This window comes from Schistocerca serialis, unplaced genomic scaffold, assembly GCF_023864345.2.
Source record: "Schistocerca serialis cubense isolate TAMUIC-IGC-003099 unplaced genomic scaffold, iqSchSeri2.2 HiC_scaffold_1261, whole genome shotgun sequence".
Lineage (NCBI taxonomy): Eukaryota > Metazoa > Arthropoda > Insecta > Orthoptera > Acrididae > Schistocerca > Schistocerca serialis.
The window spans coordinates 6548434-6836791 of NW_026047471.1; the positions used below are offsets into that span (position 1 = coordinate 6548434).

A 288358-nucleotide genomic window follows, 5' to 3' on the forward strand; every position below is an offset into this window, starting at 1 on the left:
CCTTCAGCTACGTCATTTGCTACGACCTAGCAAGGCGCCATTACCAGTTTATATTGAGATTATAAAACATGTATAAACAAGAGCGATGTACACCAATTATGGATTAAAGTTAAGTATTACATCAACTACGTACCTTATTTGCTACTATTAATTCCCTTAACTGTTCCAGACCTCACTCCAGTTTGCGTGAGCTTAAACGCGTGCCTTTCGGCTACCCGTCACTGTGGATTGGCTGTCTTGCCAGTCCACAACAAAATTAGTTTCAATTAGACTGTTACGTCTCAGTCAAGTGAACGACAGCAGCACTCCTAGCTCATAAAGCCAAAGCTATAGTTCCCGTGACATTACTGTTTATGGGATAACGTACCGAAATATATGGTATATTTTACCCGACACGCCACACCAACAAATTATGTCTCAAAACTCGTGTTTCTCAGAGTACATTCATTTTCTGTTCACGCGTCCGATTATGTTCACTCTTATTTACGTGTCGTGAAAATCGTTTCTTTACTTACGAAATTTTACAGTCTTAAAACCTTCCGTTGCTAAATTCTGTAAGGCCGTTAGGAAAGAAACTGTTGTGTTGGCAGAAGAGCCAACACCGTGTTACTAGTGGAGGCCGAAATGCACACGTTTTAGCTCACGCAGGCTGGCGTGAGGAGGGAAGTACTATACTGACGTGAGATCTGGAACATGACAAGGAATGAGAATTCAGAAAGCGGACCTAATTGTTTGATACTTAACTTTAATCCATTAATGATGAACATCGCTCTTGACGGTACATGATTCACAATGTTGTCTGTTCAGATTGTAGTAACTGAATATGGCGCCTTGCTAGGTCGTAGCAAATGACGTAGCTGAAGGCTAAGCCAAACTGTCGTCTCGGCTAATGAGAACGGATGTAGACTGTGAACCATCGCCAGCATAGTCGGCTGTACAGCTGGGGCGAGTGCTAGGGAGTCTCTCTAGACTAGACCTGTCGTGTGGCGGCGCTCGGTCTGCAATCACTGATAGCGGCGACACGCGGGTCCGACGTATACTAGCGGACCGCGGCCGATTTAAAGGCTACCACCGAGCAAGTGTGGTGTCTGGCGGTGACACCACAGAAACAACGTTCACGACGCATAAATAAACTTAAACATCGAAAGACGGGATACCAAGCGTTTTGAAATGCCGTCATGGGAGAATAAGCGTCTATAAAAGCAACTGGTTGCAACTAATTCGTTACATATTACCTTCAGTTTCAACAGTTGAAGTGTTCTGATACGTCCACAGTGGTTACGAATTATTTACTATTGTTACTAAGAGAAATTATACAGAAACAAAATACGGCAATGAGATAGACAATCCCGGTCGGGAAAGCAGTTAGGAGTAACTACGCGATTTTTGGCCACAGGCAGGTCATTAGAGTGTTTGAAATTTCGTGTGTTAATAGACACGGAGACTATTAGCAAACACATTTTTCACATATTTGTCCAAAAATACTTTTGGTGACTGATCTCGTAGGCCTGGTATGTTTTTTTAACACCAAATCAATTGAACCATGATTTCTTTGTTAATTTTTAAAAATTTGTGAGTCTAAATCGATTGAACTTAACGTATATGGATTGTATTATACAGAAGGCAATTGGAAAAATGCGGACAACAGAATGCTGAAGATCCGAAAATGCGTCATGGGCGGAGTGTAGCACCAGCGCCTCGTTCTCTCCCTCCCACGAATTTCTATCGCGAGCCGGACTGAAACCAATCGCGGGACAGAACCTGGTCGCGGACCGCCAGTTGGCCAACCGTGCTTCAGTTCAAGACATTTTGCGAAAAACAGCTTAAAGAACAATGGACGACAGAAACACTAGCGGACCACGTGGTAGACAAATTCTTATGGAGCGTACGAATATGTAGTTTCTTTACTCACCAGATAGAATTTGAAGAGGAAATATGCAATCATTGCTGTGGTGTCACCGTCAGACACCACACTTGCTAGGTGGTAGCCTTTAAATCGGCCGCGGTCCGTTAGTATACGTCGGACCCGCGTGTCGCCACTGTCAGTGATTGCAGACCGAGCGCCGCCACACGGCAGGTCTAGAGAGACTTCCTAGCACTCGCCCCAGTTGTACAGCCGACTTTGCTAGCGATGCTACTCTGACAAATACGCTCTCATTTGCCGAGACGATAGTTAGCATAGCCTTCAGCTACGTCATTTGCTACGACCTAGCAAGGCGCCATTAACAGTTTATATTAATATGGAAATGATGTACAGTCCAGAGAGATGTTCACCAATTGTGGATTAAAGTTAAGTATTCCAAGAACTACGTTCTTTTCTTTATAGGATAATTACTTTACCTTCTTCCAGACCTCACGCCAATCTGCGTGAGCTTAACGCTTGCCTTTCGGCTACCTCCGAGTGGCTTGGCTGTCTTGCCACGCCACTACAGTAGCGTTATAACATTTGGAGCTGGCATGACTGCCACGCAAGGGCAGCTGTCACCTAGCCGGTACACAATCGTATCTACTTTTTTCTTTTTGTCAACATATTAGCCCACAAGATATTAATTGTGCTGCAAGATCTGTAACATTATCTGTCTTGTACAATGCTGAATTGTCGAATTCGAGGCACCAACTTTAAACTCTTTCTTCATTGCAACAGACAGCTTTTCATCCCTGGAGTAACAGTCAACCACGGAACGTAAATTAATGCTCAGTCTTACGAAACTCGTGTAGTCAGCGAACGGGGAAGAACTGCCGCTCGTAAAAGGAGGCGACCATGATTCTGCCACAATTGACTCTGTCCTCAACCACAAATTGGTTCGCTGAAAAATGAATTACGCTTTTCTCTTGACTACCGGCAATGGAATAGTGGGAGACTTGAGAAACGACGTCTTCCTTTGTATCCAATTTTCGCCAAGAGTGAACCGGAAAACGTTGACAGTCACTATTAAATGGAAAAAGTCTTCGCCTTTGGAAGTTATATCTCAGTGTAGTATCCGTTTGGTTCAGAAGAGCTTCTCGTAAATTTCTGTAAGTTATCTAAGTAAAATAAGTTATCTAAGTTTTTCAAAAAAATACCATTTGTCGAGCTCAGCAAAATAGTTGTTTGTTGGGCATTCGTTAACGCTTAGTGAATTTTTGACCACGACAACAATCAGCCCAATGTAATAATTTATTATTTCATAGACTGAGTTTTATTTTGTCATTACATGGCATGTGTACAAGTCGCAGTGATCTCTTATAACACAGGAATGCAGAACTCTGGTCTCTGGGTACAGAACTGCAGTGCGCCGGCAGATTCGTGTCCTCTGCATAGAACGTCATATCGAAGTGACACAAAACATTTTGAACTTTTACAACATAATTATCGCTTTTTTTGCACTAGCCTTGAAGCAATTTATATTGTTCTTATCCACAAATCTCGAATATACGACGTAATAGCCTTCCGTGGCAGCAGAAACGGAAATCATTTTCATTTGCTTTCTAATAGTAGTACTTTGCTGCCCTCTTGTAGTTGGCCAGCTAGACAGAATTCGACATCCAGTTTAGATACTGATGACTGAAAGTCATCATGATACTATTTTTGGACGTTGTGCCTCCGCCATCTAGCGACAATGCGTTCCTTGTGCCAGTTTGCACTCTGTCTCCATACAGCTCACTCGGTCTCAATACAGCTCACGTATTCAGGAATTATCATCAGTTGCCTATGTATAGTTGATATACTTTATGCGATTGTTACGTTACATGAATTTTAATTCTGACGTAAGCCTTGTTAACAGGAACGAGGAAATATATGTATCATCGTATGGCTTTGTCTACATCGTAATTAAATTAACATATCGATAGGGAAAACGAAAGTAGTTTAAAAATCTACTGGCGGTCTGTTAAAACTGACCGCAAACTAAGCAGCTGTCATGCTTATGCAGCGTGAACCCGAATACAACCGACAAGTTATTGGAGTTGTTCAGACGTACCGGGTGGTTATAATTACAGCTGTGAAAATTGGTACATGTCAGAACGCGGAAGCGATTTACGCTGGAAACAAAATTGGTTCCAATTTTGCGTACCAGATGTGGATCTGGCGTTGTGAATGCACGAAAGACGTATAGAACTGTTTTCATATGTGATGAATTGGGAACGGGGTCTGGGCAGACAAGATCAATCAAGTGGGAAAGGCATAATGTTGATTTTTATTACTAACCGCCACTTACACAACTTGTTAAATACAAGCACCCGAGACGTCGACGAGATGTTGTTAAGCGCCACACATTTGTACCTGTCGGCCGAAATTTGAACTAATTTTTTTTTTCCAGCGTAAATCGGTTCTGCATTAACTCACTAGCTTATCTATCGATCTTGACTGCCATACAAGAATTACAGACCACAGTCTACCTCCGTGGGTAGCTGCACTTTAATCATAGCCACCCAGTATTTTCTGAGTACTTTGGTACACAGTACTTGAGGTTTCAGTTTACTTGTTACAGAGCGATTGCATTTCGTTTGATTTCCTACCCAATTATCTTAGTTTCTCTGCTTTGGAAATATCTGCACAACAGTGCAAATATGGACAGTATGCGCTGTTTATCTTGTTTGGAAAGAAAATTATTCGTTTGCTCACGGTATTTGGTGGTGGTAATAATTATGCCCACTTTACTCTCCGCCCTCGAGTTTGCATTCAGTACTGACCGGTTCTCTCTCGCGTTTGGTTTTACTACAGTGTTAATTGCATCTACACAGTGATATACAGCAGTACTATGGATAGGTCTATTGACGAAGAGTTAGCCTGTATGCACCATGTGTATCGGTGCACTGAATGCGATGGAAGAGCGGCAAAATCATAAACGATGCTACGCTGAGCTGTTCCCACAACGATGGCAACCACGTCACAGTACTTTCACAACTGTAGATGTTAGTCGACCACAATATTATTGTACCTCAGAGTGAAGGCGCTTCGGTCGGCTTACCGTGAATTTTTATCGTGATATTTCGCGAGAACACATTGAACCGCTTTATAGTATATGCACAACTGTCTTAAAATCATTCACAGTGCGATGTGCTTTCCTTAGTTACCACTGCGGTTGTTTACCATGACTTGACGGCATATTTCCGATATCGGCTACGAGAAGACAAATGCAGTAATATTGTGGTCGAGTAGTAGGCGGCTGCGAGAAACCAGAACATGGTGGTCGACATTTTTAACACTTGTTACGCACTGTACTGCCCGATGACAAAGCAGACTGAACACACAGTGATAAAAGTGTATTTGTTCCGTCTGAGGATTGTTTCATTACTCTGTGTTTTATGTTTTGTATTTTGATAATTGCGTATTACTCGCTTTTCCACTCTTGTGGAGGTAGTCCCGCAGAAACAAAGGAAATAATGGTAAACAAACCGAACAAATAGTTATTATACACCGTGGTGCCAAAAGTCATGGGATAGCGATATTCACTTTTACAGATGACGGTTGTATCACGTACAGGTGGTATGACAGGGCAGTGCATTGGCGAAGCTGTCATTTGTACTCAGGTGATTCTTGAGAAAGGTTCACAACGTGATTACTGTAGCACGACGGGGATTAAAGACTTTGAACGCGGAATAGTAGTTGGAGCTAGACATGGGGCATGCCATTTCGAAACTCCTTAGGGAATTCAATATTCCGAGCTACACAGTGTCAAGAGTAAGGCAAGAATACCATATTTCAGGCATTACGTCTCACCACGGACAACACAGAGGCCGACATCCTTCACTTGACGACCGACAGCAGTGGCTTTTGGGCAGAGTTGTCATCACGGACAAGGAACACTGTGACCACACGAATAAATATGGAACGAATGTATCCCTTAGGACAGTGCAGCGAAATTTGGAGTTATGTCAGGAGACGACCGACGCGAGTGCCTTTGCTAACAGCACGACACCGCCTGAAACACTTCGTGACGATATCGGTTGGGCCATACCAAACTGGAAGACCTTCATCTGATGAGATGAGTCTCGATTTCAGTTGAGAAGAACTGATGATAGGGTTCGAATGTTGCTTAGACCACAACACGACATGGACACAGATCATCGGCAAGACAAAAAATGGTTCAAATGGCTCTAAGCACTATGGGACTTAACATCTGAGGTCATCAATCCTCTAGGCTTAGGACTACTTAAAACTAACTAACATAAGGACATCACACACACCCATGCCCGAGGCAAGATTCGAACCTGCGACCGTAGCAGCAGCGCGGTTCCGGACTGAAGCGCCTAGAATCGCTCGGCCACAGCGGCCGGCTCAGCAAGACACTGCGCATGCTGGTAGTGGCTTCAAAATGGTGTGGTTCGTGTTTGCATGGGATGGACTGGGTCGTCTGGTCCAACTGAACTGATTATTAACTGGAAATAGTTATGTTTGGCTGCTTGGAGACTATTTGCAGGTATTCATGAACTTCATTTTTAAGGATGACAGCGTGCAATGTTACCGAGCCACAATTGTCCCTGACTGGTTTGAATAACATTGTGGACAATTCTAGCGAATGATTTGGCCATCCAGATCGTCCGACATGAATCAAATCACATATTTATGGAACATAACCGAGAGCTCAGTAAGTGTACAAAATCCTGCACCGGCAACACTTTCGCGATTATGGACGGCTGCAGGGACAACATGGCTCAGTATTTATCCAGGGAACCTTCGACTTGTTGAGTCAATGCCACATCGATGTGCTGCACCACGTCGGACAAAAGGAAGTTCGACCTGCTGTTATGACTTATCCCATGACTTTTCTCCCTCACAATCAGTGTATTATTACTCTGTAACGACCCACTGGAGACCACGGGTACGGTAAACCAAAACAATCAGAATATCGCAGATATCTTCGAACTGTTACACTGTAGTGCATCTAATGTTTAACTACATAAAAAAAACAATAATTTATTTGAGGGGGGGGGGGGGGGGGGAGGGGGAGAGGGGCGAAAATCAACCAACACCTGCAAATTCCTGCACAGTACTGATTAAATGAAAAGTATCCTGTTGTATATGATTGTTAAGCACGAGGATATTACCTCATTATTCTAATTGGTATATCGCGTGCATCGGAAGACTTGCCTATATTATGTGATTTAAGTTGCTTCAATACACCGAGGATATCTACTTACAGGCTACTCATTGATACCTTACAACTAGGGTTGGGATAGCTTTAAGAAAAACACATGGAAGGTGGACTCACATATTTCGTCATTTGTTGTGTCATGGAATACACTTTGTTGCTTAACAACAATATGACGAGTACAGCTTAAAAAACCTTACTAAATGAATCACAACACTCACAATCTTTAAAAAAACTTGGTCAATTCATTAAAAACAAATTTTAACACTTTATACCGTTAAGAGCAGGTCTTGAAACAGAGAGTATACAGTTCCCAAAAACAAGAAAGGAGTCACTCCAAATAGGCGTGACAGGAAGCAAGTTCACCAAACAATTTTATCAGTATGAATTACAATGACAGCCACTAAATTTACTAACAATTTCCAAGATTGGGTAGCCGTTTCATAAGCGGATAACACCCATCCAAAATACAGAAACGATAAAAAATTACGCCACTGATGGCGACTGTTGGAAAGCCCTTAACAATGTACACTGAAGCGCCAAAGAAATTGGTATAGGCCTGCGTATTCAAATACAGAGACCTGAAACAGGTAGAATACGGCACTGCGGTCGGCAACGCCTATATAAGACAAGTGTCTGACCCTGTTGTTAGATCGGTTGCTGCTGCTACAATGGCAGGTCAACAAGATTTAAATGAGTTTGAACGTGTTGTTATAATCGATGCAGTAGCGATGGGACACAGCATCTCCGAGGTAGTGATGAAGTGGGGATTTTTCCGTACGACCATTTCACGAGTGTACTGTGAATATCAGGAATTCGGTAAAACATCAAATCTCCGTCATCTCTGCTGCCGGAAAAAGATCCTGCAAGAACGGAAGCAACGACGACTGAAGAGAATCGTTCAGCGTGACAGAAGTGCAACCCTCCCGCAAACTGCTGCAGATTTCAATGCTCGGCTGTCAACGAGTGTCAGCGCGCGAACCATTCGACGAAACATCATCGACATGGGTTTTCGGAGCCTTGATGACTGCACGACACAAAGCTTTACGCCTCGCCTGGGCCCGTCAACACCGACACTGGGCTATTGATGACTGGAAACTTGTTCCCTGGTCGGACGAGCCTAGTTTCAAATTGTATCCAGCGGATGGACGTGTACGGATATAGAGACAAACTAATGAATACCGGGACCCTGCATATAAGCAGGGGACTTTTCAAGCTGGTGGAGGCTCCGAAATGGTGTGGAGCTGTGCAGTTGGGGCGATATGGGACCCCTGATACGTGTAGATACGACTCTGACAGGTGACTCGAACGTAAGCATCCTGTCTGATCACCTGCATCCATTCATTCCCATTGTGCATTCCGATGGACTTGGGTAATTCCAGCAGGAGAACGCGACACCTCACACGTCCAGAAGTGGATCCAGAAACTCTCTTGTGAGTTTAAACACCTTCGCTAGCTGCCAAACTCCCCCAACGTGAACATTATTGAGCATATCTGGGATGCCTCCTAACGTGTTGCTCAGAAGATATCTCCCACCCTCTCGTACTCCTACGGATTTATGGACAGCCTTGCAGGTTTCATGGTATCAGTTCTCTCCAGCACTACTTCATACATTAGTGGAGTGCATGCCCCGTCTTTTTGCGACACTTCTGCATGCTCGCTGGGGCCCTGCACGATATTAGACAGGTGTACCACTTTCTTTGGATCTTCAGTGTGTAAGGCTTAATAAAAATCCCTCAAACAATAAAATACACAATCTCCCAATGATAATGACCCTTCTTTAAATAAATATGCAATCGCCCAATACATAAGATAAGCTAGGAGGACATGCAATTTCAATGTAACCCCCAACTGGTTCACACAAGCAGAAACGTTGAGAATGACCATTAATAACAAATACAATTGCCCAAAATTCAACGTAAGCTGAGAACTACATCAGACGTCTGTCACAGCCAAAAAGGAATAAGCAGGCAAGTTTCACAATGAGTGGAGTTTGCTTTAGACTGTGGAGCAACGGAAAGGCTCAACATTTTACATTGATAAGTTCTTGTTGTTGTGATCTTCAGTCCTGAGACTGGTTTGATGGAGCTCTCCATGCTACTCTATCCTGTGCAAGCTGCTTCATCTCCCAGTAACAACTGCAACCTAAATCCTTCTGAATCTGCTTAGTGTATTCATCTCTTGGTCTCCCTCTACGATTTTTACCCTCCACGCTGCCCTCCAATACTAAATTGGTGATCCCTTGATGCCTCAGAACATGTCCTACCAACCGATCCCTTCTACTAGTCAAGTTGTGCCACAAATTTCTCTTCTCCTCATTAGTTATGTGATCTACCCATCTAATCTTCAGCATTCTTCTGTAGCACCACATTTCAAAAGCTTCTATACTCTTCTTGTCCAAACTATTTTTCGTCCATGTTTCACTTCCATACATGGCTACACTCCATACAAATACTTTCAGAAACGACTTCCTGACATTTAAATCTACACTCGATGTTAACAAATTTCTCTTCTTCAGAAACGCTTTCCTTGCCATTGCCAGTCTACATTTTATATCCTCTCTGCTTCGACCATCATCAGTTTTTTTGCTCCCCAAATAGCAAAACTACTTTACTACTTTAAGTGTCTCATTTCCTAATCTAATTCCCTCAGCATCACCCGACTTAATTCGACTACATTCCATTATCCTCGTTTTACTTTTGTTGATGTTCATCTTATATCCTCCTTTCAAGACACTATCCATTCCGTCCAAGTCCTTTGCTGTCTCTGACAGAATTACAATGTCATCGGCAAACCTCAAAGTTTTTGTTTGTTCTTCATGGATTTTAATACCATGATACCGCTGATACCGCTGATAAGTAACCGCCCTTACATGCAACTCGCTCAGATGTAGTAATAAGGGTGCAAGGTTTAAATGAATAGTTAAAGAGCAGGTATACTGAGCAGGAGCTTCGGGCTTGCAAAACACGGTTTAAACCTAATGAGCTTACTAAATACACTAAATAGGACAGAATACCGGCTCCTGACTAATAGGAGACACTCCGCCGCGGCACACATCAAACGATCAACTTAACTTTAGCCACCACGACGCAGCTGGTAGAGGCACCAGAGTGCCGGCCATCCCAGGCGTCGTGCGACGACGCCCAAGGAACAAGAAAGCTTCGTCCGCTGCCAAAGCTACTCTGACAACACACATCGAAAGATAACACTAATCTGCGCAAATAAAACTACAGACGAGGATGCCTGAGATGTACGAGGGTTCCCGAGAAAGTAATGAACCGCGCTTTTTTTTTTTTTTCGCTCAGCCGAAAACAAAGCCATGAATGTGAAACGCTATGTTATTATTATTTGAAGCATCCTGAGTGAGAACACCAAGTTTCCTTTTCTTCCGACAGATAGCGTAGCTGCAGGGCGATTGCAGGTGATGTACCTTACAAGCACGTGCCGTCATTGAATTTCCTACAGTAGAGAGAGAAACAGTGGGTTCAAATGGTTCACATGGCTCTGAGCACTATGGGACTTAACATCTGAGGTCATCAGTCCCCTAGAACTTAGAACTACTTAAACCTAACTAACCTAAGGACATCACACACATCCATGCCCGAGGCAGGATTCGAACCTGCGACCGTAGCGGTCGCGCGGTTCCAGACTGAAGCGCCTAGAACCGCTCGGCCACACCGGTCGGCGAAACTGTGGGGAATATTCACAAACGCTTGTGCAAAGTCTGTGGAGCATTTGCTGTCTGCACAAGTGCGGTTCAGATAGTTGCTGGGCACGAAGGATGAGATCATCAGAAGACGGTACGGCGGAGCTCCTCGATTTGCAGCGGTCGGGCAGACCATCCACGGCTGTCACACCTGACATGTTGCAGCGAGCTGGGTTATTATTCGCCAGAACAGACGCACTGCGACTCGGCAGTTGGCGCGGCATCTGTCAATCAGCAAAGGAAGTGTGGATGCAGTGATCCACACTCTTGGACAAGGTTGGTACCGTCAGGGCACACACGCCCTCGTTTCGCGCTGGAGGAAGGCCATAGAACGGGATGGAGATTACATTGAGATAAAACATCATTCTTTCGTGTGTGAAATTCTCATTGTGTTCAGTAAAGAATTGTTGAAGGAAAATAAAAATCGGTGCATTACTTTCTGGGCAACCCTCGTAGAAAATCTCAAGTAATAGTGCAAGCCACTACACATAGAAGTTACAAGCTTAACACTCCTTAAAATTACTTGCTATTTACAAGTGCAAATATCAGCGCCTGATGATGCCATGATTCAGGCATGCTCACCTACAAAGGGTGCTTTGACTCCGACACAGATTATGTTACAAATTTAATTCCGTCCGTTGAATTTATAGCAGAGAATACTCGTACCCTTCCACAGAATATGGCCTGGAACACAAATTGCGTTCAGTTACGCTGACCAATGATCACACACACAATCACTCGTAGGCACGTTAATATAACAGCTTCAAGTATACATAACACAGACGGGGGCTTGCAATATCAGGTACCCATAAAATTAGAAAACAACACTTAACTCCACTCAGATGTGAAGGAACCGTGACTTCCAGGATTCCAAGCCGGAATGTTATTGCCTCCAAACCGTACAGGCGGTATTCGAGTTGACGTAAAATTTAAGCTTACCGAGTAGGCCGGGAACTTACCGACCAAGTTGCACGCGGCGTCCGCTGCTCTTCCCGCAACTCGCCGCTAACAACCCTTGGAGTGAGACGGCAAGGCTTACCTCCGACTGGTTTAACCATTCTCGACTCCTCGAGGCCCGTACTGGACAGCCCGGAGTCCTCCAGATGCAACCACTTGCCAGCCACGTACCCTCTAGCCAGCTGACTCTCCCAAGCCCCGCCAAACCAACCACACGCCTCGACCGAAGATCCTAGCTGGCGACATACGATCAGATTGATATCGGCAACGCAGTCGGAGTGCCATGCGGCCAAGATTAAAGCCGCAACGGCTCGCTCGTTTGGCGGCAGTTCTTTATTTCAGTTCTGGAATATGCTCTTCGTCTTCTTTGGTGAAGAAAATTCGGAATGCGTATTGAGTAATTCCGCTTTAGTGGTACTGTTATCGGTAACATTACCATTGCCATCGTGCATTGAAGGCATTGGCATGTGTCCTGCCGCTGATGTATTTTACATACGACCAAAATCTCTTTGGATTTTACGCCAAGTTTCGAAATAGAGTTTCCTTGTGGAAACTATTAAAAGAATCTTGCAAGAAAACAACCCAAATGACTATCGAGAATATATAAATACGACTACCAACATGGGAAAGGAGACCAAATCACCCAGGTTACTAAGCCTCATATCAAAAGAGAAAAACAGAATCAACAGATACCGAACTAAAAGGACCACATTTCACTGTCAATGATAATGATTATATCAACTGGAAGCCTATCAGTAGCAGTTGGCGACATTTATTTTCTCTACAAAAAGAATCCCGCCGGTCAGTTTACAGGAACCAAATCGAAATTTTCTACTAAAGTACAGTGAAAAAACGAAGAAAAAAGGAAATACAAAACAAAAACTCATAAAGAAAACGGGTATTAAATACTCGGCGGGGGGATGAGTAAATTGAGACGACGAGATTCGGTGCCCAACCTTCATAAAACATGCACATGTCTTGACGTACGACACGCACCTGTTACCGCACGTAGCAGCTTTGCTGACGGCTGTCTAATGGGAGCAAACAAAAATGTAACGCTGCACTGCGATCTTCAGCCGCAGCTTGAGTGGCAGCACTCTACAGCGTCGACTGCAGCTCGCCTCCGCCAACCTGAACACGTGGGCCCTCAAGTGGTGCCATAAATTCAATATTACCAGCACGAATCTTGGTAGTTTCTCGCTGTATCATTACTGCGTCGCTGCCACCTATCAGGATCGCAGGTAGCTCGGTTCCAAGGAGTGATAAGGTGCGGTATCTTGGTGTCACGCTGGATCGACGTGTAACGTGGTGCCAGTACAGCCGAAACACATGACAGGTGCTATAACGTATGCTGAACCGCTCACTGTGATTGGCTCTGCACTTAGCAATGACCTTTCCGACAGCTCAGCCGCAATGACTCTGCTTCCACGTCTGAGGGACAGTTTTTGGACAGGTGCTCGCACATCGCACAGGACCAGATATGGCTCAAATTCAAAGACACAGTATCGACAGCAATAGATAGATTCATACCGCATAAGTTAATAAGAAACGGGACTGATCCACCATGGTACACAAAAGACGTCAGAACACTGTCGCAGCAGTAACGAAAAAAGAATGCTAAATTCAGAAGAACGCAAAATCCCCAAGACTGGCTAAGTTTCACGGAAGCTCGAAATTTAGTGCGGACGTCAATTCGAGATGCTTTTAGTAATTTCCACAACGAAACATTGGCTCAAAATATGGTAGAAAACCCAAAGAGATTCTTGTCGTATGTGAAGTACACCAGTGGCAGAAAACAGTCAATACCGCCACTTCGCGATAGCGATGGAAATGTTATCGATGATGGTGCCACTAAAGCGGAGTGACTAAATACAGTTTTCCGTAATTCCTTCAAGAAAGAAGATGAAGTAAATATTCCAGAATTCAAAACCTGAACAGCTGTTAGCATGAGTGACATAAAAGTAGATATCTTAGGTGTTGCGAAACAACTCAAATCACTTAAGAAAGGAAAGTCTTCCGGTCCAGATGGTATACCAATCAGGTTCCTTTCAGAGTATGTAGACACAATAGCGCCTTTCTTAGCAATCGTATTCAACCGCTCGCTTGACGGAAGGTCTGTTCCTAAAGACTGGACAGTAGCACAAATGGCTCAAATGGCTCTGAGCACTATGGGACACAACTTCTGAGGTCATCAGTCACCTAGAACTCCGAACTACTTAAACCTAATTAAACTAAGGAAATCACACACATCCATGACCGAGGCAGGATTCGAACCTGCGACCGTAGCGGTCGCGCGGTTCCAGACTGTAGCGCCTAGAACCGCTCGGCCACCGCGGCCGACAGCAGTAACTTAGATCCGACATAATGTACTCAGAACTACATAGAACACACTGTTCTGACCACGAACTGACACTTGGAACGTTGGTTGGATGGTTGATTTGGGGGAGGGGACCAAACAGCGAGGTCATAGGTCCCATCGGATGGGGGAAGGATGGGGAAGGAAATCGGCCGTGTTCTTTGAATGGAACCATCCCAGTATTTGCCTGAAGCGATTTAGGGAAATCACAGCAAACCTAAATCAGAATGACCTGACGCGGGTTTGAACCGTCGTCCTCCCAAATGCGAAAGTAGCACAGGTCACACCAGTATTCAAGAAGAGAAATAGGAGTAACCCATTGAATTACAGAGCCATATCACTGACCTCAATTTGCAGCAGGATTTTGGAGCATATACTGCACTCGAACTTTATGAATCACCTTGAAGAAAATGACTTATTGATACGTAACCAACACGGATTCAGAAAATATCGTTCTTGTGCAACACAGCTAGCTCTTTATTCTCATGAAGTGCTGTCGACAAGGGATCTTAGATCGATTTCATATTTCTGGATTTCCAGAAGGGTTTCGATACCGTTCCTCGCAAGCAACTACACTCCTGGAAATGGAAAAAAGAACACATTGACACCGGTGTGTCAGACCCACCATACTTGCTCCGGACACTGCGAGAGGGCTGTACAAGCAATGATCACACGCACGGCACAGCGAACACACCAGGAACCGCGGTGTTGGCCGTCGAATGGCGCTAGCTGCGCAGCATTTGTGCACCGCCGCCGTCAGTGTCAGCCAGTTTGCCGTGGCATACGGAGCTCCATCGCAGTCTTTAACACTGGTAGCATGCCGCGACAGCGTGGACGTGAACCGTATGTGCAGTTGACGGACTTTGAGCGAGGGCGTATAGTGGGCATGCGGGAGGCCGGGTGGACGTACCGCCGAATTGCTCAACACGTGGGGCGTGAGGTCTCCACAGTACATCGATGTTGTCGCCAGTGGTCGGCGGAAGGTGCACGTGCCCGTCGACCTGGGACCGGACGGCAGCGACGCACGGATGCACGCCAAGACCGTAGGATCCTACGCAGTGCCGTAGGGGACCGCACCGCCACTTCCCAGCAAATTAGGGACACTGTTGCTCCTGGGGTATCGGCGAGGACCATTCGCAACCGTCTCCATGAAGCTGGGCTACGGTCCCGCACACCGTTAGGCCGTCTTCCGCTCACGCCGCAACATCGTGCAGCCCACCTCCAGTGGTGTCGCGACAGGCGCGAATGGAGGGACAAATGGAGACATGTCGTCTTCAGCGATGAGAGTCGCTTCTGCCTTGGTGCCAATGATGGTCGTATGCGTGTTTGGCGCCGTGCAGGTGAGCGCCACAATCAGGACTGCATACGACCGAGGCACACAGGGCCAACACCCGGCATCATGGTGTGGGGAGCGATCTCCTACACTGGCCGTACACCACTGGTGATCGTCGAGGGGACACTGAATAGTGCACGGTACATCCAAACCGTCATCGAACCCATCGTTCTACCATTCCTAGAGCGGCAAGGGAACTTGCTGTTCCAACAGGACAATGCACGTCCGCATGTATCCCGTGTCACCCAACGTGCTCTAGAAGATGTAATTCAACTACCCTGGCCAGCAAGATCTCCGGATCTGTGCCCCACTGAGCATGTTTGGGACTGGATGAAGGGTCGTCTCACGCGGTCTGCACGTCCAGCACGAACGCTGGTCCAACTGAGGCGCTAGGTGGAAATGGCATGGCAAGCCGTTCCACAGGACTACATCCAGCATCTCTACGATCGTCTCCATGGGAGAATAGCAGCCTGCATTGCTGCGAAAGGTGGATATACACTGTACTAGTGCCGACATTGTGCATGCTCTGTTTCCTGTGTCTATGTGCCTGTGGTTCTGTCAGAGTGATCATGTGATGTATCTGACCCCAGGAATGTGTCAATAAAGTTTCCGCTTCCTGGGACAATGAATTCACGGTGTTCTTATTTCAATTTCCAGGAGTGTATTAATCAAATTGCGTGCATATGGACTATCGTCTCAGTTGTGTGACTGGATTCGTGATTTCATCTCAGAAAGGTCACAGTTCGTAGTGATAGACGGTAAATCATCGAGTAGAACAGAAGTGATACCTGGCGTTCCGCAAGGTTGTGCCATAGGCCCTCTGCTGTTCCTGATTTACATAAATGATCTAGGTGATAATCTGAGCACCCCCCTTACATTGTCTGCAGATGATGCTGTAATTTACCGTCTAGTAAAATCATCAGACGATCAATTCCAATTACAAAATGATCTGGAGAGAATTTCTGTATGGTGCGAAAAGTGGCAACTGGCACTAAACAAAGAAAAGTGCGAGGTCATCCACATGGGTACTAAAAGAAATTCGATAAATTCTGGGTATACGATAAATGGCACAAATATAAGGGCTGACAATTCGACTAAATATCTAGGAATTACAATTACTAGCAGCTTAAATTGGAAAGACCGCATAGATAATATTGTGGGTAAGGCAAAACAAAGACTGCGGTTTTGTTGGCAGAACACTTAGAAGATGCGACAAACCCACTAAAGAGACAGCCTACATTACACTTATCCGTCCTCTGCTGGAATATTGCTGCGCGGTGTGGGATCCTTACCAGGTAGGATTGAGGAGGACATGAAAAGGGTGCATAGAAGGGCACCCCGTTTCGTGTTATCGTGCAATAGTGGTGAGAGTGTCACTGATATGATACACGAGTTGGGGTGGCAGGCACTGAAACAAAGGCGGTTTTCTTTGCGGCGAGATCTATTTACGAAATTTCAATTACGAACATTCTCTTCCGAATGCGAAAATATTTTGTTGGCGCCCACCTGCGTAGGGAGAAATGATCATCATAATAAAAGACGAGAAATCAGAGCTGGAACGGAAAGATTTAGGTTTTCCTTTTTCCCACGCGCCGTTCTAGAGTGGAATGGCAGGGAAGTAGTATGAAAATGGTTCGATGATCCCTCTGCCAGGTATTTAAATGTGAATTGCAGAATAACCGTGAAGATACACATGTATATAGATGTAGGACGCTGCGGCCGCACAACTCGAAAATCCAGGGGACAGGCCGGAAATCTCAGCGTAGCATCCACACAATATGGCGACGAGAGCTAGCTGCATAAACAATTGCTACTCAGTACAAATTCTATAGACGGCAATAGACAAAAAGTCAATAAAGAATAGCACAAAAAAATTACATACGTCGCGAACTCTAGAAAGAGCTGGAGCATTATGCACAACTTTGTGAAGATCCGCCGCACTGCATCTTGAGGAAGCATTCTCGCGATGATATGGATCGTAAAGGGGGAAATCCGCTGACATAACCGTCTTTGACAAATGACAGATTGTTATGACCCGATGCCTGGGAACGAGCACCTCGGAAAGGCAAAGTTGATCGGCTCTTCGCATGCTATTGTCGTGACCACCTATGTAGAGTGGTTGAAGGGTAGTAAAAACACGAGTAGGCAATAAGGTGTCGGAAATCCATGTATTCGTGTATCATACAGGCTGGTCGTTAGAGGCTTGCCCGCTTACAAAGTAGGATAGGCGGTGATCCGTAGCAGTCCTGACGACAAAATACAGGGCAGATGTAGACACAAAGCTGGCCGGAGTGGCCGTGCGGTTCTAGGCGCTACAGTCTTGGACCGCGCAAGCGCTACGGTCGCAAGTTCGAATCCTGCCTCGGGCATGGACGTGTGTGATGTGCTTAGGTTAGTTAGGTTTAATTAGTTCTATGTTCTAGGGGACTGATGACCTCAGAAGTAGCATTCGGGAGGACGACGGTTCAATCCCGTCTCCGGCCATCCTGATTTTTCCGTGATTTCCCTAAATCGCTTCAGGCAAATGCCAGGATGGTTCCTTTGAAAGGGCACGGCCGATTTCCTTCCCCATCCTTCCCTCACCCGAGCTTGCGCTCCGTCTCTAATGACCTCGTTGTCGACGGGACGTTAAACACTAATCTCCTCCTCCTCCACCTCAGAAGTTAAGTCCCACAGTGCTCAGAGCCATTTTACAGGAACGGTCAGTGCTGGTTGTGGATGACGCAGGAGTGATGACTGGTACCAAGGCTGAACCATGTTTCATCAGAACACACAACAGGCCTCCACTCCAATGGGATCCCGCTTGACACCACTGAGGTCGCAAATGGTGGTGCTTTAGGGACAGTGGAATGCACGCTACATGGCGTCTGGCTCAGAGCTGTCCCTGAAGCAACCGATTTCTAGCAGTTTGTTGCCACTTTGGTGCCAACTGCTGTTCAAATTGCTGCTGCAGATGCAGTACAATGCGCCAGAGCCATACGCCGAATACAAAGGTCTTCCGTCTCGGTAGCACCACGTGTCCGCCAGGAACCAGGTCTTCCCGCGATCATATATTCTCGTCACCGCCGCTGCCAGCAATCATGTACAGTGGCTACATTCGTGCCAAGTCTTTGGCAATATCGCAGAAGGTACATCCAACTTGCCCTATCCCTATTACACGACCCCGTTCAAACTCCGTCAGATGGTGATAATGGCGTCTTTGTTGCCTTAAAGACATTGTTGACTAAAACCAACTCACCACTTCCAATTTCAAAGATAACTAACGCTCACGACGGTAACGATGTGTATTTAAAGTAAACCTGGTTTGCATCCTCTTGGTGGCGCTACTAGCGTTACTCTTATGATACTGGTGCGAACGTTGAACAGACATCGTTTTCCAGAAATAGAAACACGCCTACCAACTTTCGTTTATGTTGCACAACTCCTTCTTGGTACTGGGATTTCTTTTCCGTCAGTGTAGAAGAAATCAATTGCTCGACAAATGAAGGAAATAAAAAAATCTGGAAGGTAGTGGTACACAGTAACATAATTCACTTAGAAATGAAATCAGTATGAAGTACAGGGAAGGTAAAGCGAAGTGATTCCAGGAAAAATTCCAAAGGTCGATATGCTGTAGGATTTTGGAATAAACACTGCGTTCGAACAATATACATTACCTGCAGAAAAACTATCTATTGACACACGGTCAGCACAGATCAATAAATATCGCTCCTGTGGAACGAAATTAACTCTTTATTCTCATGAATTAATAAAAGCTATTTACAGGACACCTCAAATTGATTTCATACTTTTAGATTTTCGAAAGGCTATTGACACAGTTCTGAGAATCGGCTTCTATTCACATTGCGTGCCTATGGAGTATCGCCTCAGTTGTGCAACTAGACTCACAATTCCCTGTCAGAAACCTCACAGTTCATGACAACTGACGGAAGGTCATTGAATAAAACGGAAGTGATATCTGGCGTACCCCAAGAACGTGTTAAACGGCCTCTGCTGTTTTTAATCTATGCAATGACTTAGAAGACAACTAGAGCAACCGTGTTAATTGTTTGCAGATGATGCTGTAATTTACCACCTAAATCATCAAAACATCAAAACCAATTGTAAAATGATTTAGACGGGATATATATGTGGTGCGGGAGATGGCAGTTGATATTAAACACGGAGTGTGAAGTACTGAAAGAAATCTTTTAAATTTCGGTTACACGATAAACCACACAAATCTAAAGACTGTCATTTCAAATAAGTATCTAGGGACTACAGTCATAAATAAGTTTAATTGAAAAGATCACATAGATGATGTTGCAGGGAAGAAAGACAACTATTGCGTTTTATTGGCAGAAGACTAGAACATGTACCAGATCTACTAAAGAATCCGCCTACACTAGGCTTTCGCGTCGTCATATGGAGTATTGCTGCGCGGCGTGGAATCTTTTATCGGACAGGATTGGCGGACGCTATAGGAAAAGTTCAGAGAAGGGCAGCTCGTTTTGTATTTTTCGAAATAGGGCAGAGACTGTTAAGCACGTGATACGTGAGCTAGGGTGGCAATCATTTTTAAAAGAAAGCGTTTTTCGTTGCGGCGAGATTTTTTCACGAAATTTTCAGTCCCAAACTCCCTCCTCCAAATGCGTCTGCAAGACTCAGCGGAGCAGCAATGCCTTTGAATGTGTCCAGCGCAGTTCCCACAAACACGGCACAAAATTTACGATCTGATGTTTTCTACACAATCGTAACTGCGCCAATAAGTGAACTATGTCAGTAGAGACTGCCCGCTTTGCATTCATGCGTCCATAATGAAGCACCTGACCTGCTGCCCAGGGAACAATGAGAATTAGTGCTTTGTTCTAACCACATTTGCTTACCAACCTACTCCTGATAGCCATAATTATTAATCTAAATACAACGTAAATACTGATATAATGCTTTTCAGTTACCTTCCTGAGTGACCAATAAAAATATCTGCACTTATGCCATTTCCGCCTTGTATTAGGAAAGTCGAACTACAGTGAAGTGAAAAGTCACAGATACATAACACATTACAACATACATTTTAAGTAATTTATTATAATAAATAATATAGATACCGCTGGTGATAGGCAACGCATGAAAACTAGTCCACAGAAATAAAATACTACCACGAAGCAGCTTCTGTAGAACAATTCTGTAATTAATAAGATGACATAGTTCCAGTTTCAGTGTTGTTTCCATTGCTGTTTTCTTCTGAATCGTGCTCGTCGTCCTTTTGTATTTCCAGCTATTATCGCTGCTGGTGCATGTTCATGAGTTGGTCTGGTTGGAGCTGAATATTCTTCGTCTACAACTCGACTGGTGGTTCCGGTACTCACCGAGCCTTCATTACAGCTCCTGTAATTAAATGACAGCGCTACGGTGACATTCCACCCTCATATACTCAGCTAAGTTACACGACGCAGAAGTTCGTGAGGGGCTAGTGCACATCAAGGTTCATGTAGGTGGGAATACGGCCACGAATTTGTATTTTGACGATCCTGACAATCAGTTTTTCTATTTGTATCGATAGTCTGCTTTCTATTTATCATTCGAGATATCAATGAAATGTCTAAATGGTTTCAATGATAATTCCTCGACTCACTGTACAGCGTGTAATAGGTATGTTTCTCCCAATGGGAATTAAGAATTAATGGCTTGCTATTGCCACATGTATTTGAACATACTAACCAACCCAAAAATATAATTCTCCTAATAGCTATAATTATTAGTCCGCAAATTACGTAAATACTGATGTAATGTTGTTCACTACAACGTCGTCAGTGACCAAGAGAAATATCTGTACTTGTACCCATCACACCCCGTACATTTCAAAAGCTGTGTCCAAAGCCCTGACCTACAGTTGTCGTCGTTACATCGGTGATACTCCCGTTCTTGAACAGTCATGAACTTAACTAATTTTCTGTCATTTTATTACAATGTTCTTGTAAGAAATAAGAAGGAAGGGAGTTTTGGGTTTAAAGTCCGATCGAGATCGAGGTCATTAGAGGTGGAGCACAAACTCGGATTGTGTCCAGAATACGGAAGGAAATCGGCCGTGCTCTTTCAAACGAACCATCCCGACTTTAATCTGGAGCGATTAAGGGAAATCACGGAAGACCTAAATCTGGATGGCCGTCGTCCTCCCTATTGCTGGTCCCATTGTTCTTGGTTATACATCTTATCAAATACGAAGTTCTAAAGTGAGACATACCGAATTCGTAAACTTTCGTCTACTCGTCACTGGACTCTTGTAGGTGTTTTTCACTGAGCGCCATGTCTTTCTAGTTTGAACGGTACCTTTCATTTTGACTGTCTCAGTCAGCCATTCATGAACTGCTGTTCTGTTGTATCAGACAGGACGTAATTGCCTTCTATTTACTAATACTTCATCACAGAAACAAAACACAGTTATGAGCACTTAAAAAAGGTCCATCGAAGACGAATATGGCTGTTCTGCCCCTCCTAATTGAGCTAGTGGACGCTGCAGCAATATTCGCACCATTGATTATTTTACTTTTTAGGGCACAATACTCTCCAGTCGCGGTGGACGATGCTACAAAGTTACAGCGCCACACAGCACGCCCTCTAAATGTATCTTCCGATGAATGCGAATTCTATTTGCAGAAACGTTATGAGGTACCTTGCTCCAGCCATAGAACACTTAGAGGACAGTATTCTCGTAATATGTCAATCATTACTATTTTCTCTTCAGATCTACTGAAACACTAATACGTTGAGTTTCATTTGTGTCGTGCTGTATAGCATTTTAACTCCAGCCCTAAGTGATATGGACATACACCTATCTGGTATCTATTCTTTCTGGCATGTCCGAAAGTACATACATCACACACACACTGAAGCGCCAAAGAAACTGAAATAGGCATGCGTATTCAGATACAGAGATATGTAAACAGGCAGAATACAGCATTGTCTTTATAAGACAACATATTTCTGGCGCAGTTGTTAGATCGGTTACTGCAGGTACAATGGTAGAAGATTTAAGTCAGCCTGAACGTGGTGATATAGTCAGCGCACAAGCGATGGGACACAGCATCTCCGAGGTAGCGATGAAGTGAGGATTTTCCCGTACGACCATTTCACGAGTGTACCGTGAGTATCACATCTTCGACATCGCTGCGTCGGAAAAAGATCCTACAAGAACGGGACCAACGACGGCCGAAAAGACTAGTTCAACGTGACGGAAGTGCAACCTTTCAGCAAATTCTGCGGATTTAAATGCTGGGCCATCAACAAGTGTCAGCGTGTGAACCATTCAACGAAACATCATCGATATGGGCTTTCGGAGCCGAAGGCCCACTCGTGTACCCTTGATGGTTGCGCGACACAAAGCTTCAAGCCTCGCCTGGACACATAAACAGCGACACTGGACTGTTGATGACTCGAAATATAGTGCCTGGTCGGATGAGCCTCATTTCAAATTGTATCGAGCGTAAGGATTTGTACGAATATGGAGACAACCTCAAGAATCCATGGACCCTGAATGTCAAGTTGGTGGAGGCTCTGTAATGATGTGGGGCATGTGTAGCTGGAGTGATATGGGACCCCTGATACATATAGATACGACTCTGACAGGTGACACGTACGTGAGCGTCCTGTCTGATCATCTGCATCCATTCACGTCCATTGTGCATTACGACGGACTTGGGCAATTTCGCCAGGACGATGTCCAGAATTGCTACAGAGTGACTCCAGGAACACTCTTCTGAGTTTAAACACTTTCTCTGGCCACCAGACTCCCCAGACATGAACATTATTGATTATATTAGGGATGTCCTGCAACGTGCTATTCAGGAGAGTTCCCGTCCCCTCCCCTTTTTTGGACAGCCCTGCAGGATTCATGGTGTCAGCTCCCTCCAGCACTACTTCAGACTTTAGTCGAGTCCATGCCACGTCGTGTTGCGGTACTTCTGCGTGCTCGCTGGGGCCCTATACCATATTAGGCAGGTGTACGAGTTTCTTTGACTTTTTAGTATATATACAGGGTGTTACAAAGATGGTACGGGGAAACTTTCAGGAAACAAATAAAGAAAGTATGTTATGTGGGCATGTGTCCGGAAACGCATAATTTGCATGTTAGAGCTCATTTTAGTTTCGACGGTATGTACTGTGCTTCCTCGATTCACCACCAGTTGGCCCAATTGAAGGAAGGTGATGTTGACTTCGGTGCTTGTGTTGACATGCGACTCATTGCTCTACAGTACTAGCATCAAGCACATCAGTACGTAGCATCAACAGGTTAGTGTTCATCACGAACGTGGTTCTGCAGACAGTGCAATGTTTACAAATGCAGAGTTGGCAGATGCCCGTTTGATGTATGTATTAGCACGGGGCAATAGCCGTGGCGCTGTACGTTTGTATCGAGACACATTTCCAGAACGAAGGTGTCCCGACATAAAGACGTTCGAAGCAATTGATCGGCGTCTTATCGGCGTCTTAGGGAGCACGGAACATTCCAGCCTATGATTCGCGACTGGGGAAGACCTAGAACGACGAAGACACCTGCAATGGACGAGGCAATTCTTCGTGCAGTTGACTATAACCCTGATGTCAGCGTCAGAGAAGTTTCTGCTGTACAAGGTAACGTTGACGTCACTGTATGGAGAGTGCTACGGGAGAACCAGTTGTTTCCGTACGACACAACATGTGGTTCATGCACGATGGAGCTCCTGCACATTTCAGTCGAAGTGTTCGTACGCTTCTCAACAACAGATTCGGTGACCGATGGATTGGTAGAGGCGGACCAATTCCATGGCCTCCACGCTCTCCTGACCTCAACCCTCTTGACTTTCATTTATGGGGGCATTTGAAAGCTCTTGTCTACGCAACCCCGGTACCAAATGTAGAGACTCTTCGCGCTCGAATTGTGGACGGCTGTGATACAATACGCCATTCTCCAGGGCTGCATCAGCGCATCAGAGATTCCATGCGACGGAGGGTGGATGCATGTATCCTCGCTAACGGAGGACATTTTGAACATTTCCTGTAACCAAGTGCTTGAAGTCACGCTGGTACGTTCTGTTGCTGTGTGTTTCCATTCCATGATTAATGTGATTTGAAGAGAAGTAATAAAATGAGCTCTAACATGTAAAGTAAGCGTTTCCGGACACATGTCCACATAACATATTTTCTTTCTTTGTGTGTGAGTAATGTTTCCTGAAAGTTTTTGAAACACCCTGTATATACTGTAGAGCCATGATGACCAAAAATCCAATTTCAGTGCGGGAATAGAAATCGAAATGGTGAGTAAGGGGTCATTGTAGGAGACGGTAAGCTAATATTGTGTGTCTGTGCCGGATGGGAGGTGTCTCGAATGTCCGAGGCAGTCCGAGCTTTAGATATGGTCCAAACGGTCACCTTCATTAAAACCCATACGGCGTCCTGGATACCCCATTTTGCTCAGTCCCTAACAATATCTCCAGTGATGCCGCAGCGGATCCAGGCGGCCTTTGATTATTTCGATAGTAATGGACTTCTTTTCAGAGTACGACACCATGCCATCAGCTTCCGCCCTCGTAGCGGAGCCCTTTTACATCAGCGCCATGATGAAGATGTGAACTCATCGTCGCGACAGTTTCAACGATCTCTTCATCATTGCACTGGTGTCTCCATCCTGTATGCTCTCTACTGCACTCGCTTAAATCGCGTATCCGCTCTCCCACATCAAAACATTCTTCCCCGATGATAGCTTTGTGCACACACCTCTCCCCTGTGCCAGGGCACCCACGGCGCATGATGTGTATTGCCTGCTTACGACGAACTACCCTCGATGTGAATGCAGTGTCGTGCAATAGACACGGATGAACATCGTCTGGACTATGGACTTTCCGTGTATGTGTGGCTTCAGAAGATGTTTATCTTCTGTCTCCGAGCGTCGCCCTATAAGATCGAGCCCGGAATGATCCTCCGTCCAGTTAACATCTACTTTCCCCAATCTAAGACACGTACGACGAATAGGATCACAGGAATTTCTGTGTACTGCCTTTTCGGGACGGTCTCAAAAATGTGCTTGACTTATGGACTTTCTTACAGGAACGAAACTGTCAATTGCAGCGCTATGCCAGATATCGTCAGACATTTGAAAATTACTTAAATTGTGTACTCAGAGATTCCTCCGCACCTCGGGAGTATCAGGTATGAGTAGTTGATTCTCGTGGGCACCGATCTGAATCTCGAAATGGACCACTGAACCAGACTGTATTCCGAGAACACATTCCCAGGCCCCATTTGTGGAGAATTAGGACCGGCCAGTGTTCATTTTCCGATGTGTTAGAGTGGTCGTCGTTCTTATGTTGTACAACCGGAAGGGTCTCCTCACTTTGGTTGTATTCTTCTTTATGTTATTTACTAACAGAATACAACACTGACACGCCGGTTTCAAAAAATGAGGCATTAAGACGACCGCGTGAAATCCGGATTCGAATCCGAAAAAAAATGGTTCAAATGGATCTGAGCACTATGGGACTTAACTTCTGAGGTCATCAGTCCCCTAGAACTTAGAACTACTTAAACCTAACTAACCTAAGGACATCACACACATCCATGCCCTAGGCAGGATTCGAACCTGCGACCGTAGCGGTCGCGCGGTTCCAGACTGTAGCGTCTAGAACCGCTCGGCCACCAAGGCCGGCTTCGAGTCAGAGTCCAGTAGAAATTGTCACCTGTTATCATTGATTTATTTTGACGCACAAATGTGGATAATGCCAAAATTTAATCCGGCCATAATTTTCGTCGGCTTATGTTATGGTCAAATGTAGACGCATGTTTTACAGAAATCATCAGGAAAAACTTAATTCAGAGTAGGCAGTTTAGCGTTTGAAACCTGCTACTCACGAATCCAAGTGCAATATCTTAACTGTTCCTATTCGAGGGAATTCCGTATGATCATCTATTCAAGACAGTCGACGCGAACGAAGTTACTGATTTGTTCTTGTAAGTCCGGAATTGTGAGCACATCACAGCAGATGAACTATACATAATTTCTTGTAACAGGCATTGAGAGCATTTTCTAAGAGTTTAAAAAGAAGTGTGTGTCAGAATATTAACCAAGGACGGTAATTAACTTCATGGACGTAATTTATGATTTTAATAATTTTTATTCGCTCAGAATAAAATGTTGTTATCGTTTATTTATATCGTTGCAAGAGGGACAATAGCGAAGAAGTCGCCACAATTTTGCGCCATTTCCTTTAAATCCTTTTCTGCATTTCTAAGTGTAACCACACTGCGCTCGAAGAAGTTACCTAGTGGTCACTGTGTCTTGCTAAAGTATCATGACTAACACTATTGCTCTGGCACACCACGATGGGAATGGGGTAGGGCGTGAGGCTTTTATTCAGCGCCAACAATAACTACTTTAGAGGAGGCACAACCGGGGAAACGTCAAAGCTGGCTAAGAATTGAACATGGCTGTTACCGACGGATTCGCTGTAGGGATAGTCTTGATCTTTTACGCACTAATGTCGTAAGTTGCGCTAGCGCTGTACATGTGCTTACTGTAGCTCAGTTCTTAAGCTTTGCTTGAAAGCTTTGGCCTTATAGACACAGGAACAATAGAAGCGGGCTCCACCAACTGTAAGCATCTTCCCCATTTTGGAGTAGGATCGTTAACGATTTTTAGTTATAAATATGTCCTTAGTTACTAGACAGATGGAACTAGTAATAAACTAAATATGTAAGAAAGAACTTTCACTTGTGTTCGAGTCATAATTAACAAGAAATGGAAATGCTTAGAAGTGTAGCTATGCAGTTACTATCCAGACAGCTCCATATTTAATGCTATTTCTAGAGGAGATAGTGTAATATATTTTTCGCTTCTGTTTACAATCGCAGTAACTTGACAACTTCACAATGTACGAGGGTCACTCCAAAAGGAATGCACACTATTTTTCTAAAAATCCATGTTTTATCCCACATGTGTGAAAGTTTTACAGTGTGTAGATGTATCCTTTAGGAACAATATTTTCATTTCTCCACATAATTTCCATCCCTCCTAACTGCCTTCCGCCACCTTGGAACCAGCGGCTGCATACTAGCACGATAAAATTCTGGACCAACCTGTTGAAGCCACTGTTTGGCAGCGTGCACAAGGGAGTCATCATCTACAAACCTTGTTCCACGAAGAGAGTCTTTCAGTTTCCCAAAGAGATGATAGTCACATGGAGCCAGGTCAGGACTGTAAGGCGGGTGTTTCAGTGTTGACCATTCGAGTTTTGTGATCGCTTCCATGATTTTTTGACTCACATGTGGCCGTGCATTGTCGTGCAACAGCAAAACATCCTGCTTTTGCCGATGTGGTCGAACACGACTCAGTCGAGCTTGACGTTTCTTCATTGTCGTCACATATGCATCAGAATTTATGATGGTTCCACTTGGCATGATGTCCACAAGCTAGAGTCCTTCTGAATCGAAAATCACTATAGCCATAACTTTTCCAGGAGAAGGTGTGGTTTTGAATTTTTTTCTTGGTTGAATTTGCATGTTGCCACTCCATTGATTGCCTCTTCGTCTCTGGTGAAAAATGATGGAGCCATGTTTCATCACCTGTCACAATTCTTCCAAGAAATTCATCTCCACCATTCTCGTACTGTTCCAAAAGTTCGCTGCATACCGTTTTTCTTGTTTCTTTGTGAGATACTGTCAACATCCTGGGAACCCACCTGGCACAAACCTTTTTAGCGCCAACACTTTCAGTATTCTGCAAACACTTCTTTCCCCGATCCCAATGTAGCGTGACAGTTCGTTCACTGTGATTTCGTCTGTCAGCAGTCACTAGTTCGTTAACTCTCTGCACATTGTTGGAGTGTGTGCAGTACGAGGCCTGCCACTGTGAGGACAATCCTCAATATTGCCGTGCCCGCTTTCATCACGTAATCTGCTTGCCTACCGACTAACTGTACTGCGATCGATAGCAGCATCTCCATAGATCTTTTTCAACCTCTTGTAAATGTTTCCCACTGTCTCGTTTTCACAGCACAGGAATTCTGTGACAGCACGTTGTTTCCGACGAACGTCAAGCGTAGCAGCCATCTTGAAGACGTGCTGTGACGGTGCCACTCACTGTAACAGGTTGAACTAAGTTTGAAAACAAGCGGGAAGGATGTATCTGCACACTGTAAAACTTTCACACATGCAGAACGAAAACTTTATTTTACAAAAACAGTGACCCTCGTATGAAGATCGTCGGTTCAGATATGGAAAGTATGTCAACAACATTTTCTTCCAGTTCTATATTTCAGTTTCGTGAGGAACGAATCGCATTTTCTTTTTTTTTTTTTTCTGAATTCATGTGAGAAAGTACAGTGCTATGTCAAATACATTTTCAGAAGGAACCAAATATTTACTATTACAATACTTTCTGCTATTTCAATGGTAATTTTGATTGTCTTGTCTATACCTAACACACACTAAAGACAAGCCGAATATTTAGTATACAGTACTTTCTTCTATTTCAGTGAAAATTATTATTGTCATGTCATGCAGTGCTGCTGATCAACAGCTTTTAATGCATTGCGCAGTCGTCAGTTAAACACCGGCTACAGAATGCCAACGAAGATATACCACGTGGTGAAAAACACCCACTCATGCGGTTGGGAGAAGACTGAGGTATGCATGAAGGGTCTTCAGAAACAAAGTTTGCAACGGTGATGGAGGGTAGGTTGTACTGAGAAATAACTGTTAACAAAAAAATTCAACACGTTGCGCCCTATCCGAGTTAATTAACATTGGAACTAGCCAGTCAGCCCGCTGCACGTGAAATCCCAAGAGGCCCGCCAGATACGATTAGTGTCAGCAGTTCTCGTAGCGTAGATGATAGGTCACGAGACAGCTCAGCCTTTGGTCGCGTTCGATCCTCACTGCCATCCCATGCCCATTTAGTGAATCGCTCTCTTTTTCGGTTTGAGGAAGAAAAATGAAGAACACGTTTAGCGCTCGTAGCGTAGATGATATTGCACGAGACTGCTCGGCCTGAATAATTTACTTCAATGCTAATTAACTCGGAAATTGTGCAACGTATCGAATTTTTATCTTAACAATTATGTCGCAGCAGAACCTATCCTGCAACACGCTTAAAAGCCTATCAGAATGTTTCTGACCGACCTGTATAAAAATCTTCGGCTCTTGGCCTACAAAACTATGACTCGACAGTTATCAGGTTTCGCTTGGGGATGCAATGTACTAAAAAAAAAAAAAAAAAAAAATACTGGTTTGTCGAATGTGAATGACGGTCACTGACTTGATTTCTCGTTGACGGGGATGAAATTATTTGTAAAAAGTTTTAAATCTATGGACATTCTGAATCGGGTGTAAGACATAAGAACGCAGTGGTGTGGACTGACGGACAGCTGTACAAACGTGGGCTATGAGAAAACCGTGACCAGGTCCGGTTTACGGTACAAGATGAGAGGGGCGGCTAAATGTGACATTCGTATACAGTGCGCATCACAAGCATTGGCGAAAACCGACACTACGGAAAGTGTACGAGGGAAAAATGGCGAGTTGGGGGGGGGGGGGGGGAGGGGGCAAAACTGATAAAAAGCTTGTGTCGGGAAATGTTCTCGAACGGGTCCTGGGAATGACAGTCGTAGCGTTCTGAAGTAAGATCTTCTTGAGTGTTAGAATGAATACTTTTGAAATATTTTCACTTAGCAATGGGTCGAACAGTTTTAAGGATACAGGATACTTTTCCGGCTTGATATTATGTAAAGATGAACACCTGTTTCTTTAAGGAACTGTTTATAATTTATATGTTTTACAGATTTTTTGTTGATATCAGGTAATGTTGCACACTTTCTACACAAATTAGAATGTTTTGAATGTTTTTGAACGTGCTTAGAGTTATTAAAAATATTACGAAGAAATTGATGCAATTTTTTTTCCAAAATGCTTCCTCAAATTGAGGTACCATTTAATCAAATGTCATACATTTGAAGGAAACCAAATTTTTACCAGATATACATGACATGATGGTTGAGGTACTAGACCTATATAAGTCCACACATTATGTACATTACAAGGATATCACATCGTACATTTTAATTTTTATGCGAACCAACAAAGAATTTCTAGTCTTTCCTACAATATTAGAGTACTCAATGGATTGTGTTACTTGAGTCTTTATTTCTCAATCCTTTGCGTTCTAGGTGCATATGGTGGTGGTGGGTCTATCAGGACAGGTAAGAATTACAGCAGATTACTTACTTTTACGTTACGTTATCCCTAAATATTGATATGTACTTCAAATTGTTATCATTATTTTTAGGAGGCGGTGATTTACAGCTTCTAGAAATGTTTGGAAAAATGGTTTTGCACATTATTAAACAACCACTTTCCGTCGGAAACGAACCTTCCTCAGGTATAATGTGGCATTTGATTAATGACGTGTCATTATACTTGAGGATGGCCCGTTTCTGACAGAAACTAGTTGTTTAATAAAGTGACATTCTTCAATCAGCAAAACTAAATTACATGAACTTAATATTAGGCTGCAAGAGTCTTTAGCGAAGGGAAGTGCAAGCCAGTGACGAATGTGAAAGCAGCGAGGAAATGTCGTAGGACAATGTTTTCTGCCAGACCCCAAAATGTGGTTTAGGAGATTAGTTGGAAGAAAGATCTGCTTCACATACATCACCGTCAGTTCTTGTCTATGTGTGAGCGTTATATTTCACGAATCTGTCTAGTGCAGAGGAGTGTAATGTTGACATGTAGAGTGTAGTGAGAACTTTCTGTTTTTTGACGACAAAAGAAGAGGTGACAGCAATTATCAGTTCTAATTTGTTGCTTTCCAGTACCGAAACGGGAGAGCGGCAAACATAACTTCACCATCCGACGAACGAATCACTATTGTTGCTGTTGTATCCTGTGGGTCCATAAGTCTCTGTATTGAGATTGTGGACTACAGCCGTGACACATACAGGGTGGTCCATTGATAGCGACCGGGCCAAATATCTCACGAAATAAGCAACAAACGAAAAAACTACATAGAACGAAACTCGTCTAGCTTGAAGGGGGAAACAAGATGGCACTATGGATGGCCCACTAGATGGCGCTGACATAGGTCAAATGCATATCAACTGCGTTTTTTAAAAATAGGAACCCCCATTTTTATTACATATTCGTGTAGTACGCAAGGAAATCGGAAAGTTTTAGTTAGACCAAATTTTTCGCTTAGTAATAGATGGCGCTGTAATAGTCACAAACGTATAAGTACGTGGTATCGCGTAACATTCCACCAGTGTGGACGGTATTAGCTTAGTGATACATTAAGAGAAATTACGGGACGATGACAGATTTTTTGCACGCTTTCTATTTAGCGACGAAGCGTCATTCACCAACAGCGGTAACGTAAACCGGCTTAATAAGCACTGTTGCGCAAAGGAAAATCCACGATGGCTGCGACAAGTGGAACATCAGTGGCCTTGGCGGGTTAATGTGCGGCATTATGGGAGGAAGGATAATTGGACCCCATTTTATCGGTGCGGTGCCAATCTAAATGGTGCAACGTATGCCGATTTCCTACGTAATGTTCTACCGATGTTACTAGAAGATGTTTCACTGCATGACAGAATGGCGATGTACTTCCAACGTGATGGATGTCCGGCACATAGCTCGCGTGCGGTTGAAGCGGTAATGAATAGCATATTTCATGACAGGGGGATTGGTTGTCGAAGCACCATACCATGGCCCGCACGTTCACTGGATCTGACATCCTCGGATTTCTTTCTGTGAGGAAAGTTGAAGGATATTTGCTATTGTGATCCTCTGACAACGCCTGACAACATGCGTCAGCGCATTGTCAATGCATGTGCGAACATTACGGAAGACAAACTACTCGCTGTTGAGAGGAATGTCGTTACACGTATTGCCAAACGCGTTGAGGCTGACGGAGATCTTTTTGAGTATTTATTGGATTAATGTGATATTTACAGGTAATCACGCTGTAACAGCATGCGTTCTCAGAAATGATGAGTTGTCAAAGGTACGTGTGTCACACTGGAACAACTGAAATAAAATGTGCAAACGTACCTACGTTCTGTATTTTAATTTAAAAAACCTACCTGTTACCAACTGCTCGTCTAAAATTGTGAGCCATGTGCTTGTGACTATTACAGCGCCATCTATCACAAAGCGAAAAAAGTGGTCCAACTAAAACATTCATATTTCTTTACGTACTACACGAATATGTAATTAAAAAATGGGGACTCCTATTTAAATAAACGCAGCTGATATCCGTTTGACCCATGACAGCGCCATCTAGCAGGCTAACGATAGCGCCATCTGGTTTCCCTCTTCAAGCTAGCCAAGTTTCGTCTTTGTAGTTTTTTCGTCTGACCGTTATTTCGTGAGATATTTGGTATGGTCACGATTAAAGAGTTTCTTCCACCGTCCTTACGTCTCGGTCCCGTTGCTCTCCCATTCGTGGAGACAACAAAATTTTTAGGTCTTACATTTGATAAGAAACTTAGCTGATCTCCACATGTGTCATATTTGGCTGCCCGTTGTACCCGTTATCTAAATGTCCTCCGTGTTCTAAGCAGTACGTCGTGGGGAGCGGATCGAACCGTGCTACTTCGTCCATATCGGTCGATCGTCCGCTCTAAACTGGGTTATGGGAGCTTTGTATTCTCCTCTGCACGACCGTCCATCTTACGCCGCCTCAACCTTATACAACATCTGGGTTACGTCTTGCGATCGGAGCATTCTATACTAGTCCCGTCGAGTGTCTTCATGCTGAAGCCGGTGAATTGCCACTAACCTACCGGCGCGATATACTGCTTTGTCGGTATGTCTGTCGGCTATTATCAATGCTCGACCGCTCCTTTTTTGACGACTGTCTCGACCGTCAATACGGGTTGTACGTATCTGCACTGCTACCCGCTGGAGTTTGCTTTCGTCGCCTCCTTCAGCACCTTGATTTTTCACTCCCTGCAACCTTTCGAGTGGGCGAGAGCCAAACGCCACCTTGGCTCCAGGATTAGGTTCGAGTTCACCTTGACCTCAGTTCGCTCCCGAAGGAGGTTACCCCAGCTTCGGTATACCGCTCCCGGTTTGTCGAACTTCGTTCGAAGTTCATTAATACGATCTTCATTTATACAGATGGCTCTAAGACCAATGACGGGTGTTCTTTTATTGTCGGGGCACACAGTTTCAAATACCGGCCCCATGGCCATTGTTCGGTCTTCACAGCTGAGCTATTTGCCCTCTACCAGGCTGTTCTTTACATCCGCCGCCACCGAATTTCTGCTTATGACATCTGCTCTGATTCTCTGAGCGCCATCCAGAGCCTCAGTGATCCGTATCCGGTTCACCCTTTCGTGCACCGGATCCAACGCTCTCTTCAGCAGCTGGCGGACGACGGTTCTCCGGTTACTTTTATGTGGATTCCTTTATGTCGGTATCCCTGGGAACGAAACTGCAGATGCCGGAGCCAAGGCTGCGGTCCTCCAACCTCGGACAGCTTCTTGTTGTGTGCCTTCATCTGATTTTAGCAGGGTCATTTGTCAGCGCATTTTATCGCTATTGCATGCCGATTGGGCTACACTTACTGACAAGAAGCTTCGAGCCTTGAAACCTCTTCCCACGACTTGGTCGACCTCTTTACGCCCTTCTCGGCGGGAGGAGGTCGTTTTGGCCCGGTTACGAATTGGACACTGCCGGTTCAGCCATCGCCATCTGCTGACGGCTGCGCCGGCGCCGTTCTACCCATGTGGGCAATTGCTGTCGGCATGCCACATTTTAACGTCCTGTCCGAATTTTAATACACTGCGCATTGATCTTGGCCTGCCATGTACTCTGGATGCCACTTTAGCGGATGACCCAGGAGCAGCTGCTCGCGTTCTTCGTTTTATCCACTTGACAAACCTGTCTAAGGACATTTGATCATGCTGTTTTCTTTTAATCCCTTGCCTGTTAATGTGTGTTTTATAGTGTTGTCCTTTTTAGTTGCTGTTTTATACATGTGCCTCGCAGTGCGTTCATAACTTAGTCTGGGCGCTAATGACCACTGTAGTTGTGCGCCCTAAAACCACAAAAAAACCCATAGCGCCATCTGGTTTCCCTCTTAAGCTAGACAAGTTACGTTCTTTGTAGTATTTCGTTTGACGCTTATTTCGTGAGATATTTGGCCCAGTCAGGATCAATGGACCACCCTGTAGTCTCGTATCAATGCAGTGTGCAGTATCACATTGTATCACCAGGATTCGAACCGAATACCTGCAGGCTTTTGGTAGCACCTGTTGTGGAAACTGGTTCCAAAAGCTGACCCAAATGTTCTGGATCTTCCTGTATGTAGTGATAATGGTTATCTGCGGCAATAATTACTAAATTATCAACCTTGTTTCGTTATTGTGTATGGCGCAGTTTCCTGAGATTTACAGGTAACTTTTATCATGAAATTTTATTGGTGTTAATAGACTGGTGAGTGAGAACGAGCTGTGGAGATCGGCTCCTGTGGCCCTGCCTGCCAACCACTGCTGGTTCGTGTGTCAGTGTGACTCTGAACTTCCCGCGATGTTCTAAAGAAAACCACGTTCGTCGGAAAGATATTGTGATATTAAAGAGAAAAGTACTGTGATGTTCAACAGAAAGATACTGTGATGTTTATCAGAAAATAAAAAATGGCTCTGAGCACTATGGGACTCAACTGCTGAGGTCATTAGTCCCCTAGAACTTAGAACTAGTTAAACCTAACTAACCTAAGGACATCACAAACATCCATGCCCGAGGCAGGATTCGAACCTGCGACCGTAGCGGTCTTGCGGTTCCAGACTGCAGCGCCTTTAACCGCACGTTATCAGAAAGATTATATGATGTTTAAAAGAGAGATACTTTGATCTTCTACAGAAAGGTACTGCTCTTTTCAAAAAGGTACTGTGATGTGTTACAGAAAGGTACTGTTACGTCCAAAAACAAGGTATTGCGACCTTCAGCAGAAAACGTACTGCGCTGTTCAACAGAAAGTACTTTGATGTTGAACGGAAAGGTACTGTTATGTTCAAAAGAAAGGTATTGTGACGTTCAGCAGAAGGGTACTGTGATGCTGAACAAAGAGGCACTATGATGAAATTTCCTGGCAGATTAAAACTGCGTGGCGTATCGAGACTCGAAGTCTGGAACTTTGCCTTTCGCGGTCAAGTATTCTACCGACTGAGCTACCCAACCACGACTCACGACCCGTCCCCAGAGCTTTAATTTCGCCAGTACCTGGTATTCTACCTTCCAAACTTCACAGAAGTTCTCCCGCGAAACTTGAAGAACTAGCACTCCTGGAAGAGAAGATTTTGCTGAGATATGGCTCTGTCACAGCCTGGGGGTTGTTTCCAGAATGAGATTTTCACTCTGCAGCCGATTGCGCGCTGTTTCGATACCTCCTGGCAGATTAAAATTGTGTGCCGGACCGAGACTCGTAGTAGGGATCTTTGCTTCTCTCCGGCATGTTTTCTACCGACAGAGCTACCCACGCACGACTCACGACCAGTGAAAGGGAAAATTCCCGATTTCGAGTCTCTGACCGGAATACAGTTTTAATCTGCCAGGAAGTTTCATAAGAGCGCACACTCCGCTGCAGAGTGAATATTTTGTTCTAGGTACTATGACGCTCGACAGAAAGGTACTGTTATGTCAAAAAAGAAAGCTTTACGATGTTCAGAAGAAATGTACTGTGATATTCTATAATAACGCACTGTGGTGTTCAGCAGAAAGGTACTGAGATGTTCATTAGAAAACTGTGGTGATGTTAAACGAAAACGTAATGTGACGCTCAACTGAAAATTGCTGAGATGTTCATCTATAAAGGACACAGCTCAAGGACTCGAGGAGATTGGCTGTGGAGAGATCCGGGACGTGGACATCTCGGTGCTTTGCGTCGAAACCTTCCACAAAGTTTTGGTATTTTTCCACTTCGTGCCTCTCTGGTGGAATCACTGATTCTGTAGTGTCTCCTTGCCGGACAGGCTTGTGGTGCGAATGTGGTCCGCTAGGCGGCGTTTGACAGGCAGCGCGGGTGTCTGTGAGTTGGCAGCGGCACGAGGAAGTTGGCGAGCGGGGCCCTGTGCTGGGAGCGGTCCGTGTATGTGCCGGAAAACGACTTGGCCGTACCTGGGGTGGTAGCGAGGCCCGGTTGTCGTTGAGAACCGTTTTTTTTCTTTATTGATTTTCAATTCCCCCCGAAGGAGGCGGACTGGCAGCAGCTTAGTACTCTGCTCTACAGCCTACAGACTTTTTTTTAAAAAAACGGAAGAAGAAAAGAAACAAGAAAAACAGGCGATAAAACGGTGACATAAAGTGTAAAATGGCAAAAGGGGTTGGCAATGTTAATAAAAGACACAGGAATCAGACAAGTAACATAGTACACACACAACTAAAAAACATGGCGACAGTCTGGTTTCTGTTCGCAAGAGATAAAAAGCACACCCAGCGATAGTATGATGGCCGTTCGCAACTCTTCGCAAAAAACACTCACTGTAAAACACTCACTGTAAAACACTGCACGAAAATGGCGGCACAAAGATGACACTCCCGAGCCAAAGGCAGATTGGGGGGGGGGGGGGGGACCTGGCGGAGGGGGAAGAATAAGGGGGGAGGAATTAAGAAACGAAAAGGGGGGGTGGGAACCAAGGAGGGAGAGGGCTCATAAAGGGGGAGAGGGGCAGGGCAGACACGAGAGGGAATTAGAAGAGGCAGAGGAGGGAAATGCAAAAGGACTCAGGGGAGAGAAGGGGTCAGAGAGAGGGGAGGTGGGGAAAAAAGAGGATGGAAGGGGGGGGGGGAGAGGGAGCCCAGGAAAAGGACAGAGGAAACCAGGGGGAGTGAGGATCAGAGTTGATAGGAGGGATAACTGGAGGGAGAGAGGGCATCATCCGGGAGGGGGAGTTGATGGAAGCCACCTTGGGAAAGGAGATGAAGGGTGTAGAGATGGAGGGTAGGGGGGACACAACAGTGAAGATGGTCAAGGGGCAGGGAGGGGAAAGGAGAGCAGCAACCAGGGGGTGAGGGGGATCAAGGCGGCGGGAGGTGTAGAGGATGCGGATATGTTCGAGGAATAGGAGCAGATGGGGGAAAGGAATGAGATCATAGAGGATCCGCATGGGGGATGGGAGGCGTATACGTAAGGCAAGGCGGAGTGCATGACGCTCGAGGATCTGGCGGGACTTATAGAATTTTTGGGGGGGGGGCAGATATCCAGGAAGGACTGGCATAACAGAGGATGGGACGGATTAAGGATTTGTAGGTGTGGATGATGGTAGAGGGCTGCAACCCCCATGTCCGGCCAGAGAGGAGTTTGAGGAGTCAGAGGCGGTTGTGGGCTTTGGATTGGATGGAGCGGAGGTGAGGGATCCAGGTGAGGTGACGGTCAATGGTGAGGCCAAGGTAGGTGAGGGTGGGGCTGGGGCAGACAGGACGGGCACAGAGAACCGTTGTTCGGCAATCTGTAATTTGGAAACGAGCTCCCCTTTCACATGCAAGAGCACCTCGGTTGCACAGTAATGGTGTTGCCCGAAGTACAGGGTGATATAATCAAAGTTAAACTTTGAAAACGCGCTAGAAATAACGCCATTGGTCGGAATGACGTCAAGCTGCAACTGAATATTATCAGAGAAGGGGGAAAACGTATGGCAGAAGGAAAAAAATGTATGAAAATTGATCAACATATGACGCTGCATGTTTCAGAATACGTAAATGAAAACACCTGGCCGGCTGCGGAGGCCGAGCCGTTCTAGGCGCTTCAGTTCGGAAGCACGCGACTGCTACTGTCGCAGGTTCGAATCCTCGGCATGGATGTGTGTGATGTCCGTAGGTTAGTTAGGTTTGAGTAGTTGTAAGTTTATGGGACTGGTGACCTCAGGTGTTAAGTCCCATAATGCTTAGAGCCATGTTTGAAAACACCTGTCATGTGCACGACACATTGAAGTTGGTATAAACACGCCGGGTACACGGCTTTTCCTCCTTTCGCGTCTGCGACGTTCGCCATGAGTGTTTCAATGCAGGATCGCGCTCTGCTTGTAAAGCTGTATTACAAGAATGATGACTGTGCACGCGTCGCTCTGCATTAGTTCCGGACATTCAAGGGTTTGAAAGAAGGCTTTGGTGAATGCTGTGGGTCTGGAGAAAATGATTCGGTAATTCGAAAAGACGGGTTCTTTTGGTGTGCAACCTGGTAGAGAGAGAAAACGAATTGATTCGACGTCAGTGAAAGCAGTGGCCACAGCAATGCAGGAGGAGACGAGTGGTGGTGGGCAAACGTGTGGTGCACGGACAGTTGCCCGAACATTGGACATACCCGTGAGCACAGTGTGTAAAATCCTACGAAACATCCTTCTTTGCTAACCATTCAAAATTACTCATGAGCACGAGTTGCTTCCTGTTGACCTGCCAGCAAGAGAGACCTTTGCTTTAGAATTTCTTGCTCGCATGGAAGTGGACAATGACTGGCCGTGGAAGATTTTGTGGGCAGACGAAGCCCACTTCCATCTGACAGAATACGTCAATACACAGAATTGTCGAATATAGGCAACGGAAAATCGACACGCAAATCAACCAGCACCACTTCACCCTGAAAAGGTTACTGTGTGGTGCGGCTTAACGGCATCATTTGTCATAGGGCCATATTTCTTCGAAGAGACAGGTGCTTCCGGTCCTGTTACCTGCACCGTCACTGGTCAATACTATGAGTGTCTTTTGCACAACCACGTCATTCCAGCTCGTCAACAGCGTGGATTTATGCAAGATGGCGAACCTCCATTGCAAATCCAGTTAAGCAGCTGCTGAAGCGCCATTTCGGAAACGCTAGAATTACCAGCCGCTATTTCCCTACAGGGCAACGACATTGCCGCAGTGGATACACCGGTTCCCGTCACATCACCGAAGTTAAGCGCTGTCGGGCGTGGCCGGTACTTGGATGGGTGCCCATCCGTGCCGTCGTGTGCTGTTGCCATTTTTCGGTGTGCACTCAGCCCCGTGATGCCAATCGAGGAGCTACTCGACCGATTAGTAGCGGCTCCGGTCAAAGAAAACCATCATAACCACCGGGAGAGCGGTGTGCTGACCACACGCCCCTCCTATCCGCATCCTCAACTGAGGATGACACGGCGGTCGGATGGTCCCGATGGGCCACTAGTGGCCTGAAGACGGAGTTCATCTCCCTACAGCCTGGCCGTCCCGATCACCTTATCTTAAACCGTGTGACTTCTGGCTGTGGGCTATCAAAAAGATGTTGTGTTGAGTGTTCTGATTGCAAACTTAGCTGCATCGAAAGCACGCATTGTGCAACACATTCTGAACGTGACCCCGGAAACACTTCGATCAGTTGTTTTTAATTGTCCTGAGGCCAAAAACTGCATAAAAAGCATGAATCAAAATCAAATCGGATTATTAATTTCCGTGTGACTGGCGCAAAACATGTTCAATATGCTATCCTCCGTTTCCCGCAACAATTCTAATTCCTTATAGTATCGAAAACAGTATTACACGAAGCATCTCGTCTTTGCAGCAAGTCCGAGGAGAAGATAACGAAGAACGAAGATTGGTCAGAAGCACCAGCAGCAGAACCACCAGCAGCAGAACCAGGAGCATCAGAAGCGGGTTCGACAGACAGCGCAGGCCTGATATCTGGTAAGTACCGAAGCTTTTTGTGTGCACTCTGGAGGGCGCTGGTACTTCCTGAACACATGTTCCCGTACGCTAGACTGTGGGATAACGTTCACGTCAGACGAAGACTGAATGTATTGCTTGAACTCAGAACCAAGCATTCGCCTTTGCTTCATCAAGCAGGTCGTTACTAGGGAACGAAAAATCTGGAGGTAGTCCGACCTGAGCAGGGCCTAATTCTGCAGCCACTATTCATTCCGAAAGTTCCATTCTGCAGCCTACGTGATACGTGCATCATCGGCCATACATTCCCGGAGTCTCATTGCCCCTAGGAATCAATGCGGTTTCATGAAATTCCACTGAAACGCAAAACATCTCATTTCAACCAAATCCACAACTCTATTTTGAATAACACATTTTTTGACTCTGTCAGCTATTTGAAGAAATTTCTTTGTCGACTCTTCCGTGATTGTGGAACTATTTGTTAAGTGTTGAAGTAATGGTACTGAGCCGTGTGCGGTTCGCGTTGATGCCGTTGATAGCTTGGCATCTTGTAAAAGCGACAGGGGCGCCCCGTTTTCTCAGTGTGTTCACTGGCACCACTATGTTTGCTCGCCTTGACTGTCCGTGAGTGGTAGAAGTAGCGTTTATCGATAGAGTATATTGTGCTTCTAACTTTGGAGCGGCCTCTAGTATTTCCGGGTCGTCGTGTGTCGAGCTATTTGAGTTGGGACGGGGCAGCAGTGAGGCCCGGACAGCCAAAAATCGCCCGACCGCTGGCGACACATATGCACTGTTCGACGTGTGGTCGCGAGAGTGCACGTCCACGTCAAGGACTGGATTCAGCGAGTTTTAGTTGAATGGACCGTGATATTCCAGTAGTGCAACTATCACCTTTGTGTGTGTGTCCGCCCGTCGAAGTGACCTCATGGCAATAAGTTGTCAGATGACGATTTATACTGGGATCTTTCCCGTGCCTGACCTGAGTGGGGACGACCGTTGGTTGGTCGTTCGGTCGGTCGTCGCGGCGGACGACGTGCATTTGGTCTTCCGACCGCTTCTGACTTCTCTGTGTCTGTGTCGACTTATAATTCGTCAGTGTTGTTTCTGTTGTGTTGGCAGAAGAGCCAACACCGTGTTACTCGAGGAGGCCGAAATACACGCGTTTTAGCTAACGCAGGCTGGCGTGAGGAGGGAAGGACTATACTGACGTGAGGTCTGGAACATGACAAGGAATTAGAATTCAGAAAGCGGACGTACCTAGTTGGATACTTAACTTTAATCCATTAATGATGAACGTCGCTCTTGACGGTACATGAGTCACAATATTATCGGTTCACAAGACAGTAATTGGATATAGAGCCTTGCTAGGTCGTAGCAAATGACGTAGCTGAAGACTATGCTAAACTGTCGTCTCTGCCAGTGAGAGAGGATGTAGTTATTGAACCATCGCTAGCAAAGTCGGCTGTACAACTGGGGCGAGTGCTAGTGAGTCTCTCTACACCTGCCGTGTGGCGGCGCTGAGTCTGCAATCACTGATAGTGGCGACACGCGGGTCCGACGTATACTAACGGACCGCGGCCGATTTAAAGGCTACCACCTAGCAAGTGTGGTGTCTGGCGGTGACACCACAGTTTCACAGTGTCTGGTTTTAGTATTGTGAGTTGCTGGTGGAATTGTTTTCCCGGATCCGTGTGTATCTTGTGGTTTTGGATGAGCAGTTATTTTAATGCTGTCTGCGTACTGGATTTGGTGAGGAGAGTGGCGAACGGACATCAGTTCGATTGGGACGCAGCAGCGAGCAGGTCCGTACAGCTCGAGGGCAAGCCACTGCCGGATCGAGGAGGGGTAGCTGCGAGAGCGACGATTTAGTTGCACACCGAACCCTGGGCGTTTAAGCTGAGTGAAGAGTTAACTGCTAACGCAACCTCGACTATCCTGAGATCTCGCCTTTAGTCGGCGGGTTGTTGCTCCCAAGGCCGCTGAGCCTGGCGGCAACGAGTGAAGTTTTTCGCGGCAATGAAATATTGCAGCTGCCTTTCTCTATTTGTTATTCATCACTGAATTTAGTATTATTCTATTAGTGAAGTGCAACCAGCGGTATTTTCTGCCTTGTGGCCGCTAAACCCCCAGTTACCTGCCCTGGAGGTTAGCGAACTTTCCCAGCAGTGCACCTTTCCTCGTCGTGTTGATGCTGTCCGACACGGCGTGTAGTTCGACAGCCTCTTCTATTGTAAAAATGGCTCATAGTACTATGCGACGTAACTTCTGAGGTCATCAGTCACCTAGAACTTAGAACTAATTAAACCTAACTAACCTAAGGACATCACACACATCCATGCCCGACGTAGGATTCGAACCTGCGACCGTAGCGGTCGCTCGGTTCCAGACTGTAGCGCCTAGAACCGCATGGCAACTCCGGCCGGATCTTGTATTGTACTTTGAATATTTTTTTGGGAGGTCTACGTTGGTTCTAGTGTTTCCTTCGGCCTTGGGTGCTTTTTGAAGTCGTAGTACTGTCTGTCTCTTCTCTCTTGCCTAAAAATATTCCATCGTTGTACCGGTGATCGGACGTTAGGCGGATTGGTTAGTCGGCTGCCCCTAGTTGATTTGCCATCCTGTTACGTGAATACAACTCTTGTATGTCTCACCTTACATTATTTTTGAGTTACCTTCCCAGGCCGACCCGAGGAACACTTTGCTGAGAACCGCTTGGCCTGATTCCTTAGATTGTGATGTTGTTTTAAGGGTATTTGTAATTTTCTAATTATTGCTGGCGTGGCCTTCAGCCGAGCAATAATTTCACTTCTTACGTGATAAGGCCTTCAGCCGTGTTACAGAAACTTTTTTCAAGCAAACTTGTTTTAAAAGCAAGGTATGTGTTGAGATGTGTACTATTTGGAATGGCTTTCCTGACTTCTAATCCAGGCCTTCAGCCGTTTGTTATTTGAAATTGTTTGTGGCCTTCAGCCGAGTAATAATTTCAATTCTTTTATAATAAGGCCTTCAGCCGTGTTACAGTTTGTTTTAAAACGAAGTATTTATCTTAATATGTGCCGTATGGAATTGTTCTTCTGACTTCTAATTCAGACCTTCAGCCGTTTGTTGTTTGAGGTTATTGTTGGTGGCCTTCGGCCCCAAAATTGCGGAATTTTTTTCCTATGATAAGGCCTTCAGACGTCATAGAGTCAATTGTGTTTTTTTAAAGAGATTGTTTTAAAATTTTAATTTCTTTAAATAAAATTTACGTATTTGTTGTGCAACCGAGAGTAACTGATTACGGCCCCGTCCACAATCGTAACCTTATCCTGCCCCATCCTGAGAAACCAGCACTCAGGTACGTCTTCATTGAACTTCATTTTTGAGGCACGTGCACGACGAGTTAAATCAGAAAGACATTTCTTGCATCAGGACAGTGTATCAGCCCATACAACGGTTAATGGAATGGAAACACATAAGTGCATTGAAATACGCTTTTAGATTGATTCTATCTAACTTGTCCATCTTTTTCCTTCTTCCAAGAAATTTCAAAATACAGTCGCCATCAGTGCATCCATCAGGAAAACGAATTCAATTTTGTTTCGATTGGTTTAGGCTGTTTTGTGATACTTTCAGTTCTTCAGAGAAGAATAATGATGAACTTCCCTCTCGTGCGCAGTCACCCGACTGGCACGGTCCTTTGCACTGTGTTTAAACTTACGAGGTGTCGGGGCTAGTAGTGTATTTAACACTAAATTCTTCTACAATGTTCATATGGAAATGGTGCTCTAAGCGACCCCCCCCCCCCCCCCCCTTTTCTAACTCCGACTTTTGCTGTTGCATATCGATTAAGAAGAAACGCGAACTGACTGTAATCGACCCTGCAAGTGGAGCAGGAAAGAGTTTGGCACCTGCAATAATTTAATTTAATAGGAATTAATTTGATAAAGGAAAGTTTCATTAACGTAGTGAGAAATGAAACGGTTGCTCTAGCGATCTACAGAATGAAAGTTCTGTCCAAAATAACAATTTGATTTTTTATGACTAAACTAAAAATAATAACCAAAACACATGAAACATTTACAATACGTCAAATTGGATACGCAAATAAATTCTGTGAAGGTGAAGTTGTCCATAAACTATCTTGTGGCATTTATGACCAAGTAGTGTGTGGAGCTAATTCCTTGCAACTCAAATCTTAAGAGAAACAGCCAGCGAACCCAACATTAATTGCTGCTATAGTAGTGAGAATTCAGACAATGAACACCCAAGACAGAACCACGTTAGAAAAGACGAGAGCAGGCGCGCTCTTCTGAGCTCTGATTATCACGTAGCAAGATTGCCTAATCTGCCGGTGCTGCGGACATACATTGCGAAACTGTCTTCTTAACTGCAAGGACACGATCTGGCGTACTGGAGACGATGGCTGGTTGCTTCGACGTCCCGTCGTGGTGATGATAGTCACGAGTATAGCGGTTCAGTGATTGATTTAAACAAATGAAGTCACACAGTAACTCCGATACAGTCAACTTTAGCCAAAACTGCTCAAGACGGACCACATAGGCCGCTTGTACGCAGAATGCTCAATTGACAACTGTACTCGGAAAGTTACGTTAAAGTTGCAACTTCAGCAATTTCGTCAAACAATGAAATGAAAGTGTATTAGACAGCCAACGGAATGCAGGTTTTCCAGAGCAGCGAGAGCTCAGTCTTGTAACCTACTCCGACCAAAAGGCGAGAGCCAACTCTCTCAAGAGCACCCGTACAAGCCGAACACAGAACATTACCGCCCCCATCACAGTGGCTGTGGTTAAACGTGCCAATCAGCAACTCTAAAACCGGTGGAAAATTCCACTTTATGCCGAAACATTACTACTCCACCAATGGAGATACTTGGCGCCAATTTCGGCGCCGATTTTGCTACATCACCAAGCTATCCCCTGATCAAGCCAATCACAGTTATGGTTTTACAGAAAACGCGGGAATTTGCCCGCCAACACTGCCTGGGAATACAAGTCATTTCCACGCCTCGCTCGTAGCCCGTCAGAAAGCGTTTTCACTAAGTTTCTGTGAAGTTACAGAATCTCTAACCCCAGTCGAACCTTCAGGCCCCTGTGGGCGTCTCACCCCCGCTCTTATGACAATGTTGGCGTCTGGACAGCATCCATTTGGTTCCCTCACACCCGTTGGCATAACCCTTTCAACATCAGCAGAACCCGCCTGTAACCGGACCACCCGGATGACGAGAGACGCTGTGTGGGAAGTCCGCGTGTGAAGGAATAGCAACTTTTCACCGCATGCAATTAGAGAGGAAAATATACATATCTTCTGAATTCTCAATACTAGCCTTGTAATGAGCATACTCGGCTATACTTCCCCAAATCGAATTACTCAGAGTAAGATATAAATATGAGAGGGGACAAGTCACTGTGTGCATCGTAAAGGCGTCCCACCTCTCAAATTTACAAGCATTTAGGTACGCGATCCTGAAATTCCCTCCTAGAATGCTTTTGTTCTGCAGACAACAAACACAACGTCCATCACAAACTCCGCTTCTTCAGATGCGGAAGTTGATTTACATGAGATGCCTACTATTCCAGTAAACTAATGAATCTTAATGCGACCATCATCTGTCGCAATTCCGTGCACCCTATCGACCACTAACTCGTTACGTGTCCTCTGTACAACTTGAAAAACAAATACACTGTCCATCCAGTCACATTAACGCGACCCCTGACAAAATTCTGAACAACCGCCTTTTGCAGCGCAGATCACTGCGCGACATACAGGAAGAGGCTCAGTGCGGTTCTGGAAGATTCCACTTCCAGTACTGTGGCCAGCTCGGTTAGATTCCTTGGCTGAGGAGTGACTAGCAGAATCGAGTTGGATGCACAGATTCTCGACTGGGTTTTAATCCGGGAAGTTTGACAGCCTGTAGAGGACGGTAAACTCAGATTGGGGCTCTTCGAATTATGCACGTACATTGTGAGCTGTGTGACACGTTACATTATCCTACTGGTAGGATAATGCAACGTGTCGAGGAGAAAACTGCATGTAGGAGTGGACATGGTCCCCAAGGACAGATGCACATTTATGTTGATTCATTGTGCCATCCTGAATGACAGATCACCCAGGGAATGCCACAAAAACATTACCCATGCCATAATGCTCCCTCCTCTTGCCTGGATCTTTCCGAACACTGTTACAGGCTGTTTGTTTTCAAACGTTTCACGCCGCTGGAGCACAAATCGTGGTTCATCTGAAAAAGCCATCTGTCGCAACTCAGTGGACGTCCAGTTATGATAACGACGCAAAATCCAGCCTTGGTCGCCGATGAACTGTAGTCAACATGGGTGTACTCGTATTAACGAGGCTCCTGTTGCGTGCCCCATATGCAACCACGTTCGCTTAACGGTCGTTGAGGAGACACTGTTGGTAGTCCATTGGTTCACTTGGGCGGCCAGTTGCTCAATAACTGCACGTCTATTCGCGTGTACACATCTCTGCAGTCGTCGTTCACCTCTGTCATCTATGGCCCGTTGTGTACCACAGTTGCTCAAAGGAGAGATCCTTTAAAGAGCATGACCAACTGTTCGTATTCTGCATCCGATCAAAAGCACCAGAAACCTCATGAATTCTTACTTAGTGACCGATCACATTCGACACTGCATTCTTTAAGCTAGTTTTGTTGTTGTTGGTTATACAGATGCGTTAACAGAAATAGAACTGGACAATAGTACCGATTTTCCTTCATATTATGTAAAATTTTTGATTATAGGTGGAAAACAGTAGAAAGAATAATAAATCTTTTGTATCAGATAACTCTACGTAAATCAACAGATGGTGGTAGCAAAGCTAACAAATCTGAAACAGGAACTCGCTTTGTAAATTTGTAAATTTAAATGTCTTTTTTTCTTTTCGTAATATAATGCTTAATTTTCATACTGAAACAACAAAAAAGTCTGAGTCTATGAAACAGGAATTTATATAGTTGCTGCGAAAAATGGTCTCATCAACAAATTTCTTACTAATACGTATTCCTCTTTCAATTGTTTCGTCTTTCAACTTTCTCGTCAACTACCCTGTTGCAAGTTAATCGACAGTACCTATGGTCTGTATCTTTCGAATTACAATATTTTTGAGACGGCTATCTCTGAACTGATCGGGGAGTTGGAAGTAAGAATTTTCAAAGAAAATATTACTGCGTTCCTTCACCAGCCGTTCCACTAGTCACTCAGGATGCGACTGCTGTATTTTAGCAACTGTGGATTTGGTCTGCAGCTGATCTCAGACATCCACTAAAGTCAACACATCTTATAAGGACAAGGCAGTCACGTAAAATTTCACTGTCTCTGGACAGTCTCAAGGATGAAATAATTGTTTGCATTATAATGGGTATACGACACAGAAACTTGTGTTAAAGCATTCGAGAAATGGCTCTGAGCACTATGCGACTTAACTTCCGAGGTCATCAGTCGCCTAGAACTTAGAACTAATTAAACCTAACTAACCTAAGGACATTACACACATCCATGCCCGAGGCAGGATTCGAACCTGCGATCATAGCGGTCACGCGGTTTCAGACTGAAGCGCCTTTAACCGCACGGCCGGCCGAAGTGGCCGTGCGATTAAAGGTCCACTGACTGTATTTAAGTATTCTTCTCATCCTGAATTACTAATATTGACCATTCTCATAACACTGAGTGTTCAAAATCGAGAGTGTGACAAACAAACCACATTTAAGTTGAACCAGCGACGTGGGATGTGTACCATCCACGCTGTCGCTGCTTTAAACTTTCACGTGTGGCTCTACCCTCCAGCTAAATTAATCAGAAGGCATTGCTTAGCGGCAATTTGTAAGAGAAGTGGTTTAAAATTCACGACCACTCGTCGGCCATTGTCAGGTGGTGACTGCCTCGTGATTGCTGCTGTCAGCCTCATTTACAGCCACGCTGCTTTTGTTACTTCGCTGATGCTCACTCCAGCCCCATAACACATGGTAATTTTTTTCTGTAAATTGAAGGAGGAGGGGGGGGGGTGAAACGAAAGAAGAGGAACTATTGATATCAGCAGCGTCAGGACTTTGTGCGGCATCAGCAGCAACGAGTGAAAATGTATGCCAGACCCGGATTCGAACTGGGACCTCCTGCTTAACCACTGCCCAACCCAGAGACAGTGTTTATCGCACCTGAGCGGATTAATTCCGCACGCCTCCTCCCGGCCGACCCACATTACCACTTAGCGCCACCTGTCCGCAGTTCTTGTCGATATCCTCCATGGTCGCAACTTTGAGATTCCCGCAGTACAGACACCACGCAGTCATACAACTGATTTTTGGAACATGGCTGAAAGAACAGACACCAGGCATTCATATAGTTGATTCACCTAGATGGGCAATAAGTCCACTACATTCAGCGCAGATGTCCGACTTCCTGTGGGAATCTCAAAGTAGCGAGCATGGACACATGGTCGAGGACTGCGGATAGATGGCTCTGGGTGGGAATATGGGTCGACCGAGGGGCGTGCTGAAATAGTACTCGCAGTTGCCGTTACACTGTGTCTGGGTGGTGCATGGTAAACGCAACTGCCTAGGAAGCAGGAGATCCTTAGCCACACAACTGCGATTATAGTGTTTCTGGGTGATGCAATGGTGCAACTGTCTCGAAAGCAATAGATCCCGGGTTCGAATCTCGGTCCGGCTTACATTTCCACTCGTCGCCGCTGATGCTGCACAAGCTCCAGATGCAGCTGATATCAATACTGCCTTACCTTTCCTCCTTTTCTCCCCCCTTTTCTTTCAATTTACTTAATATGTATCACAGTTGCGGTTCTGCGCGGTGTCTTTTCTTCTGAACATGTGCAAAGGAACAAACACCACGCATTTATACACTGAAGAGCTAAAGAAACAGGTACACCTACCTAATATTGTATAGGGCCCCAGCGAGCACGCAGAAGTGCCGCTACGCAACGTGGCATGGACTCGACTAATGTCTGAAGTAGTGCTGGAGGGAACTGACACCATGACTTCCGCAGGGCTGTCCATAAATCCGTAAGAGTACGAGGGGTTGGAGGTCTGTTCTGAACAGCACGTCGAAAGGCATCCCAAATATGCTCAATAATGTTCATGTCTTGTGAGTTTGCTGGCCAGCGGAAGCATTTAAACTCGGATCAGTGTTCCTGGAGCCACTCTGTAGCGGATGTGGACATCTGGAGAGTCGTATAGTCCTGCTGGAATTACCCAAGTCCAGCGGAATATACAACGGACATGAATGGATGCAGGTGATCCGACAGGATCACCTGTCAGAGCCGTATCTAGACGTATCAGGGGGCCCAACTGCACACGCCCCAGACCATTACAGAGCTTCCACCAGCTTGAACAGTGACTTGCTGACAAGTAGGGTCCATGGATTAATTAGGTTGTCTCCACACCTGTACACGTCCATCCGCTCGGTACAATTTGAAACGAGACTTGTCCAACGAGGCAATATGTTTCGAGCCATCAACAGTCCAATGTCGGTGTTGATGGGCCAGGCGAGGCGTAAAGCTTTGTGTCGTGCATTCATCAAGGGTACACGAGTGGGCCTTCGGCTGCGAAAACCCTTGCCGGTGATGTTTCGTTGAATGGTTCGCACGCTGACACTTGTTGATGGCCCAGCATTGAAATGTGCACCAATTTTCGGAAGGGTTGCATTTCTGTCACGTTGAATGATTCTCTTGAGTCATCGCTGGTCCCGATTTTGCATTATCTCTTTCCGTCCACAGCGATGTCGGAGATTTAATGTTTTACGGGATTCCTGATATTCACAGTACACTCGTGAAATGGTGGTGTGGGAAAAATCCCCGCTTCATCGCTACCTCGGAGATGCTGCGTCCCATCGCTCGTGCGCCGACTATAACACCACGTTCAGACTCGCTTAAACCTTGATAACCTGCATGAGTAACCTGCTAACAACTGCGCCAGACACTTGTTGTCTTATATAGGCATTGACTACCGCAGGAGGACATAAGATGAACATCAACAAATCAAAACAAGGGTAATGGAATGTAGTCGAATTAAATCGGGTGATGGTGCGAGAATTAGATTAGAAAAAAATGGTTCAAATGGCTCTGAGCACTATGGGACTTAACATCTATGGTCATCAGTCCCCTAGAACTTAGAACTACTTAAACCTATCTAACCTAAGGACATCACACAACACCCAGTCATCACGAGGCAGAGAAAATCCCTGACCCCGCCGGGAATCGAACCCGGGAATAGATTAGAAAATGAGACGCTTAAAGTAGTAAATGAGTTTTGCTATTTGGGGAGCAAAATAACTGATAATGGTCGAAATAGAGAGGATATAAAATGTAGACTGGCAATGGCAAGGAAAGCGTTTCTGAAGAAGAGATATTTGTTAACATCGAGTATAGATTTAAGTGTCAGGGAGTCATTTCTGAAAGTATTTTTATTGAGTGTATCCATGTATGGAAGTGAAACGTGGGCGATATACAGTTTGGACAAGAATAGAATAGAAGCTTTCGAAATGTGGTGCTACAGACGAATGCTGAAGATTAGATTGGTAGATCACATAACTAATGAGGAGGTATTGAACAGAATTGGAGAGAAGAGAAATTTATGGGACAACTTGACTAGAAGCAGGTATCGGTTGGTAGGGCATATTCTGAGGCATCAAGGGATAACCAATTTAGTATTGGAGGGCAGCTTGGAGGGTAAAAATCGTAGAGGAAGACCAAGAGATGAATACACTAAACAGATTCAGAAGGATGTAGGTTGCAGTAGGTACTGGGAGATGAAGAAGCTTGCACAGGATAGATTAGCATGGAAAGCTACATCAAACCAGTCTCTGGGCTGAAGACCACAACAACAACAACAACATATCTCTGTATTTTAATATGGATGCTTGATCCGGTTTCTTTGGCCTTCAGTGTATAATCGATAATGTTTTCGTTGCACATCCGAGAGCCCGCTTAAGTCTTCCAATTATCGGGTTCCAGGCTGTGCTTAGTTGCAGGACACCTTCTTTATTGAGCATTTTGTCATAAATTTTTATTTCGATTGCTTCTTGTGTGATGCTATCCCAGAAACCAATGCTCCGTTTAGTAACACATATATCATTGAATGAAATTGGGTATCCGCTTACCAGAACATGTTCAGCTACCACTGATTTCTAAGTATGTCGTAGACGGTAATATTTCTCACGTTCTATACCGCATTGTACACTAGTGTCCACGCCGACAAATTACTTTTACATCTCGTCTTTCACAGGTCTGATGAGTTGTCGTATTTCTGATGAAGGCCTTAAGACCAAATCGATTTTATCCCTCCCGAAGAACAGGCTAAACATCCCTTTTACTGAGCAAGGCCATAACGCAAGCTTCTTTATGTCTTACTTGGAGGCCCTCTGATTGCGTGTCTCCGCAGAGTTGGTTTGCAAAGTCTGTCGGCTGTTCAAGCCGTTTTTCTTGAATAATTTCCGTTAGTTGCTTTGTCCTCAGACATGTTTTCTGCGCCTGAAGCGGCTTCCGCTTTGTACACCAAGAGCCTCAGAAGACACGTTTCTGCAGTGGGTGGTTGTAGCTGGTAACTTACAGATACTGCACAGTATGCGTGGGTTTCCATATGCGTGGCCGATTGCTTTTCGGCGGACTAGGACTTCAGGGAACGGCAAGGCACCATCCGTCTCTATCTCCATCGTAGCCGTGATGTCATCATGGATGTTGATGGTGTGATCCAAGAATTCTTCCAGAATTTCACTTCGAGGGGCCAGACAACGAATTTATCGTCAACATAACGATAAAAACGACTGAGTTTGCAGGAGTTCTGTCCAGGGCGTTATTCTCATAGAACTCCATAAGCAGGATGGCTATAACTCGAGATAATGGACTTCCCATCATGACGCCGTTCGTCTGGTCAAATATTCTCTACCATTAAAAACATACAATGACCTCAGAGTGTGGTTAAATAAATCCACGCCAGTTTCTTCAAATAACAGAGCACAGGTATATACAGGGTGTTTATAAATGAATATCGGGGTTTTAACGCTTTATAATATTTATTATATTAAACTTACAGTTCATAAGTCAAATGAAAGAGCAACTCAGTTTTACCAAGAACCTTATAAATGTTCAAAAATGGTTGAAATGGCTCAAAGCACTATGGGACTTAACATCTGAGGTCATCAGTCCCCTAGACTTAGAAATAAGTAAACTTAACTAACCTAAGTTCGTCACAGACATCCATGCCCAAGGCAGGATTCGAACCTGTCACCGTAGCAGCCGCGTGGTTCCGAACTGAAGCGCCCAGAACTGCTCGTCCACAGCAGCCGGCTATAAATGTTCAATGTGAGCACCATTTATCACACGTCACACATGAAATCTATAGCCGAGCTTTTCCCAAACGTTGATAAGTGTGTCTTCAGTTATTGTAGCAACAGCTGCTTCAATCCAGTTTCTTAATTCAGAGATGTCTGCTGATAGCGTTGGCACGTACTCACGATTCTTGATGAAGCTCCAAAGGAAAAAATCGCATGGCGTTAGGTCGGGTGAACGTGAAGGCCATGCAAAGCAAGCCCTGTCACTGTGCCCCTTGCGGCCTATCCAGCGCTTGAGTACAGTGAAGTTCAACCAATCGCGTACTTCGCTATGCCACTGAGGTGACGCACCATCTAGCTGGAAAATGTAGTTCTCTGGCTCATCTTCTTCCAACTGAGGGAAGAGCCATTGCTCTAGCGTATCAAGGTAAGAAGTGCCAGTTACAGTAGGGTCACCAAAAAAGCCGACTGCGGCGGAAACATTGCGCGCTGCGCATACGCACTGGTGCCAAACAAAACTGTTTGAGTTGCTCTTTCATTTGACATATCATTTATAACTGTAAGTTTTATGTAATAAATATGATAAAGGGTTAAAACCCTGCATAGTCTTTGATGAGAACAAATAATAAGACCACATCGAAGGTGACAAGACGCAGGCATTTAATTCTGCTGATGACGTCAGTCGTATTCTTGACGAACGTACGGTGCAAGATGGCTGGTCTGTAAGTCAGCGATGCAGTGGTGCTCACAATGGGCTGTAGAGGTGCGTTATCCTTGTGAACTTTTGGAAGGTAATAAATATGTAGCATTATTTTAGGACCCGGACACTGGAAGGCAGAAGCAAGCGCGGCGGGGGATTAACGGAAACAATACCATACAAGGCGTTCGAGTGAGCACCATTGACGTCACAGAAGATTGCAGCAATCACACAGCAGTCATCACTTGACAATGGATGAGAAGCACTTTGCTGACAGCTCGTCAGTTTCAAACGACTTGAAATGGCTCGATTATTTAACGGTAAGACAGAGATTAAAAACCATATATTGTAAATTTAAAAAAGTTTCCAAAAAAATGGTTCAAATGGCTCTGAGCACTATGGGACTTTACATCTGAGGTCATCAGTCCCCTATAACTTGGAACTACTTAAACCTAACTAACCTAAGGACATCACACACATCCATGCCCGAGGCAGGATTCGAACCTGCGAGTAGCGGTCGCGCGGTTCCAGACTGTAGCGCCTAGAACCGCTCGGTCAGAGGGGCCGGCAAAGTTTCCAGATAAAATCTGAAGAAATTGTGGAACGGTAGGAAATAAGGAGACAGAACCTGCGTAAATTAAAAGAATCGTTGGTTGTTGAGAGTTTCATAGGAAGCATTAGAAAACGATGGTGTAAAAACGCGAAACGAATGCAACACAAGAGGAATGGGTAGCTTTGAGAGATGACGGACGAGATGTGAATTTAATTGACGAAAACAGAGAATATAAAGATGCAGCAGCGAATCAGTGAAATGGAAATACAGACTTCTAAAAAATGAGAATGACAACAAGTGAAAAATGGATAAATAGCAATGTCTAGAGGAGAAATAGAGAGCTGTAGAAGCATACATGACTACGAGGAAGAGTGATGTCGCCTACAGGAAAATTAGTGAAACTTTTGAAGAAAAGAGAAGCGCCTGCATGGATACTGAGAGCTCAGATAGGAAGTCCATACGAAGCAAAGAAGAAAAACTGAATGGTGGAACCAATATAAAGGAAGTCTGTAGAAGGGAAACAAACTTGAAGACAATATTATAGAAAAGGAAAAGGTAGCAGATAAAGATGAGATTGGAGATAAGATACTGCGAGAACAATTTGAAAGAGCATTGGGACGCTAACTCTAAACAATGACCCTGGAGTAGATTACATTCTATCCGCTTAGCCGAAGTACTGAGATCTGTAGTGTCACAGGCTATTTTATAGCAAAGCATGTCACACTCAAGATTTAACTTAGCCGACGAAATATGTCCGAAGATTTCTTAATGTGTAAGTTAGGCAAAAAGACCGCACAGGCCATTACACTATATTGGAAACGTGTGAAATTCTGTGACGGAGTAATCCATGGAAGTCGTATGCCTGGGGAGCGGTACGGGTGTTAAACCATAGCGACCGCTTATTCCGTGCCGGTGCCGCGTCAGAGATGAACTCGGCCCTTGCAATAGCGCCGCGGGCGACAACGCGTGACCGGTTTCCTCTCTGTGCGGAAACGAAACGGGGTTCATTTGGACGTAGAGTGACGACACGTCACATAGGGAACACTGTAGAAGAATGGACGTCCGAGTATTTGATGATCTGGTGACGTTGATTGGAGACAGAGTTTCTTACAGTTCCTTGCATAAGTGTCAGGTGAAGAATAACGATTAGCACACCAGGCCGGGACCGAGTAACGGGTCCGGTGCACTGCTGCTAACAGCGGCCGATACTTGCACGTGCTTCACACGTAAGTATAAGTATCAATAAAACCACAGCTGATCCTTAGGAGAACTAACAGTGACAAAACTGTTTCGCCTGGTACGCAAGATCTGCAAGACGAAATAGCCCCAAACGTAAAGAAGAATGTAATGATTCCAATTCCGGAGACGGCATGTGTCGATAAGTATGAATAACACCAAACAGTCTGTTTCATTAAGTCATGTTATAAAATACTGATATGAATTATTTGCAGAAGAATGAAAAGGCTGGCAGATACTGACATCGAGAAAGATCAAATGGCTCTAAGCACTATGGGACTTAACATGTGAGGTCATCAGTCTCCTAGACTTAGAACTACTTAAACCTAACTAACCTAAGGACAGTACACACATCCATGCCCGAGGCAGGATTCGAACCTGCGACAGTGGCAACAGCGCGGTTCCGGACTGAAGCGCCTAGAACCACTCGGCCACAGAGGCCGGCGGGGGAGATCTATTTGGATTTCAGAGAAATGTAGTAACACACGAGACGACTTACCTTAGAAGATAAACGTAAGCAGAGCAAACTTACAACTGTAGGATTTGTAGATTTGGAGGAACCTTTTGACGATGTTGATGGGATTACACTCTTTGAAATTCTGAAGGTAACAGGGATACAGTACAGGGAGCAAAAGGATATTCGCAGTTTGTATAGAAACCGTATTGCATATATAAAAGTCGAATGACATGAAAAGGAAGCAGTAATTGAGAAGAGAGTGAGACAGAGGTGTAGCACATCTCTGATGTCATTCAGTCTGTATGTTGAGCAAGGGGTAAAGAAAACCAAGGAAAATTTCGGAAACAGAATTAAAGTTTAGGAGGAAGAAATAAGTAAAGAAATTTGTTGCTAGATTGTAATTGTGCCTGAGACGGCAAAAGTACTTGGACAGCCAGTTGAATGTTTCTTGAAAAATGTTGTAAGACGAACGTCGCCCTAAGGAAAACGAAAGGAATAATGTGTAGTGAAATTAAATCAGCTTATGATGAGGGAATTAGATTAGGAAATGAGACTCCACAAGTGATATATGAGATTTGTTCCTGGGGCTGCACAGTCAATGACGATGGCCGAAGCAGAGCGGATTTAAATTGCAGGCTGACAATAGAATGGAAATCACTTCTGACAAAGATAATTAATTAAAGAGTTAGGAAATCATTTCTAGAGTTGTCTTGAGTGTAGTCTTGCATATAAGTGACAAGGAGAAGTTCAGACAAAAAGAAAATGTAAGGTTTTGAAATGTGGAGCTAAGTACGAATTCTGAAGATTATATGGGTAGATCAAATACCTAATGATGAGGTATAGAATCGAATTGTGGACAAAAGAAACGTAAGACAGAATTTGATTAAAAGAAAGGATCGGTTAGTCAGACATAATCCCGGACATCAGTGAACCCAGTTAGGAAACAGAGGGAAGAGTGGGGAGTAAAAATTATAGAGTCAGGTCATGGACTGACAACAGTAAACCGATTGCAGCAGTTACGCAGAGATGAACAGATCTGCACAGGAAGTTGTAAGACGGAGAGCTGTATCAAATCAATCTTCGGACAGGGGCTCACAACAACAACATCAACAATATTCAAACAATAGTGACTATTGTGTATAATGCAAGATGGCTATATTATTATCAAATCAATGCCAAATTAAAAAAAAAAAAAAAGATTGACAGCATTGGAAAAAATGATTACAAGTTGAAAGTCAGAGCCCCTACACAGTAGTATGAAGTGAATTATGAATTGTATATCGTCCATCTACAAATTGGACATACATTATTTCTATTTATTTATCCGAGACCAATGCAAATGGAAATCCAATATAATAAGAACTACAAGCTAATATTAATAACAGGCAATTTCACACTTTATGAGTCCAATGTTGAGCAGCCATCAAAAAACTCTTCCACGTCACTGGCTTCGCTCAGGTTACTACAGACCAACAAGTGTCCAAGAGTCCAGCCTTGTCCACATTCACAACACCCATCATCACCGATATCTCATTCCCTCAAATTAGTCTTGCACCTTGTCACCCCTGTTCTCACCAAAGACACTACAGTATACACTTTAGAGGTTACGTGTACTTAAGTTTCCTGGTGATATGAAGGAAAGACGCAAGTTCTCACTTCGAAGTCAAAATTGTGTGCACCTATCATTTATTAAACCGAACCGCGTGGCCTCCATTATACGAGATTTGGAGCAAAAAAGCTCGTATACAAATATGAACCGAAATCCATGGTGTCAATAGTACAGGGCATTTATTAATTCATGCCACCTGTACGGCACAATAGAGGGTGGTCCATTGATAGTGACCGGGCCAAATATGTCACGAAATAAGCGTCATATGAAAAAACTACAAAGAACGAAACTTGTCTAGCTTGAAGGGGGAAGCCAGATGGCGCTATGGTTGACCCGATAGATGGCGCTGTCATAGGTCAAACGGATATCAACTGCGTTTTTTTAAATAGGAACCCCCATTTTTATTACATATCCGTGTAGTACGTAAATAAATATGAATGGTTTAGTTGGACCACTTTTTTCGCTTTGTGATAGATGTCGTTGTAATAGTCACAAACGTATAAGTACGTGGTATCATGTAACATTCCGCCAGTGCGGACGATATTTGCTTCGGGATACATTACCCGTGTTAAAATGGACCGTTTATCAATTGTGGAAAAGGTCGATATCGTGTTGATGTATGGCTATTGTGATCAAAATGCCCAACGGGCGTGTGCTATGTATGCTGCTCGGTATCCTGCACGACATCATCCAAGTGTCCGGACCGTTCGCGGGATAGTTACGTTGTTTAAGGAAACAGGAAGTCCTCAGCCATATGTGAAACGTCAACCACGACCTGCAAAAAATGATGATGTCCAAGTAGGTGTTTTAGCTGCTGTCGCGGCTAATCCGCGCATCAGTAGCAGACAAATCGCGCGAGAATCGGGAATCTCAAAAAAGTCGGTGTTGAGAATGCTACATCAACATCGATTGCACCCGTACCACATTTCCATGCACCAGGAATTACATAGCGACGACTTTGAACGTCGTGTGCAGTTCTGCCACTGGGCACAAGAAAAATTACGGGACGATGACAGATTTTTTGCGCGCGTTCTATTTAGCGACGAAGCGTCATTCACCAACAGCGGTAACGTAAACCGGCACAATATGCACTATTGGGCAACGGAAAATCCACGATGGCTGCGACAAGTGGAACATCAGCGACCTTGGCGGGTATATGTATGGTGCGGCATTATGGGGGGAAGGAAATTTGGCCCCCATTTTATCGATGGCAATCTAAATGGTGCGATGTATGCTGATTTCCTACGTAATGCTCTACCGATGGTACTACAACATGTTTCACTGCATGACAGAATCGTGATGTACTTCCAGCATGATGGATGTCCGGCACATAGATCGCGTGCGCTTGAAGCGGTATTGACTAGCATATTTCATAACAGGTGGATTGGTCGTCGAAGCACCATACCATGTCCCGCACGTTCACCGGATCTGACGTCCCCGGATTTCTTTCTGTGGGGAAAGTTGAAGGATATTTGTTATCGTGATCCATCGACAACGCCTGACAACATGCGTCAGCGCATTGTCAATCCATGTGCGAACATTACGGAAGGCGAACTAGTCGCTGTTGAGAGGAATGTCGTTACACGTATTGCCAAATGCATTGAGCTTGACGGACAGCATGCGTTCTCAGAAATGATAAGTTCACAAATGTACATGTATCACATTGGAACAACTGAAATAAAATGTTCAAACGTACCTACGTTCTGTATTTTAATTTAAAAAACCTACGTGTTACCAACTGTTCGTGTAAAATTATGAGCCATATGTTTGTGACCATTACAGCGCCATCTATCACAAAGCGAAGAAAGTGTTCGGACTAAAACATTCATATTTCTTTACGTACTACACGAATATGTAATAAAAAACGCAGTTGGTATCCGTTTGACCTATGGCAACGCCATCTAGCGAGTCAACCGTAGCGCCATCTGGTTTCCCCCTTCAAGCTAGACAAGTTTCGTTCTTTGTAGTTCTTTCGTTTGACGCTTATTTCGTGAGATATTTGGCCCGGTCTCGATCGATGGACCACCCTGTATAGTGCATGACGAGCTGTGATGAGACCATCGTTAGACGAGGTGCTTGAAGTGGTCCCCACAGGCCTGTATATATTCGCGAACGCTACGCAACAGTGGCGTTCAAATGTGTCATCCTGCAACCGACAGTGTCACAGACAGCATGAACGAGTTATTCCAATTCCTACACGTCTGGAATGGGCTCCACATACATGACTTCTTCAGGCACCGCCACAGGTAGATACCTGGTTTGGGGTCGGCCGACTGGGCGCGCCAATCCACTGGACCACCTTATCCAAACCATCAGCTGGGGGTAGATGTTGCCGAGAAGCCTCCTCATAGAAACACGGAAGTGAACTGTAATATCATCATGTAATAGCCACATGACCCGTCCTACCAGCAGAGGCTCCTCTTCCATCAGGATGTGGATATATGCCTCGCTTATGATGGATTGTTCAGATGGTTCAAATGGCTCTAAGCACTATGGGACTCAACATCTAACGTCGTCAGTTAGAACTACTTAGACCTAACTAGTCTAAGGACATCACACACATCCATGCCCATGGCAGGATTCGACCGTAGCAGCAGCGCAGTTCCGGACTGAATGATGGGTTGTGATAGTGTGAACGGTCTCATGGGGCAGTCGCCCATAGTCTCACCCACAGACTGAAGCTCAAATAGCGTTTATGGTTCGCCGACACAATACCATGGAAAAATTCTGTCTTAAAGGTACCGCTCCTTCATCCGTATATCGTAGAGATGACAAAAATACGAGTACTGTGGTGATCTGTGTGACGAACCAGCGACAAGACTATCACTGAGGAGGCAAGTCATTAGCAACAAGTCGTGCACATACTTTAAGTGATTCCTGTTCCTCCAGTGCCTGTGTACGTACCGGGCGCACCCGCCTTTCATGGTTAACCATTCCCTGTATACGATCCTGTCTCACACAAACGACGAAACACTGTTGTAAACTATTTATGGTGCCGTTGCTGTGGGCGGGGATACTTTTCCCTTTACAGTCCCATCACCTACCACTCAATGCCCATTGACTGTCCAGATGTATAGACTATTTTGACCTACTCCTGGTTGGCATACCCGACCATCCTCTCTCTGCGACGCACCATACGACACAGGTCCACATTGCAGTGAGTCTTTAACAGCAGTGAAGCGGCTGCCCCCTAGTACCGAGTTGTGAATGCGTTGCTGAATTAGACAACATCCCGCTTACCTCAGTGTGGGCGGACGCACATGTTACCAAGGTTGTTTCGAGTACGTTACAGAGGTTTCGCTGGGAAGCCCTCACACATCCTCCCTTCAGTACCTATCACTCGCAGTCCGATTTACGTATTTCTGGAGCCCAGAAAGAAAGTTTTCGCGGGAGTCGATTTGCTTCGAACGAAGAGATGCACGCCTAAGAACAGTCATGGTTCTGTAAGCTAGCGCAAGGCATTGACCTCATTGTCTCACACTGGGATAAATGTGCTCTTATGGCAATTACTTTTGAAATAATAAATAGTTTACATATTTTTTTCTATGTATCTTGTTTTCATTAAACTGTCTCTTACATTATCTCCTCATTAGCTCAACTAAACAACTCTCATTTAGGTCTCACTAAACACTACTACTTGACAAACATGTGGCTTGCCTTGCAACAAGTGAAATTGCAATACTGGCCGTATAAATTTGAAACCATTGGTTACTATTTCATATCTATTTGAATCACAGAGTGATCGATCACCTTCAGTGCAAGACAAAGTCCAGTGGACTCACATAATCAGGCAAAAAATATAACTTTAAACATCGGTATTCTTAGTGAAGAACGTACCAACTATCAGGCAATGCATCTTACCTGGGAGTTGACATGTTCTTCGCTGTGAACACCAATGTTTGAAGTTATATTTCGTGCCTGATTATGTGAGTCCGCTGGACTTTGTCTTTCACTGAAAATGATCACTCTGTGATTGAAATCGATAAGCAATTATTAAAAACGGTTTCAAATTTATACCACTAATGCTGGAGTTTCTCTTGTTTGCAATATTTGTTGTGTGGTTGTGGTGCAAAAATTTCCTAATGGAATCCAGTCCAAAAATAAGATAATATAGCAATTCAGTTACTGAATATTACAATTTTTTTTAATTTTTTATATTCATATTATTTATTACCGTTCCTCTTATTGCAGCTTTGAAACTAGGATTTTATAATTCTTCCAATAATTTTTTAAGTAGATATTTTTATCTTTTCTGACAAAATGGTAACATATGACCACCCAATTAACGAATTTTCCAGTGTAAAAAACATAGTTCGAGATAATAATTATGCAAAGTTCCTTAATACGACACATAAAAAGATTCTTAATATGGCGGACACAATGTACGACCATAAAAAGTAAAACTGTTTTCTTGTAAAAATCCCTAATTTATATATCTACTACTGACGACTGAGCTGTGACAGAACTGAACTATTCCTACAAGGACATGAAATAAGTGACATACAGTATGTAATAGCTCGTGTCTTCACTCCTGTGTAAAAAGTTACAGGAATTTTTTTTCACGTTTTCCAACAAACCAATTCACAAGACTGATACAAATGCAGAAAAAAATTGGTTTCTGTTGATTCATTAAAGTATAAGTGAAAGTCCACGAATGTGGATCTCCAGCCTCACTTATAGCGGAAACGTACTAACCTTTGCTTTGTACTCTCTCTTCCTGTCACTGTAAAATATTTATTTTATTTGAAACAGTTAACTGGATATGCTAATGTAAACAGAAAATATGTTTATTAACATTAGCATTTTCCAAATACATGATTTCCAAGACATGTTTTTGTTGATGCTCTGAAATAGGTTCGTAAATGCAAGAAAATAAGAATTATATAATAATTTTTGGGAAGTAATAATATGCTACTGCCAGTAAAAAATGTTAACTTTTTAGTTTAAGCTCAAAAAGAATTATTTCCATAACACATAAACAAATTTCGCATTTGATGCACATGACTCTTGTCTTGTAATTGCAGCTATGTTTCCTACATTTTGAAAGAACCTTTGCGTCAAGACCTAACTTCTGCTGTTGGTTGCAAAAGAGCTCTTCATGGCTATTTATTGACATTTCGTACGATACCTACATCTTCACTGTAAGAGAATTCACTTAGAAGAATGTCCTGTTCTCCTAGCATCTACCGTGACATATTTGCAATTAATTATAACTTCGGCAAAACGTAGTTTGTAGCCAATCACTGACAGTATTTTTTCTTTAGGTCTTTGCTTGGTTGAACACCACCTATTGTATGTCACCCAACAACTGGCAAACAAGTAGTGTATAAAATGATTAAAAATCAATACCGTCCATTGTCCTGTGCAAATGTAACATCTCTAATATGAGAAAAATTTGTCACAAAGATCAACGTCTCCCATGTTTTCATCACAGAGTTTCACTGTGACTGGTCGTGGAACATTTAACTTCTTTTTATCTGATCTGATTTATGACCTGGAATCCACGTACTGGAAGCTCAGAAAGTGTGTTATTTCATAGTTATGAGCAAAATTTTTGCAAATTTGAATTATCACCGTCTACAATAGGTAGAGAGCTTTAGATAAAAAGTACAAATTTTCAGTCTAATATTTAGGCATAATAATTACTTATAAATCTTTCTAGTTTGTAGAAGCAGACATTTTCGGCATATGACAAACTCTAAACTATCCACGAATCGTTCTTTGCCAGGCATTGCATTCTGGTGGTAAAGCTAAGAACTGAAAGGTCCACATTTGCGGAGCATCGTTCTATAAATGGAATAATCAGCGTATTTGGGGAAAAAAACCTTATGAACGAAGGTCCACTTTTGTGGACAGAGAGAACGAAGAGGTTAATGAAGTGTTAAACATCATTGATTTAATTACTCTACATAATTATTAGACTCGTATTATGTTTACATTCTCTGCATTGATCACAATGGACACCACTTGACGAAGCTCAATCCCTTTGTTCACAGTCTTGCCAAGTAGGCCCAACTCGGCAGAGGTGCTTGCCGCTCCGATGGAGGAAGCATTCTGCTCCATCGACCATACCTTCCCCGAGCAGACACTGATCTCTTCGTTAGAGAGTGTGGCCTACAGATGGGAAGACGACCATTGAACGGTGAGTGTTCGGTCCTCTGAACTGTTAGTTGCTTCACTCTCCTGCTACGATGCAACCCACTTCATTGACCAGCAAACATCTAAGGTGCAAATTTTCCCCAACTATTAGCTTCATTTTAATCTCTTTCGAAACAGGTACGTTATCGATAAGCGAGTCTATTTGGTGCAGTAAGCCTGCCTTTTCCTACTTTCATACAATGTTCATAGCTGAAAGTAGCAATAAAAAGCAAAATACAGATCGTCCCGTTTTATGTACAGATGAAAAAATGTGTGTTGTCCTTAGCGTAAGTTAGTTAGATTAAGTAGTGTGTAAGCTTAGGGACCGATGACCTCAGCAGTTTGGTCCCATAAGAGCTTACCACAAATCTCCAATTTTTTTCCATTATTGCTTCCATGATCCTATATTCGTCCAGAAATCAAACTGATCTTTCCCAATGCTGTGTATCGGCTACTCGCCTATCAGTCAGCTACAAAACTCAGACCCACATCTACTGAGTGGCTGTGCTTCAGGCGTTGACCGCCGCAACCAGCACTCGCGCCTGCGAGCCGAGCACTAACCCGCGCTCGCCTCGCATGTTGCTAAACTTTCTGGACAACGATCACACAGGCTGACTTCTTGTCCGCAGGATCCACGGCAGCCGCCACGAGATGTGCCTGGCTCGCAAGCAGATCGCGCATTCATAACTGCGGCGCTGCAATCACGGGCTCTATCTTACCACCGCCATCTCACGTTCCTGTAAGCCGGTCGCGCTGTATCTGTCCTCCGTGACAGTATTTATTCCGGCGCACAACTACGGAACTGCAGTTCACATCGGGAGTGCACTCTGTACACACCAGTGGCTCCTCAATGAGAGTCGCTCCGTGAAGTATCCATCCGCCTGCAGTTCCAACACCGGCTTTGGACCTAGTTGTAGGCGGCATGGCAACGATCCAGAATTATTGTTTGGCCACTAGACTGCTAATGAATACATATGTAACCTTATGACAAAATATATGGTTCTAATACAAACGTACTTAACCTCTCACTGTCTGTTTCTGCATTTTCTAATTCTCAGGAGCTTTTTTTATTACGAGGGTCGTCCAGAAAATAAGTTCCGGTCGGTTGCGAAATGGACACCACACTGAAAACCCGATGAAGCTTCGCACAGATGTGTTGGATAGTGTCTCTAATATGACCGCCGATAGCATCAAGATGCTCTCTTCAGTTGCGAGCGCACTGTGGGCGAGTAAAGGTACCTAGAACAACAATGTCTCCCGCCAAGTAGGAGGGTCCGCTGAGGTGCTTCGCCTTAATGAATGCAGCCCACCTAACACAACTGCCACGCACTTCCTTCTTCATGGCAAATCTCAGCCGCACTCCGCAGGGGCAGTGAAGACGCTCCTGCAGCCTTTTCGATGGGAAGTGTTCGATAACCCAAACACAGCCCTAATTGGCTCGTCCTGAGTACCATCTCTGTTCACATGAAACTCTGGATACGAAGACAAGACTTGGGCGCAGGCTACGCACTATAGACCAGCGTAGAGAATTATCTGAAAGCACAGGCGGCTTCCTTCTATGACGATGGTGTTGGACATTTGGTGTAACGCTCGACAAATGTCCAAGTCGGAGCGGCGACTATATAGGGAAGTATCAGGAAAGTGTAGCTAACTCTTGCAAATAAAATGTTTCTGATTTTCACTGTTGTTTCTATTGAGCGACCGATCGGAAATTACTTTCTGGAGAAACCTATGTGTCAGTTTGCAACATAATTACACGGTGTTTGACGAATACTTAGCTAGATGATTAAGACCACTGTTTCAGTTAAACGCAGATACATTCACTGAATCACTAATTTCCACAGGAACTCAGCCGCAGAGATCGCTTAGTTGGTGTATTCCACTGATAATGATCACTGTTACGGATGACTTTTATGCTCGATTCCAGATGTGTACGAAATTTAATGATAAAAGCTATATATTCCCTCTGAGGATATTGTTTTGATGTAAACCAAACACGGTAATTGAGAACGCATGCTTTCAGCACAATACGACTGAATAAATTCCTCTCCAGCTTCCAGCTGCCAGCGGCGGTTACAGATCGAAGAGCTTTCACTTGAATGTTCTCCGGTCATTGTTAAGTGCTAACGGACCACCGTCGAGCCTCGACCTTACTGTCGATCTTCGGTGGAGGCCCTCAGGCTTTTTTTTCCTTCAGACGTCTGTACGGCCGTTACTCGTTTCTTGTCGTCTTGGCTTTCCTTTCCGGTACAGGTCTGAAACACAAAAAAACAAAATTACATTTCTATGTTAAAAGAACATACTATTCCGCCAAATGTCGCCAACTGATTCCCGGAGATTTGGTATTGCTGCTACTTGATGGAATTCCACTGTGCGAAGATCACGAGATAGCTCTATTTTGCAACGTCTGTATGCGATCGATATGGCAGCAATCGCTTTTCCCCTGACTACAGATGCGTTCTCCTAAACTGCGCCCAGTCGCGACTTGCACAGACCGACAGCAGCATTCTGGGAGAGTGTTGACGTCTAGTAGAGCAGCGGGTGAAGATGGCGCAGCGCTTTTACGCCTTTTAACCCTAGTTCTTCAACCTGTTGGAACTGTTAGATACCTCTCGAGAATGACATGTAGATGCTCTCTGGCTGCACAGACCCAATACGCCTGACTCAAGTCTGTTAGAACTGGGTGTCTCGCTGCGACGAGGTCTTGGCTATTCACCAAGTTGCATAACTCATCCATTTTGCAGTTCTTGACTACACATCGTCACAGTCTGTCTGCATACCCTGGCCGCTCATGCTACGCGTAAATAAGACCGTGCTTTCGGCGTACAGAGCGATCTGTACAAGTGAACGTGTTGGCAAGTCCACTGTGTGCAGCGTGTGCAACAGGGGATCGAACACACCGAACTTTTGCGGCACTCTTTCTAGTATCCAACGGTTCTAGGACTGCCATCCTATGTCCTGAAATGGAATGTTCTGTTTTCTAGCCATGGGCCGTAGTATGGTATCTAGTCTCGCCCTTGTAGAGCTCTGATTGTAACGTCATTGGTCCTCAGTGCATCCCCATATAAGGCAGAGTTTTCGACCCGCGCCTGCCGCGCCAACTTTAATTTTGCGGAGGCCTAGTTCCATTCGCCAGTGAGCTGCAAGCCGTCATCTTTATGGAGAGTAAAGGACGAATGAAGTTTTGCATTCCATCAACGTCATTAGCGACGAAGCACAAGCTCGGGTTGAGTAAGCTTCGGGAAGGAAACAGGCGTTGCCCTTTCGAAGGAAACTCTCGGCGTTCGCCTTAAGCGATTTAGGGAAATCATGCAACATCTAACTCTGGATGGCCGAGCGGACATTTGTATCGCTTTCCTCCCGAATATGGATCCAGTGCCTTACAAATGCGCAGTGTTGGCAGTTGTGACGGTAGAGTTGTCGTCGTAAGCAATTTTACGTACATTTTTCATTGCATGTTCAGTTACCGCCGATACGCCGATCTATTTGGGTCTCAACCACCTCGCATGTTCAGTCCGGCGTTGTCTTGTTATGCACACGGTCTGTCCAACGTAACAGTGTCCGCAGTCACATGCAGTTTATCAAACGTCTTTTACAGGCTTCATCAGTTGTATTTTAGCTGGAGGCCTGAAGACTGACGTGATATTATGTCTCTTTACGTACCGGTTAATCTTCACTTCCAGTCAAGCACAGAAAGTAAAAAAAAAAAAAAAAACGCAAGCTTTTTTGCTCTTCTCTTCGGCTATGCTCTGCTCACAGAGACCTTCTGAAATTTCTTGCGACATTTTTCGCTTATTTTAACCATTATCCTAGTAAAATTCTCGTATGTGTCTCAGTTGTTCTGACAAGTCTGGAATCCTATTGGTGAATTGTCCTTAGAACATTACTCTTTCAGCCGGGTGGTGAGGCCTCAAGGGTTTTAGATACCGTACCGTGTGACTGCATATCCGGTGTACGCTGTATCTGACACACTCATTGGGTTTTAGACTGACGAGAACGCAAAGGAAGAGCGTGACACCGTCCTTTTGATTTCCATCGTGAACTTGGTGTGATCATAGAAAATAATGAGGTTTTGCACGAAATCTTAGATCTTCACGTCCACATGGACAGACGACAAGCCTGTAAGAACAAATCACCTTTGCAGGAACATTTTCGTGGCTATATCCGCAAAGTAATATCGATCTCGTAGACTGAGTACCAATGTCACACCACGGCTTTGTAAGGAGGAGAACACCAAAAACGTGAAAGTCAGTTACCATTTGACAACAGCCGAGGAACACTTATCAGTCCTCCTCTAAAGTAACACATTTGTAATTCTGTACTTTGCGCCAATTAATTTTCGTCCTATACCCTCCACAGACTTACAACACATCGTTTTGTTAAAGGCCATCTGATCCCAACAGTAGATAATTTCACCTTGTCAGCGCTCTTTACTGCTGAAAGATAATGTACTCATCTTCCCTACTAATAGATCTGCTAGCCTTACACTGTTCCATGCTGCAGTAAGAGGAACGCGTCGAAGAGTATGAAGCGACCGCAGCGCCGCAGTTCTCGGACTCCTCATACTCATGAACTACAGCAGAACTGAAAAGTCTGTTAGCAATGATGTTAACAGTGGCGTCTTGACTTGTGAAGTATGCAGTCCGAAACGTTAGACTCTACTCGCTGCGTTTCTGATCTCTACTGAGCAACAGCTGGTGGCTGTCCACACCGGGAAAGCTACGTCAGACACAGGAAGACTTGGCCAGCCTGTGTTGCGCTGGTTCGCGGAAAGAATATGCTTGGTGTGCTTGCTATGTGGCTGTTATTAGTGCTGTGTGCTCTGTGCACAAGATCGCCCAAGGAAGCTTTCAAGCATTGTAATATGGGATTTACATACTTCGACACTTGTGGATTTTGTAGTTTATCATGGCGACTTGTTTAGTTGTGTGCGTGCTGTTTCTTCAAACTGTGCAGCTGATTGCTCGCTATCTACTACAGACGATTGCAGATCAATATCATTAGCATGGTAATCTAATGTATCTTTTTCAGTCGCATTGTAACTGTTGAAGGAAGCCCTTAAGGCAGATTCGCTTTTGTACTGATAAAATATTGTTCTTAAATCCTCAGATTTTGAGTTTGGCATCTGCTACGACGTTACACGTGCTCCACAAGCAAGACAAATCTCATAGGTATACTCAAAACAAGAACCACTTTATTTTAACAAAAATAAGAGTATTGATTCACATTAAACGCACCGTAGCAGTTAATTGTCTGCTAATTGAACAATAAGATCTTTTTGATCCATCCTGAATACTGAATAATTGCCTCTTGACTTTATGACAAAAGTCAAGTGTGGAAGTTATATGTCGAGTGCAGTCCATAATCACTGATAAGCATAAATAGAACCAGTCTAAGTCCAGATGGACCACAAGATTGTGGCTGTCCGTAGTCACAGTGACACAAAGTCCTGGTCCCAGAGTCCACAGAGGCATATATCTTTGAGGCTGAAGATCGTTGCTGATAGCTAGCTCCCTGTTGTGGCTGTGAAGGTGTAATTCCAGGTCGAGGCGGCGGCTCAGACTGGCTTTCCGAGGCCGTGCGGCTAACTAAATACTGCTCAAGTGGACGTATATCGCTAAACCTATTTGCTGGCACGTGAGGCAGTTCAAGCAAATGGTGCCGTATTCGCCATACCTCCTAGCGGCGATATGGTGCCGACTATAGGCAATTTGAGTACTGCTTGTCATGGTGGTGGCTTCCAGAGTTATTCATGGAAACAACCTGCTGCTGCTGTTGTCATCTGGGAAAGTTTGTGTGTGGATCCCCAAGACGTGCCGCCTGCAGACTGGCGCACCTGCAACCCGCTGGACTTGCGTGCTATGTTGGTGGACTGTGTCCAGACACAGCATTTTCATGATATCTTTCAGAATAGAGGCTTAGCGATGTGAAGTGTTTATACTCTTACGACATGATGTCATTCATATTACCATATAGCATGTGTGTATTCACGTAAGGTTTCCAATTTCTATAAAATTTTGGCTCAGTCAAACTTTACTGTGTCCCTGGTTGATTATGTTGTATTTAATCTGTGTAATTCAAGTCTTAATTGTAATATTATTTTACGTCTCTTAGATTAGTGTTTTCTGTTACCTTTTTGATTATTCTCTGATGGACAGTTTCGAGTGTTAGTGAATCGGAATTCCTAACGAATTATGAATCCTGTAATATACATACAGAGTGACTTATTTCCACTTTTAGTAAATTATTTGTAATGCTATTTCTCTCACTGAACATTTTTGTAATATTCTTTCGGGAGTTATTGTTATTCATTTTGAAACAGTAAGATTTTGCTCATATTTTCGTATCTGTGCTAGGAGAATTTTTGTTTAAAATTTAGTGATTGTGTTAAAAACTAGTTTTGATAATAAATGCTGTGATAACTGAATTATCTCTGCACATTCACAAACCCCAGTCATCTGCACGACGCAGCCTAATTTGTGTTTCATTTCATTCAAAAGAACCATCGTAAAGCAATTAGAATGAGACTGTACATTCCTCTGCGAGAAAACGCACTATTTTGAGGAAAATTCATTACTTACTTTCTCCTTTTGGATATGAACTGACTGAAGATCCTTCACAATATGCACAATTAATAAAGAAGATTTTTCTACTAACCCGACAGCTCACAGTACGGTAGATCTAAAGCTCCTGGAATAGGTCTTCTCTCTCCCACCGATCATCAGACAAATGGCAGTTGCTTCCATACACAGTTGACATCACATTCCCTGACCAACTGCACCAACAAAACAAGGCAATGCATACATAGCCTGTGTTACGTATGTGAATCACTAAGCACTATGTTCTGAGGAGCCAAATGTTATATCCCTGCTGCAAATGATAAATGGATGGAAAGTGGCCAAAGGATCTGTCGCCATAGGAAATGGACAGGCAAGCAAACGATTAGCTGACACGAGGGCACTTTAAACAAATATAGTTTACTCAACTTGTGCGAAATAAATGCTACTCTATTGACAACTTGTGGGAGCCGTGGCTAGCTATAGGCCGAGGCCCGTCATGGGTGTGTTTCTTTATGTACCCAACGTTTGCCAGTAGAAATAATTGTCAACAATTCGGCGCAATGTTTGACACCAGCTAGCAACTATGAGTTCAAAAATGTACAAATGTGTGTGAAATCTTATGGGACTTAACTGCTACGGTCATCAGTCCCTAAGCTTACACACTACTTAACCTAAATTATCCTAAGGACAAACACACACACCCATGCCCCAGGGAGGACTCGCACCTCCGCCGGGACCAGCCGCACACTGCATGACTGCAGCGCCTTAGACCGCTCGGCTCAACTAGGAGTAATACAGAATTATAAAACTGGTGCCTCTGTGTCCGCCATATATAACACCATTCTGACGGTCTTCATTGGTCGGCGGCCTGGAGGTTTTTCATTGGTGGCGATGTTCAAAGTGCCGCTGATGACGCCCGCAGGATTCTTTGGAGCAATGGCTCTGGCTCTATCGATGAGCTACGCTACTATAGCCAGGGACCAAGGACTTCCCTGCTTCAAGTTTTTGTATGTCTGTCCTTCTGACTGAAGGTTTGGGGGACTGTTCACTTATGTAATAAAATGTAACTCCTTGAGAGAGGACAAGTTACTCTCTCACTTATTTTTCTTATACAGAAAATTATTAAAGATTTTGTTACAACCTTCTGCACTTTCAGCAAGACTCTAGAAAGTTAACAACCTTAGCAGAAGTTGATGGAGCCTGGTAGCATGAGGTAGTTTTATGGTTCTTAGCTTGCAGAAACAGCGTGTTGGAAGTTGAAAGCAATTGGCGGTGAGCCCATCCCTCAGGCAGGCCCACAGCTGTACACAGCAGACAGAGCATCCCCTAGTCGAGAGCGGTCTCTAGCAGAACAATGCCAAGCTACCTGCCGCAGTGCCAGCAGATATGGCTGGGCTGGCGGTGGTGTACTGAAGGGACGTGTCAACACGGTGGAGTCATAACCTGGGCATTGTGTGGAGCCACACATACTAAAAATTCACAAGTTTTCGTGTTCGCTGATACTGCAAATAGGCCTGTGACCCACTTCCATCGACTGCCTCGGTTGTATAAGAAACTCCAGCACCTGAGAAACGTTTAGAGATAGAATCTTTATTACACCTCATAGCTAGGAGTAACGTACTCCAAGGCACACGTGATTTAGATGAAGATCTTTAAAATTGTATCTGTTCACTTGTTGCTGTGGGAAGCGACCCGACTTCAGAGAAAAACATCTTCCACCTCTGTGAAAACTTAAAAAAGCCAGTAATTGGCGGTTTCTTTTCTTTCCACAGACGAAGGTTTCTTAACTCTTGCCCTGGTTCGATAGGAGTTTGTGCTGTCATGTTTGAGGGGAAATTTAGCGCCTCTAAAGCCCTGTGAGAGGCTCAAGACAGCGTGAAGGCGGTGTCGTTTGTACACTTTGCAGGAAAACGGAATTTTTTTTATCTGGAGAGGTGCGAAGCACTCAGGTTCTGGACTTTAGTCTGGAAGCATCTTCTGGTCGAAGCTCTGGCATGTGTGGTTGGTACTTGCGACCTGTCCTAAGACTGAATTCGCTTGTGAGTAGTTAGACCGGCGAGCCTGTGGTGACGTTCTTACTGTACAATCAGTGTGACTTCAAACGTCCTGGACTACTCATTTGCCGAGGGCAAACTTATTCGTTTTTGGTCTACCGGTCTTGACGTTTGGTATTCTTGTGCATTCTGTCATATAAGTGAGTCAAATTGGTCCTTGGTACGACCAGCAAACGGGCGTGTCACACACTGAAATCTACCATGATTTCAGGGCTCTGGTAGAGAGTAAATTGCGATCCGTCTACCTGATAGCTAGACCGCGAGAGTTTTGAATTTCTTTCGTGGCCGCGGTCGATTCACAGGTGCCGCCTCCACGTCTCGCCACCACCGCGCACTTCCCGCTAGCTGCAATTTACATCGCCGCATGAAGCAAACAGGGTAACGTACTGCTGCTTCGGCCTTGTCAGAGTGTATAGATCTCAATCGCCACTTGCTCTCAGCTATAACTATATTGAGAAACTTCTGTAGATTATATATCAAACTCTGCTCAGCGTCAGATAAGTTCAGATTGCGTTATCTACACTACTGGCCATTAAAATTGCTACACCACGAAGATGAGGTGCTACAGGCGCGAAATTTAACCGACAGGAAGAAGACGCTGTAGTATTGAAAAGATCAGCTTTTCAGAGCATTCACACAAGGTTGACGCCGGTGGCGACACCTACAACGTGCTGACATGAGGTAAGTTTCCAACCGATTTCTCATACACAAACAGCAGTTGACCGGTGTTGCCTGGTGAGACTTTGTTGTGATGCCTCGTGTAAGGAGGAGAAATGCGTACCATCACGTTTCCGACTTTGATAAAGGTCTGATTGTAGCCTATCGCGATAGCGGTTTATCGTATCGCGACATTGCTGCTCGCGTTGGTCGAAATCCAATGATTGTTAGCAGAATATGGAATCGGTGGGTTCAGGATGGTAATACGGAACGCCGTGCTGGATCCCAACGGTCTCGTGTCACTAGCAGTTGAGATGACAGGCATCTTATCCGCATGGCTGTAACGGATCGTGCAGCCACGTCTCGATCCCTGAGTCAACAGATGGGGACGTTTGCAAGACAACAACCATCTGCACAAACAGTTCGACGACGTTTGCAGCAGCATGGACTATCAGCGCGTAGACCATGGCTTCGGTTACCCTTGACGCTGCATCTCAGACAGGAGCGTCTGCGATGGTGTACTCAACGACGAACCTGGGTGCACGAATGGCAAAACGTCAGTTTTTCGGATGAATCCAGGTTCTGTTTACAGCATCATAATGGTCGCATCCGCGTTTGGCGACATCGCGGTGAACGCACATTGGAATCGTGTATTCGTCATCGCCATTCTGGAGTATCACCCGGCGTGATGGTATGGGGTGCTATTGGTTACACGTCTCGGTCACCTCTTGTTCGCATTGACGGCACTTTGAACAATGGACGTTACATTTCAGATGTGTTACGACCCGTGGCTCTACCATTCATTCGATCCCTGCGAAACCCTACATTTCAGCAGGATAATGCATACTGCATGTTGCATGTCCTGTACAGGCCTTTCTGGATACAGAAAATGTTCGCCCGCTGCCCTGGCCAGCACATTCTCCAGATCTCTCACCAATTGAAAACGTCTGGCCAATGGTGGCCGAGCAACTGTCTCGTCACAATACGCCAGTCACTAGTCTTGATAACTGTGGTATCGTGCTGAAGCTGCATGGGCAGCTTTACCTGTACACGCCATCCAAGCTCTGTTTGACTCAATGCCCAGGCGTATCAAGGCCGTTATTACGGCCAGAGGTGGTTGTTCTGGGTACTGGTTTCTCAGGATCTATGCACCCAAATTGCGTGAAAATGTAATCAAATGTCAGTTCTAGTATATTTGTCCAATGAATACCCGTTTATCATCTGCATTTCTTCTTGCTGTAACAATTTTAATGGCCAGTAGTGTACTTTTTTAGGGGAGAGTACTTGACTCACTTCTGCCACCCAGGATACTTGTCCATTGTCCTCTTAACCCAACTGTTAGTTGTGTACAATATTCAGTCAATAATTATAATTTATTTCTGTTTTTCTTTTAAAAAATAAATGTTAGTAAATTTTACTACAGTCTCAATCATTTTATATAGTCAGCACCGTGGGTTAACTTTTATTGTGGCCTCCCATGCCAGGTTAACTTTCAACCTGCAGCAGTCATTTCGATGTTATTTGTTATGTAGCTACCAGTTTCGGTGACTCAGTACACCATATTCGCTCCTTAACTGACATTGAGGGGGTGAACTCCCATCGTATACACGATCCCATCAGTCGCCAACACCTATGAAATGGTATCTGTAGACTGCTGTAACAGCGATGTTGTGTCTGCAGTCAGGACGGGAGCAGGTGTTGCACTTTATTACATTTCCTGTTTGAGATGTATCGACAGTATGGTGATATCTGTATTAACAGACATCTTCGTCTACTGAACCAGTACGATGAGGGTGATGAAAGTTTTCTCATATATACAATCACCTTGCAACATGGGAGAAAATATCCATGTCACAGTACTTGGTGGAAAGTCGCGTTAATGTGCCAGTGAGTAGTATTCTAGATGGTATCCCAAATGTTATTAAGTTCATTGCATACTGCTTTATGGGGTCCACGTAAATCTGTCACCCTGTCCTCTCTTGGGAGGCCAAACTCTGCAGGTCAGAAACCCGCATGGAGAGCAAGTAGCGAGAAGTAACATCTCCTTGAAAGAAAAACAAATACAATGGACCAACAGGTTCTGCGTGTAGCACCTCGTAAAAGCCTCTTTCCAGAGTTGTAGGGGAAACTGGAACAATCTGTGAGGCGAAGAGGGCCAGGAGACCATCAATATGGTTTACTGAGTGGAAACTCAGCCCTTACTGTTCGAGTTGGTACACAGTGGAGCTTCGTCATGGAGGAAGTCAGCAGTTCTTCCAACAGTGACAGCGAATTAGAGGAGACTGGTTAACACACCATTCCTGGCCATGACCTTGGTCTCATTCTGTGTGGATGCTAGAGCCGGGCTTCGGTGTCTGGAAGAAGGCTGCCGCCTCCACACTGGAGAATCGGCATTTTCGGCTGACTGCTGAACGATTCTACTTCTATCAAAGTATACCTCCTGTAAGAACCGTGAAGACAAGGTATATATATATGTAGGCCTATCTGCATCTACACTCCGCAAACCACTTCACAGTGCATATTCCTCCCTCCGGTGTTGCTGTCGCAAATTGTCTGCGGAAAAAAATGATTGTTTGGAGGCCTCTGTGCGAGCTAGAATTTCTGAAACTGTACCTTCACGGACTTCTCGCGAGATGTGCGGCTGACTCGTATATGAGCGTACGCGTTCGGAATTTTAACAGAAGACCACGTCATGAAGCAGAATGCCACTCTTGTGGCGTCTGCCATTACAGTTGGTTGAGCGTCTCCTCTCTTTCGTGCTGACTAAATAGATCTGTAACGAACTGCTCTGCTCTGCTCTTCTTTTGATCTCCTCTGTTTCCTCTCTCTCAATCATACGTAGTCTGGGTCCCAAACTGACGAGCAATACTCAAGTACTGGTCGAACAAGATAGGAGATACGAGAAATCAGGTTTCGCATGGAAACATTTATATAATCGTTTTTCCCTCAGCCTGTTTTCAAGTGTGTCAGGAAAGACATTGGCTAGCTGTGCTTAAACGTACTCTCCGACACGACACGTGTAGGTGTAGATGTAGATTTAGATATATACTCGTATAATGGTTCGGGCTTTCTGTACGTCTTTAAGGAAGTGAGTTTTTCAGAGCCTGTCATGCTGGCTTTAGGGCGAGTGAGTTTCCGTCATGGCAAGTATTCCCAGCGCCTTTAAGATTTAAGGCAACGGCGGGTACTGTCAACCACTTAGGGAAAAATTGCTATAAAGCTTTCGCTGGTGTTTTTAAATGAGGTACAATTGCATAAAACCTTTACTTGAACATTTCTTTGGTGTAAATAGCGAAAAAAATAAGATTTATAACCAAAATGAAACGGATCAAGAAAAGATGTTCTGAGACTTGCAATTCGAGTTGTTAAGAAAAATACCACGTATCATGGGCTATGCAAAAAATGTAGGTTTTATGGTTCGCTTACAACAGTCAGTTACAACTTGTGGTCGACTGGAAATGACACACGACTTTAAACTAGTGGACAGAGGTTCTCTGAGAGTTATGAATGCTTCTTCATTAAGTTTTGACACAAATCTCTACTGTCAATTTCTTTCCTCTGTTCAGTCTTTCAGACAGTTTAAAATTTTCTGCCAAATCTTAAACCAACTTTTGAAACCCAGTCTTAGCCAGCGGCCTTAGCTTGGACTCTAAATTTCTCACGTATGCTGGTCATACGAAGAGAGGGCCTTATGTCCCAAATCTGGCCAGGCTAAATAAGCAATAAGTAAATAAACAAAAGCATTTATTCGCAATTTTCTTCTAATATTCGCTTGAGAATCTCCATTTGAAGTGTCACAGATTCCTTACAACTGATTCCAATCTCCTCGGATTTCAATCTTCTTTGTATGGTGTGTCAGTTAGGTTGGTCCATAAGTTCTTAAGGTTTTTTTCCATAAGTTTAATAAACACAACAGATACAGATAACAAAGTCTTTAGTCATCAATAACATGTTTTCTTTTACTGTTTCCTTCATCCAACAAACTTCGGGCCATCAAGGAGGCCACCGGTGCGTTGCGCTCCTCCTTGCTGGTCTCTCGCAAGGACTCAGCTGTCCTCTGCCGGCTGCGTATTGGCCACACCTCAATGACAACATCTTGTTGTACTGCCCGCTTTTAACTCCGCTCAGGCAGACGTTTGTACTGCCTGATACGCTTCATGCACTTTTATCAGATGACGTTGCGATGGCAGATTTAGTTTTGAGTTTTATTCGTGCAGGGGGTTTTTATCGCTTGATCTAAGTGTTTGTCCTTTTTTGTGTTGATTGTGTGTACGATTTTAGACTGGGGTTTTTAGTGAGTTTCTTGGTGGTTGGCTTTTCCTTTTTCGTTTCTGTGGTCGACCAACCACTGTCATACTCAGTGTGATTTTAATCCTTTTTTTCTGGTCTCTGTCTGTGTCTGTGTCTTTCTTGTCTTGTGTCGTCTCTTGTCATCTCCATTGTTTTTATTCCTTGTGGTTGTTTCAAGTTCGTGGAAAAAGGGACCGATGGCCCTAGTAGTCTGGTCCCTTCAATCCGACAAACATACCAACCAATCAACCCGGGGTAACTTTTAGATTCCCCGATTGTAGAAATCACGTGGTTTTGGGTCGAGCAACTCGTAGAGGCATGTTCGGAGCGTATTTTCATCCAGAAAGTAAGTTTGTTGAAGGCTTTTCGGTACAGAGCGGAAAAGGTGAAAATCTGATGGTGTAATATCTGGTGAATAAGGTGCGTGCGGAATGACTTCCCAACACGACTCCTGTGTAGTCCGTTTCTGTCAGTCTAGCAGAACGCGGGCTTGCGTTATCGAGGAGTAGCATCACTTCACGCATCCTTCCTGGTAATTGTTGCTGGATTGCGTTCAGTTGTTGACAATAAATGTTAGATGCGAAGTTACACGTCGGGGTAGCAATACGTGGTACACCTCAATGTTGCTGTTTCACCAGATGCGTAACATTATCTTTTGTGCACGCGCGCAGGTCTTCATGCGGGGAGTTGGTGCTTTGTTTCGGCTCAACGATTCCTTGCTCTTCCTTATGTTGGGACAAGTACACCATTTCTCGTCACCAGTAACGATACAGGACACGAATTCTCCTTGTTTACGATCCAACAGATGACGAGCAAGCAAAGATGCACAGATAAACACCTGCTGACTTTTGTGATTTTGGCTTAGAGCTTGCGGAACCCATACACCCGATTTTTGAACCTTCACTATTGCATGCAGATGTCGTACGATGGTGGAATTATGACAGTTCATCACATTTGCCAGTTCGGATATGTCCGAAAGAACAGACACCATATACATATTCAGATAATTAAGCCGAGACTGGCAATGATATCTCCAGTGCAGATGTACACCAGACTCGAACTCTTACAGTAATCGGCGAAATGCGGCAAGTAATGAGGATAATAGGCAGGTGCCCATAAGTATAGTCCGTGCAGTTGCAATGACCATTGTGTTAGGGTTGCTCAGCGATGACGGCTGCCTCTTACTGGCTGCCCGCTTCTTTACGGTGCTCCCAACGGGTAAGCTGCCCCTTTTTCGTTCACATTATCGTCATAATTTTTGGCGTATGGCTCCCATGTATTTGTTGATTATTATATAAAAAAAAGAAAAAAATGTGACTGTGTGGTAGGAGGAGAGAGACATCATGGCCATGCATCGGAATTCGATCTATGCCCGCCTTTCCTCCTCAGCATGCCGCTGACTGTGCTCATTAATTATGTAGAAAAAATTATATAAACAAATTAAACTTTGTAGAGGGCCCGGGTTCAATTCCCTGACGATGCATTTGTTTTTAATTTACTGTTCCGTTTCCGTATGCAGGAGATAAACAAATGCAGTGATATTTTTTGCCACCAAGTAAACAAACCGTTTTTTTCAAATCGCCAAATCATTTCTTTTGGGGAAATACGAAGGAAAAAATAGTTACTAAAAGCAAAAAATAAAAACATTACAGAAATTAAAAAACAAAGAAAAAGTTATCGGAGCATCTGCCTATTAAGAAGGAGACCTGTGTTCTAATCCCAGACCGTCACAAATTTTCAGCTTAGCCATTGCTTTCAGTATTATATGTACTGAACCATGCATCATTCCAACATTTTGTAAGGATCCATTGGCAGAAGGCAACTCACACTGGAAAGTTAGGTGAGGTCGGGGCTTACAAACACTGTACATGATGTGTCCCTCATATAATATCCACCAAACATTCTACCTGGAACCATTGGTTTCTTAACCTATGTCTGTCAGGAATATTTTCTTGTTTCATTGTTTACTCGAGTCTTCTTTTTGCACTTACAATAGACTCCCCGTATAGGGAAATACAGGAAGAGCTTCACCGGATCGTCGTTCTGTGCAGCGACTGCCAGTGTCTCCTCAGCATAAATAAATGTAACGTCTTGCGCGTAAGGAAGGAGCATCACTGGAAGCAGTCACGTCTATTCAATATATGGAGGCAGGCATACGGAGAGGTTTAAAGTGGAACGGTAGCAGTGGTAAACGCTAAACTGAGCCTCATCGGAAGAGTCCTCACGTTGTGTGTACATCCACGAAGGAGGTACCTTACAAGACCCTCTTTCGACCGACACTTGAATATTGCTCCCCACTTTGGAACACTTACCAGGTAAGATTAACAGGAGAGATGACGAAGAGCAGCTTGTTTCGTCACTGGTACTCTCAGTAAGCGTGAAAGTGTTACGGAGAAGCATGTCCAGCTCCAGACGCGGACGGTACAAGAGACGTGCTATGCATCACTTGTGGTTTACTGTTAAAATTACGAGTGTGAGTTCTTGTGGCAAGAGTAAATTGTAGGCCTGCTTGGAGGTTGTTTGGTGCATTCGGTGTGAAATACGCCGGTAAGTTGTTGAAGAGTTCATTTCATGAAACCAAATCACATAGCGAGCACGCCCCGCACCAACGAAAGTAACCATTTTCATTGCGCACTATGCTGGCGCTCCTGGTGGCGGAATGGCGTACTGATGCACTACGTGAATCAAGCTTGAGATTGTTTGCTACAAAGTGACACATCTACCAGCTCTGTTAAGTTATCTCAATGTTTCTATAACATTAAAAAGTTGTAAAGTCCATTTTGACTTGCCCTGTACAGTTGAAGATACAACATTGTCATGTACCTAGGAACAAATATTCTATTCAAATTCGGAAGAGTTGCAAGTGGGACAGTCATATTAGTAATGTATTTCATGGCCTGTGTGTTTCATTATTACTCTACAGCAGGCCCAGAATCAGTAAGTGAAATCAAGATGGAGTGTTGTCAAAAACAACTTAGACGTTAAAAACATTTTGAAATGGAAACTGTTCGCAAATAATACAAATTTCCATTTTTAAGACAGGAAAGCTGTTAAGACATTAAAGCAATTCAGTTCATTACCAAACATCACGTGTTCTGTGGTCAGACAAGTTCCATTCCAAGATACAAGATGGTTCATGAAGATGAAACATTCCTTAACCGACCACATGTTATATAACTTGTTTTAAATGTATAGAGAATATTACACACCATAAAACCCTGTAACTGAAAAATAAACAATATGTTCAAAATACCTTAAATATACAGTTTCGAGTTGTACTTTTAAAACTGAACATGGTGAGTTGATTTTAGTCAATAATGCCTTTAAGGCGACAAAGACGCCATTATCAACACCTCACTGAGTTCGAACGAGGTCGTGTAATAAGGATACGAAAAGAAAGTGAATGTTCCTTCTGTGAAATTGAAGAAAGACTTGCGAGGAATATAGCCACTGTACATGATAGCTGGCAGAAGTGGTCACGGGAAAGTAGAGTCCCAAGAATACCAGGCTCCATATGGCCACATAGCGCTTCCTGTCGGGAAGACTATTGTATTCAGCGCATGGCTCAGGCGCATCGTGCTGCAGCTGCAGCAGCAATTTGAGAAACAGTTGGCACCACAGTGATACAACGATCTGTTACAAATCGGTTACTTCAAGGATAGCTCCGAACAGGACGCCCTCTAGCGTGCATTCGAATGACCCCAAACCAGCGCCATTTGCGACTCGAGTAGTGTCAAGTAAGAGCTCATTCAAGGGCAGGGTAGAGGTCTCTTGTGTTCTCTGATGAAAGCTGTTTCGGTGCCTGTGATGGCTATGTGCTCGTTTGGAGGAAGTTAGCTGAGGGCCTGCTACCAACGTGTCTGCGTCCTAGACGCACTGTACCTACAACTGCAGTTATGGTCTGGGGTGCGATTTCGTATGACAGCAGAAGTACTCTCGTGATTATCCCAAACATCCCGATTGCAAATCTGTACGCCAGTCTGGTGGATCGATATGTTGTGCTGCCATTCAAGGACAGCATTCCTGGGGCTGATTTCCAACTGGATAATACTCGCCCACATAGCACTGCTGCAAACCCAACATGCTTTGCAGAGTGTCGACATGTGGCGCTGGATGCTCGCTCACCAGATTTGTCTCTAATTCAGCACGTATGGGGCATCACAGAACGACAACTGCAGCGTCATTCATAAACAATATTAACCGTCCCTGTGTTGACCGTCCAAGCGCAACAGGCATGGAACTCCATTCCACAGGCTACCACCTGTACAATACTACGTAAGCACGTTTGCATGCTTGCATTCAACAATCTTTACACCCGTTACTAAAGTACCAGCATCTTACAGTTTGAATGGCTCATCTCGTACTTATTGTAACCTGTTATTTTGCAATGTTAATCACTTACACTTGTTACCTCGACAAACGGTTTCCCGAAATTACATTTTTGTACGTTATTGTTTTTTGCGTTTCTGATTTTTTCCTTCACTGTATTTTATAGTACTTAAATATGCAAAACTCTTAGTAACTACAATCGCTGCACAAAACACAGCCTCATGTGTACAACAACAATAACAATAGACAATGCCGGCCGCGGTGGTCTAGCGGTTCTAGGCGCTCAGTCCGGAGCCGCGCGACTGCTACAGCCGCAGGTTCGAATCCTGCCTCGGGCATGGATGTGTGTGATGTCCTTAGGTTAGTCAGGTTTAAGTAGTTCTAAGTTCTAGGGGACTGATGACCATACATGTTAAGTCCCATAGTGCTCAGAGCCATTTGAACCAATAGAAAATGCCGGAAGCTGGTAACGGTGGTCTCTATTGCGAGTTCCTTCGTCTGATTAGGTCACTAGACAGAAACACCGACCAGGTACGCTATCCTCCAGGCACATCATTTACACCCGTTTTATTGCTCACGGAAACCGCACATTGTATGTTGCACCACCATACAGCGAGACCTTCAGAGGTGGTGGTCCAAATTGCTGTTCACACTGGTACCTCTAATACCCAGTAGCACGTCCTCTTGCATTGATGCATACCTGTGTTCGTCGTGGCATACTATCCACAAGTTCATCAAGGCACTATTGGTCCAGATTGTCCCACTCCTCAACGGCGACTCGGCGTAGATCCCTCAGAGTGGTTGGTGGGTCACGTCGTCCATAAAATGCCCTTTTCAATCTATCCCAGACATGTTCGATAGGGTTCATGTCTGGAGAACATGCTGGCCACTCTAGTCGAGCGGATGTCGTTATCCTGAAGAAAGTCATTCACAAGGTATGCACATTGAGACACGAATTGTCGTCCATGTAGACGAAGGCCTCGCCAATATGCCGCGATCTGGTTGAGCTATCGGTCGGAGGACGGCATTCATGTATCGTACAGCCATTTAGACGATTTCCGTACGTCGGCCCCACATAATGCCACCCCGAAACAGCAGGGAACCTCCACCTTCCCATACTCGCTGGAGAGTGTGTCTAAGGCAATCAGCTTGACCGGGTTGCCTCCAAACACTTCTCCGACGATTTTCTGGTTGAAGGCATATGTAAAACTCATAACTGAAGAGAACGTGATGCCAATCCTGAGCGGTCTATTCGGTATGTTGGGCCCATTTCTACCGTGCTGCATGGTATCGTGGTTGCAAAGGTGGACCTCGCCATGGACGTCGGGAGTGAAGTTGCGCATCATACAGTCTGTTGCGCACAGTTTGAGTCTTAACACGACGTCCTGTGGCTGCACGAAAGGCATTATTCAACATGGTGGCGTTGCTGTGAGGTTTCCTCCGAGCCATAATCCGTAGGTGGCGGTTATCCACTGCAGTAGTAGCCCTTGGGCGGCCTGAGCACGGCATGTCATCGACAGTTCCTGTCTCTCTGTATCTCCTCAATGTCCGAACAACATCGCTTTGGTTCACTCCGAGACGCCTGGGCACTTCCCTTGTTGAGAGCCCTTCCTGACACAAAGTAACAATGCGCACGCGATCGAACCGCGGTATTGACCGTCTAGGCATGGTTGAACTACAGACAACACGAGCCATGTACCCCCTTCCTGATGGAATGAATGGAATTCATCGGTTGTCGGACCCCCTCCGTCTAATAGGCGCTGCTCATGCATGGTCGTTTATATCTCTGGGCGTGTTTAATGACATCTGTGAGCAGTCAAAGGGCGTGTGTCTTTGATACAATATCCACAGTCAACGTCTATCTTCAGGAGTTCTGGGAACGGGGGTGATGCAAAACCTTTTTTGGTGTGCGTACGGAAGCAAGTAGAAGCTGGTGTAATTAATACGTGTCAGACATAGTGCCATCTGCAAAATGTGCTGTTTAACACTGGTGCTATGTTTCGGTGGTACCAAAAATCTGCTCAGGAAACGCTAGACTTGATAGTAAATATCCGGCCGTTGTGGCCGAGCGGTTCTAGGAGCTTCAGTGTGGAACTGCGAGACCGCTACGGTCGCAGGTTCGAATCCTGCCTCGGGCATAGATGTGTGTAATGTCCTTAGATTAGTTAGGTTTAAGTAGTTCTCAGTTCTAGGGGACTGATGACCTTAGATGTTAAGTCCCATACTGCCCAGAACAATTTTTGATAGTAAATAGTTACTTATTGCAGTGTTATCCCTGTTTCTCCGAATTGACACAATTTTTCAGTGAAACAGCGTTGTGAGCTACATCTAAACTTTAGACTGCAGATGCTAGACGGCACCGTAATAGTTGTATGTGCGAGTGCTTAGGAGATTTAAGCTAGCGAGGCGAATGGTAGGCAGCTATTTTGGCACTCAAGAATGGTTTCTATTTTCGTAGACACCAATAGAGCGCTTTGTTTCAACCGTTCTGGCTAGCGTCACAGAAGAAACGACGAAATTTGAGAGAGCAGAGAACGATAAACACAGCTTTCAGCAAAAGTATCTGCTAAACTGACGATCAGCTTCGAAGTCAGTCGGAAGTTACGTCATTTACTTGCGACATATTGTTCTCTTAAAACCATAAGGCGCTACCGGTACCACTGTTGTTGTGTGAATACCTTTTTTTTTATTTCGATGCTGTAACCACTTACAACCTGCATTACCTCGTCAGAATGATAATGCTATTCAACTAGTATATTTATGTGTTGGTACGACGGAACTCATTTCTAAGAGATAATTGTTTTTAGCAGCTCTCGCTGCCTAAAAACCTGGATTTGCGTATTGTGTATCGTACTAAGCTTCAGTATAATTGTATTCACAATGAACCCCTCCGATAGATAAGTATGTAGGATCAGCCGTATATAGATTGAAGTGTAGATATCGAGAAGAGCCATTTATAGGCCAGACTGACAGAAGGTTCAAGACCAGGTTCGGGGAGAACCTGTTAAATAAGAAAGGTCAGATAAACAAAATTCCGTATTAGCTGTGGATCTAAAGTCCAGTGGACACCTCTCCTCCACAGTAGAAAACCTGAGGATACTACACCTTGCTTAGAAGGGGAAGAAGTTGAGTCTACTAGAGGAGCTGGAAATTGTTACACATTTTACTGAACGATCAACTTGTTAGCAGTAATAAAATATATTATGATATAATGTTAACAGTGTTCCGAATTTTGCTGCAATATTATTTTATGTTGCCAGCACCACTTGTTTTTTTGTATGGGAAGTTGGGGGAATCATATTTTAAATAGGAATTTTTAATGACTTTTAGCCGTACATGGCTTTACGTCTTTAGATTTGATGAGTCTTGTTTCTTTATTCTAGTGATTAAGAATGTTTTTGTCTCTTGTTTGCGATGCTTAAGACTGCCCCGATCCTGGTATCTTGAAGTTTTATCGATTCAGAATGCATACGCTATGAATGTACTCCAAAATGTAGCTGTTTTACTCCCTGTGATGGTGTTTTAATGACATATTTTTTATATAATCACTTTATCTGTTCTTTATATGGGGGTAGTTGTATTTTTTGGGGTTTTATTTGTTTGATTTGGTTTAATTATATGCATTTTAATTACTATTTGTACGTACCGTTGGTTTTCGAAAATATGTCTTAAGCCGGTCATGCGCGCCGTCTGGGCAGTTCTTGTCGCACTATACGCGGCAGCTGTATATCAATTTGTCACAGTAATGTTTGAGGGCGCGCCAACACAGACAGTGTCGCATGTAAGCTGTGCCGTGGTTTTGTAAGCGTGGCCCTATCTTGTACTGCCACCGTGGAACCGGCTGGTGTGCTCAAGGTGACATACGATAACCGTGACAAATTTTTCCGCCACATGTTTTCACAGTGTTTGTTGTAACAGTCTGCCACGATGGAATGGAAAATTTTTCCTTACATTAAATGTTTGTACATGCAAACACCTGACTTAATACCCATTCAGAGCAGTGCCAAAAATGTGCTTCTGTAGGTGAAGTAGGTTACAATAAAGCAGTTTACAAAGTTTCGCGTTTAGCTTTTGAGATATACACTCATGCTCATAAAGTAAGGATAATGCTGATACGTGGTGAAACAATGCCTTGGTGCGCGGTTTGTGGGTTTATATCACCTCGGAGTATGACCATGCAGTGAATTTGACCTGTGGTCGTCGCACGGTGGCGTTGGTAGCAGTCCACATCCGCAGAGGTGTTTTGGTGCATGTCAGAGTACGGTGCAGCGAGTAAGCGCGCAGACGTTTTCAGACATGTTAATGGTGACTGTGTTTTGAAAATGGCTCAAATAACACATACTGATGACGTTATGAGGGGTAGAGTACTAGGGCCACTGGAGGCTGGTCAAACACAGCAGGTCGTAGCACGGGCCCTCCGTGTGCCACAAAGTGTGATCTCAAGATTATGCCAATGATTCCAGCAGACAGGAAACGTGTACAGGCGCTACAGTAAGGGGCGTCCTTAGTGTACAACACCACAAGAAGACCGATATCTCACCGTCAGTGCCCGCAGACGGCCACGGAGTACTGCAGATAGCCTTGCTCGGGACCTTACCGCAGCCACTGGAACAGTTATCTCCAGACACACAGTCTACAGATGACTGAACAGACATGGTTTATTCGCCCGGAGACCTGCAAGTTGTATTCGTATGACCCCTGGTCACAGGAGAGCTCGTAAAGCCAGATGCAAAGAACACAGTACATGGTCGTTGGAACAGTGGTCCCAGGATATGTTCACGGACGAGTTCAGTTATAGGCTGAACAGTGATTCTCGCCGGGTTTTCATCTGGTTTGAACCAGGAACCAGATACCAACCCCTTAATGTCCTTGAAAGGGACCTGTATGGAGGTCGTGGTTTGATGGTGTGGGGTGGGATTATGATTTGTGCACGTAAACCCCTGCATGTCTTTGACAGAGGAACTGTAACAGGTCAGGTTTATCGGGATTTCATTTTGCACCAGTATGTCCACCTTTTCAGGGGTGCAGTGGGTCCCACCTTCCTCCTGACGGATGATAACGCACGGCCCCACCGAGCTGCCATCGTGGAGGAGTACCTTGAAACCGAAGATATCAGGCGAATGGAGTGGCCTGCCAGTTCTCCAGACCGTGGTGTATGTGTTCCCTATCTGCCTATGCTATTATCGCCAGTTTTGTGTAGTGCAACGTTGTGCGGCACTACATTCTGCAATTATCCTTAATTCTTTTTTTATTTATTTATTGTTCCGTAGGACCAGATTAAGGAGAAGTCTCCATGGTCATGGAACGAGTCAATACATAGAATTATAACACGACAGTAGAAACAGATAAAATGAAACATAAAAAACATGTTCAGGTGATAAGTCTTAAGTTTAAATAAAGAAAATCAACAATGTAACACTGGAATTTGCTTAATTTTTAGCTCTTCCAGGTGCTCCTCGACAGAATAGAAGGAGTGAGCGATGATGAAACTCTTCAGTTTAGACTTAAAAGAGTTTGGGCTACTGCTAAGATTTTTGAGTTCTTGTGGTAGCTTATTGAAAAAGGATGCAGCTGAATACTGCACTCCTTTCTGCACAAGAGTCAAGGAAGTGCATTCCACATGCAGATTTGATTTCTGCCTAGTATTAACTGAGTGAAAGCTGCTAACTCTTGGGAATAGGTTAATATTGCTAACAGCAAACGACATAAAGAAAATATACACTGTGAGGGCAATGTCAGAATTCCCAGACTATTGAATAGGGATCGACAAGAGGTTCTCGAACTTACACCACATGTAGCTCGATCAGCCCGTTTTTGAGCCAAAAATACCCTTTTTGAATCAGAAGAATTACCCTAAAAAATAATACCATACGGCATAAGTGTATGAAAATATGCGAAGTAGACTACTTTTCGTGTTGAACTGTTACTTATTTCAGATACTGTTCTAATGATAAATAAAGCAGCATTTAGTTTCTGAACAAGATCCCGGACGTGGGCTTTCCACAACAGCTTACTATCTATCCTAACGCCTAGGAACTTGAACTGTTCCGTCTCGCTTATAATATGCCCATTCTGTTTGATCAAAATATCGGTTCTTGTTTAATTGTGAGTTAGAAACTGTAAAAACTGAGTCTTACTGTGATTTAGCATCAAATTATTTTCCACAAGCCACGAACTTATTTCACGAACTACATTATTTGATACTGTTTCAATATTACACAGAAGATCCTTCACTACCAAGGTGGTGTCATCAGCGAACAGAAATATTTTTGAAACACCTGTAATACTAGAAGGCATATCATTTATATAAATAAGAAACAGCAGTGCCCCCAGCACCGACCCTTGGTGAGTGTAGAAACATTGACTGTAAAAAATCATTTTGTGAAATTAGAGTTCGAAGCTGGAAATGATAAAAACTTCCTCATATTTTTAAACGAAGGCTCAGAAGCACCCTGCAGGTTCGTCAGGATCTTCTCCCTTGTCCCTCTTTCTCTGAAAGCATCTGTCTTCAGGAGGAATTCGCTTATTTGGTGTTGAACTCGGCTGCAGCTTGTGACTTGGCAAATTTTAATTCATCTCTAGCTTGCAGTCCCTTTAGAGTATGACAGCCAGAGCTGATGTAGAAATACAGTAGCATTCTTATTCTCCCCATGTTTTCATCATCAACTGATAACACAGCATTATTGACTGCCCATTTCTGAGATTTTATCACCTCTAACACTCCTATTCTTTGGTACTTGTGTCATTACTCATTGGGATTCTAAATGTGCACACGTAGACACTTTCGGAAGACGTCTGGCTGAGGCATATCACTATAAATTGGCTTGATCAATAATAGCTTCAGGAATGCAGTTCTTTCTTTTGAAATAGCTCCTGGTATTGGGCGTGTCTCTCTTGTTGGCTGGCGTTGCATTGTGATCATCTGCTTCTCAACGCTGATGGGTTCTTCGTTGTGAGTATCATATGATTTTGCCTTTCCAGAATGATGATTACTGCTGTACTTACGTTTCGTAAGGAGTGTGTCACTTATAGACGTGTTTATATTTTGTCAAACTGCACCAGAGAACACGATTCCACGAAAGTCACCTGTTTTATTATGAAGCCAAGCGGCAGACATAAACAGCGGGGTAGCCAACATTGAGCACTGCGTATCAAGTAGCGATAAGCAAAAACCACAGCTTTCTATGCCGAATAGTCTCACAGACATCCATATACAAAGAGATTCATGTCCAAAATTAGGTTGTTGTTGTTGTTGTTGTGGTCTTCAGTCCTGAGACTGGTTTGATGCAGCTCTCCATGCTACTCTATCCTGTCCAATCTTCTTCATCTCCCAGTACTTACTGCAACCTATATCCTTCTGAATCTGCTTAGTATATTCATCTCCGGTCTCGCTCTACGATTTTTAACCTCCACACTGCCCTCAAATGCCAAATTTGTAATCCCTTGATGCCTCAGAACATGCCCTACCAACCGGTCCCTTCTTCTTGTCAAGTTGTGCCACAAACTCCTCTTCTCCCCAATTCTATCCACCACCTCCTCATTATTTATGTGTTCTACCCATCCAATCTTCAGCATTCTTCTGTAGTACCGCATTTCGAAAGCTTCTATTCTCTTCTTGTCCAAACTATTTATCGTCCATGTTTCACTTCCATACAAATACTTTCAGAAACGACTTCCTGACACTTAAATCTATACTCGATGTAAACAAATTTCTCTTCTTCAGAAACGCTTTCCTTGCCATTGCCACTCTACATTTTATATCGTCTCTGCTTCGACCACCATCAGTTATTTTGCCCACAAATAGCAAAACTCATCTACTACTTTAAGCATCTCATTTCCTAATCTAATTCCCTCAGCATCACCCGATTTAATTCGACTACATTCCATTATCCTCGTTTCGTTTTTGTTGATGTTCATCCTATACTCTCCTTTCAAGACACTGTCCATTCCGTTCAACTGCTCTTCCAAGTCCTTTGCTGTCCCTGACAGAATTACAATGTCATCGGCGAACCTTAAAGTTTTTATTTTTTCTCCATGGATTTTAATACCTACTCCGAATTTTTCTTTTGTTTCCTTTACTGCTTGCTCAATATACAGATTGAATAATATCGGCGAGAGGCTGCAAACCTGTCTCACTCCCTTCCCAACCACTGCTTCCCTTTCATGACCCTCGACTCTTATAACTGCCATCTTTTTTCTGTACAAATTGCAAATAGCCTTTCGCTCCCTGTATTTTACCCCTGCCACCTTTAGAATTTGAAAACGAGTATTCCAGTTAACATTGTCAAAAGCTTTCTGTAAGTCTACAAATGCTAGAAACGTAGGTTTGCCTTTCCTTAATATTTCGTCTAAAATAAGTCGTAAGGTCAGTATTGCCTCACGTGTTCCAATATTTCTACGGAATCCAAACTGATGTTCCCCGAGGTCGGCTTCTACCAGTTCTTCGATTCATCTGTAAAGAATTCGCGTTAGTATTTTGCAGCTGTGACTTTTTAAACTGATAGTTCGGTAATTTTCACATCTGTCAACACCTGCTTTCTTTGGGATTGGAATTATTATATTCTTCTTGAAGTCTGAGGGAATTTCGCCTGTCTCGTACATCTTGCTCACCAAATGGTAGAGTTTTGTCAGTACTGGCTCTCCCAAGGCTGTCAGTAGTTCTAATGGAATGTTGTCTAATCCGGGGGCCTTGTTTCGACTCAGGTCTTTCAGTGCTTGTCAAACTCTTCACGCAGTATCATATCTCCCATTTCATCTCCATCTACATCCTCTTTCATTTCCATAATATTGTCGTCGAGTACATCGCCCTTGTATAGACCCTCTATATACTCCTTCCACCTTTCTGCTTTCCCTTCTTTGCTTAGAAATGGGTTTCCCTCTGAGCTCTTGATATTCGTACAAGTGGTTCTCTTTTCTCCGAAGGTCTCTTTAATTTTCCTGCAGGCATTATCCATCTTATCCCCAGTGAGATAAGCCTCTACATCCTTACATTTGTCCTGCCATCCCTGCTTAGCCATTTTGCACTTCCTGTCGATCTCATTTTTGAGACGTTTGTATTCCTTTTTGCTCGCTTCATTTACTGAATTTTTATGTTTTCTCCTTTTATCAATTTAATTCAATATTTCTTCTGTTACCCAAGGGTTTCTACTAGCCGTCGTCTTTTTACCTACTTGATCCTCTGCTGGCTTCAGTACTTCATCCCTAAGAGCTACCCATTCTTATTCTAATGTATTTCTTTCCCTCCTGTCCTGTCAATTGTTCCCTTATGCTCTCCCTGAAACTCTGTACAACCTCTGGTTTAGTCAGTTTATCCAGGTCTCATCTCCTTCAATTCCCACCTTTTTGCAGTTTCTTCTGTTTTAATCTACAGTTCATAACCAATAGATTGTGGTCAGAGGCCACATCTTGCCCTGGAAATGTCTTACAATTTAAAACATGGTTCCTAAATCTCTGTCTTACCATTATACATATAATCTATCTGATACCTTTTAGTATCTCTAGAATTCTTCCATGTATACAACCTTCAAAACCAAGTGTTAGCTATGATTAAGTTATGTTCTGTACAAAATTCTACCAGAGGGCTTCCTCTTTCATTTCTTACCCCCAATCCATATTCACCTACTATGTTTCCTTCTCTCCCTTTTCCTACTCTCGAATTCCAGTCACCAATGACTATTAAATTTTCGTCTCCCTTCACTACCTGAATAATTTCTTTTATATCATCATACATTTCATCAATTTCTTCATCATCTGCAGAGCTGGTTGGCATATAAATTTGTACTACTGTAGTAGGCATGGGCTTTGTGTCTATCTTGGCCACCATAATGCGTTCACTATGCTGTTTGTAGTAGCGTACCCGCATTCCTATTTTTTTATTCATTAGGTAGCTTCACAGATATGCTCGTCATGAAAAAAAAATGGAAAAAGAAACCAATTTAAAAAAATTCTACTGAGATTCATATAGGAACAAATTATATATCATTTTACTCAGGGAAAACGTAACAACATTGTATAACTAGTTTTTAATAGTACCATAAGTTTCCAATTTTGTGCTTGCAAGTTCCTCTTAATGTGACTAGATTCATCCTTTTACCTTATGCGCGTCTTTAGTCACGTGAGGACAGAGAAGTCAAGTCGCGCGTAGCTTTGGTGTGTCTGCAGTCGCACCAGTGGAAAGGCTTACATTTAATTACATTAACACATTGACAGTCGCATACGAAGTGATGAATGTTTCACCGCGAATCTAAGCCAGACTCACGGCATTAAAACCGATTCAGACGAGCGACTTTCTGGTCGAAATTGACTACTCGAAGTGGTCGTCTTGTGTGCCTGCGTGTAAATCAGCAAGCAACGATGCCGCGATTGTGTCGAGTGTGGAGATCTAAATTTCCGAGTATGCTGCACACTGAGCATGCGCAGAAATAGGGGACTGTGAGGGCGTCTGCTAATATGGGAAGTTAACCTACTCTGGCCGAGCTCACTCCTACTACAGGAATGGATGTTGTGTTTTCGGGTCTCATTACTCTTTGTTGTGTTTCTGCTCTGTTTTCATGACGGACTAAATATTATACAACGTTCTGGTATTTGTACCTGCTAGTGTTCTCTTACGAGAGAGACGAAATATCTGAAAACAAAATTGTATTTGCGTTTTTAGAAAGAGAAAAAGTTACACTATTCGTAAATAAGAATAGATAGACATGTTATAATGAAAATTATGTGAACAGCGAAGAGGTCAGAATTATTTTACGAGAAAAATAATTTTCGGTGCTATTTGGCGCTTAGGAAGGAAACAAGATGCAAAGATGGCTAAGCCATGTCTCCGCAATATCCTTTCTTTCAGGAGTGCTCGTTCTGCAAGGTTCGCAGGAGAGCTCCTGTAAAGTTTGGAAGGTAAGAGACGAGATACTGGCAGAAGTAAAGCTGTGAGGACCGGGCGTGAGTCGTGCTTCGGTAGCTCAAATGGTTTAGCCGGCACGGTAGCTCAGCGTGTTCGGTCAGAGGAATTGCTGCCCTCTGTAATAAAAAAACTGAGTTAATGGATCAACAACGAACTGAAACGGGTGTCTTTCGACGGCCGCCAAGAGCAGATACAACGAACGAAAACGAACAAAAATAAGTTTAAAAAAAGATGGTAGAGCATTTGCCCGCGAAAGGCGAAGTCCCGAGTTCGAGTCTCGGTCGGGCACACAGTTTTAATCTGCCAGGAAGTTTCAAGATGCAAAAGAATAGCAAAAAGACGCTATTTATTGCGTTCTAGATATTGTTTGCTGTGTTTGCAGATATGTATTTTCTCGAACAAATTAATGTTTACGTTCAGAAATTTTTGGGTGACAGTTTTCGTATTCTTTCAATTCCCAGGGGTGTACAGAATTTATCAGGTGACTTTTGACAAGACCCGCCACTATGAATTCTGTTTTGGTCACTAATAAACTCTATTATCATTGCTTGTTCCCACATTTTGTACATTATTCAGAACTTTTCGTAAAAGGGGTAGTCCCTCATAACCTCACTTTCACCTTTCGGATACCAAACTGCACAGAAAATTGCTCTCACAACACATAATTTTGCGCTGACGTGTAAACAAAAATGGCCGCTCGTAACAGACGAGGCTCAGTACAGAAATAAAACGCCATGGGCTCCACAGGAGACCCACTTGTTTCGAGCAGCCAGATGAGACAAAAAAGCCTGTGGTGTAAAGGGGGCTCTAGGCATGAGGCTCCGCCGTGGTCGCCGGCGGTCGCACGACAGTCAACCTCTTACAGGACAGGCGCACAGCACGGCATAGCCTCCACGTTGGAATCAAACCTTAAGGAAATTGCCCCAGCTCCGCGCACGATCACCCATGCGAACTTTTCCCACTTTTTTCAGACTACCAGAGCTATTTTGTTGGTCATGAGGATCTCGCAGCAACGACTTTATAAACTCGAATATCTTGAAACAATCCGTCTACCCCACAGGTTCCACGACTGTCTCTCTACAGCTTCGAGAGCTGCCGATCAACTGCTTGACTTAGCGAACTCCAAAACTGTCCCACGAAAGGATTTAAGTACACACATCAAAAAAATTTTTGCATCATTCCGGTTCCCAGAACTACTGAAGATAGACGTTGATTGTGGATATTGTATCACAGACACAGTCCCTTTGACTGTTCACAAATGTCACTAAACCCGCAACAAAGATGTAATCCATGCATGAGCACCACCTATTAGACAGAGGGGGTCCAACAGCCGAGCAGTTCCAGTGATTAGACCAGGAAGGAGGGACACGGCTCGTGTTGTCTGTAGTGCCTGCCTAGACGGTCAATACCACGGTTAGATCTCATCTGTACTGTTACTTTGTTCCAGGATGGTCTCTCAACAAGGGAAGTGTCCAGGCGTCTGACCAGATCAATGTTTGGACATGGAGGATATACAGAGAGACAGGAATTGTCGATGACATGCATCGCTCAGGCCGCCAAAAGGATACTACTGCAGTGGATGACCGCTACCTACGGATTATGGTTCGGAGGAACCCTAACAGAAACTACACCATGTTGAACAATTCTTTTCGTGCAGTCACAGGACGTCGTGTTACGACTCAAACTGTGGGCAATAGGCTGCATGATGCGCGACTTCACTCCCGTCGTCTATGGCGAGGTCCATCTTTGCAACCACGACACCATGCAGAGTGGTACAGATGGACCCAACAACATGCCAAATGGACCGCTCAGGATTGGGGGCATCACGTTCTCTTCACCGATGAGAGTCGTATATGCCTTCAACAAGACAATCGTCGGAGAATTGTTTGGAGGAAACCCAGTCAGGCTGAAAGCCTTAGACACACTGTCCAACGAGTGCAGCAAAGTGGAGGTTCCCTGCTATTTTGGGGTGGCATTATGTGGGGCCGACGCACGCCGGTGGTTGTCATGGAAGCTGCTGTAAGGGTTGTACGATACGTGAATGTCATCGTCCGACCAATAGTGCAACCATATCGATAGCATATTGGCGAGGCATTCGTCTTCATGGACGATAATTAGCGCCCCCATCGTGCACATCTTGTGAATCACTTCTTTCATTATAACGAGTCGCTCGACTAGAGTGGCCAGCCTGTTCTCCAGACATGAACCCTATCGAAAATGCCTGGGATAGATTGAAAAGGTCTGTTTATGGACGACGTGACCCACCAACCACTCTGAGGGATCTACGCCGAATAGCCATTGAGGAGTGGGAGAATCTGGACCAATAGTGCGTTGATGAACTTGTGGATAGTATACCACAACGAATACAGGCATGCATCAATGCAAGAGGACGTGCTACTGAGTATTAGAGGTACAATATGCAATGTTTGGTTTTCATGCGGAATAAGAGGGGCGGAATTGATGTTTATGTTGATCTCTATTCCAATTTTCTGTACAGGTTCCGGAACCCTCGGAACCCCCGGTAATGGAAAACTTTTTTGATGTGTGTAGAACTTTCAACCAGCCGGTCTCTAAAGCAGAATGTAGAAATTGTAACTGTTCAGTTCCTCCTCCCTGCAACAGAAACTTTGGTCCCTGCTCGAACTTTCCAATGTTTAGTTGGACGGCTGTCAGTATGGGTCAGTGGACAGTATGGGTCAAGGGACAGTATGGATCACTTGATGTTTCTCGAATTTGCCGCAAAACAACGGAAGTACTCAATGCTTGAAACAAAATGCAACATAAACTCGTCAGTTGCTACAGCTTAGGCTTTGCAGCTGTTGAGTTTCTTGTCACATTTAAGTTTCATTAGTTCTTGTATGTCGCAGTTGGTGATCGGTGTAATTTTCCGTATCGATTTATACTGGTTTAAATAACAAGTAATATCATTATATTAGCATTAATATTTAGATAACATAATGTAGATTTTGTCATGAAAATGTATTCCATTCATTCAAGCCAGTTTCGGTTTCCACCATCTTTTGATTTGCAAAGTCAGTTCAGTAGTATTGGCTGGACGAAAGTCGGGTGGTATGGGAAATATAAGAAATTTTGTTTTTGTTTTGGGGACTGGGCCGATACTGCAATGAACCAAGCGGTTTCAAGTGTTCTGGAATGCGAAACGACTAAAACAGCTGCTGCTGTTCGTATTAGATTAGTGCTTAAATTCGTAGCGTTTTTGTTTTGTGTATTGGTATTCCGATTGGTATGGGTTTATTTATCGATCGTCATTTTTATTTGCTGTTTGAGTTGACATATTACCATTGTGTTACTTGGAGATATTAATTGGAGCAATGGACGCTACGAAATGGAGTGCGAAGTGGAACACTTCCAATAAATTTCTCTTTTGAGTTCATTAGGTGGGTGACAGCAGCGATGGCAGCGAGAAACATTTGTGCCGTGTATGGGGATAATTCCACTGGTCACATAGAACACCGCAAGAAAATGGTTTTCTCGTTTTAAGAAGGGTTGTTTTGACATTAGTGAGTGTCTGCGTTCAGGATGACCTTCGGAGTTTGATGAAAATCGTTTAGACACATTAACACAAAACGATCCACATCAGTATACTCGAAAACTGATAGATGTGATGAACTCTAATCATTAAACCATCGTGCGTCATTTGTATTCAATGGGGAAAGTTAAAAAATCGGGTGTATTAGTACTCCAGGCTCTAAGGCAAAATCACATCTAGGCATCTCTGATTGCTCGTCATCAATTGGCTCGTAAACAACACGGAGAATTCCTATATTGTGTCATTACTGGTGACGAGAAATTGTCTCTTTATGCTAACAAGAGAAAATCAAAGGACTTGTTGAGCCGAAACAAAGCAGCAACGGTTCGTACAAAGGCGTTCGTGCATCGGCAAAAGATAATGTTATGCATCTGATGGAACAGCGACGGCGTGTTGTACTACGACTTTTTTCCCAGACGTATAACCATCACTGCTGAAATTTGTTGTCAACATCATAGACGTCTGTAAAACGCAGTCCAACAAAAACGACCAGGAAAACTGCGTGAGGTATTGCTTCTCCACGATAACCCCTCCTGATTGGCTGAACAAAAACACTGTACAGGAGATGGGTTGGGAAGTCGTTCCGCACCCATCTTTTTCTCCTGATCTTACACCCTCAGATTTTCACCTTTTCCGCTCTGTGTCGAACAACCTTTAAAAGACTTCCTTTCCAGATGAAAATGGCCATACGAGTAGTTTGCCTCGAAACCACGTGATTTCTACAGCCGCGGAATCGAAAAGTCACCCTAGAGTTGGGAGACTGTGTAAATAGTGAAGGATAATTTATCGGTGACAACTAAAGGCTCTGTTACGTGTATGTTATCGAATTTATGGAGAAACGCAACGAATTTATGCATCAACACAATACCTTCACAACATTAAAAATACCTGTAATACGCAATAAACAAAACGTACATCTCACAAGACAGAGTAATGCAATAATCCTCAGATGAAACACGAACACTTTTATTTCAGTGTTTTCAGTGTGTTCTGTGAATCTACAGTACAGCAAGTAACAAATGCATAACTGGTCCGTTAAAGGTATTCTTCAAAATTTCGATCACCATAATGAAGATAGAAAGTACAGCGACGCACCATCGGCTGCTTTACACGCTCAAGAATTCCAGGAGTTTGGCACGCTACCTTCGTGGTTGCGATTTTCCAAGCAAGTTCGTATGGTTATCAACCGGAGTCTCGTAAACTACGATCTCTACGTGCCCCCAAAGAAAAATGCATTGATTTCCGAGCTAGACATGGAATGGGACCAACGTATTGTTGTCCAAACGAAATGGAATTGCAATGTATAGAGCCAACGGAAGGTATCTGTGGACATCCTTTGAAAGTTTGTCGGTGGAGTTCTAGTTCACCCTTCATATTCTGAACTGTAATGATCCCATAACTCTCAATTGTGGTGCACCCGAAGCTCGTTTTACATCTGAAGATTTCTCCGTTAAGAACGACATTCTGTATTCTTCTTGCTAGGAACTTTCCCATTGAAGCACAGACCTGGTCTGCTATCGCATACGCTCGTATTTTGTTCATTTGGCGGAACTGTAACGAACGCCTTCTGAAATTCGGGTAACACAGCATCAGTCTGTATCCTGGTATCCACTAAAGTCTGTGTCTCGTCGACTAAGAGAGCGTGAGCCGGCCGGAGTGGCCGAGCGGTTCTAGGCGCTACAGTCCGGAACCGCGCGACCGCTACGGTCGCAGGTTCGAATCCTGCCTCGGGCATGGCTGTGTGTGCTGTCCTTAGGTTAGTTAGGTTTAAGTAGTTCTAAGTTCTAGGAGACTGATGACCTCAGAAGTTAAGTCCCATAGTGCTCAGAGCCATTTGAACCATTTGAACTAAGAGAACATGAGGCCCTTAGCGGCAAGGAATGTACAGCTGAAGAAAGTACAAATGGATGCAGGTTGCGGTAGTTATTCAGAGATGACGAGGTTTGCTCAGCTACAGCAGTGCAGAGGGCTGCAGCAAACCAGTCTTCGAACTGAAGACCAAAACAGCAACAATGTACATCGACCACAACGGTGACGGTAATCTTTCACTTTATATACGTGAGTAATATAATCTCTCCATAATGCGAACATTTTCCGCTCAAGGATTCTCTCTCCCTCTCTCTCTCTTTGTGTGTGTGTGTGTGTGTGTGTGTGTGTATAATGATTTTCACTAAGAGACGAAAACCTAAAATCTGAAAATTACTCCATTTCTTTAGAGTGTTCTTGAAGAGAAGACATAGTGCTAAATTGTTCTTCTGTGGTGCTGATATTCCTTATTGTCCACTGTTCCGTAAAAGGCTAAGAAATTAAAGGTGATTTCTGTGCATGTAGCAGTGCGTCTTGTGTCATTTATTTAAGATAATAATGAATGGAATTACATTATACAGGGTGGTCGGAAATTACCGTTACAGACTTCTAGGACTTGTAGAGGGGAGTGAGTACATCGTATTTTGAATAGGAACCCATGTCCGGAAACGTCATCCACGAGACTACAGAGCGTCAAAGTTATAGGCGCGGACGTCTGTAAGTGTACGTATACAAGGGGTGATTCCGTGATGATGTTGCAGACTTCCTAGGATGATGGAGAACGATAAATGTATTAATCTGAAGTAAGGATCCCTGTACCGGAAACGAACGAGTCGAAAGTCATAAATGACAGCCGTTCTGATACCTCTGACAGATGAATACATGTACCGGTTCTTGTGTTGCGAAGAGTGTCGGGCTGATAATTTTCAGCGGTGGTAGTATGTACAAAAACAAGAAAAAGTGTCCAATAAACGTGGGATCTAAAGTGCGTACCTTAATAGCCCGAACACTTGCTCAGTTGAGGATATGTGTTTCACATTAGCGAAGATGGACCAATGGTCATAGCTCACCAGGTATGCTGAGGAGCCAATGAAAAATGAAGAAAGGAAAAAGTTTATCGCTTATTACTTTTCCTCTTTTCCTGCAGTAAAATACCGCATGAGGCATTTTAGGTTATAATTTGTTATTTTTTTCTACTAACTATATTCGCGACATATTTTGCAGGCAGTATACACATACAGTACTGAATGTAGATGCAAATTATATCACTGTACGACACGTAGGTCAGGAAACATGAAGTCATAAACTGCCGCATCAAGCATGACGTTTAAATTTATTACTTCTTTACTACTAACTCTGTTCTCAATAAATTTCGTAGACATTATCCATATATGTCGCTGAATGTACCTACAATATTATATCATTGTGTGACAGATCGCTCAGGAGATGTGACGTCATAAACATGAAGCACGAGGACAGATGCTGCGAGGTATGAGCGAGGACGCACAGCTGCTGACAAATGCCGGGTTACTTGTGATATTCGAATTATTCATATTTTGCAAATTTATAATATTACTCGAAAATACAGCTCTTCGGTTGCACAGGTAAAAAATTTTCAACTTTACCTAGGTTTCAACTGCTCTAAGGCAGCCTTCATCAGAAGTAAAAAATTTTTGCATTACCTATAACAGAGTTTTGGAATAATATAAAAATTATTAAATTAAACATATGTAATAAAATTACATCATAGCTCACTGCTACGGTACAGTAGACAAAGAAAGCATACTTACATAGAGTAAATAGTTATATGAAATGGTTTAGAGCAACAGTGCTCACGTTAAAGATAAAAATATATTTGTACATTATAAAATTTTCCTAGGAATGCACAACTTGATTAAGACGCGCCGCTAAGGTTCGCGTGTGCGGCCGGCACTGTAAGCAACATCAGACTCAGAGGCGCGCGCGCCGTCGATGTTAGCAAGTCGCCACCCTGTGTCGCGCCATCTAGTATTGAATGTCTGTAATTTACAGTGACAACAGCTGTCAGAAGCATTGCAACAGGAGTGCACGTAATGTGCTGATTACATTATGTCAGATAGTATGTAACAGATCGAAAGTTCAACAAAATATTATACTGTAAAACAGGGAGAGAGAGAACAATATTTAAGGCTACAGTACGGGAAGCATAATAGCAATATTCCGCGTTAAGTGATTTTAAGCAAGGGCTTTACACCATCAAAGAAATTTTTATCACGTAATTGTAATTGCTCATTGAGGATTAAATGGTCGTTACGGGAAAAATGTTTGAAAATTTCCAACTGTTCAAGAACATCAAGACTGAAGCCTTTCTTTTCCGTATGTAAGATACTAATATCATGAACATCTTTACGTTTGTGTCCTGTGATAAGAAGGTGATCAGCGAATGACGAATTATGTATGTTCGTACCTTTTTTCCCTAATAGATGCTCTCTATATCTATATTTTTTTTTTTTTTACTTTATTGTTATTTTGACACCTGAACAATCAGGTAGGCTGGCAGCAGCACAATACGCCGCTCTTCAGCCGAAGAGTGTATAAGGAAATAAACAGAGAAGAGACATCACTTAGAAAAACGGCGGGAAAAAACAGTTTTGCAGAGTTTTTTTTTTTTCTTTATTGTATTTCAATTCCCCATCGGGGCGGGCTGGCAGCAGCATATGCGCTGCTCTTCAGCCGAAAGACATAGAACAAAACAATAGAAGACATTGAAAAACAGCAAAGGAGAGAAGAAGGCGAACATAGATATAAAAAAGGGAGAACATCATGGAAGGCAATATACAAAAAACGGGGTGACTGTAAAACGGAGATAAAAAACTGTTTAAAAGTAGCACACACAAAAAGCCACACACTGCGACGATTAAAAGAACACAAGGCACAGTATGACTGGAGCATAAAGGTGTTGACAGATGGCATAGCACACAACGTAACACTGACGGCGAACTTCAAGGCAGTACACAATTGAAATCACACCTCTTGACGCACACGAGAAACAGCACTAAACACAACACTGACGTGGCACACTGATGATGATCAAGACAGAGGATCTGCCAGGTTCAAGGAGATGAGGGAGACCTGAAGAAGGGAGGGAGGGGAAGAGATGGGGGAGGGGAATGGGGGGCGCGCGGAAGAGGGCCAGGTAGGGAGGGATGTGGGAAGGAGAGAGGCAAGTATGGGGTGCAGGGTCTCAGGGGAGGGGGGGATGGAGGAAAATCCGCTCTGGGAGAAGGAGGAAAGAGGAGAAGGGGGCCCTGGGGAGGGGGGGGGGAACAAGGCCGGGTTATAGTTGGAAGGAGGTTTTGCAGAGGCGACCGTCTTCGTTTTAAATTATGGATAAGATTATTTTTGAGAGAGTTGTTGGTAGAGAAAACTATGTTGCAGCCATATTTATTTTTAAGGAGACGTTGCAATCTGTAGGTTATTGGCCCTACATACGGTAAAGAGAAGTGCAGGGTGATTCAAAAAGAATACCACAACTTTAGGAATTTAAAACTCTGCAACGACAAAAGGCAGAGCTAAGCACTATCTGTCGGCGAATTAAGGGAGCTATAAAGTTTCATTTAGTTGTACATTTGTTCGCTTGAGGCGCTGTTGACTAGGCGTCAGCGTCAGTTGATGCTAAGATGGCGACCGCTCAACAGAAAGCTTTTTGTGTTATTCAGTACGGCAGAAGTGAATCGACGACAGTTGTTCAGCGTGGGGCACTGAGAATCCGCGGGAAACAACTCAGTATGAACGTGACTCGCCTAAGGTGAACGTTTTCTGTGCCATTTCAGCCAATAAAGTTTTTGGTCCCTTTTTCTTCGAAGGTGCTACTGTAACTGGACTACAGTATCTGGAGATGTTAGAGAATTGGCTGTTCCCTCAGTTCGAACAAGAAGCACAACAATTCATATTTCAGCAGGATGGAGCGCCACCACATTGGCACTTATCTGTCCGTAACTACCTGAACGTCAACTACCCGAGGCGATGGATCGGCCGTCAGGCAGCCCGTGACAGAGCACTTCATCACTGGCCTCCAAGAAGCCCTGATCTTACCCCATGCGATTTTTTCTTATGGGGGTATGTTAAGGATATGGTGTTTCGGCCACCTCTCCCAGCCACCATTGATGATTTGAAACGAGAAATAACAGCAGCTATCCAAACTGTTACGCCTGATATGCTATAGAGAGTGTGGAACGTGTTGGAGTATGGGATTGATATTGCTCGAGTGTCTGGAGGGGGCCATATTGAACATCTCTGAACTTGTTTTTGAGTGAAAAAAAACCTTTTTAAATACTCTTTGTAATGATGTATAACAGAAGGTTATATTATGTTTCTTTCATTAAATAGACATTTTTAAAGTTGTGGTATTCTTTTTGAATCACCCTGTATTTCTTCAAATCGCTAGGCTCGTCAATAGTGGTCCCAAGCGTGGTAATTCTGTTATTGGTTTTCTGTCTGAAGACATCATCTACTATATTTCGTTCGTAACCATTATTAACTGCAATGGTTTTAATTAGATTCAATTCGGTTTTTAGATTTTCAGAGGACAAAGGGGTAGAGATTGCTCTATGAAGAGCAGAGTGAAAAATGCTTTTTTGTGAGATCGTGGGTGTGTGGAATAGGCTGGCACAATTTGGTCAGAAAAAGAATCTTTACGAAAAATATTGAAAGAGAATTTGTCATTCACTATTTTCAAAGTTAAGTCTAAATAATTCAACTGACGGGAGCTGTTTTCAAGTTCACATGTCAAGGTGATTTTTTTCATGTAGTTTGTTAAAGATCTCGAACAGGTAGTTAATGCCATCGTTGGTTCCGTTATAGACGTACCTAGAATATGAAACAATTCCTAAGGTGGTAATGGAAAATTTTTTGAAAAACATCTCTTCTAGAGAGTTGATAAAAATGTCTGCTAGGATTACCCATAGCAAGACCATCAGGTTGTTGGTACAGCTGTCCATTGAATTCGAAATAATTGTACTGTGTTACGATCGTAAAAATTTCGTCTACGGTTGCTGCATTATCGACCATGTTCAAAATTGTAATATTTTGCAAAAGTATTTCATTAAATAGCGTCTACCATTGTGATTGTTATTTACTTTTATTAATCTATTTGGATTTCTTCTGTTTCATGAAAGTTGAACAGTGAGATAAAGTGTGGATATTGAAGACGGATGTCTGGAAAGAAGTTAATTCACTATAAGGAAAGAATTCCAGCGAAGGATGCGCGGAGAAAGCGCAACCACAACCGTCTCTTGGTGCACGGCAGTCTATATTTGCAATAAGCCTAGTTTCAATATTTTGCAACAAAACTGTGTGCTCGCACAGTTTTTTAATTTGAAAATTCAATGGTGAAAACGGAAACCCCGGCGTCAGACCCCGAAGACTGTGCGTTAGTCGACCGGTCACCCTGTCGTCCTCAGTCATTCATCATCGGATGCGGTATGGAGGGGTTTGACGTCAACACAACGAACTCCCGGCCGTTGTCACCGCTCCGACCTTGGAACCGCTACCTTTCAATCAGGCAGCTCCTCAGTTGGCATCACGTGGCTGAGTGCATGCCTGTCGAATCCTCCCGCCGAGGAAAAATCCCTGATAACACCGGGAATCGAACACGGGTCGAATCCTCTTTGACGATGACAGTTAAGTCACTGTTGATCCATTGTGGACATGCAATCAGGTCTTCGAAGGAAGTCGAAGGAAGCGCTTGGGATACGATTTAGAATTCACGATATCCAGGAACGTATGGTTCAGTGTGTCAGTTTGGTTTATTTTTGACAGATAAATGTGCAGCCTGAAGATGGTAAAATGGAATGCCGAAACTGCTAGTAAAAATAAAATAAAATAACATCACGAATGCACGCCTGTTGGCGAATTTCAATGCTAAATACAGTCAGTTAAAGTCTAATTGTGGCCTTGTAAGCTGAAAATCGATTAATGAAGTGAAATAATACTACAGAATACTCACATTTTTGCATCGTAGTTCGCCGCCAAGCATTTATAGTACACACCTCCCTATTACGACCAGTTCCAGTCTACAGATCATCGTCAGGTGTTACAAGATATTTAAAACAGCTAACATGGCATATTAAGCATGTGGTGTCAATAAACGTAAAACACATGAGTCATTGTTGTCAAGTAGTAAAATATAAAAATTAAATGTTATGAAATGTAACAAATAAACAAAATTATTATAAGCAGTGAAACAGTGAAGTATTTATTAATTGCTCTTAGCAGCGAACTATGATGTTTTTTAAATATTTCGAGCTGTTGCTCACGAAGTTAAAAACTGCTGTATATTATGTTCATTTATAGTTATCAAGTTAATAGTCAGCGAAATTTTTGCTGCGGTGTTCGCATTAGGGCATTGAAGTTAATGAATGATGCGAGTTGAAAGTCTGTACCAGACGGGGACTCAAACCCGGGTGCTCCACCTGTCTAGAACGTTGCCTTAACCGCCTTTGTCATATCAACACTGACTGAACTGTCAGTAGTCTACATGCCAGTTACCCGTTTTTCTTTTTTTTTGTTTTTTTTTTTCAAGGAGTTGCCAAAATATGGTCATTTTGCACTCCATGTTTTGTCATTGTTACATCTAGTTACGAATGTGTCTTCTATGAGAAATATGCCTTTTTAATCCAACAGTTGTTATAATTTTTCTTCCGGTTGATGATAGCTGATATAACCGTAAGGTATCAAGAATAAGTGTAAAATTAAATAATTTATGAAAATAAATGGCTTCTATAAAATTTGTCATAGTGGACGCAGACAGATGCGATACACAAATTCCGAACCAAGAGAGAAGGAGTGGCTACAGGAAGGGCATCCGGCCACCATCTATCACTGTCATTGCCGAATACAAAAAATAACATGCCCCGTGAAGGTACTGCCTTGTAGTTGTGGTTCAGTCCAGAAACTGGTTTGATGAAGCTCTCCATGCTACTCTATACTGTGCAAGCTTCTTCATCTCTGAATAACTACTGCAACCTACATCCTTCTGAATCTGTTTAGTGTATTCATGCTTTCATCTCCCTCTACGATTTTTACCCTCCGTGCTTTGCTCCAATGCTAAATTGATGATCCCTTGATGCCTAGGAACGTGTCCTACCAACCGATCCCTTCTTCTTGTCAGGTTGTGCCAAAAAATCCTCTTCTCCCCAATTCTATTCAGTACCTCCTCATTAGTTACGTGATATACTCATCTAATCTTCAGCATTCTTGTATAGCATTACATTGCGAAAGCTTCTATTCTCTTCTTGTCTAAACTATCTATCGTCTATGTTTCACTTCCATGCATGGCTACACTCCATACAAATACTTTCGGAAACGACTTCCTGACACTTAAATCTATACTCGATGTTAACAAATTTCTCTTCTTCAGAAACGCTTTCCTTGCCATTGCCAGTCTACATTTTATATACTCTCTACTTCGTCCATCATCAGTTATTTTGCTCCCCAAGTAGCAAAACTCATCTATTACTTTAAGTGTCTCGTATCCAAATCTAATTCCCTTGGCATCACCTGATTTAATTCGACTACATTTCATTATCCTATTTGTGCTTTTGTTGATGTTCATCTTATAGCCTCCTTTCAAGACACTGTCCCTTCCGTTCAACTGCTCTTCCAGGTCCTTGGTTGTCTGTGACAGAATTACAATGTCGTCGGCGAAACTCAAAGTTTTTATTTTTTCTCCCTGGATTTTAATTCCTACTCCAAATTTTTCTTTTGTATCCTTTACTGGTTACTCAACATACAGATTGAATAACATCGGAGGTAGGCAACAGGACTGTCTCACTCCGTTCCCAACCACTGCTTTCCCTTTCATGTCCCTCGCCTCTTGTAACTGCTATCTGGTTTCTGTACGAATTGTAAATAGCCTTTCGCTCCCTGTATTTTACCCGTGCCACCTTCAGAATTTGAAAAATATGGCTCTGAGCACTATAGGACTTAACATCTGAGGTCATGAGTCCTCTAGTCTTAGTACTATTTAAATCTAACAAACTTAAGAACATCACACACATCCATGCCTGAGGCAGGATTCGAACCTGCGACCGTAGCAGCAGCGCGATTCCGGATTGAAGCGCCTAGAACCGCACGGACACATCGTCCGGCTTAGAATTTGATTTGAAAGAGAGTATTCCAGTCAACATTGTAAAAAGCTTTCTCTAAGTCTACAAACGCTAGAAACGTAGGTTTGCCTTTCCTTAACTGTCTTGTAAGATAATTCGTAGATTCAGTATTGCCTCACGTGTTCCAACATTACTACTAAATTCGAACCGATCTTCCCAAGGTCGACTTCTACCACTTTTTCCATTCGTCTGTACTAGTTAAGGCTATAAAAAATGAAGACTGTGTGACGTAATTCGTACTTGACTGCGATCAGCTGATTTTAGCGATCCAATGAAATTGTTATATAAGACGTGCACAGAGTTTCTTGAGCGAAACTGTTCTACCGAGAAGCGACTGAAGATTCAGTTAAGATGGTTAAGCATTATCGCAGTTAAATGCAAAATGTTTTGATTCTTACAACCTTGGCTTGAAGTGAGTTATCATCCGAAGCCCCAATAAAAGAAGTAAATAAACAAAACAAGCGCCGTACTGTTTTGACGCTGTAGACGCCGCAGGCGCGCCGCTACCACCTTGACCGCGCGGCACCACAGTAGTCGCCGAAACTGAGCAGAGATGCCGCCGCCAGCCGGGATTTCCGCCAATGAGGGAGCCGGACGGGTCGGCGACCCAGCAGTAGCTGCTGCGGTGTAGAGGCGCCGGCAGCAGCAGTAGCAGCATCAGCGGCAGCAGCAGCAGCGGCCATGTCCTCCGTCCACGACTACAACAGGGCCGAGGTCCCCGGAAGATCGGTAAGTCCACTGTTCCAGCACACACGCCGATGGCTCCTGCTGTGAATCTCTTTACGATAGTTAACCGGCCTTTAATTTAAGTTGTAATGTCCAGTGTAGTGGTTCTCAATCTTTGTACGACCGTTACTCTTCAACGAAAGCAGATGACGGCTAATACCCCAAACAAAGTTCAGCACCTACCTAAACTTTAGATTAATAGCAACAAAAGTTGACACTCATTTTTGAAAATGACTAATGATGCACAATAACTACCGCGATAGGCAAAGGTCCCGAGTTCGTGTCTCGGGCCGACACACAGTTTTAATGTGCCAGGAAGTTTCGTATCAGCGCACACTCCGCTGCAGAGTGACAATCTCATTCTGAAAACTTCCCCCAGGCTGTGGCTCCGCAATATCCTTTCTTTCAGGAGTGCTAGCTCTGCAAGGTTCGCAGGAGAGCTTCTGTAAAGGTTGGAAGGTAGGAGACGAGGTACTGGCACGTAAAGCTTTGAGGACGACGTGTGAGTCGTCCTTGGGTATCTCTGATGGTTGAGCACTTGTCCACGAAAGGCAAAGGTCCAGAGTTCGAGTCTCGGTCCGGCACACGGTTTTAACCTGCCAGGAAGTTTCATATCAGCGCACACTCCGCTGCAGAGTGAAAATCTCATTCTGGAATGATGCATAATGTTTTGTTAATATTCGAGCAAATAAAACTACGATGTATTTATAGATTTTTTTATGGTAGCTGAAAATTAGAGAGTCAGGCAGTCAGTTCTGCTTACAGGGATTGGCTTTTAAGTTTTAATTACAGATCCATATCAGTGACGGCGATTTGCGGTAGGAATTTGGGACATTTATTGTGTCCGAAGATTTACTGCCAAGTGGTCAGTACGCATTGCGAAAATATCGATCTTATGAAACGCAACTGTCTCTTTATTCAAATGAAATAATGAGTTCTATCAACAGGCGATCTCAAGCAGACAATCTCAGATTTATTCCGTATTCCTAAATTTTTAGAAGGCTTTTGGCGCCATTCTTCACAAGCGAATTGTAATCAAATTGCGTGTCTATAGAGCATCGTCTCAGTTATGCAATTGGATTCATGGTTTCCTGTCACAAAGGTCACCATTCGTAGTAACTGACGGGAAGACATTGAGCTAAACGGAAGTGATATTTGGCGTCCTCCAAGCAAATGTTATAGGCCCTCTGCTGTTTCAAAATGAATATACGGGTTTTAAGGCTTTCAAGGACATATTGCATTCACCTTACAAATAATACACCAAATGAAAGAGGAACACAAACAGTTTTTCTTACAGTTCAAATGGCTCTGAGCACTATGCGACTTAACTTCTGAGGTCATCAGTCGCCTAGAACTTAGAACTAATTAAACCTAACTAACCTAAGGACATCACACACATCCATGCCCAAGGCAGGATTCGAACCTGCGACCGTAGCGGTCGCTCGGCTCCAGACTGTAGCGCCCAGAAACGCACGGCCACTCCGGCCGGCTTTCTTACAGTTATTGAGTGTGAACACCGATCACACATCGAGTCGATAGGCTAGCTGTTCCGAAACCTTAGTCAATGTGTCAGGAGTAACTGTTTCTTAAGTCGGATAGATCAGCTGGTATCGGAGGCACATACACATGATCGCGTCAGATCGTGTGTGAACGTCGAGGTCATGCATAAAATGCTGTGTCAACCGGTGCCTTGCGCCCAACTCACCTGTCGGATACAACATGGTTTGAACAGTCGCGTACTGAGTTATACCAGTGAGGTGGCCCACCATCTTACTCCCAAATAAAGATGTGTTGTTCAGCTTCTTCCCATTGAGGCACGGACCAGAGCTGTAGCACATCACGGTAAGAAAGTCAGTTACAGCCGATTCACCGAGAAAGAAAGGCCCATAAACTTTCCGCAGGAATATTTCTTGGGGCTAAGCGTGAAAGATTCGCACTCGTTCAACACGTTTTTCAGTCACTCTTTGTCATTCCATACTCTTCCCATTGCGCACAGTTATACAAACAAAACTGTTTGAGTTCATCTTTCATTTGGGGTATTATTTACAATTGTACGTTGAACGTAATAAATGTTCGTTTTGAAACACCCTGTATATAAACGATTTAGGACACAACCTGAGCATTCCTCTTAGATTGTTTGCGAATGATGCTGCCATTTGCTGTCAAGCAAAGTCATCAGAAGAAAACAACCAATTGCAAAATGATATAAACGGGATATTTGTATAGTGCCAAAAGGGAAATCTACTCTAAATAATGAGAAGTGTCAGGTCATCAACATGACTATTAAAAGGAAACAGTTAAATTTCGGTTACACGACGATTCGCACCAATCTAAAGGCTGTCAGTTCAACTAAATACCTAGGGAATACAGTTCGAGCAACTTAAGGTGGAACGACCACATAGATTGTGGGGAAAAAAACCGACAGCTGTGCTACGGTAGCGGGTCTAGTAAAGAGACAGCCTAGACTACACTTGTCACAATCGCTGCGCGGCATGCGATCCGTATCACATAGGACTGACGCAGGATATAGAAAAAGTTCAAAGGAGGACAGCTCGTTTCGTATCATAACTAATTAAGGGAAAGAGTGTCATGGATATCAAACGCAACTTGGGACGGTAATAATTAAAAGAAAGGCGTTTTCCGTAGTTGTGAGATCGTTTCAGGAAATTTCAATCTCCCACTTTTTCCTCCGAATGCTAAAATATTTTGTAGGCGCCCACCTACATAGGCAGAAATTATCATCGTCATAAAAGAAGACAAATCATAGCTCACATGGAAAAATTTAAGCATTAATTTTTCCGGCACGCTGTTCGAGAGTGGAACGGTAAACAAATAGCCTGATGGTTGTTCTATGGACAATCTGCCAAGCAAGTAATTGCATTGAAATATGACCATCATTTTAGAACTTGTCGTTTCTTATTCTTAAACGAACAGTAGCTCAGAAATTGGCATAGCAGCGTGTTTACAGCGAGCTTTTCAGAAATTCGTTGCATTATGGAGTGTTAGTTAATAGATGCAGTTGAAAATGGGTCGTCCGAAATTAACGTTGCCGAATCAAGCACCACATTTAAAATACAGCTCGATGGAATTATGTTTTTCCCCAAATTTATCGAGAGTGTAATGTCCACACAGAAGGAAATGGCCAAACGAAAATATAAAGAAACGGATGTGAAAAAATGGAAATTGCATGTGAAAATTTTTTACCATGGTCTTTTATGATTTTCGCAAATGCCTGATCAAAAACAATGGCCTAGAATCGTCTAATTCACCATTTGGCAACCGACCAGCTTTAGAAAAGCCAGTTTACAAATGGTGTTCAGAATTTCATTTTAGTCGAGCTTCCGTTATCGTCGAATTTCGTGAGTGTCGACCAAAATCGGTTGTTATTCCCGAAAGACACCATAGCTGTGCCCAACGTGATTCAACAGGTTTTGCATGTGACCTCCTGTGAGAAAGAGCTATCCTTAGCTATATTAGAGACTACAGTACATTCAATTTTGCATGTGCATGTAACTAAGAAAAGCTTCTGCTCGACAACAATTTCCTTGCAACGAGTCATCGATGAAATCACGGAAAACAACAAATGGTTCAAATGGCTCTGAGCACTGTGGGACTTAACATCTGAGGTCATCAGTCCCCTAGAACTCAGAACTACGTAAACCTAACTAACCTAAGGACATCACACACATCTATGCCCGAGGCAGGATTCGAACCTGCGACCGTAGCGGTTGCGCGGTTCCAGAATGAAGCACCTAGAACCGTTCGGCCTCACTTGCCGGCCCGAAAAACAACAGAAAACGTCGCATCACTTATTATCATAACAAGGCCAGCTGTCACACAGCAAGTCAAACGATGGGTTACTTCGCAGAGAAAAAGCAGCTGGTTAACGTCTTATTTCTACATTCCCCCGATTTGTCGACTAATGACATCTGTTTGCTCCCGTATATCAAACAAAATGCGCGTGGACAACAATTTTAATCACTTCATGAAGCTGTCGAATGTTTTTAAGGCCATGTTTTTGAGGTACCAGCATCAGAGTGGAAAAAAACCTGTTATGCGATGGTTGTCCAGAAAGTAATTTCCGATCGGGCGTGAAATGGAAACCACAGGGAAAATCCGGTAAAGCTTTGCACGGATGTGTTGGGCAGTGTCTCTAGTATGCCCGTCGATCGTGTCGCGTCGCTCTTTTCAGTTCTGAGTGAACAGTGAGCACGTAAAGATGAGTAGGGAATTGCGTCTCCCGCCAAGTATGAGGGCCTGGTTGGAGATTTCGCCTGTGTCACGCACAACTATCAAGCAGATCCTTCATTCCAATTCTCGGCCGGACACTGCAGTGGCAATGAAGACGCTCCTGCAGCGTTTCCGATGAGAAGTGTTTGATCACCCACAACACAGTCCGCAATTGGCTCCCCTTGAGTCTCATCTCCGCTCACAAGAACCGCTGGCTATGAAGACAAAATTTTTCCACAGACAACGAGCTGCAGACCAGTGCAGATAACTGGCCGAAAGCAAAGGCGGCTGCTTTCTATGACGAGGATATTGGAAAGTTGATACAACACTATCACAACACTCGATGTTGGAGCGGCGACTATGTAGAGAAATAGGTGGAAGGTGTGCCTAACTGTTGCAAATAAAAAGTTCCTGGTTTTCACTATGGTTTCCATTTCGCGACCAGTAGGAACTTACTTTCTGGCAACCCTCGTATATTACTAAACGGCCAACCCGGGGCTCTGTCCCAGTTGCAGAATGCCTATCTGACGGCTTCTTTGGGCAACGAAAATTTGATTTTCAGTAGGTCATACAGTTATTCTCCGGATTTTAAAAACTGAAAATGCTATCGTAACAGCTCACTGCGATCTCAGAGGCTTAACAATAAGTCAGGTATGGGTACTGCACTTACAGACAGTGTGTCTTGAGGCAGATTAACTCACAGCATGCAAATTACCCAGAGTACATCCAACCAATATTTGAGAATGAGAGATCCTAGCGACACCCAGCAAACTTTACTCAAAATTTAAAATTTTTAAGAAGCTTTTATGCTTGACACCACCCCACAAAATGATGACACCGAACATATTTATCTCTTAGGCACATTTTCGTTCTTCATGCAGTAAAAATGCAGCACTACGCAGGACGTTTCAATTTATAAATTTTTAGTGCTAACTCTATTCACAAAACATTTTGCAAACAGTATCCACATATGTACGACACATAGTTTTGGAGATATGACGTTTTATACAGGGGATTTTGAATCTATAAACAATCGGGGTGGGAGTTAACTGGTGTTTCCAGAATTTGTTTAAAACTATGTAAGACTGTGCAGTTTTTTAAAGGCAAACATTCTGAGAAATTATACAAGGGTTTGTTTCAGAAACATTTTTCTTTCATTGTTGTTGTAGAAAGTTAAGAAATGGTCCTGATATTTCTAGCGGTCTTCTATACAGAGTGTTTCAAAATCCTTTCATCAAACCTTTAGGGGTGCAGAACACGTCACAGGAGATAGCTTTTTTGGAGACAAAATGTTCGCTGGTACTTCCCGGCGACGCCAGGCATCCTTTGGGATTAGTTATGCCCCTGAGAGGCAGCAGGGTAGGCACTCTGCGGCGTATGCCTGCAGTGTGATTTGCCTATAATTTAGTAATTTTTTCACATGAAAGGCGGTAGGCCGAGCCAATTAAAGTTCTTGGTTCGCTTCTAAAATATCTTCCTAGTCTTTGAGGCATTCACTCTCAAGGTTTTCCTGTTGAAAATCACTGTCAGTTCTCAGGGATGGGAAGTATGGAGCACACCTAATTAGTAGACCCTGATAGTTCTGAAAAAGCTGCTCATCCCTTAACGGGCATATGATTAGTGAAACTGAACAGTTCAAATTTCTAGGTGTTCAGATAGATAGTAAGCTGTCGTGGAAAGCTCACGTTCAGGATCTTATTCAAAAACTTAATACTGCCATTTTTACTATTCGAACGGTATCAGAAGTGAGTGATTGTTCGACACGAAAATTAGTCTACTTTGCTTATTTTCATTCGCTTATGTCGTATGGTATTATATTTTGGGGTAACTCTTCCCATTCTAAAAGGACATTTTTGGCTCAGAAACGGGCGATTCGGGCAATAAGTGGTGTAAGATCACGTACCTCTTGTCGACCTCTGTTCACGAGTCTGCGTATTTTGACATTGGCCTCTCAATATATATATTCCTTATTGTCATTTCTTGTTACCAATATTAACTTATTCCCAAGAATAAGCAGCTTTCACTCAGTTAATATTCGGCACAAATCAAACTTGCATTTGGATCGGTCTTCCTTAACTCTTGTGTAAAACGGTGTTCAGAATACTGCTGCATCCATTTTCAATAAGCTACCACTAGAATTCAAAAATCTTAGCTGTAATCCACGCGTTTTCAAATCGAAACTGAAGAGTTTTCTTATGGGTTACTGCTTCTAGTCTGTCGAGGAGTTCCTTGAAAAATTAAGCTGATTCTTATTGTATTGTTGATTGCGTTTACTTAAACTTATGGACTGAATTTTTTCAGGTTCATGAACATTTATTTTTATCTGTTATTACTTTTATGTTGTAATTTCATGTTCTGACACGTTCCATGACCTTGGAGATCTGCTCCTCAATTTGGCCCTTCTGAACTTGACGTGTAAATAAAAATAAAATAATATAACAAATACGTGACGCCTAGTGTCCGTGGGAAGCGACTGTGAACATTTCGTCTCTAACATAAGCTGTTCCCCATGATGTGGTCTACCGCCACTAGACGTTAGACGCAAAGACTTTGAATCACTCTGTGTGTTCTGTTCGGTTTCAGCCTATGTACGTCATAGGCTTTGCTCCAGATTCAATCGCTTGTGGCATTTCTTTTCGTTGCTACCATAGCCAAATGTCCACTTAATCATCCGTAAGTTTTGACAGTATTCTTAAGGCTTTTTACAACAGCACTGTATAATATGTTCTGTTTCAGCAAAACATGTTTTCACTTTATTGTGATTTTGAAGTCCAAGAAATTTTTCTATGGCTGTCATTTTACTATGTGAAAATATTATTTTATTCAATGAAAATAGTCTTCTATCCAATCAGGAAAATTGTCGCTAATTAATGTATTTCTGGCGACGTCGTGACAAATTTTACACTCCTGGAAATTGAAATAAGAACACCGTGAATTCATTGTCCCAGGAAGGGGAAACTTTATTGACACATTCCTGGGGTCAGATACATCACATGATCACACTGACAGAACCACAGGCACATAGACACAGGCAACAGAGCATGCACAATGTCGGCACTAGTACAGTGTATATCCACCTTTCGCAGCAATGCAGGCTGCTATTCTCCCATGGAGACGATCGTAGAGATGCTGGATGTAGTCCTGTGGAACGGCTTGCCATGCCATTTCCACCTGGCGCCTCAGTTGGACCAGCGTTCGTGCTAGACGTGCAGACCGCGTGAGACGACGCTTCATCCAGTCCCAAACATGCTCCATGGGGGACAGATCCGGAGATCTTGCTGGCCAGGGTAGTTAACTTACACCTTCTAGAGCACGTTGGGTGGCACGGGATACATGCGGACGTGCATTGTCCTGTTGGAACAGCAAGTTCCCTTGCCGGTCTAGGAATGGTAGAACGATGGGTTCGATGACGGTTTGGATGTACCGTGCACTATTCAGTGTCCCCTCGACGATCACCAGTGGTGTACGGCCAGTGTAGGAGATCGCTCCCCACACCATGATGCCGGGTGTTGGCCCTGTGTGCCTCGGTCGTATGCAGTCCTGATTGTGGCGCTCACCTGCACGGCGCTAAATACGCATACGACCATCATTGGCACCAAGGCAGAAGCGACTCTCATCGCTGAAGACGACACGTCTCCATTCGTCCCTCCATTCACGCCTGTCGCGACACCACTGGAGGCGGGCTGCACGATGTTGAGGCGTGGGCGGAAGACGGCCTAACGGTGTGCGGGACCGTAGCCCAGCTTCATGGAGACGGTTGCGAATGGTCCTCACCGATACCCCAGGAGCAACAGTGTCCCTAATTTGCTGGTAAGTGGCGGTGCGGTTCCCTACGGCACTGTGTAGGATCCTACGGTCTTGGCGTGCATCCGTGCGTCGCTGCGGTCCGGTCCCAGGTCGACGGGCACGTGCACCTTCCGCCGACCACTGGCGACAACATCGATGTACTGTGGAGACCTCACGCCCCACGTGTTGAGCAATTCGGCGGTACGTCCACCCGGCCTCCCGCATGCCCACTATACGCCCTCGCTCAAAGTTCGTCAACTGCACATACGGTTCCCGTCCACGCTGTCGCGACATGCTACCAGTGTTAAAGACTGCGATGGAGCTCTTTATGCAACGGCAAACTGGCTGACACTGACGGCGGCGGTGCACAAATGCTGCGCAGCTAGCGCCATTCGACGGCCAACACCGCGGTTCCTGGTGTGTCCGCTGTGCCGTGCGTGTGATCATTGCTTGTACAGCCCTCTCGCAGTGTCCGGAGCAAGTATGGTGGGTCTGACACACCGGTGTCAATGTGTTCTTTTTTCCATTTCCAGGAGTGTATCTCTCAATGAACGTTTTCAGTTGCTTCCGTAGAACAAATTTTTCAGTTCTGGGAACAATGAAACAGCCTACACTTCAGCCCTGTGTTAGCAAAGCTCTAATTTGAGAAGAAGACTGCCAATCTTATTTTCCACCGTCATAATATTCATCCTGGTTCTTTAGACATCTGTTTGTTTCTCCGAATATCCACAAGGTATCTATTATTTTGGCTCTGTCAATAAGTGCACAACTGATTGCTGAAACAATGAGTGTCAGAGGCAGTATCTCGGTGAACTGCTGGACACGACTCAGTTGCGGTTGCGGTTATGTTCGGGTTGTGATAGTTTGTGATAACGCGCGAGTAGCAAATAACTTAGCCCATACAGTCGTTTCGTAAACTGTAGCTTCCGTTGCACTTTGCCATGTGGTAAAGCTCGTATCCGAAAATTTTTTCACTTAGTGACGTGGCCTTGGAACACCTGAGAGCTTGTACGATACAGTTTGACGACAGGTGCCGCATGGATAACAATGATAATTGAGAAAAATGCCTGAAGGCACTGCTAGTCAAAACTTTTACGTATACAAGTCTACAGGTCTATTACAATTAATTATTTCGATTGGGAAATATTCTTGCCTCTGCATATGTAGTTAATCGGCGACAATCCAGAAGACAGCCTGGAAAGAAAAAAAAAGTGCACCGAATTGCCAAAAATGTCAGTAATGCTAGACCCTTTTAAAACATGTGACACGACCCTTTCGAAATGTGAGTTTCCTTTTGCGTCGTTTCCTCCTTATTACACGAATTAATTTTTGGGGTTCTACCTCACTTCATCGATTTACTATTGTCGGACAATGACAGCGGCAGCCGAAAGACTGCATCTCCGTAACTTCAGATTAATGTTTCTTATCTGATAGGTTTTCGCCCACTACTGTTACCTATTAGTAGAGAATAACTTATAAATGCCGCTGTCAGCAAGCGTGGATGTGATCAGAATGACTCAGCGTGAAGGCAATGTCTGGAACGGACGCGCATCTTACTTTTTCTAACAGCAATTAAAAAGAAAAGGTACATTGAATTATGTGGTGAACGACAGGGCTGCATCTACATTGTCTGACACATTGAAATACGCGAAATTAATAACATATGGTGAAGATAAAGTACTAATGACTCACCAATTCATACATCGTAGACACATCACGCAGGCGTATTTATTGAGATGTTTACATACTTATGTGATCGTATCGTAAGCGGATACTTCATATACAACTAACGTCGTTTGTTTATTATCACAAACGACTAATATTGTAATGAACAAACAAGTTTCACTGACAATAAACATTAGATCACTTTTTCTTTGAAGTTATATCGATATTAGCATCAGTACGGTTCTACGAACACAAAATATACAAAGACCTATAACCCCTTCCTTCCGCCTCCCTCCCCAATGACTCTTTAAAGAAATGAATTCCCACGTATAAAACAGTTGCAGACGTCTTCTTACTTTATGAATGAGTTAGTATCATATGTTAATGTCAAATATATGACATAAAGCAAGTAATATCCTTATGGAGGAAGATATAAAACGCTAATGACATTGGTTTTATTATTCCTGGATTATTCACTCATAGACTAATGAAAAAGTCAAAACAAAAACCGGTAAACCAAAGAAGTCATAATCCCTTTATATGTTGGTTTTGTGACAGGTATCAGTGAAAAAATGTTTCGAAAATGGTTTGAAATTATGTGTAAATTTTGTTGGAAGTCGCTAAGCGATCCCATTCTAAAATACTGGATGAAACAGTGTGGGTAATTTGCACGCTGTAAATTACACTGCCTCAAGATCGATGCACAGTTTCTAGCTTTAATGATTGTTTTATTTTGGTAAACTTTTAACATAAGATTATACGTCTTAATCAGTAGATTGTGATAACGTTTCAAATATATCAATAATTGTAAAGCCGACCATTTTAGAGGTTTTGTAATGTAGATAAACAATCTCTCTCTCTCTCTCCCACTCTCTCTCTCTCTCCCTCTCTCTCTCTCTCTCTGTAACTGTATATACGTCTGTATATGTACAGATACTGGGTATAAAATATTAATACCGAAAACTGACATCATTGGAAGTATACAGTGATAGAAGAAAAAACACGTTCCAGTAAATTTGGATCCGCAAAAGAGTCGACTGCGAGATAATCGCGAATCTGTGATTATAAGCAGCCACTGACTTCAAGTATGAAATAACGTTCTAGTTAGTAAAACTTGGTTTAAAATACAGACTTTTAGATTAAGACCCTATCTAATTGGGCTCAAATTTCCCGCAAGCTCTTCCATAACGACATCTTACACACCAATACGTTTCGAGGAGAATAGGTCAAGGAAAGCCTGTAAATTGGTCTGCGAGAGCACCTGACTACCCTCGTCTGGACTTTTCTGTTCGGGGTACTTTCGGAAGTGAAGTGCACAGTACTCCCACTCACATGATTGAAGAACAGAAACAACAAATTGTATGGTCTTGCCAGACTTCACGAGTTGACCTGGCGGGAGGGTGTTTTTGAAAGAATTCGTATGGCACTGTAGAGACGAGCGTAGTATTGCATCCAAATCCAAACACGATACGCGGAACACCTACTTTAACTGAAAGGAGTGAAACGTAAATAACGTAAATTGTAACAGTTAATTTGCTAAAGTGGTTGCAATGGCTCAAATGGCTTTGAGCACTATGGGACTTAACATCGGAGGTCGTCAGTCCCCTAGAACTTAGAACTACTTAAACCTAACTAACCTAAGGACATCACACACATCCATGCCCGAGGCAGGATTCGAACCTGCGACCGTAGCGGTTGCGCGGTTCCAGACTGAAGCGCCTAGAACTTCTCGGCCACTTCGGCCGGCGCTAAAGTGGTGTTTCTTGTTATGGTAAGCTGTTGAAATTTGAACATTAGACTGGAACTTAATCTAAAAGCTTACGTTCAAAAGACATCTGTAATGACACTAGCAGGTCGAAACTACACATTCGCACTTATCCTACAAACGGCTCTATGAACACCCATGTTTGCTGCAACGTTTTAGCTTCTGTCGTCCTTTACTTTCATCCTTGTTTTTCGTTGTTGATTATGATACACCCTTCGATTCATCTTCTGGAACTGTGTGGTAAGCGTCGATGTCTGCCATGTGGAGGACCCTGGTTAGATTGCCGGTATTGCCCAGGAGTTTTGCTTGGTGGGAGGTCTAGTGCGGGATGCACTGAACCTCGTGATGCCATCTGAGGAGCTATTCGACCGTGTAGTGGCGGCTCCACGGTTGGGAAAGTCTGCAAAGCGATCGAGAGAGAGGTGTGCTGACAACATGCAACTCCATAACGCATCCGCATGGCACCGCAAGGCAGAGGATGACACGGCGGCCGGTAGACAGCCCTTAGGCCTGGCGAGGAGTTAGCTTTGGACACTCCAAAGTACACGGTGGCGGATACGTAATACCAATCTTACTAGGAGACCACGCAGCAATCGGATTTTTGTACTTATTTATAGTTATGAAACGTGAAATTCAGAACCCAGGTGTCAGTTACCAACGGTAGCTCAATGCAACTTCCAAAAATTCTCTAGAAAATCGACTTTGAAGTTTTCTGTTTTCTGAACGTTTTTACTACCTTACATCTACATCTACGTCATACTCCGCAAGCCACCTAATGGTGTGTGGCGGAGGGGACTTTCGGTACCACTATCTGATCGCTTCAACCCACTCGCGAATAGCGCGTGGGAAGAATTACTGTCGGTAAGCCTCTGTATTGCGTCTAATTTCTCGAATTTTCTCCTCGTGGTCAATACGCGAGATGTATGTGGGGGAACGTAATATATTGTCTGACTCCTCCTGAAAAGTGATGTCCCGAAATTTCTGTAGTAAATCTCTCCGTGATACACAATGTCTCTCTTGTAACGTCTGCCAGCGGAGTTTGTTTAAAATCTCCGTAACGCTCTCTCGCCAGCTAAAATATCCCGTGACGAAACGCGTCGCTCTTCGTTGGATCTTCTCTATCAGTCCTACCCGATAGGGATCCCATATTGATGAACAATACTCAAGAACTGGAGAAACAAGCGCCTTATAAGCCATTTCTTTCATGGATGAGTTACATTTCCTCAAGATTCTTCCGATGAATCTAAGTCTTGTGTCTGCTTTTCCCACTATCTGTTTTATATGGTCATTCCAGTTAAGGTCGCTCTGCATAACTCCACCTAGATATTTTACGGCAGACGCTGTCTCCAGATGTTTTTCATCAGTAGTGCAGCTGTACAGTAGTGGATTTCTTTCCTTATGTATGCTCAATATGCAACATTTATTTACGTTCAGGATCAACTGCCAGAGTCTGCACCATTCATCAATTCTCTGCAGGTCGTTCTGCAAAGCCTTACTATTTTCGGGCGTTGCTACTTTGGTATAAACTGCACCATCCACGCATAGCCTTAAAGGGCACCCGACGCCTTCTGCTAGATCATTTACATATATTGTGAACACCAACGGTCCTATCACACTTCCCTGTGGTACTCCGGATATTACCTTTACATCTGTCGCTTTAGTTCCGTTAAGAGCGACGTGCTGAGTTCTATCTGCAAGAAAGTCTTGAATCCAATCGCAGGTCTTCTCCGATACTCCGTAAGCTCGTATTTTTTTTTCATTAAACGGCAATGCAGGACGGTGTCAAATGCCTTACTGAAATCAAGGAACACGGCATCAGCCTGAGCGCCGTTGTCCACTGCGGAGTGGATCTCATGGAGGAGCAGAGCGAGCTGAGTTTCGCAGGGTCTCTGTTTGCGGAATCCATGTTGGTTTTTATAGAGGAGCTTTTCATTTTCCAAGAACGTCATAATTCTTGAGCATAAAACATGTTCCATAACTCTAAAACAGATGGACGTAAACAATATAGGTCTATAATTGTGTGGATCTGTCTTACGGTCTTTCTTAAAAACAGGAGTGACCTACGCTTTTCTCAAGTCGATAGGTACCTTCAGTTGCTCAAGCGAACTGCGATAAATTACTGCTAGATTGGAGCAAGTTCTTTCCATAATCTTTATAGACTCTTATAGGTATCTCATCTGGTCCTGAAGCCTTTCCACTACTAAGCGATTGTAACTGCTTTTCAGTTCTCTCAATATCTGCCATTTCGACGTTCGCACGACGATTGAAAGGAGGGACAGTGTTACGATCTTCCGTAATGAAACAACTTCGGCAGATCGAATTCAGTATTTGGGCCTTTTCTCTGTTATCTTCCGTTTCGGTGCCGGTGTGGTCGCTGAGAGAATGAATAGATGATTTTGACCCACTTACTGATTTTACATACGACCGAAATCTCTTAGGGTTTTTACTCAGGTCGGTTGAAAGCGTCTTACATTCGAATTCATTGAACGCTTCTCTCATTGCTCTCCTTAAGCTCATTCTTGCTTCGTTCAAAGTTTGTTTGTCAGCTAGGTTTTTAGTACTCTTGAATCGAGATGAAGTACTTTTTGTTACGTAGCTCTTTTCTAACACGGCTATTAAACTGTCCCTTAAATCCTTACTCGGAACATACTTGTCTAGGGCATATTGAACGATGCATTTGAATTTTTTTTCCATTTGTTCTCCACATCTTCGTCCTTATCACCGAATATTTGATGCTTACTGCTGAGATTTCTGAAATTTGTATCCCGTCACCCTTTCTGAGCAAATATATCTTCCAACTTTTCTTAACATTCCTTGTAGGACCCGTCGTCATAGATGCTGTCACAACCTTATGATTACTGTTACCTTCCTCTACGTTAATTGATTCGATAAGTTCAGGTCTGGTCTTTGCCAGGAGGTGTAAGATTTTACCCTCACGAGTTGGTTCTCTATCTGCTCAAGGTCATTTTCGGACAAGGCATCCAGAACATGCCACACTATCCCTGTCTCTGTTACCAGTTTCGATGGTCGATTTGTTTCGACAGGCAGCGCCCCTCTGTGGTGGAGTGCTAGTCCGCCATGCAGGCGTCTTAGCTTCGATCCCCAGTCGGTGCGAATTTTTAAACAAATATGCTTGTTCTACAAACATTACCGTGAAACGTAAAAATAGATAAGAACGAAAAGAGCTAATTTGTATTTTTTAATTTTAACAAATTTTATTGACAATCTTTTGTAAAAGACCACTAATTAAGAATTTTCAATTTCCATCGGTAATTGGGTTTTTGTGTTCAATATGTAATTAGAAATAAGAAGAGGTACATTTTCATAAAAATGCCAATTACATATGTGTTAACTTGATGAATTTCAGAGACGCCAGTATTCGAACTGAACAAGAAAAGGAAAAAATGATGATCACAACGGGACTCGAACCAGCGACTGAGCGATTAGCAGTCTGGAGCGCTACTGATCTTTTCCCGTCTTTATGGATTTTACACTTCACAGAAATGCTGGTAGAGCTTCCTACTTTCTTTAAAAATTTGCTCTGGCCAGGAATCGAGTCCAGAACTCAGGCGAGCATTCCATCACAGAGCCGCGCTGTTTGTCCAAAAAAAAAATTATCCTTACTTGAGGGACAGGCGAATACGCTCGAAGTGTAGTATCTGTTCTTATCAGCTTAATATCTGATACGTCTTGCATCTCAAGGGCAGAATACTAAACACATTTTTGGCTCATGACGGATTGCTAAGGACTTGCTCCATCTCTGTCGCGGGTTGGCCCTTCATTGGCGAGAATTTTTGAGAACTGAACCGAATGCTTTAATTTATTGTTATTTAAGTTCTGAACTTCACTTACAATAAATATAAAAAAAATACAAAAAATCAGATGGCCCTGTGGTCTGCTTGTTAGTCATGCTATCCTATTCCAATTCCTTACAGTGCGATGAGAAAATCTATATGCCTCGGAATGCAGCCGAATCCCTTTTATTATCAAGGTCCCTGTGTCAGGTAACTGAGGCAAAAGAATAGGTAACTCGATTTCCCCGAATACTAGTGTTATAAGTTCATAGAACATTGTTTGGTGTCCTTCCGACGGATGAGAACAGAGTAACACCTCTCCGTGATTCGTAAATGTTACAAAACACTAAGTTCGTAGAACAGTTCTGCTCGTAAACTTAATGAGCAGTGAACTAACCTGCAAGACAGGGACGTGAGCCAGATCCGAATCTGTCTAACGACCGTCGGCCAGTACAGCGGCTAGGATGAGTAATGTAGTTTGTAGGCGGTTTTTCACGCTCATTTACGCAAATGCTGGGCTGGTCCCCAACCTGAGCCTCAGAAAACAAGGTAACGTGCAAAACTAAGTTTACGAGATTCACAGACAGGAGGTTCAAACGACTTCTCTCCTTTGGTTGACTAATGACCGTGGCGACAGGAAGGGCGTACGGTCACGGAGCAAACAATAAAATAAATATACCAAATCACGAAGACAGTGGATCTTATATGACAGGATAAACACCAACAGACAGAGATAGAAAATGAATGTGCAGAAGTACGTCCCGGAGAACATTTTTGACTTAGCTACAATATTCAGTTGATCTTCAAACGTTGCGAGCATTACTAAACCATCTGCAACCAACCTCGGGTCATTTTAATTTCGTATTCTTTGTGCACATTATTGCTGCCTACAGGTGTTGGACAAAAATATGGAAACACTGCGAGAAATGCATACTTTAACATAAATACAGGTGCTAACCAAGCCGGAAAGTTGCGCTGTTGTATTTGACCTCGAATGACACCTGTACAACGTCCTAAACACATTGCTAATGTCCGTCGTGGTCAAAATATTGTTCTTTGTAGGTGTGAATGCGTTATGTCGGAGCTCTGTGCATTCGAATGTAGGCAAACGGCTGGTGCTTGTAAAATGGGTGCTCCCGTAACCAAGGTAGCTGATGCGGCATTCTGTTTACCCTCGGTACTTTGCAAGGTCGCATTACTGCCAAGTATTATGTCACCATTTTGGCTGATCAAGTCCACCTCACGGTACAATGCTTGTTCAGCGGTAGTGATGCTGCGTTCCAAGACGACAAGGACTGTTTTTGCGAGCACGACCATGAACTGACTCATCTCCCCTGGCCACGACAATCATCACATCTCAATATTATTCAGTCGTTGTGGTCTACTTTGGAGAGAAGGGTTCTCCATACTACCTACCTCCATCATTGTTACTTGAAATTACCACTATTCTCAGGAAGAGTGGTATAAGAGTGCCCTGGAAACCGTGCAGAGCCTGTTTTTATCCATTCTGATACGACTGTTTTGAATGACAACGGTTTTTCCCACGCCGTATTAGGCATGGTAATGTGTTGTGTTCTTGGTGTTTTCATGTTTTTCCCTACCCCCTGTAAAACATGTCTACAGTCTGCTCTACGTCAGAATATGCACTGGTGATAGTTGAAGAGGCAGTTATTATAGACACAAGCAGCACTATCTGAAATGAGCTCATGTGTCATTCGCTTGCCCGTTTTGTGGTCGCTCCCGTTCTTGCTGCTCTCAAGGGCAAGTGATGTTATTTTTGTATCATCTATAATTCGAAGAAAATGTACTGATGTGCTGTTCCACTGATGGAGTTTTTCCAACTATTTAGCTGGTCACTAGACTAGTCCACGTGTTGTAAGTTGCTCTCGAGAGGTAGTCTTTTGTGTCATCAGTCATCTGACCAGTTTTACAAGTCTCACTATGAATTCCTCTACTGCACCCAACGTGGTCAATTATTTGTTGTATGTATTCCAGTCTTCGTCTTCCTTTACAATTTTTACCATCTACGCCTCCCTCCAGAACCACTGAAGTTATTCCTTGATGTTTTAACACATGACCTACCACTCTGTCTTTTTTTATTGTCCATGTTTCCTCGCCGATTCTGCAGAGAACCTGTTCATTCATTATCTTATCAGTCCATCTAATTTTCAACATCCTTCTATAGCGCCACATTTCAAACGCTTCGATTCTTTTTTGTTCCGGATTTCCCACAGTCCATGTTTCACCACCAAACAATGCTGTGCTCCAAAGGTACATTTTCAGAAATGCCTTCATCGCGTTAATACTAATGTTTGGTACCAGTATATTCATCTTAGCATAAAATAATCTCTTTGGCTCTGCTAATCTTCAACCTCTGCTAATCTTCAATTTGGACTATACTGCAGTGTCTATGGCTTTTTACCGGTCGACAAAGTCTATGAATAAGTCTTGATTCGTCCTCCCTACGTGTGTCAAAACTTTACTTCCAAGGTAGCAGAATTCGTCTACTCCGTCGTCCCCAATTATGGTGTTACATTTATCGCTAGTCTCACTTCTGCTATTCCTCATTAAATTCAGGTTTCTTTGCTTTAATGTCAATCCATATTATGTTCTCATTAGACTATTCATTCAATTCAAAAGATCCTCTAATTCTTGCTCTCTTTCACTGAGGAATCTTATTACTGGGATCCTTTTAGCTGGAATTTCAACCTCAATCCTAATCTTTTCTATTATTTACGTCAGTTCTTCTTGAATGTACTGATTGAACAGGAGGGGCGAAAGACTACACCTGTTTAATACACTTCTTGGGCAGCCACTCTTATTTTTCCCTCTTGGCACTTCTGCAATGCTTTCTCTATAGTTTTCATCTACTTTTCTGAGAATATCGAACAATTTGGACTATACTGCAGTGTCTATGGCTTTTTACCGGTCGACAAAGTCTATGAATAAGTCTTGATTTTTGATACGTCTTGATTCCATCATTAATCGTAATGTCAGAAACGCCTCTCTGGTGCCATTAGCTTTCTCATAGTGAAATTAATATATCTTCAATTTTATTTTCATTATTCTGTGTATTAATACTGTCGGGAACTTGGGTGCATGACCCGTTGCGCTGATTGTGCGATAGATCTCGCAGTTATATGCCCTTCTTATCTTCAGGATTGTGTGGATGATATTCTTGCGAAAGTCCGGTGATACGTCTCTAGACTTATAGATTCTGCAGACGAATATGAATGCTTGTATGGTTACCACTTCGTCCCAAATGGTTTTAGAAATTCCGAAGAAATGCTATCTACGTCTCTAGACTTATGCATTGTGCAGACAAACTTGAATAGTCGTTTGATTGTCACTTCTAGCCAATGATTTTAGAATTTCCGAAGAAATGTTATCTGTGCCTTCTGCCATATTTGGTCGCAAGTTTTCCAAAGCTCTGTTAAACTCTGACTCTAATACTGGATCCTCTGTCTTCCACGTGGAGTCTGGTTTTTCTTCTGTCTATCTGACAGTTCTTCCGCGTTGTTGAGGCCTGCAGTGTGTTTTTTCCGCCTATCCGCTCTCTCCTTTGTGGTTAATAGTGGATTTTATCTTTCACTCTTAATGTTGATACAATTACTTTTAATTTTATGTAGGATTTTTCGTATATTCCATAGCCACGTATGAAACTTTTTGACATGAAATTACACTATCAGTCCAATAAACAAGTATTTGTGCGATTTTGCTCTATCAAGCAAAATTATACGCGTTGCATTGACCTCGAGGTCAGTAGGTCCAAAACGGACTACAGGACTGCTTTCAGTACACATGAAGATTGTACGTGTCTTAGTAGACGGATTCGAAGTGACTGTGCTTTCGATGAGTACAGCGTTTAAAAGATAAATTTCTCTTGTATCGCGTTTAACGTTTTCTACTTGCTTAAATGACTTTTCCTGTCACAGATTCTTATAGTCCAACAAAATCTCCTTATGTTTCTTAGCACGCCTGCTTGCATGCATTTGCGACGTTTAGTAAAGCATTCACTTTCCTTTCGTCGTATGTCTCGTAGTCCGTCTCCTTACATAGAATGAACCATAACTTCACCGACAAAATTTCAGACGTTGTATTATGGACCAAGTCACGACAAGAAAAAGAGGTCCAATAAACATGGCCTATAAAATGCTTACCTTAAGAGCTATGAGCTTATGTTCGTCTTCGATACTGTGTAACATCTTGAAAGTATCTTATGAAAATATTTAATGATGGGAAATTGCGGGAAGTATCAGCTAAAATGAAAATTATTTTATTTTGCAAGATGGAAGGGTAAGCTCTGCGCTACATGCTATCACTTATTTGTCATGAAAGACAACACCCTATCCATTCGATTCCATTCGATCTTTTTATTTGTTAACAATGCTCTTAGTACTCATTTCATTCAAAATGTGTTCAAATTGCATGTCATTTATGATAAGGGGGAGGATGACTAAATGAAAAGTAAAATGACATCCAAAGTTATTTAATTTTCTCAAAATTGCAGATATAACATTTAAACTCCTTTTAATGAAATTACTCATTCTTTTTAAGCCTATCACAGACATTAAGCATTAAAGAAGTATAAAACTACTATCACTTTCACTTTTAAATTATTAATCAAAATAGCCTTTAAACTAACAGAAGTGGATGCTAACATCTTGGACATAGGACTGATAAATCGTATCCTTTACGAAAAAATTGAAATCATTGAACAACGAAAATTAATAAACTACCATAATCGCTAAATGCAAGCAAAGCAATACGACAAATACCTTCTGAGTCATTTCTGCTTCAAAATTAAATTCCAAAATCCTTTTCTCCAATTATATTCAATTCTTAGCTATTCTCCATTTCCAGTTTCTCATCTTCAAAAGGGAGCCACTTGCTCTGATAAGGAACTCCTTAGTTAAGCCAACCAATCACCGTCACATCTCGCCCAAGACTCGACTATGACTGACTCTCCCCGCTACTGCTGTTCTGCCCACGGCGCACTACTTTACTCAACAATGCTTTTCCTAATGCTCAAGGACTATGTATCCTTCCATGTGTCCAAGCTTTACAAATGTATCTAAGGAAGTTAAAGTATCTGAAACTGATGTGTTGCGAAAACGATTAATAAACTCGTGCTATGGAAGATTATGTCTCAATAAATCGATACACTACAAATACAGTCGACAAACTATTTTTATAAATAAAAATTGTCATGATATAAGTGGCAGGCAAGGTATTCCTCTAAATTGTTCTATAATACAACTCAAATCGGGCTATAAAATGTTCCTAAATCATGCAAAGTATGTGGCTTTCTCCTTACACGAGCCTTTCAACGTCTCTCCTACTGAAGAAATGTTCATTTTAGATCCAGCGTTTACTGGATCTTTTTTCCTTCTTGTTTTGTTTCATACTATCTCCACCGCAAAGTAAGCCACACATTTTTCTAGTCAACCCTAAGCGACGCTTGATATGATGCGGGTAGCGACGCCACTAGACATAGGATGACTACAAACTAATGAGTTGGAGTTACGAGCCACGCTGTACCCTGTCGTAGCCCGGTGGAAGGGTTCGGATTTGGCGGGTACCTGGAGAAGATGACCTGTCATCATGCGTACTGTCAACAGTGAAGTGCGAAGGAGGTGGTATTACGGTATGGGGGTGTTGTTCGTCGTAGGAGTATGGTCCCCCTATTGCACTTAAGAAAACAGTAAATGCAGAAGGATATGAGCAATTTTACATACATTAGAGTAACAGTTCGGACATGATGATTGTATCATCATGACGCTGTAACCTGTCGTAAAGCAGCAATGAATTTCGAGAATAACATTCCTGAAATGAGTGGCCATGAATCCCTACCTGAAGCCAGTGGTTCATTTGTGGGATGAGTTAGACCGTCTACTGAGCTCGTTTCGTCTCTTAAGGAAGAATAGGTTGCCATTTCTCCACAGCCATGCAGACACCTCATTGAAGGTATCCCCCAACACAGTTCACCTTAAAGAAAGGAAAATACGAGGGTTGTCCAGAAAGTAAGTTCCGACCGGTCGCTAAATGGAAACCACAGTGAAAATCAGAAACATTTTATTTGCAAGAATTAGCTACACTTCAGATACTTTTCTACATAGCCGCCGCTCCGACATTTGTCGGAGCATTATACCAAATTTCCAACACCATCGTCGTAGAAGGAAGCCGCCTGTGCTTTCCGATAATTCTCTACGCTGGTCTACAGCCCGTAGCCTGCGTCCAAGTGTTGTCCTCGTAATCAGCTTTTCATGTGAACAGAGACGATACTCAGGACGAGCCAATTAGGGCTGTGTTCTGGGTGATCGAACATTTCCCATCGAAAAGGCTGCAGGAGCGTCTTCACTGCCCCTACAGAGTGCGGCTGAGAATTGTCATGAAGAAGGAAGAGCGTGGCAGGTGTGTTAGGTGGGCTGCATTCATTAAGGCGAAGCCTCTCAGCGGGCCCTCCTACTTGGCGGGAGACATCGTTGTTCTAGGTACCTTTACTAGCTCGCACTGCGCTCACAACTGAAATGAGCGTCTTTATACGATCGACGGTCATACTAGAGACACTACCCAATACATCTGTTAAAGTTTCATCGGGCTTTCACTCTTGTGTCCATTTCGCCACTGATCGGAACTTACTTTCTGGACAACCCTTGTACACCCCATACTAACATAAACTAACAATGTCTGTATACTTTCGAACAGATAGTGTATCTTTTCCTCGTTTTCCTGATCTGTTCGTGACTGGAGCGTGGCAGGAATGACTGTCGGCAAATAACTCCTAATTTCTCTAATTTTCTCGTCAATATCATTTCACGAGTCGCATATGGGGGGAAACTAATTTGCTACGTGACTCTTCTTGGAACGTGGTCTCTCGAGATTTATTCGGAACGTTTCCATGAAGACCGATATAAATATTTTTATGGTCCGTGGTGAAGATTGATTGATCGAAACTGATGAAGGCTTATTCCCTCATCAGTTCTTGGTGTTCCTGAAATATTCTTATAATCGTTACCAATACAAGATGTAACTTTTGCATCTACGTGCAACATGATGTTCCAACATATCTGACGACAGCAATTTCCGAAACGCGTAATACTGGAATAATATTGTCAGCTTGCACCGAGTCAGTGACTTTTTCCTTAGCGACCTATTCAGCATTTTGCAGACTGTAAATATGTTGTTTTTCTAATATTACATTCTCCTTAAGCCAAAATGTAAGAAGAAAAATAAAGAGTGGTAATAAAATACCTATTTAATCTTATAACTGGAACATGAAATACAATATAAAAGATGCTGCAAAGAAATTAAATGTAAGTACATCTGCAATTAAAATTTTATACAACGCGTAATACTGTTCTGTTATGAAATCTTCGGCTCATTGCACAGTTTCCCCTGTTGTAAAAGGGGAGTCCACAGTGAAGAGTAGATGACATTGTATTGCGAACCCGTTTTGATTTAGCGACAGCTCTTTTTTTTATGCGCTTGTCTATGGCAGTTATTAAGGGGATGAGAAAGGCTGCAGAGAGAGCAGATCGTCCTACCATTCAGCAATACTCTCTGCCCTACTGCTCTGAAAAGATAGGGATCGTTCCAAAGGATATCTTCATACCATGTTGGGAAGAGTGATGGCATAAGTGATGATAGACTATTAGAGCGATCCTTAAATTTTTTTAAGGAGAGCACTTAATGACTGTCAGATCATGAAGTTATGTCATAGTTGAATATCTACAATGATGTGCAAAACTTAAGGACGAAAGCAACTTTCGCGTGTTGTCACTGTAAAGTGACCTAGCTAGATGCAACTTGGGCCATATATAGTTGAAACTGCTGTATTATAGTACAGTACAGTACAATAAAGAAGATAACTGAAAGAAATACGCAATGAGATCAACAAAAACGAGACTTTTATTCACAGAAAATAATCACAGTCAAGTCTACGTGATTTATGACGGTACACTGGTATTACAGAAGGCGGAACGTGTTTCAGAATAGGGCGGGTGATCACCAAGGACAATGCCCGCTCTGCAACTTGTTCCCATGCTGGCTACACTTCGAGAGTGTGACGACTGAAATCTTCGTCCGACGATCCATACTTAGGAATTTCGCGATTTCCCTGAATGCCGCGATGATCTCTTTGAAAGGATAAAATCGATTCCTTCCCCATTAGTCTCCAATCCTAGCTTTTGCTCAGTCTCTAATGGCCTCATTTCAGACGGGCCGTTAAATCCTGATTTCCTTCCTTCCCCCCAATCCCCCTCCCCAGTTCCTCAGACCGGTTTCTTTACCGGATGGAATGCAGGAAGAAAAATACTGTCGTCACCCCTTTGTATAGCCTGATTGTATATGATTTTTCCACTGCTGTCACTATGCGAGATGGACCCTGACGGGAATGGAAAATTTTAAACCATGAACACCAAAAGCTGCCAAACTGTTGCTACAGTATTTCCATTTCAGTGGGATGCGGTTCTGAAACTCCACTCCTTTTCACATTCGTCAGACATCAGCAAAAACGCCCTGTGAGTGCGTTAGCGTCTACAGAATAAATGACTGGGCTTAGAAGTGGACCCTTATTCTATGACAGAGCACAACGGTATTTAGCTGTACACAATTTGTTTAATTTCAGAATTATTGTCAAAGAAGTACACCAATTTACATAGGTTGAGACCTGACACATACAGGACAGTTGTTAATATAACATATTACGTCGTGCTTAGTAGAAATAACCCTGAACACAACAATATCAAATTCAGACAGAAGGTTCTCTACGAAATTATTTTTACTACTACATCGTAAAGGTGGCCAATATTACGACAAATCATCCGATTCCGGTTCTAAGTTCGGTACGATTTAGGAGGACAATCAAGTTCTTGTGAGAAGATGAGCAAAAGATTACTGAAGGTTACTCAAGTTCACAGTGGACGCAAGCTGGTGAACCATCAAGTTTACGCCTCTGCCAGCGGCAATTACCTTTTAGTTGCGATGTGCTGTCGGCTGCATGGCTGCTCTCGCCCTCTGAAAATCCTATAAAAAAAAAATAATCAAAATCTTTACTGACTTTTTCAGTTGAAACTGTCCTATTTTTCTCGTTAGGCGAGAAAACATGCACTCATGCCTAATCTGAAAAATATGGCGATATACACGTGCATAGACGTTCTCTCAAGAACAGTTAACTCGTACATGGCTGTTTCGTTTCTCTGCTATCGGGGCTCAACGACTCTTCAGCTAATTTGTAGATGAATGTCAGCCCCACCTGTGTCCTTCCATGCATCACATCACAGCTTTTTCAGACCAACGGGAGCATTCCTTGCATATCGTGGAAACTACCTCTGCCAATCGCAAAGGGCCTACCTTTAAGCTGCATCGAAATATCGCACCTTTCTACTCCTGTTGAGTTTATTTCAGCCAGTCGGACAATTTGTACCCACTCCTGATGCACAAAGTTACACACATTCATCATGAGCATACCACGAGCATTTCACGTGATCAGCTGCATCGCTGGTCTGCTTGTATCCATCTGGAAATTCCCCAATGCAGTTTTCTAAAGAATTTCTCCATCGCAAGCAGCGCTGGCCTGCTACCTGCTTTCCTCGATGTTTCGCTCGGCATGTTCGTTGTCCCTCTTGCCGTGGGTAAACAACCCCTTTTTAGAAGCGTTTCGTTGTACTCTCGGGCTGTGACAGCACAACTCATGTCTGCCCCCAAACTAAAACGTTTCGTCCAGAAGCTTTTTTTTCCTTTGGCTCATTGAAATGCAGGATTTGTGTTCGGTGTGTTAATACCATCGAATTGAGTGTCATTCCTTTGTATTACATACTGTGCATTTTGACACACATATCCGCTCATTATCATCAAAGTATGTCAGGTGACATATTCATCTACTTGTTACGACTTATAAAATCTCTCATGTAAGGTGCGAAATTGATATTTATTCAAGCTGCCACCTTACATGGTTATCAAACTTTCATCCTCGCACGAACTTATCAACAGTATTTCCACTAAAGAGAATATCCATTACTACAAATTAAGAGTAGTTTGAGTGTGTGGACCTTCTCACATAAAAACAGCGGAACACAGCGTGGCCGGAGGATGTGCACGTGCATCTTACCGCTATCTTTGAGTCTCTGAGACAGATCGAATTATCGGCATGAATGGCATGGGAACATTATACTGACACATTGCGCAGACAGTTGGTAGTTGTGCAGTAACTGCTTAATGAGAGGTGACAAGATGGCCTCAAGACAACAGTGTGGTGAGAAGAAGATCCACTCCACAAGAAGACTGGAAGACTGTTCGACTGGCTGCGACGAGTAGAGGGATGACAACGGGAGGAATCTGGACAGAAGTTACAGGCAAGGGTGCCACCATGGACTGGCACGAACAGAGTACTGAAACTGGATTGAGATCTAGATTTTTTAGTGTCGTTTCCTGCAGGCACTATACTCAGACAGCAGAGACTTGCATGGTGGTGAACCAGATTCAACTGAGACACTGGGTCTCGTTTTGCTACTTCCATGCCCGAGCCTCGCTTCTGTTTGTGGTGGTCAGACTGAAGGCAATATGTTTCCTGAAGTCAACCCAGGTGAAGGGCCACTTCTATGCAGGGTTCGGTTGCGACATCGAGTCGTGAGGAAGATGAAGGCGGATGGAAGCTCAGATATATGACATCAAAAGTAAAATATTTCACTAGAAGTCATGCGATGTGGCATATGCCCCCTTTCAGTACATTATGAGTTCAGTGCGTAGTGTACTGCGATGGCTAGCTGATGGCCAGTAGGCCGTGATGTCTACACCCAGGCATCTCCCTGACGCCAAAGGTCCCCCCCCTGCCCGCACCTCAGTTACACACGACCAGCTGCGTGGAAGGCTGCCGGAATACTTTCAGGGGAAGACAGCGTCCTGTACTGGATCTCGCCCTGTGAGTAATGCCCAGAAAATAGTGGCATCAGCTCACTGCAGACGCCCTCATGAGATATAACGGTAAACAGCCATTGACAGTCATGCACCTTCAACACCTTCAGTTATGATGTGGGACCTATTGGATCTGCCAACAGGACTGATCTGCTGTATGCTCAACTGGGGCTGTAATCTCACCAGAATGTGACATACCTTCCATGGGAGAGGGGGGGGGGGGATACCAAGTGCTGTATTCCAGCAGGATAATGCAAGACTCTGCACTGCAATTCACACCAGTCCTTCTAAGTGGAATACTTCCTGTTTCTGTATTTTCGAAAATTAATATATCTCTTAGCTTGTATTGGAATGTGGCCTCCTGGAATTTTGCGAGGAAAACACTCCATTTTTGCACTACACCATTCTTTCAAAGGCTCCCACCGAAATTTATTGAACGTTCTCGTGATAACCAACGAACACGTGAGAAATTACGCAGTTTTTCTAATTATGTACACTTAATTCTGGTTCCAACTTCACTTTATTAAGAAATCTCATTAAGTGTCTCGATTTTGACAGCGTATTGCAAAGCAGACTGAGCTGAAGACTAACGATGATCGAACCAAACACTGACTACCGTATAAAATTGCTGCTGAAATACTGAGTCCTATGACGGACTCCACTGCCGGATTATGAGTAAGTTTTCAACAACAAATACCGGAAATACAATTGTTATAACATGTGTAAAATTAATTTACGATAAAAATTTTTTGCTTTTAGGTAGATCCATATAGAGGAATACGTTCTGCAAATGCTACACACTGAATCGTTGGTATATGCGGTTATTTAATATGAACTTCTGTCAGTGGTATGGGATTAACTATTAATGTCAGTGAACATTAGTTTGCTTTTTAATTAAGAAGTATCGTTCCTTACTAACATTTATTCTCAAACTTGGTTCACGAACCAAAATTAAACATTTGATGTTTTAGGAATAAACAGTTATGGAGTACGACTGCAGGAACTGATGCCAAAACGATTTTTTGAATTTTCCATAAAGCAGATTTACTTAAAGTAATTATAATTTGAAAATCAAAAACAAGAATACCTGAGCGTAAAGATAATAATAAACTTATATTCAAATGGAAACAGGAAAATTAGTATTGTCAGTCATATATACAATATGTATTCCACACGCAACACATGTATTGGAACGTGCGTCGTTCCCAGCATCGTTAGCTTCAGTATACTGGTTCCTGGTCTGCTACATTACAGATAATCTTGAGATTTTCCAAATGATTTGTCTGCTTCCTCCTTACCGCTGATATTATCGAAAGCAACGAATCAGAAGCACGACAGAAATGAAGAATGTATAGATGAGTCTTTAAACACAATATTGTTAATAAAGGTGTGTTAAAATAAACGAGGAAGAAATATTTAATTTATGTTATTCGAATCAGTGCTGTTACAGCTATGCACTTCTGTGACACCCTGAGACCTAGAACGGAGTTTCATCGAGTGACAAATGAGGTTCTATTTTGAGGCCGGGAAGGTGCCACGTGACAAATGCATCTCTATAAAAACCAAGTACTGATGTGCCAAGAATTTTTAATTTGGGCGGCAGTCGAGGTGAGCAGTTTCGGCAGTGGGCACTGGGTTTTATCCAAGTTGCATGTCTTTCTTGAGTTATGATTCTTTCGAGTTGTTTCCGCCTCCACCTAAGAATCGTCAATAATTTTGTAACTACTACAGCCTCCCTTTAGTGATCAATCCGAGAACTTGGCAGCAGTCACGTTGGCAAAACAAATGTCTAGTCCTCACGCTTTTGTACCTTCATCTGTATTCTTTTGTTGGTCCTACAGTCGATATTTTTTACTGTTTAAATTTTGTTCAATATCATCGAGCCACAAACCACAGTCTTAATAAACCGGACCGAGACCCTGATACTGTCGAACTTTGACAGGGCCTGGTACACTTTTCTCCTCCTTACACGGTCTTTCCACAACGAACATAATTATATACCCGCTGCATAACATCCCCCTACACACAGATTGTAGATGGCTTCACTCTTACCTACTATGTGCGGTTGCATTGAAATGCTATTCTTTTCTATATCTAAACATCTATTACACATCAGTCTGTTTTATGTACATTCTGAGACAAAAATAAGAAAAAAGCCACGCACCACGAAGAAATTTTCCGAATGGAATAGAAATCGCTAGATGTGATGTACATGTACAGACAAATAAATGAATAAAATAACTCGATTTATTCAAGAGAAAGAGCTTAATAAATTGAGCAAGTCAATAACGCGTTGGTCCATCTCTGGCCCTTATTCGATTTGGCATTGACTGATAGAGTTGTTGGAAGTCACCATGAGGGATATCGTGCCAAATTCAGTCCAATTGACAAGTTAGATCGTCAGAATCGCTACCAGTTGGAGGACCCTGCCCATAGTGCTCCAAACGTTCTCAAATGGCCACCTTGCTGGCTGAGGTAGGGTATAGCAAGCATGAAGACAACCAGTAGAAACTATCGCGTGTGCGGGCGGGCATTATCTTGCTGAAATGTAATCCCAGTATGGCGTGCTACGAAGGGAAACAAAAAGGGATGCAGGATATCATCGTCTTACCATCGTGGTGTAAGGGGACCCCTGTGCTGTAAGGTTGACGCTGGTGACAACCAAACTGTTCATACTACGAAGGCAAATAAAACCCCAGACCGTCACTCTTGGCTGTCGGGCCGTAAGGCGAGCGACAGTCAGTTTCGTTACCCATCGCTCTCTGGGACGTCTCCAGACATGTCTTCGTTGGTCATCAGGGTTGAGTTCGAAGCGGGTCCCGTCACCGAAACAATTCTACTCCAGTCAGTGAGATTCCAGGCCGCAGGTGTGTCTGGAGACCAGAGGCGGACCAGTGCGATATTCACTTGCTCGATTAGTGAAGCAGTGTCTCTTCAATAAATAATTTTCTGCTTTTTGTAATCATTTGTTTATCTGTACATGTCTCTACATTTACCGATTTTCAACCCATTCGGATAATTCATTCATCGTGCGTCGCTTTTTTTTTTCTTTTTTCAATTTCTTTCTATAGTGTGTGCTGCATGCCGTCTTTATGGTGATGTAATCTAAACAGCCGGCAGTGGATAAAGAGTTACTATGAACAGTTTCACAGCTTGGATACTACTGTAGATGTGTGCGAAACATCCGATTAGGATTATAGTCCCACATTTCAGATCTACCATCACGGAAATTATCTCACATTCTTACTCTTTATTCATTTTGCATACATTTCGAGCCCAATAACAGTTGCAGACGCTGAGCTCTTGGCTCACACATTTGCTAAGTCTCTGAATTGTCCGTTAATGGTAGACAATTCCCCATGCAAATGCTTTTGTCAATATTTTATTTTTTACCAGAGGTCGAAAATACCGCTACAGTTGTGAAGTTGTTTTATTTTCACACGACGGGTTTCGGGCTCTTATACACTCATCTTCAGGTGTCGTAACTTGGTGCTGTGACCCCCGAGCGTCACGGTGGACGTGTACGAGGCGCGGTGTGCTACCAACGACCGCAGAACGTGGAGTTTATAGGTCCTTCTGTCAACAGTTATTTTGCACTGGTGTGCAAGTTTGTGCGCCATGGAAGACACTGGAGTCAAATTCGATGGGATGCGTGTTCAAATTTCTACCCAATAATCCTGATCTTCACTCTTTGTCGCTTCCATTAAACGCTTAAGATGAATGGATGGACTGTCCTCACTTAGGTACTATCTGTCACTAGTCGGCGCAGCAGTGGTCGAAAAATCCAAGATGATAATGGTTAGAAATTTAAAAAATGCAAGATGGTATTGGTGGGATATTAAACAGAAACGAGATGGCGGTGGTGCAAAATTTAAAATGCAAGATGGCGGGACGAGCCCAGCTGTGTTTTGTACCTTCTCCGTCTCTTTCCTCCATGGCGATCCATTAAAAGCCTTTCGATGCGAAGAGCCACGAAAACTAAGGCCACTAATAACAGTAAATCATGTTCCTACATCACTAAATGATGAAGAATTTATTTGCGATCTTTATGAAATAAACCTCAGTGAGCATTTCACAAGAGCAGAATTTCAGGAAAAAGTCAAAACAAGATTCAAGACAGGATCTAGAGGCAAAATAACTGTCAACAATGTACTTGAGGTTACACCGAGTGTCAGATTTCTGCTTTCACAAGGCGATAGTGTACGTACAATATGAGTCGTTACGTGTCACACTGTTTGTGTCAGTCCAAAAATATTTTAAATGTTGGCGATTTGGTCACCCGACCAAATGTTGTGATGAAGACGCAGATGTGCTTTTTGTGGGCAGCATCTCTTGCAAAACCAAAAACGGTATTTGCGATAAGGCCGGGGTCCAGAGTGTCCGACCTATAAAGAACTGTATACTCATAAAATGCAGACAGAACGTACTGAATAAGACCTATCCATTAATGATTGCTTAGTAGTACATCAAAGATAGGCAACTACATTCATCGCCTACAAATACCAACAGTAACTATCTACAGTACAAATCGCAAATACAATTCTCCATCCACGCAAACAAGAGCCTGGTGGCGAAGAATGGCGTGGAGGAAACAGCTAGGGCTACTAGAAAATGACACGGAATCACCACATCTTCTTACGTGGGAATTTATTAAGAGTAAATATTTATCTATTGCTGATTTCATAGATGATGCATGAATGCTAGGTGTCATGGACTATATCATAACAAGATGCCTAGAATATGAAATTTTTCAATGACAGCGTTCCAAACAGCTGATTTTATGAGGTTAGAAGAAATAGAAGAGTAAGTAATCAGAAACGAGCAAGAAATAGAAAACACACAAAACACCACAGAGAAACCTGATCACAAACATAGTTATACAAGTATCAATAAATACACTATAAACGGTACAGTACTCAAAGAACTCAGAACAGCATAAACAAAATCGATCAATTGAAGATACGAAAGCCAATGGTGACGAAATAACGTCTACAACTAAACAAGAATGCAACACAACAAAACGTGAAAATTATATGAAACCGATACGCTTCACGTATGAAGGAAAAACACATAGCATTGTTGACAGAGAAATAAAACAAAAACGGCAGTGGAAGCTACGGACGTAAAAGACAACGAACATCTGAATGATCAAGAACAAGGGCTTGAAGACACAAATACTATCATACAAAACGAAAGAAGGACAATACAGGAGAAAATTCACAACACGTCTCATCAGAACAAATCACAATACAGAACAGGACACCACAAGACAAAAAACACACGGAACTGTAAGAACCGGACAAAAATGTAACGGACAACCCACAGGAACAGATTACAGTAAAATAGATAATAACATGCAACTAAGTAGACTAGAGCAGATATATATTCGAAGCAGCAATTAGACTAATAATAAGATTAAATCATGAAGATGGAGACAATACATGTTACCTGGCGACAGAGCAAACTGACCGAATGATCCTATGATCTGAAAATATACCGTCAGACAGTAAAGGACTCTTACAGGCATAGGGACCGGTATATGCTAGGAGGAAAGAAGCAATTAACTTCGACAAGGTATACAAAGATCTTGTAAGGGCACATGAACGAGTATACTTTGACCACACGCAGACCAGTCCTAGATGTTTTGTATTAACTAGACTGCCATAGTGGTTTTCTTGCAATTAAATTGTATGAGAAGTACCATTCTAGTTAAAGAGCTTCTGATGCTTGTGGAACAAATAAATGCTGATGTAGAGTGCCTTGAAGAGTCATACTTACGTAATGGCGGAATATCAGACCTTCCAAAAGACTGTATGATGATAAACGAAAGACCCGACGGGAAGGCAATAATCATAGTATATAAAATAAAAATCACAGCTACACTAATGACACAATTATGTTTGGAAGATATTGCAACAGCTAAGATAACACTAGCGAACTATAAATGGATTATCTCCTCAATACATGCACAATACTTATTTGACGTAGAGCCCTTCGCAGACGGAATAAGATATAGCACAATTTGCCACTGGAAAACGACTAATGATTCTAGCAGACATCAGTGCACGCTCAGGTCTTTGTCAAGCAGTTAGAACAGACGAAAAAGGACATATAATGGTGTACGTAATAAATGTCCTATTTGTTCTAAATAAACGTGATCAACCCCCGACCTACTACAATAACATGGTAAATACAAGTAACATAGACATCTCACTTGTAAATACAAGTCAATTGCACATATTACAGACTGGAAGGTTTTGGACAATGTAACACAAAGCGATCACAAATCAACACTAATGCACGCGGGAACTAGTAACACAAACATACACAACACACTACAGGAACGCCTAATCTTAAATAAAGCTGACTGGAATAAACTTAAAGAGATAACTGAGAACTCACCTCTACATATAATTCAAGGCAGTATCAATTACCGAGCAGAAAGTACAGTAAATATTCTAGCTCAAGCACAAAAGCAAGCAATTCTAACAACACAAACCACACAAAAACAAGTAGTGCCATGGTCGACTACATTAATGAGACTGAGAAAAGAAACGTGAGACAAACGACGCTACTACCATAAATCTTAGACCGCTTAGGAAAGAACCATTAGACTACAACATCATTTACATGCAAAAAAAAAAAAACGAAACAAAAAGGAACACCAAAAGATCAGACAAAAAAACTGGAACAAATTTGTAAAGACCAACACTCAAAACAACATCTGCGAGGGGGAGGGGCGGCATCTTTTAAGATACAAACAGAGCGTTTAAAGACCCCAACAGTTCTGTCAACACTTTGAAGACCGAATGGCATGTTCACGAAAGGTTGGAGATATTCTACTCAATACGCTTTGAGTAAAATCCTTTCTGATAACGACTATACACAAGACAACCGACGACATACAAACTTACGCAGACAACTAACTGAACGATATGCAAATAACGGAGTCAACACCCCTTTTCTACTTGAAGAGGTTGCGTTGTTACAGATGGCATTCACTCGGAAACGATCAGTAACGCTGCTCCACAAATTATACGTTACCTGACAGAGTTACTAAACGACGCATTACTAGAGGGAAGAATAACAACATTATGGAAATCTGCGAACGCAGTAATAATTAAAAAGTCAGGCGATCGAGACCCGACTGACCCAAAGACCTACAGACCCATATGCCTTATCAACAACCTAGTGAAAATACAGGGAAGACCACTATGTGACAGACTGCAATGGCACAGACAGCTAGTCGGACTAAATCCCCATCAGTACGGCTTCAGACAACACAGATCTCTAGACGACGCCATAAACAGAGTAATAAAAATAATACAGACAACTGACGACAAATATACAGAGGCTGTACTGATAGCTGGAGCTTTTGACAACCTCTGGTGGCCGGCTTTCTTCGGAAGACAAAGAGATGTAGGGACTCCATCGGCTTTGTATGATAGTCTGGTACATTACTGCAAGTACAGAGTAGTTGAATGGAAGTCTGCCCACCGGAAGGTAATCAAAAAGATTGCCATAGGAAGTCAATAAGGGGGTCAATTTGCCATCGAATCTCTATTGAATAAAATCTGTGAGGATAACGGAGCAAAAGGAATGGTGGATACGCTGACGATCTGCTGGTTGTAATGTCAGCAAATTCAAGAATAGAATTAGAAACAAAGGCCACACAACTCCTTGAAAGTATTAACAATTGATGTACAAATAATAACCTGTCTAGAGCAGCTAACAAAACAGTGTACCTGTTACCAAAGGGGACTTTTAAAAGGAAGCCTATAATAAAACTAACAATATCTCAATTGATAACAGGGAAGTAACTATATATCTTGCAATACATCTAGACAATAAATTAAATTTCTGTGAACACGCAAGACTCATTACTAAAAAAGCGATGACAGTAATGCATAAATTAGCTAGACTTCAGACGATCCAATTTAGACTTCCACTACATACTATGCGGATCTATCACATGGTACTCTTTGAGTCAACAGTGTGTTTTGCTGCGAGCACCTGGGCACACCCCCTCTGTCTGAACACATTTTAGAACATTGTAAGACCCGGACAAAGGAACGTGCTCATCATAATATCTACAACTTTTAGAACAACATCGATAGAGGCACTGTAAGTGGTCATGTGTGTGTGCCCCGTTGACATCACTATTCGTCATCGAGAAACAACGTACTAGTTAAAGAAAGGTGGGTCAGACAAAATACAAGACGTAACTGGAGACAACACAGTAGATCAAAGACAGCTTAACATATGGCGGACTGAGACATAGCAGGAGGAATGGGACCAGACAGACAAGGGACGACGTAATCATCTTGACGTTGAAGCTCTTTTGTCTGTGTTTGCTTTAACAATAACATATGTTTTTGAGTGGGGTCCACCTTTAGCAAAACACAATTGTGTTTTTTTTTTTTTTTTACCCAGACATGTTTCACTGCAGTTGCAGCATCATCAGTGGATAAGGGATGTTTATTATTATGGCTGTTAAACATAAGGAATGTTATTATTATGGCTGTTAAACACAAAGAATGTTTAACAGGCATAATTATAATAAACCCACTCATGATGCTGCAAATGCAGTGAAACATGATTGGGACAAAAAAAAATTCTGACTTGCTAAAGGCGGACCCCAGTTAAAAACATGTGTTAAGGGACGGCGTGTTTACTCTTTTTTCCCTAATGTACGAGAACGCATAACACTAAAATACATTGACCCCACAAGAGGAATGACCTATTTCCTGATGGAACCTGGCCCATATGGAGTCTATCTCCATGGTGTTGATTTAAAAGAAACTGAAACTTGTGATGTGTGAATATGGCACCGCTGAACATGTAGTTCTCCGCTGCAACACATTAACACACCTATCACCGAATGTAGAATCACAGTACCTTGTAAATACAACAAGAGATCAGAACAAATGGCACATCCTGAACAGACTAGCAGATGACGGATCTCAAATCCTTCACGAAGCTTACAGACACATTAGACCATACTTAAAAACATTATAAAACGCAACACAAGCACGACAACAAAACACGTGGCACGAAACAGACACTGGCACTGAATCGAATGAAACAACAGATATAGAAAGTGAACGTGCCATTCAAATATTAATGTAATTATCCATACAAGGTCGAAAGACTAATGTGATACCAACAAAACCTAACAATAGTACAAATAAAGTAGTACAAATGGTTCAAATGGCTCTGAGCACTATGGGACTTAACATCTAAGGTCATCAGTCCCCTAGAACTTAGAACTTCTTACACCTAATTAACCTAAGGACATCACACACATGCATGCCCGAGGCAGGATTCGAACCTGCGACTGTAGCAGTCGCGGGGTTCCGGACTGACGCGCCTAGAACCGCACGGTCACCGCGGCCGGCAAAGTAGTACAAAAACTGTAATTAACATTAGATTAATTCATAACACAATCAATGAAAACTATTATATAAAGCAAAGCATATCAGTTGCAAAACCAAATTCTTGTAAATCTGTGTCAGTAACGACAGGCTCGATGTTTTCCCGAACCCTCGCCACCGAAACAGCTACGTTTCCAGGGACAAAATTCCTCTTTCACTAACGTCCCTCACACCTTTCTTTACAATTTGTTTTCTCTTTAATGTTTATTTATTAACGCTTTCCAATCTTTGCATTTATTTTAAAACCTGCGTTTGTATTAGGAAAGAACTAAAATGAAATTCCAGTTATTAATATTCTGTCACAATAGTAGTTTTATTAGTAGAATTGTGTTAGTAACAATACTGCTCACAAACTGTTATATAGATAGTGGGCTAACTGTAGGAAATAAATAAATATCCTCCTCCCCTCCCCTTCTTCAGACAATCTCAGTGCATTATTTCAGCGGGAATTAAAGTGAGGTTCCCAGTCACAATGCATCTGTCATATTAAGTGAGTTTCATTTAAATTCCATAACGAGGACGCCAATTTCAAAGATATTTTTTATAAATTGTATAAAATGGCGACATTTTTAATATCTACATGTAGAGAAAAATATATAACCTTCACTTGAAATTATACTATGATCTACACATACACACACACACACACACACACACACACACAGAGAGAGAGAGAGAGAGAGAGAGAGAGAGAGTGTGATGCTTACTTGCAAGAAGCACAAGCAATATAATTTATTACAGAAGTAATGAGAAGGAAAAAAAAGTCGAAAGAAATGCTTTACAAATAAAATTTTCTATAAAACAGCTTACATCTTCAGCACAACTTTGATCCACACTTGGTTGATTTTGCATACTTACAGACACCATTCAGTGTGGCCTATTACGATGGGGAAATTTAGTGTTTTTTTCATTTTCCGCAGATACACCATCTGAGAAATTAATATGGGCACTTTTTGATCACAAATTGTATAATATAAATTTCTTATTTATCGAGAACTGTACATCGCACTTAAAATCAGATCAAGAACACATATTCCTTTCGATTGCTAGTTTAATTTAGTCTACCTCTAGAAGGGAATACTTTTGTACGAATCCGTGAATTCACATCATTTATAGACGTGGTAGTGATCCCAAGGTGCAATTACTGATACAATTTACAATCATTAATTTACATCTTGCACACAAAAATTTTATATGTTTTCATATATTTACTTTATTACATTTTCAGGTATTTGCGTAATTTACAGTAAAATCAATTATCAACATCATTTTTAGGTGATAGCGACCCGAAGCCAATGTATTTACCTTATTTAGAAGTATAAAACGTTTATCAGCCAGTATAGATAAACCTAGTTCGAGTTGTTTAACAGTAGAAACTATATAGTTGTTTGACCGAATTACATAGCGCACAGTTGTTTGAACTACAAAATCAAACACACATTGCCTGGAATCATCAATGGTTAACGTAATAACAGAAGACTCGTTTTTAGAATTTGTTCTGTACTTTATACTCTCAGTCTCAGCATCGAGTGCATAAATGTTTGCTCATAGCCCAAAAAATTTTGTAATAGGATCACCACACAACCATTCAATCTCTTTTCTGCTTACCATCAGAGTATTCTATCTGTTATATACAGGGAACAGTGAAACTTGAACTATCAAAAATGAGATTGGCCGAATGCGTGGTTCTGGGAGTGATAAATAACTGGACCCAGACTCAGCAGAAACATTTTTACAATTTTATTGTAGCACAAACAAATTTATATAAGGTACACATTGGTAACCAGAGAACATTTCATAAAGTCACGTAATTATTAAATTGTAAAGGTGCCAAAATAAAAACAGTTTAAAACTGGATATTTTTTAAAAAGCGTCACCAAGGTAAACTCATTGTTAAAGGATTACATAGTTTAAGGTAATAACAATCATCAACATTAAAAATTATTTACATTGCCAATAATATCATTAAAGACTTTTAATAATACTAAAGATCAGATTAAACAATCTAATAACAAAAATTTATTTTAAACGTTACGTAGGCTATGTATTATTTGAAATCTCATGAGTGAGCGCACCAAGTTTCCGTCGCTTCCGACAGATGGCGCAGCTGCAGGAGTTTCAAACTGGCGTCTGTAGGTGATGTACGTTACAAACGACGTGCCGTCATTGACTTTCTTACTGCAGAGAAAGAAACTGTGGGGAATATTCACAAACCCTTGTGCAAGGTCTGTGCAGCATCTGCTGTCGACAGTACAGTTAGCTGCTGAGCTCGGAGGGCGAGGTCATCAGAAGGCGGTTCAGCGGAGCTCCACGTTTTTCAGAGGTCGGGAAGACTATCCACGGCTGTAACACCTGATATGCTGCAGCAAGCTGATGTTGTCACTCACGAGGACAGAAGCATTCGTGGAAGACATTTTGAGGACGATGAGGAGGTGACTCACACAGTGAAGCACTGGATCCGCCACCAGGACAAGGATTAGCAGCAGCAGGGCATACTCACCCTTGTTTCACGCTGGAGGATGCCACAGAACGGGGTAGTGACTACGTGGAAAAATTGGATGTGCAGATAAAACATAATTGTTTCATGTGTGTGATTCTCATTATGTTCGATAAATAATTGTTGAAGAAAAAAATGCGGTGCATTACTTTCTGGGCAACCCTCATATATTCGAATTTAGCCTATGCTCAAGAATTCTGCAGTAATCCGGCGTTAAGGATATTGGTCTCTAATTTTCCGAGTCTGTTCTTATATACGTGGGTCACGTACTCTTTTTTTCCTGTCTTTTGAGACTTTTGGCTGGGCGAGAGATTCGCCACTGCCGAAGAGTACTCTATGTAAAACCGGATTGGCTTTCTATATGTACCTGGCGACTTGTTTGTTTTCAACTCTTTCAGCAGCTTCTCAATGCCATGAATGCCTGTTTCTGTATCCTCCATACGGGAATTTGCCCGTCGGACATTTTGTTTTTTAGTCCAGGGGTGTGGCACTACAAAAACAAATTAATTTCTCCGGAGTGTGGCTTCTCGTGAATGAGATAGTGGACAGTAGTCGATGTGTGACTTTCACAAGTCACAGAACGCCAGAATACACGCGGAAAAGCGCGTGAGTCCCGTTCAATCTGAACACAGCCGGTGGTTGCCAACGTCGCTGGCATCCCATTTAATTAATACCGGTTCGGCCCCCATCAGATCCCGGGAGTATCTTTGTCTCGCTGCCCGAAGCCGTGCGTCTGAAGGTGGCCAGAAGCGCCAACTTTATGGATCTGGCACGGTGCATCAGACGGCTGCCCTGACTTCGTTCGTAACTGAAATGTGTTCGCAACTTTACTGCTCAACACTAACTGCTCCAGCAACAGCACTTTTCTCTCGATATTTACGCGCTTTTGTCTTCCGTGAGGTATCACACCGCTACGAGCTGTCCTACGACAACCCGAATTCAGTGTTTACGGCTCCAGAACTGCACGTGAACGACAGTGACAACTGACTCCCTGTGGTAAATGAGTTGACGATGGGGAAAAGGGCTATGCTTTGCGCTGTTTATTTCTCACGTCGTAAACTAGCCGCAATGCACCAGTTTGCACAAGAGCTATGAAGTTACATTTCTGGCACGACAGAGACTAGCAGAATCCGCTTCCTACACACATACGCCCATAAACTTCATTTAGTAACGACTTTTCATCTACAAATTAAAATAATTTCACTAAAACGTTTCTTCCTAATTTAATCCTCCGCATTTCTCTTGCTTTACATGGTTCACAGAAAGGTTGAGGAGAGGCTGTATCATTCAGGATGTTCATTGTATGTCGTGCCCCGAAATTAAAACTCTATGTACAGTGCGTCTTAGAAGTCTTTCCCTGATTGCAAACATGCATCAGGCTGGAATCACATGTCTTGAAGTGCACCTAACATAAGTCTTTGCGTACACTCACGAAATTAATAAATTCTACGTGTGCTCCTTTCGTTGCCCGAAGGATACCCGGACGGCATTCCAGTTCCAACCATGTTCTGATCAACATTTCGTGAGGGATGGATCTCGTCAGCAATTCTGCGCCATAATGTTGCGATGTCGGTCTCTGATGTTTGGTAAACCTAGCCCTTAACATTATCCCAAAGGAATAAATCCAATTATATTACTTCCGGTGACGACTGAGGCGAGTTGATGGGATCACCGCGCCCGATCCATCTGCCCGGAAATGTTGTATCCAAACACACACGAACATCTAACTCCCAATGCAGTGGCGCACCATCTTGTTGCAAAACTAAGTCCGCAATGTCCTGAATCTGTGGCACATCGAATGACTGGAACTTTCATTCAAGATAACAGGTCGTTTTATTGTGCATAAGACCGCAACACACGTTCAGCTTAGGGCAGCCTCTGACGGCCTCAAACACAGCGTGGGGATTCTCGGACCCCCAGATCCTGGCACTGTGTCGCCTGACAACACGGTTCAAATGAAATGTGGCCTCAGCTGAGAAAAGGACACGTTTCAGGCAGTCATTATCTTCCTCAGCCTCAACCAGCATGGCAACAGCAGTCATAACTAGCACTGTAACCCTTTAGTTGGAGAGACTGGACGATCTGAACTTTGTACGCACGAAAAAGAAGTTGTTTATGTAGGATGCGGTGCAGTGAAGTCGACGGAATCTGCCTCTGTGGATTGACTTCTTGACACTTCTCACGCAGGCGTCTCTTACTGGCTGAATTGTCTTCGCACTAGAGCCTGGCCTGCCTGTTCCAAGCGAAACACAAGCACTCCCTGTTTCCTTGAACGTTGCATAACACATCTTGATGCTTTCAACATCTGATGGTTGTCTATGGTATGCCGCCCTGCAGTAAACAAAGTAACAGTAAGTGCGCATGTAAACGTAAACTGGAATACATCACGTGCAATTCAAGATCAGAAGTATTTGCCTATGTGTCATATTTATGTGTTATGAATGTTTGTGTCACGGGAAGACACACTGCATTTTGTTTTGAATTTAATTTTGCAGGGTGAGCATAAAATCTTTCCTGATTAATAAAATAATATTCCTGAGAAACTATGATAGTTACACGGTTTTCTGAAAACGGTAGCTTAACTCATAAAGGTTTCTATGGATACACCTCAAACTACTAACGCGGTTTTTCATGGATATACATACGCATGTCATCCGACATCTGAGTTAGAGGAATTCGAAGCGTGGGTAGTATTTCAACAAGATGAGGTAATTCTCGCACTTGACGGCTCTTGCTGTCTGCGGAATTGTGTGGATAACGTTTTTTCGAAAGTCTGATGTATCGCCAGCCTAATACATTCTACATGCATATGTATTCAATGTACTCTTTCCACCTATCCGCCCTTCTCTCTGCATTTGTACTATTAATGTTACCGCCCTTGCTTTTAATTTCAACGAAAGTTGTTTTGAGTTTGCTCTATGCTGAATCAGTCTATCCGACAATCGTTTCTTTTTCGATTTTTTCATATTTTTCATGTAGCTATTTCGCCTTAGCTTCCCAACACTTCCTGTTTATTAAATCTCTAAGTGACTTGTATTTCTGTATTACTGAAGTCCCCTGAACATTTTTATACTTCCTTTTTACGTCGACCAGCTGAAGTATTTCTTCTGTTATCCATTGTTTCTACATAGTTACCCTTCTTCTACCTGTGCTTTTCTCTCCAACTTCTGTGATTGCCATTTTTAGAGTTGTCCTTTCCTCCTCAACTGAACTGCTACGGAGAAATTCACTATCGCACTTCAAGCATGTTTCTTCATTCCATATGTTCCGTAGCCCATTTCTTAGAGCATTGATTCCTCCCGACTAGTCTCTTAAACTTCAGCCTGCTTTTCATCATTATCAAATTGTGATCCGAGTCTGTATCTGCTCCTAGGTACGTCTTACAATCCAATACCTAATTTCGGAAGCTTTGACTGACCATACTGTAACCTATCTGGAATCTTCACATACCTTCCGGCACAGTTGTAGCATACCTCCTCGTCTTGTGAAAGTGTTCGCTATTACCGTCCGCAATTTATTGCAGAACCCAATTAGTATTTCTGCTCTCTCATTCCTACTATCAACCCCATATTCTTCCGCAACGTCTTCTACTCCTTCCCCTACAACCTCACTCCAATTTTCGAGGCTATTAGATTTTCATTTCTCATTATGTATTGAATTACCATTTTAATATCGTTATATACGTTTTCTATCTCCTCATCGTCTGCTTGCGACGTGGGTGTGTGTACATGAACTATTATTGTTGCTGTTGTTTTCCTGCCGACTCTGGTGAGAACAAATTTATCACTGAACTCTTCACAGTAGTTCACTCTCCGGCCTATCGTCACATTTGTAACGTTACTACTCCAGTTACACCATTTTCTCCCGATGTTGATGTTACCCTATACACGTCTGACCATAAATCCATGTCTCATTTCCATTTCACTTCAGTCAAGTCTTAGTATTTCCCTTTCCAGACTTTCTATCTTCCCTACCACGTTCAGAGTTCTAACATACTACACCCCGATTCGTAAAACTTTACCCTTTCGTTGGTTATTCACTCTCTTTCTTATGGTTACCATCCTTTACCAGACCTCTCCTGGAGATCCGAACAGGGGACTAGTCAGGTATCTTTTGCCAACGGGGAGATCATCATGCTACTGCTGATTCTTCCCCTCCTCACCGCAAGGGCAAGAGTATCCCCTGAAGCTCTGTCCACTCCTACGCCCTCTTTGAGAAAGTCTTAGGCATAATGAGGGTGAATTCTTATGCCGCAAGCCTTCGGCTGCTATTGATGAATTTTATTCAAAATTTAAGCCGTGGCGAGGTTCTAACCCGGGACACAGGACCTTTTAATTACTTGTCAAAGACCCTACCTCCCATACGCGTTCAGTTGGCGACAGAGCTGGTGATCTTGCTGGCCAGGAAATTGTTGTACGCCATAAAGGGCATGATGTGTTGGAGCAATCGTATGTGGAAGTGCAGTGTCCTTCTGAAAAAGTACACCACCGTCATGTCAAAGTAAAGGCAGGAGCACAGGAATAACAACCTGTGTGATGGTGCGGACACTGGTTACTTTACACTGCAAAAATTCCAAATGTGACCGAAAGTTGTAGCTGTTGTTCCCCCACACCATGACGCCTGAGTTGAGACTTGTGTCACTGGCGAATGCACTCCGGAATAGGCCGCTCCCCAGGTCTACACCATAGACGAGTACATCCATCACTCGCATACAGAGAAACCATACTCTCATCACTGAAGGCAACAGGGCGCTATTCTATTCTCCAGTCGACTCCTTCACGACAGCCGACAGGAGTGGCCGTGCGGTTCTAGGCGCTACAGTCGCAGGTTCGAATCCTGCCTCGGGCATGGATGTGTGTGATGTCCTTAGGTTAGTTAGGTTTAATTAGTTCTAAGTTCTAGGCGACTGATGACTTCAGAAGGTAAGTCGCATTGTGCTCAGAGCCATTTGAACCATTTTTGAACCTTCACGACATCATAGTAACCGTATTTGGCAGTGTCACTTTGTCAATGATACCCTCGCCGGAGACACAAGTGAAATTACTCATCCTCCAGAAAGTAGACAGTTCCAAATGGTCTTTGGTGAGAGGTCAGATGCAACATGTTCCCGCATTTCTTCCCTGGATGATGTCGGTTTGGCACCGGTGTTCACACGATGCATCGACGTTGACGTGCGTCTGTGTTATGTGTACATCCAGAAACTGGTCTACGGGTGTGAGAATGTTCCCCAGACCATTGCTGAAAGCAGAGATACACCATCAATACTTTGTACCCAACTGGTGAGGAAACCTGTCAATACGTCCATGCAGCTTCGCACAATGCGATACCCTTCAAATTACTGAAGCTGTTCAGCTGAAATATGTACTAGTCGGTGGGCAGTGATTGTACCCTAGAATGAATGTTGTTAAAACTGTTCACCTCTAAATTCAGCACAGTTGCTGCCTACAGAGCCAAAACAGAGGGGGTGCAGACAGACCTCCTGAGCGCCATTTGATCGCTGATGACCGCGACAAACGCCAACACTCAATGTGCACATATCACGCCCTGGTGCCATTGTACACAGTCCTTGACGGTGAGGTATTTTTTTTTTTGATACTGTGCAATGGTAGAAGCCGACCTTGGGGAAGATCAGTTTGGATTCCGTACAAATGTTGGAACACGTGAGGCAATACTGACCTATCGCCTTATCTTAGAACAAAGATTAAGGAAAGGCAAACCTACGTTTCTAGCATTTGTAGACTTACAGAAAGCTTTTGACAATGTTGACTGGAATACTCTCTTTCAAATTCTAAAGGTGGCAGGGATAAAATACAGGGAGCGAAAGGCTATTTACAATTTGTACAGAAACCAGATGGCAGTTATAAGAGTCGAGGGGAATGAAAGGCAAGCAGTGGTAGGGAAGGGATTGAGACAGGACTGTATCCTCTCCCCGATGTTATTCAATCTGTATATTGAGCAAGCAGTAAAGGAAACAAAAGAAAAATTCGGAGTAGGTGTTAAAATCCATGGACAAGAAATAATAACTTTGAGATTCGCCGATGACATTCTGATTCTGTCAGAGACAGCAAAGGACTTGGAAGAGCAGTTGGACGGAATGGGCCGTGTCTTGAAAGGAGGATATAAGATGAACATCAACAAAAGCAAAACGAAGATAATGGAATGTAGTCGAATTAAGTCAGGTGATTCTGAGGGAATTAGATTAGGAAATGAGACACTTAAAGTAATAAAGGAGTTTTGCTATTTGGGGAGCAAAATAACTGATGATGGTCGAAGTAGAGAGGATATAAAATGTAGACTGGCAATGGCAAGGAAAGCGTTTATGAAGAAGAGAAATTTGTTAACATCGAGTATAGATTTAAGTGTCAGGAAGTCGTTTCTGATAGTATTTGTATGGAGTGTAGCCACGTATGGAAGTGAAACGTGGACGATAAATAGTTTGGACAAGAAGAGAATAGAAGCTTTCGAAATGTGAAGCTACAGAAGAATGCTGAAGATGAGATGGGTAGATCACGTAACTAATGAGGAGGTATTGAATAGAATAGGGGAGAAGAGGAGTTTGTGGCACAACTTGACAAGAAGAAGGGACCGGTTGGTAGGGCATGTTCTGAGGCATCAAGGGATCATAAATTTAGCATTGGAGGGCAGCGTGGAGGATAAAAATCGTAGAGGGAGACCAAGAGATCAATACACTAAGCAGATTCAGAAGGATGTAGGTTGCAGTAGTTATTCGGAGATGAAGAAGCTTGCACAGGATAGAGTAGCATGGAGAGCTGCATCAAAATAGTCTCAGGACCGAAGACCACAACAACAACAACTGTGCAATGGTGGTCAGATGTCAGACAAAGAGTGATAAGGGTAAAGAAAATCGACGCAGATAATTCAGGTTCCATTCCAGCTGTTTCATTGCCTTCTTTCTTTGTACACCTCAGTACTAAGGATGCGGGGGGAACGGACGCTGCATTTCCTCTTCATAGTTTTATTTGGTAGCGTGCATTAACCCATCAGCCACAGCGGCTAAGGTTTGTGAATTTACTTGGCAAACTAATGATATTCAGAAACTAAGTAGCATTACCATTTTAAATATTTCTTCGACATATTACAGAAACAAATCAGGTGACCTAAATTCTTTCTATTACTAGAGACTGTTGGCTAGTTTTATCCTTAATCTTCAATGTAGATGTATCACGTCATTTTAGTCGTAACTAACAAGCCAGCAATGTTACTACATTGAAAGGCAACAATTATCCAATTCACTGCACTTATTAAAATAGTGCACTACGAATACTCATTTGACTTTACTTTACGAAAAATGTTTTTAGGCTAAATCCACCCCTTATTTTAGTAACGTTGTGCTACGCACTTCTTTTCTTCCCAATTAGATTCTGCGCCGGTACATTGCCTAGCCAATCTGCCATCCTAATTTTCAATATTATTCTGAAGTATTGCATTAGAAATGCATCTATCATCTGTCTGTCTGTACTGTTTGAGGGTTGTTTGGGGGAAGAGACCAGACAGCGAGGTCATCGGTCTCATCGGATTAGGGAAGGACGGGGAAGGAAGTCAGCCGTGCCCTTCCAAAAGAACCATTCCGGCATTTGCCTGGAGCAATTTAGGGAAACCACGAAAAACCAAAATCAGGATGGCCGGACGTGAGATTGAACCGTCGCCCTCCCGAATGCGAGTCCTGTGTGCTAGTCACTGCGCCACCTCGCTCGGTGTGTGTACTGTTTATCGTACACATTTTACACTCATTAAACCTACACTCCAGACAAATACTTCCATAAACAGCCTCCTATCACTTAAATTTGTATTCGATGTTACGATATTTCTTTTTTTCAGAAAAGGTTTTTCTTGCTGTTGCCAGTGTGCAATTTATATTATCCCCTACTGTGATGATCATCAGTTACACTGAAGACCCAAAGAAACTGGTACACCTGCCTAACATCGTGTAGGGCCCCCGTGAGCATGCAGAAGTGCCGCAGTACGACGTGGCATGGGATAGACTAATGTCTGAAGTAGTGCTGGAGGGAACTGACACCATGAATCCTGCGGGCTGTCCATAAATCCGTAAGAGTACTAGAGAGTGGAGATCTCTTCTGAACAGCACGTTGCAAGGCATCCCAGATATGCCTAATAATGTTCATTCTTGGGGAACCTGCTAGCCAATGGAAGTGTTTAAACTCAGACGAGTGCTCCTGGAGCCACTCTGTAGCAATTCTGGACATGTGGGGTGTCGCATTGTCCTGCTGAATTCCCCAAGTATGTCGGAATTCAGAATGAACATGAATGGATGCAGCTGATCAGACAGGATGTTTACATACGTGCCACCTGTCAGAGTCGTATCTAGATGTATCAGGGGTCCCATATCGCTCCAACACCATTACAGAGCCTCCACCAGCTTGAACAGTACCCTGTTGGTATTCATGGTCCACGGATTCGTGAGGTTGTCTCCATACCCATACACGTCCATTCGCTCGATACGTCCGACTAGGCAACATGTTTCCAGTCATAAACAGTCCAGTGTCGGTGTTGACGGGCCCAACTTTGTGCCGTGCACTCATCAAGGGTACAAGAGTGAGCCTTCGGCTCCAAAAGCCCATATCGATAATGTTTCGTTGAATGGTTCGCACGCTGACATTTGTTGGTGGCCCAGTATTGAAATCTGAAGCAATTGCGGACGGGTTACACTTCTGTCACACAGAACGATTTTCTTCACTCGTCGTTGGTCCCATTCTTGCAGGTTCTTTTTCCGGCCGCAGCGATGTCGGAGATTTTATATTTTACCGAATTTCTAATATTGACGGAACACTCGTGAAATGGTCGTACGGGAAAATCCCAACTTCATCGCTACCACGGAGATGCTGTGTTCCATCGCTCGTGCTCCGACGTTCAAACCCACTTAAATCTTAATAACCTGCCGTTTTTTTGCAAAAGTAACCGATCTAACAACTGCGCCAGACACTTGTTGTCTTATACAGGCGTTGCCGACCACAGGGTCGTAGACTGCCTGTTTACATATCTCTGTATTTGGATACGTATGCCTATACCAGTTTCTTTGGCGCTTCAGTGTATAATGCTGCTGAAATAGCAAAACTCGTCTCATTTCCTAATCTAATTATTTTACCGTCACCTTAATTCGACTACCCTTGGTTATACCTTGTTTTACTTTTGTTGATGTTCATCTTTCCAACTCACACATTCTGTTGATCAATCATCCATGAAAGCTGCAAATGTAACTCTGAGATAAATAGATTGGCACTGCAGAGAAATTCGTGACTGTCCACAGAGAACCAGTCAGAAGACTGATGTCCCATAAAAAAGAATAAAGATTCAGAAACACTTTATCGCTATGTTCTACAGAAGTCACTGATGCACACATGCAGCTCTGCAAAACGCACACTACCATGTTCGAAGGTTAGCAAGGGTACACTGACAAAATTGCTGTGACCAATGACGTTGATCATAGTTTACAAGGCTCATTTCAGATGTTTACAGATCTATCGTCAAGTGTATTTATACTATTTGGCATGGAACGGGCGTGATGTATGTGCGATTTTTGTGTAACTTATAGTATCATCTGGCAACAGAAGACAAATAACTATTTCAGTACAAGGCACAAAGTTTCGCAACCATTCCAATTATTGGTACTTCTCGATGCCAAGTGAAGTAGATGAGGCAGTTCACAAAGGGAGGAATTTACAAGTCTTTGGAAAGTTTCTGTTTGCCAGTGCTGTTGCTCGTAGCAGTACAGAAATAGCACGGTGGCAGGAACAGAGCTGTAAAAGACGAGAAATTATTGTCTAGCTGACATAAACGACTCGGAGGAGAGTCAGAGATAGTTGGCACTGCGAGTTTCTCTGATCTTTGCTGCATGTTAGTAGTCAGTCATGAAAATCAATTTTAATTGTTTAGACAAACCAGTTATATCACCTTACTCTAAAGACTTTTTCGTTACTTTTAGACATAATCACCTGCTCATTGCACAGGTTTTTCCTATTGTTCTGAAAGTCTTAAGATTCCCTTGTGGTGGAAGTCCGTTTCGGTTTCTCAATGACGTCCCACCGCTTCCTGAATGTCCACCAGCGTCTAGTAGCGTTGGCTCCACAGCTGATCTTTCACAGAGCAGGAAATACAGGTACAGCACTCAGAGGGAACCACGACGGGACTAGGAGGAGAGTGCAAACAGTGTCCAGTCGACTCTCCAGTTCCAGTAAAATGACCTAACAAATAACATCCACCATTCCCAGCAGAAAATACTGTTCTTGATGTCATTTTTGATGAAAATTCAAATTGTGTCGTACCACACACTAATGATGAAATCAGCTTTCACCGATCACAGTACTCATATAAAAAATTCAACTCCGCCATTTCGCTAACTCTGAAGAAGGCTTTGGGTGATGGCTTTTCTCTGAAAAGGTGGAACCCAAATGGCGCAAACTTTTCGATAGTAGACGCATTGAAAATTTTGCGTGCCTGTATATGCTATCGAAAGTGCAGTTGCCATTTCGTTCACAATGACATGTCTGTCAGCTCCAATGAACTCGTCAGCCATTTCTTTGTAACGTACATTGGATGCAGTTGGAGGACAACTATTCGAGGCTCACCTTGGATGTTTGTGTTCTCATCTTCGATGTGTTTCACACATCTCCCGGCCCACGGATGCATTTTTAAAAGCACGCCGAGATTTCAGAGGTGTTTCAGCATCAGAGGTTTCCTGTTGAACAAGGAGTTCAGTGACAACATATTGTCGAACATTTTGTACATAAAGTCTCTGTCACCTGATACAATTCAATGACGTCACAATACGTCAGCAGAACACGTGTGCTATGGCGCCTGTGGAAAACTGGAAACGTAGCGCTGCAAAATTCGGAAGCTGTGAACTTGGGTACTGGTATTGGCGTATATGATTGGCCTAAGTATAAAGGTACCTGTGAAAACAGTACAAATAAGCACTGAATAAGCAGTGAATTCGAAAGAAAAATTCTATCTACCGACTTGACAGAAAATCCTAGGAAGTTATGGTCTTACGTTAAATCAGTAAGTGGCTCGAAACAGCATATCCAGACACTCCGGGATGATGATGGCATTGGAACAGAGGATGGCACGCGTAAAGCTGAAATACTAAACACCTTTTTCCAAACCTGTTTCACAGAGGAAGACCGCACTGCAGTTCCTTCTCTAAATCGTCGCACAAACGAAAAAATTTCTGACATCGAAATAAGTGTCCAAGGAATAGAAAAGCAACTGGAATCACTCAATAGAGGAAAGTCCACTGGACCTGACGGGATACGAATTCGATTCTACACAGAGTACGCGAAAGAACTTGCCCCCCTTCTAACAGCCGTGTACCGCAAGTCTCTAGAGGAAGGGAGGGTTCCAAATGATTGGAAAAGAGCACAGGTAGTCCCAGTCTTCAAGAAGGGTCGTCGAGCAGATGCGCAAAACTATAGACCTATATCTCTGACGTCGATATGTTGTAGAATTTTAGAACATGTTTTTTGCTCGAGTATCATGTCGTTTTTGGAAACCCAGAATCTACTCTGTAGGAATCAACATGGATTCCGGAAACAGCGATCGTGTGAGACCCAACTCGCTTTATTTGTTCATGAGACCCAGAAAATATTAGATACAGGCTCAGAGGTAGATGCTATTTTCCTTGACTTCCGGAAGGCGTTCGATACAGTTCCGCACTGTCGCCTGATAAACAAAGTAAGAGCCTACGGGATATCAGACCAGCTGTGTGGCTGGATTGAAGAGTTTTTAGCAAACAGAACACAGCATGTTGTTATCAATGGAGAGACGTCTACAGACGTTAAAGTAACCTCTGGCGTGCCACAGGGGAGTGTTATGGGACCATTGCTTTTCACAATATATATAAATGACCTAGTAGATAGTGTCGGAAGTTCCATGCGGCTTTTCGCGGATGATGCTGTAGTATACAGAGAAGTTGCAGCATTAGAAAATTGTAGCGAAATGCAGGAAGATCTTCAGCGGATAGGCACTTGGTGCAGGGAGTGGCAACTGTCCCTTAACATAGACAAATGTAATGTATTGCGAATACATAGAAAGAAGGATCCTTTATTGTATGATTATATGGTAGCGGAACAAACACTGGTAGCAGTTACTTCGGTAAAATATCTGGGAGTATGCGTGCGGAACGATTTGAAGTGGAATGATCATATAAAATTAATTGTTGGTAAGGCGGGTACCAGGTTGAGATTCATTGGGAGAGTGCTTAGAAAATGTAGTCCATCAACAAAGGAGGTGGCTTACAAAACACTCGTTCGACGTATACTTGAGTATTGCTCATCAGTGTGGGATCCGTACCAGATCGGTTTGACGGAGGAGATAGAGAAGATCCAAAGAAGAGCGGCGCGTTTCGTCACAGGGTTATTTGGTAACCGTGATAGCGTTACGGAGATGTTTAATAAACTCAAGTGGCAGACTCTGCAAGAGAGGCGCTCTGCATCGCGGTGTAGATTGCTCGCCAGGTTTCAAGAGGGTGCGTTTCTGGATGAGGTATCGAACATATTGCTTCCCCCTACTTATACCTCCCGAGGAGGTCACGAATGTAAAATTAGAGAGATTAGAGCGCGCACGGAGGCTTTCAGACAGTCGTTCTTCCCGCGAACCATACGCGACTGGAACAGGAAAGTGAGGTAATGACAGTGGCACGTAAAGTGCCCTCCGCCACACACCGTTGGGTGGCTTGCGGAGTATAATGTAGATTTATATGTAGAAATACGGCAGGCAAAGATTTTTATAGACACACTTTCGCCATTTTTTAAACGTAGGCTCTGGTCACGTGATACCCTTGATTGCTTAACCTTTGCAAAATTTGCAATTGCAGTTGGTACGAATTCACGGTTCCAGCTGTCTGGTATTGTCAGTACAGGGTGTAAAACAAAACATTTTGTACTGAGTTTCTGTGTGACATACCACTGGAGTCTTATATTTGTAATCAACTAGTACATAAACAATAATTTATGACTTTCTTTGAAGAAAATCTAAAGTAGTAAAATTTACTACGGTTTAGTAATAATGCAATCCTTCCCCCTTTAGTGTTCTAGGGTTAATGACGTGACAATTCGTCACCACAACACTTTATCTGAACTCAAAATTAGTAAAAGGAGCGTAAAACGTGATCTCAAAAATAGCTCTAAGTGAGATAGATTATCTCTAACCTCAATACAAACAAATTTGGGAATAGTTTGTCTATTAAGATCAGCGGTCTACATCGTTTGGTGCGAGCTACCATCAGCAAACGCTTTTTGGATGAAATTTGCTAACAATATGAAACAAATAATCTCTGTCGGCAATATTATGGCGCAAGTTCACAATATAATGTAGACGACACTGGAGTAGAACATCTAAATAAAACTCTTGAACCAATTTGGAATATGTAAAATGTGATTTAATCTGTAGTCAATTATTGGCCGCAGATTACTGAACTCAAAAGATATTGTTCTCATTTGTATTGATTTTCTGACTGGTTTGATGCGGCCCGTCACGAATTTCTCTCCTGTGCCAACCTCTTCATTTTAAAGTAGCACTTGCAACCTACGTCTCCAATTATTTTCTGGATGTATTCCAGTCTCTGCCTTCCCCTACAGTTTCTATCCTCTACAGTTCTCTCTGGTACCATGTAGGTTAATCGCTGACGCCTTAACATATATCTCAACATCCTGCTAGTTCTTCTTGTTAGTATATTCCATATATTCCTTGGGGACTGATGACCACAGACGTTAAGTCCCATAGTGCTCAGAGCCATATGTTCCTTTCTTCGCTGATTCTGCGCAGAACCTCCTCCACAGACAAACTACACACAAAATTATCTGAGAACTTGGTGAAAAGTCTAAATTAACGAATCTGATTCGTGAAACAGAGAGAGACAGTTTCTAAAGTGAAATTTGTGAGAGAAATACTCAGCCCTTCGAAATAAAAATATATGAACAGCAAGGTGATGGCCTATCACCAATTCTTTTTAATTGTGTTCTAGAGAAAATGGCGAGAATTTTAATTGAAAAACCGGATTTGAAACGAAAAACTAAATGAAAATAAGATTTCATCAATAGTGTTGGGAAGAGGAAACAAAAAATACTGAAATAAATTGCCTCACATTTGCAGATGACTTTGCTCCACTTTCTGAAAATACGATATCTGCTCTAACAGAAATTATTTTTTTGTAAGAAATAGTCAGTTCGACCGCCTAAAGAATTTCTGCAGAGAAAACCAATTATTTTACGAATATTAAACAGCACCGAAATTTCGGAAAACTGATTTGGATCCAATTGAAAAGATTAAAATGTTTAAATATCATGTGGAGATAATCCAAGAATATGGTTTGGAAAAAGCTGCTATAGGGTCTAACAACCCTACCACAACAAAGGTCAGCATTTAATAACGATTGTGGTGTTGCTCATGCTGCTAAATACTGCATTTTCGGGCAACACCAGTCATATTATGTGGCAGGTGTCATTAGAGCACAGTTAATAGTCATTTCATGTAATAATGAAAAAACTAGGCACTCATCTTTTTGTGTTTCCCACACTGGTCTCGTCCTAAAATCATGGCTCAATCGTTGAAAATCTAGGTGGTTATGATTCCAAGCTCGGATGCAAAGAGGCCTAGGTTTTATTCTGCTATATTCAAAAGTTTTGTAGATGCGCTTCTCAAACCATTCTTGGAGATTACACTTTTGCAGGACAATGGTGATGTAAAAAAATAATCAGCACTCCGAAATTAAGCTACACTTCATTTTAATTGCTTTTATTGCAATATCACGTAACACGCAAAACATCACTTCACAATACAAAACATACTTGAAAACCTCTTCCTCACATTTTATAAGCCAACTACAATATGAATCTTTCCAACATGACGTCCAAGACTTGACTTTCTCAACGTCCGACTCTCTAACAAGTTAACAACTAACTAATAATCACTTACGCGCCCAAAAATCTGAGTTACAATTACGTCAAAGATCATAGTGACAAAAGAAAGAATACACATAAGAATAATATCATTGCAATATAAACATATCGATGTATCAAAAGTGAAATCAAATCTGAATGTTGTCTCAGAAATATGTTAAGTAGTTAACAGAAATACAGTAGAATATTACTGGTATCGAGAGGTTCAGGTGAGGTACCGTAATGGTTGCGTAACTCAAGTACCATTACAAGAGGAAAGGCTACAGAGAATGGAAAGGGCATGTACTGTAACCAAAGACTTTGACTACAAAAGACGTCTGTCTAAAAACGCAAAACTATTACCTTACAGTACAATAGAGAAGCCAGAATGTCTATGTGCAAGCGAATGTCTAATATTAAGCTATAACTTAGATAAACTGGAAATATTAGAAGGTCGAATAATGGTGAAAATATTAGATCCACCAAAAATTAAGGAAGGTAGATTAACCAAAAAGATTTTCAAATGTTTGTGGAATAGGAAGTCAACAACAGATTGACAGATTAGGTGATCTAATTCTTGCAGCATGGTCCCACAAATGTTAAAACGCACGTGTTTCTGGTGGGATGGTAAAAAAAATTTGGAAAAAAAAGTAATATGAAAGCTGAAAGAAACAACTGACAGAGAAGACAGAGAAGTATTTGGGAAACAGTATTTAACATGGAAGGATTCCAAGGTAGAGTGAAAAGAACTATTCTGAATGGTCAGAAGACAGGAAAAAAAACATAGTGGAGGAAAAGAAAAGGACAACGAATAGATAAGCAAAATTTGCAATGATTTTTAGTTGGCCCATCAGAGAATGGAAGAAAATGCACTACGACGACTGTATTCTCCAAACATTCCTAAATAAGAAGCTATGGTGTCAGTGAGCTATTATTCGCAGTGCCGCACCATCCAGCACACATTATCTTAGTGTTACTGCCAGAACGAAAGATGCTCCTGCCATAACACAAAAAAGGCGAATATGTTCTGCCCAGAGTTAGAGATGTAAAAGAATGCAACTTATCTTATCTGACAACTTGAAAGACATTTGAATCAAAATGTCTTATCATATTCGTGGTTTCAATCCACTAGAAATTTTATCGCCTCTAGAAAAAACTTTTTTAGCTGTTGCATGTATGCTCTTCAGTCCGGCCGAAGTGGCCGTGCGGTTAAAGGCGCTGCAGTCTGGAACCGCAAGACCGCTACGGTCGCAGGTTCGAATCCTGCCTCGGGCATGGATGTTTGTGATGTCCTTAGGTTAGTTAGGTTTAACTAGTTCTAAGTTCTAGAGGACTAATGACCTCAGCAGTTGAGTCCCATAGTGCTCAGAGCCATTTCTCTTCAGCCATATTATATTATATATGGCTGGCGAATCTTATGGATTTTGGGCCCAGGACCAGGGATTTTATGCCATAAATTGCAAATACAGGTGTGCTAACATCTTGCAGCTAAGAGAGCTCACTGCGCTGGGGAAGTAGAGTTAACTTGTAAAAAAAGCGCCATTATGTCAAGATGTTTTGCTTCACACGTCTTTGAAGCTGCCAGATAAGTTGAAAAGCTAGTTCCCTTCCTTTATTTCCTGGCTCTGCCCAGGACATATTCGCCTTTTCTGTGCTATTATTCGAGCAAGTTTAAAGTATAGAAGTGTCGCACTTCGAAAACCTTCCAGGAAAACGTGCTTCCATCGTATCTCGACAACGGATAAAGTTTAGTGTATGAAAAAAATCGTTTTGATTTGATCCATTTACCTACCTTCGTGCAAAGTTCTAACAGATTTGTACAAGTCTAAGGGATAGAAGTGGAGAGCTTCAAAAACCTCGCAGACAAACGTGATTTTTGCACGTAAATTTTAAAGGAAGAAAGATTTTTAACAATGGTTACAACATTTGTTAGACGAAGGTCCGATACACCAGTGGGCCAAATATGAACCATCAGTCTCGCTCCAGTCCGGACTTATTTAAGGGTGACTGTTTTTGCCCGTAAAATCCGAACAAAGGTGACTGTTTTTGCTTGTTAACTTCTAATGGCGTATATGCAAATGTTGTCATTTGCTGATCATTAAATTCAGCCCAATTAAAATATTTGCAAAAGAAATTAATTTCGCACAATTTGTCTCTAGTTCGTTGTCCAAACTTTGCTTAACATACTGTAATATGGCTAGAGTAAGACAGTTATTCGAATGTCGGTTGCCTGGAGCTAACCAAAATTTTCTCCCCTTGTTGCTAGCTCAAATAGGAACCCAGCATCAAGGATTCCCCCCCCCCCCACCCCCCCGCTCCCCTGAAACCGCGATTCTGTGTGCCGGCTTCCGTGCTGTAGCCATTTTCGATTCCAAGCTGACAACAGTTAATCCTCCTTCACAGAAGTTCACAGTCCGGCTCCGGGTCTCCTGGCAACGCGAGGTCCGTAGCATGTGCCACAAGGGATAAACCGCCCCTGGCCGGGATGACGCCTTGGCAGAATAACAAGAGGCGCCATAGAATGTCGTCTTCTGCAGCGTGAGCTGCGTGAACACAATGGGGCGCAGTCTTCCAGAATAGCCCCTCTGTCAGCTGGTCGTGAGGCTGCTTTTGCCCGTTTGGCGTCCCCGCAAGTAGGCGACAGTGCGGCGCAAGGCCGTGGCGCCGCAGCCGGGACCATCCCAACACAGCACGTGCCTTCTGACACCTGTGGGGCCGCACTAAAAGAACTGAGGCGGCGAGAACTGTAAGGGTCTAAAGCACACCGTAGTCGATTTTGAGATTGTAACATATGTGCATGCTCAGGACGTCTGTTGATCTTACAGTGAACCAGCTTCATCAGTTCTGTACCCCTACACTGAATATTTATGAAAAGCTGTCTCACAGATTTCTCCGATATTCACTTCCATAAGGGACCAAACCAAAATTTTACATTGTGGTAGGAGCGCTCACTGGCTACACTGAATCCCATTTCGTCATAAAAGCTGAAGCTCTTGAAGGAAAGCCCCACCATGAACTCACCTTCTGTTGTTTCAGCATTCCATTCTATAAAATGGACGCTGAGTATTTCACAGCCTTTAAGAATATTACGGATCTCACTACCAAACCAATAGTTGATGTTCGTGGCAACAATGTACATTTAAGAAATAACGCAGTCATCAAGTTTTCAACAGGTTACCATGAACTGTTGTTTTCAGTAACATATTCTTCACTGGAGTCGTAGGAGGCCGCCATTCTCTTTAAGTAACTTCGAGGAAGATCGCAATTTGTTATTTCCCCATACTTTGTATACGCCCAGGAAAATCTGATGCCCAAATATGTAGGTGGAAAACAAATATCTACCTTGAAATATAAATACTTAACAAAATTACTAGATCAAACTAGAAACATACAGAGTTAACAAAACTAGTATATTTCACGCGTAAAGTAAAGAGATAATTTTACCTGAACTTCAAGCCAGAGAATGCGCTTAACGAGTATGATGATAACGAGGACCATGAAGTGTTGCGATAGGTCATAATTGTGTGTTTGGTGCTTGTAGTATCTGTTTTTTATGTTCTGATTCTTGTTTCAGGTTTATTACAAACTACGCAACAGTCAAAAAGAGGCTAGCGCCGCTAGCCTGTTTTTGAAAAATTTGTAGATTAACATCAATCATAATAATCCTAAATTTTAATTAAAATTTCATTAGATGAAATGGACACACCGTTTTTATAGGAAATGTAAGGAGTTGAGTCTCGGTAAAAAAAAGGAAACAGAACAATTATGAGATTTGTGGTTTGCTTACAAATCTGATCTTCAAAGATGTCTATTTTCTCAAAACGTATCCGTGCTTTGGGTAATTATGCTTCTCAGTGTCTCAATTACATCACCTAAACTGTCAATTTGTTTGTGCCCCACTGGCCAACCCATAATGGTCAGACTACGTAATATCCACACCCTGATTTGAACATCTCCTCCAGAAGCTCTTTCCCTGTCTTACCTCTAACGGAAAACGTCAGTCCAACTGAGAAAACATGTGAAGAGATGGAAGTACCATCAAGGCCTTCTTGCCATACTCAGGTGGTAATCCTTCAAGAATCGTAAGAACAGCCTCTCGTTCCCTCTCATTTTTCTTTTAAACATTTCTAACAGATAGCAAGAACATTGCTATTTGAGCATCCAGGCAGAGACCTGCAGGTGTAAACTTCTTTGAAGTGGTTGTATTTTTCACTAGCGAAACTGTTGGGACACTACGTACCATAGTTTAGTGTTGCAGTAAGCGTCTATTTCCATATTTCCGTTTTTATGGAGTTTTTAAAGCGATATAAAACTGTTACAGTTCTATTAATAATAATAATTTTGGTACTAATATTTATAAATTATACAGGTGACTAACAGATTCCTTTTTCCTATTAATCAAAATTGCTGAAGGTGGCGCTAAAGAAATGTAGGAGAGGGGACTCTCGGGACACTTTACTGTGAAAACGTAAGGGGGACTGAAGGAGAAAATGAATATGGACGCAGTGAAATAGACGAAAATGAGTGTAGTGTTGGTGATCATGTTGATGGGATGCGATAGTTGACGATGAAGTGATATGATCGGAAAAGAACCTTAAGTTACATTCCGACATATTATCCCAAAAGAGAATATTGCTAGGCAAGGCGCTGCTGTTTTTGTCCAGGAAAAAGAGAAACTACGTTTAAGTGTAAGAAATGTAACAGATTTATTTAGAGCATACATTAAGTATCTTTATGTCCTCACTGTACGTAAATTACCAGGTACAAACTGATTTCAATACTCATTAGATTACTAACAGTCATTTCATAGAAATAAAACATGAATTTCAACCATTGGAGTTACAATTTTACTTGTAATACGCTGAAGAGCCAAAGAAAGCTGTACATCTGCCTAATACAGTTTAGAGCCCCTGAGAGCACGCAAAGGTGCCGCAACACGACGTGGCTTGGACTCGACTGATGTCTGAAGTAGTGCTGGAGGGAACTTACACCATCAAATCTTGCAGGGCTGGCCATAAATCTGTAAGAGCACGGGGGGGGGGGGGGGGGGGTGGAAATCTCTTCTGAACAACACATCACAAATCATCCCATGTTTACTCAAAGGGAAGTGTTCAGACTCAGAAGAGTGTCCATGGAGCCATACTGTAGCAATTCTGGACGTGTGGTGTGTTGCATTGCCCTGCTGGAATTTCCCAAGTCCGTCGGAATGCGGAATGGCCATGAATCGATGCGGGTGATCAGACAGGTTGCTTAGGTATGTGTCACCTGTCAGAGTCGTATCTAGATGTATCAGGGGTCCCATATCACTTCAACACCATTACAGATCCCCATCAGCTTGAACAATCCCCTGTTGATATTCATGGTCCATGGATTCATTAGGTTGTCTCCATACCCATACACGTCCATCCGCTCGTTACAATTTGGAAAGAGACTCGTCCGACCAGGAAACATGTTTCCAGTCATCAAGAGTCCAGTGTCGGTGTAGACGGATCCAGGCGAGGCGTAAAGCTTTGTGTCGTGCAGTCATGGAGGATACACGAGTAAGCCTTCCGCTCCGACAGCCCATATCGATGATGTTTCCTTGAATGGGTCGCACGCTGACAGCTGTTGATGGCCCAGTATTGAAATCTGCAACAGTATGCGGAAGGGTTATACTTCTATCACACTGAAAGATTTTCTTCACTCGTCATTGGTCCAGTTCTTGCAGGATCTTTCTCCGGCTGCAGAGATGTAGGAGATTTGATATTTTACCGTATTCCTAATATTCACGGAACACTAGTGAAATGGTACGCGAAAATTCCCACTTCACCACTACCACAGAGGTGCTGTATCCCATCGCTCGTGCGCCGACTATAACGCACGTTCAAACTGACTTACATCTTGATGACCTGCCATTGTAGCAGCAGTAAGCGATCTAACAACTGTGCCAGACACTTGTTGTCTTACACAGGCGTTGCCAACCAAAGGGCCGTGTTTTGCCTGTTTACATACCTCTGTACTGAATACGCCTGCCTATACCAGTTTCTTTGGCCCTTCTGTGTAAGTGGTATATACAGTTCTCCTGTACAGTGTTCACAGGTAGTGTGCATGGATACAGTACTGCAGTGTTAAGGAAGTTATCGAACGCAAATTTAATGAAGCCAATCAGAAACTTTTATTTCGAGAGTAAAGGTCACATACAGGTAAACATAGGAAGGATAAAACTGCGATCTTGCGCCTAGCTATCTTCTCATGTTTCCGTTTCCATTTGATACAACCTGATCATTATTCGATTAATTTAAATCATTAACTGAAGGAGAATGATTTATATTTTACATTTCATATCAAGTGAAATCTCTATCCATATGTAGAGTGTCCGAAAAAAAATTAATGAAAGCACTGACAACGCTTATTATGTTGAGTGGGAAGACATACTGATTGGTGTTCAAGAATAAGTCCATATCCAAAAAGGCACGGGGTGGGTGCTCGAAAGCGCCGAAGTCTGAGAACGAATGCTAGTAACGATATTGCAATGCCTGTGTTATTCTGAATACGATGCAAAGTTCCTTAGGACATGCATGCATGTCCAATGCAAAAGGGGTTGCGGCGACCACAGCCGCTACGAAACACATCAAATGAATTAGCAATTGCGAAAACGGGCTACTGTCAGCTTTATAATGGAATGATGACAATGAAAATTCGTGCCGCTCCAGGATTCGAATCCGGATTTCCCGCTCGCGGTTAGCCGGAAATTCGGGTTCGAGTCCTTGTCCGGTAGGAATTTTGACTGTCGTCATTCCATTCTACAGCTGATGGTAGTCCTTATTGGCAATGGCTAATTCATTTGATGTGAAATGCTTGTAACGGTTCGCTCAGATTCGTATTGGTGTCTGAATACGGTAGGTATGCAACCCATTAGCCATTTGTGTATTGCGAATGTACGACTTGAGCCTATAACATCCGGTATATGCTGTATATTCCTCCACTTAGGCTTATGCACATTGTGGTGTGTCGTAGAGCATTGCGTGTTGTACAATTTCGGCAAGACTACAACAAAACCAGTTATTTATTATTAATGTAACATGAGGTTTTATTTAATCACTGCTTTTCCCGGCTAATGATCGTTATTTTGTTAAAGAAATCTCTACTTGGGAACGTGTAGTAATGTTGTCTGTCAAGTGGTGTAAATGGCACCAAGTTCATTCACATAAGAAAATCATATATAACTAGCAAACAAGCTAAATGTATGATAAGTAACCTGAACTATACAAGAGTAATGATTTTTAGCAATTTTCAGGGCTGTTGCGTAATAGTCTCATTACTAGTTGCAGATCAAAAAAATGGTTCAAATGGCTCTGAGCACTATGGGACTTAACATCTATGGTCATCAGTCCCCTAGAATTTAGAACTACTTAAACCTAACTAACCTAAGGACATCACACAACACCCAGAGTTGCAGATCGTCTATACAATTTACGCTACTGGTATTCGAGTTGGCAACACTTTTCTTTAAGCAAAATGAACGGTTTTGTCACACAATACCACGCGCACATAACACTAATGTATTTTTTCCTGTCATATTTCATAAAAGTTGTTACGAAATGCATCAGTATATAATAATTAGTACCACGTAAGATGCTGTTTGCATTGACAAAGTTCACTAAATTTAGTGATTATTCACAATCTAAGTGGAATTTACTAGCTCAGAGTGGGTTCTGTGCCATCATTAAACAATTATTATGGTAATAATGACATTTATGTCTGTTTAACAATTCAATTTAAAACTGCCGCTGCAATATTTCACTAAGATGACGGCTAACGTAAGACAATCACTTATCGAATCTCCTTGAAACACTGTTTTACTGCTAAAAACTAATATATATTATATCATTTTTGTACCTTTACAATATGCATTAACATTTAAAGGCATTTTTCAATGTTAATCGCTTGTTATTCAGCATTTACCACTAAACCGCGCTGAAGATCAATAGCGCTAGTAGTTGCGCTCCTTTGTACTGATCAGAAAAACTTACATTTATATAGGGCGAGAATCATAATAAAATAAAACTCCAAGCAAAGAAGATTCATTTCAATGACACAGAAACTCTATTTTTCAAATATTAATTATCAACATAATAGAGTTTTTTTACAAACCTCTGTGTTACGAGACATCAATCGCATCCGATCAGTACAACAGTCCGAACAACAAGAGGGATTATTTTAGAAGAACCATAGATAACAAAAGAGTGAGATTTTCATTGTCTTTTTCCATAAGTATTGTCTGAGATATAATTTCTTACAGAATATTAAATTACGTCATTGACAATAATTATTTATTATTTTACTATCGATGAAGTCCTTTTATTAATATCGTGAGGATGTTCATTCGCACTTCACGCACAACGCTATCTCGAATATGATTCTGAGTAAGATGTAGGCGTGGATGTTACAACGTCCTGCTGCAAACCTGTCTTGACAGCAGTGCAGATTGTACCAGTACACAGCTGCGGAAATGACCGATATGGTGCTCGCATGCAGCAAAGTGGATTGCAATGGGATAGCTGCTGCAAGATTGTCTGCGGAACGTTTTCCAAGCAGGCGTACCCCACATCATTCCACTTTCTCGGCCATCGAGAGACGCCTCAGAGGAGCCGTAAAGTTGCAAGTAGGTATTTTCTGCGTAAAGCGTGTCCATTTTACACTAAAGTAGTAGCTCTTCGTTGGTTCGGTTGTTTTGGGGTAAGAGACCAAACTGCGAGGTCATCACTCTCATCGGATTAGGGAAGGACGGAGAAGGAAGCCGGCAGTGCCCTTTCAAAGGAACCATTCCGGCATTTGCCTGGAGCGATTTGGGGAAATCACGGAAAACCTAAATCAGAGTGGCCTATCGCGGGACTGAACAGTAGCACTTTGTACTTGGTACTTGTGAATTCTATCCCCAGTATACTGTCTGGCAAGTGCCGAAACATCATTCAGATCGTCCACGCTCGGCTCGAACACTACAGGTGGAGTAGGGTGTGCTGATAATGTACGAAGAGGATCCAGCCACCACCACTCGGTGGCACAGGCGCTACACACAGGTAAAAGTACCGTGCGGCATGATGTCCATGAGCAGTGGTTCCACCCATACCACGAGCAGGATCTCCAGGCGTTATGGAAGACCCACGTCAAGTACAGTTTGCGCTGTGGTAATTACAACAGTGCATACTCCAACCACCAACTCGCGAGTTTGGTGCTATTCACGGATGAATGTATGTGTGCTAGAGACGGTATATTAAACTGCCACAACATGCATCTATGAGAGGATGAAAATCCGCATGCTCAGGTGATTTAAAATCAGCAATACAGAGTCGGTATTAACATCTGGGACTGGATGACTGGTGGCCCATATCTACTACCAAAGAGACTAACAGGACCGATTGATCTCACATTTATTAGAGACGTTTCGCCTAACCTATTATATGTAGCGACACTAAATATTTGAATGGAGATGTAGATGGAGTTCCAGTAGACTTTGAATCGATGTGCGGCATCACCTCAACGTTGCATATGAAAATCGATGGGTTGGTTGAGGTGGACCAGTTCCACAGCCAGCACGATCGCTAGATCTGACGTCTCTCGACTATTTTCTGTGGGATAGTATGAAGAGTATGGGGTATGGCACTTTTGTCACGTAGAACGATTTTCTTCACTCGTCGTTGGTCCCGTTCTTGCAGGATCTTTTTCAGGCCGCAGAGATGTCGGAGATCTGATGTTTTACTGGATTCATAATATTCACGGTACACTCGTGAAATAGTCGTACGGGAAAATCCCCATTTAATCGCTAACTCGTAGATGCTGTGTCCCATCGCTCGTGCATCGACTATAACACCAGGTTCAAACTCACTTAAGTCTTGATAGCCGGCAATTGTAGCAGCAGTAACCGATCTAACAACTGCGCCAGACACTTGTTGTCTTCTATAGGCGTTGCCGACCACAGAGCCATATTCTGCCTGTTTGCATACCTCTGCATTTGAATACGTTGCCTATACCAGTAACATTGTCTTGTCACCGATCACCCTAAGGAACATAACATGGAGATTCTGATATGCACTTCCAGCTACTTGCATAGCATTATTAAGTAAGATGTTGAAATTAATTAAACCTTATAAATAGAGACAATGGTTTTTGTTCAGATTGTACATGGGATCCTGCTCTCGCCTTGTCAGAAAAAAAAGTGCGACAGGGGTCGTGTGACTAGGACCTCCCGTCGGGTTAACCGTTCGCCGGGTGCAAGTCTTTCAATTGGACGTCACTTCGGCAACTTGAGCGCCGGTGGGGATGAGATGATGATGGTTAGGACAACACAACAGCCAGTCCCTGAGCGGAGAAAATCTCCGACCCAGCCGGGAATCGAACCGAGTCCCTTAGGATTGACATTCTGTCGCGCAGACAACTCAGCTACCCGAACCCAGTCCCTTAGGATTGACATTCTGTCGCGCAGACCACTCAGCTACCGAGGGCGGATGGGACAGGGGTTGTACTATTTCACCTCCTGATTATTACTTTCACTGTCGATATTTCTGACGACGGTCATCTATGGTTTGTGATGGCGCTAGTGTTTACAGTGTGTGCGTGTGTGTGTGTGTGTGTGTGTGTGTGTGTTTTATTTTCCCGAAGTTTCTCTGAAAATCGAGGTTTTAAATTCGCTTGCGCAGCGCTTACTTGCTGTAGTTTTGCATTGAAAACGGCAGAGTGTTCTCCTGTTGAGCGGTTTTCGACGGCGCAACCCGGCTGCGTTCCCGTAACTTATTTGAACGTCTCGATTTGATCACTCCCATTACGCACACAAAATTTAAGAGACATAATGAGAGATTAACGTTTCTTATTACTCGCACACTAATAAATATTTCACTCACTATTAATCATAGTGCTACTTCTTTAATAACTCCCCATCACCTTATCTTCACATGTAGTGTCAGTTAATTTTATTCTATTCATCATTTGATTATCAGCTATTTTATCAAATTTGACATCGATTACTGCTCCATGTTAATTCAACTAATCTAGCTCTGATTCACTTAAACTGAATACAGATGAAAAGCCACACACATCCAAATGAAAATCCCACATCGTTAAAACTATATTCCCCAACGAACGTCCGTTTGCCTGACAAAGATGTTGGCCGGTATATATGGTTACTCAACAGCCTTCTGACTGGTTTGATGGAGCCCGCCACCCATACTGCTCCTGTGTCAACCTCTTCATCCCAGAGTAGCGCTTGCATCCTACATCCTCAACTATTTGTTGAGAACGTTCCAATCAATATGTTCCCTACAGTTTTTACCCCCTGCAGCTCCAGTACTGTGGATGTTATTCGCTGAGGTCACACATCCTATTGTCCTGTCCACTCTTCTTGTAAATGCTTTCATCGTGTTTTTCTCCCCGCAGATTCATCAGAGATATCATTTATCACCTCATCAGTTCATCTAATTCTCAACATCCTTCTGCAGTACCACGTCTCGAAAGCATTGATTCTTTTATTTCCTGTTTTCGTGTAGTCCATGGTTCATACCATATAATTCTGTGTTCCAAACTTACATTTTCTGAAATTCCTTCCTCAAATTAAGGCCGATGTTTGGTACTAAGAGGCTTCTTTTGCCCTCTCGTATGTCCCAGTCTACTTTTCTGTCTTCCTTGCTTCATTCGTCATATGTTATTTGGCCTCCAAGGTACAAAATTGCTTCACTTTCCTACTTCGTGATACCCAATTGTGTTGTTAAACTTCTCACTTATCCGATCTCTGCTACTCCTCGTTGTTTGTTTTGTTACCTAAGGTTTCTTCACAGTTTCCTTCCTTCTGCCTATGAAGTTGTTTGTCCAGCTCAAGTGACTGCTCTTTTTAGAGATGTCCATTCTTCTTCAACTGAACTCCCTACATGTTATTCATTAAAGCAGTATCTACAGCCCTAAACAACTTCAAAAGCACATCATTCTTCACTGCTACAGAATCCTGCATTGATTCATCAGCCTTAAGCTTCATCGTGCTCGTCGTCATTATTAAATTGCAATCTGCCTCCGTCTGCTCTTATGTAAGCCTTGTCCAGTACATGACTTCGGAATCTCTGACCATGATATAATTCGCCTGGAATCTTCCAGTGTCTCCGGGTCTTTTCCAAGTGTACCTTCTCTTCATGTAATTTTGAACAGTTAATTCGCTGTTACTATCTGAAATTTATTGCAGAACTCAATTAATATCTTTCCTCACTAGTTCCTGTTACAGAGCCAATAGTCTTCGGTAACTGTCTTCTATTCCTTGCCCCACTACAGCCTTCCGACCATATGTGCATATTAGAATTCCATTTCTATTTCCATATTGAATTATTGTTTAGTAGCCTCATACATTTTCTCTATAGCTTCACCTTCTGCTTGTAACGTGGGCATGAAACCTGTACTATTGTCGCTGGCTTTGGTTCAGTGAAGATCATGAAGGAAATAATCCTTTTACTGAATCGCTCGTAGTGACTCACTTTCTGCCCTTCCTTCCTGTTCATGAGAAATCCTACTCCAATATTATCATTTTATTGTTACTGTTGGTACTACCCTAGGTTCGTCTGACCAGAAATCATTATTTTCTTTCTATTTCATTTCGCTAACGCCCACTATTATCTAAGCTGACCCTTAGCATAACCATTTCTCTAGTTCTGACTTCGCTACGACATTCCGACTACTGACACTCCACGCTCCGACTGGCAGAATATTACCATTTCTGGGGTCATTCCGTCATTTTCTCATGGTCACCTCCTCTTTGGTAGTCCCCTCCGGAAGTTCCGATTGGGGATTAATCCGAAATCTTTTGCCAATCATCTTGACACTTTTTCATTTACAGGCCACATGACCTATGTATATAGATTGTGTGTCTTTAACGTAGTGATTACCATGACCTTCTGCATCCTCCTGCCGTCGATGATAGCTGATCTTCCTCCTTTTATGGGTAGTTTTCCATCCGAGGGACACGAAGGTGATCGAAATCTCTATCCACCCGTCTGCCCTCTTTAACAAGGGCGTTGGCAGAAGAAGTACGACTCCCTATGGCAGAAGTCTTCGCTCGTCGCTGCTAACGATATTTATTCAAAATTTAAGCAATGGCTGGCTTCTAATCCAAAACCGACGACGTCTAAGGCGCTACCTCTAGATCACAGAACGCATCAGCATGGTATGGTTACAAACAATGATACTGAGGAACTTGCTGGGTCTGGTCAAATGCAAACTCGGTCGTAAGATATGATCGTAATTGGCGTACCTCATCAATACAGACTGTCGTATTTTGATTAAATGTGTAGCGTGCTTTCAGACCATCGTCATACACGTCAGGACCAGCTGGATGAAAGTGCAGTAGCAGAGAATTGTCTTAGAAGAGGACATCCTTTGATGTTCTAGAGCATCAAGTTTATATCGTTGGGTTCGTCCCTCTGGAAGTGCATTGCGAAAGAGGTGATAAATATTCCGACAAGTCAACCTTGTTTAAAGGGATTCTGAACTCAAAACAGCCTGAATCCTGTACTTGTTACCATCAGATCGTGACGGGCTAGACAAAATTTTTCGACAATAGGCCGATTACAGCAAAACTGAAGACCCTCACGGAAATCAATTTTGCATTGGCTCCCAGTCGTACTGAGACCCGACATCAGCACCAGGAACTCAGTGCACTAGCAGCAGCCAACAAGTCAGTACCAGGGAGGAGGATCCTTCTTTAGTATGCTGTTTCTAGCCCTTTACCCAACCCTCCATCTATCTCAGCAGACCCTTCAGTTCCTTCGCAACGTACCCTTCTAAGCTCCTCAAGGTTAGTTCTTCCAAACAGCGAGCAATTAGTGTTGCATGAACCACCTGCAGTTCTTTCCTACAAGACCTAAGCATAACTGTTTAGAACCGTCCTATCCATGCTAATAACACTGAAAAATACCTCGGTGATCCACAACAAGATAACATGGTAACCAATCTAATAAACCATCCAACACAAAGGGTGCAATAGACTAAATTTAAAAGTACTAATTAGTTGGGTACGGCGACTTCAGCCTTTCACCGTCCCCTACCTCTAAAAACCCTTGAACCGACTGACGGTCATCTGAAACAGTGCTGAAGCCGTAGATTCCTGGTATGGTATTCCCTCCAAATCATGCAGTTTCAATCTTTTCGCTTTGCCCCCCGCGTTACCTTCCTTATCAAATTCCCACCCCTCCTCACGCTCAAACTCGTCTCGTTTCTTTTCCCCTACACTGGCCAAACCTCCTTCAGCACAGACCTAAATCTCATAAGTAATGAATCCTATCAGTTCTCACTCTTCCTCTTTCCCACCCCACCCCATATCAGGTCTAACTCCTTCCATGTTTCTCTATTTTATTTCCTCTTCATACTCAGACAACATCCCAGTCTCCTATTTGATTTACCACTCCGCTCCCTTACCATCCATCCACTCTTGTCTACATCTACAGCTACATATACATTTATACTCCGCAAGCCCCCCAACGGTGTGTGGCGGAGGGCACTTTAAGTGCCACTGTCATTCCCTCCCTTTTCTGTTACAGTCGCGTATGGATTGCGGGAAGAACGACTGTCTGAAAGCCTCCGTGCGCGCTCGAATCTCTCTAATTTTACATTCGTGATCTCCTCGGGAGGTATAAGTAGAGGGAAGCAATATGTTTGATACCTCATCCTGAAACGCACCCTCTCGAAACCTGGCGAGTAAGCTACAACGCGATGCAGAGCGCCTCTTGCAGAGTCTGACACTTGAGTTTGCTAGACATCTGCGTAACGCTATGACGGTTACCAAATAACGCTCTGACGAAATGCGACGCTCTTCTTTGGATCTTCTCTATCTCCTCCGTCAACCCGATCTGGTACGTATCCCACACTGATGAGCAATACTAAAGTATAGGTCGAACGAGTGTTTTGTAAGCCACCTCCTTTGTTGATGGACTACATTTTCTAAGGACTCTCCCAATGAATCTCAACCTGGTACCCGCCTTACCAACAATTAATTTTATATGATCATTCCACTTCAAATCGTTCCGTACGCATACTCCCACATATTTTACAGACGTAACTGCTATCAATGTTTATTCCGCTATCATATAATCATACAATAAAGGATCCTTCTTTCTATGTATTCACAATACATTACATTTGTCTATGTTAAGGATCAGTTGCCACTCCCTGCACCAAGTGCCTATCAGTTGCAGATCTTCCTGCATTTCGCTACAATTTTCTAATGCTGCAACTTCTCTGTATACTACAGCATCATCCGCGAAAAGCCGCATGGAACTTCCGACACTATCTACTAGGTCATTTATATATATTGTGAAAAGCAATGGTCCTATAACACTCCCCTGTGGCACGCCAGAGGTTACTTTAACGTCTGTAGACGTCTCTCCATTGATAACAACATGCTGTGTTCTGTTTGTTAGAAACTCTTCAATCCAGCCACGCAGCTGGTCTGATATTCCGTAGGCTCTTACTTTGTTTAACAGGCGACAGTGCGGAACTGTATCGAACGCCTTCCGGAAGTCAAGAAAAATAGCATCTACCTGGGAGCCTGTATCTAATATTTTCTGGGTCTCATGAACAAATAAAGCGAGTTGGGTCTCACATGATCGCTGTTTCCGGAATCCAAGTTGACTCCTACAGAGTAGATTCTGGGTTTCCAGAAACGACATGATACTCGAGCAAAAAACATGTTCTAAAATTCTACAACAGATCGACGTCAGAGATATAGGTCTATAGCTTTGCGCATCTGCTCGACGACCCTTCTTGAAGACTGGGACTACCTGTGCTCTTTTCCAATCATTTGGAACCTTCCGTTCCTCTAGAGACTTGCGGTATTCGGCTGTTAGAAGGGGGGCAAGTTCTTTCGCGGACTCTGTGTAACATCGAATTGGTATCCCGTCAGGTCCAGTGGATTTTCCTCTGTTGAGTGATTCCAGTTGCTTTTCTATTCCTTGGACACTTATTTCGATGTCAGAAATTTTTTCGTTTGTGCGAGGAGTTAGAGAAGGAGCTGCAGTGCGGTCTTCCTCTGTGAAACAGCTTTGGAGAAAGGTGTTTAGTATTTCAGCTTTACGCGTGTCATCCTCTGTTTCAATGCTATCATCATCCTGGAGTGTCTGGATATGCTGTTTCGAGCCACTTACTGATTTAACGTAAGACCAGAACTTCCTAGGATTTTCTGTCAAGTCGGTACATAGAATTTTACTTTCGAATTCTCTGAACGCTTCACGCATAGCCCTCCTTACGTTAACTTTGACATCGTTTAGCTTCTGTTTGTCTGAGAGGTTTTGGCTCCGTTTAAACTTGCAGTGAAGCTCTCTTTGCTTTCGCAGTAGTTTCCTAACTTTGTTGTTGAACCACGGTGGGTTTTTCCCGTCCCTCACGGTTTTACTCGGCACGTACCTGCCTAAAACGCATTTTACGATTGCCTTGAACTTTTTCCATAAACACTCAACATTCTCAGTGTCGGAACAGAAATTTTCGTTTTGATCTGTTAGGTAGTCTGAAATCTGCCTTCTATTACCTTTACTAAACAGATACACCTCCCTCCCTTTTTTTATATTCCTATTAACTTCCATATTCAGGGATTGTGCAATGGCCTTCCTGTTCTACACTTACAGAGTCGAAAAGTTCGGGTCTGTTTGTTATCAGTAGGTCCAAGATGTTATCTCCACGAGTCGGTTCTCTGTTTAATTGCTCGAGGTAATTTTCGGATAGTGCACTCAGTATAATGTCACTCGATGCTCTGTCCCTACTACCCGTCCTAAACATCTGACTGTCCCAGTCTATATCTGGTAAATTGAAATCTCCACCTAAGACTATAACATGCTGAGAAAATTTATGTGAAATGTATTCCAAATTTCTCTCAGTTGTTCTGCCACTAATGCTGCTGAGTTGGGAGTCGGTAAAAGGAGCCAATTATTAACCTAGCTCGGTTGTTGAGTGTAACGTCAACCCATAATAATTCCCATGAAGTATCCACTTCTACTTCACTACACGATAAACTACTACTAACAGCGACAAACACGCCACCACCGGTTGCATGCAATCTATCCTTTCTAAACACCGTCTGTGCCTTTGTAAAAATTTCGGCACAATTTATCTCTGGCTTCAGCCAGCTTTCTGTACCTATAACGATTTTCTATCAGCCCTTGAAGTTCCGGTACTTTACCAATGCAGCTTCGACAGTTTACAATTACAATACCGATTGCTGCTTGGTCCTCGCATGTCCTGACTTTGCCCCGCACCCTTTGAGGCTGTTGCCCTTTCTGTACTTGCCCAACGCCATCTAACCTAAAAAACCGCCCAGTCCACGCTACACAACCCCTGCTACCCGTGTAGCCGCTTGCTGCGTGTAGTGGACTCCTGACCTATCCAGCGGAACCCGAAACAGGACTGGAACAGGAAAGGGAGGTAATGACAGTGGCACGTAAAGTGCCCTCCGCCACACACCGTTGGGTGGCTTGCGGAGTATCAATGTAGATGTAGATGTAGATGAACCCCACCACCCTATGGCGCAAGTTGAGGAATCTGCAGCCCTTACGGTCGCAGAACCGTCTCAGCCTCTGATTCAGACCCTCCACTCGGCTCTGTACCAAAGGTCCATAGTCAGTCCTGTCGATGATGCTGCAGATGGTGAGCTCTGCTTTCATCCCGCTAGCGAGACTGGCAGTCTTCACCAAATCAGATAGCCGCCGGAAGCCAGAGAGGATTTCCTCCGATCCATAGCGACACACATCATTGGTGCTGACATGAGCGACCACCTGCAGATGGGTGCACCCTGTACCCTTCATGGCATCCGGAAGGACCCTTTCCACATCTGGAATGACTCCCCCCGGTATGCACACGGAGTACACATTGGTTTTCTTCCCCTCTCTTGCTGCCATATCCCTAAGGGGCCCCATTACGCGCCTGACGTTGGAGCTCCCAACTACCAGTAAGCCCACCCTCTGCGACCGCCCGGATCTTGCAGACTGAGGGGCAACCTCTGGAACAGGACAAGCAGCCCTGTCCAGCCGAAGACCAGTATGAGCCTGAGACAGAGCCTGAAACCGGTTCGTCAGACAAACTGGAGAGGCCTTCCGTTCAGCCCTCTGGAATGTCTTTCGCCCCCTGCCACACTTCGAGACGACCTCCCACTCTACCACAGGTGAGGGGTCAGCCTCAATGTGGGCAGTATCCCGGGCAACCAGAGTCGTAGTCCGATCGGAGGATGCATGGGACGAGCTATCCGTCCCCGACAAACCCCATTCGGACCCCCACAGTGATGCCCATTGGCAACAGCCTCAAGCTGTGTGACCGAAGCCAACACTGCCTGAAGCTGGGAGCGAAGGGATGCCAACTCAGCCTGCATCCGAACACAGCAGTTGCAGTCCCTATCCATGCTAAAAACTGTTGTGCAAAGAACGTCTGAACTAATCTACAGCCGGCCAGTGTGGCCGAGCGGTTATAGGCGCTTCAGTCTGGAACCGCGCGACCCCTACGGTCGCAGGTTCGAATCCTGCCTCGGGCATGGATGTGTGTGATGTCCTTAGGTTGGTTAGGTTTAAGTAGTTCTAAGTTCTAAGGGACTGATGACCTCAGCAGTTAAGTGCCATAGTGCTCAGAGCCATTTCAACCATTTTTGAAGACGTCCGTGTTAAGCATGGGAAATGGTTTCTGCGAGATTTTAGAAGAACTAATGTACGCAGTGCGTGCTCCCGTCCCTTCTAAAGTCCAGGCGACGACTTTGAGTCAAACAAAAAGGCTAGAATTTCTTCTAACAGGGAGGCCAAGATCTTTCAAAATGGTTCAAATGGCTCTGAGCACTATGGGACTTAACATCTGAGGTCATCAGTCCCCTAGAACTTAGAACTACTTAAAACTAACTAACCTAAGGACATCACAAACATCCATGCCCGAGACAGGATTCGAACCTGCGACCATAGCAGTCGCCCGGTTCCGGACTGAAGCGCCTATAACCGCTCGGCCACCGCGGCTGGCAGCAAATATCTTTAATTGAAGTAATTCTGTCTTTGTACTCAAAAAAAAAAAAAAAACTGAAAATATGGGGAGCACTTTATGTTCGGATATATTTTTAAAAAACCAACGCCAGTTGCCACATACACTAAAACAGATAGTCCATGCTCGAACCAGGGAAAACTGCACTAAGCAGCACCCCACGTCCATCGGGTTTCGCAGTCGCCACTGCACGGAAAAATAACTTTCCTCAGTCGGCAGACAAATCTCTACTTTGAGGTGATAAAGGTCATGGGATAGCGTTGTGCTAATACCCAGATGCTGGTAGTACCGCGTATAAAACGTATAAAAGGACACTGCATTGGCGGAGCTGTCATATTTATTCAGGTCATTCATATGAAAAAGATTCCGATGTGATTGGGGCTGCGGGAATTAACGGACATTGAATGCTGAATGGTAGTTGGAGTTCGGTGCATGGGACGTTCCTTTCAGAAACTGTTAGGGAATGCAATACTGCTAGATCCACAGTGTCAAGAGTGTACCGAGGATATCAAATTTCAGGCATCACCTCTCAACACGGACAACGCAGTGACAGACGGCCATCACTTAACGACCGAGAGCAGCGGCGTTCGCGTAGAGTTGTCATTGCTAACAGACAAGCGTGGGACGTACGACGAACTATCCGTTAAGACCGTGTGATGAAATTTGGCATTTATGGGCTATGGCACCAGATGACCGACATGAATGCCTTTGCTAACAGCGGGACGTCGCCTGCAGCCCTTCTCATGGGCTCGTGGCTATATCGTTTGGACCCTACACGACTTTAAAACCGTGTCCCGGTCAGACGTGTCCCGATTTCAGTTGGTAAGAGCTGATGGCAGGGTTCCAGGGTAGCGCAGAACGCACGAAGCCATGGACTCAGGTTCTCAACAAGGCACTGTGCAAGCTGGCGGTGGCTGCACAATGGTGTGGGTTGTATTTACGTGGAATGAGCTGATTCCTCTGGTTCAACTAAATCGATCATTGACTGGAAATGCTTATGTTCGGCTACTTGGTGACCATTTACTACCATTGATGAACTTCATGTTCCCAAAAAACTATATCTTGTCAACGGGTCACAATTGCTTTCCGATTGGGTTGAAGAATATTCCGAAAAGTTCAAGTGAATGATTGAGACACCCAGATCGCCCGACGTGAATCGCATCAAACATTTATGGGACATAATTCGAAGGTCAGTTAGCGCACAAAATTCTGTACCGACTTCAGTTTCGCATATTTGGACGGCTCAATATTTCTGCAAGGGACTTCCAACGACTTGTTGAGTCCATGCCACGTCGATTTGCGGCATTGCCCCGGGCAAAAGGAGGTCCGACACGGTATTAGGAGGTATCCCATGACTTCTGTCATCTCAGTCTACTCTGAGTGACTCATGAGAGTGGATCATATGAAGGAGTCGAGACAGGGCAGTTCAGCTGATAAGAGCGTTGCCCATAATAGGCAAAGCACTGTGTTCGAGTTCGAGTCCAGTAAAAAGTTTGTCCGTCAGAAATTTTGAGATATTTTCTGTCATCATTTTGCGCACCTTCTGTCGTTCCTTAGTTAATAACAAGATTTTGAGCGACTAGGAATGAACAGTTTAATAACCACACTATATACTGAGAGTAAATCGAAAAGAGACGGCCGTAATGAGGAGTAGCAGACTTTAGTTAGTATGTTTCATCCCGTGGACCATTTGCACAATAAATCATAATGTCGGCCACCCTGAGGAGCCACCACATGCTATTGTCCACACCCCTCGTGTCCGCTGAAAAGTCTTCCAGGCCCGACCTCACGTTTTTCTGCCATACTTAACACAAATGGCTCTCGTTTAGCCCCGCCTCACCCACACAAGAAAAACAAAAGAGCAAGCAACGTCTCAACACCAGCTGAAATATCACAAATAAAAACCAGAGTCCTTATTACCGGTTACATTTACAACAATAAGCTTCCTAGGCCGGCTGCTACTGAGACACAATAGTAAAATCATATCTAATAAAAAAATGAAAAAGAGTGAGAGGAGACAGGCCACAGGAGCTTATAACCTCACAAGCTTGTAGAAAGAAGCCAAAGGACAGAGCAGCTGGAGTGGGAAAGTCATCCTGTGTCACAACGAAGTGACCACGAGGCAATGAACGTCACTATTCTGTCTGACTGGATAGCCTGCAGAACATTTTTGTTCTACACAGTTATCTCTGTGTCTTTTACTCAAGTAAAACTGTATTTATAACACAACTGAAATCTTCAATGTTTAATTCAGGTTCTATTCGAAAATTGTTGACTTCTAACGTGAAAAAGAGGGATGCTGTAGTAAAAATAAAGAAAACGATGCAAATTTATCACATAGCGAAACGAATTTTTCTGAACAAAATTTTAAAAAAAGACCGCAAAGCAAAAATTTATCAAATCTAACTTGAACACCTTGTCGAACTTACACAAAACATTTTTCTGTTAGTCATAATCAATTTTCGCAATTAGCAGTAATAACAGAAAACCCTTTGCATATGATAATGATGAAGAACGTTCTGAGTACAAAATGACAAGAAAAATTATATAGGCATATATTTATGTTTGTATTTGTAGACTGTCCTCGCATCAAAAGTAACTCCTTTGGTTGTATAAAAGCTCATGAGTTACGCCATCGCTTAATTTTCACTTCTTATGAAATGCAACATACTTTCTGTAAGGATATAAAATACACAGTGGCCTATCAGTGAATGATGTGTGGTTCTAACTATGTGACAAACAAACAACCAAACAAACAAAAGAAAAGGAAAATGTCGTCGGCTCCCATTTTATCTCTTCCATGCCGGCCGCGGTGGCCGTGCGGTTCTAGGCGCTGCAGTCCGGAACCGCGGGACTGCTACGATCGCAGGTTCGAATCCTGCTTCGGGCATGGATGTGTGTGATGTCCTTAGGTTTCTTAGGTTTAAGTAGTTCTAAGTTCTAGGGGGCTGATGAGCTAAGATGTTAAGTCCCATAATGCTCAGAGCCAAGCTATATCTCTTCCACATTCATTTATGTTTCTTTGGTTGCTTGGTTAATTTGGGTGTAGGGACCAAAGAGCGAGGTCATTGGTCCCATCGTATAAGGAACCATCCTGGCGCTTGCCTGAAACAATTTAGGGAAATCACAGAAAACCTAAATCAGTATGGCCGGATATGGGTTTGAACTGTTGTCATTCAGAATGTGATATGTTTCTATACCTACTAATCCTGTGGTATCATATGTCGATACTACGTTACTGGTGTGAAACCAATTGAAATTCATCGACAGTTGAAGGAGACATGTGGTGATGGAGTTATGGATGCGTCGAAAGTGTGTTCGTGGGTGCGACAGTTTAATGAAGGCAGAACATCGTGTGACAACAAACCGAAACAACCTCGGGCTCGCACAAGCCGGTCTGACGACATGATCGAGAAAGTGGAGAGAATTGTTTTGGGGGATCACCGAATGACTGTTGAACAGATCGCCTCCAGAGTTGGCATTTCTGTGGGTTCTGTGCACACAACCCTGCATGACGACCTGAAAATGCGAAAAGTGTCATCCAGGTGGGTGCCACGAATGCTGACGGACGACGACATGGCTGCCCGTGTGGCATGTTGCCAAGCAATGTTGACGCGCAACGACAGCATGAATGGGACTTTCTTTTCGTCGGTTGTGACAATGGATGAGACGTGGATGCCATTTTTCAATCCAGAAACAAAGCGCCAGTCAGCTCAATGGAAGCACACAGATTCACCGCCACCAAAAAAATTTCGGGTAACCGCCAGTGCAGAAAAAATGATGGTGTCCATGTTCTGGGATAGCCAGGGCATAATCCTTACCCATTGCGTTCCAAAGAGCACTACGGTAACAGGTGCATCCTACGAAAATGTTTTGAAAAATAAATTCCTTCCTGCACTGCAACAAAATCGTCCGGGAAGGACTGCGCGTGTGCTGTTTCACCAAGACAACGCACCCGCACATCGAGCTAACGTTACGCAACAGTTTCTTCGTGATAACAACTTTGAAGTGATTCCTCATGCTCCCTACTCACCTGACCTGGCTTCTAGTGACTTTTGGCTTTTTCCAACAATTAAAGACACTCTCCGTGGCCGCACATTCACCAGCCGTGCTGCTATTGCCTCAGCGATTTTCCAGTGGTGAAAACAGACTCCTAAAGAAGCCTTCGCCACTGCCATGGAATCATGGCGTCAGCGTTGTGAAAAATGTGTACGTCTGCAGGGCGATTACGTCGAGAAGTAACGCCAGTTTCATCGATTTCAGGTGAGTAGTAAATTAGAAAAAAAATCGGAGGCCTTAGAACTTGATTGCACCTCGTAATTTGCCAACAATACCGAACTATAGTTTTGGTAGAGCATAGCTCTACGTGGTACTCTCATTACGCTAAGTTTGGCTTCGTTAAATTTTTGTTTGCCCACGAGGCTTTGGCTACGTTCGTATTTGCAGTGAAGCTTTCCTCGCATCCGTAGCAGCTTCCTAAGATGCAGTGTGTTCCCAGGACTTTTAACAAAGGTACTGACGTGGACGTTTGGGCGCAGACGCGGCGCGCCATGACGACGTCGGCGCTGCTGACGACGGCGGCGACGCTGCTGACGTCGGCGGCGGTGCTGCTGGCGACGGTGACGCCGCAGGCGCGGGCGTCGTCCACCAGGGGCGTGCGCAAGGCGTTCTCGTGGCAGGCGGTCAGCTGGACGTGGCCCGAGCAGCCGGCCGCCGCCGACGCCTTGCGGGCCGGCTACACGCCGCACACCAACCTGCCGCACGGCCTCGAGGTGTGGCGCTACCGCCTCTTCCTGACCGTGCCGCGCCGCAAGGCCGGCGTGCCCGCCACGCTGGGATACGTCACCGTACACAGTGAGTGGCACCTCCGCTGCCCCCCACTCACCTAGAGGGTTTTACTGCTGTCGATGTCTTAAGTGAAACACGTTATTGCACGGTTATACGAGAGGGGACCCAAAAGAAATCGGATTGTTGTCATAAGAAATTTATTGATGAACCTTTTTACAAAATTACTTCAATCACCTTCAAAACACTCTCCATTACATGCTATGCACTTGTCAAGTCTATTTTCCCACTGTTGCAAGCATGTTTGGAACTCTTTGATATTGTCCAGTGCCCTTTGCGAAGCTGTTTTTACCACCTCCACATCGTCATAACGCTCCCCTTTTAGCGTTTTCTTCATTCGTGGAAATAGGAAAAAGTCGCACGCGGCTAGGTCCGGCGAATACGGAGCGTGGGGAACGACAGACCACCTCTGAGATGCCAAATAGTGGATCACTCGTAAGGCCGTGTGTGCTGGAGCGTTGTCGTGATGCAGAAACCAGTCACCTGATCGCCAAAGTACTGGGCGTTTCCTCCTCACATCCTCTCGCAGACGCCTTAAAACAACCAAGTAAAAATGCTGGTTAACAGTCTGGCCACGGAGTACGAATTCCCGATGCACAATTCCACGAACATCAAAAAAGACAATGATCATCGTCTTCACATTTGACCTCACTTGCCTTGCTTTTTTTTTTGTCTGGGAGAGTTGGGAGTCCTCCACTGGCTTGACGCTTGCTTGGTTTCTGGGTCATACCCGTAACACCAACTCTCATCCACTGTAATGACTTTGTTCATGAAGTTTGGATCACGTGCAATCTTTGTTTTCAAATCCTGACACACATTCATGCGGATGGTTTTTTTGATCCTGTGTGAGAAGGCGCGGAACAAATTTAGCAGCAACACGTCTCATCTGCAAATCCTTACTCATAATCCGCTGGCACGAGCTCCAACCGATTCCTGTCTCTGCTGAAATTTGGTCGATCTTTTGGCGGACCTTTTCAATGTTCTCCTCATTTCGCAATGTTGAAGGGCGTCGAGAACGAGCTTGGTCTTCAACACACACCTCACCACGTTTAAAGCGCCCAAACCACTCGAAAACCTGTGTGCGCCTCATTGTGTTCTCCTGGAAGCTTCCTGAAGCATTTGGTGTGTCTCTGTTGCAGTTTTTTTAAGCAGGAAACAAATTTCACACCCACTCTTTGTTCTTTTAAAATTGCCATAACGACATCGCAGAGATAACCCGCCAACAGTCAGAGAAACACAATACCACACTTCCACGTTCAGCTCTACACTGACGCCGTCTGCACAGCTGCTTCATGAAGGTCTCTACTAACACCATCTAGCGTGAGAACTCTGCACTACGTTTACAAGTGGCAGCGCCCTAGGAGTCCGGTTTCTTTTGGGTCCCCCCTCGTACTTTCTTATGCCTTTCGAAAACTCTTTGGTGCAGTTCTCACTGAGGCAATACGTTACGCTTTCTTTTTTTTAAGAATGAGATTTTCACTCAGCAGCGGAGTGCTCGCTGATATGAAATTTCCTGGCAGATTAAAACTGTGTACCGGATCGAGACTCGAACTCGGGACCTATGCCTTTCGCGGGCAAATGCTCTACCAACTGAGCTACTAAGCACGACTCACGCCCCGTCCTCACAGCTTCTGTAACGTTTGGAAGGTAGGAGACGAAGTACTGGCAGAAGTAAAGCTGTGAGGACGGGGCGTGAGTCGTGCTTGGGTAGCTCAGTTGCCAGAGCACTTGCCCGCGAGAGGCAAAGGTCCCGAGTTCGAGTCTCGGTCCGGCACACAGTTTTAATCTGCCAGGAGATTTCGCGTTTTTTTTCTTTATTGGTAATTTCACACCTGATACAGGAAGGCCAGCAACGACACATTACGCCTCTTTTCGGCCACAGAGAAAACTAATGAGACAAAAGAAGACAAGCACAGAACAGACAGGGTCGACATACAAACGTAGACATACAAAAGTAAAACACATGGAGCCGTTTACGGGCGCAGAGTCCAAAATAAAAATGTTCAGACATGTGGGGACGCACAGTGAGGACAGATGGCACACGCGAACGTTATAGGACAAACGAGTAACACTGGAACACTTGAACACGAACACGATGACACACACACACACACACACACACACACACACACACACACACACAAACACTAGGCGATGGTCTCTGGCGCGCCAAAGTTCACTGTTCGTGTGCGGGACCTGCCAAAAAGGGATAGAAGGGGGAGGGGGGAGGAGGGAGGGGGAGGGGGGAGGGGGAGGAGGGAGAGGGGAGTGTGTAGATGCCAGTGGCAGTGGAGAAGGGAGGGGGAGCAGAGAAGGTAGGGGGGTTGGGGAAGCCCAGGGGAGGAGGGAGGGAGGAAGGGAGAGAAAGGAGAGAGGGTGCCCTCAGGAGAAAAACACGGGGTGCAGAAGAGGAGGATCAAAGTTGGTAGGAGGGATAGATGGGGGGGGGGGTGAGGGCATCATCAGGGAGGGGAGTTGCTGGAAGCCACCTTGGGCGAGGGTATGGAGAGTGGAGAGATGGAGAGCAGGTCGGATGTGGGAATGCAGGCGCGGCAGCGATCGGGGTTGGGATAGGATGGGAGAGACTAGCGGGTGATGGGGATTAAGTTTGCGGGAGATGTAGAGGATCCGTATCCGTTCGAGGAAAAGAAGGAGGTGTGGGAACAGAATAAGGTCATAGAGGATCCGCGTGGGATAGGCGAGGCGGAGCGCTTGGCGTTCTAGGATTTGAAGGGATTTGAAAAAAGGTAGGAGGGGCGGAGGTCCAGGCGGCATGAGCGTAGCACAGAATAGGGCGGATAAGGGATTTATAGGTGTGGAGGATGGTGAAGGGGTCCAAACTCCACGTGCGGCCACAAAGGAGCTTGAGGAGACGGAGTCGGGAGCGTCCCTTGGCTTGGATTGTGTGGAGATGGCAGTCCAGGAGAGACGATGGTCAAGGGTGAAACGATACGCGATGCTACTCGCGATATGATGCAGAAGCAACCCACATTGATAGAGAGCACAGGAACACAACTGACACGATTAAAGGGGGATCGACATGGTGACGGTCGAAAATTCACGAAAATATTTTATTACGTAAGTCGAATGTATACAGGGTGGTCCATTGATAGTGACCAGGCCAAATATCTCTCGAAATAAGCATCAAACGAAAAAACTACAAAGAACGAAACTCATCTAACTTGAAGGGGGAAACCAGATGGCGCTATGGTTGGCCCGCTAGATGGCTCTGCCATAGGTCAAACGGATATCAACTGCGTTTTTTTAAACAGGGACCCCCATTTTTTATTACATATTCATGTAGTACGTAAAGAAATGTGAATGTTTTAGTTGGACCACTTTTTTTCGCTTTGTGATAGATGGAGCTGTAATAGTCACAAACGTATAAGTACGTGGTATCACGTAACATTCCGCCAGTTCGAACGGTATTTGCTTCGTGATACATTACGCGTGTTAAAATGGACCGTTTACCAATCGCAGAAAGGTCGATATCGTGTAGTGATCAAAATGCCCAACGGGCGTGTGCTATGTATGCTGCTCGATATCCTGGACGACATCATTCGAGTGTCCGGACCGTTCGTCGGATAGTTACGTTATTTAAGGAAACAGGAAGTGTTCAGCCACATGTGAAACGTCAACCACGACCTGCAACAAATCATGATGCCCAAGTAGGTGTTTTAGCTGCTGTCGCGGCTAATCCGCACATCAGTAGCAGATAAATTGCGCAAGAATCGGGAATCTCAAAAACGTCGGTGTTGAGAATGCTACATCAACATCGATTGCACCCGTACCATATTTCTGTGCACCAGGAACTGCATGGCGACGACTTCGAACGCCGTGTACAGTTTTGCCACTGGGCACAAGAGAAATTACGGGACCATGACAGATTTTTTGCACGCGTTCTACTTAGCGACGAAGCGTCATTCACCAACAGCGGTAACGTAAACCGGCATAATATGCACTATTGGGCAACCGAAAATCCACGATGGCTGCGACAAGTGCAACATCAGCGACCTTGGCGGAATAATGTATGGTGCGGCATTGTGGAAGGAAGGATAATTGGCCCCCATTTTATCGATGGCAATCTAAATGGTGCAATGTATGCTGATTTCCTACGTAATGTTTTACCGATGTTACTACAAGATGTATCACTGCATGACAGAATAGCGATGTACTTCCAACATAATGGATGTCCGGCATGTAGCTTGCGTGATGTTGAAGTGGTATTGAACAGCCATTTCATGACAGGTGGATTGGTCGTCGAAACGCAATACCATGGCCCGCACGTTCACCGGATCTGTGGGGAAAGTTAAAGGATATTTGCTATCGTGATCCACCGACAACGCCTGATAACATGCGTCAGCGCATTGTCAATGCATGTGCGACCATTACGGAAGGCGAACTACTCGCTGTTGAGAGGAATGTCGTTACGCGTATTACCAAATGCATTGAGGCTGACAGACATTATTTTGAGCATTTATTGCATTAATGTGGTATTTACAGGCAATCACGCTGTAACAGCATGCGTTCTCAGAAATGATACGTTCACAAAAGTACATGCATCACATTGGAACAACCGAAATAATTTTAATTTAAAAAACCTATCTGTTACCAATTGTTCGTCTACATTTGTGAGCCATATGTTTGTGACTATTACAGCGCCATCTAATCACAAAGCGAAATAAGTGGTCCAACTAAAACATTCATATTTCTTTGCTTACTACACGAATATGTAATAAAAAATGGGGGTTCCTATTTAAATAAATGCAGCTGATATACGTTTTGCCTGTGGCAGCGCCATCTAGCGGGCCAACCACAGCGCCATCTGGTTTCCCCCTTCAAGCTAGACAAGTTTAGTTCTTTGTAGTTTTTACGTTTGACGCTTATTTCGTGAGATATTTGGCCCGGTCACGATCAATGGATCACCATGCATACATTGAGGAAGTATTCCCCAAAATATTATGAGAGGATTTCAAAAAGTAACAATTCCATGAGCGTTTGAAGCCGAGATTGCATGGCCCCTGGTAGACCCTCAGTATTATGGAAAAGATATTCGTGATAATTTCGACTCTGCTGAGAATATGACACACTACTTCACAAAAATTTCCTGATGTTTTACGGTATAAATATGTTTTGTACAGATGCGTGTTTTCGATTAAGCTTCGATCCGCCGGTGGTTCGAATCGGAATATCGGAATACCTTTCATTTCCCTCGTCCCATATGGGTCGGAAATGGGGAGTCAACGGTACAACATCTCCCTCACATCTTCAGCCAATTCCTTAAAAATTGTAAGGCGGTAACATTTTACACCATTCATATAATATTATGTCAACTCTTTTCAATTTATACACTACTGGCCATTAAAATTGCTACACCAAAAAGAAATGCAGATGATAAACGGGTATTCATTGGACAAATATATTATACTAGAACTGGAATGTGATTACATTTTCAAGAAATTTGGGTGCATAGATCCTGAGAAATCAGTACCCAGAACAACCACCTCTCGCCGTAATAACGGCCTTGATACGCCTGGGCATTGAGTCAAACAGAGCTTGAATGGCGTGTACTGTAACAGCTGCCCATGCAGCTTCAACACGATACCACAGTTCATCAAGAGCAGTGCCTGGCGTATTGTGACGAGCCAGTTGCTCGGCCACCATTGACCAGACGTTTTCAATTGGTGAGAGATCTGGAGAATGTGCTGGCCAGGGCAGCAGTCGAACATTTTCCGTATCCAGAAAGGCCCGTACAGGACCTGCAGCATGCGGTCGTGCATTATCCTGCTGAAATGTAGGTTTTCGCAGGGATCGAACAAGGGGTAGAGCCACGGGTCGTAACACATCTGAAATGTAACGTCCACTGTTCAAAGTGCCGTCAATGCGAACGAGGTGACCGAGACGTGTAACCAATGGCACCCCATACCATCACGCCGGGTGATACGTCAGTATGGCGATGACGAATACACGCTTCCAATGTGCGTTCACTGCGATGTCGCCAAACACGGATGCGACCATCATGATACTGTAAAAAGAACCTGGATTCATCAGAAAAAATGACGTTTTGCCACTCGTGCCCCCAGGTTCATCGTTGAGTACACCATCGCAGGCGCTCCTGTCTGAGATGCAGCGTCAAGGGTAACCGCAGCCATGGTCTCCGAGCTGATAGTCCATGCTGCTGCAAACGTCGTCGAACTGTTCGTGCAGATGGTTGTTCTCTTGCGAACGTCCTTATCTGTTGACTCAGGGATCGAGACGTGGCTGCACGATCCGTTACAGCCATGCAGATAAGATGCCTGTCATCTCGACTGCTAGTGATACGAGGCCGTTGGGATCCAGCACGGCGTTCCGTATTACCCTCCTGAAAACACCGATTTCATATTCTGCTAACAGTCATTGGATCTCGACCAACGCGAGCAGCAATGGCGCGACACGATAAACCGCAATGGCGATAGGCTACAATAGGACCTTTATCGAAGTCGGAAACGTGATGGTACGCATTTGTCCTCCTTACACGAGGCATCACAACAACGTTTCACCAGGCAACGCCGGTCAACTGCTGTTTGTGTATCAGAAATCGGTTGGAAACTTTTTAGGTGTCGCCACCGGCGCCAACCTTGTGTGAACGCTCTGAAAAACTAATCATTTGCATATCACAGCATCTTCTTGCTGTCGGTTAAATTTGGCGTCTGTAGAACGTCATCTTCATGGTGTAGCAATTTTAATGGCCAGTAGTGTATTTATATTAGATCATTGTTTACGATGCACAATCGGATTATTAATCATATCATTGACTGACACTGGCTAGCACCAGCTGCTTACTATTTCCATAGTGCTAAATGCTGACAGAAACGGCGATGTGGACAACACGTTCCTCAAAAGCCGCTATCAGCTGAAGAGAGGTCAGGTGGAGAGCTGTGTTCTGCAGGGGCGGACGTTTACTGTTCCGAGAGAGAACAGACCGCGAGGAGGCGGCTGACTACAGGCCGCAGAACCGCCATAATGCGGACAGCGATGGCATAAGTTTGCACTCTAGTGGGCTGAAAAAAATAATTCAGAATAGCGATGGGGGCGAAACAAGGCAAAAAGACATCCTTTTTAGAGCAAAGGAATGCGTGGCGTCACAAACGATGGTCACAAGCTGTCTTCCAAGGCCACACTTCCCACTGAAAAACAGAGACGCGTATCTGAGTGGCGAAGTGCTAAGGATGTAGGATGGGAAACGGAAACTTCCAGAAAATCTCCTGAATAGAGTATGAACTTTAGGCGATTAGCTGGCAAATTCGTGACCCATGTAGTTGGAGGTAATGTTTTCGTAAAAGCTGCTGTAATTCGTTGCCTGAGCGCTAAAGTAGACGCCGCATGGCCGGGATCGAACGGGAATATGGCGTGGACACGCTTTCATGCGGAGATTGGTCGAAGATACTTCCCTCCAGGGATCGACATAGAAACTTCGCAGGCGAGACCCACAGAGCAGAATCTTGCAGTTCGATTTTGGTAACTGTTGATTTTCGCCACAAGGAGCACGTGAAGTCGTTTTCCTGTGAACGGAATTATTCAGTTTACTCGATCGACGATTCTTTACTTCTCTGTGGAATATCACAAACAATGAAGTGCTTCTTTATAGCACAATACTTGAGTCGAATTTCTGTTTCTGGCTCCTGAGCAAACAGAAATCTTGACTTGCGTTCTGTCTTGTACTGAGGTAATTTCAACGCTGGTAGTTTGTAAACAGCATTCTGCGTCCACTGTGTAGGCAGAGAATTACACGTAGCTACATACGTAATCTGCACAGTGGCCAACGCTCCGACCAGCACGCCATCGGTGCAGTCAACTGCTGTCTGTGCTTCAGTAGGTGAGATGCAGACTTCGGTTCGGTGGATAGGGAAACACTCTCAGTAAATGTGCTGAGTTCCATTTGCGTGCCTACTGAATTTTTTCTGAAAGTGGCAGTCAGAGTGTAAGTCTTCTGTTTGTCACCGCTAATCAATATTAGCCAACTCTGTTTCTGTGTAATAAATTGGGACGCGGTCTAAAGCAAACGTGTGTTCTGCCAATCTCGAAATTACATTTAGGGAAGAATCGGACATTGTGCACTCTATATGTTTTTTGAGAATAAGTCATTTACGGTATCCAAGTTGTGATTCGTTCTAGTAGCATCCCGACAGGAACTATTGGTTTGATCTGCTATACTGAGGTCAAATCACAACATAATACTTGGTTTTATAGAGGTCTCTAGTTGTAGGGTCGTTTTAATCATTTGTAGCCTTGAGAATTCCTTTGAGGGGACAACATTAAAATGGCTCTGAGCACTATGGGACTTAACATCTATGGTCATCAGTCCCCTAGAACTTAGAACTATTTAAACCTAACTAACCGAAGGACATCACACAACACCCAGTCATCACGAGGCAGAGAAAATCCCTGACCCCGCCGGGAATCGAACCCGGGAACCCGGGTGCGGGAAGCGAGAACGCTACCGCACGACCACGAGCTGCGGACGGTCAACATTAGACAGCCACTCATAAACACGCTATATGTTACAAACACCACATGGATTTACATACAATATACCAGAGTTGTCCAGAGAGTAAGTTTCGATCGGTCGCGAAATGGAAACCCTTGGGAAAATCGGGTAAAGCTTTGCACAGATGTGCTGGGCACTGTCTCTAGCATTCCCGTCGATCGTGTCGGGTCGCTCTTTTCAGTTTTGAGTGAACACTGAGCACGTAAAGAAGCGTAGGGAATAGCGTCTCCCGCCAAGTATGAGGGCCTGGTTAGAGATTTCGCCTGTGCCATGCAACCCACATAACGCAATTGTCGAGCAGTTCCTTCTTCATGCCAATTCTCGGCTGCACGCGGCAGGGCAATGAAGACGCTACCGCAGCGTTCCCGATGACAAGAGTTTGTTCTCCCACAATACAGTCCGTAATTGGCTCCCCCTCAGTCTCATCTCTGATCACAAGAACCGCTGGCTATGAAGACAAAATTTTTCCACAGACAACGAGCTGCAGACCAGTGAAGATAACTGGCCAAAAACACAGGCAGCTGCTTTCTCCGACGAGGATATTGGAAAGTGGATACATTACTATCCCCAGTACGGCGTAGGAAAACCATTGGCATTCAAAACAGCTTTCAGCCGTTTCGGGATGGACAAATAAAGGCCCTGCATGGTTTTCAAGGGAACATTATATCATTTGTCCTGAAAAGTAGTGACAAGTTCAGGTGTCGATGACGGAAATAGATAGCTATCATGCAGCCTTCTCTCCAAAGTAGATCTGGTGACTGTGGTGCACAGTGGAGATGCGAAAATTCATCCTCGTGTTCACAAAACGAGTCCCGCACAATGCGAACCATGTGAACAAGCACCCCGTCATCTTCGAACACAGACTCACCACTGGGAGCAAACATTGTACCATTGAATGGACCTAATCAGGCAAAATTATCACATAATCCCTGGCAGTAGTGCCACGCTGCAGAGTAACCATGGGACCCGTGGAACGCCACGACGTGGCTGCCAAAATCATCACCGAACCACTGCCGTGGTCCACTCTTGGGATGCAGTCTGGACCAACAGCTGAAACCACTGTGCAGCAAGTTTCAACCGACCATATCACTTTCTTTCATTGTTCTCTCAGTCCAGGTTTTATGGCTTCGGCACCACGTTTTACCGTTACGATCATTTACATCACTGATGCGTTGCTTTGGAACTGCAGCTCGCCCTGCAGGTCATAGATTATGGAGCTCCCCTTCTTCTGCAGTGACTTTTGCGGTTGTCGTTCTCTTATTTTTCGTCATAATCCTCTTCAGTGACCGTTACGATCACTCAGCACATATTTTCGTCCTCTTTGTGACTTAGAGGATGATGTTCTCCACTTTCTCTGTGTGCGGTATAAATCTTCGGTACGGTGCCTCTTCGAAACCCCAACCACCTCAGCTACTTTGGTTATAGAAGCATCCACCATACCGGCACCAACAATTTTCCCGTGTTCAGATGCACTAAGCTCCAGAACAATGGACTCACAACTACACAGAAAACTGTTCTGAACACGACTGACACTTGCGAAGTGGAGGGCATTGCACAGGTGTCGTTCAATGTCAAAGGCACAACTTAGAGGCTCGGCTAGCATCTGCATTCATGTTCAAGTATGCACTACGTCCACATACACAGGCCGACAACTGTCGAATAGGACCGCTCCGACACGTTCGCCTTTCTACGGGAGATTTTACGGTGGTCGAGTCTGTGGTCTTGTAAGTAGGCTGTTTAGGATTTTATATTGGTAAAGTCACGTAGCGCTCTGTGTGGAAATCACTGGCTGTGCTGTGTGCAGTCTGTGGCTGGTTGGCATTGTTGGAATATTCGCTATTGTAGTGTTGGACAGTTGGATGTGAACAGCGCGTAGCGTTGCGCAATTGGAGGTGAGCCGCCAGCAGTGGTGGATGTGGGGAGAGAGATGGCGGAATTTTGAGAGCGGACGGTCTGGACGTGTGTCCATCAGAAAGAGTAAATTTGTAATACTGGATTTTATGAACTGCTGTATATATGATGACTTTTGAACATTATTAAGTTAAATACATTGTTTGTTCTCCGTAAAAATCTTTCGTTTGCTAACTATGCCTATCAGTAGTAAGTGCCTTCAGTAGTTAGCTGGCAGTATTGGCGCTCGCTGTACTGCAATAGTTCGAGTAACGAAGATTTTTGTGAGGTAAGTGATTCATGAAAGGTATAGGTTATTGTCAGTCACGGACATTCTTTTGTAGGGATTATTGAAAGTCAGATTGCGTTGCGCTAAAAATATTGTGTGTCAGTTTAGTGATGATCAGAATAAGTAAATAGAGAAAGGTCTGAGTACGTTCAGTTTTGCTCAGCTGTTTGAAAATCAAATAACGTAAGGGGTTTACCAGCTCAGTCATTCATAAATTTTTCTAAGGGGAGGTTTCAGTCTGCGTGCGTCAGTTTGCGGGCAGATCTCTACCCGCTTGCCCTGATCACTGCCTGCTATCCCAAACTCCGTCAGTCCACAGAAAGTCAGAAGGTCGGCGTCCCGCTCAGCGGTGGGTAGTGGTCGGTGGTGAGGGGGGGGGGGGGGGGCATGGGAGGGCGTGTTCGACCGACCAGTCGGGATGTGAATGGGCGGCTATTTCTCATGGTTTTTCCGTACTTATGTCCAATTCCTATGTAACAAGGCCAACAGTTTTTCTATGTCGACTGAGGACGGCCTATTTGAAAACAGCTGCCTGTGCCCACAGGTACTACCTGCGGAGAGACGACTTCGACGCGACGTCGTTCTTCGCCAGTATCGCGGTGGATGTTGAGGCGGGCCACTGTGGCGAGGCGTTCGCCTACCTGCCGGACCTGGGCTCCTCGGCGCTGGTCGTCTTCAGCCTGTCCGACCGCAGCTCGCGCCGCCTGCGCCACAACTTCTTCCGCATGGACCCGCTGTACGGCGACTTCGACATTGCGGGATTCAACTACCAGCTCGCCGATGGCATCTTCTCAGTGGCGCTTTCCGCGCCAGACCCCGAGGACGACGGCTACCGCACCGCCTTCTTCCACGCTCTCTGCTCTTCCAGAGAATTTGCCGTCTCGTCTCGATGGCTCAGGAAAAGGTAAGTACTAGTGCAACTACTTAAGAATTGTGTACACTGTCCGCTGCGGAGAAGAATGCGCAGGACAGGAATGCGGCAGCGAGATGGGTATGTTGTTGTTGTTGTGGTCTTCAGTCCTGAGACTGGTTTGATGCAGCTCTCCATGCTACTCTATCCTGTGCAAGCTTCTTCATCTCCCAGTACCTACCGCAACTTTCATCCTTCTGATTCTGCTTAGTTTATTCATCTCTTGGTCTCCCTCTACGATTTTTACCCTCCACGCTGCCCTCCAATACTAAATTGGTGAGCCCTTGATGCCTCAGAATATGTCCTGCTTCCAGTCAAGTTGTGCCACAAACTTCTCTTCTCCCCAATCCTATTCAATACTTCCTCATTAGTTATGTGATCTACCTATCTGACATGATATAAAGCACAAAAGTAACGCCTTGACTACAGAACTATTCTGTTGCGTCCAACATATTTCGCGTAAGGACCACGAAGATAAGATACGATAAATTAGGGCTCGTGCGGAGACATATACAGTTGTTTTTCCCTCGTTCTATTTGCGAGAAGGAAAGATAATGACTAGCAGCCATAAGCTGGCTTGCGAAGAATCAATGTAGATACAGAATATTAAAAATGAGACATACAAAAGTGTTATGGCTGCCGTTCATCAGAACATGCTTCAGTGTCCTACCAAATCAACGCGACGCCTGTCGCAAGAGACCGGCAGATCAGGCGAATACTCCACCTGGACCTGCACACGCACGCCTACTGAGTGTCTGGTGTTCATGCGTTAAGTCCAGCAGATGCTGCTCTTCGCCTCCAGTTTTGTTAGTGACTGTTCACTGAGATAACAATGAATGGCTTGGACATGGATCTGTTCTTTATGTCTGATGAAACCTCGTTTCACCTGAGTAGCTATGTCATCTCACAGAATCACAGGTTCTGTGCAGCGGAGAATCCGCAAAACTTCCACGAAACACCACTATGTGATCAGAAGGTTAGGGTTTGGTGTGCAGTGTCTGCAAGCCGCATTATTGGTCTCATCTTCTTTCATCAGCGCTTCGGCGCGTTACGTTGACAACATTTTGAAACTATTTGTGGCAGCATTAACGGAGGAGGAAAAGACCTACAGTTACTTCCAATAGAATGGAGTAACTGGCCATGCAGCCGGCCGGACCTTGGACGACATTTATACAATTTTCACGCCTCATAGAGTTTTTAGCAGGGATCAGTCAGGTTGCAGCCGTAGCTGGCCACCCAGGCCACCTGACCTGTCAGTGTGCGATTACTCTGTGTGGGGATCCCTCAAGTCTAAGGTGTATCGCAACAAGCCTCACAGTCTTCAAGAACTGCAACAGAACATTTCGGATGAGACTGCAGAAATTCCAACAGTCCACCTTCGACACCCCTTCAGCAGTTTACTGACCAGGCCCCAAAACTGCTAATGGTGGTCATTTTCTACATCGTCTATAGTCAGGTTAATACTGTATTTCCTCTCCTCTGTCGTGTTTCTTTGTACCATGGAACTCTGTTATCTGGGCCACCTTTATTTGTCCCACTCTGTACAAAGAGAATAATAGCGGTCCTATCACACATCCATGGGGCTCTCCTGACCATACTCTTGTCGCTGATGAATACTCGCCGTCGAAGACAACGTACTGGAGCCTATAACTTAACAAGTCTTCGAGCCACTCACACATCTGTGAACCTATTCTGTATGCTCTTATCTTCTTTAACAGCTTGCAAGTGGGCACCGTATCAAACGCTTTCCGGAAATATGGAATCCGTCTGTTGCCCTTCATCCATAGTTCGCAATACATCAGGTGAGAGTAAGGCAAGCTGAGTTTCTCACAAGTGGTGCTTTCTAAAACTATGCTGATTCGTGGACATAAGATTCTCAGCCTTAAGAAAATTTATTACATACGAATTGAGAATATATTCAAGGATTCTGCCGTAAACAGATGTTAGAGACGTTGGTCTGTAATTGTACGGGTCCGTTCATCTGACCTCCTTATGCACAGGATTCACCTGCGCTTTTTTTCCAGTCGCTTGGGACTTTGAGCTGGGCGAGAGATTCGCCATAAATGCGAGCTAAGTAAGGGGCCAGTGCCGTAGAATATTTTTGGAAAAGCCGAACTGGTATTTTATCCGGAACTGGTGACTTATTTGTTTTCAACTCCTTCTGTTGTTTCCCTTCAAATGGTTCAAATCGCTCTAAGCACTATGGGACTTAATGTCTGAGGTCATTAGTCCCCTAGACTTAGAACTACTTAAACCTAACTAACCTAAGGACATCACACACATCCATGCCCGAGACAGGATTCGAACCTGCGACCGTAGCAGCCGCGTGGTTCCGGACTGAAGCGCCTAGAACCGCTCGGCCACAGCGGCCGGCAGTTGTTTCTCTACGCCAGGGATGCTTATTGCTATGTCGTCCATACACGCGTCTGTTCGATGGTCAAATGGCGGTGTGTCTATGTATGATTCTCGTGCATGAACGCATTCTTAAACATTAAATTTAAAACATCCGCTTTAATTTTCCTTTCTGCAACTGCCATACCCGACTGGTCAAGAAGTGCCTGGATGGAAGCCTTAGACCCACTTAGCGGTTTTACATAGGACCAAAATTTTCTTGGCTTCCCTACCAGATCTTCTATTAATGTGTGACGGTGGTTGCAGTTGTATGCTTCGCGCATTGATTTTTTCAAAGACGCACGCATCTCTACTAACCTTTGCTTGTCGTTATTAAACCATGGTGGGTCCTTTCCGTCCTTCATCCACTTACTACGCATATAATTCTCCAGACCACGATCTGCAATGTGCTTAAACTTTTCCCATAATTTTTCTACGTGCATCTTACTGGAACCAAGTGATCTCAATTCACTGCCTACGTGAGATGCTACCAACTCCTTATCTGCTCTTTCTAATAGAAACGCTCTCCTAGCCTCCTGTACAGATTTATTAACTTTCATAGCCGTAGTTGCTATAATGACATCATGATCGCTAATCCCCATTTCTATATTGACGTTGTCTATATGGTCCACTCTATTTGTAGCTACGGAGTTTATTTCCATTACGTGTGGGCTGTCGAACTAGATGCTCAAGACGATTTTCAGAAAACGTATTCAAAAGCATTTCGCATGACGATCTGTCTGTACCCGTGCAATGAATCCATAGACATCCCAGTCTATAAACGGCACGTTAAAGTCGCTTCCAACTAGTAATGCATAATCTGGGTATTTACGCGCTACTAACCATAGACATTCTTTGAATAACTCTAGACCTGCCACAGCAGAATCGGTTGGCCGGCAGAAACATTCAACACTTAGCTTGGTTTCAGCTAGACCTGTTATAAGCGACCAGATAACTTCACTGTCACACTCGACTTCTACCTCAAAAGAGACAGTATTTTTTTTTCAACTGCAATGAACGCTCCCCCTCATATAGCCTCTAACCTGTCTTTCCAATATACATTCCATGACTCGCTAACTGTCTCAGAATTTTCCATTTGGGTTTCAACCAGCTCTCGGTCCCCAGAATAATTTGAGAGACAACATTCCTGCGGGACAGTGAATTCGGGAGCTATGTTACGAATACTTCGACAATTTTGACCGTCGAAGTGTCACTACTCTGAATGCGTTGTGACTTCCCTTGCTGAGTATTGACTGGCGAGCGTTCATCTGAGTGCCTCAGAGTACCGCCTAGCCTAAAAAAAACACAAGTACCCTTCTAACTGAGTAGCTGCTTCCTTCTTGTAGCGCACCATGACCTATCAAACCCTCAACCGATAAAGCAGGTCTAGTATCTGCAACCAAGATCACAAATCCTTTGATTAAGACCCTCCACTCGTCTATAAACCAAAGGACCCTGATCAACTGTGGCAACAACGGTGCAAATTGCGAGCTCTTCCTGTACCCCATGCTTGAGGCCAGTAGCCTTCACCACTTCCACCAGCCGCTCGTATGAACTGTGGACAAGCGTCGTTGGTGTTCACAAGAGCCACAACTTAAGACGACTGCACCCAGCACGCTCGATAGCAGCAGGCAAGACCGCCTCCACATCTCGAGGTTCCTGGCAAGCATACCGAGTGCAAGCTAGCTGTCTTCTCAGTCCTGAACACTATCTGCCTAACGGCTCCATAACGCACTTGACGTTGGAGCTACCGATAATTAGCAAACCTCCCCACCTCCCTACCCCATCCCAGTGTGCATGCTCGCACCCTTCTGAAGGAGCGGACACCTGTCCACTCACTGGGTGAATGGGCAATGCCAGACGGCCAGTCTCCACATTGATCCTTCGCCTCGAGCAACGCGAACGCGTTACCACCCGCCACTTACTCTGCAGTGAGGACGGATTCACAGCGTCGGGTAGACTAGGAGATGTGTCCGAAGCGGAACCCATGGGCGAAACAAGCGATACCTGAGGTGTCCCATGCGACTCACCAGATTCTCTGCCACACCTACAATCCTAGGCAGCAGCCTGAAGGTGACAGATTGTAGCCAGAAGTGCATTCAGCTGCTCGCGAACTGTGGCCAGCTGCTCCTGCGTCCGCACACAGTATGCACACATACTACCCATCCTAGCAAGACTAACTGAAAAAGTAAACTGTAAAAGCAGACACAATCCTTGATATGAAACTTGCTAACCTCCTGATGTGCTACCAATGGACGCTATTGCGTTAATGAGCCATGTATCTGGTTACTCAGAAGAAATGAAAACTGCGCTACAGACTTCCTGAATTCACACTAACAAAATGCGAGCTTTACGCCTCTTCAAGGGAAACTCGAAAGAAATTTAATATACTACGAGGACAAGACAGGAAAAGATAAACACTTAACTTGCCGCTCTGTAGCTGTGTATCAGCCTAGAGCCGGAGCCTCACTGACTGGGCGTCTTTCTAACTTTACACGCATACTTCCCCATCAACAATCATAGCAAGATTCGTTACATATTGTACAGCAGTATCCCGGATTATGATCTATGGCACGATCGATTGCGTCGGTTGGCTTCTAGGCAGGATGGGAAACCTTTGAGGAACGAAGAACGAAGGAATTATGAGCGTTCTATGTCCAGCAGGTAGAGCACGGCCACTACCTTTTTCAGCAGTTGGCAAATCTAATTTTTGGCGTCGGTAGCTCACTAAGTACCGGTCACTCTGAGGTCATAAAACTCTGTCACGCCGCCTGTTCTGCCCCATTCTCCTTGTGCGGACCTTTGCGCTTGCGCGTTGGGAAGATGCCAACGGTTATCAAATTTGGCTCCTTATAATTTGGACAGGGATACGCAATGATGCCCCCTGTAAAGCTCCGTCATTTTAACGAGGCGCAAACAACTGTTTCGGTTGGAGCGTTGTAGCGGCCTACAGGACGCTTCGACATCATCACATAGTAAAAAGACACCACAACCATCCTGCCCCCCTGCCACTTTGTCGCTTCAACGGAACCCTCAAGGGTGCAATAATCTCTCTGATTTGTCACGAAAACTTTTCTTCGACAGTATCTGCAGTGTAGAGGTTAAGTTTGGCTTCTAGAGTGAAGGCACGTTGTCCGGTACTGTGTAATCATTACTTGTTTATTATTTACTAGCAACTTCTTATTTCCCTTTAAATGTCGGTGTTTTACTTCTGGTTGTCTGCAGGGAGTTTTAGCTGCAACCATCTTTCGTGAGTGCTGTTATCGACATTGCGAAAATGCATGGTTTTTATACATGAATATTTTTATGACAATTTTTTTGGGCCTTGTAGTCTCTGTCAACTTCCTCAGTTTGTTAACTAATCAGTTTAGAAACCATTGCAATTAGGGACGTCTTCAGATGTCATATGCGGTCAGGATTAAGACCAGAAATTTTATGTAATTAATTTTCCCACTGACAGCGCACAAAGTGGAGATCCTCTCTTCCCCTCATTTAAACGGACTGGCTCCCTATCGAGCAAACAGTTGCAAAATGAATCAGTCTTCTGACCAGATTCTTCTTGATCATGGTGGTACCGACACGACCAATGAAAGAAAAAGTAGGCTGCAATGTGAAATACTACTACAGAATATCATAACAAAATAGCAGCATTTCTACGGTAACACGCATGTGAAAACGATATGTACAAAAATAAATGAGCGCGAGATTACAAAAAAAAAGGAAGTCGCTTAGTATGGGAATGGCCAGTGAAACTAATGAGATACCCGTCAGACTGCATGGTGGTATGAGCATACTGCAAATACTGAAGAGGACTAACGTGTAATTTGAGATGAGTAAATCATTTCCCGATCTCTGGATAGAAATTTATTAGCGAAAATAAGGAAAAAAATCTTTAATTTACAGCTGACCTGCTAATGATGATAAAAATCCAAGTAGTCACGTTTTTCTAACAATTTTAATTTTCTGTAGTATGCGCTACATTCAAAGCAGCTGTTCAAAGTAGCCTCATCGAACTTCTGTACAGCCATGATACGGTAGCAAAAAATCCTGTCGTATGCGTCTGCACATACCATGTGTTACTCAATGGATGTCGCGAATTACTGGTAGCAATTTCTCACCTGGTTTTCCGAACACGTAACTTTTCGTATGACCCGACAAGTAGAAATTAAGATGAGTCACATCCTGCAAACGAACTAGGAACGAAGAAACCATCCAGATACTGGGGCTAAGTGCTTGAGGGAAACTACGTTAACGGCACTCTCCTCATTTGTGCTAACACTGCAGTCCATTTGGTGGTCGCAGTTGGATCTTAACGCACATAGGCATCCACAAAGGAAGACAATTGGGGGCACATAGCGTGCCCCCGCCCATCCCCAGGAATGTGTAGTATACAGAGTTTTTATTAGTTACAGAATTTTCATATACTTCCAGAAGTGATTTCGCGTGATTCTACTATACCTCGCGTTTAGTCAACTGTAGCATTAAGTGGCTGATCGCCGTAGGACTGTACTGCGCTTCAGCAAATGTTATACAACTTACGTTTGTGGAGTCTTGCCGACGCTCCCATCCAGTTCCCCTCCCGTATAAATTTCTGCGGATCTTATGGTAGCGCACCGGAACAGAACGCGAATTTTGTAAATTAAGCTGACGTTTTTCTTCAGTATCACAACAAACTGTACATCGAGGTGTCAGATTTTGATCAGGCACTGCTGACTGAAACGGTTAGCTAATGTGTATTGGATATTCAGGTTCAGCAGACCGAAGACCTCAAATTGGTTCCATATTTCTAGATTTACAAAAGGCTTTTCATACCGTTCCTCACAAACGGCACTGTTCGTAGTAATTGACGGAAAGTCAGTGAGTAAAAGACAATAAATATTTGGCGTTCTCTAAGGAAGTGTTACAGACCCTCTTCTGTTCCTAATCTATATAAATGATTTGGGAGACAATGTGAGCAGCCATATTAGGTTGTCTGCATGTGATGCTGCCATTTACCGTCTAGTAAAGTCACCGGAGGATCAAACCCAATTGCAAAATGATTTAAGCTATGTATGTGTATGATACGAAAAGTGGCAATTGGCCCAGAATAATTAAAAGTGTGAGTACTAAAACGAATCTGTAAAATTTCGGTTACACGACAAACCACAAAAATATAAAGCTTGCCAATTCAGCTAAACACTTAGGAGCTACAATTACGAACTACTTCAATTGGAAAGATCACATAGATAATGTTGCGACAGAACACTTAGAAGATGCAACAAGTCTACGAAAGAGACTGCCTACAATACGCTCTCCCTCCTCTGCTAGAATACTGTTGCGCGATATAGGATCCTTACCAGATGGGACTAACGGAGGACATCGGAAAAGTTCAAACAAGGCCAACACGTTTTCTATTATTGCGAAATAGGGAAGTGAGTTTAACGGATATGATCGCGAGCTAGTTTGGCAGTTATTAAAACAAAGGCGATTTGCGTTACAACGAGTACTTCTCAAGACTTTTGTAGCCTACGTTCTCCTCGAAAGTGACAACATTTTGTCGGCATCTACCTACAGAGGGAGAAATGATCATTCTAGTAAGATAAGAGAAATCAGAGCTTGCACGGAAAGATTTGAGTGTCCGTTTTTCTCAGGCGCTGTTCGAGGGTGGGAAGGTGGAGAAAGATAGTGAAAGTGGTTCGATGAATGCTCTGCCAGGCGCTTAAGTGTGAGTAGCAGAGTGGTCACAATGAACTCACTGCCAGGCACTTTCGAGTGAGTTGCAGAGTGGTCACAATGAACTCACTGCCAGGGACTTACGTGTGAGTTGTAGAGTGGTCGAAATGAACGGTCTGCCAGGCACCTGTGAGTTGTAGAGTGGTCACAATGAACGCTCTGTGAGCCACTTATGTGTGACTTGTAAAATGGTCGCAATGAACGCTCCGCCAGGCACTTGTATGTGAGTTGCAGAGTGGTCAATATGAACGGTCTGCCAGGCACGTGTGAGTTGTAGAGTGGACACAATGAAAGCTGTGCGAGGCACTTACATGTGAGTTGCAGAGTGGTCACAATGAACGCTCTGCCAGGCACTTACGTGTGAGTTGCAGACTGGTCACAACGAACTCTCTGCCAGGCACTTTCGTGTGAGTTGCAGAGTGGTCACAGTGAACTCTCTGCCAGGCACTTTCGTGTGAGTTGCAGAGTGTTCAGAATGAATAGTCCGCCACGCACTTAGGTGTGAGTTGCACAGTGGTCGCAATGAACGCTCAGCCAGGCACTTACGTGTGAGTTGCAGAGTGATCACAATGAATGGTCCGCCACGCACTTAGGTGTGAGTTGCAATGTGGTCGCAATGAACGCTCAGCCAGGCACTTACGTGTGAGTTGCAGAGTGGTCACAATGAACGCTCTGTCAGGCACTTACGTGTGAGTTGCAGACTGGTCACAACGAACTCTCTGCCAGGCACTTACGTGTGAGTTGCAGAGTGGTCACAATGAATTCTCTGCCAGGCACTTTCGTGTGAGTTGCAGAGTGGTCACAATGAATAGTCCGCCACACACTTAGGTGTGAGTTGCAGAGTGGTCGCAATGAACGCCAGGCACTAAAGTGTGAGTTGAAGAGTGGTCACAATGAACGGTCCGCCAGGCATGTGTGAGTTGTAGAGTGGTCACAATGAAAGCTGTGCGAGGCACTTACATGTGAGTTGCAGAGTGGTCACAATGAATGCTCTGCCAGGCACTTACGTGTGAGTTGCAGAGTGGTCACAATGAACGGTCCGCCAGGCACGTGTGAGTTTTAGAGTGGTCACAATGAAAGCTCTGCGAGGCACTTACGTGTGAGTTGCAGAGTGGTCACAATGAATGCTCTGCCAGGCACTTACGTGTGAGCTGCAGACTGGTCACAACGAACTCTCTGCCTGGCACTTTCGTGTGAGTTGCGGAGTGGTCACAATGAATGGTCCGTCTGCACTTAGGTGTGAGTTGAGTGGTCGCAATGAACGCTCTGCCAGGCACTTATGTGTAAGTTGCAGAGTGGTCACAATGAACGGTCCGCCAGGCACGTGTGAGTTGTAGAGTGGTCACAATGAACGCTCTGCGAGGCATTTACGTGTGAGTTGCAGAGTGTTCACAATAAACACTCGTCCAGGTACTTACATGTGAGTTGCAGAGTGGTCACAATGAATTTTCCGCCAGGCACTTAGGTGTGAGTTGCAGAGTGGTCGCAATGAACGCTTTGCAAGGCACTTATGTGTGAGTTGCAGAGTAGTCACAATGAACGGTCCGCCAGGCACGTGTGAGTTGTAGAGTGGTCACAATGAAAGCTGTGCGAGGCACTTTCGTGAAAGTTGCAGAGTGGTCACATTGAACTCTTTGTCAGGCATTTACGTGTGAATTGCAGAGCGGTCACGTGGATGCAGATGTAGATTGTAGCGCCTTAGCACTGTACAACTTCGCTCAGTACATACACAAACCATCCATGAAGCATGATCTCCACTTCAAGCGAAACGTCAACACAGGTTTTCACGTGAAGAGTGACCTGGAACTCCATTGTAGTCGACCTACTTTTTACACGAAGAACAAGTGTAAAATCTCTTTCAATGCACATGCTCTGTAGCTCGTGGTGTAGTTTCTAGCGGTTCTGCCTCTAGATCACTGGGTCCCGGGTTCGATTCCCGGCCGGGTTGGAGACTTTCGCTGCCCGGGGACTGGGCATTTGTGTTGTCCTCATCATTGTATCATCTTCCTCATCGTTCGTGACAATGGCTAGATTGTACTGTGAAACAAATTGGACTGTGAAAAAATTGGGGCTTTGTACAGACGCTGATGACCGCGCAGTTGAGCGCCCCACAAACCAAACATCATCATCATTGCACATGTTTTCTCCGTTTAAAGAACTTGGCCATTACTGTATTGTCCATTTTGAGACTTTCCACATGTTGGGGCACACCGTTTGTCTTGGCAGCACGGCCGCTGGCACCACCTCGTGGTTCCGGTCGTTCCAGCCAGTGGGCAGCCGCGGGGACAGCGGCCAGTCCACAGGCAGCTTCCTGGACGAGCGAACAGGCGTGCTCTTCATGATGGAGGTGCTCAACCACCGCGTGACCTGCTGGAACACGCGCTCCGGGCTCCCCATGGACGCAGAAACCATAGGTGTCGTCGCCGAGGACGACGGTACCTCGTTCATCTACCCCAGTGACGTTAAGGTACTTCTACAATTACGCTTGAATTTATCCTCCAGAAATCACTTAACGGTACAGTTCCGCATAAGCTTACTACAAAATATGTCACCTCCTCGAAAGCGCGTACTGCTCACTTTGGAGCGCTGTCTAATGCTTTGCAGTTATTTGGGCAGGGGCTAATGATGTTTGCCAACATGACAAAATACAAATGTGATTATTGTTGGAATACCACACAGTAATGACTTGGCTAAAAGGTCGTGTAAATCAAGAAATCCACTCCACAAACAGAAAACTAAAAAAGTTGTGAAAGACTTCCATAATGAAAGCTTTATTATTACATATAATAAAAAAGAGCTATATACAGCACATTAGCTATGCGTAAATGCAACTGGTAAAGAACTGAAGGCCACTGGGATTCATGAGTCATTGAAATCGAACAGGAAAGTTTACAAAATATCTGTAGAACTGAAGTAGATTAAAAGTCAGTCAAACCAGTGACAGGCACAACACCCATAAGAAGAACGTCAGAATCTTTAAAAGCAAATAGTATATATGTGTATTATACAATTAGTCAATAATAAACCATACTCAACGGATCAATGCAAAAGCTAAAAGAAGTACCGAATGAAAATAATCCAGCAAAAATTGTGACAGAGAAGAACACATCTTATCAGGAGACAGAACAAGTTGTAGATATAAGAACAGGAACACAAGTTCAGGAAGTGGGAATCCCAGCAGGCTGTATATGACAGTCAACCCGCAAAAAGAAACCACTACCAAAGGGCCAGGATTGTTGGTGGGATCAGAGGTTGTTTCACAAGATAAAGTGCTTAGCAAAGGGATTCAACAAACAGAAGAACAGGTATGGGATGTACTGTCACAATACACTAGGATTAAAGACATTAACTGAGCCTAATGCTTCAAATATAGAGACAAATAGCTCCAAGAGGAATGCAGATAGAGACAAACTACTCACTTTTCTACAAATCAACATATGTTCATTAGAAATAAGGTTTTTACAATTACAGCGTTTGTGTAACATTCAGCATGTCGATATTGTATGTGTATCAGAGCACTGGTTAACCCAACTTCAAGTAAATACAGGGTGCTACAAAAAGATACGGCCAAACTTTCAGGAAACATTCCTCACACACAAAGAAAGAAATTGTGTTATGTGGACATGTGTCCGGAAACGCTTACTTTCCATGTTAGAGCTCATTTTATTACTTCTCTTCAAATCACATTAATCATGGAATGGAAACATACAGCAACAGAACGTACCAGCGTGACTTCAAACACTTTGTTACAGGAAATGTTCAAAATGTCCTTCGTTAGCGAGGATACACGCATCCACCCTCCTTCGCATGGAATCCTTGATGCGCTGATGCAGCCCTGGAGAATGGCGTATTGTATCACAGCCGTCCACAAGACGAGCACGAAGAGTCTCTACATTTGGTACCGGGGTTGCGTAGACAAGAGCTTTCAAATGCCCCCATAAATGAAAGTCAAGAGTGTTGAGGTCAGGAGAGAGTGGAGGCCATGGAATTGGTCCGCCTCTACCAATCCATCGGTCACCGAATCTGCTATTGAGAAGCGTACGAACACTTCGACTGAAATGTGCAGGAGCTCCATCGTGCACGAACCACATGTTGTGTCGTACTTGTAATGGCACATGTTCTAGCAGCACAGGTAGAGTATCCCGTATGAAATCATGATAACGTGCTTCATTGAGCGTAGGTGGAAGAACATGGGGCCCAATCAAGACATCACCAACAATGCCTGCCCAAACGTTCACAGAAAACCTGTGTTGATGACGTGATTGCACAATTGCGTGCGGATTCTCGTCAGCCCACACATGTTGACTGTGAAAATTTACAATTTGAACACGTTGGAATGAAGCCTCATCCGTAAAGAGAATATTTGCACTGAAATGAGGATTGACACATTGTTGGATGAACCATTCGCGGAAGTGTACCCGTGGAGGCCAATCAGCTGCTGATAGTGCCTGCACACTCTGTACATGGTACGGAAACAACTGGTTCTCCCGTAGCACTCTCCATACAGTGACGTGGTCAACGTTACCTTGTACAACAGCAACTTCTCTGACGCTGACCTTAGGGTTATCGTCAACTGCACGACGAAATGCCTCGTCCATTGCAGGTGTCCTCGTCGTTCTAGGTCTTCCCCAGTCACGAGTCATAGGCTGGAAAGTTCCGTGCTCCCTAAGACGCCGATCAATTGCTTCGAACGTCTTCCTGTCGGGACACCTTCGTTCTGGAAATCTGTTTCGATACAAACGTACCGCGCCTCGGCTATTGCCCCGCGGTAATCCATACATCAAATGGGCAACTGCCAACTCCGCATTAGTAAACATTGCACTGACTGCAAAACCACGTTCGTGATGAACACTAACCTGTTGATGCTACGTACTGATGTGCTTGATGCTAGTACTGTAGAGCAATGAGTCGCATGTCAACACAAGCACCGAAGTCAACATTACCTTCCTTCAATTGGGCCAACTGGCGGTGAATCGAGGAAGTACAGTACATACTGACGAAACTAAAATGAGCTCTAGCATGGAAATTAAGCGTTTCCGGACACATGTCCACATAATATCTTTTCTTTATTTGTGTGTGAGGAATGTTTCCTGAAAGTTTGGCCGTATCTTTTTGTAACACCCTGTATATTTGTTCCCAAAGGTATGTTGTTGCAGACATAATGTGTAGAAGACAAAAAGAATGATGGGACTGGTATTTTTCTCAAACAATGAGTAAAATTTTCCGAAATTCATTTATCTACATATTTCTCAGAATTGGATCGGAAGTTTAGTTGTGTAAAACTGGAAATGAGAATGTAGTTAGTCTTATAGGCCTCTAGATGCATATGTAATTTTTTATTGAAAAATGCGAGTCAATAGTTTAAAAAAGTATTGGTGATTAAGTCGAGAACTTCTATCTGTGGTGATTTTAACGTATAAATAGTAAACACAGGGGACCAAGTCACAAGCATATTTCTGAATGTGCTAAGATTATTGGACCTATATTGTGCAAACAACTGTGCTGTATGTAAGAATGCCTGCATAGACAATATTATGGTGAATTTCCACAGGGAAGACATTATAGTCAGACTTGCAGGAGGAGGTCTGGCAGATGATGAGCCTTTACTCCTCACACTCTGTAAGAGACAACCTATTAAAATCGAAGAACCTAAAGTGCTACTCATAAGAGGGCAAAAGGAAAAGTACATAAGAGTGTATGTTGACAGGCTGCAAATTGGGACTTTTTATATAATTGTCAATCGCGGGATGGGGAGCTGAAAATAGAAAACATGGTCATTCTGTACTCAAAGGACAGAGCAGAGAGAGAACATTTACAGCTTCTATCTGAAAAGCAAAAAATTCTACAAAGCCAAGCTCCTTACTGAAGAAAACCGGCAGGAGAAAACTAAACTGAAAGGTCTCCCAGTAAATGAATATTAAAGAATTATTTGAGGTGCATGTAGAGGATATTAGCATTTAACAATTTTTCCTGTAGTTTGTTGTATTATTATGTCCTGTGGTTATGTTTTGTATAATTATGTCCTCTATACTCTATCCAGTTATTATGCGCAGGGTTTATACCATACTATACTATAATGTAGCTTATTAACACTAGCTCTTGGAAATTTGTCTGTTGTGCTCTTTGTTATTGATACTAGGCGATCATCAGAACCTCAATTGCTAACATATGTCAGGCCCTTGAGGCGGTGTGTGTGTTCCAGTCGGTTGTATGGAATTATTGCGTGAGATGGGTTAATACTGTATAAAGAAGCGATGGAATGGAAGTGAGGATTTATGATGTTTGGACGACCCTATGACCACACCGCTAATAACATTTTTAGATTTGTTCGTGCACTGGCTCGCAAGGTCCAATGTATCTACAAGGAATAGTGTACAGCTCACTGCCATGTGACGCAGAGTAAGACCAATGGCTGTAAAAACCTTCTTATCTAAAGGTACTGGAGATAAGTGTCACTCCTTCTCGTTGTCAATCTGTTCAAAAGCCAACCATGTATTGCTGCTATCAGTGATTGGAAATCCATCTCCACCAGCCTTCGAGTTAACTTTGGGAAGAGAACTGCTTGCATTGGACATTTGAATTGAATACCTTGTAGTAGTCATTTGCTCACATGTTTACGTCTTCATTGGGCAAAACAATACAGAACCTGGACAGCAGGTTGCTGGAGGTGTGTAGCGTGGTCTGACGAGTTTGTTGCCTCCATCCAAATCATGCAAGGTGCAAACTGCACAGATGGCCCTACGAAGCGTTTAATCTATAGCCTGCTGGGTGGGGGTGGGGGTGGGGGGGGGGCATGGTTCACTTTGGAGGTGTTTCGATGATGCTTTCCAGAGTGGGGTGAGGGGCGGTGAGGGGAATTCGTACCATGACTTTTGCCCATTTATTCTGGTTATAGTGAACACGTAACACAATGTTTATTTAAATGTACTCGGTGACCAAGTGTTGTAGCTTCTTCTACATCTCTCTGATGAGACTCTGTGGACAGTTCCAAGATAACAGCCGTGTGCACAGGCTGCCAATAACTTTTGTAGTTTGACAAACACTCAAGGCATTATCTCCACCTCGAGTGGGACACTAAATCATTCGATCTTACTCCCGCAGAGAAATCGTGATTTTATTCAGTGGGTGAAATATACAAGGAGCGTTCAATAACTAATGCAACACATTTTTTCTGAAATCAGGTTGGTTTTATGCAGGATTCCAATACTCATTATTACACACTCTTTTCGCTAGAAAACCCTATTTTTCTACTTAGCCTCCGTTCAGAGCGACGGCCTTAAGCTACCTTATTAGTACGGGCCGTATGCGCACATGGTACCATCCTACTGTTCACTGTCAGAGCCAACGTCTTGCTACGTCGGTAATCTCCCCATCATCCAGGTACTGCTGCCTGTGGAGTACACCCTTCAGTGGCCCATACAGATGGAAGTTTGAAGGTGCGAGTACTGGGGTGTGGGGTGGATGAGCAATAACGTTCTAATGAAGTTTTGTGAGCTCCTCTCGGGTGCGTAAACTTCTGTGAGACTTCGCGTTGTCACGGAGAGGGAGAACTCATTTGCATTTATGGCGACGAACATGCTGAAGTTGTTCCTTCAGTTTCCTGAGGCTACCACAGTACATTACAGGGTGGATCTTTGCACCATGATGGAGGGTATCAAACAGCATAACCCTTCAAGAGCGCCAGAAGACGGTCACCATGGCTTTACAAGCCGAGGGTGTAGCCTTGAATTTTTTCTTCGAAGGAGAGGTGATGTGACACCACTTCATGGATTCCAGTTTTATTTCCGGTTTGAAGTGATGAACCCATGTTTCATCACCTGTGACGATGTTCCACAAAAAGCTATTACCATCAGCCTCGTAATTGACGAAATAAATCTCAGGTGAACAGCCTGGTATGAGGGTGCAGTGTGCATTGGACACAATATTTCGGCAATCGACCACGTTGCCATCATCAGGTGCGCTGATGTACTGACCTGCGGTGCGCCGGCGCCATGTATATATAGGACAATCCCCCTTCTCCCTCAGGCGCTTCCTATGAGTCGGTGCAGTCCGCGCCCCGCGCGCGGTCCAGGTACAGCTTCCGTTCTCCCGCCGTCTGGGCGCTGCGTCCTAGGTCTTCTCGTTCAGGAGGGTCTGCCGGCACCGCTCTCGTTATTCTTCCCTCCTCCCCCGAAGTCGGTACACTCTGGGCTCCCTTAGCCACAACTAAATCGTGACAGCGGTTACATCCTTAGCAAGGCGTGGGAAAACGCTACCACCTGGATTAAGAAGAATAAGGATATTTCCCACCTGTCTGTACCACAACTGTCAATGTCACAACTGGCGAATGAGTGCGTCAGAAGCGCAAACAGAGACGTCCAGTTAAGAAGCGAGGTGTTTGATTATGATCCGTCGAGCACCTCACATGAAGGTGTCCGCACGTTCTAGAACTTCAGGAGTCACAGCCGGCACGCACGAGATCGGACAGGTATGCGCGACCTTGTTGCGATGATGACACACGCCTTTCCCAATGGTTCATCGTGCTATTGTTCACTGACAGGTCTCCGTAGACCTCCTGGAAGCGTCTATGAACATCTGTGATGCTCTGGTTTTAATCCAAAAGAAACTCTATGACAGTTACCTGCTATCTGCGAAAAGATGTGTTGCATAACTTACTGAACGGCCCTCGTAGCTATCGACATTCACGCAGTTTGGTACCTCTACGGGATATAAACGTCAGTGCTTGGCTTCGGCTGGATATGGAATACTGAGAAAACTTGTGGTCCTTCTTACTTGTTGAATTTACACCTTTATCAAGACCAGAGATGGTGTTACATACTAATAGAGGTACGTCTCCTGAGGGTGACTATTTTTTGTGTGTTGCGCTTACTACGACCCGTTCTTTTCCATACAGTTAAAACATTTTAAACCTTTCCGTTCATTGAGAGGGCGGGCTGTTTGAGATTTAGGTCGTAATTAAGCTCAATTCATTTCATCCAAAACCCAGAGAGCACGGAGTGGAACAAAAGGTTTTCCAGTTCGTAATGTTTTGGAGAGGATTTCTAGTTCTAGAATTTGCTTACACCAAAAAACGTTCCCGAACATTTTCATGGAAACTGGGAGACTGGAGCTCTTTTTGATTTGTTTCTAAGAAAATATGTCAGAGATAAAAATATGAATCCTTAGTGTATATCTGTTAGATCATATAAAGGGGTAAAGTCAGTAAACTGTTCGACAAGTCAGTGGTGGATTTCTGCCTGATTCATGGACGGAGTTTGAATACGTTTGTGTGAATTTCAATCAGCATAATTTTACGTTCAATTTTATCACGTGAGGAGTGTGTAGGAATGTTTCTACACGTCACTCTGAGAAAATTAATGTATCTAACAACATTTTAGATATATTAGCTGTCATGCTTGAAATTTCTTCCATGTTTTTGTGACGTTCTTACCCGAGCTAAATAAATATCTGAGCATTCGTCTTGCCCTAAATAATACAAATTTAATGTATAGAGAGTGTCGATATCATAAGACATATAGCAATACATTGTGAATGAAAACACACACAACGCCGATGTAATGTTCTACAATATTTATTACTTATTTCACAAACTGGTTTTCGACTGTTACCCCTTCATCAAGTACAAAGATAAATACGTGGTGTAGTGAATTTTTTTTTAAGATCAAAGATTTTAAACAACTACATCAACAGAGTATGAGAGAACTGTTAATGTTAGATTTAGGAATAAAACGAGAGGAATTATTTCACTGAAAATGGGACGTAAGATTATTCAACTCAGATAAAATAAGTGACACTTCAACTAATGAACTATATAACAAATAACAATTAGTCTTAGGAGAAAATAAATTGAACAATAAGCTTTGGTGTTGTTTTTCAAGGGTATGACTCAACAAAATAATCTTTTCTTTAACAAGTCCTAAATTAAAAGCAGATAAGATGTACTAGTGAGCTGAAGCACGTAAGTGAAGCCACTGCGATTATACAACATGATTTTGTTAAGGGATAAGAGAAATTATAGTACTGAAATAAAGGAAAAAATGGGGCATGTGAGTAAGAGGGGTAATATACAACATGGCCTGGATGGGATTATGAGTAATATCTGCAGCTGGAAGCGGTGTGTAAGGGAACTGTGAATGGTCATTCACTACTGACATTGAAGCAGATGGGCATATATTTGTTAATTACCATTATGCCAAGGTAGTTCATCTTCCTTCCTTTATGAATGTGGTATACACCACACCTTGCACCTTGCACCTGAGGCCTCGTTTATGCAGGTGGTCTGCATAAATGGTCTTCTTTTCTAAGTTTCCACTTCTGTGGTGTTCTTTCAAGAGGGTGCTAATTGCCTGCCAGACTAACCTGAACAGAATTTGACACAGTTACAAGTGATTTTGTATATTCCAATCTTTTCCAAGGATGGAGCGCTGTCTTCATTGTAGGGTAAAAAGCGTAGAACACTTTTGTTCATATAAAATAATGTTTTAAATTTCCTGAATTTAAGGTTACTGGCTAGATTCAGTGAGCTTTTCCCAAACATGGGACAGTGCACCATTTATTGCGACCATGAAGTGTTGTATCGAGAACGGGGTAAAGAAGAGAGTGTACCTGTTGTTCGTGCTTTTTGTACATTATGGAATTCACTAAGGTAAGAGGGTAGGTATTTGTCTGACTGCATTTAGTTCCCCTTGGAAGCTGACTTTGCTTATGGGGGTGGATGTTAGGCGATGTATCTTGAGAGAAAAGCAATATGTTTATGGGTCACTGTGTGTTGAGAATTGAAGGTATTATAATGTCTGTGGCGGTAGGTTTCGTATACATCTTGAAAGTATGAATTTGATCACCTATGTCAATGGTTAGTTTTAAATAATTTATGCACTTATCTCAAAAATCCATTGCAAATTTTTTGCTGTTGTGTTTAGAATTTAGCTGCATGGGGAATATCTGAAGTTGTCTGGTATGTCCATAAGCACAAAACATCATCAACATACCTAAACGAGTATACAACCTCGGAAGAGGCAAAGATGGGGAAGCAAATCGACCACATACTTGTAAAAAAAACTCTATTCAGAAATTTATCTGAACGATTCTAGGAAATCATGTGAAACTTACGCTTCTTGTCTACCATAATAGGTTATTCATTTTGCGGCCCCAGGTGCTCCCATCGACTTTAAAAATATTCCATCAAGTCATTTAGAATCTTTGTAACTTATCTTTTTCGCGGACAAATTGTAATTTCTCAGTATCTTAATAATGGTCTGAAATCTGCAAATTCCATTACCTCTATGTCATCTGCTCAGGTCTAGGTAATCCTCACTGACTGCTCAGTTCCATTCATAAAGTCCATGGAACCGAACCAGAAACACAAATGTTGTGCATCTATGTCATGCCACTACAGAGAAATTCCTTAGATTTCTGATCACTATTGGCCTCTGCTGAATGTATCACTATGATTCCGAGACAAGAGAAATGCTAGCAGTGGAAATACGTAGACTCATCACCACCTAAAAAGGCAAAGATCTAATCATCGCCGGAGAAGGTGATACTGAGTCTTCTTTGGAACTGTCATTCTGTGGTGCTAACAGATTATACTTTGAGAGGCTTTCCGTACAGGAGCATATCACAGAAATCTCTTGACGAGATTACGAGAGACTGCCAAGACGAAACTTCGCAGGAAGCTGTCCAAGTGGGTATTTCCGCTCCACAATAGTGCCTCAGCTAGTTCTCCGTAGTACACAGTCACGAATGTTGCTTCCTTAGTTATCAAATTTCGTCTCACCCCTGTATTCTCCAGATAAATCACACAGTGATTACTTCCTTTTTCCTTGAAGTTTCAGGATTCCAGCCGTATGACATCGATTTTTCGGCTGACAACCATTCAGCCATCTTCAGGGGAGTATTTGGCACTGGTGATCGCTAGTTCACATCGCTGACTTCATATCAAAATTGATGCGAAGGCACATGTACAAAAGCAGCCGCTGCATGAGCGACCTACGTCGAGGATTGCATCCTCTTCGAATATTGCTCCATCTATGGCGCGCAGGAGAAGTAATGATACTACACTCCTGGAAATTGAAATAAGAACACCGTGAATTCATTGTCCCAGGAAGGGGAAACTTTATTGACACATTCCTGGGGTCAGATACATCACATGATCACACTGACAGAACCACAGGCACATGGACACAGGCAACAGAGCATGCACAATGTCGGCACTAGTACAGTGTATATCCACCTTTCGCAGCAATGCAGGCTGCTATTCTCCCATGGAGACGATCGTAGAGATGCTGGATGTAGTCCTGTGGAACGGCTTGCCATGTCATTTCCACCTGGCGCCTCAGTTGGACCAGCGTTCGTGCTGGACGTGCAGACCGCGTGAGACGACGCTTCATCCAGTCCCAAACATGCTCAATGGGGGACAGATCCGGAGATCTTGCTGGCCAGGGTAGTTGACTTACACCTTCTAGGGCACGTTGGGTGGCACGGGATACATGCGGACGTGCATTGTCCTGTTGGAACAGCAAGTTCCCTTGCCGGTCTAGGAATGGTAGAACGATGGGTTCGATGACGGTTTGGATGTACCGTGCACTATTCAGTGTCCCCTCGACGATCACCAGTGGTGTACGGCCAGTGTAGGAGATCGCTCCCCACACCATGATGCCGGGTGTTGGCCCTGTGTGCCTCGGTCGTATGCAGTCCTGATTGTGGCGCTCACCTGCACGGCGCCAAACACGCATACGACCATCATTGGCACCAAGGCAGAAGCGACTCTCATCGCTGAAGACGACACGTCTCCATTCGTCCCTCCATTCACGACTGTCGCGACATCACTGGAGGCGGGCTGCACGATGTTGGGGCGTGAGCGAAAGACGGCCTAACGGTGTGCGGGACCGTAGCCCAGCTTCATGGAGACGGTTGCGAATGGTCCTCGCCGATACCCCAGGAACAACAGTGTCCCTAATTTGCTGGGAAGTGGCGGTGCGGTCCCCTACGGCACTGCGTAGGATCCTACGGTCTTGGCGTGCATCCGTGCGTCGCTGCGGTCCGGTCCCAGGTCGACGGGCACGTGCACCTTCCGCCGACCACTGGCGACAACATCGATGTACTGTGGAGACATCACGCCCCATGTGTTGAGCAATTCGGCGGTATGTCCACCCGGCCTCCCGCATGCCCACTATACGCCCTCGCTCAAAGTCCGTCAACTGCACATACTGTTCACGTCCACGCTGTCGCGGCATGCTACCAGTGTTAAAGACTGCGATGGAGCTCCGTATGCCACGGCAAACTGGCTGACACTGACGGCGGCGGTGCACAAATGCTGCGCAGCTAGCGCCATTCGACGGCCAACACCGCGGTTCCTGGTGTGTCCGCTGTGCCGTGCGTGTGATCATTGCTTGTACAGCCCTCTCGCAGTGTCCGGAGCAAGTATGGTGGGTCTGACACATCGGTGTCAATGTGTTCTTTTTTCCATTTCCAGGAGTGTACATGTGAGCTTTCTGTCGGAATGCGGGCTTGCGGAGTTAAAATTCAGATGTCAAGTTAATAAAATTAGCTTTCGCTAGACATGTCTAGTCATAAAATCTTTCCTTTATGCAGATCTTAAAGAAATCACCGGCTCCCAAGACTTATACAGTTGAAAGCCGACATCATGATCAATAAGATTTTCCGCGTACCTTATTTCCACAAATAATTGAATTCCAGAAGAATCTCGTCGAGGCCAAACTTTCCGCGATAGAATAAGTCATGAAATGTTCTGTGGAGATAGTGGCGATCATGTTGAACACACCTCTCACGCATATTCTCTTTGTCTGACCAAAGTAGATTCTGTCACACTGACGACGTATTCCATAGATTCCAGCTCTCCGCAGTCCGAGATTGTTCTTTGCCGAACCGAGAAAAATCTTTTTAGGTGGGTGGAAGATTTCTTGTGCTTTTCTTGGTTCGGTGAAGGACGATCTGGGATTCCGGAGGGCTGCAATGTACAGAATACCTCGCAAGTGTGGCAAGGCCTAAATTGGTCAGACAATGAGCACAGTGTGTGACAGGTGCGTTGAACATGATCGCCACACTCGCCTCTCTGCTGCTTGTACTTCTAGAAGAGACGAACTCAATGACATTTCACTGTTCAAACTCCGATTACTATTTTCGAAGTAAGTACAGTTTTAGACACAGGGTTTATCTGTTTTGAACATGAAAACGGTTGCTGTCTAATTGGAAGATCATGTTGGGTTACGGAACTTTTGCGTCAGGCAAATGGGGCGTTCCAGACTGGCGGAGCTGCGACAGTCTACTTACAACGTGGAATAGTGGGAAAAGGTTTAATTTCAAACTGACGCTTGCCTATATGTAGTTGGCCAAAAACACACCAGCCAAAATCAGGAATGGCCTACGCGGACACTCGATTTAACACCAATAGATTTCTTTTTTGGTGGATATCTACACTGAAGGGTCAAAGAAACTGGTATACCTCCCCAATATCTTGTAGGGCCCCCTAGAGCACGCAGACATGCCGCAACACGACGTGGCATGGACTGGACTAATGTCTGAAGTAGTGCTGGAGGGAACTGACACCATGAACCCCGCAGAGCTGTCCATAAATCCGTAAGAGCACGAGTGGATGGAGACATCTTCTGAACAGCATGTTGCAAGGCATCCTAGATATTCTCAATTATATTCTTGTCTTGGGAGTTTGGTGGCCATCTAAAATGTTTAAAGTCAGAAACGTGTTCCTGAAGCCACTCTGTAGCAATTCTGGACTGTGGGGTGTCGCATTGTCCTACTGAATTGCCCACGTCCGCCGGAATGCACAATGGTCTTGAATGGATGCAGGTGAAAAGACATGATGCTTACATACATGTCACCTGTCAGACTCGTATCTAGACGTATCAGGGCTCCCTTATGCTCCAACTGCAAACGCCCCACACCTTTACAAAGCCTCCACCAGCTTGAAGATTCCCCTGTTGACATGCAGGATCTGTGGATTCATGAAGTTGTCTCCATACCAGTACATGTCCATCCGCTCGATACAATTTGAAACGAGGCTCGTCCGACCAGACACCATGCTTCCAGTCATCAACAGCCCAATGTCCATGTTGAGGGGCCCAGGCGAGGCGTAAAGCTTTGTGTCGTGCAGTAGTCTATGGTACACGAGTGGGCCTTCGGCTCCGAAAACCCATATCAATGATGTTTCGTTGAATGTTTCGCATGCTGACACTTGTTGATGGCCGAGCATTGAAATCTGCAGCAATTTGCGGAAGGATCGCTCTTCTGTCACCTTGAACGATTCTCTTCATTTGTCATTGGTACCATTGTTGCAGGATCTTTTCCAGGCCCAGTGAAGTCGGAGATTTGATGTTTTATCGGGTTCCTGATATTCACGGTACACTCGTGAAATGGTCGTACGGGGAAATCTCCACTTCATCACTACCTCGGAGGTTCTGTGTCCCATCGCTCAAGCGCCGACTGTAACATCACGTTCAAACGGACTTAAATCTTGATAACCTGCCATTGTAGCAGCAGTAACCGATCTGACAACTGCGCCAGACACTTATTGTCTCATATAGGCGCTTCCGACCGCAGCGCCCTATTCTGCCTGTTTACATAGATCTGTATTTGAATGTGCATACCTATATCAGTTTCTTTGGCGCTTCAGTGTGAATACTTCTCTTTATGTCACCCAGCCAGCGAACCCAGGTGACTTCAAACTGTGCATCGAGCACGGTTATCGTTCCGTTATACCAGCAACTTTATGTACAGAATACACCCAAAACTTTCAACATTCCTAGATTCCTGACTAAAATTGACAGAACTGATTTTTGCACAGTTGCTTTATAAATGTCAGCTACTCGATAGAAAAAATAACGTTCTATTTCAAAAATTATAGCTTGTTGATGTAACTCTCTGGAAATTGATACATATGGTAAGAGTGGATGTGTGTGATTTAGTAAAAGTGGATGTGTGTGATTTAGTAAAAGTGTATGTTTGTGTATGTGTGTGTGTGTGTGTGTGTGTGTGTGTGTGTGTGTGTGTGTGTGTGTGTGTGTGTGTGTTGGGTACGTACCTTTCCCATGTTCTCCTAATCCAGTGGACTGATTGCAACCAAACTTGGTACATGTATTCATAGACGTACGCATGTACTTTACTGTCATGCAACAATCGCTGTGGCTGTAAGAACCAACCAACTATCAAAGGCGTGGGGGTGGGGAGGAAAAAGAAGCATAGCTCACGGCGCCTGAATTCGCAGACTTTATTCACCCAGTACTTGTGAGTGATAGGACTTAGCTACTTCCTACAAACTTTACACATAATTTCAAATTTTTGCGAACTTTATAATCGCTAATAACTCCCACAAAATGATGAAATAAAAAAGCTTATCGCACTCTATTTTTCCTCTGTTAGTGCATGAAGTTATAATTTCAGTAAAAAAAACTGCCATATCATGCGTGGCGTTTAAATTTATTACTTCTTTCTTACCCACTCTACTCGCAACGAATTTCGTAGACAGTATCGACATCTGTCGCTGAATGTACCAACAAATTTATATCAGTGTACGACATACGAGGGCTATTCGGAAAGTGAGGAAAGATTGGTCGCGAAATAGAAACCACTGCGAAAATCTGACGAGGCTTTTCACAGACGTTTTGAGCAGTGTCTCTAGTATGTCCGTCGATCGCATCAAGACGCTCTTTTCAGTTGTGAGCGCACTGTGAGCGAGTAAAGGTGCCTAGAACAACAATGTCTCCCGCCAAGTAGGAGGGCTCGCTGAGAGGCTTCGCCTTAATGAATGCAGCCCACCTAACACAACTGCCACGCACTTCCTTCATCATGGCAATTCTTAGCCGCACTCTGCAGGGGCAGTGAAGACGCTCCTGCAGCCTTTTCGATGGGAAGTGTTCGATCACCCACAACACAGACCTAATTGGATCTTCCTGAGTATCATCTCTGTTCACATGAAACGCTGGCTACGAAGAGAACACTTTGGCGCAGACTACTCGCTATAGAACAAAGTAGAGAATTATCGGAAAGTATAGGCGGCTACCTTCTATGACAATGGTGTTGGTAATTTTGTATAAATTGGAACGGCGACCCATGTAGGGAAGTACCTGGAAGGTGTAGCTAAATGTGCAAAGAAAACAGTTTTGATTTTCACTGTGGTTTCCATTTCGCGACTGATCGTTCCTTACTTTCCGAACAACCCTCGTATATTTTAGGAAATGTGATGCCATAAACATTAAGCACATGGCTAGATGCTGCGTGGAACGGGCGTGGACGCACAACAATAAGTAAATACCTGGACAACGACGAGTTTCTCTGCTAGTAACTAAATAAACTAGGTTCATAACGCTCCAGGAAGAGTAAATATTCATTTTACTTATTATTTGGTAAGTTGGAGAGAAAGATACCGTACCTCAAACACTCCGTTCTTTGTGAAATACAGGGTTTCGGAAAAGTCTTTCCCTGATTACATAAATTGATAACTCAGGCTAGAAGTAAGATACAAATATGAAACTGGTGTTTAATTGTTTACAAACTATCAAAGCTCTTTTCACACATCAGAAATCTTCCACATGAGCACCCTTGGTAGCACATAGCACATATACGCGATATTCAATTTCCGTCCACACATTAGCCAACATCACTGGAGGGATCGATTCAACGACTGTGGTTGTCCATTGCCACAGGGTTTCAAGATCTGGTACACGTGTTTGGTAGACCTCGTCCTTGACAACACCTCATAAAAATAAGTCTAATGGGGTTATGTCAGGAGAGCGTGGAGACCAAACCGTTGGCCCATCACGACCAATCCATCGCCCAGGAAAGGCCATATCGAGATGGGCATGGACGTCCAAACCCCAATGAGGCGATGCACCGTCTTGCTGAAACAAGACATTGGGTTGATACCTAAGTAGCTGAGGAACAGCATACAGTTGCAACATGTCCAGATACACTGCAGATGTTACGGTAGCCTCAGCGAAGAAGAATGGCCCGATAATTCGATCGTGCAATAGCATGCACCAAACATTCAGCTTTCGACTGCCTCTGGTGCACTCCATGACCTCGCCAGGGGGTTGTGAACCCCAAATGCGCACATTATGGCGATTCACTACTCCAATGACAAAAATGGTCGCTTCGTCGGAAAAGGCATTTCATTTGAGATAACCATCATCGTCCTCAATACGTGACTGCAAAGTCATATCGACGTGTACTGTCATTGGGCAACTAGGACTGAACGATTTGCACTTTGTATGCACGAAACAATACGCGTTTGTGTAAAATGTCATGGAGAGACCTTTTTGGCTTCTGATATTCACGCGAGGCACTGCGCACCGATTTCTTCGGACTTCACAGAAAAGACTGCCTTACAGCATCCACCCTGTCTGCTGAGGTTCTTGGTCGACCAGACCTCAGAACGTCAGCAACCGATCTGTGCTCTTGAACTTCTCATTCACGGCTTTAATGCTCTTGACATCAGGTGGATTCCTTCCAAATGTTGCCTGGAAGTGCCTCTGCACTGTGGTTGGTGACTGTGTCTCATGGTACCACAGTACACACTGACTTCTCCTGATTGGTTAACATGGCTTCTTGGGCACTGCGCCTCACCCACTACTTACGTACTGCGACCCTAAAACAGAAAAAAATTATGTAATCAGAGAAAGACTTTTCGGACACACCGTAGAAATACGTTGTATAAACTACACAATGTCATGATGTGTCTGTTGCAAGGTGGATGCTTCTCGAAACGAGCTGTGGTTCCTGACGAATGTGTACCCGGTGCTGCTGCTGGGCCGTATCAACACGACGGAGTACAACTACCACGTTTTCACTGGCGCGGTAGACGATGTGGTGCGAGACACGCCTTGCGAGCCTGCGCGTGACGCCACGGGCAGCGGACACTGGCGGCGCTACCAGGCGGAAGCCGCGTCCCCCGTGTCTCCCAGCCTCGTCATGGAGGCGGCGGGGCCGCAGTAACACCAGCTGGCGACGACGCTGCTCCGACAGGTGGTCGCCAACTGCATCCACCTGTGTCCGCCAGCCTCGTCGTGGAGGCGACGCGACCCCAGTAACGACGGGAGGGGAGCTTCAACAGGTGTTCGGCAACACTGTGTCTCCCAGACTCATCATGGAGCCTGTAGCATAGGCTCCCGCCAACTGTGCCCCAAAGAGTGGCCTGCAACACGTGGTCGGAGCCAGTGACGAAGAGTGCATACTAGAGGGTGATTTTTATTAACATTTAAATACACACAAAGCGACGTATATGGTCCTGAGAGCCCCATATGGGGCTGCAAATTTCGGAAAAAACCACAAAAGTGGACGACAAACATTGAACATGTGACTTCACCAAGTCACGTACCTCGCAGCAGCTGGTCTTATCGATCCTGCTCTCACTGGCAGGGGGCAGTGCTACACACCGCTCCGCTAGACTGCTCTGTTTTCGTAAATGTAAACCGATTCATCGTAGTCTTGTACCGCGAGCACTATCGTATCATCAAATAATGCAAGAACGAAAGCAGAGTAGACTAACGGAGTGATGAAATGCACAGCCCCTACCGATGAAGGAAGGATCGACAAGTCCAAGGGCTGCACCTGCGGCGTCATACGTCACATGGTAAACTTAAATGTCGTATGACTAGGGCGTCCCGTCGGGTAGACCGTTTGCCGGGTGCAAGTCTCGATTTGTCGCCACTTCGGCGACTTGCACGTCGATGGGGATGAAATGATGATGATGAGGGCAACACAACACCCAGTCTCTGAGAGGCGAAAATCTCCGACTCAGCCGGGAATGGAACCCTGGCCCTTAGGATTCAAATTCTGTTGCGTTAACCACTCAGCTACCGGGGTAGACTACGTCACCTGGTGATATCTCTTGTTCAACACTTGTCATCAACTTTTGGGGTGTTTCCTGACGTTTGTGGCCCCATGTGTCTTAGCGTCATCTACATCGCTGTTGTGGTTTTTAAGCGTTAATAACAATCACACTGCGTATAAGCACATTGGACTGGACTGTCAGTCAGACACAATGACAAGCATGTAATGCTACAAACACACGGCAGACAAGCGTGTGAACGACTCATCAAGCCTCCTTACAGTGCCTTAAATCTGGTGTTTAGCCTGATCAGAGTTTACAAGGTTAAATCGATCCTTCTCATTCTGCTGGACATAACAATATTCGTAAATTAAGAGAAAAAAATTTTGGTTCTCCTACAGTATTAGTCTGTGGTGGCCTCCTAAGCCAAAACCAATTAGCTAAATAAATAGATTCTATAGGATATCCACAGTGTTATGGTTTCCATTCATACTGTCTCCAATGGTAAGTAACTGCTGAAACCATGTGTTTTTGGTTGTGCCCTTCTGATTGTAGATTGGCAGAAAACTACTTAGCTATGAACGGCAGTGAGGAAATACAACTATTGTGTTGACACAGGCTAGATATCAGAGACATTTTTGTGGTGATATGGATATTCGTTTGGTGATAAGGACATTTTTTGTGGTGATAAGTGCTTACAAAATTATATCAACATATACTTATATGTATGTATGGTGAAACTCAATGCATGAAAGATAACTGCTATACATAAAATCGTTCTCATTACTAATAGAAAGTATGTATTTCCATCTATCACAGTTCACAGACTTTTTAAAAAAGTATATGTTTTATATGATGACATTGAACTATCCCTTACATTTCTTCGATGTATCGTAGTTCGGATAATGATTTTACCGCTTAAAAAGAGTTCGTTTTTATAAACGTTGCACTTCTGCAAAATAAAATGTTGTTGTTGTTCTAGTCTTCACTCCGAAGGCTGGTTTACTGCAGCTCTCTATGCTAGTCTTTGCTGTGCAATCCTCTCCGCCTCTGCATAATTACTGCAGCCAACGTATGTTTTAAGCTGTTTACTGTTGGATTAGATTAGATTGTGTTCAGTTTGCGTTTAACAGACCCACATATAAGATGATTCTCGTGCGTGCGGAATATGTCAAAAAAGTATAACATAGAAAACATAAAACATTTGAATATAATACTCAAGACCCTGATCATTTTTCAGGAGAATGTCGAAATAGGTGAATATACTACAGTAAACTGAGACTGCTAATATTTACAGAATTAATACACTCTCAGAATGAAACATAGTTATGCACTTTTAATAAATTCATCATAAACATAATACCTAATCTTGACTGTTGTCCAACTGACATCAAAACTGAAATCTAACAGACATTTTTACTTAATCTGGTCGAACAGTCGCAGTTAAGATATTCATCTATAAAATAGAAGGAGTTGCCTATGAAAAAGTCTTTCAAACTCTGTTTAAACTGTGCTTGATCTGAAACCAAGCTTTTAATGGTTGCTGGCAATTTATTGAAAATGTGTGTACCTGAATACTGGACCCCTTTTTCGACTAAGGTAAGTGCTTTTTGGTCTTTATATAGATTGTTCTTATCCTAATATTAATTCTGTGATTGGGCAATTGGTTGGAAATAGAGATATGTCACTTGCAACAAATTTTATTATAGAATAAGTATATTGAGAAGCAGTGGTTAGAACCCAAAGTTTCTTGAACAAGTTTCTACATGATGTTCCTGAATTTGCACCACAAATTATGTATTATAAATATATTATATACTTTTGCACACTGAAAAATTTTTCTCGGTTTAATGAGTTCTCCCATATCCCATATGACATAATAGAATGAAAGTAAGCAAAGTATGCAAGTTTTTTATTTATATCTCCTACATGCGACATCATTCTCACTGCAAATACAGACTTCTTTAGGCATTTCAGCTATTCTGTGGTATGCCTTCGCACCTGAATTTATTATCAGGTTGTAATCCCATAAATGCAGCACTTTCAACCCTTTCGATCTGCATGTCTTCACATGTTATACAAATGCTGGAAGAAAATCTATTACAGGTTCTGAACTGCATGTAATGGGTCATTTCATAAAAGATTTTGTTGTTGATAACGCAACATTAAATCGATTCTTTATATTTCATTTTGTATTACCATTTATTAAGTTTAATGACAGTGAATTAACTTTAAGCCAATTAGTAATGTCAGTAAAAATTTTGTCAGCAGCCATTTCTAAATCTGTACTTGACTTGCTACGTATAGCGATATTTGCACCATCCGCAAACAAAACGAACCTGGCACCTGGCAATGTAAAAGACGAGAGGTCATTAATGTACACATGAAAAAACAATGGGTCCAAGATGGAAGCTTGAGAAACACCACATATAATTAATTTCAGATCAGATTAAGACTGCACAACGATAGCCTCTTTCCTGTTACTTAAATAAGACTCAAACCATTTCGAAGCACTGTCAGTGACACCATAATATTCTAATTTGCTTTGGTCAGCCAAAGGCTTTTGATAGGTCACAGAAAATGCCAGTAGCCTCTAGTTTATTATCTAATGAATTAAATACATTTTCACTGTGTGTGTAAATAACTTTCTCTACAACAGAACTCTTAAGAAACTCAACCTGTGGCTTGGACAATATATTACTTGAGGTCAGATGCTTTAGGAGACGCTTGAACACAAGTTTTTCAAATAATTTTCAAAAAGCTGACAGAAGTGAAATTGGACAATAGTTTCATGGTATCTCTTTAGCTCCCTTCTTGTAAAGAAGCTTAGCTTCAGCATATTTTAGTCAGTGTGGAAATGTTTCCCTGATAAGAATTTGATTACACAAATTGCAAGTAGGCTGTTTAGGTTTTTTTTATTGGTAACGCCACCTTTGTATAAAAATCACTGGCTGTGCTGTGTGCAGTCTGTGTCTAGTTTGCATTGTTGTCTGCCATTGTAGTGTTGGGCAGCGGCAGCTGGATGTTAACAGCGCATAGCGTTGCGCAGTTGGAGGTGAGCCGCCAGCAGTGGTGGATGTGGGGAGACAGATGGCGGAGTTTTGTAATTTGTCATGAACTGCTATATATATTATGACTATTATGGTAAATACATTGTTTGTTCTCTATTAAAATCTTTCATTTTGCTAACTATGCCTATCAGTAGTTAGTGCCTTCCGTAGTTTGAATCTTTTATTTAGCTGGCAGTAGTGGCGCTCGCTGTATTGCAGTAGTTCGAGTAACCAAGATTTTTGTGAGATAAGTGATTTGTGAAACGTATAGTTTAATGTTAGTCAGGGCCATTCTTTTGTAGGGAATTTTAAAAGTCAGATTGCGTTGCGCCAAAAATATTGTGTGTCAGTTTAAGCACAGTCATGTATAAATTTTTCTAAGGGGACGTTTCATTTGTCGACCCTTAGCCGAGGATACCTCACTGGAATCTTCTGATTTTTTTCTTGTAGTTTGTGTAATTAGTGTAGCTATTGTTTATTGCTAGCGCGTAATTATAGAGAGAATTTCCTTTGTAGTTGCAGTCTTTCATTGTTGTACAGTAAAACAGTTGTGGCATGCATGTAGATTTGCACCAAGCATTTCGCAGCTGCAATTAACTAGATATTATTTTCAGTGCTATGTTAATGTGTTCTCTTATTTTTGCTCTCACAAATTGTGCTTTTCTGTGTTATCGTGTGAAATATTGTGACAATAATGGCGTGTGAAAAACGTAACACTAGGCTACAAAGTAAACTGAGAAATAATAGTGACGACGAGCGTAGCTTATCAGCACCACTGTGTAATGAATTAACTAATATTCAAAGTAGTAATTTGGTAACTGTGCATAGGGAAATGGAGTGGGCGTCAAATAATGGTGTAGACAGTGAAACAGGTAGTGAACAGGGAAGCATTATCGATCGATCGTTCGGCAACAGCTCGCCTCAGGAATCGGGAATGACAGAGCACAATATTGCAAATACTGTAGACTCAGGTTTTGGGTTCTCACCGTTTTCTCAAATGAGTCAAGACACATTTTCTGCTCGTCAAAATGTAAATGTTGCCGGTGCAAATGCAGTGCCGAAAAGCATAGAGGAACCGATTCCAGACACTAACACATTATTATTGCAATTAATGCAGCAAATGAAACAAAATCAGAGACAAACACAGCAACAGTTAGACACAATGGAACAAAATCTTCAAAAGTTAGACACAATGGAACAACACCAGAGACAAACACAGCAACAGTTAGACGCAATGGAACAAAAGCTTCAAAAGTTAGACTCAGTGGAACATAAGCTTGAACAAACACGTGAAGATTTAACTACTGAGTTACATAACATTGATTCGATATGTCAAAAAGTATGTAATGACGTAAAAACACAAATTTGTGAGCATTTCCAACCTATTGTTTCGCGTCATGAAAATGCATTACAGAATCACGAAGCAGCCATAAAAGAACTGCAAACTATTGTTCATGAAAATCACGACACCTTGCAAGCTAAAATTGACTCAGTTGCATCTACCGATTCGGTTACACAACTTGCAAAAACTCAAGAAAACTTAAAGGACACAGTAGATACGATTTCAACACAAATGGACACACTGAAACTTGGTTCAGAAAAACACACTGAGGAAATAAGTACATTATCGGAGAAAGTAGCCCAACTTTCGGATCAGTTCACTAACTTATCTGCAAAGGTAGATGATGATCTGAATGACACAAGACCTGTAGCCATCACTGACACAGAAGAGTATGAACAAATTAAGAAATTCAAACAAAATCAGAATCAAATTAATACGCAATACAAAAGAGAAATCCGGGAAGTACAAGATCAGTTGGCACAAGTAATACAAAAATTTCATATTTCAGAGGACACTCGCGCTCCAGTACGGGAAGAGGGACATAGAAATATGGAACAGCCACAAAATAATAACACAGCGCATTTTGGAAATTATGAAAGAAATTGGCAAGGTGCACCGAATTTCGAAATGGAACCGTCGAAACGACGTAACAATGACCGATATGCGACTTGCCGACATGATGACTTTGACTATAAGCTGTTCATTACTACACGTAAATTCAAAACATTTAAGAATTCTGGCAACGACATTCATCCACAAGCGTGGCTCCATCAATTCTCTCATTGTTTTCCTCCCAACTGGTCATTAGAGCACAGATTAGAATTTATGTGTGGCTACTTAGAGAATGAGCCAGCTGTAAGAATGTGATCGGTCATTCACGATTGCCACAGTGAAGGAGAGTTTTACCATGCCTTCCTCTCAGCATATTGGTCTCAAGCCACACAAGACCGAGTAAAACATGGCATCATAATGATGAAACATTTCGAACAATCTGAATTTTCCAGTCTTGTGAAATATTTTGAAGACATGTTGCACAAGAATCAGTACCTGTCAAACCCATACAGCCCCTCAGAACTCATCCGCATTTGCTTAATCAAATTACCTGAACATTTACGGCATATTATTTTAGCAGGACGTTGCAAAGAATACATTGAGGTTTTTCAGGGACTGTTACAAGAACTGGAAATTGACACTGACAATCGGGGAATGCGGAAACAGGAGCACAACAATTACAGGTCACATCTGTCACAATTCCGCGATGAAAGAAATAATAACTGGACATGACCAGGCTATTCTCACAACACATATCGTGACCAAAACAGACACCACCCGTATGACAACCGTTGGCAGAGTAGTAATAATTACAGGGAAAGATCACCTCTCCACAGTAGTGACTATCACAGAGACAATCAGAGAAACAGACAATATGGGAACCAAAATAATTATTATCAAGGGAGACAGAATAACTTTAGACGCATCGGTCCAGCGCGCAGTTACGATTCAGGGAGAAATTCTCCACCACGTGACCGACAAGAAAGAAACTATGGCATCTACCGACATGACGACAGACGATATATTCGTAATGACAGACCTGAATTGCATCAGAACTGGCGGGATTCAAACAGGGCAGGGCCTTCTCGTCAGTGTGAATTTGTAGAAGTTAGGTCTCCTAATCCCAATAATGGCGTGTGCCAACAAAGAGACAGACAATGACTCGCACAGCAGGCAGCCGCGTGCGCCGGCTGGCTCAGAGAAAAATAACATAGACGCTAACCTTGAGAAAAATTTTAGCACTCCTTACCGACATATACAACATGATAATTGCTTTGAAGTTGAAACTTTGTGTACTAGGAAGAGTAAAGGTTTACACCACATTTCACATGTAAAACCGTTGAGAACTTATTTAAACAGAAATTACGAATCCATTGTTATAGTGAACAGACGTCACAGTGTTATTGTGTGTGTACATTCTTGCTTGTTAGTTGCACGATTATGTAACGACTATAAGGCTTACATACTTAGAACATTTACCAGTACTGCTAATGAGATTTTAATGCAACATTTTGGTTTACTTGAAATTTGGTGTATCATGAGGTAAGTACATTGGCTTCTGCAGAACTTAGCTTTCAGAGGACGATAACTACGATACTTCCACAGAGATTATCTTACAGCAAGACGCACATTTAGCGCTACAGGACACGTATTTGAGTGATTAATTTTGTACTTAAATCATTTATTTTTAAAGATATTTGAAGTACAATGATACAAAGGTTTTCCGTAATACATTTCATTCCATTCTTGTAATCTGTAACACCAAGCACAAGGAGCCCTAGCTAATATGGTATTTGCTTATACAACTTTACACATCGGTACCATATTTCTCTAACACACAAATTACACAGCTATCTGATCATTTAACTGAGAGATAAACTTTTTTTTTACTACATCAGTGACACATGTTTACGCAATTACACTTCACATTTACGAAATTGTATTTTGTCTGTACTTTGTGAACTGTTCATATTTTTTCGGAACTATTGTGGTACCATGAGAGCTTTGAATAATATATTTGGTACGGGATCACGATTTTTAAAGTAAGTTTGAGGTAAATGACACTACTGACATGAGCAGAGAATTTTTTTTAGGTTTTGACATTATTGCAGAAAGCTATGACGTTTTCGAGATTTGACTGAGGTTTTTTGATGTTATTTTTACGATGACGAATATGTATATGTGTAATAAGGTATGGAATAATGAGTAGTGGTTAGCGACTCTGACTTGTGAAAAAGGATGTTGGAAACCAAGAATCGTACTTTAACAGTTATGAAATGTATGTAAATGCGTGAATGTATTACAATGCCGACGAAAACTTTTTGGACACTGTTATATCAATAGGATTTTGTTTCTACAGATTTGTAACGCAAATTCTTGACCTGTGAAATATTTTTATATGAGAGTACCACTGTAGCGGAAACTGCCATTGTAAATATTTCAGCAAGAAAGGTAAGTGACCTTGGCGTAATGCGTTTTGGGCGCCCAGCTGAGAGGTAGACGTCTGACAAAAGAAAGCCGTTAGGGGCAAAAAAAAAAAAAAAAGGAGGCCATAATCCTCGCTATTGACATTCCTTTGTAGAAAGCATCGCAAATACGACACGCTCGAACTTGAAAACATATGATAACACTGTGGTGCTCTTAATTTATTATATTTACTAAAATGCCTAATGAAATGATAAGAAACATTTTACATCCATTGTCTTTCTAGTTGAGAGATTGCTCATTTTGTTTAATATCTAGTTTCTAGCGGCACTGCAGCAATGGTTAAAATAAAATTTTATAGATGTACCAATATAAATATTTTCTGTCTACAGATTGAGTAAATAATAATTTTTTTCAAAAAAAAATGAGGGAGCACAAAAAGACATTTACCTTCACAGGAACTGCATTCATAATTTTCTTTTCCAGTACTTGGTAATTTCTTTTGTAGAAATAGTTGTGGTGCACCACTTTAATGACATAGATATTAAGATGTGAACAGACATTTCCCTTATCTGTGTTGTTGTCTTTAGTGTACTATTTTTCTCTGCTTAAGCTTTCTCATGTTTAGGTATGTTTTAGCATTTGCTGCTGCTGTTCGCCAGGCGTAGTGATACTGAATTTGACTTTGTACTACTCTGTTAAGCCAGTTTTACTACACATTTATTTTTCTTGTATGCTGCACAGTGCCTTATATTAGTTGTAATTTATGCTGCTTGCTTCACCATTTGTATTTTTGATCATTGCTGTTTGTGTTAATTGTTTTGTGCTGCTGCATTGCCTCGTCCCTTAGTTTAGCATCTGAGCTCAGTAGATTTAAGTTAGCTTAAGAGGGGGTACACTATATAAGAAACTAACTATGATGAATTGGAAGAAATGCATTGAGAAGATATAAGAAAATGGTTTGGCCAAAAAAAATAAAAAAAGGTAGTGTACAGTGGAGAAAAACTATTTTGAAAGAGGATGTGAACAGAATACAGAAAGCAGGCTTAGATAGGACCTTTTGGAAATAATGAGGAACGAAGGGAGATCTCCGAGAAGTAAAGAAAGTTTTCTTTGCAAAATACTGCAGTAAAAGAAACCCTGTCCTTTCCTTGTGTTATCCCACTATGTGTTTGTGTTCCCTTGTGTATTTGTGTTTTTCCTGTCTTTATGTGTTTAGCTGATGAGAGCTATGTTGTAGAATTTTTCTAATACTATGTTATTTACTTTGTAAAGATGTTGAGACATTATTTATTCTGTTTTGTGCTCATATGTGAAGATGATGTTTCAAAAGTTATTCTGATCTTTATGTATGTACTTATGTCATTATTTTTGTAACACTGATGTATATGTTTATTTCTATTCTTTTGTAAAGCCTGTACTACAAATGTTCTCTGTATTGTTATGTTCTTTAATGATGTATTTTGTACCTTTGTAATTGTATTCTTATGTTATACAATTGTAATTGACACCGGTTCATCAAATTAAGTTACATTTCACTGCACACGTTTCTGCTGGTCGAAGTATATGCACAATATGTGACAAAAAGGAGGACTGTTAGTGTTCGCACGTGTGTTAATAATTCAGCATGGGACTGGATAACAGCATTGCTGGTTCTAAGGACATTTCAAGAAAAATTTTTTGTGAGTGCACGAGTGGTGGTTTATGGACTTGCTGTATTGTCCGCAAGACTCTTCGATGGTGATTGTGTACCTGCACAGTCGCAACAGATGGTTGCTGGCCGCCTCTACAAGGACTACAGTGGGTCTGCATCTTTGATGGCCCATCAATACTGTAATCTCTACCAGGACTACAGTGGGTCTACTCGGTGATGACCTACCTACCAATATTCTTCAAAACTTCGAATGACTCTGCTGTGGGTTTGCTCTGTTGTGACCCATTACTTGTCTCCATGTCGAGAGTCAGCACTGTCTTTCCGTTGGAAGGACAACACTACTTCTTCAAGACTGCATGGAAATCCACTACTTCTGTGTGCAATTTCTTTTACTAATGAGACTTTGTGAAAAAAAACTGTAATTACTATTATGGTGAATGATCAGGACTATCTTCATGGACTGTGAGAAAATTTTAGCTTTTGACCAACATTGTATCAATAATTGTGTGCCTTTGATTTCTTTGTTATTGTAATTATGAAAAATTTTACCAAATCATTATTGGCCACTACCCAAAACAATTTGTAAAATTTTTTGTGGGGACCATGGGGTCTATACAAGTAGGCTGTTTAGGTTTTTTTATTGGTAACGCCACCTTTGTATAAAAATCACTGGCTGTGCTGTGTGCAGTCTGTGTCTAGTTTGCATTGTTGTCTGCCATTGTAGTGTTGGGCAGCAGCAGCTGGATGTTAACCGCACGTAGCGTTGCGCAGTTGGAGGTGAGCTGCCAGCAGTGGTGGATGTGGGGAGAGAGATGGCGGAGTTTTGTAATTTGTCATGAACTGCTATATATATTATGACTATTAAGGCAAATACATTGTTTGTTCTCTATTAAAATCTTTCATTTTGCTAACTATGCCTATCAGTAGTTAGTGCCCTCCGTAGTTTGAATCTTTTATTTAGCTGGCAGTAGTGGCGCTCGCTGTATTGCAGTAGTTCGAGTAACCAAGATTTTTGTGAGGTAAGTGATTTGTGAAACGTATAGTTTAATGTTAGTCAGGGCCATTCTTTTGTAGGGAATTTTGAAAGTCAGATTGCGTTGCGCCAAAAATATTGTGTGTCAGTTTAAGCACAGTCATGTATAAATTTTTCTAAGGGGACGTTTCATATGGAACAAAAATCTTGGTTACTCGAACTACTGCAATACAGCGAGCGCCACTGCTGCATATTTTTGGCGCAACGCAATCTGACTTTCAAAATTCCCTACAAAAGAATGGCCCTGACTAACATTAAACTATACGTTTCACAAATCACTTACCTCACAAAAATCTTGGTTTCTCGAACTACTGCAATACAGCGAGCGCCACTACTGCCAGCTAAAGAAAAGATTCAAACTACGGAAGGCACTAACTACTGATAGGCATAGTTAGCAAAATGAAAGATTTTAATAGAGAACAAACAATGTATTTACCTTAATACTCATAATATGTATAGCAGTTCATGACAAATTACAAAACTCCGCCATCTCTCTCCCCACATCCACCACTGCTGGCGGCTCACCTCCAACTGCGCAACGCTATGTGCTGTTAACATCCAGCTGCCGCTGCCCAACACTACAATGGCAGACAACAATGCAAACTAGACACAGACTGCACACAGCACAGCCAGTGATTTTTATACAAAGGTGGCGTTACCAATAAAAAACCTAAACAGCCTACTTGCAAAATAACTTAAGATAGACCTCAACTCACATGAGCACTCTTTGCTTAACTTCATTGATATGATATCATACCCACTAGAAAACTTAGATTTTAAGGATTTTATGATGAATGCTACTTCTTTGGGAGACATGAGTGTCATTTCTATTTGACAGAAGTTATTTTTAAATACTGATCTCAGATACTTCCTTGCACTGTTCATCGAACTGATAAACGCAAGATTTTAGCAACAGAAGAAAGTGCTTGTTTAAGAGGTTTGCAACACTACATGCACTTGTTATCAATGTTTCATTTCTTTTCAGAGCTATCTGTTCCTTTTCGTTTCTGGCCCCACACATCTCTGTCGTCACTATATCTCAGAGTTTTTATTTTATTGGCAGATGTAATTCTCTTTTTCTCATAAAAAGCTGTTTTGTTTCCTGGACTACTTGCTTCAACATATTGCAATATTCTTTGCAATGCATTACATTGCTAACATCAAAGCTGTTCCTAAATAGTAGACACAGTCTTCTTTTAATCCCACATGATGTATTTATTCCTTATGTAATCCATGGTTTATTTTTAGAGTTCTGTAGGATTTGCATTATCTTTAGGGGAAAACAATTTTCAAAAGAGAAAGTAACTTTATTAATAATGCTTTGTATTTTCCATTTGAATCAGTAGTATAGTAAACCTGTATCCAGTTCATGTCTTTGAACAATCTCCTAAACTTCTCAATTTTTGACTGATTTATTACTCTCCTACACTCATTTTTAATAGATTTTTAATCTTTACAAGTTTCAAAATTTAAGACAAAATGATGTACGTCATGCTCAGATAGCCAATTTACATTGGTTTTGTGATATGACTTTTTTCCTAGATTTTTCTACAAAAATATTATCAATAACAGTCTCAGAGCATTTAAATATGCTAGTTGTAAAGTTCACAGTAGGAATTAAACTGAAAGACAGTGTTACTGATTACAATAATTACTCATTGACATAGCTTATCAATAAATCCACGTTAAAGTCAGTAGCAACAACAATTTCCATGTTTTTTCTGTTAGATGTGGACAACAGAGCTTCTAGACTTTTTGTAAAGACGTTAAAGTTTCCTAAAGGTGCTCTGTATATATTTTGTATTATAAACGACATTATGTATTGCTACTTCTGTTGCAAAAGCTTCTAAGTGCTGCTCTGAGCAAAATTTATTAATATGAAAATTCTTCAAATCAAAACAGTTTCTGAAAAATGTGGAAACTCCTCCTTTATCCCTATTTTCTCTACAGAAGTAAGTAGCTTACTTGAATCCTGTAACATTTAACATATCTATACGAGTCCTCACATGATGTTCAGAAAGGCAGATTATATAGTCTGGTTTGCTCAATTCTAATTCTTCAACACAAACAAGCAACTCATTAAGCTTACCCTTTAGCCCTTGGATATTCTAATGCAATAAGGATAACTGATTTTGTGCACTCATTGAATTACACTTGGATGAACCTAGTTTTTCTGTCAATTTTTCAGTATTTCTAGTTTAAAACAGCGACTGTCTCCAAGAATTGTGTACATTAAAATGTCCTATCTGGCTGTCTGTTTTATCAATGTATATCTCATTTTCAGCCTGTCTCTGAACATCTTTCGTTTCTGCCCTTCCTATGCTATGAAACTGCTATTCTGTCAGTTGTAACTACTGGTACTTTACCACCTGTGGTAGTGCCCCCCTCCCATCTTAAGTTATTTGGTATTAACCCAGACAGTTTTCTCTTCCCTTTCCTGCCTAGTAAGGTCTACATCTACATCCATACTCCGCAAGCCACCTGACGGTGTGTGGCGGAGGGACAACTGCTGATGGAGTTAACAGGAACCACACTGATATGAGACCGTATACCTGATCCAAGCAGCTGTTCCACCTTCAGATTGAATCTCCTAGCAGAAGAGTTTATATGAGACCAGTCTTGGTGTCTCAGAACAGATACAAGCCCAACACCAGTATGTCTCGTTGCTAAAGCTATCTTTACCAGGTCATCCTCAATTGAATAATTAGGGTCCCTGTCTATGCTGTTGCCTGCCCCACCAACTATTACAACTCTGTCTTCCTTTGTGGAGTCTCTGCAAAGTTAACATACGTCCTCTGTCACATGACCCAGACTTGCAGTAGGTTTAAGAGAACTTGTGAACTCGTAAGCTGATCCTAGTTCATCCTACAACAGTTGGCTAACACCTCTACCATGTAAACTATCTAACAATAAACCTTTCTACTTCTTCACAACCTTTTGTGACTTCTTAGTTTTCAAACACTTTTTGAAACTTTATTGTGTCCAGTATCCATGTCTTGGTCCCTCTGTACAATTTGTGACCCCACACTTACTTCTTTTAGCAAACTGGAGATTTCCTGATGTGTCGGGGTACTTCCTATCAACCAGTCCCTTCATTCAGTTAAGTCGTGCCATAAATAAAGTAACATATCCAGATGGAACGTCAGTGGTGCTACGTTATAAAGACTGATACCTTACGTTGAAGTTGCACAGTTGATGTTTTTAAGAGATAAACTGGTAGCAAATCGAACCCATCTACTTGAAATGCGATTGTAGAAGACATTTAGTAACATCAACGAAAATAGGAATAGAAATACATACGCATAAATTTACTTTAAATAAAAAGAATCTGATTTAAGATATTTTGAAAAATATTGTTCAACTTTTATATTTAACTCACGGATTGTATCTTGTAAGGCAATTTCTTCTATTAATTTTGTAACTCTTAACATACGTTTTCAGTGTCATCATTAAAGTAAACTCGTATTATTTCGAAACGTCACATACTACGTGTCGTTAAAGGAATTTCAGATAATATGTATTACATATCTCCACTTTTTAACATACTACTTCAGAGACTTAATATTCCTTCTACAGCAGGTGAAAATTACTGTGCTGAATTGGAACCACTATACAGGCGCATTTTGAATTTTAGGCACACTTGATATATCCAAATTTATTTAGTGGTTTTATTATAGACGTTCCTAAAACAATCGATTTACACAGAGTCGATTCCCAGTTACTCGTATTAACTAGTTCTGGGTCAAAACATGGGGACGAGAAAACATGGGCATGAATAAAAGACGCCTGCACCAAGACTGGCCTCTATTACATCACGTCAGTGGTTCACAACCTGAAGCCAGATTCGGGTACACTGATCGTACGCGCCGTAATCTTTCAGTAAACATTTGGCATGCTGTCTCTGAAGTATATTTTGTACGATGAAAGTACTTAGGAAGTCAGTGAAAGTAAAAAATTCGCGTTGTTAAAGTTTCGTCATCGTCTTTCACAATCAGATCACACGAACTCGCTCTATATTTTGTCTGTCGAGGTTCGCCAATACATTGGAGTGTTGTAGAGCAGTTTAGTCATTCTGTGCTATTGTCATTTATACAGAAAACGTGAAAAGAATGAGGCCCTGGAGGGAAAGTCTGTTTCGCATACATTATGCAGAGGGTTCTTTTCTTCTTCTTTCTGTTTGGCATACTCCAGTGACAGCTATGTGCTGAGGATGACACAGCGGCCGGTCGGTACCGCTGGGCCTTCATGGCCTGTTCGGGAGGAGTTTAGTTTTAGTTTGGCATACTAGCCAGTTTTAAATAACATAACAAACTCTATTTTTAGTCTTATTCATAATGTCTTGTGCAAAGTTAATGCATCGATGTGGTGTTGCGTCATAGGCAAGATGTTTATTAGCAGTCCTTTAATTATTTAGTCCCAATAGTCAGTGCCACAACTGGTATTTTTGGACGGGTAGTATTACCAAAAAAGAAAAAAATTGGTTCAAATGGCTTTGAGCATTATGGGACTTAACATCTGAGGTTATCAGTGCCCTAGACTTAGAACTACTTAAACCTAACTAACATAAGGACATCATACACATCCATGCCCGAGGCAGGATTCGAACCTGCGACCGTAGCAGCAGCGCGGTTCCGGACTGAAGAGCCTAGAAGTATTACAATATCGCCCAGTGGAACACTATTTAGTATCACGAAACTTCCTGGCAGATTAAAACTGTGCCGGAAGTTCGAGTCTCGGTCCGGCACACAGTTTTAATCTCTTAGGAAGTTTCATATCAGTGTACACTCCCCTGCAGAGTGAAAGTTTCATTTGTTTAGTCTCGGTTTTTTTATGCTTCTATCGACTGACTGCAATATTTGGCTCGAAATGCAGAAGTGCAAATGTGGAGTTTATCACTTCATTGAAATTCCACGTTTCCATTTCGATGATGGATAAGGTAAGAACGTACCACGGGAAATATGCACCTATCAGAGCCCAAAAAAGGTGAATATGCTCCTGCTTAAAGACTCTGACTGAAAATTGTAGTACCAGCTGTCTAATCCTGCCTACTTCAGAATCTTTAAGAATTTTGCTAAACATTTTGGTATGCTTACGTATTCACGCTAATTGTAACCCGCTCACATCTACTAGTCCATCGCTGGTTAAGTATCTTATGCCAATCCACTCCCAGTTGCCCATTCTCATTCACTCATGCACTCCAGCTCACTGTCATTATCTCTTTGTGTCTCTCTAATTGTCACTGTCCCCTTTCTCACAGCCACAGTCTCCTTCGTTGTGTCCTACTACTACTGTCTCCCTCAGTGTCACTGTCTCCCCCTTGCTCTCTCTCACTGCTACTATCTCGTTCATTCCTTCCCACTGCTGCTGTCTCTTGTCACTGTCACTATCTCTCTTTTCCTTGTTGCCATTGTCAAAGACTCGGTCTCTCATTATCACTGGCACTCATTTACTTCCACTTTCTCCTTCTCTTAGTCCTTCTCACTGGCACTGTCTCCTTCACTCTTTTGTTAGTATTGTTCTGTCACTATCAACTATGTCCCTCTCTACCTCGCTACTGCTAATGCAATTGTTTAAAAATAGTATATTTCAGTCTTCCAGAAAAATATCCTGTTTCAGTGAGCTACTACACATGTGGCTGAGAATCATACTTATCTTTTGAGAACATGGTTTTAGTATTCTGTTGGAAATACCATCAATTCCACGAGGGCTTTTACTTTTGAATGAATATATTTTTTCCTCATTTTAGTAGAAGAGGTGGGTTTAATTTCATTTTTATCAAACTGCATAGGTATTGCCTCCTCCATACACAGCCTTGCATTTTCTAATGAACAGTTGGATCGTATTTTCTCTACAACACTTAAAAAAGGATTATAGAATACATTTTCTACTTCTGATTTCATGTTCACAAACTTTTCATTGAATATGATAGAAAAACAGTCTTTCTGTGGTCTCGGTTGACCTGTTTCCTTTTAACAATATTCAAATTGCTTTAATTTTAATGTCAGATGTGGTAATGTCAGACAGAATGGACATACTTCTGGACTTTTTAATAATTTTTCTTAATACATTGCTGTAGTTTTTGTAATGTTCAACTGTTTATGGATCGTTACTCCTTTTAAATATAAGATACGATTCCCTTTTCTGTTTGCAAGGTTTATATCCTTTTAATAAGACTCAGATTTTAGATGGTTTCTTACAATTATGTTTCACTGTTTTCTTAGGGAAACTGTTTTCCAATATTCTCAAGAAAGATATCATAAAATAGGTTAAATTTTATAGTAGTATCAGGTTCCCTGTACACCTCATCCCACTCTAAACGTTGCAAACTTTCCCTAAAGTTTGCAATTGTTAAACCGTTAATTTAATTCAGTGTTTTTGAGGACTGTTTTGCAATACTATATGGAGCTATGTCTTATACTGTAACTAGCTGTGCATCATTATCAGAAATATGGTTCTCGATATGGAGAGGGTTTTATTTGATTAAATTTATCTTGGTCTATATAAACATTGGTGCTTGCCTGTAGCACCAATGTAGGAAAATCAATAAATGATCATCAAATTGAAGGAATCTTTCAGAAAATCTACATTGAAATCTCCCACAAACGATAATTTTCTTCCCTCTGTCTGACCGATATCCCAATAAAGAATACAAGTTTTTCAGAAACAGCTGAAAATTTCCCAATGGGGACCTATGCACAGCCACAATTATAAAAGTACCGTTACTTAATTTAAGCTTGCAGGCAATTTCTCTTCTCTCCATAGTGTCTCTATTTACATGTGCTGAAAGCTTATATCCACCGACATTTACTTTTTCCATGTCTGTGAGTATGGGATGTTCCAACAGGCATAGGATGTCTTTCCAAATCTAAATCTTCTAAGCAAATAAGAAGCTCATCTACTTTGTTTTTCCATCCCCTGTTATTCTGATGCAATATACCAACATTATTTTTCACTGTAGTTTTATGACAATCTTGTAATATATTAACTGTATTTTTCACTGTACTTATACGAAAAGCCGGCCGGTGTGGCCGTGCGGTTCTAGGCGCTTCAGTCTGGCACCGTGTGACCGCTACAGTCGCAGGTTCGAATCCTGCCTCGGTCATGGATGTGTGTGATGTTCTTAGGTTAGTTAGGTTTAATTAGTTCTAAGTTCTAGGCGACTGATGACCTCAGAAGTTAAGTCGCATAGTGCTCAGACCCATTTGAACCATTTGAACTTATACGAAAATCTTATGATATTTTAACATCTCCAGTACCTGCCTCTCTGAGCTTCTCATTAAGCTTAATTTCACTCAATGTTGAACCGTCGGATATTGATGTTAGCCTAAAAAAGAGGTACTCCATGAGTTTCAGTGCCCCTTCCTCCTTAAAGATTTTGCTATCATCTCGGGCAACTTACCTTTCCCTTTCCTACTGAGATCCAGGCCATACCTTGTGAAGTCCCACCTACCAATAGTATCAACAGGAAACAAGCCCATACCTGAAAAAGCCTGTAGCAGCTGATCTAGCTTCACATTGACCCTCCTGACAGAGCTGTTCAGTTGGGGCCAATCATACTGCATGAAAGTAGGAACCAAGCCAACATTTGTGTGGTTCATTGCAGATGCTATTTTTAGCAGGTCCCACTCAATATTGTAGTCTCGATCCCTATCAGCACTGTTACCTGCTCCACTTTCTATCCCAACATGATTCTGCTTTCTCAACCCATTGTACAGTTGTCTTACATCCTCTATCAATTGGCTAAGACATGCACTGGACTTGAAAAAACTTGTGATCTGGTACCTGGTACCTAATTTTTCCTGCAAGATTGGGTTCATACCTCTTCAGTTGTTACTACCTAACAACAGAACCTTATGCCTAATTTCTCCTTTTTTGAAACAGTTGGTTTCCTTGTAAAAGTCTTACTTCTACTTGAGTGTTTTCCTTAGTTATCTGAGGTAGCAAGAGAAATCTGTTGTCTGTGATATTGATAAAACTGTCAGATACTGTTCTCTTTCTGTCACCTCTGTTCCTTGCTATCACTTCCCACCTGTTTTCACCCTTCTCCCTCCTCAACTTCATCGGTTCCTCCCTAGCACTACCCAGTTCAGCCTTAAGGGCTCTAATTTCCCTTCCTGTACAGCTATTTCCTATCCCTTGAGCATATTTTGCAATACCATGGAAGAGACCTATTTGCTTTCCCTATCCCCATGCCATTACATTGCCCACATTGTAACCATCCGCCACAACAGCTGCATACAACCCAGAACCAACTTTCATATGGCGGTTCAAACACTTCTCACACATAGTTATTTACATTTTTTTACAAAATTTACCTAGGCAATAACAGTAATATTCTATCAACTACAGATCGGAAGAATCACTAAAGTTATACGGAAAATTAATGCATGTGTTCAGTATTAAAATAGTTACGTTAAAACTCAGTACTTGTACACTCGATAAATTAGGCCTGAAATCGAGCATGCATGACACGGACTTAACGCGTTTTGAAAATAAGTAGAAGATAAAACTCAAAATCTGTATTTCCCCGAGAAGATACGGACTACTAAATATATGTGTAACGAAAACAACTTGAATCCTTCACTTTAATTTGTCTGAAAACCTATGCCTGATGTACGCCGAAACCGGCACTTAGGATATGTGCTTTTTTTCGGGAAATACGTTGAAATAAGTGAAACCTTAAATACGCTGAAGCGCCAAGAAACTGGTATAGGCCATGTGTATTCAAACACACAGGTATGTAAACAGACAGAATACAGAGCTGCGGTCGGCAACGCCTATATAAGACAGCAAGTGTCTGGCAGGTTGTTAAATTAGTTACTGATGCTACAAAGACAAATCAAGAAGATACGGACTGCTAAATATGCGTGTACCGAAAACAACCTAAACTGCAAAACGAGCTTACTGGAGTGTAAACCAGTGTCAGAATGGAAAATAACCACATGCTTTAGAACAAATGTGCGAAATATCACTAATTCAATACTATGCACCTACTGAAGTGGCTGAAGGAGGATAAAAGGATGCATTTCATATAGAGCTAATGGAGTCTTTAGACAAACAAATTGGAGAAACAGAAAAATTTTAATGAGAGACTTGAACACAAAAGTTGGTTCCGAAAACGAAGGGCTTGAACACAGCATAGGTGTACAGAGCGTTGGGAATAGAAATGCAAATGAACTTCTGATAGATACGTGCGCTGAGCATGACCTTCTCATTGGAGACACACTGTTTCTACATCGCAACTGCCCTAAGATAACGTTGGTCTCGCCAGATCTTGTTACTAAAATCAGATGGATCACATAGCCGTAAGACGTTTGTTTCGACACTCTCAGAAATAAAAAAAGGAGTGGACGTTGAAAGTCATCACCTAGTTTTGGCTGAGCTCAGATTGAAGATAGTGGGAAACAGAACCAAGCTCAATCACAGCAATAAAATAGATGTGGCAAGTTTAGAAATCCAGTACACAAGAAAAAAGATTTGCGTCTGAGCTACTCTCCGACGAAAACTTCATGCAGGAAGGAATTGAAATAGTTTGGCAAGTACTATAGAGGGCTATCTAGAAATTGGAGAGAACATATTAGGATTTAAGACACATCAAAGGAAAGATCGGATCACTTATGACACATATAGAATGAAATTAGCTGGAGGTAAGATCTAAAACAAAGGTTAAATTTTTATAAAGCAAGAGCGCAGAATATGGAAGCGCATAAAGAATACACTGATGCAAACAAAAGAATGAAAATGAGGATAAAGCGCGATAAAACGAAATGGATGGATGAGCAAGCACAGTTCGAAGAAGAAGCAGCTAGACAGGGAAACATAAAGAAGCTGTACAATATCACTAAACGACTCTCAATGAAGACCTTTAGACGTGAAGGACCAGTTAAGAGCATGTATGTGAAGATGATTACAAACCAAGAGGCATAGCTACAGAGATAGGAGGAACGTTTCATGGAATTGTTAAATTGTAACAACAACCAAGTGGAACAGATGAGTTGCGGTCCAGAGCAGGTCGAAGCAGATCAAGATATAAGTGTACAGTGACCCACAATAGGCGAAACTGGGAGTGGTTTGAGAAGAGTAAAATATGCAAGGGCTCCAGGACTAGACAATATAGCACCGGAGCTGTTAAAAACCGATATCGAAAGTAGCGTTATAATGCTCCATCCCTCGCTGAACCGTATTTGGCTCGAAGAGAAAATTGGTGGTAAAGCTCTCAAAAAAAGGAAATTTGTCGTGTTATAACAACCGGCACGGTATTAAACTGCTGTGAGTGCCCAGTAAGCTCCTCACCAGAGTTATCTTAAATAGGATTAAATATTCAGTTTAAAAACGACTGCTCGAAGAACAGGCTGATTTTCGAGCACAACGCAGTTGCATTGATCTTATTTATGCTCTTACGATCATCTTAGAGCAAAGTCAAGAATTTAAGGCAGCCATGTACCTGGCACTAATCGATTTTGAAAAGGTCTTCCACGTCAAGTGCTGTGGCAGGTGTTACGAAAGTATGGTATACCATAGAAGATTCTAAACATCATCAAAGATCTGTATAATGGCTACAAATGTTGTGGTAAATCGCACAGATCCAACTGAAGCAACAGTCGGAGTTGGGCAGGGTTGTATTCTGTCACATACTCTCTTTCTACGTGTCCTTGGCTCAGTTACGAGAAGAGTGACAGCGAGCAGGAGACGAGGAATCGAATGGGAGATCCATGAACGTCTGGAGGATTTGAATTTCGCAGACGACATTGTTTTATCAGTTCAAAAGCTGCCATATATGAAAGCTAAATTAAACTCACTGGAAAAAGAAGCAGAAATTGTTGGGCTCAGGATAAACATAGGTGAAACAAAGAAAATAAGAATAAATTCTAAGAACACGGAAGTGCCGCTGCTTGTGGGCGAGCAACAACTGGAGACTGTCAGTCCATTCGTGTATCTGGGTAGTGTGGTGACGGAAGATGGTGGAGACGGAGAAGATCTGAAGAACAGCATAAAGGAGACAAATTCTGGCTTCATACAACTGTGTCCAATATGGAGAAACAGAAATATAGTGTGCAAAACTAAAATTTTTAGTTACGGAGCTTCATAAGTAGATATCTCCTGTGCATCATGAACATCTGACGACCAGAAAAACAACTAATGAGGATTTCTGCAGTAAACAAGCCAGAAACCTTTAGAAGAACAGATATGTGAGAGAAAGTGGGGATGGCTGGGGCAAACATTGACAAAGCCAGATCGAGCAGTCGAAAAGAAGGGATTGGAATGGATTCCCCAAGGAACAAATAAGAGAGGCAGGTACATGGGAGAGGACGGTGGAAGGGGAAGCAAGGAGTGCTGGCAACACCTGGCCGGAATTGAGAGAAATGACTAAAGGCAGAGATGGATGGCGAGTTTTCATACATGCCTTATGCCCCCGTAGGGGTCAAAGGAATTGAGTCAAGTAAGTCTGACTAAATCAGAAAATGGAACAGCTGTTTTCCAGACGCCATATTTAACAGGAATAGCAAATCCATTTCAGACCTTAACAAGTAAAAACGGCAGCATAAAACTGTTCCCTAAATTCCGTTTTCATCTCCTGGATGATGTGTTGTATGTAAACGTAATGTATATATTCACTCATCAACCTATGATTTTGTTTTACTTAGTACTGAACAATGATTATTAAAATTATGTTTTGGGTAACAAATAGAATATTCACATTTTGGAAAATAATAGATTTTAATCGACTAAAAATGTCGAATTGTATGTTCTCAAAATAAGGTTTAAGTAAACGTTCTTTAATCACCAACAAATTGTATGTAATACTGAAGAAATGAGAATAGTTATAAACAAGATATTAAGCATTACATGCAAGGTGTAATTGAATATATGGTACCATGACCTTTAGCAAGTGCACAGAATTATATTAACCGATAATTAAAACAACAAAAAATACAGACTGCAAGAGTAAGAACTGCATTTAATACAAAGTAAGTATAAGAGCAAATCACGCATGCTGTAGTATAATTACTTCTTTATAGTTATCAAAAATTACTATATTAATTCATTATAAAATAAAAAAATAATTTTAATGCAGTGTATTAAGAAAAAGAGCTTCATTAAGTTTTGTGGGCCCTAGTCGGCTCTTTTGATCATCACACATAATACTTGGTTTTGAAAATGGTCTTTCAGCTGGCACTGAAGACGCCGGTGTGCAGAGATATTTATGCGCAATCTTAAATAGCGTCGGAAATAGGGATTTTTTCACTCCAGTCCTGTAGGGTAACTTATTTCCTGTCCATATAAGGTAATTCAGTGTATAGTTTTATCATCGCGTCTGCTATATCAAATGTAGTTGAATTGGACCGCTCGACAATTCAGTAGTACGGTAGAAGTAGAAGGAGCGGCGAAAGCAAGAGACTTGTAAGGTTGGTCTGTGAATCCACCGTCTGCACTGATAAATAGTTCTTTAGTTCATTGATTACCCACATTTGTGCATTGTTTGCGTTACTTTTCTCAACTAAAAGCTTCTTTTTTAAATCAAGGTTCAAGAAAGGTAGCTTTTGTTGCTGTTATATTAAGTCTCGTAACCCCAGTTTGCCTTTCTATTACACTGGCCCTTTCTCTTTGTAAGTATTTGCCTATCTCTGTTATTGAGGTTTTGCTATTTATGGCATTTTGTAGCCCGAATACAAGCAGCATAAAAGATAACAGCGAAGGATATTTTTCCCCTGATAAAATTGCATTCACCTTGTCAAACGGACACAAGGCAACCACGTCTTCAATCAATAAGCACTCCTGTGATTTAAAATTCGGTTGAGTTGATTGCAGTTTCGGTAAAGTTGTGGAAAGTGGAACCCTAAGTGTTAGTAGGCTATCGAGCGTGTAAAATGTGCTGTTCCAACGGCTGCGAACATCTTACTTTCCTATATGAGGACCAAGTCATAAGAAGATCTTGTGCTATATTTAAAATATGAAACAACAGCAAGCTGTTCACTTAATACTTGCAGTAACTGATACCGTCTCCTAAATCAAGCCTGTCTATTTCTATACAGTCCTTGAATGCAAAATCGAGAATGTGAGAGCCACAGAAATGATTTCGCTTATTTCAAATTTCGCTAACAATGTTTTTCATCGAAGCTGCGTTGTCTGCAACTGTAGTTACTAATTTTTAGTTTATCTACCAGCCTTCCAACATTTGTCAAATAACATTTGCTGTATTTTGAGCTGTGTGGTTATCTTGTATTTCTGAAGTAAAACTCACTATTGATTGCAGTTTTGTTTCGTCTTTAAAATAGCAGGTCACACTAATAAAACATTTGTTACTTTCTGATGTCCAAATGTCAGATGTTCAACCTCGTCCGTAATAATCTCAACCCAAGTTAGCCCGTTTAATTAATAGACTTGATCCTAAGCTCGTTCAATCCGAGTTGTTAGGGAAAGCTAAATTAACGTTCGGCGTCATTTACCACGTTCAAGTCCGCATGGTTTGTAACGTCTCACAAGATACGGGAACAAAACCCGAGTTTATAGAAGAATTCTAGTAGCGTTCATTTCTCTCGTTAGCGTCTCCGCGGTTTACGAACCGATTTGATTGCAATTTTGTATATTACCGTATGTGACATCGGCGAGCAAACTGGAAACACTTTTTTTACTGTCCGACATCCAAGTATCTGGTGTTAAAGCAATATGTTCTACCGATTGCAATATTAGTCAATTTTTCTTTCGTTAGAGCAGTTCGTAATTGCGATATACTATAGAAGCCAAATGGCTTACCACGAGCAGGCGCTGCAGGGTGCAATTTCGAGTCTTTTGACATGAAATTTTGAAGCTGGTGATACACCCGCAATTTTCTGTATTGGTTTGTCGACGATCTGACGATCTTAAGGTAGCCACATGCCACACTACAGGCTGAAACTTGACAATACACTTGTGAGACAATTTTAATTTGCTGCAAGATTTGTATGGTGATCGGAAAATTTAAGCCAAATGCCTCATCATGTGCCTCGTCTTGCCGTGATAAGGGCCGCAATTCGAAAATACACACACATGGAATCTGCTGTAAGCATCCTGACGACGATCGGACAATCTTAAGGTAGGCAAATAGACGGCTCGAGGAGCATGAATGGTGTAGAGCTACATTTCCCTCAGCCACTTTATACTCAAAACTTTTATATATTCTGAGTTGCTGTGACGCTACCAGACAGACACAGAGCAGACTATCTCTTCTCGATCATGGTTTGCCACCGTGCAACTTGAAAACGCTATTTAGCTGCTATCGTTCGCGTAAGGCTAGGACCCGGATGTTACCTCTCACACGTATATCGTTGAAGATTACCACATCTGGACACTGTGAGAAGGAAACAGTGGCAGTAGCAGATCTTAACCACATCATATTGGCATGTTCCAAATACACGACTGCACAGTCAGACTTGTTTAAGAAATTAGTTGCGAGAAGTTACCCCCTCCCCACCAGAATTCCTATTTTACTCTACAGTTTTGATAAATATAACTTGTTCACAGACTGCTTGAAAGCTACCAAGATTCAAATTTATGAGTTGCCGAGGTCTTCATTTACACATGGCATCAGCCCCGTTCGTAAATGGGTGCGTAATTTTGTTTTTTAATTTGCGTACTTGTACATTAAATTTTCATTATTGCTCTCTTGTGCATTTTCTGTCACTGTTCTACTGGCACTACTGTAGATACCGTTGGTTGTACAACTTTGAACATGGCTGACGTTTGCAGCAACCGTATACACAAATTTGAAAAATATGTAAAAATCTGCCAACCGGTTGCATAGGTTTTCTATATACCTTGACCAGGTTTCGTCACCTCTAAGGGTGACTTCATCAGATTTTTACATATTTTTCAAATTTCTGTATACGGTTGCTGCAAACGTCAGCCTTACCCGCCCATGTATCAAAGGCTGTCTCAAAGTACAAAGACATCAGAAAGAAGATCCTACACACCTTAGCTTCTGATGAAGTCACCGTTAGAGGTGACGAAACCTGGTCAAGGTATATAGTAAACCTATGCAACAGGTTGGCAGGCTTTTACATATTTTTTTTAAAAAAACCATTGGTTGTATTACATCTGTCATTTTGGGTTTTAATTTTACTTTAATTACATGTCTGTACGCTACATTTTTCATTTCGTTATATGATGTTATTTGCAGTCTTCTTCTTCAGCTATTGTACTTACTGTTTGTTACACGGTGTTTGCCTTTTCATGCTTTTCTTTTGCTATAAGAGCAATGGATCTTTGTCATAATGTTGCTGTATAGTCCTGTTTGTAATTCTGCTACAATGTCATTTGACTTTAAGAGTGTGTTCGTATGGTAACTTCGTAATTTCGTGGTATTTCGCATTTTTTCGATTATGTTTCTTTGGCATTTTATATGCGTTGTTGGCTGCATGGTCATTGTAACCCAAAACCAAAATTTAAAAAAAACAAACTCGTGTTAGTTACACGTAATGCGAGTTGACCGGAAATCTCCTCAGGTCGAGTTAAGCCAATTTGGCTCTGAGCACTATGGGTTCTAACATCTGACGTCATCAGTCCCCTAGAACTTAGAACTACTTAAACCTAACTAACCTAAGGACATCACACACATCCATGCCTGAGGCAGGATTCGAACCTGCGACCGTAGCTGTCGCGTGGTTCCAGACTGAAGCGCCTAGAACCGCTCGGCCACACCGGCCGGCTAAGCCGATTTGACAACTCGAACTGACACATTTCTACTCTCTGTCGCGAATTGTGAAAAAGACGTCGCATCTGATGAGATTTAGCAACTTTGTTGTCCTGAGCCGACAGTGAGTATTCCTAGACACTTTGAGGCGCTGCCTGTTATACTAGCGGCAGCTGCGACATCTGACGAAGGACTGTACGTCAGATGCAGCAATTTCACCTCTGTTTCTCACGTTCGCCGGCTGATGGCGTACGCGTTCCTGTCAGGTCTCAGGACTAAGTAGTACTCGACTTTTATTTCGCAAACAAAATACAAATACACTTATAATTCTGTGAACAGTTGTAAAAGCTCCACACTATAAATGTATTTATAGATGAAATCTCTCTTCTCATGTAGTATTGCGTTAATTAACTAGCGACTCTACCCTGGCATCACTTACATACATACGAAGTAATATGTGTAACGATGTTGCATGTTTGTCGTCAAAGCTTTCACGAAGCGCGGAGAATGTTTAAGGAAAGCCGCCCTAAAGTGAAACCAATTCTAGAGTTTTCTACGCATACGCGCGACACGTCATCCTGAAGACGAACACAGAATTCCGGAAACCATTTTTTGATGTTGTGTTTACACGTTAAAGCCTGAAGCGGGTTTCCTGGCCCAGTAAGATATGACGTCTGGAAAACAACTGTTCCAGTTTCTGAATTAGTCAGCACAATCACTATTTCTCTTCGTTCAAATATTAGAAGTAGACAACCACATGCTCGATCTAAGACTTCACTGTGTAAAAAGTCACTTCGTCCATATAAGCCGAAAATTTTTGAAAACAAGACAACCTGACCAGCCAATCAGGTTTCAAAATCGGTTATGCGTTTAGATGGCAGCGAACTGATCGTGGAAGTGGAAAAACGGCAGCTACACCGGAATTTCCAGAATCGATTTTTGAATGTTACATGTCCAAGCGAAAGCAGTATTGAGAAATCGGTTGACGAAATCCAGTTTTTCAGCGTGTCAACATAGTGAATGTTACGTCATTTGTAATCCTTAGAGGTAGATGCGACAGTAGACCATGAATTCTGATGCTGCCAGGTTTCACAACAGACCAGAATAGCCCGTACAGAAAAGTAACGGCAATGTTCAGGTAACTTAAATGGTGATTTCTAGAAGAAAGAAACAGAGGCTGGAACATTGGGACATCATTACAGATCATGATACTGTCAATAGCCTAGTTTTCCTCATAAATCCTGTTGGCTAGTTTGCAAAACTTGTATTCGAATTACACTGTGCAACCATTATGCTGCCTCTCTCGTGTAACTTTCATACGGATCATCAAAATAAGAGATGAGAGTTGAGACGAACCTCTATATCATCCTTAGGATAAGCATTACATGAAGTGATAACCTCAGGTGTCAGGCTGCCAGATTTATTGGCTTATACAAACTTTTTATTAATCTTATTTCATTTGTTTGATCATTTTAGAACTCAATTTATTACACTGACTCACATTCTGACATTAATTTGTTTCGATCTTAGCAGGCACACAAATATATCTGCGCTGGTGTGACTATTACTAATTGATATTTGAACGTCAAACATAACAATTCTGGTTTTGTATTTCCGGAACACCTTTTAGAAGAAGTGAAACTAGCTTTTTGTTAGTATTTACGGAATACTCATGCAAATGTGTGGCACATTTTCCAACGAATAATATCCATGATATTAGGAACTTAATAAAATGCATTGTCGAAATATATTCTACACATTTCAATACTAAAAGTCGTGTAATGTTTTATCTTGCAATATGAGAGGAACAAATTAATGCGTAACTTGATAAGGCCAGTCGGTATACACCAGCAAATTTTTATTATAATCCATAAATTTGCCCGCCGAAGTGGCCGTGCGGTTAAAGGCGCTGCAGTCTGGAACTGCAAGACCGCTACGGTCGCAGGTTCGAATCCTGCCTCGGGCATGGATGTTTGTGATGTCCTTATGTTAGTTAGGTTTAACTAGTTCTAAGTTCTAGGGGACTAATGACCTCAGCAGTTGAGTCCCATAGTGCTAAGAGCCATTTTGAACCATAAATTTTCTATTAATGGTACATTGGCAGTAACTCAGCACGTTGCAGCAAATTTTGGTGGAGCAGATAATCGCAGCTGCTACAGGATCGGAGGCCGCCGAGAAATGAAGATGAATATTTGCTAGTTAACTGTTATCTCCTGGTATATTTCAGAGTGCTCCAAGCAAATCCCATAGGCTAAAAAATCCTTACTGTTAGGCTAAAGCACCGTCCACCATGCAGTGTACAGCAACTTGAAGACGTAGGTGTGGATGCTAATGTAGAATTCCTTCATCTCATGGATTATTTTGTTCATTTTTTCATACTAACAAGTGAAATACACACACGCCGACGGAAAATAGAAAGGTGCAGCGAAAAGATACTTAACGTAATGGAATAGAATAAATGCCATGACTGACGTCAGACATGCTTCCTGTCCATATACTACACCATGTACAGGAATGTATTCCACCCTCTCAATCGGAACAACTTCACTTCTACTACTATCTGGTTCTCCATTACTATAATGTCAACGTTTCAGGCAGCTTCGCTATTCCCAATGGCCCCCACTTTGACCTCGTGTTGTACCTTCGTAGATCGCTCGCTTCATTTAGGGAAATATCGGAGCAGGAGTGAAGACTGCAGAATACAGTTAAGGATACAGAATGAAATTTTCACTCAGGAGCGGAGTGTGCACTGATACGAAACTTCCTGGTGGATTAAAACTGTGTGCCGGACCGAGACTCGAACTCGGGACCTTTGCCTTTCGCGGGCAAGTGCTCTACCAACTGAGCCAAGCACAACTCACGCCCCGTCCTCACAGCTCTGCTTCCGCCAGTACCTCGTCTCCTACTTTCCAAACTTCACAGAAGCTCTCCTGCGAACCCGAGTTCGAGTCTCGACCCGGCACACAGTTTTAGTCTGCCAGGAAATTTCGTATCAGCGCACACTCCGCTACGGAGTGAAAATTTCATTCTGGAAACATCCCCTCGGCTGTGGCTAAGCCATGTCTCCGCAATATCCTTTCTTCCAGGAGTGCTAGTTCTGCAAGGTTCGCAGGAGAGCTTCTATGAAGTTTGGAAAGTAGGAGACGAGGTACTGGCGGAAGTAAAGCTGTGAGGACGGGGCGTGACTCGTGCTTGGGTAGCTCAGTTGGTAGAGCACTTGCCCGCGAAAGGCAAAGGGCTCGAGTTCGAGTCTCGGTCCGGCACACAGTTTTAATCTGACAGGAAGTTTCGCAGTTAAGTATACTTTGTCACAGCAGTATTGCATACCCCGATGAAGGCCACGAGGAACAGAGCCTGGAACGGTTGGACATCGTTACAGATCATGACACTGCAAGGATAATGGAAGTAAGCCATTTTTCTTACAATCTAACACCATTAACGTACCTCCGTCCAACTCCCAGTGTTGAGAAAGTGTTCACAAAACTTAAAACACCAATCACAGCGCGCAATATCAAAAAAGGCACTGTTGTTGTTGTTGTGGTCTTCAGTCCTGAGACTGGTTTGATGCAGCTCTCCATGCTACTCTATCCTGTGCAAGCTTCTTCATCTCCCAGTACCTACTGCAACCTACATCCTTCTGAATCTGCTTAGTGTATTGATCTCTTGGTCTCCCTCTACGATTTTTACCCTCCACTCTGCCCTCCAATGCTAAATTTGTGATCCCTTGATGCCTCAAAACATGTCCTACCAACCGATCCCTTCTTTTAGTCAAGTTGTGCCACAAACTTCTCTTCTCCCCAATCCTATTCAATACCTCCTCATTAATTACGTGATCTACCCACCTTATCTTCAGCATTCTTCTGCAGCACCACATTTCAAAAGTTCTATTCTCTTCTTGTCCAAACTGGTTATCGTCCATGTTTCACTTCCATACATGGCTACACTCCATACAAATACTTTCAGAAACGACTTCCTGACAATTAAATCTATACTCGATGTTAACAAATTTCTCTTCTTCAGAAACGATTTCCTTGCCATTGCTAGTCTACATTTTATATCCTCTCTACATCGACCATCATCAGTTATTTTACTCCCTAAATAGCAAAACTCCTTTACTACTTTAAGTGTCTCATTACCTAATCTAATTCCCTCAGCATCACCCGATTTAATTTGACTACATTCCATTACCGTTTTGCTTTTGTTGATGTTCATCTTATATCCTCCTTTCAAGACACTGTCCATTCCGTTCAACTGCTCTTCCAAGTCCTTTGCTGTCTCTGACAGAATTACAATGTCATCGGCGAACCTCAAAGTTTTTACTTCTTCTCCATGAATTTTAATACCTACTCCGAATTTTTCTTTTGTTTCCTTTACTGCTTGCTCTATATACAGATTGAATAACATCGGGGAGAGGCTACAAACCTGTCTCACTCCTTTCCCAACTACTGCTTCCCTTTCATGCCCCTCGACTCTTATAACTGCCATCCGGTTTCTGTACAAATTGTAAATAGCCTTTCGCTCCCTGTATTTTACCCCTGCCACCTTCAGATTTGAAAGAGAGTATTCCAGTTAACGTTGTCAAAAGCTTTCTCTAAGTCTACAAATGCTAGAAACGTATGTTTGCCTTTTCTTAATCTTTCTTCTAAGATAAGTCGTAAGGTTAGTATTGCCTCACGTGTTCCAACATTTCTACAAAATCCAAACTGATCTTCCCCGAGGTCCGCTTCTACTAGTTTTTCCATTCGTCTGTAAAGAATTCGCGTTAGTATTTTGCAGCTGTGACTTATTAAACTGATAGTTCGGTAATTTTCACATCTGTCAACACCTGCTGTCTTTGGGATTGGAATTATTATATTCTTCTTGAAGTCTGTGGGTATTTCGCCTGTCTCATACATCTTGCTCACCAGATGGTAGAGTTTTGTCATGACTGGCTCTCCCAAGGTCATCAGTAGTTCTAATGGAATGTTGTCTACTCCCTGGGCCTTGTTTCGACTCAGGTCTTTCAGTGCTCTGTCAAACTCTTCACGCAGTATCTTATCTCCCATTTCATCTTCATCTACATCCTCTTCCATTTCCATAATATTGTCCTCAAGTACATCGCCCTTGTATAAACCCTCTATATACTCCTTCCACCTTTCTGCCTTCCCTTCTTTGCTTAGAACTGGGTTGCCATCTGAGCTCTTGATATTCATACAAGTGGTTCTCTTCTCTCCAAAGGTCTCTTTAATTTTCCTGTAGGCAGTATCTATCTTACCTCTAGTGAGACAAGCCTCTACATCCTTACATTTGTCCTCTAGCCATCCCTGCTTAGCCATTTTGTACTTCCTGTCGATCTCATTTTTGAGACGTTTGTATTTCTTTTTGCCTGTTTCATTTACTGCATTTTTATATTTTCTCCTTTCATCAATTAAATTCAATATTTCTTCTGTTACCCAAGGATTTCTATTAGCCCTCGTCTTTTTACCTACTTGATCATCTGCTGCCTTCACTACTTCATCCCTCAGACCTACCCATTCTTCTTCTACTGTGTTTCTTTCCCCCATTCCTGTCAATTGTTCCCTTATGCTCTCCCTGAAACTCTCTACAACCTCTGGCTCTTTCAGTTTATCCAGGTCCCATCTCCTTAAATTCCCACCTTTTTGCAGTTTCTTCAGTTTCAATCTGCAGTTCATAACCAATATATTGTGGTCAGAATCCACATCTGCCTCTGGAAATGTCTTACAGTTAAAACCTGGTTCCTAAATCTCTGTCTTACCACTATATAATCTATCTGATACCTTTTACTATCTCCAGGATTCTTCCAGGTATACAACCTTCTTTTATGATTCTTGAACCAGGTGTTAGCTATGATTAAGTTATGCTCTGTGCAAAATTCTACAAGGCGGCTTCCTCTTTCATTTCTTAACCCCTACCCATATTCACCTACTACTTCTCTCCCTTTTCCTACTCTCGATTTCCAGTCACCCATGACTATTAAATTTTCGTCTCCTTTCACTACCTGAATAATTTCTTTTATCTCATCAATTTCTTCATCCTCTACAGAGCTAGTTGGCATGTAAACTTGTACTACTGTAGTAGGCATGGATGGGCTTCGTGTCTATCTTGCGTTCACTATGCTGTTTGTAGTAGCTTACCTGCACTCCTATTTTTTTATTCATTATTAAACCTACTCCTGCATTACCCCTATTTGATTTTGTATTTATAACCCTGTAATCACCTGACCAAAAGTCTTGTTCCTCCTGCCACCTAACTTCACTAATTCCCACTATATCTAACTTTAACCTATCCATTTCCCTTTTTAAATTTTCTAACCTACCTGCCCGATTAAGGGATCTGACATTCCATGCTCCGATCCGTAGAACGCCAGTTTTCTTTCTCCCGATAACGACGTCCTCTTGAGTAGTCCCCTCCCGGAGATCCGAATGGGGGACTATATTACCTCCGGAATATTTTACCCAAGAGGACGCCATCATCATTTAATCATACAGTAAAGCTGCATGTCCTCGGGAAAAATTACGGCTGTAGTTTCCCCTTGCTTTCAGCCGTTCGCAGTACCAGCATTGCAAGGCCGTTTTGGTTAATGTTACAAGGCCAGATCAGTCAATCATCCAGACTGTTGCCCCTGCAACTGCTGAAAAGGCTGCTGCCCCTCTTCAGGAACCACATGTTTGTCTGGCCTCTCAACAGATACCCCTCCGTTGTGGTTGCACCTACGGTACGGCCATCTGTATCGCTGAGGCATGCAAGCCTCCCCACCAACGGCAAGGTCCATGGTTCATAAAAATATTGTCACGTGTATCCTTCCGCATAATGCTTGCCTCACATTACAACTAGTTTCTTCCCCCCCCCCCCCCCCCCCCGCCCCACCTCTGCCTCTCGTACACACACGTGCACACACATTCAGTTGGTCTAAGCATAATTTCAGAATCCAAGCAAAATCGAAAACACGTCCTCTCAGATAATGATGAGGTGGTGCAGACGAAACTCAACCACAAGACAATGCAGTGGCTCCAAATAAGTCAAAAACGAGCACCGTTCAATAAGATACAATGTCTCTTAGGATACGTGGACTAACGGAGAAATATTTGTTCTTGAAGAAGCTTCCCCTACTGGCATACGTTATTTTATGATAATTATTACCATAGTGTCTCTGTGGGTTTTCGGAATACAATAAGGGATCTGTATGTACGAACACCTGTGCTCTAAATGGATTCAAAACGGAACACAAAATTGTTGACGGAAATGGTAAGAAATGCAAAGCGCCTTTATACAGATAGCTGGAGCACGACTAAAGGCGTGGATAATGAAAATACACAAGGGGATGAACGGTGATAAGGCATCATAGATCTAGTGATAAGCCACATTTTCAGCTTTTTATATCAGTAAAATAATTTGGACTTTTCCTCTTAAAATGGTTCAAGACTGGTTAAGGAACACTATTTAGATTTTTTTAAATTATAAAATTGTATGTGCTCTAAGAAATGTTACCTACCTTGTGATGTGTTGGTATTCAGATCATCACGACTATTCCGCCCCTTCAACCACACCATAATTGTCTTTTTACCACGAATGAGTAATTCTGCCATTTGCTCTGTTATAGATATACCAAGTAACTGCTGGTGTTGTTGACAACATTGGTAGTGCAGAACTCTAATCTGACAGAATTAAAGTTGTGTACCCAATCCTTCTAGTATGATTGTAACTTCTGCTATAGAGATCTCTACAGGACGTCTCATTTTTCAGTTGGTAGTATAGTCACAGCGATCACTTTCGTCACAAGTCAGTTTTTAAATTTCGTTTGCGCCTCGTTCGGAGTTTCTTAATTTTATTGTTGTTACTTTTAGTGCTCAGTGACGAAGACCTACTATGTGACTACGTCGTTACCTGCTGCTCACAGTGAAAGTTCTAACGTTTGTGGAGATAGAAAGTGAGGAGACACACCTACTAAGCTGTATAAAAAAAAAAAAAGTTACCAAGCGAAGTAAGAGAAGATAAAGATGGAAATTCTAATGAATGATTCCTTTTAGTGGACCTTCCCGTGTTTAGTGAGTATGTCAAGAATTGTTTGTGTGATGATATTTGGGGGGGATTGTATTGACATGAAAATAACAACATCAATTTTGAACTTTCCTGCAACGCTGCTATTGTTGATGCAAGTTTTCGTAATGAGACCTCTGCTGGACTTCTAAAAAGTGCAGTAGTAATATGTTTGAGAGTAACATCAGGAAACTATTGGTAAAGAATATACACCGGCTCAAACACTTTGTGCCATAATGAATCTTTCAGCTCCACCTACTAAAATAGACAAATACTCTGAAGTGAAACTGAAAGAAATGATCGTATGGCGTTACTGGTTGTGGCAGGAGACTGTACAGTCGCCCTATAAAAGCTGCTGCCATTGACGCCAAATATTCAAATAAATGAAAAATCAATGTTTTAGATGGAAGTTAGCGGAAAAAGATCACACGTCAAAAAATGCTGTTCCTCCTGTCATTAATGTAGATACTGGCAAAGATTTGGATTATGAAGAACTTAATAAACACTGTTAGGGCGGCACACGTGGTCTAGGGATAGCGTCTTTGATTAGTAATCAAGACGTCCTCGAATCCAGGTTTGAACCCCGCTACCGCAGATTAATTTTTATTACAAATCATCAGCAATGGCGGCCGAACACTTCCAACGGCCTTGCCAAAGAGGGCGGAAGAGCGGACAGAGGTTCAGGACAGGCTCTTGCCCTTGGGATGGGAAAATGCCCCCAAAGGTGGAAGAATCGGCAATGATCAACGGCATGAGGATGCAGAACGCAATGGAAACCACTACGTTAAAGACACGTAATGTGTATCCACAGGACACGTAGCCCGTAACTGAAAAAGTGTTATGATGATCTCTCCATCGGCAAAAGATTCCTGTCAAGTCCATCATTCGAATGTCCGGGCGGGGACTGGCAAGAGGAAGATGACCATGAGAAAAAGATTGAATAATCAAGGGAAGAATAACGTTGTACTAGTCGGAAAGTGGAAAAACAGAAGTTTGAACGTGATAGAGAACTAGAAAATCTGAAAAGGAAGATGCTAAGACTCAGTCTAGATATAGTGGGGGTCATTGAAGTGAAAGGAAAAGAATAAAAGGATTTCTGGTCAGATGAGCAAAGGGTAATAGCCGGTCGTGGTGGCCGAGCGGTTCTAGACGCTACAGTCTGGAACGGCGCGACCGCTACGGTCGCAGGTTCGAATCCTGCCTCGGGCATGGATGTGTGTGATGTCCTTAGGTTAGTTAGGTTTAAGTAGTTCTAAGTTCTAGGGGACTGATGACCTCAAAGTTAAGTCCCATAGTGCTCAGAGCCATTTGAACCATTTTTTGAACAGGGTAATATCAACAGCAGCAGAAAATGGTATAACGGTAGTAGGATTTGTTATGAATAGGAAGGTAGGGCAGAAAGTGGTTTATTGTGAATCTTGCAGTGATAGAGTTGTTCTTATCAGAATCGACAGGAAACTAACACCGACAACGATGATTCAGATATACATGTCGAAGCCGCAAGCTGAAGATGCTAAGATAAAGAAAGATATGAGAATATTGAATAGGTAACCAGTGCATAAATGGAGATGACAATCGAATAGTACTGGGGGATTGGAATGCGGGTGTAGGTGAAGCGGTAGAAGAAAGGGTTAGGGAGAATATGGGGTTGGTACTAGTTATACAATAAATTTCAGCTAGTAATAGCGAATACTCTGCTCAAGAATCACAAAAGGACGTGTTATACTTGGAAAAGGCCGGGAGATAAGGGAAGATGTCAGATTACATCACGTTCAGGCAAAATTTCCGAAATAAGATACTATGTTGTAAGGCGTACCCAGGAGCAGATAAAGGCTCAGACCACAGTTTAGCGATGATGTAGGGTAGGCTGAGACTTAAGAGACTAGTCAGGAAGAAATTCACAAGGAAGTGGAATACGGAACTACTAAGAAATGAAGAGATACGCTTGAAGTTCTCTATCGATGAAAGAAGGAAGTCCAAAATTGTTCAGGGAAATTCAGGAACACCCAAATACAAGTCACTTAGGAAAGAAATAACTATGAAGTGTAGAGAAGCTAACGAAATGACTGCATTAAAAATGCGAAAAAAACGAAAAACAAATAAGTCTGAAGGTATGCAGAGGAGAGAGCGGAAAACTCGAAAGAGTACATCTAAGGCCTCTATGAGAGTGAAGACTTGTCTGATGACGTGATAGAAGAAGAATCAGGTATCGATGTAGAAGAGACAGATGATCCAGTATTAGAATAAGAGTTTAAAATTGCGTTGGAAGACAAAATCAGATAAGGCAGAACGGATAGATAATATTGCATCAGAATTTCAAAGATCATTGAGGAAAGTGGCAACAAAACGACTATTCACGTTGGTGTGTAGAAGATATGAGACTGGTGATATTCCATCTGACTTTCGGAAAAACGTCATCCACACAATTCCAAAGATTGCAAGAGCCAACAAGTGCAAGAATTATCATACAATCAGCTTAACAGTTCCATCCAAGTTGCTGACAAGGATAATACACCAAAGACTGGAAAATAAAGCTGAAGATGTGTTAGATGACGGTAAGTTTGGTTATAGGAATGGTAAAGGCGCCAGAGGGGCAGTTCTGACGTTGAGGCTGATAACGGAAACAAGACTAAAGAAAAATAAGGACACCTTCATACGAGATGTAGTACTGGAAAAAGCGACCAACAATGTCAAATGGCGCAAGATGTTCGACATTTTGAGAAGAATAGGGGTATGCTATAGGGAAAGACGGATATAAACAAGATGTACAAGAACCAAGAACGAACAATAAGAGTGGTGAACCAAGAAGGAAGTGCTCGGATTAAAAATGGTGTAAGCCAGGGATATAATCTTTCGCTCCTACTATTCAATCTATACATTGAAGAAGCAATGACGGAAAAGTTCTAGAGCGTGATTAAAATTCAAGGTGAAAGGATATCAATAATAAGATTCGTTGATGACATTGTTATCCTCAGTGAAAGTGTAGATGAATTACAGCATCTGCTGCATTGAATGAACAGTCTAATGAGTACAAAATATGGATTTAGAGTAAATCGAAGAAAGACGAAAACAATGAGAAGCGGCAGAAATGAGAACAGCGAGAAACTTATCAGGATTGATGGTCACGAAGTACAGTAGGTGAAGTTAAGCAATTCTGCTATTTACGCAGCAAAATAACCAATGACGGACGGAACAAGGAGGACATCAAAATCAGAGTAGCACTGGCAAAAGTGCATTCCCGCCCAAGAATAGTCTACTAGTATCAAACATAGATCTTTATTTGAGGAAGAAATTTCTGAGAATGTACGTTTGGAGCACAGCATTGTATGGTAGTGAAACATGGACTGTGGGAAAACCAGAGAAGAAAAGAATGGAAGCATTTGAGATGTGGTGCTACAGAAGAATGTTTAAAGTTAGGTGGACTGATAAAATAAGGAATGAGGAGGTTCTCCAGAGAATCGATGAGGAAAGGAATATTTAGATATCACTGATAAGAAGAAGGGACAGGATGGCAGGACATCTGTTAAGATATCGAGGAATATCTTCCATGGTACTAGAGGAAGTTGTAGAGGGTAAAAACTGTAGAGGAAGACAGAGACTGTAATACATCTAGCAAATAATTGATGACCTAGGCTGTAAGTGATACTACGAGATGGGCAGGTTGGCACAGGAGAGGAATTCGTGCGTGGCGGGCCGAATTAGACCAGTCAGAAGACTGATAACTCAAAAAAAAAAAGAAAAAACTCTTGTCAATCTGATAAGAAAGACAAAGAACACATCTGAATCAATAATAATGAGGATACACGTGGAGGCATTGAGGCCTCAGCTGCCATTTTATACTAAATTCCTTGGGGATGGTGATCTGAGCCTTACAAGGTGATAAAATCTACATCTCCATATGACATACTCCGTAGACCACAGTAGGTGCATCGCGGAGGGTACCCTGTATTGCCACTAGTCACTTCCTCTCCTATTCCACTCGCAAACAGAGCGAGGGAAAAACAGCTGTCTATCACCATCCGTATGAGCCCTAATTCTTCGCATCTTATCTCCTAATCCATTACCCGAAATGTACGTTGACGACAGTAGAATTGCACTGCAATGGGCTTCAAGTGCTGGTTGTCTAAATTTGCGCAACAGTGTCTTCCGGAAAGAGCATCGTCTTCTCTCCATGGATTTCCATTTGAGTTCACGAAACATCTGTGTAATTACCCATCGGTGATAAATCTAGCAAACCGCCTATGAACTGCTTTGACATCTTCTTTAACCCGACCTCTTGGAGACCCCAAACACTCGAAGAGTGCTCAGTAATGGGTCGCGCTAGCGTTCTATACGCCGTCTCCTTTATGGATAAGCTACATCTCCACAAAATTATCCCAATAAAACGAAGTTGAACATTCGCCTTCCCTGCTACCAATATCACGTGCTCACTCCACTTCATATATCGTCTTGCATCATTATGTCTAGAAGTTTCATCGAAGTGTCTGTGTGTGGCAGCAGACCACTAATGCTGTATTCGAATGTTACAGGACTGTTTTTCCTGCTCATCAGCATCAACTTATATTTTTCTACATTTAGAGCTAGATGCCATTCATCACACGACCTAGAAACTTTGTCTAAGTCATCTTGCATATTCCTGCCGTTTCCCAACAACGACACCTTCCCTTTACACCATAGCGTCATCAGCAGACAGCCGTAAATTACTGCTCACTCTGTCAGTCGGGTCATTTATGTACAGAGGCAATAAAAGCGGTCTTGTCACACTCGCTGTGGGGCTCTTCACGATACCTAAGACCACACTTATACAATCTTCACACCTGACAGATTTGTAAGCAGAGGTCAGTCTGGTAGCGGCCCTACATGGCCACTCAGGTCATCTGATCTGCCAGTGTGCGATTACTTTGTGTAAGTCTAAGGTGCATCGCAACTACCCGCATAGTCTTCAAGAACTGCAACTGAACGTTTCGGATGAGACTGCAACAATTCCGGCACTCCACAAAAGTGCCAAGAGATGAATGGTGATTCCTTCCTGCGTCTACTGTAGTCAGCTTAGTACTGTATTTCTTTTCCTCTGCTGCGTTTCTTTTTACCCTGGAACTTTGTTCTCTGGGCCACTTTCATTTGTCCCACCCTGTATATAGAGAATAACAGCATTTCTATCCCACTTCCCTGAGGCACTCCTGACGATACCCGTGTGTTCGCCGGCCGCTGTGGCCGAGTGGTTCTAAGCCCTTCAGTCTGGAGCCGTGCGACCGCTACGGTCACAGGTTCGAATCCTGCCTCGGGCATAGATGTGTGTGATGTCCTTAGTTAGGTTTAAGTAGTTCTAAGTTCTAGGGGACTGATGCCCTCAGATGTTAAGTCCCATAGTGCTCAGAGCCATTTGAACCATTTGAACCTTGTGTCCGTTGAGCACTCGCCTCGAGGACCAAGAACTAGGTTCCATTATTTAAAAAGTCTTTGAGCCCCTCACATATCTGGGAACCTAGACTGTATGCTCGGACCTCCGTTAACAATCTGCAGTATGGCAACGTGCCAAATGCTTTCCGGATATCTAGACTATGGAATTTGCCTGTTGCCCTCCATCCATGCCTTGTGTTAGTAGGACAATAACTAAAACTTTAATGTTATTTATTTTTCGGTTGTGAGATAGAGGTTGTTATACTTGATCAGTAATAATTATTTACATTCAGCCACTTTAGTAGTACTTGATACAATTCAGCTACACGCATCAAAAGCCAAAGAATATAAAGACGCTTTCAGACTAAGGAATTACGACAAGTCACCAGTAGTCAACAATGTCTGCAAAACAAGCCACCACTTAAACGGTGCAGGATACGGATTTGGAAATGTTTTACAGGAGAAGAAAGCAAGAAATCTTTCCTCGCTGGAAGGATTTGAAATAGCTATTCACAAAAATAAGTTCACTGATGTTCATGATTTGCAAATGAATTACAACGTAAAAAGATTTAAACAGCTTTCTGGATTTATTTCAATGTAGAAAAATAGTTAAAAGTATTTATTATTCGATGGACGTAATAGTTGCACGTTGGCCAAATTTGTATATAGAAATATAAACACAAGCTGTTGATGCACAGTGATACCTCAGACATAGATGCTCACATCTACCTCCGGGTACCAGGAGAAATATCAAGTGCAGACTCTTGGAACCCGAAATTGAAAAAGAGGACACGGGCTGCTGTGGTGTGTGAAATGGAGGGCTTTGTGCAAGTCAAGAACTCAGAGTCCAATGTCCCTTTATTATGTTTTACTTAATGGACATCACAAACTGTCGACAACCTAGTGATGAAAGCACTATGTCTTGAAACTCGCTATGTATTGTATCAAGCTGGAGAGATCTGGGTACTTTGGCCACAGGGGCAAGATTATTTCGTTAAACTACCGTTGGAATATGCCATCGGCAAAGGAGGTCGGTGGCAATACATCGTCTTTCCATAAATGCATCAGTGCAGTTAGGTTCTTGAGCGAGGAAGGACATGCGGCTTATGTGTTGTTGTTAGCAAAAGTAAATTCTGTTTGCTCCAGATATTTGTTGTGTACTCCAAGACGACCCTCCAACTAAACAAGCAAGCCCAACGATTACACTCTTTGATTAAGGATTATTTTGACATCATATACGGCTACAAATGTATCGAACGTTCTCTTAAATAAACTAAAATAATTCCAATACGGCTACAGGGCACAATGGTCCACTTAAACAGGGGCACTTCGGTCCACTTGTCCAACCTGCATCGCTGCCTATTGTAAGTAAGTACTCTCCTTAGCCTCAGCAGATCAAAGTCTAGATCATATCCAATGCTATTTTTATGTAACCACATTGTCACCTGCATTGACTTTAAACCGGTAACATCTGTGCAATGTTTGACTTTTTTCTTTCAAAACTCAGAACTTATATTCAAGTATTCACCTAAAAAGACTGTAATATAAGTTGAAATTACTACTTATGGGACATTGCAGGACATGTATTTTCAAGTATCAAATCTTCGAATATGTTCATGTGTTTATTCTTTATAATTCGCCTGTTTAGTTTTTTGGACAGTTTGAAACTGTAGAAAGAAAACTAAAAGAGGCAATGTTTATGAAGAAATTATGAGATGAGCAGTGTTACAAATAAAACGGCGTGAAACAGCGGTTTAGGAAGCGAGCGAAGAGTTTAATGTTCGCATAAAAATTTTTTGGGAGGAGGAGCAGGAGGGTACGGTAACTAATTCAAACATTTAGAACCTTCTGAAACAGCAACAAAATTCTGTGATAGATTTGGCTTCGCAAAAAGATTTCAGGTAACATATTTCTTTGCTTGGTAACGTTGCACTTAACATTTTCGTTTTTTTACAGAAAAAAACATCTAATATAATGGAAGTACCGCAATATATATCTATAAAACTAATTCGATATTAATTTTTGAAAGCTTTAGTTATTATAGGATTGTTTGAATACACAGCTAAGCCAAATTCATTTTTCCAGGTGTTTGAACCTGAACTGGGAAACATGCTTGAAGAGTGCCCTACTAAAGTCATTCACATAATGATATCGGCCTTTCAGCAAGAGAAGTTAGGCAGTTTGCCTACACCTATGCAGTTGCCTGTCAATGTAAAATACACCGAAATTGGACTGGCATATAAATGGTGGGAGAGCTGATTGGTTTTTAGCATTCCTGAAACTACACCCAACGCTCTCCATTCGAACGTTTCATTCAACTGGTTTGTCACGATGTAGTAGCTTCAACGAGTTTTTTAACACATTGAACAATGTTCTGACAATACGGAAATTGACCGCTGGTGACATCTAGTATGTAGATCAAACTGAATTCGCTACAGTCCAAAGACCTAAAGAATAGTCGCTCAGAGTAGGTAACCCTAAATAGGGCGGGTGACATCTGCTGCAGAGAATCACTCATCACTAAGGCTTTAACTGTCAATGCAGTCCATTTTTCATATTCCTAGGGTTAACTTCAAGACCCATTTTATCAGAGGCCGTCCTGCTGCGTGCTAAGGTAGTGCCCGCCCATCAGAATGGATGACAGAAACTAACTGCCTCAAATATACACATAATTTTGTATCACATGTTCGATGTTCCGAAGAACATATCGTTGTTTGGTGCTGATTGACAGTCACACTTACCCGCTAAAATCTTAGATTTTTGCAAGCAAAATGGCGACTCACTCTTGTCTACTCCAGATCACTATAGTCACAAATTGTACCCTCAGCCAGAGGTATTTATGGTTCCTTCAAGAAATTTGTAAACTCAGCATAGGTGACAACAAAAACACGACCAATGGCAATATGCGACGTCCAAATCTTGATGAAAATTGCACTACCAAACGCAATTACGTCCAGAAATACTGGGTGCCTCAAATTGTACGCTACGGCTCCAATATGTCGTATATCCCATACTAATTAAGATATTCACACAATGTTTGACTTATGTGGCACAGAAACTCACAGCTTTTTGTTTGCGTGTGTTACAAGTTGTCTTCAGTCAAACATAATGACAGCGGTTCAAGAAAAGGCTCAATGTGTGGAATCCTTTATTCAGACCAGATCGGACCAGCTGCTTCAATGGAACTTCCAAACATAGTACAGGATGCAGCAACACTTGTGAACTTAGAGACGCCGCAGGTAGGAAACGTGGATGTAAAACATTATACTAGACGATCAGGAAGAAGTGAAGCCGACACAGAACGGATGCGGTTAGCTTTTGAACGTTCACTGCCGAAATCTGTTCGGAGGGCGTCGCAGGACCTGCAAATCCCTGAAGCGACTGAGCATCAAATCCTTCGGAAAAGCTTACAGATCTAACCATACCGACTGTAACTGTTGCTCGAATTGCAGCTAGACGACTAGCCACAACGTATTTAATTCGCTGTCGACCTTCTTCACCGTTTAGAAGAGAATGAAAATTTTCTTAAACAACCTAAGCAGCATTCCTCGAATGTGGTAAGATGAACGAGCACAATGTTCGCACATAGGCACAACCAATCCGCGTAATGTGATGGAAGAGATACGTGACAGTCCGAAACTGAATGTGTGGTGTTTCTTGATTGTCGATTGCATCATGTTAAACAGTTAATCCGATGCAAGCATAGCCCACTCCTAGCCCTGTCACCACCTTTTGCGAACGTTTCGATCCTTATGATAATGACACTGCATCTCCATTGCCGCTCCTGGCGGCCAGCTCTAGCTTCCCAGAAGATGCATGTCTCTCATTTTTCACGTTTGCTCTTCCCATTACCGTCTGAGCCAAACCCTTATCACATGGCTTCATCCGAGCCACCTTCTTTGGCCAATACTGCCTGGGTTCAGGCTCCACTGTAATGTGTAAGCAACCAGGGACTGCCTGGTTGACCCTGGGATGCCTCCACTCTTCAGGAGACATATCTTCTTCGAGATGGGTATGCCATGTCCCCCTGAGGGGGGAATGAATGCTGTCTCTCCTTGCAACACAACACCAACCACACAGTTGTGTGCCGCTGGTTGCCACAACTCCTAACCTCTTACAATTCTTCCTCTAGATATCACACCAAAAGCAACCGCATCAACACACACACCCGTTTGTTCACAACCGAACCTCCAATAGCAGTTAAGTTTGCGTGCAGGAGCACAACAATTCCTTGAAAATATGAAGGATTTGCGTCAAGTAGGCGAGGTATACTGGCCTACCTTAGTGCTAGATTTCTAGTATAAGCATCATGCTAAAATTAGCCACTCAAAACATATGGCAGAACTCGGACTCATTCGAGACAACTCGGAGGAACAGTTTTAGAGATTCATAGCCTCTGGTCTGGCAGCCCTTCCAAAAAAGCGGGCAGGGGTAGAAAGGAAATGTAGAAACGAAACACACCCACAGAAGCAGATCACTAAAATGTTAGTAGTAGATTAAAACTGTATGCTGCCGCTGTGTGCCTTTGTCCCGACCCTGACCACAGCAAGACGGCGCCTCGGCTGCTACACTTATTGACGTGAGTAAATACGCTACTGTTTTCCCACTGCTCTTATGACTCGACAAAGTACGACTATCTGTTCGTCATACCTGCTGCCCTAACAATCATCCTGCTCCAACATTGTGGCTTACAGTGAGGCCACGAACCCTTACGCTTTCCTGACCTCACTGTACATGAAATGTTAGATCCCTTAAAATGGTAGGCAGGCTAGAGTATTTGAGGTGAAACATGGATTGGTTGAATATGGTGGGGGTTAGGGAAGTGATACGGTAGAAATAACTGGACCATTGGTATTACGATATTACAAATACAAAATAAAACGAAGATTATACACGTGAACCTGTACTAACGAAAGGCAAAATGGAAATATGGGTAAGCTCCTATGAACAGCATAGAGAACACCTTAACGTAGCAAACACAGACACGAAACTAACACCTACCATGCTAGTAAAATTTCATATGCCTACTAGTTCCGCAGATGTGGAAAAGACAGAAACGATATATCATAAGACAAAAGAAATTATTCAGATAGTTCTGAAGAGTGACGAAAATTTAACTGCGATGTGGGCCTGAAACATTATAGGAGGAAATGGAAGAAAAAAAATATATTAGGAGAAGAGAGACCAAGTGAAAAAATTAAAGAGGAACCCACATGGTAGAGCTTTGTTCAGAATATGGCTCAATAAAAGCCAACTTTTCGCTTAAGGATGATGGAAGACGACTGAATAAGCCACCGGAAGGCTTCATGTTATATAATGGTCAGACAGAGATTCCAAAGCCAGATTTTAAACTGCAAAATATTTCCAGCAGTATATTAGGACTCTGGCCACAATCTTTTGGTTATGAAATGCAGACTAAAATAGTAACAACTGTAAAATATGTAGGATATTAATGAAGTAGGACCTGAATAAACTGAAAGGACTGGAGAGAGTATTACGCAGCGATTGACTGAAGAAAGAGAAAAGAATACAGTTGAAGGCAAATGAATAGCTTTAAGAGATAACATAATGAAGGCAGCAGTGATGAAATAGGTAAAAAGATAAAGCTTAGTAGAAACCCTTGAATTATAAAGGAGACACTGCATCTAACTGATCGAAAATATACACTGAGCTGACAGAAGCCATGAGATAGCCATATGCAGATATACTAATGGCGGTAGTATCGCGTGCACAGGGTATGAAAGGGCAGTGCATTGGCGGAGTTGTCATTTGCACTCAGGTGATTCATATGAAGAGATTTCCGACATGATTATGGCCACATGACGTGAGTTAACAGACTTTGGAGCTAGACACGTGGCACATTTCATTTCGGAAATCGTTAAGGAATTCAATCGTCGGAGATCCACCATGTCAAGAATGTGCCAATTTCAGTCATTACGTCTCACCACGGACAACGCAGTGGCCGACGGCCTTCACTTAACTACCGAGAGGAGCAGCGTCTGCGTAGAGTTATTAGTGCTAATACACATGTAACACTGCTTGAAATAACCGCAGAAATCAATGTGGCACGTATAACGAAGTATCCGTTAGGACAGTGTGGTAAAATTTGGAGTTAATGGGCTATGGCATCAAACGACGGCCGCGAGTGGCTTTGCAAGCTGTAGGACATCGTGTGCAGCGCCTCTCCTGGGCTCGTAACCATATCGCTTGGTCCCTAGACAGCTAGAAACCGTGGCCTGAGCAGGTGTGTCTAGATTTCAGTTCATAAGCGCTGTTAGAGGGGTTTGAATGTGGCGCAGACCTCACGAAGCTATCGACACAAGTTGTCAACAAGCCACTGGGAAAGCTCCATAATGTAGGCTGTGTTTACGTGAAATTGGAGTGGGTGCTCCGATCCAGCTGAATCATTTCCACCCTTTCATGGACTTCATGTTCTCAAACAACGACGGAAATTTTATGGATATCAATGCGCCATGTCACCAGGCTACAATTGTTCGTGATTGTTTTGAAGAACGTTCTGGACGATTCGGGTGAACGATTTGGCCTTACATGTCGCTCGACACAAATCCCAATGTTAATGGAACATACTTGAGAGGTCAGTTTGTGCAGAAAATCCTGCACAGGCAATATTTCCGCACTTATGGATGGTTATAGAGGCAGCATGGCTCATTATTTCTGCTGGAGACTTTCAACGACTTGTTGAATTCACGCCACGTCGAATTGCTGTACTACGCCGGGCAAGAGGAGGTCCTACACGATATTAGGAGGTATCTCATGACTTTTGTAACCTCAGTGAAACCCACAGTAAATAAATCAGGTGAAAAGGAATACAGACGTCTACAAAATTAGATCGACAGAAAATGCCTATTGGCTAAGCAGGGTTGACTAGATGACGAATCAAAGGCTGCAGGAAAATTACTGAGTCTTGCCGAGAGAAGAACAGTAGCTGTACGAATAACAAGAACTCAGACGGCACCCAGCATTAATCAAAGAAAGTGAAAGGTGGAAGCAACATGTTGAAGGGCTGTACAACGGAAATAAACCTGATGATCTTGAAGAGGTTGTAAACGAAGACGAAATGAGAGACATGATACTGCGAGAAGATTTTACAGGAGGCTGAAAGACCTAAGCTGAAAGAAGGGGCCTGAAGTAGACGACATTCCCTCAAAATTTTTGAGGGAAGCATGTTCTGCAAAACATACGAGCCAAGCGAAATATCCTGAAACTTCTAGAAGTAGGTAATAATCTACATTACAAAGGAAAATATACTGACAGGTGTGAATATTACCGAACCATCGGTTTAATAATTAATGGTTGCAAAATACTAACACGAATTATTTGCAGAATAATGCAGAAACCAGTAGCGCTTGACCTTGGGGAAGGTCAGTGTGAGTTCCTGAGAAACTTAGGAACATGCGAGTGAATACTGAGCCTGCTGCTCGTCGTGGAAGACAGGGTAAAAGAACACAACCTACATCAATAACATTTGGATATTTAGAGAAAGCATTTGACAATGTTGACAGTAACACACTCTTTGAAAATGTGAAGGTAGCAGGGCTAAAATGCAGTGAGTGTTATGTAACCTGTACATAAATCATATTCCTGTTATAAGAGACGATGGAAAGCGAAGCGGTAGTTGCGAAGGCAGTGAAACAACTATGTAGCCTGTTCCCGATGTTATTCAGTAGGTACATAGAGAAAGGTGTCAAGGAAACGAAGGAGAGGTCTAAAACTTAATTGAAGTTCAGGGGGATGAAACAAAAACTTTGAGGTTTGGTGATTATATTGTAATTCTGTCAGAGACGGCAAAGAACTTGTAAGAACAGTTGAACGGAATGGACAGCGTCTTTAAGAGGATATAAAATGAATACTAACAAAAGTAAAACAAGGTAATGGAATGCCTCGAATTAAATTAGGAGATGATTAGGAAACGATACATTAAAAGTAGTTAATGAGTTTTGCTGTTTGTGGAATAAAATATAAAGTCTGACAAAAAATGTGAAACACCCAGGTTCATGGTCGGATGTCAATGTAACATCGCAAACGTACACAACATCGGCGGGCACGTAAATGATTAGACTTGCAATTCTTCGTGAGAGGTAGAGCGGCCACCAGTATGCATTATGATTTTTCGTGTTTAGTGATATTACCAAGACGGGGTGGTGGACATACGGGGCGTGAACCGTTTCAGGTGTTGAGTGGTCGCTATAAAAGACTCGAAAATGATGCGTACTCTTGAAAGATATCAGCACATGACCGAATTTGGACGGGGCCTCATTGTGGGTCTCCACTTGGCCCGTTGGTCGAATCGTGTAATATCCAGATTCTATTTGCATTCAGATTTGGCAGTGGTCCAATATTGAACTGCACGGAAACGTGAGGGCAAGCATAGATGTCGTCAAGGTTCTGGTCCACCACGTGTGACCAGCACGTAGGAGAACCGCAGTACTGGCACCAAGCACGCTGACCAGCACATAGGAGAACCACAGTACTGGCACCAAGCACGCTGACCAGCACATAGGAGAACCGTAGTACTGGCACCAAGCACACTGACCAGCACATAGGAGAACCGCAGTACTGGCACCAAGCACGCTGACCAGCACATAGGAGAACCGCAGTACTGGCACCAAGTACGCTGACCAGCACATAGGAGAACCGCAGTACTGGCACCAAGCACGCTGACCAGCACATAGGAGAACCGCAGTACTGGCACCAAGCACGCTGACCAGCACATAGGAGAACCGCAGTACTGGCACCAAGCACGCTGACCAGCACATAGGAGAACCGCAGTACTGGCACCAAGCACGCTGACCAGCACATAGGAGAACCGCAGTACTGGCACCAAGCACGCTGACCAGCACATAGGAGAACCGCAGTACTGGCACCAAGCACGCTGACCAGCACATAGGAGAACCGCAGTACTGGCACCAAGCACGCTGACCAGCACATAGAAGAACCGCAGTACTGGCACCAAGCACGCTGACCAGCAGATAGGAGAACCGCAGTACTGGCACCAAGCACGCTGACCAGCACATAGGAGAACCGCAGTACTGGCACCAAGCACACTGACCAGCACATAGGAGAACCGCAGTACTGGCACCAAGCACGCTGACCAGCACATAGGAGAACCGCAGTACTGGCACCAAGCACGCTGACCAGCACATAGGAGAACCGCAGTACTGGCACCAAGCACGCTGTAGTCCCTTAGAGCTGCGCCCGCAGTTCGAGAACGAGTAGTGGACTCCCTTGAAACATTCTACCTCAACCTGTACCATTCATCTACATCTACATCTACATGACTACTCTGCAATTCACATTTAAGTGCTTGGCAGAGGGTTCGTCGAACCACAACGACGGTGTACTATTGTACATATAAATAATTTTTTTTTTCCATCTGATTTTTCGTTAAACTTGAGTAATTGATGTTCTGATTTCATTTGTTTTCTTGTTTCATGTCATTGTGTTAGGAAAACTGTAAACGATTTTCAATGTGAATATTAATGTTTATGTCAAATGTCAAACAATATTGTAATAGAATTGAAATGTAACAAATGTTGAAATTGTTGCAAGATGTTTGAAATTGTAACTGTGCGTCTGGTCCATACGCAGGCAATGTGTTAGGATATGTATTATGTAAAACCTCGGGTAAATACCCTGTCTGTAAGGGAGCGGTAAAAGGTGGATGGCAGGCGAGCGCGGGAAAATGCGCACGGGCACTGCACGGCATAACGGGCTCAGCAGTAGTTAGTCGGAGTTGGGCATTGGTCTGAGCAACACGTTCTGGATCGAGGAGGCTCTCCTGGAAGACGTAATTTCATTGAGCCTCGGATATGCCGTTCCGACGCCTATACAGCATGGCAAAATTCCATAGGCACTAAATGGAAAAGTACTGCGACGCTATGAAGAAGTAAAGTGCCGATACATCAAGAGCCATTGCTGTGGTTGTATGTGTGCTCCGTGCCTCGCCATCTCGCCGCCCGCCAACCGCCGCATCGATACGAACAGGTTGAAACTTTTAGTACTGTATTCGTGTGGACCAGTGTTACTTTTGTTCCATATTGTTCAATAACAACTTAAATTTTATCAGAGCTGTCCTATCATTTAATTATCCTCACAACTAACCTAGCCAGGGTCCTTTCCAAATGTTGTGCAATCCGAGTGTTCCGAAATGAAGAATTAAAGTTTATGTTAATAATAATTACCTGCAGACCTAGCTACGTTAGAATGATGTTTAAAGAACTTTTTTTATTAATGAACTAATAGACGAATAACAAAGGTCTGACAAAGTTGGAAGATAATTTTGATATTGATTTAGTAGTGAAGTTTAATCATTTCGAGACAGATATAATGGTATTTAAATGAGCAGGAAATAAAATGAAAAGAGTAGTAACTAAAATATTGGAAATCTTGAGCACATAATGATTTCAGTAATCGAATTTTTTTGTACAGTGATCATAACAGTTTCAGGGTCCCCCCCCCCTTTTTTATTCATTTGAATTCTGAAGTGTTCTAGACTGATTTGATCAGCAAAGTTAAAGTCAATATAAAAAACCAAAATTTATCAGTGTTTTACCTTTATCAAAATTGACATTGTGTGTGTGATTCGAAAGTGCTATTTCTAGGGTAACCTATGCCTGATTTTAATCAGATCAATAGACGGTACGAAGTTTTGTAGTAAGCATTATAGTGTAGTGTTATGTATTTTTGGTTTATCCCTATCCGTGCAGAAAGTGAAATTATCAGTTCAACAGATTTTCTGGTTCTAAAATTTACCATATTATGCTATGTTACTACGTGTTGTTTTGGCTTGAACGTACATCAACTTGTACAGGGAAGAAACTCAGTTAATGCCTAATTAGGCTGGCGACCGTATTATTAACAAATTGGGAGCATCTTCTGTGTTGTTTCTTGTCCGTCCTGACGTGTAGTTGCATTTCGGACTTGCTTGACGTATCATTGTTGTTACAGAGTGGGTGTAAGTCTGATTTACCTCCATTCAGGTACACGCGGTCAATTTCTATACAAAAATCCTTTCTCATAGGGTGAAGCCCGTCAACTTACCATAGTACAGGCTTGAATGAGTATCGTGCGCACTAGCGCAGCGTTACAGGTTCGTCGAACCACAATCATACTATCTCTCTACGATTCCACTCCCGAAGAGCGCGCGGGAAAAACAAACACCTAAACCTTTCTGTTCGAGCTCTGGTTTCTCTTATTTTATTTTGATGATCATTCCTACCTATGTAGGTTGGGCTCAACAAAATATTTTCGCATTCGGAAGAGAAAGTTGGTGACTGAAATTTCGTAATTAGATCTCGCCGCGACGAAAAACGTCTTTGCTGTAATGACTTCCATCGCAATTCGCGTATCATACCTGCCACAGTCTCTCCCCTACTACGTGATAATGCAAAACGAGCTGCCCTTTTTTGCACCCTTTCGATGTCCTCCGTCAGTCCCACCTGGTAAGGATCTTACACCGCGCAGCAATATTCTAACAGAGGACGAACGAGTGTAGTGTAAGCTGTCTCTTTAGTGGACTTGTTGCATCTTCTAAGTGTCCTGCCAATGAAACGCAACCTTTGGCTCGCCTTCCCCACAATATTATCTATGTGGTCTTTCCAACTGAAGTTGTTCGTAATTTTAACACCCAGGTACTTAGTTGAATTGACAGCCTTGAGAATTGTACTATTTATCGAGTAATCGAATTCCAACGGATTTCTTTTGGAACTCATGTGGATCACCTCACACTTTTCGTTATTTAGCGTCAACTGCCACCTACCACACCATACAGCAATCTTTTCTAAATCGCTTTGCAACTGATACTGGTCTTCGGATGACCCTACTAGACGGTAAATTACAGCATCATCTGCGAACAACCTAAGAGAGCTGCTCAGATTGTCACCCAGGTCATTTATATAGATCAGGAACAGCAGAGGTCCCAGGACGCTTCCCTGGGGAACACCTGATATCACTTCAGTTTTACTCGATGATTTGCCGTCTATTACTACGAACTGCGACCTTCCTGACAGGAAATCACGAATCCAGTCGCACAACTGAGGCGATACCCCATAGGCCCGCAGCTTGATTAGAAGTCGCTTGTGAGGAACGGTGTCAAAAGCTTTCCGGAAATCTAGAAATACGGAATCAACTTGAGATCCCCTGTCGATAGCGGCCATTAGTTCGTGCGAATAAAGAGCTAGCTGCGTTGCACAAGAACGATGTTTTCTGAAACCATGCTGATTACGTATCGATAGATCGTTCCCTTCGAGGTGATTCATAATGTTTGAATACAGTATATGCTCCAAAACCCTACTGCAAACCGACGTCAATGATATAGGTCTGTAGTTAGATGGATTACTTCTACTACCCTTCTTAAACACTGGTGCGACCTGCGCAATTTTCCAATCTGTAGGTACAGATCTATCGGTGAGCGAGCGGTTGTATATGAGTGCTAAGTAGGGAGCTATTGTATCAGCGTAATCTGAAAGGAACCTAATCGGTATACAATCTGGACCTGAAGGCTTGCCCGTATCAAGCGATTTGAGTTGCTTCACAACCCCTAAGGTATGTACTTCTAAGAAACTCATGCTAGCAGCTGTTCGTGTTTCAAATTCTGGAGTATTCCATTCGTCTTCCCTGGTGAAGGAATTTCGGGAAACCGCGTTCAATAAATCCGCTTTAGCGGCACAGTCGTCGGTAACAGTATCATCGGCACTGCGCAGCGAAGGTATTGACTGCGTCTTGCCGTTTGTGTACTTTACGTTGGTGGGAGGGGGGACGGGGGGCTTGTAGTAACGAGACTACGGAGTTGCCTTTGTGTGTGTAGGCTGCCGTTAACATCGCAAAACAAAGGACTGCGTGATCGGGGACACATGGACTACTGATGAATGACCATTGTGTTCAGCAATGACAGCAATGGATGACCATCGTCGTCCAGTATGCAGACGATCTGGGGATAGATTCCCTTCTTCCAATGTTTTGGACGGTAACAACTATGTTTCTTCTGGCGTCGTGGTATGAGGAGGCATTGAGTATAGCCTCTAGCATCAAGTCACGACTAGTAGTGATTGGGGGAACTCTGATGGAACATCGCTATGCCGCGGGCGTCTTACGTCTTCGCTTGTTACCTCTAATGCGACAGTATCGTGGTGCCGTCCTTCAACAGGACAGTGTCTCTATGTACTGTCTGCGTGATGTTGAGCTACTCTCGTGGTCAGCAACGCCCCCAGATTTGTTCCAGATGAACACGTGTGGGATCAACTCACACGCCAATTCTGTCCCAATGCCAGTATTCAGAATATCAAGGGCCAATTACAACACTTCTGTGCCAGCTCACGTCAGGTCAGGATACAATGGCTTTATGACCGAATGGTCACTGCCAGAGAGAATGCAATGTCATATTGTTGGTATCACCAAGTTCTTTATAAATTTGACTCCATTCCGTAATCACTGAAATAATATCGCATACATCACCATACATGAAGTTTCATTTCCTTTATATCTCCGCTTATGGGCGTTTCACTTGTTTTGTTAGGCAGTGTAAGTGATGCCTGCAGAAGTAGATAGGATATAAAATGCATTGTGGCAATAGATAGAAAAGCATTTCTCAGAAATTTGTGAACATCGAAGTATTTTCGAAGATATTTGTCGGGATTGCACCCTTGCACATAAATGAAACATTTCAGACAAGAAGGGAATAGAAGATTTAGGAATGTGGTACCACAATATTAGGAATATATCAGGTAACTAATGAGAGGGTATTGAACGGCGTAACTTGAATAAGTGAAGGGATCAGTTCATAGGGCACATGCAGAGATATCAAGGAATCGTCCATTTCGCAATGGAGGGAAGTGTGGAGAGTAAAAATTGTGGAAGGAGCACAACACTTGAATACAGTATACAGGTTCAAGTGGGTGTATTTCGCATTGGTTTTACGAAGTGAGGAGCCTGTAGAGGACAGACTAGGATGGTGAGCTGCATGAAACTAGTTTCGTCCAGAAGTCCGCAACAGCAACTGAAGAGTTTTTCCTAAAACTCCTAAAACTATCAGGTAAGTGCATAAGTTTGTAGCTTTTCTATTTTAAGTGTTGGTATTCCGGATGCTACGGGTTTATTTATTGATTGACATTTTTTATTTGTGGTTCACTGTTGCTATTTGAGTTGGAGAAGGTTCAAAAACCGCATACTCTAAGCCAAAATCACAAAAATCAGCTGGGGGCCATATGAGCATCTCTGCTAGCTAGTCATCACCTGGCTCGTGAACAACACCATCCATTCCTATCGCCCGCATCTCGTGGTCGTGCGGTAGCGTTGTCGCTTCCCACGCCCGGGTTCCCGGGTTCGATTCCCGGCGGGGTCAGGGATTTTCTCTGCCTCGTGATGGCTGGGTGTTGTGTGTTGTCCATAGGTTAGTTAGGTTTAAGTAGTTCTAAGTTCTAGGGGACTTATGACCACAGCAGTTGAGTCCCATAGTGCTTTGAACCATTTGAACCATCCATTCCTATCCTGTATCGTTTACTGGTGACGAGAAATGGAGTCCTTATGATAATATCAGGAAAAGAAAGGAATGGTTGAGCCCAAACGAAGCAGCAACTTCCCGTACAAAGCCCTACGCTCATCCACAAAAGATACGGAAGCGTATGAACCTGTTAGAACAGCGATGGTGTGGTGTATATTCCGAATTGCTTCTCCGAGGTGTAACATCACTGCTGACATTTATTATCAACAACTGAGAAAGTCTTGCACACGCAACCCAAGAACAACGACCAGGAAGACTGCACCAAGCGATGCTACTGCACGATGACGCAAGCCCGCTTTTTGCTAGACTGACAAAAAAGGACTGTACAGGAGTTGGGTCGGCAAGTTATTCCACACCCACATTATACACCTGATCTTGTGCTCTCATATTTTCACTTTTTCGCTGTTCTGTGTGTACTTGTCGCGTTTGTTAAACGTATTGAAGAACTCTACGAGCTTATGCACCAGTCGAATATATTGTGCTTAATTCCAAGTCCTTAAAATTAAAGAGACAGAAAAGGATAGATTTCTGTATTTTAGGAAAAAATGGATGAGATAAACAGCTGAATAGATAAACTGCTGTTATCACCTTAAGGCGGGACGAATGAAATGCCCGTGCTGAAGTAGAGACGGAAAAGGACAAGGTCTCGGAATTTTCTCGCAGGTGTAAACTTGAAGCCGAGCGAAAGCTGTCGATACGGCGACGGCTAGCACCAAGGATACTGGTGTGTCGGTATCGACGGGGAACCGGCGGGATTGGAAGCGATAAGGAAAGTAAAAGTAGAAAACCCTCAGACGGTAGGCAGTCGCTGGGCCCAACCGTTACAGTCGCTGCACATTCCTGAACTGCAGCCAAAGCGCTCTTGCAAGACAAAAATCAGCAGCCGCCAGAGAGACTGTTGAAGTACCTGGTCGCAACTTCACTGAGATACAGTGTTACCGGTAGCTATGATAATGTATTCTGCATGACGTCATCCTTACTCTGGTATGCGATTTTCATCAACAGTTAGTCGGTTTACTGGGAATATACTGTACATTTATGAATGAGAATTTACTTAGTCTCCGATACGCAGAAGCCAAAAATGCAACGAGAGGGAGCTGACTGAAGATATGGCTATTACATCGATACATCGATACTTATAAATTTTGACTTGGTCCCCAGAGGGTGTGGACAACATGTGATTATCAAAACTGTGTGCCGGACGTAGACTCGAACTCGGGACATTTGCCTTTCGCGGGCAAGTGCTCTACCATCTGAGTTACCCAAGCACGACTCACGCCCCGTCCTCACAACTTTACTTCCGCCAGTACCTCGTCTCCTACCTTCCAAACTTTACAGAAGCTCTCCTGCGAACCTTGCAGAACTAGCGCTCCTGAAAGAAAGGATATTGCGGAGAATGGCTTAGACTGGGATTTGTTTCCAGAATGAGATTTTCACTATGCAGCGGAGTGTGCACTGGTATCAAACTTCCTCTCAGATCAAAACTGTGTGCCGGACCGAGACTCGAAGGCAAAGGTCCCGAGTTCGAGTCTCGGTCCGGCACACAGTTTTGATCTGCCAGGAAGTTTCATATCAGCGCAGACTCCACTGCAGAGTGAAAATAAAATTCTGGAAACATGTCATTAGTTAGATTAACGTTTATTAATCAAACATCACTGCCACTTTTACAGTAACAGAACTACAAATTTAATTAAATGAAGTACGGTGTTGGTAAAGAGTCTATGCACAAAAATGTCACAGCTGTTACTGAAATATAAATTATTGTTAAACTTTGGGAGCCCAAACGAGACCTAATACAGTAACGATTTATTAAGATGGCGTAGTATTCTGCCTGTCTCTAATCTGCAGTCCACCGTCTCTGCTAGAAGTGAATGCCATCACGTATACATGCGAAGTGATTTTACCACGTCTCCATTGGAAGCGAGAGCATATCTCGGGCAGACGACATTTACTTCCAGGTCTGCATTTATGGAGAAGTGCCAGCCAGTCACGGTGCGTCCATCCAACTCCACAGGCCTCCTTTCGATATTATACAGGATGGTCCATTGATCGTGAACGGGTCAAATATCTCACGAAATAAGCGTCAACGAAAAAACTACAAAGATCGAAACTTGTCTACCTTGAAGGGGGAAACCAGATGGCGCTATGGTTGGCCCATTAGGTGGCGCTGCCATAGGTCAAACGGATATCAACTGCATTTTTTTTAAAATAGGAACCCCCATTTTTATTACATATTCGTGTAGTACGTAAAGAAATATGAATGTTTTAGTTGGACCACTTTTTCCGCTTTGTGACAGATGGCGCTGTAATAGTCACAAACATATGGCACACAATTAAAATACAGAACGTAGGTACGTTTGAACATCTTATTTCGGTAGTTCCAATGTGATTCATGTACCGTTGTGAACTTATCATTTCTGGGAACGCATGCTGTTACAGCGTGATTACCTGAGAATACCACATTAATGCAATAAATGCTCAAAATTATGTCCGTCAATCTCAATGCATTTGGCAATACATGTAACGACATTCCTCTCAACAGCGAGTAGTTCGCCTTCCGTAATGTTCGCACATGCATTGACAATGCGCTGCCGCATGTTGTCAGGCGTTGTCGGTGGGTCACGATAGCGAATATCCTTCAACTTTCCCCACAGAAAGAAATCCGGGGAAGTCAGAGCCGATGAACTTGCGGGCCATGGTACGGTGCTTCGACGACCAATCGACCTGTCATAAAATATGTTATTCAATACCGCTTCAACCGCATGGGAGCTATGTGCCAGACTTCCATCATGTTGGAAGTACATCGCCATTCTGTCATGCAGTGAAACATCTTGTAGTAACATCGGGAGAACATTACGTAGGAAATCAGGATACGTTGCACCATTTAGATTGCCATCGATAAAATGGGGGCCAATTATCCTTCCTCCCATAATGCCGCACCAAACATTAACCCGCCAAGGTCGCTTATGTTTCACTTGTCGCAGCCATCATGGATTTTCCGTTGCCCAATAGCGCATATTATGGCGGTTTACGTTACCGCTGTTGGTGAATGACGCTTCGTCGCTAAATAGAACGCGTGCAAAAAATCTTTCATCGTCCCGTAATCTCTTTTGTGACCAGTGGCAGAACCGTACACGACGTTCAAAGTTGTCGCCATGCTGTTCCTAGTGCATAGAAATATGGTACGGGTGCAATCGATGTTGATGTAGCATTCTCAACACCCACGTTTTTGAGACTCCCGATTCTCGAGCAATTTCTCTCCTACTGATGTGCGGATTAGCCGCGACAGCAGCTAAAACATCTACTTGGGCACCATCATTTGTTACAGGTAGTGGTTGACCATTCACATGTGGCTGAACACTTCCTGTTTCCTTAAATAACGTAACTATCCGGCGAACGGTCCGGACACTTGGATGATGTCGTCCAGGATACCGAGAAGCATACATAGCACACGGCCGTTGGGCATTTTGATCACATTAGCCATACATAAACACGATATCGACCTTTGCCGCAATTGGTAAACGGTCCATTTTAACACGGGTAATGCATCACGAAGCAAATACCGTAAGCACTGGCGGAATGTTACGTGATTCCACGTACTTATAAGTTTGTGACTATTACAGCGCCATCTATCACAAAGCGAATAAAGTGGTCCAACTAAAACATTCATATTTCTTTACATACTACACGAATATGTAATAAAATTGGGGGTTCCATTAAAAAAAAAAAAACGCAGGTGATATCCGTTTGACCTACGGCAGCACCATCTAGCGGGCCAACCATAGCGCCATCTGGTTTCCCACTTCGTTCTTCATAGTTTTTTCGTTTGATGCTTATTTCGTGAAATATTTGCCCCGGTCACTATCAGTGGACTACCCTGTATACTAGATACACAGTGTACAAAACTTAAGGACTAAAGTAAGCGTCGCATGATATGTATCTGTCATGTAACATATTAGATGAAACTTGGGACTCACTTAGAAAGAAATATCACAGTATAGCGCAAAAAATGAGTTTAATGGGCAATCAGACTAATAGAAAGGACATTTTTATTCAAAGACAACGATTTCACAGAAGTCTCCGAGATTCATGATGACCGCCTGGACTTTAAAAAACGCGGGATATGGTTATTAAGAGGCTGTGTGATCATCACAGACGACACTGAATGTTCTGCGTTGAGTATTATGCAATGTGCTCCCATGCTGTCCACAAGGTTGGTAAGGAGTTCTTGCTGTAGGGCGTTCCGTTACTCCACCAGCACGGCTGACGACTGCTGGACGGTTGTTCATGGTTGAGGACGTGCCGCAGTACGCCTGCCCAACGCATGCCACACGTGTTCAATAGGATTTAAGTCGGGGAAATGGCTAGGCCAGTCCAGAGCCTATTTTTACGGGACATTTTTGTCTTTTTTTGTCCATTCTATGACGTCCCAAAACATAAAGCAATAGCTTGCAGCATATGGGATTTTTTTTTTTTTTTCACAGTATCGAAGAAGCGCTCATGGTTCGTAAGGCATGCATTTTAGAGTCCATGTTCGCTACACATTTTGCTTCCTATGATCGTTGCTGTGATATCCGTAAACATCGACCATACCTCCTGAGACACGCTGCGTGTGTGTGCCTTGCATCCTGTAACATTCTTAATCACTGCTATGTCAGTACTGTCGTTGCCTGTTGCTTTCGAAGACAACCTCCTGATTGCTTTTCTTGTCATATTTATTGTTACATGTTTTAGATTTAAAGCGTCGTTGTTATTTATGTAGTCTGGGGATTCCTGCGCCCGATAGCTCTTTGCAGAATGGGGACTGGCTGGTGCTGAGTAAAATTCATTGGTGGATTTCCAGCGAGATGGGTTAATAACAGGACTGCAATCTCTGTTAACTATTTTGATGTAGAAAACAGCCAAAGATGCAAATAAAAAAAATGAAATCTTACAACTTTGGCTGTTTTCTACATCAGAATCCATTGGGTTGGTTAACTGAAACCTGATTTTGTTTTTCCAACATTCAAACTACGGAGACTCTTCCATATAATCTGGGGTATCGTCAATAATTTCACTAAAGGAATTGGAGGGCGATTTGTTAAAGAGGACCTTAAAAAGACTTATATTTATCATTTATTCTTAAAATTTCCATAAAGAACAATATGCCATTTTGACCAAGCGGAGTTATAACCATTATTTAGGAGTGCTGTTTATTGCCAAACCACTAAGAAGCAGTCATGCTCTAATCTCCCTTTATTCTTCAAGGTTATTTTACACTCGCCTTCTTTCAATTTGGATTTGAACTGAGGAAGAGATCAGAAACGGACGAGCGCAAATTTTTTGGGACACCGTGATTATTACTGATAGATCTTACGGAATGAAGAGACCTTTGTTCGACACAGAAGCTAGAACAAGTTTTGGTGGCGAAAATGCGAAGGATCTGGAGTCATTCAACCTTAAAATACCCCAGATTGCCTCATTTAAGTATGCACCTTTCACTTCTGGCAATGTAGGAAAGATCATTTCCTGCGTTAACGAATGTTCCGAAAGACAAATAAATGAGCATAAATGAGGATAATTTGCATTATTATTTATTCATCATAATGGTTTTAGTGCTGGGAATCTCCAATGGGATGTTCTACTCGCCTTCGATGTAGGTCTTTTCATTTAAGCAGAGGGGCTCCACCTTTAAGGGAAATGGGATCTTTCAGGAACTGGCTGTGGCTTATAGTAAGGGACCGACCCTGACATTTGCCCAAACAGAAGGTGGGAAACCACAGAAAACCACTTTCAAAGTTGCTGCTAATGGATTCAAAGAAGCTCGTCTCCCGAATCCCGGAATAAGTCCATGGACAATTTGGAAAAACTGATTACTGTACCTTGTTTTCAAATTAAATTAAATGAATCGCAACAAAAGACTGAATTCTCCTGTATTTGTGCTTGTTTGCTCATGCTTGTTTACTTCATGAATGCAGAGAAATTTTAAGATTTAACTGCACATGGAATTTCGGGCTTCAGTTATTACAGTATTTCAAGAAAGTAAATAGACTTTGGAAAAAAATGGGGAGGGAGTGGTGCAGAGAACCGTCAGCTCGGACGAACTGAAGCAGCTAGCCGAAAAAATCTGTTACAAACGAATGAACTATAGAATGTCCCGTCACCTCATACACCTTCCGCTCTCCGCAAACTCCTCAAACGTCCCGTATCGGAACTAGTTTTCATAACTGAATGCCGCTCAGGTGACCAGATTGGGAGATATTTTGCCATTTTGACTACTAATGATAGATTATTGAGCAAATTTTTTAAAGAAATGCAACCATCGCCGTTTGGGAGATATTTTTGTTGATCAATGCGATTTTTGGGCGACAAAGACAAATCCAAGTGTATTTCCATACACTGATTTTAATCTAATGTTATTTGTAATAATATTTACCTCTCCGGTGCCTTGTGAAATATTGAAAATTTGTAATCTCAAGGTTGTACCAGCCTCCAAATAACGAATTTAGTGGTAACATATAGCTGCATTACGGAAGTGTAATTACGCTATTATAGCAGTGCGTACCTAAGCGAATGAATCAAAATCGATGTTCCTTTTCTTTCTTGTTACAAACTTATTCATAATTAAAAACTGCCACAACAGCACCGAGCACAAAAAGTAAACGGTGGCACTTACATTGAATTTAACTGTAAATAAGAGCTGAACTGTTGAACAAAGCAACAACTGAGCTCAAACAAGAGACCGATAATTGGTCTTAGCTAAAATATGGCTAGGCGATAGCCAATAGTACTATGGGTGTACAGATAGGTTAAACCCTTCGTTGGCATTGCTGAGTATCGGCAGTGCGCATCAATTTTTTACCATTCAAATCAAAGTAGCTTTCAATTTCACTACACGCCAATTAGGCCATTTGTAATTTTATTTAAGTGATAGGGGGTTGTGGACCCTTTGGACCCCTGTTCTGGCTACGGGCTTGCTAGCGTGTCGTTTCACGTACAGGAACGAGTGTGTCTGATTTTGGCATTGCAGCTTTCTGTATTCTTGCTGCCGTTCCGGATTCGGGGTTTGCTTGAAGCTTCTTTAAGCAGCATCCCTGTTGTTCATCATTTGACGTAAATCGGTTGTCAGCCTAGAGACAGGAATTTTTTTTTTTTTTTGCTTGGATTGTACTTACGTATGGAGAAAGCAGTGAGGTATGATTAGTAAGTTCATGGATTTTTCCAGCAGTTGTGGGCTTTCTGCTTATTTAATACCATTGGGTTTCCGAGCAGTCAGCTGCAAGAGCTTCACGATCTATATTCTTAACGTTCATACGTACTCAGTTCGGCAGTTTGTGTTTTGGGGGCTTTAGCAAGCAGACGAGGAAAATTACGTCTCGTGCTATGAAGGCTGTAGCTGATATTTGATCTGTATACCCTACTTTGTCAGTCGTCTTAGTTGCGATTACATCTACAGGTTGGAAGAAATAAAAGTGATCCAGACTAGTGGGTACTATTTGTCGTAGCATTAACGGAGTAGTTAGTCGTATAGTTTTTCCAACAGGATGGAGCAACTGCCCATACAACCGCTCGAACCTTGGAGCACATTTATACAGTCTTCACATCAGTCGGAGTTTTAGCAGAGGTCAGTGTGGTCGCGGCCCTAGCTGGCCACCCAACTCACCTGATCTGTCAAGTGCGATTACTTTGTGAGCAGAGCCCTCAAGTCTAAGTTGTATCGCAACAACACCCATAGTCTTCAACAACTGGAGAAGAACATTCCGGAATATGCTACAGCAAATCTGCAACCTGCTGACCATGGGTCAAGAACGCCAGGAGATGAATGGTGGTCACTTTCAACATCTGCTATAGTCACATTACTGCTATGTTTCCTTTTCTTTTTTTGTTTTGTTAATTTGATTTGTACCATGGAACTCTGTTCTCCGGCCTACTTCTATTTGCCCCACCCTGTATAGGAATGTTACCGTGCGCCATGTGGTGTGTGGGCTACGGTGGAAGAATACTCACACTGTTGCAACTAAATAACCTTGTTTCTGGTGGAGGGAGAGTCTCCCAGCAGGGCTACGTTTATGTCCTCCATTACGATGACGCACAGCAGTGTCACTCAAAAGCACCAAAAGCAAGTATATTGCATTGTCTCGCAGCAATGCATTGTATGGTTTCGAGACCCGATCCAAGGTAAGTTCTCGATATCGAGTTGTCTTGCAGTCACGTTTGTATCGTTGCGAAACCTTCTAATCTAAGGAAAATTCTTGCTTCATGTAACTGTTACAAGTTAACATAACAAGTTATGATTTTACAACATAACTGCGCTGAAAGAGTGGTTACCTAGAAACAAATTCCCACGTAAACGGATACTCCATCGGACGCTGCCTTCAACTAACAACAGCTCTCGTGGGATGGTGACTAGGCGGCCACAGTGGCCAGTATGGTTACTGCCCCTGTCTATTTGTCGGCGTCTGCCTGGCATGAACTAGACATCTTTTACTTCCGTTCTTATTGATATTCGTGAGAACAAGTATTGAATGTAACTGTAATAAGCGAAGAATGTTAATAAATAAACATAATACTAAAAATTGAAACAGGGCAAATATTTGTCCATTAATACACTACTGGCCATTAAAATTGCTACACCAAGAAGAAATGCAGATGATAAAAGGGTATTCATTGGACAAATGTATTATACTAGAACTGACATGTGATTATATTTTCACGCAATTTCGGTGCATAGATCCTGAAAAATCAGTACCCAGAACAGCCACCTATGGCCGTAATGACAGCCTTGATATGCCTCGGCATTGAGTGAAACAGAGCTTGGATGGCGTATACAGGTACAGCTGCCCACGTAGCTTCAACACGATACCACAGTTCATCAAGAGTAGTGACTGGCGTATTGCGACAAGCCATTTGCTCGGTCACCATTGACCAGACGTCTTCAATTGGTGAGACATCTGGAGAATGTGCTGGCCAGGGCAGTAGTCGAACATTTTCTTTATCCAGAAAGGCCCATACAGGACCTGCAACATGCGCTCGTGCATTATCCTGCTGAAATGTATGGTTTCGCAGGGATCGAATGAAGGGTAGAGCCACGGGTCGTAACACATCTGAAATGTAAGTCCACTGTTCAGAGTGCCGTCAATGCGAACAAGAGGTGACAGAGACATGTAACCAATGGTACCCCATACCATCACGCCGGGTTATACGCCAGTATGGCGATGGCGAATACACGCTTCCAGTGTGCGTTCACCGCGATGTCGCCAAACACGGATGCGACATCATGATGCTGTAAACAGAACCTGGATTCATACGAAAAAATGACGTTTTGCCATTCGTGCACCCAGGTTCGTCGTTCAGTTCACCATCGCAGGGACTTCTGTCTGTGACGCAGCGTCAAGGGTAACCGCAGCCATTGTGTCCGAGCTGATAGTCCATGCTGCTGCAAACATCGTCGAACTGTCCGTGCACATGGTTGTTGTCTTACAAACGTCCCCATATGTAGACTCAGGGATCGAGACGTGTCTGCACGATCCGTTACACCCATGCGGATAAGATGCCTGTCATCTCGACTGCTAGTGATACGAGGCCGTTAGGATCCAGCACGGAATTCCATATTGCCCTCCTGGATCCACCGACTCCATATTGTGCTAACAGTCATTGGCTCTCGACCAACGCGAGCAGTAATGTTGCGATACGATAAACCGCAATCGCGATAGGCCACAATCCGACCTTTATCAAAGTCGGAAACGTGATGGTTCGCATTTCTCCTCACACGAGGCATCGCAACAACGTTTCACCAGGCAACGCCAGTCAACTGCTGTTTGTGTATGAGAAATCGGTTGGAAACTTTCCTCATGTCATCACGTTGTAGGTGTCGCCACCGGTTTCAACCTTGTGTGAATGCTCTGAAAATCTAATAATTTGCATATCAGGGCATCATCTTCTTGTCGGTTACATTTCGCGTTTGTAGCACGTCATCTTCGTGGTGTAGCGATTTTAATGACCAGTAGTGTAATAGTGCGCTCCGTCTTCAGGCCATAAGTGGCCCATCGGGACCATCTGACCGTCGTGTCATTCTCAGCTGAGGGTGCGGATAGGAGGGGCATGTGGTCAGCACACCGCTCTCCCGGTCGTTATGATGGTTTTCTTTGACCGGAGCCACTACTATTCGGTCGAGTAGCTCCTCAATTGGCATCACGAGGCTGAGTGCACCCCAAAAAATGGCAATAGCGCATGGCGGCCCGCATGGTCACCCATCCAAGTGCGGGCCACGCCCGACAGCCCTTAACATCTGTGATCAGACTTGAACCTGCGTGTCCATTGCGGCAAGGCCGTTGCCAGTTATTGATAATACTTAAACAATAAAAATGATATATTGTTCTCCGCACAGCGATTGTGTACATACATAAGCATAAAGAAGACAGTCAATCATGGAATCCATGTGACGTGGAGACAGCATAACAGGCACTGTAGGGCGGTAAGGCTTTCGAAACTGCTGCAACCACTTCTCGAGTTCCAAGGGATACTTTGAAGAGGAAAGTTTTGAAGAAAAATTTGCATGCTGTTGGCAGAAAGATGAACTATGTAGGATTACAGAACGTTTTAACCTCAAAACCAAAAAAAGGGATATTTATGGCTATCATCTGCTGTTGGAGAGAAGATTTTTCGGCTCAAAAACTAAGGATCTGCAATGCACACCATTTGAACTGGCCCTACAGGAGTTACCTTCCTCATAATTTTAATAAGGGGATCAAAATGGCTGGAAAGAGGTGGACTGTTGTCTTCGGGAAAAGGTTTCGCAATTTGAGTCTGAGAGCAGCTGGCGAAGATATGCAATGTTAAGGCAACGGTTCTTGGTAACGATGAAAATCCTGTTTGTGGAAGAACTGCGATTGTTACTATTTGAATCTCTTTGCTGTAGTTTTTCTCTTTCCTAATGATAACATTGTCTTGACAAAAATTGTAATTATATATCTAATTTTTACGCTTGCCATGAACTCTTACTGTAAACAAGTTTTTTTCTAATTTTTCTCAATTAAAACTGGCTTCCGCAATTTATTTCATTTGTAGCTTTGTAGCCGTTATGTCTCACCCCGTCGGGGAAAATGGTCGCCTGGGTATTGTTCGGATTACTGATCATTTAGATGCTTTCCTTTTGTCCAACTTCGCGAGGGTAGCTGCGCGGTCTCAGGCACCTTGTCACGGTTCATTGCGGCTGCCTCTGTCGGTGGTTCGAGTCCTGCCTCAGGTATGGGTGTGTGTGTTGTCCATAGCGTAAGTTAGTTTAAGTCAGATTAACTAGTGTGTAGCCTTAGGGACCAATGACCTCAGCAGTTCGGTCCCATAAGACCTTACCACAAATTTCCAAAATTTTGTCCAACGTGAATGGAAATAATGGATAGCTGGGAGGATAGTGTGACTTTGAGGCCTATGATGGTGGAGTTTCTCGATCGATTAAAATGAAACTCATGAAATCTTAGGGTAGCCGCTATGCCAGTTCTTTTCCTGTGTTTAGTCTTGCGATCGCTATAACTGGCCGCTTGTCAACATCTTGCGGAACCCACAGTACCTTGTGAGTCAAAGGTAGACGCATATTCTGTTAGATTTGATACCATAACTTTCTGGACTATCACTATAAAGATGACGCACCCGAGGAGGCCTATTAAGACTGTCTGTGGCAGTCTCCCATAATTTACGTGTCATATTAAAGAAATTACCAAAGATTTAATTGAGGATAACCAGACTGGGTTTTTAAACTTACTCCTCATGGGAGTAAACTCCACATAACCATCTATTCAAGCCAGTCGTTGAGAGCAAGCTTACTGATCCCTTCTTGTAATTCTGGAAATCTGAGTACATCATCGAACATGGACCCGACATAATTCCTTGTATTACAAGATGAGAGAATTTTTCAAGTGTTTCAACAATATCAGTGTGTCAGAGTCTGAAGCACAGAGCTGTATTAATGAGACGAACAACTTCCGATTTTAATAAATTATTTCGATCACTTTAGCAGGCTGTCGTCGGTTATCTATGGCGTTGCAGGAAAAATAATGACGAAGAAGTCGCCACCAGTATAGGTCTGTTTAAATTATCTTGCGCATTTGTCAATGTAGCGAAATCATGCTCGAACACGCTACCTACTGGACATCACGTCTTTCTGCTGTTTCTGAAAGCTGTCACGAGACACAATTTAGCTTTAGCGTGCAGCATGGGGAGAGTGGTAAGCTTTTAGTCCTTGTCAACAATAGATGTGTTCCAGATGGTGTAACCGGGGAAACGCCATAGTTGGTTCT

The 288358-nt window shown here is 43.0% G+C and overlaps 1 protein-coding gene and 1 pseudogene across 1 annotated transcript; both read left to right on the plus strand.

The window, feature by feature from the left end:
* The first annotated feature begins 105994 nt into the window (after nt 1-105994).
* On the plus strand, nt 105995-223137 carry LOC126438170 (protein yellow-like). Its single transcript, XM_050090545.1, has 5 exons — nt 105995-106042; nt 182673-182895; nt 194121-194496; nt 204832-205072; nt 221326-223137. Exons 1-5 carry the CDS (start codon nt 105995-105997, stop codon nt 221569-221571), a joined length of 1134 nt encoding a protein of 377 aa, XP_049946502.1. The 3' UTR covers nt 221572-223137.
* On the plus strand, nt 121117-121269 carry LOC126438179 (U2 spliceosomal RNA; annotated as a pseudogene).
* Nucleotides 223138-288358: the final 65221 nt, after the last annotated feature.

Bases quoted from the DNA above. Each gene is read 5' to 3' on its own strand.
- LOC126438170 (XM_050090545.1), top strand. From the start codon at position 105,995: ATGTCCTCCGTCCACGACTACAACAGGGCCGAGGTCCCCGGAAGATCG. The intron at 182,896-194,120 runs GTGAGTGGCACC...ATTTGAAAACAG, and splicing joins GGGATACGTCACCGTACACA to CTGCCTGTGCCCACAGGTAC. The intron at 205,073-221,325 runs GTACTTCTACAA...GTCTGTTGCAAG, and splicing joins TCTACCCCAGTGACGTTAAG to GTGGATGCTTCTCGAAACGA.